This window comes from Prionailurus viverrinus, chromosome A3, assembly GCF_022837055.1.
Source record: "Prionailurus viverrinus isolate Anna chromosome A3, UM_Priviv_1.0, whole genome shotgun sequence".
In the NCBI taxonomy this organism is placed as follows: domain Eukaryota; kingdom Metazoa; phylum Chordata; class Mammalia; order Carnivora; family Felidae; genus Prionailurus; species Prionailurus viverrinus.
In genome coordinates this window covers 61,636,556-61,892,472 of record NC_062563.1, presented here as the reverse complement: position 1 = coordinate 61,892,472, position 255,917 = coordinate 61,636,556, and the positions used below count along the sequence as shown (strand labels likewise).

Genomic DNA, 255,917 nt, shown 5'->3' with positions numbered 1-255,917 from the left:
GTTTTACCCATTCTTTTATTACTTTTTTCTGAAGTTCCAAACTTTCTTCTGTTATTTCCTTTTCTAGCCATTCTTTAAGGGTAGATTTGCTAGCACAAATTCTCTTAGTTTTTCTTCATCTGACAATGTTTTTATTTCCTCTTTCATTTCTGAAGGATATTGTTGCCAGATATAGATTTCAAAGTTGACAGGTCTTTTCTTTGAAAAACATTTGAAGACTTGTGCCCTTTCCTCCTGGCCACCATGGTTTCAGAGAGAAATCTTTTTTCATATGAATTGTTCCTCATCTACAGATCTTGTGCAAAGCTTATCATTTGTCTCACAATAATATCCTTTATAGAAAAAAAAAAGAATTGCTAGAGTCAGGATCCAAACCAAGATCATGTTGCATTTAATTGTCATTAATCTTTAGTCTTCTTTAATTTAGAACAGTCCCTCAGTCTGGTTGTCTATCTCTCTATGTATTGTCTTTCATGACTGACGATTTTGAAGAGTACACACTTTATTTTGAAGACTGTCTTCATTTTCTTAATGGTATCTTTGGGTGAGGAGAAATTTTTATTTTGATGGAATATAATTTATTGGAGTTTCTTTATGGTTAGGGCCTTTTTTTGTCCTAAGAAAATTTTGCCTACCCCCAAATCATGAAAATATTCCACTTTTTTGTTCTTATGCATTATAGTGGTAGCTTTATATTTAGGTCTGTGTATGGTTTTTCTCAAATTAAATTTCCTATGTGGACTGAGATAGGAGTTGAGATTTGTTTCCATTCATACAAATTCCAGTTGTTTCATCACCATTTCCTAAAAATGAATTTTATTTCTCCACTGAATTGCCTTGGCACCTTTAGTAAAAATCAATTGACTGTATGTACATGGAATTTCTACTTTGTCCCACTAGGCTGTTCCTTATGCCAATACCACACTGTTTTAATTGTGCTAGCTTTATCCTAAATCTTGAGATCAGGTAGTATAAATCCTCAAGCTTTGTTCTTCTTTTTCAAGATTATTATGTATAGTCTAGATTCTTTGCATTTCCATAAAATTTTAGACTCCAGTTTCTTCAGAATAAAGCCTATTGGGATTTTGATTGGGATTTCGTGAAATTTTAAATCAATTTTGGGGAAAAATCTTAAAACTACTGAGATTTCATAAGAGTATACCATAACATAGTATATCTTTACACTTATTTAGGTCTTTAGTTTTTTAGCAATGTTTTACAAGTCTTGCACATAGTGTTAGATTTATTCTTAAATAATTATGTCTATGACACTGTTGTAAATGGTATTTCTAAAATTTCATATTCTGTTTTTTGTTGCTAGAATATATAGAAGTACAGTTGAGTTTTGCATCCTGCAATCTTATTAAATTTACTTATTCTAATATTTTTAATAAATTATATAGGGTTTTCTATGATTATGCTGTCTTTGGATAATGACAGTTATCTTTTTCTCATCTTTATGCCATTTATTTCATTTCTTTTTTTTTCCTGTGCCATAGTGGCTGGGACTTGCACTACAATGTTTAATACAAGTGCTAAAACTGAACATCCTTGCCTTGTTCTTGATCTCAGTCTTCAAATTAAGCATATTATTAACAGTAAGCTTTTCTAAAATGACTTCTATAAATCTGAGGAAGTTCCCTTCTACTTCTGATGGCTAAGAACCTTCCTTTTCCTTCTTCCTTTCTTTCTTTCTTTCCTTCCTTCCTTCCTTCCTTCCTTCCTTCCTTCTTTCCTTCCTTCCTTTCTTCCTTCCACATGAGTGAGTGTTGAATTTTGTGACATTGACCATATGTCCTGAAAGTCTAAAATACTTACTATCCAGCCCCTTAAGAAAAAGTCTCTGATCCCTTCTCTAGATAAAAATATAAAAGATACCCTGGTTCATTATATGTATATCAGTGTGGATCTAATCAAGAGACAGAAACCACAAAATAATTCAAACAGGAAATGATTAAAATAAAGATTATTAAACATAAGATGTAGGAGAGTTTACATGGCACTACAGGACTGAAGGAGAGTAACCAAGGAAGGACAAACTTGGAACGGGGATCCCCCTCCCCAAGACTGGCATTTAAACCTTGTTGGAGCTGGCATAATTGCAGCTCAATGTATGTCAGAGAAATTCACAGGTTTGCACAGACCTGAGGTGGCCTGCAGTTCCTGAGCCAGAAGGAAGCAATCCCCAGAATGCAGGTAGGGCAAGCCACAGCTAGTGGCTGGCCACACAGGAGTGCAGAAAAGGTGGGGGCATCAGTGTGAGTACGAGGCTGGAGCTGTGGTGCTTGTATCAAAATGGTTGTGGCAACAAAGGGTCACAAGAGACAAACCTGGGGGGTGTGAGGCTAGGGAAGCAGAGAGAGTTGGAATACCATTACAGGCAGGAGGGCTGCACATTGGGTATCCATGCTGAGACAGGTGCAGGAAGGTGACCACCAGGTCCAGCTGGGGCTGGGACATCATCAAGGAACTGTATATTCTAGGCATGTGGCTGAAGCAGAGCACCACTGGACATTCTCACATGTCCACATCAATGGTGCAGCCACCAGAAACAACTACATAGCTCGCTCCTGCTTCAGTGTTTCTCCAGCATCCTCTACTGAGAAAGCTTACCACCGTGCTCACTGTAAAAGAAGAAATGCTTAAAATAATTCAATGCTGAGAAGTGATGAATTGATAACTGATATAGCATTGTTAAAGAATGGAGTATCCTAGGCAATCAAGTATTGGACCCACCAATACTTGGACCCACATTGGACCCACCAATACATTGGACCCACCCTTCTATTAGAGATTTCTGGAATAAAAGTGAGAAGTAGGTACCTTTTTTATCAGATGAGGAAACTGAGTCCCACATTAAATTAATTGTCTACACCAATTGTATTAAAGAGTTAATATTAAGAATAAAAATATATGAAACTATCAAAAAAGAGTAGAAATCATATATGTGAGGGAATTATGCATTCTAGGCTTTCAATGAATTAAATGAATCTCAGTGGGAAATGTTTGCAAGTCTCTACAATAAATATTATCATAATTCAAAAAGGCAAGCAGACTGGGGGAAATATTTTCATCAAATAAGCTAGGAGAAAGTCTCTGTCAGTATTGCACAAAAAGCTCATGAAAATTGAAAGGAAAAACATCAACTTTAATATAAATGGGCCAAGGACATGAATAGATGATTCACAAAGAGGAGACACAAGTAGCAAACAGACATAAGAAAATGTTCAACTTTACTATCTCTTGTTGAGATGCAAATTAAAACTATAATGGGATGCAGCTTATGAACAAAATTTGAAAAATAAAATAGGATGCTGGTAAAAAAAAAACTGGTGGAACTGGTAAATGATTGACAGCAATAGAAATTGCTAAAACTTTTCTTGAATTCAGATGCTTATATCCCTAGAGTATATTCTGGGAATATAACCTGAGGAAATAGTTACAAAAAATAGGAGGGGCGCCTGGGTGGCGCAGTCGGTTAAGCGTCCGACTTCAGCCAGGTCACGATCTCGCGGTCCGTGAGTTCGAGCCCCGCGTCAGGCTCTGGGCTGATGGCTCAGAGCCTGGAGCCTGTTTCCGATTCTGTGTCTCCCTCTCTCTCTGCCCCTCCCCCGTTCATGCTCTGTCTCTCTCTGTCCCAAAAATAAATAAAAAACGTTGAAAAAAAAAATTTAAAAAAAAAAAATAGGAAAAAATGTTTCTTGGCAGTTGCTTAAAGGATTGGAAATGGGAAATAATTTAAATGTACATAAAAATGTCAATAACTATATAAATCATTCTATTAATTGTGTAATTCATTTGGTCATGATCATGGCTAGTGATAAATAATTTGGACATTGACCTAAAGTCACTGGAAACTAACACAGTAAGATAGGCTATTTCTCAAGATATAACACCTAAATAAAAACTAGAATAACAAAATTGTATTTACATGTTAGTATCACCATGAAAGAGAATGATGTGTATGTGAAGAAAAACTAGAATGTAACATAAAATGTAAAATTAATTTATTGAACTGATTTTAAAGTTCTATTATGAATATAATTTTGCAATGCAACCCTTCTTTAAAATGTGGCAACCAAAATGAAAATAATCCAGGTATGTTGAAAAGAAAATAGCTGATCAAGACTCATTTTGGGGGTGCCTGGGTGGCTCAATTGGTTAAGCATTTGACTCTTGGTTTCAGCTCAGGTCATGATCTCACAGTTTGTGGGATCAAGCCCCCCACGGGACTCTGTGCTGGCAGCATGAAGCCTGCTCGGGATTCTCTCTCTCTCTCCCTCTCTCTCTGCCCCTCCCCCACTCAGGCTGTCTCTGTCTCTCTCAAAATAAATAAGTAAACTTAAAAATTTTTTAAAGACTCACCTCTTTTCTACATTATATACTTCTATTAAGTCAGCATTGTCTGTCATTAGCTTTTTGCCAGTTTTTGTGGAGACGTGTCATTCTCAAGCTTCACATCATGGTGAATGAGGTCTGCCAAGCAATGTCTCCTCTCAGCCATGTGGATGGCTGATTATTTTGGACCCTGCTGCAGAACCTTATATTTGTTCCTGTTATATTTTTTTCTCAGTCTGTATATTCAGCCCATCATTAAAAGCCCTCAAGATTTTTTTATATCCTGATTTGCACTCCATATTTGCCATATTTCCTGAATGCATGTTAGCTATACATCCTATCCACATTAAAATATACAGAAGATTCCATACATTTACCCAAGGCCTTGATGAAAATGTTGACCTGAGCAGTACTCAGCCCAGGGCACGTCCCATCTACTAATGAGCACCTTTGATGACATTCAGATTACAATTTGCTAAAATAGTCTTGTGTCCAGTACACATTTGCCAGCTGTAACAATTAGAAAAGGTGATTTTCCTTCTTTTGTAGATGGAAAATGAAGGTTGTAGGCTTAGAGGAAAACTCAGGTGATTTTACTGAGCCTGGACCAGGCTTAGCTGTGGTAGGGACCAAGTTTGCCCTCAGTATTCAGCATCTGTCACCCAGACCTTTGCCCCTGCCCATCCTACCTGCCCCTGCTGTGGTATCTGTGCCATCATACCCTTATTGGTCTCCAGGGTCATCAAATGCTTCCCTGAGTCACATGCTTTTGGAGTTATTTGCATTTTAAAGCTTCACCTGCCTGGCTTGGTGGGTGGAGCATGCGACTCTTGATCTTGGGGTTGTAAGTTCGAGCCCCATGTTGGGCATAGACATCATTTAGAAAACAACAGCAACAAAGTAAAAGGGATAAAAATTTGAAACTAAAAGGATGAAGTTCTGATGGTGGAATTCCAGGCACTGATGGTCAGATAGATTTGGATGGTCAAAATGTGTAGCTTCAGCCTCTTCTGGACCGCCTTTGAGGCTCCAAAGCCTCACCTGACTCTCCCAGAGAGAGAGGGAGATAACAGACTCCACTACCTACAAGGCTGGCCTGAAGGGGCATCTTCAGGGGATGAGGTAGATTAGATCTCTGAAGACCACTCTCCTCCATAGCTCTTAATCATATTTGGACAGAATTTACAACTCTTCAAATCTCATTAATTTAACTTTATTTTCCTTCTATTTTGTCAACTGCCAGGTAGGTGAGGGAAACATACCATCATTTTTGTTGCCTGAGAAGCAGAAAAGGGAGCCTTAAAAACTGAAAACCACTGCCTCTGCCACAGCAGGGTCTTTTCCCCCTGATGACTTTGCACTGACTGAGAAAATGCCTGGGGAAATTTATGCATCATTGCTTCTCATGTGAAGCTCACCTGCCTCTGAATAAATATTTTATTTCCCAAAAGCCATTCCTGCAAATTGCCCTATCATTTGCCAAGGATCTAAACCATCTGCCAGAGTAAGCCCACACTCTCCTCCTTACTGATAACTGGGCTTATCTGTTTGCATTTCTACTTATCATCTGCTAGTCTGGCTTATCTCCTTATCAGATTGTGTGTTCTTTAACACACTGGACACCGTATTTAATGTGCCTTTCAAGTCTAATCTATAAATATCAGATCCCCAGCACTTCTGAAATTTGTTTGGACTGGGTAGATTTTACACAAAGTAGGAAAAATTTAATTCCTCCCCCCAATTTTTAAAATCAAAATGTATAATATGCACCCAGAATAAATAGCAAATTGTATATTTACACAGTAAAACTGAAATAACTATAGCTAGAAACAACAATATCACTGAATCCTAAGATTGGGGGGAAAAGCAAATCCCAGACTGTGTAGACCATAATCACATATTTTCTAAAATTTAAAAACAATTAGGGGCACCTGGGTGGCTCAGTCAGTTAAGCCCAACTGTTGATTTTGGCTCAGGTCGTGATCTCATACTTCGTGAGAGCCTGATTGGGATTCTCTCTCTCTTTCTGTCTGTCTCTCTCTCTCTCTCTCTCTCTCTCTCTCTCTGGCCTCCCCTGCTAATGCTTACTCTCCCTCTCAAAATAAATAAAAAAAATTTTAAAAATTTAAATTTAAAAACAATTAAAACTATATCTTACTGGGGAGTCCCCTAAGCCACACCTGTTCATGCTCACGCTTGAACTCAATCCCTCTGGGCATGGCTAGTATTTACCCTTTTATTTCTCAGGCAGTGAAATCACAGGCAGTTAGAACTAGTCTCACCAGGTTCCCTGGGTCCAGTCTTCCTCAGCTACTGATGCCTGGGTATCACCTTTTCCCACACAGAACCCTCCTCATTTCCTTAAGAAATACTGACTGAGGCTGAAGCAACCTAGGATTGACCTAATCCTCCCCCACTCAGATATCATCCACCCAGTTAGAATGAGGAAGTGGTGCCTTCTCCATAGCTCTCTTCTCACTGATGTCTCCCTATTGTGACACAGGCTTTGGGTTTCTGAGGATCCGTCTCCTGGGTCTCTTGGTGCCATGGACCTCTTAGGATACCCCACTCACTCATCTGGGATTGCTTGGTGCTAATTGTATCCTGCATATTGACAAAAGACTTCTGTCCCTTCCATGCTGTGCCATACATATTTGGTTGCACTTCAGATGAAACCTGAGCAATAGGACAGACCCCTAGAGGCTACCCCTGAGTCTTCAGCCAAATCTGGACCCTCCTTCCTGACAGCCCAGGATCTTGCTACTGGATGCCTTGTGCGGGCTAATTCACAGATATATCCCCTCTAGGCTCTTTCTGCTCATTTTCAGTCTCAGTTTATCTGTTTGTACCTTACAGGTATGGAAAATTCTTCAGTGATATCTATTGCCACACATATCATTTCCCAAGGGCCAATTATGTGCCCAATCCTGCAATGGATGCTCTACCTCATTTTGTCAGATTCAGTGCACTTCTCCACTTCATGGTTAATTTTGTAAGGTCTTATTTCCCTCCTAAGATCTTAGGAATGGTCTGCATTTCAAAAACAAAGTCCAGAGGGATTTTTCACTTTCAGGATTGTGCATTAAAATTGTCTCATGGTAACAACTACCTTCCCCAATATCCGTATGTAAGATTCTTTTGAAGCTCTGAAATGTTTCTGGACAACAAATGATAACCATCTGCTTCCAATCTTCCCATCCTTTCCTATGGGAAACAGCTTTAACTTGTAGTGTAAATTACTGGGATTAGAGAAAATAAAGTATTTCCTGACAATGAGGGCTGTAAAAAAAATTGCACAAGGTAACTGATGTATGTTGGAGAGTCTCTGGATTAAGGACACCAAAGGTCTTGATGAGGCATCATCTCATGAATTATGTCTTCTCTTGTGTTAAATCCACTTCATATTTCTTCCAGAAGCCCAAATGATAAAATAAGAACTCTCCTCTCCAACTTCTGTGGCTTCAACTTTGTTTTGTTGATTCACCATTTCCATTTATTTGCTTTCCCACTACCAGAATCCCTTAAATCTGAACAATTAAGCTTGACTTTTCTTTGGGGAAATTTTTTCTGGGTTTTGCTTCCCTTCTTTAAGGTGTGTGTGTGTGTGTGTGTGTGATTCTAATTCTTTATTTCTCCAGTGAATGATATACACTTGATCTCTCCAAGTGTTGCATGAACTCGAGAACTTAAGCTTTCTAAAGACAATCTGTTCCATGAATACATAATTATTTAATGTTTATTTATATTTGAGAGAGAGAGAGGGAGTGGGGGAGGGGCAGAGAGAGACAGAGACTGAATCCAAAACAGGCTCCAGGCTCTGAGCTGTCAGCACAGAGCCCCAGGCAGGGCTTTAACCCACGAGCCATGAGATCATGACCTGAGCCAAAGTCTGACGCTTAACCAACTAAGCCACCCAGGTTCCCCTTCATGAGTAGATAATTTAATAGATATGTTCAGGAAATATCATAAGTTACAAATCCTCAAAGAAGCCTCTCCTTTTCAGGCTGCTGTGGGATCTGCTCCTGCAGTTTCTTCCCATAAGGGTGTCAGCCATGGGGACCTGGAACCCAAGAGGCTTCCAGACCTTGTCCCAGACAGGAAAGCTGGATTCCTCCTGGGACCTGTTCCTGCAATTCAGGACCAGAGAGTGAAGGGGAGGTGCATTTAGGTTTTCATCCTTGATGGACAGGTGTGTCCTTAGACATATGCTTTCTGTGAGGAAAGTGAGTCTGGAGAAATGTGGAGGCTTTGTTGTTATTTTCTGCAAAAAGAGTTTAAATTCTTTTGGCTGGACTGGCGAGTTTTAATTTTTAGTTCAGGGAAGCTGGTGGTGTCTGCTGTGGTAGAAGGAAATAAATCTCTGCAAGGAGATGTCCCTAAGAGAGATTCGTTTCTAAAACCCTTCCTAAGATTGCAAACAAGTTTAGGGGATATATATTCCCACCTTTAAACTTCAGACTCCCAGATCTCCGCTGTGTCCTCATCCAGTCTGGATTACATTACTGGTAAAATATCTCAGGAAAGAGTCCAAGGTGGCGGGAGGCTCGCGGTTAGAAGAGTCCAGAGTTGACAGGCAGACTTTTCCTGTTTTCTTGCTCCTGGCTCGCCCCCTCTTCCCTTGGAGGGGATGCTGATACGAATGAGCGGCTTCTGCCTCTTCCGGGACCGCCTTTGAGACTCCAGAGCCTCACCTGACTTTCTCAGTGAGAGACAGGGAGGCAACAGACTCCTTCCGCCGTTCGCAGAGGAGGGTCCTGGGGCTGAAGCGTGGGGGAGGGAGCGAGGCCAGAGCTGTTACCCAGAACCCAGAGGCAGCAGAGACTCTCTGCCAGACAGAGGCGCATCGCGGAGAACTCAAACTTTGTCGGGTAAGGATTTTAGGGTCTCTTAAGCTGGGAGTTTTTAGGGCGCTGGGAGGTCTGCTGGGTCGCTGATTCCATCCAGCCCGGAGATGGATTAAAGAAGTCCGCGCAGGGCAGAGGGGTGGCTGAGCCCAAGTGCAGGAGCGGCGCTGTCCGCAGCCCCCGGTGCTGAAACGGGCCTCTTCTGGGCGCGCGAGAAAGGGGCCTGCCCCGGCATCTGTTCCCAACCCAGGCACACACACACTTCTCCAGCCGAGATCACAGGACAAAGCTCTCCGCTGTGCCCAAGTCCATCACACTCCTTACACTCACATCCAGCAGCCGCGCTGGGCCGATCCGGGCTGAGCCGTCGGGGCAGGAGGCAGAAGCAGCTGGACTGTCTCCCGCTAGAGACAGGAAGGGAGTCTGGCCACGATACTACCCTGGAGACACGTCCCTAAGACACCCTGTAACCCAGATGCCTGGCCACGCGCCTTCATGGCAGCCTGTCCTGGAAGAGGCTCTCTGGCCGCCTCGTTTCTGCGGCTTCAGATCTGGGACTAGAGCAGAGTCTCTCCGAGTCTGCGCCAGGCGTGGGGCAGTTATGTCCATGGGCTTGGAAGGAGCAGGAGCTAGGGAGGTCAGCAGACTGGGGTTGAGGGACTGCCTCCGCTAGACCCAACTCAGCGTTGGAGATCCAAAGAGACATGTGGCTGAGGAGGAGGCAAAGAGTTCATATTATTTAGTGAAGTGAGCAGTCACTGTTTCTATTCTATTCTTTCTTCCTTTTTTTTTTTTTTTTTAATGATGGACTCGTAATCTACAATCTTGGTCAGTCGGTGCTTGGGGGCTTAGTGTTTAGATATGGAGGAGAAGGGGCAGCAGGCTCTCTGATCCCTTGCAATCCCCTAACCGGATAATCATATGGGCTCTCTGTCCTTGTCCTCAGGCTTTTCTCCTCAGCTCAGCTTCCACCCCCACCTCCAACACCAGAGGGGGCTAAGCCAGCTGGTCCTTGCTCTGGCCATCCCAGCAATCTCTGGCAAGGGCTGGACTAGGTAACTAGGGGGATGGAGGGGTGTTTCATTTTTCTCCCCTTGTAATTCCTCAATTCATAACTGCCCTACTTGATGCTGTTGTTGAGATTTTAAACTTTGTCATTCTAAAGCGGCTATCTCCAGCTAGACATGAAATGTGGAGGAGGATGAAAGGAGGGAAGAGCAGAAAGGATCCAAAATCCCCCCATGGGCCACTGGCCATGGGTCCAGCGCCTCCAATATGCAGTTTACTTGCTCAGGACTCCCAATGGGAGCGCTGCAACCTCTCTCCTGGAAAGGAGAGACTTTATGGTGGATGCTCCTCACCAAATCTTTCAGACAGGCAAACTGGGGTCAGTGCAGTCCTTGGCACCCCAGACTAGTGGGCAGTTGCCCCTCCACCTGGGTTCAAGCTCCCTCCTAGAGTGGGCTGTGCAGGCCCCTAACTTTATGGACAGTCTGCCAGCAACTACCCCCCCCCCCCACCCTGCCTTCCCTCAGCATATGCGCGCACGCCCGCACACACTTTCATTCATAAAACCCAGTAACAACATCACTGTCTGGGCACGGAGTCACATACTCCCTCTGAGAAATCATTGGAGGGGGCAGTGAAGAGTTGGTCCTGTGAGATGGGAGGTGACTACTATTGCCATTGCTCTCTGTACCAGGTCTTGTATGACAAAGTCATGGATTCTTGAAAATTCTGCCAGGCCAGGGAACCCCATTGGGATTTTGCTGAGCTGGTGGGAGCTCCTTTTTGGCAGGAATGGGGGCCCTTTCTTCACATGAATGCCCAAGCACATGCACTTTTCCTCCTCAGCCTCTGTTCAGCTGTAAATGGGGTCCTTGCTGGGCGCAGGATGCCAGGATAGAGTGAATGGCTGCTCTGTGGGTAACTGACTGGTCAGAGCAAGATCTCAGTCACTTTAGGTGGGACTTTGGCCGGAACTGCATGTGCCCCATGCCTTTGATATGCCTTTTTTTTGCCTTTTCTGTCCTCATTTACTATCTGCCAGCAGTTGCTCTGCCTGGTTAATAATGGTTGCCATGGTGACCAATCTCCCGTCGCCATGGTACCCAGGAGGTAAACAGTTGGAAGCTGTAGAGGCTCTTCCTTAACTCCCCCAAACTGTGCAGAGGCTGTGGGTTTCCTGGAGGAGTGGGGAGAAGGATGGCAATGACCAGGGTGAAGACCCCCCCCCCACACACACAAACACATACTCATGCCCTGCCTAGAGGCCTCTTCACCTGAAATCTTCTCTAATCCCTGCCAACCACTGTGCCCTCCAGGTTCAGAGGGGTCAAGCTTTTATTCTCCATGCCCAATTGCATACACTGAGACCAAGGGGTAAATGGTTTTCCCTCTGACCTAATTACTATCAGGTACACACTAACTACTCCTGAGTACAAATCACAAGGCTAAGTCCAGTGGGAGATAGAATTACTTAAACAAACACAGTCCATGCTCTCTGGACATCACAGTGTAGTGTGGGAGACAAGCCCTTACATTCTCTGTTAGCTGGGCTCTGCTCTGGAGTGAAATAGAGGTAATAATGATGCCCGGAAAGTAGAAAGAGGTGCGAGTGACTGACTCCCAGGGGAGGACATACAGGAGTTGAAACTTAAAGGATGATAGGAATTTCAACTGGCAAGAAAGAGGGAAAACCTCTCTCTAAGCAGAGGGATGAGTAGGACCAAAGATGTGTGGAGTCATCAGGAGAGGGTAGGTCCTACTCTGGTAACATACAGAACCTCTCAGGGGCTAGCCCATTCATCGCTTATGCAATTTCTGAGGTTAGGAGGAACTGGGGGACTCTGCATCATGGGACAAGTCCACTGGCCAGAGCCTGTTATTCAATCCTCACCTGGCCTGGAAGGGAGACCGAGAAATACAGGAAGCCAAAGGTGAGATTGGGTGAGCCTGCCAATAGGAGGGACAAGAAAATTCATGACACGCTTCAGGAAAGCATGAGTAATTTGGTTTGAATGGAGCTACCCCTTTAGGCCGATAAGATCCAGGTTATGAAAACTCTTGAATGTTAGGTTAAGACTGCATGCTGGAGAAAACAGGCAATCTCTAAAAGTTTCTGAGTTATGTGATTCAAACTACCTTTTATAAAGACCCTGGTGTTAGTGCAAAAGATTCATTCATTCAATCAGTCATTACATACCCACTGAGAACCTCCTAAGTGCCAAGCCTTGGATGGATTACAGACGTGAGACAATTATTTCAACAATCCTGGGGAGGGAGGCCAGAGTCTGGACAGAGTGGGGGAAGAAGAGGCCAGGATGCCCACCCTCGCTTCATTTCTGGATTAGTGAATGACTGAGTGGAAGGGGACATAGGGGACAGGTGATGTAAGTGACAGGACTTGGGGATTTGTGATCTGGGGAAGTGAGGAAGAAGGAGGAGTGGAGGCTCTTACTGGGTCATCAGTTGGCTTGGGTGTCATTCGTGGTGTTGGCAAGACAGGGCTCAGGGGAGAGGGGGAAATTTTGAGGTAGTTGGGCTAGTGCCATTCAGTATGGTTTTGTACCAATGACACTCTTCCATGGCTATGCCGCACCCTCACACACTGCACCCTGGACTTCATCTAGCCCCACAGCACTTTATTTGCCCTCTTTTGCAGATTTCACACATTCCCTCTCTCTTGCATTATAACAATGCTCTGTAGGGGTTAAATTCAAACAGGCTTTTGTTTGCATGTTCTGCCACTAGATGACTTTGAACAAGTTATTCAACCATTCGGAGTCTCAGTTTCTTCATATGTAAATTGCAAGTAATAGTTATAATACCTGCTTCAGTGGGTTGTTGGGAGTAAGTGAAGGTAATTGGAGTGAATTCCTGGGCACAGCACCTGTACAATGATTGATCAAAGTTAGATATGAACATCTTATTATTTTTCATAATGACAGCATATTACTTTTATAATCACATCACAAAAATTAATTAAAAAAAACAACAGTTTACCTCTGTGCCCACAGCTAGGCTCGGTGAAACAGGTCCTTGGGGAGGGAAGGGAGGTTCCTTGCCTGGCCTTGTTTGCCCTGGCTGTCTGTGTGTGTGTGTGTGTGTGTGTGTGTGTGTGTGTGTGTGTGTGTTGGGGAGGGGGGAGATGGAATTCTGAGGAGAGCATTTGTAGGGCTGGCTACAGACATATGGGTTCTCCAGCTCTAGCAACATCTGGAAAGCAGTTACAGTCTCTTGGAATCTCAATGTGAGCAGCTGAATCTTATTGCAAATCACTTAGAAACTGAGTACACTTAAAGTGGAGGAGGAAACCAGAGTCCCCATTAATTCCAAGTCATCTCTGCAGAAGACCAAGACACTTTCTAGGCATGAGACAGGCCTCTGTCTGGTGGTTGAGTAACATAATTGATAACCTTGTTACAAATTCAGATCCTTTCATCCCAAATATCTTCCTGTTCTTGGGAACAATGTTAATTTTTTCTCAGACAGGAATTGAAAATCTGCACCTGGCGTATGCAAACTTGCCTTTGCTTGCGTTATAAAAATGCATAGAGTTCAGAAGAGAGAGAAATCCACCTCACAGCCACTCAAAGTTTCCTTGGGAAGCCAGACACAACAACCTTAACTCAAACTCTCTCTTCATATCTTGGTGTGGGGACATTCATGGGTTTGCCTATCCTCCACTCCGCAGAAAGGGGAGAACATGAATTCTGAACTCCATTTCCCCTCATCACCTCAAAGCTCAATTTGAGCTTCTGGATACACCCTCATGGTCTAAGAACTGAGCTGCCCTTTTGGATCTTTATCAGGAAGATGGAGGCGGCTTTGATACCTACCAGTCCCAGGAATTGGGCTTGTTTCTTGAGAGGCAGGAGATTGACTTTGCAGGCTCTAGGACTTAATTGCCTGCTATAGTCCTAACTGTGTGAAACATGCACCTTGGTTTACTCAACTGTATGATAGGGATAATAACTTACCTCGTAGGGTGATTGTGGGGATTAAATGAGTTTGTCCATGTGAAGCATGTGAAATGTGGATCAGTCCTTGGCATAGTGTGAGCCCTCAACAATGTGACCAATATCATTATTATTAATGTGATATTTTGACATTTCTCCCCTTTATTACACTTATATTGTGCGAGTTTCTTATAGCAGATATTGTTAGTTTTGCATTTTAAAAGCAGCTTTGCTATTATATTTAACATTACTTTTTTATTTTTTATTTTATTTTTATTTTTTTTTAATTTTATTTTATTTTATTTTTTTTTTTCTTTTTTTTTTTTTATGAAATTTATTGACAAATTGGTTTCCATACAACACCCAGTGCTCATCCCAAAAGGTGCCCTCCTCAATACCCATCACCCACCCTCTCCTCCCTCCCACCCCCCATCAACCCTCAGTTTGTTCTCAGTTTTTAAGAGTCTCTTATGCTTTGGCTCTCTCCCATTCTAACCTCTTTTTTTTTTTTTTCCTTCCCCTCCCCCATGGGTTCCCGTTAAGTTTCTCAGGATCCACATAAGAGTGAAACCATATGGTATCTGTCTTTCTCTGTATGGCTTATTTCACTTAGCATCACACTCTCCAGTTCCATCCACGTTGCTACAAAAGGCCATATTTCATTTTTTCTCATTGCCACGTAATATTCCATTGTGTATATAAACCACAATTTCTTTATCCATTCATCAGTTGATGGACATTTAGGCTTTTCCCACAATTTGGCTATTGTTGAGAGTGCTGCTATGAACATTGGGGTACAAGTGGCCCTATGCATCAGTGCTCCTGTATCCCTTGGATAAATTCCTAGCAGTGCTATTGCTGGGTCATAGGGTAGGTCTATTTTTAATTTTCTGAGGAACCTCCACACTGCTTTCCAGAGTGGCTGCACCAATTTGCATTCCCACCAACAGTGCAAGAGGGTTCCCGTTTCTCCACATCCTCGCCAGCATCTATAGTCTCCTGATTTGTTCATTTTGGCCACTCTGACTGGCGTGAGGTGATACCTGAGTGTGGTTTTGATTTGTATTTCCCTGATAAGGAGCGACGCTGAACATCTTTTCATGTGCCTGTTGGCTATCCGGATGTCTTCTTTAGAGAAGTGTCTATTCATGTTTTCTGCCCATTTCTTCACTGGGTTATTTGTTTTTTGGGTGTGGAGTTTGGTGAGCTCGTTATAGATTTTGGATGCTAGCCCTTTGTCCGATATGTCATTTGCGAATATCTTTTCCCATTCTGTTGGTTGCCTTTTAGTTTTGTTGGTTGTTTCCTTTGCTGTGCAGAAGCTTTTTATCTTCATAAGGTCCCAGTAATTCACTTTTGCTTTTAATTCCCTTGCCTTTGGGGATGTGTCGAGTAAGAGATTGCTATGGCTGAGGTCAGAGAGGTCTTTTCCTGCTTTCTCCTCCAAGGTTTTGATGGTTTCCTGTCTCACATTTAGGTCCTTTATCCATTTTGAGTTTATTTTTGTGAATGGTGTGAGAAAGTGGTCTAGTTTCAACCTTCTGCATGTTGCTGTCCAGTTCTCCCAGCACCATTTGTTAAAGAGGCTGTCTTTTTTCCATTGGATGTTCTTTCCTGCTTTGTCAAAGATGAGTTGGCCATACGTTTGTGGGTCTAGTTCTGGGGTTTCTATTCTATTCCATTGGTCTATGTGTCTGTTTTTGTGCCAATACCATGCTGTCTTGATGATGACAGCTTTGTAGTAGAGGCTAAAGTCTGGGATTGTGATGCCTCCTGCTTTGGTCTTCTTCTTCAAAATTCCTTTGGCTATTCGGGGCCTTTTGTGGTTCCATATGAATTTTAGGATTGCTTGTTCTAGTTTCGAGAAGAATGCTGGTGCAATTTTGATTGGGATTGCATTGAATGTGTAGATAGCTTTGGGTAGTATTGACATTTTGACAATATTTATTCTTCCAATCCATGAGCAGGGAATGTCTTTCCATTTCTTTAAATCTTCTTCAATTTCCTTCATAAGCTTTCTATAGTTTTCAGCATACAGATCCTTTACATCTTTGGTTAGATTTATTCCTAGGTATTTTATGCTTCTTGGTGCAATTGTGAATGGGATCAGTTTCTTTATTTGTCTTTCTGTTGCTTCATTGTTAGTGTATAAGAATGCAACTGATTTCTGTACATTGGTTTTGTATCCTGCAACTTTGCTGAATTCCTGTATCAGGTCTAGCAGACTTTTGGTGGAGTCTATCGGATTTTCCATGTATAATATCATGTCATCTGCAAAAAGCGAAAGCTTGACTTCATCTTTGCCAATTTTGATGCCTTTGATTTCCTTTTGTTGTCTGATTGCTGATGCTAGAACTTCCAGCACTATGTTAAACAGCAGCGGTGAGAGTGGGCATCCTTGTCGTGTTCCTGATCTCAGGGAAAAAGCTCTCAGTTTTTCCCCGTTGAGGATGATGTTAGCTGTGGGCTTTTCATAAATGGCTTTTATGATCTTTAAGTATGTTCCTTCTATCCCGACTTTCTCAAGGGTTTTTATTAAGAAAGGGTGCTGGATTTTGTCGAAGGCCTTTTCTGCATCGATTGACAGGATCATATGGTTCTTCTCTTTTTTTTTTGTTAATGTGATGTATCACGTTGATTGATTTGCGAATGTTGAACCAGCCCTGCATCCCAGGAATGAATCCCACTTGATCATGGTGAATAATTCTTTTTATATGCCGTTGAATTCGATTTGCTAGTACCTTATTGAGAATTTTTGCATCCATATTCATCAGGGATATTGGCCTGTAGTTCTCTTTTTTTACTGGGTCTCTGTCTGGTTTAGGAATCAAAGTAATACTGGCTTCATAGAATGAGTCTGGAAGTTTTCCTTCCCTTTCTATTTCTTGGAATAGCTTGAGAAGGATAAGTATTATCTCTGCTTTAAACGTCTGGTAGAACTCCCCTGGGAAGCCATCTGGTCCTGGACTCTTATTTGTTGGGAGATTTTTGATAACCGATTCAATTTCTTCACTGGTTATGGGTCTGTTCAAGCTTTCTATTTCCTCCTGATTGAGTTTTGGAAGAGTGTGGGTGTTCAGGAATTTGTCCATTTCTTCCAGGTTGTCCAATTTGTTGGCATATGATTTTTCATAGTATTCCCTGATAATTGTTTGTATCTCTGAGGGATTGGTTGTAATAATTCCATTTTCATTCATGATTTTATCTATTTGGGTCATCTCCCTTTTCTTTTTGAGAAGCCTGGCTAGAGGTTTGTCAATTTTGTTTATTTTTTCAAAAAACCAACTCTTGGTTTCGTTGATCTGCTCTACAGTTTTTTTAGTTTCTATACTGTTTATTTCTGCTCTGATCTTTATTATTTCTCTTCTTCTGCTGGGCTTAGGCTGCCTTTGCTGTTCTGCTTCTAGTTCCTTTAGGTGTGCTGTTAGATTTTGTATTTGGGATTTTTCTTGTTTCTTGAGATAGGCCTGGATTGCAATGTATTTTCCTCTCAGGACTGCCTTTGCTGCGTCCCAAAGCGTTTGGATTGTTGTATTTTCATTTTCGTTTGTTTCCATATATTTTTTAATTTCTTCTCTAATTGTCTGGTTGACCCACTCATTCGTTAGTAGGGTGTTCTTTAACCTCCATGCTTTTGGAGGTTTTCCAGACTTTTTTCTGTGGTTGATTTCAAGCTTCATAGCATTGTGGTCTGAAAGTAAGCATGGTATAATTTCAATTCTTGTAAACTTATGAAGGGCTGTTTTGTGACCCAGTATATGATCTATCTTGGAGAATGTTCCATGTGCACTCGAGAAGAAAGTATATTCTGTTGCTTTGGGATGCAGAGTTCTAAATATATCTGTCAAGTCCATCTGATCCAATGTCTCATTCAGGGCCCTTGTTTCTTTATTGACCGTGTGTCTAGATGATCTATCCATTTCTGTAAGTGGTGTATTAAAGTCCCCTGCAATTACCACATTCTTATCAATAAGGTTGCTTATGTTGATGAGTAATTGTTTTATATATTTGGGGGCTCCAGTATTCGGTGCATAGACATTTATAATTGTTAGCTCTTCCTGATGGATAGACCCTGTAACTATTATATAATGTCCTTCTTCATCTCTTGTGACAGCCTTTAATTTAAAGTCTAGTTTGTCTGATATAAGTATGGCTACTCCAGCTTTCTTTTGGCTTCCAGTCGCATGATAAATAGTTCTCCATCCCCTCACTCTCAATCTAAAGGTGTCCTCAGGTCTAAAATGAGTCTCTTGTAGACAGCAAATAGATGGGTCTTGTTTTTTTATCCATTCTGATACCCTATGTCTTTTGGTTGGCGCATTTAATCCATTTACATTCAGTGTTATTATAGAAAGATACGGGTTTAGAGTCATTGTGATGTCTGTAGGTTTTATGCTTATAGTGATGTCTCTGGGACTTTGTCTCACAGGGTCCCCCTTAGGATCTCTTGTAGGGCTGGTTTAGTGGTGACAAATTCCTTCAGTTTTTGTTTGTTTGGGAAGACCTTTATCTCTCCTTCTATTCTAAATGACAGACTTGCTGGATAAAGGATTCTTGGCTGCATATTTTTTCTGTCTAGCACCCTGAAAATCTCGTGCCAATTCTTTCTGGCCTGCCAAGTTTCAAAAGAGAGATCAGTCACGAGTCTTATAGGTCTCCCTTTATATGTGAGGGCACGTTTACCCCTTGCTGCTTTCAGAATTTTCTCTTTATCCTTGTATTTTGCCAGTTTCACTATGATATGTCGTGCAGAAGATCGATTCAAGTTACGTCTGAAGGGAGTTCTCTGTGCCTCTTGGATTTCAATGCCTTTTTCCTTCCCCAGTTCAGGGAAGTTCTCAGCTATGATTTCTTCAAGTACCCCTTCAGCACCTTTCCCTCTCTCTTCCTCCTCTGGGATACCAATTATGCGTATATTATTTCTTTTTAGTGTATCACTTAATTCTCTAATTTTCCCCTCATACTCCTGGATTTTTTTATCTCTCTTTTTCTCAGCTTCCTCTGTTTCCATAACTTTATCTTCTAGTTCACCTATTCTCTCCTCTGCCTCTTCAATCCGAGCTGTGGTGGTTTCCATTTTGTTATGCATTTCGTTTAAAGCGTTTTTCAGCTCCTCGTGACTGTTCCTTAGTCCCTTGATCTCTGTAGCAAGAGATTCTCTGCTGTCCTATATACTGTTTTCAAGCCCAGCGATTAATTTTATGACTATTATTCTAAATTCACTTTCTGTTATATTATTTAAATCCTTTTTGATCAGTTCATTAGCTGTTGTTATTTCCTGGAGATTCTTCTGAGGGGAATTCTTCCGCTTGGTCATTTTGGATAGTCCCTGGCGTGGTGAGGACCTGCAGGGCACTTCCCCTGTGCTGTGGTGTATAACTGGAGTTGGTGGGCGGGGCCGCAGTCAGACCTGATGTCTGTCCCCAGCCCACCGCTGGGGCCACAGTCAGACTGGTGTGTGCCTTCTCTTCCCCTCTCCTAGGGGTGGGATTCACTGTGGGGTGGTGTGGCTCGTCTGGGCTACTTGCACCCTGCCAGGCTTGTGATGCTGGGGATCTGGCGTATTAGCTGGGGTGGGTAGGCAAGGTGCTCGGGGGCAGGAGGGGCAGGCTTAGCTCGCTTCTCCTTAGGTGATCCACTTCAGGAGGGGCCCTGTGGCAGCGGGAGGGAGTCAGATCCGCTGCCGGAGGTTTGGCTCCGCAGAAGCGCAGAGTTGGGTGTTTGCGCGGAGCCAGCAAGTTCCCTGGCAGGAACCAGTTCCCTTTGGGATTTCGGCTGGGGGATGGGCGGGGGAGATGGCGCTGGCGAGCGCCTTTGTTCCCCACCAAACTGAGCTCTGTTGTCAGGGGGCTCAGCAGCTCTCCCTCCCTTTGTCCTCCAGCCTTCCCGCTTTCCGAGCAGAGCTGTTAACTTATGCCCTCCCAGACGCTAAGTCGCGCTTGTTGTGGGAACACAGTCCGTCAGGCCCCTCCGCTTTTGCAAGCCAGACTCGGGGGCTCTGCTTGGCCGGCGAGCCGCCCCTCCGCCCCGGCTCCCTCCCGCCAGTCCGTGGAGCGCGCACCGCCTCGCCGCCCTTCCTACCCTCTTCCGTGGGCCTCTCGTCTGCATTTGGCTCCGGCGACTCCGTTCTGCTAATCCTCTGGCGGTTTTCTGGGTTATTTAGGCAGGTGTAGATGGAATCTAAGTGATCAGCAGGACGTGCGGTGAGCCCAGCGTCCTCCTAAGCCGCCATCTTGCCTCCTCATCAACATTACTTTTTTAGAATTAGTTCATAGGCCATAAAAGTCATCCATTTAAAGTATACATTTCAGTGCTTTTTAGTAATCTTCAGAGTGGTGCAGTCATCGCCACAATATAATTTTTAAACTTTTCAACACTTCCAAAAGAAACCCTGTAGCTATTAGCAGTCACTCTTTTTTCTGGCCACCCCCTATCCCAACCCTTTCCCCAAGCAACCACTAATCTACCTTCTATCCCAGTGAATTTGCCAATTCCGGACGTTTCATATAAATGAAATTATACAACATGTGGCTTTTTGTGTCTCGCTTCTTCCACTTAACATAATGCTTTCAAGGTTCATCCATGTTGTAGCATGTATCAGTATTTTGTTCATTTTCATTGCCAAATAACAGTTCACTATGTATATATACCACATTTTGTTTATCCAGTTATCAGCTGATGGACATTTAGGTTGTTTCCACTTTGGGGCTATTACGAATAATGCTGCTATGAATATTCATGTATAAGTTGTTGTGTGGATATATGTTTTCCTTTCTCTTAGGTATATCCTTAAGAGTAGAATTATTGGGTCATATGGCAACTATGTTCAGCATTTTGAGGAATTGCCCCACTGTTTTCCAAAGTGACTGTACACTTACATTCTTACCAGTAGTGTATGAGGATTCCAGTTTCTCCATATCTTTACTAACCCTTGTTATTGTCTGTATTTCTATTATAGCCATTGTAGTTGGTATGCAGAGGTATCTCATCATAGTTTTGATTTGCATTTCCCCATGATTAAATATGCTTATAATCATGTGCTTGTTGACCATGTATCTTCTTCAGAGACATGCCTATTCAAATCCTCTTCCCAATATTTAATTAGCTTGTCTTTTTATTATTGAGTTGTAACTGTTCTTTATATATTCTTTATATATATATACCTTACCAATACATGATTTTAGAATATTTTCTCCCATTGTATGGGTTGTCTTTTTACTTTCTTGATGGTGTCATTTGATGCAGAGGTTTTTTATTCTGATGGAGTATAATCTATTGTTTTTCTCTTTTCATTTATGCTTTTGGTGTCATATTTATGAAACCATTGCCTAACCCAAGGCCATGAAGATTGTGTTTTATTCTAGGAATTCTATAGTTTTGGCCCTTACATGTAAGCCTATGATCCATTTTGAGTTCATTTTTGTGTATGGTGTATATTCTTTTGCATATGGATATTCAGTTTTTCCAGCATTTGTTAAGCAGGCTATTCTTTTTTCCATTGATTTCCAATTGATTGTAAATGTGGGATTTATTTCTGGACTCTGAATTCTATTCCATTAATCTATATACCTATCCTTATGCCAGAACCACACTATCTTGATTTTTATAGCTTTGCAATAGGTTTTGAAATCTGAAAGTGTGAGTTCTCCAGCTTTGTTCTTCTTTTTCAAGATTTCAAGATTGTTTGGCTATTTGTGTCCCTTGAATTTCCATGTAAATTTAGGATCAGCTTGTCAATTTCTGCAAAAACTCCAGCAGGGATTTTGATAAGGATTGCGCTGAATCTGTGGATAATTTGGAGAGTCAACACCATATTAATAATATTAATCCTTCCAATCTATGAGCAGGAACTATCTTTCCAATTGTTTATATCTTCAATTTCTTTCAACAATGTTTCATAGTTTTCAGTGTACAAATCTTTAATTTCTTAGGTTAAATTTCCTAGGTGTTTTGTTCTTTTATGCTGCTATTATAAATGGGATTGTTGGGGCACCTGAGTTGATTGAACATCCGACTATGGCTTAGGACATGATCTCACTGTTCGTGAGTTTGAGCCCTGAGTTGGGCTTTGCACTGACAGTACAGAGCCTGGTTGGGATTCTCTTTCTTCTCTCTTTCTGCCCCTCCCCCACTTGCATGGTCTATCTCAAAATAAATAAACTTAAAAAATGGGATTGTTGTCTTAACTTCATTGTATTATTATTCAGTGCTAATGTATAGAAATACATTTGATTTCTGTATGCTGACTTGTATACTACCACACTACTAATCTTATTTATTAATTCTAATAGTTTTTTGGTGGTTTACTTAAGATTTCCGATATACCAGATCATGTCATCTGCAAATAGAGATAATTTTACTTTTTCTTTTCCAATCTGGATGCTTTTATTTGTTTTGTTTTGTTTTTTCTTGTCTAATTGCCCTGGTTAGCAGTACAATGTTGCATGGAGGTGATAAGAGTGAATATCTTTGTCCTGTTCCCGATTTTAGGGGAAAGCATTCAGTCTTGCACCTTTAACTGTGACATTAGCTGTGGTTTTGTCAAGATGCCCGTTATCAGTTTAAGGAAATTTCCTTTTGTTCTTACTTTGTTGATTGTTTTTATCATGAAAGCATGTTGGATTTTGTCATATGATTTTCTTATGTCTATTGCACTCATCATGTAGTTTTTGCCATTTAATTAATATGGTGTATTACATTGGTTGATTTTGGGTGTTAGATCAACTTTGCATTCTTGGGACACATATCACTTAATCATGATATGTGACTGGATTTTTGTTCGCTAGTATTTTGTTGAGGACCTTTACATCATAATGTAATTTTCAAAGTGCCCTCTCATATAAGTTCTGATATTCAAGTTATATTGTACCACGTCCAGAGAATTTTGACATTATAGAGTTTTGCCATTTCTGCTTTTGGAGCTCTAGAATGTTTTTATTTCTTCCAATAGGATCACATTCATGCACAAACAATGAGAGGACCTTTAGACACAATATTTGCATTCTACAGTTCTGTTCCATCATGAAACTTTTGAAATGGAAGGACCTTTCATGATCAACTGGGCCTTGGTTTTCAGCTCTGTTCCACAGAGTTCCTTAAGGTTTTCTGTGCACACTTTAAGTTTCTTTATGTATATTTAAATAATTAAAGGACCCAAATAAAGATAACATTGACATGTGCCCCCTACCAAATTTTTTTAAATTTTTTTTCATGTTTTTACTTATTTTTGAAGGAGAGAGAAACAGAGCATGAGCGGGAGAAGGAGAAGGGGCAGAGAGGGTGGAAGGCACAGATTTCAAAGCAGGCTCCGGGCTGTAAACACAGAGTCTGACACGGGGCTCAAACTCACCAACTGCAAGATCATGACCTGAGCCCAAGTCAGATGCTTAACCAACTGAGCCACCCAGGTGCCCCATCCCTACTAAATTTTAATACACTGGAAATCATGGTCAAAATTAACTTGTGTCCCACTGATTGTCTTTTTTTTTTTTTTTAGAGAGAGAGAGAGAGAGAGAGAGAGAGAGAGAGGATGAATCACAAGCAGGCTCCATGCCCAGCACAGAGCCTGATGTGAGGCTCAATCCCACAACACTGAGATCATGACCTGAGCCAAAATCAAGAGTCAGAGGCTCAAATGATTGAGCCACCCAGGGAACCCATGTCTTTATTTTTTAATTGAAGTGTAGTTGATGCACAATGTTACATTAGCTTCAGGTGTACAGCATAACAATTTGACAACTCTATACATTATGTGATGCCCACCACAAGTGTAACATCATCTGTGACCATACTACACTAGTATAGTACTATTGACTATAGTCCCTATGCTTTACCTTTTATCCCCATGACTTATTCATTCCATAACTGGAAGGCTATATCTTCTACTCCCCTTCACCCATTTTGCCACCCCCCACCAACCATCAGTTTTTCTCTGTATTTATGGGTCTCTATTTTTTTGTTTGTTTTTTGATTCCACATGTAAGTGAAATCATATGATATTTGTCTTTCTCTTTCTTTTTTTTCAATTTTTTAAATATGAAATTTATTGTCAAATTGGTTTCCATATAACACCCAGTCCTCATCCCAACAGGTGCCCTCCTCAATGCCCATCACCCACTTTCCCCTCCCTCCCACCCCCCATCAACCCTGTTTATTCTCAGTCTGTAAGAGTCTATTATGGTTTGCCTCCCTCTCTCTAACTTTTTTTCCCTTCCCCTCCCCCATGGTCTTCTGTCAAGTTTCTCAGGATCCACATAAGAGTGAAAACGTATGGTATCTGTCTTTCTCTGTATGACTTATTTCACTTAGCATAACACTCTCCAGTTCCATCCATGTTGCCACAAAAGGCCAGATTTCATTCTTTCTCATTGCCGAGTAGTATTCCATTGTGTATATAAACTACAACTTCTTTATTCACTCATCAGCTGATGGACATTTAGGCTCTTTCCATAATTTGGCTATTGTCGAAAGTGTGGCTATGAATATTGGGGTGCAAGTGCCCCTGTGCATCAGCACTCCTGTATCCCTTGGGTAAATTCCTAGCAAACTTGCATATCATCCTTGCACAGGGGCCATGCTGATCTTCTCTGTATCATTCCAATTTTGGTATATGTGCTGCCAAAGTTAGCACTGTCTTTCTCTTTCTTATTTAGTATAATACCCTTGATGTCCATCCATGTTGTCACAAATGGCAAGATCTCATTTTTTATGACTGAATAATATTCTGCATCTTCTTTGCCCATTCATCTATTGATGGACACATAGGTTGCTTCCTTATCCTGGCCATCGTATATAATGCAGTGGACATAGGGGTGCATAGATCTTTTTGAATTAGTATTTTCACTTTTAGAAAGGAGGTAAACACTCACTAATTATCTTTATAAATGTTTTCAAGTACATTTATTTTTAAAATTTTTTAACATTTATTTATTTTTGAGAGACAGAGCATAATGGGGGAGGAGCAGAGAGAGGGAGACACAGAATCTGAAGCAGGCTCTAGGCTCTGAGATGTCAGCACAAAGCCCGACATGGGGCTCAAACCCACGAACTGTGAGATCATCACCTGAGCTGAAATCGGCAGCTTAACCAACTGACCCAGGCACCTCTCAAATACATTTAAATAAAATATATACGTAAATGCTTTATTCATTGAGTTTCTGTGGAAAATTCCATTTGCAATAAGTCCATGTTCATCAATGTATAAAGAAACTAAAATGCTTTATTCATTGAGTTTCTGTGGAAAATTCCATTTGCAATAAGTCCATGTTCATCAATGTATAAAGAAACTAAAATGCTGGTCACTAGCCCAAATTGTAGGCTGAGCTAAGAAGAGATCCAGCTTTTCTTTCTCTCAGTACAGTGCTCTTGACCACCTATATTGTCTTTCCAATGCCACTTATCTCAAACAAAAGGTATTTTACTAGTGCTTTCCCCCTACATAAGCCTAGGGCTGCTTAAAAATACACAACCTTCATCATTGCCTATAGTAATGTCTGTTCTGTCCTTTGTGTTTGTTCTGTGGACTGGTTCACAGGTCTCAGAGTGATTAAGTGGCTTAGCATTGGATATTTTCCTTTCATCCTGCAGTTTCCAGATGGGATAGGGGAAGAAGGGAGAGGTAATCCAACTTTGGATGAAGTTCCAAGACATGTAGATCCTGTGGGAGTTATTGACTTATCTTTGGCTTTTAATTTGACAAAGTGAGCCTGTCCAACTTCACATTTACTGAGAATTTGCTGAGTGCTTTTGCCCAAGTGATGCTGAGAAAGTTGAGTTGTGGAGAACTGAAATGAATGAAACCCAGAGAGATATTACTTCTGAGAAGATTGAAGACCTTAGGTGGTAAAAGTGATCTGTCTCAGCTGGAGAAAATAAATACTTGTGCCCAGTGTGCCTGTTCATCAGGCTGTGGGGCTGTTCTCTGGTTGGGGTTGTCTTTTTGGCATGGCTTTGTTCCAGACTCGGTGCCTCACTAATGGAACCCTCCAGCCCCTGGCTGCATAGGTGTCATAACCAAAGACAATGATACCTCAGATAACCTCCAGTGGGTCAGAGGAGTATGCATCTTGGGCTCTTGGCACCTCTCTATTGTCTCAGCTGCATTTAGGGCTTGGGAAATGATAAGGTTTCAAATGACACAAATTGAACCAGGACTGGTATTCATGTTTAAACCATAATAGAAAAGGACAGAACATGGACAATTTTTTTTTTAGTATAGTTAGTCATCGTAAGTGGGGACCAAGATTTTTTTCCAGAAGCACATTTTAATTTATAAGAAAGGGCTTTACATGTTTTGACCTCCTTTGTTGCTTACTCGCTTTCTCCCTTATAAAGTTCTAAACAAGACAGAAATGTTCAGTGCGACTCATTCACAGAGCATTGTGAGAATCAAGTGAGTTTAAATAACATTTAAAGTTATTAGAACAGTACCATGCAGAGTGTAAATGCTCAGCAAATATACTGCCATTATTAGTGTCATCATTGCAAGTACTCACCTGTTCCTCCATTTATGGCACCCAATTTGATTACCCACTATGTGTATATATGCTGGTGTTTAGGAGAATAAAATATTTTTTAAGTAAAAGAAAATAGTTCTAGCCCTTAAATCTTTTGGAGTTAATAAAGGAATGAGAAAAGTATGAGAACAACCGGAGTACAGGTGAGGTATGTTAGATTCCTGACCTACCTAGATGTCCAGGCCAAGAGCAAAGGAGGTTAAAGGTAGGCACCAGAGCACAGATATCACAATCAAATTCTTAATCGTGCACACATGGTAAATGTTGAATAACATGAAATAATGCCCCTCATGAGAAGCCTCCTCAGACCTCGGTGGTCCCTGAGGCAGAATTAGTGCCTCCCCCTTCCATACTGCTCCCCACCATGCCTCTATCTCTATTTCAGCACCTCTGTATTCTACCCCCCTCCCTGTTTCCATTCGTGTTTCCCCCATGCAGTTTTGTGTTTCAAAGACAGAGACCTATCTTCCTCTTCTTCATAATCTTCAGGGCCAAGTATGATGCCTGGGACATGGAAGGAGTCAGTAAGTGTGTTGGGGGGAAGAAAACATGCTGGATTTAGTAATGTTGTTAAAAAAAAAAAAGAGAGAGAATTGTCTGAAGTGATGTGTTGTTAGTTCCTCAGTCAAACCCCAGAAAACTCATATTTGTTTGAGAGATGCTCACAAATCACTCTTAGACTCACACCTAGGATCCACTTCAAGGTCACCCTGGTAGTTGGCAGGACACATCTTCTTCCTGTGCTTGAAAATTAAAATTTTATTTGTGCATTTCTAATATCCTGCAGTGGGTGTGATAAACAAAAGAAAGCACTACATGGGTTTCAGGGTCAGACAGACCCAAGCCTGCATTTCCTCATCTGCAAAACCAGTGTTACTATTTATTACCTTTTGGGTCTCTTGAGGATTAATGAGTAATGGATATGCAAGTGCCTCACACTCAGGGGGCCCTGGCTGGGTGGCAGTTTTCATTTTCAGCAGGCGCCTCAGGATCACTGATTGTAATTTCATGATCTCATCTGTGAGTTCTAGAGTTTGTCTGGGCCAGGAAATGTGAAAATTCACAGGGCAGTTGGGGAATCACTTAGGATGTTATGACTTAAAAACTGGTAAACAAGGGGAAAAGAATTGTTTATTCCGCAATTCCTGTATGAACAGTACCACTGAACAGCCAAATAAAATTCTTAAATTTTATTTAAGAATATGTCAGCTAATCGCTGAAGAAGAAATGATAGAATGTCACCAATTTGCAACTCGTAATGAAAGCATATGTCCAGGCAATAATCATCAATGGCTGCTAACATCACACAAAGAAATATTCTTGCAAAAAAATTGAACCCAAATTTGACCATATCTCTGAGTGCAACTGCCAGTTTACAGAAAACATCGTCAAGTTGGAATTGGCAAAAAATTCATACTATAGCAAACTCGGGAGTACAATTATGTTTCTTCCACAATGAGGAAGAAGAGAAATGCATGAAAAACTTTAAAAAGTACCAATCAGCAATCAGAACATGTGGGCCTTATTTGGATCCTTATTTTTAAAGTAATTTTTTAAAAAAGACAACCATTGTGGAGCCTGAGGGGCTCAGTCTGTTAAGTGTCCAACTTCGGCTCAGGTCATGATCTCACAGTTCATGGGTTTGAACCCCGTGTCGGGCTCTGTGCTGACAGCTCAGAGCCTGGAGCCTGCTTCAGATTCTGTGTCTCCCTCCCTCTCTGCCCTTCCCCTGTTCACACTCTGTCTCCCTCTCTCTCTATCTCTCAGCAATAAATAAACATTTTTTTTAATTTTTAAAAGAATGATTAAAAAAAGACAACGCTTATGATGTTTATAAACAATTGGGAAAAAATGATCTTATGACCTATCTTAAGCAAACATTTCCCTTTAATGACACACATTTTTCCCTGTCCTACCCTTCAGGGGCCCAAACCAGGAGTACATATAACCCACTTACCATTTACCTAAATATCTAAAAAAAAAAAAAAAAAAAAAATTCTCTTAGCTGAGGGAATCACCTCCTCCTACAAAAAAAAACAAAACAAACAAACAAACAAACAAAAAACAAAAGCCACTTCCCAAACCCAGAACCTTGGACAAGATCATGTAAGCAGATAGTTCATTTAGGGAGTGATTCCAAGGAAGAGAAGTGGAAGTCTCAGAAGAAAAAACAAGGGAGGAAGGGAAATCCAGTGCAAGTGTACATTATCAAACCAATCACCACTCTGGGCAACTGACTTGATCCTTCCAGGGCTTCTCCAAAGAGCCATGGAGAGAACCACTGAATTATCTTCCTGAGGAATAGAAGATAGAACCAGGGAATATTTACCCCTGGTTCCTGGGTTCTGTTAGTCAAGGGTTGTCCAAGGCAGGGTTACCTCTCTAGCACCTCTGGGTTTGCATGTTTGTCAGAATGGCATGAGCATCCTAGCATATGTTCTCTGGGGGAAATAGGGAAGCCCCAGGAAAGAAGGTGAGCAATCCACAGTGTAGCTAAGGCAAGGTGCTGCTGGGTGACCCTGCATGCAGCTGGTTTCCATAGCAACAGCTGGACTGAAAAACTGTCAAGAAGGGTGTGAGGTAGAGGGCTAGATATGACTGTGACAGGGACCAGGGTAGTACACTGTTGAATCAAACATGTCCTGTCCTCCCATCTTAAAAAAATCACTTTCACAATGACCGGGAGACCAGATTCGTATAGAGAGTTCTTAGACACCTTTGAGTTCAGCCTCAGAACATGGTGGCATGGGGAGATTTGATCTCTGGTCCACCATCCATGGCCTGCCTCCTTCTCTGCCTGCCCTGTGTCCACCCCATGTCACAAGGGGCCTTTCACACATGTGTGTGAACACCCTGTCCATACTTCTGGCCTCTACTCACTCCTCCCTCCAAACAGCTGCTCCTTGGCCACCTGTAGCTCTAGGGGAGTGCACACTGATGCCCTTTGAAGGAAAACAGACCTGGGAAGAGGCCTGGACAGGCTCTAGAACCAGTCTAGAGCTTCCTGAGCCCACGGTTTGGGCGTCTTGGGCACCCAGAGCATAGTCTAGAGCACGGGGCAGGGTTGTAAGTGGGCATGTCCCATTGGTCTCATGGGCTGTGGATGAAGGAGAGTCAGAGTAGAGTCCTTTAAAGCATGGAGTCCCAGGCAGAGGCCCCTCCTACTCAGACCAAAAGGTAATGCCAGTTTTTTACCACCCATTAATTTTACACCATCGGGTTCTGGGGTCAGACCAAACTTTGTCAATCCTGGCTCAGGCTATAAGCAACATTAGGGAAATTATGCACCTGTTTGGTTTCTTCACTTGTAAAAGGGAAGAAAGGGAGAGGCTATTCTGAGGGTTAATGGAGCGGTATTACATAAGCACCTACCCTGTTTCTGGCATATAGTAGCCTTCCATAGCAGGCAAGTAGATGTGCTGCCTCCATACAACGACATCTGGGGCCAGGATTTGTGCAGTTGATGAGGGTTGAGGGAAAGGGATACAGGCTGGAGGCAATGAACTTTTTCTCCTGGAATTTTCCTGGAAATGTACAAAAAAGAATAATTTGATAGATTTTCTTCAGAGTCCCAAAACTTTTTTTTTCAATTTTTTTATTGAGAGAGAGAGAGAGAGTGAGACAGAGCATGAGCAGGGGAGGGGCAGAGAGAGGAGACACAGAATCCAAAGCAGGCTCCAGGCTCCGAGCTGTCAGCACACAGCCCAATGAAGGGCTCAACCCCATGAACCGTGAGATTGTGACCTGAACGGAAGTCAGACGCTTAACTGACTGAGCCACCCAGGCACTCCAGAGTCCCAAAACTTTTTTAAGACTTGCTCTAGAACCCACTAGACTGTAAGCTCCTTGAGGACAGAGATGTGTATCCTTCTCTGTAAAACCCTAGCTCTCCATATTGTCTCACACATAGTAAGTGCTCAATAAAAAAGCATTGGATGGATGATTTCAAATTGGGTTTATTGCTTTTAGTGGAAGACATTTATTTCCCATATTGGCTCTAAAATTTCCATAGACATCTCAAACTGGAATCGTTCTCTTTCTCAAACCCACTTCTTCCCCTAGTTCCCTACCTCAGTGTGTAAGACCACCAACACCCCAGACTATCATTCTCATTACCTCCCTCCTCATCACCTCCTATACCTGATCAATGACCATGTACCATTGAGTCTGTCTATATGGGAAGTTTTTTAATTTATCTGATTCACTGCCACAAACCTAGATCAGGCAACTATTCTCTCTCCGCTGAGATACTGCAGCATTTATCTGCTCATTTAACACCAACTTATGTTCCCTGAATATGTCCTCCCCAATGCACCTGCAGTGGCCATTACACATCTGACCATATCCCTGATGGGCTCAGGGTAAAAGCCCAAGCTCCTTAACACAACCTGCAGGATCCTCTGATATCCATCATCTGCCCTGCTGGACCATAAGATCCTTGAGAGAAGTCTTCGTCTTATATTTCTTTGTATCTCCTGTGATCGGCCAGAAATTCACTAACTGTTACATAAATGGGTAAAGTATTTAAAAATCAAAACTATTTTTGATCTATTGGGAAAGTAAAAAATTTAAATCATAGCCTTAAATTATCAAATATCAGAGATGAACCAAGACCTTTGAGCCAACAATTGACCCTGAGTAAACTCATGGTGGATTGACCTTGATAAGCAGGAACTACATCCATCCTTTGGTGCAATGTTCTGGGCTCCTTGCACTGACCTTCATTTGGATATGGAATTAATTTGGTCTCAGAGTGAGTCACTGGGCTATTTCTAGAAACCACCATCTTTCTCTGAAGTGGTCTCTGGAGTGGTCTCTACTTAAGCCATCTGACTGCTCAAGAGAGCCTGTGTTTGTCTAAGAGAAACTGTACTCAGGGATTCATCTTCCACTTGGAGGGCTTTGATCAAGGATGATGGAACTGGCCAGTCTTTGTGTTCTTCACACCAGCCCTGTGCTCATACCAGCTTTCTTCTTTCATCAGTCATAGGGGCACCTTCCAATGTTTGCTGAAGGGAGAGTATTCCTGGTCTGATTTCTAGCTCCAGGATCATGCCATCAACAGGTTTTACCTATTTTTTTTAACTTGGATAAGCTGCTTGACATCTCTGAGTCTCAATTTAGCCATCTTTAAATGGAGATAAAAATTGTAAATATCTCATAAAGTTATTTTGAGGATTAAAGGAGATGAAGTGTGTTTTGAGTGTAACATTATGTTGTAAAGGTTTTATGGATGTCAAGGATTGTTAGTTTTTCATGTTTTGTTTTGAAATGGGATTTGGGGGAGCTACTAAAACGTGAAGAATTATAAGATAAAAAAAGTAAATGAGAAAAAACAGGGTCAAGAGGAACATCACATCGTTCCAGGGAATCATGAGGATTTTAGCTTTCTTATATCAAATACCAACTTCACCAATCATTCATTCATTTGCTAGATCAGCATATAAGTTTGAGCAGCTCTTCAGCATGGGAGCATACACAAAGTGAAAGACCTTGCTTGTGCTTCAGGCTGGGAAGAAGAGTCCAAAAAACCCAACTAAAACACGGTGTAGCTTCAACTATGGGAGAAATGGAAGAGGGTGTATGTGCCAGGGCTTGCCTGGGGAAATAGTCCTCACACACAACAACATGGGTTTGCAGCTGCTTCCTCATCCTGATTTGATCTGTGTTGTGTTCATGTTTCAGCAACAACCTTGAAGCTGAATGTAACAAAGCAAGAAGATGGCTAAGATTAGCACCCAATACTCCCACCCTACTGTAAGAACCAGGGACAGAGATCTGGACCACGTTGAAAATGGCCTCAGCAGGTGAGATGGGCTTTCCATTTCATACTAATTTTAGAGAGGTGGAAAATGAAGCTCAAAAAGTTATGTGATTTCTAAAAGATAAAAAAATGAACATTCAAATTCAGCAAATTAAATTTTACTGTAAAACTTCTCCAAACTTCTCCAAACATTTTCCTGTGTACACATTAAACATTTGTTGGACTCTGCACCAGACATTGTCCTGGGCACTAGGGATGTAGTACAAATCAGATGCCCTGTCCCTTGCTTCCAGGGGAAGGTCAGGATTCATGCTGTGCTCATGGGCCTGCAGAGAGTGGGCTGTGCCTTGCCAGTGAAGCCATCAGCCCCATCAACCACATGCAAGCAGCCATAAGGAAATATGTACCTGAGTTCTACTTCTAGCCCTGTTTGTAGCTTTAGTAGATTGGGGAAAACATTTCTCTGTGCCTCAGTTTCTTCAACTGCAAAATGGAGCAGCATCTTTTCCAAGCTCCTAGCATAACAGTGAGGAAATGGGAAAGTACCTATTTGGTGCAAATAGACATATTTTTAGGTTTCTTAAACTCTCAACAAGTTGGTTGAGTTGAACTATAAGAAACCTTATTTCCAATATTTACATTATTGTTGTTATATATGAAACACACACATATGGCATACACACACACACACACACACACACACACACACACTGAAAACTTCTCTCTCCCGTGAAATCTGCAGAATATCATATGGTCACAAACTGCAATGACAGTCTCTCAGTGCTCATATCCCCAATACTAGGTCCTCATCCACCATTTCTCCTCAGTCAATTATACATATCACACCCTCTCTCAGATGCACATTTGGTTTTTTCTCTGTTTAGATTCTTAGTACCAGAACCTTAGTTAACTGCTCATGAATGATGGACAACCATTTCCAAAGAGATTTGAGTTCCTATTATAATAAACCTATGCAGACCCAGAACCCTACATTCTGGGATTCAGGCAAAGGGAGGAATATCTCAAAGCATCCCAACAGATATTTATTGCTGCCAACCATTTTAACATGGTACTGGAGCCCCAGGAATCTTGCTATGACTTAGGGCCATCAGAAATTCTCACCCTGCTCAAATTTCTCCCTCCTAACTGGCCTACTGTCAATATCAGGGTCCTGCCACTGGGGACTTATTCTTTTAGGTTGAGCCATTGCCCTTAATCTAGAAGAAAATAAGAACACTCTTAAGACACATAACTGCTTTAAAACTTTGGTATGCATTAATAGCTTCTTTTTCACATCTGAGCTAATAAACCTTTGGGGGTGGGGTGTTCAAAGAAGATTGGGGTGGAAGGGAGAAAAGGTCCACAACAATAAAGTCAAGCTCCCTGGGCAGCACTGGGCTCCTGGGATCTTGGGCCCAATGTGAGAAGGACAGAGGCTGTTAGGATCAGGACAAATTTGAAGTAAAATGGAACTTTCCCCCATTGCTCCCTTTTGCTTTGAGTGGGACATAATCAGAGCATATCATGGAACTTACAGACTCCCTAGGGCCAAGAAGGCAACAACAGGGGCTTAAGAGAAGACACTCATGATACTGAGATACTCAAGAGAAGGTGGGCCCAGTTGGTGGGCTGGGGCTCCTGCCCAGAATGCCCTCTCGACCAGACAACCACTGTGGTCCAGCTCTGCCTGACTTGTCTTGGCTCTACCTCAGCCAGTGGCCTATTAGCCAAGCCTGATGTGTGGGCTGTCCAAGAGGGCTCACCAGGTCTCCTGGAAGATGACCCTTTGCAGAAGAAACTGTTAGCTCATTAAGCCACACAGATACCTGCTGATGAGCCTCTGCTTCCAAGGGACTCTCTGTGGGCTCACAGTGGGTTTGTGTACACACAGAAGATTAGTCAGCCACACAGTGGGGGGTTCTGAATTGATTCCCTGCAACAATACTATTTGCCATATTCATGGATGGGAATATGCCCTTCCTTCTCCCTCCTATCCCCTATCCCCTGACCAGCGTGATGACTAACAGGCTCAGGGTCAGACTGGCTGGGTTTGAACATTGGCTCTGCAACTGACCAGCTCCGAAAAATTGTGCAGCTGTTTCAAACCACAGTTTCCTCATCTGTAAAATGTATTAGTACTGACCGCAGAGGGCTGTAGTGAGGTTAAAACAGGTGAAAGCTCCCAGCACAGTCCCTGCTGTGAGAAAGTGCTCAGTCAGTGCTCACTGTCAGCGTTGGAAATGATTCTCCCTCCTGTGGTCCTTTCCTGGTGTTCCAGGCTGGAAGACTTCTCCTGCTCTGACCTTACATAGCTCCAGCTGTCCTGAAATCTGGATCTGGCCATTTCCTGCCTGTGACCAAGTCATGCTTTCTCAACCTGACCACTAGTCCGGTCTCACTGAGCCTGCCCTGGGGACTTGCCCAACCACTGATGTGGTAAAAGCTTGTTGACAGATTAATACAGAATCCCATGGAGACACTATGGAGATGTCAAAAGGAGAGAGAGAAAGAATGCTCCCTTCATAAGACAGATGTTTGCTTTATCTTATGGAAGCAGGAGTGGGTTAACAAATGGAAATTTCCAGAATGGGTTCCTTGGTGCTACCAAGGATTGAGCATGTGTGTTCAGGCTGAAGGTGAAACAGCGTTTGGCCAGAGGCTGAGTCCAGGCCCCTCCTCTGCTTCCCAGTGCAGCCCAGCATCTGTCTATATACAGACTAGTTTTCCCTATAAGATTTACTTGAACAAGGGACTCTGGCAAATACACATAAAATTTTAAAGTTTCAAATCACTATTTTAGGGGAGAAAATGGTGCTTGAACAAACCATAGATCTTGGCTTTAAAATTCAAATCCATTTAGAAAGCTTATAGGAGAAAAACTTGAGGTTTAAAAAATGTTTATTTATTAATTTTGCAAGAGAGAGAGAGAGTGATCATGTGCACAAACAGGGAAGGGGCAGAGAGAGGGGGACAGTGAAGACAGTCCCAAGCAGGCTCTGAACCATCAGCACAGAGGGTGACACAGGGCTCAAATTCACAAATTGTAAGATCATGACCTGAGCCAAAATCAAGAGTCAGATGCTTAACCAACTCAGCCATCTAGGCTCCCTTGGAAGAAATAATTGCTAATGTGTGTCCTTAAATATTAATCATTCAGGAAGCCTGGGTGGCTCAGTAGGTTAAGTGTCCGACTTTGGCTTAGGTCATGATCTCACAGTACATAGGTTCAAGCCCTGCATAGGGCTCTGTACTGACAGCTCAGAGCCTGGAACCTGCTTTGGATCCTGTGTCTCCCTCCCCCTTTTTTCCCTCCCCCACTCATGTTCTGTCTCTGTCTCTGTCTCTCTCAAAAAAAAAAAAACAAAACCAAAAAATTTATCATTCTTTATCCTCAATGATATCAATGAAGCTGTTCTGGGAAACTACATGTCACTGTGACCCTTTGCTGAATGCCCCCAGGAGGGAGGAGATATCATGTCCCCATCCCCTAAAACATCCCTGTCTCCAAATTGGAAAGCCCTGTCCCCATCCCTTTCACTAAATTGGAAAGCCAGGTTTCTGTTTCTCCTTTTAAATTATTGGGATCATTTTCCTAGTGACAAGCCATAAGGAAGGATGGAAACATTTCATTTGAACAAAGAAGTCAAGTTTATACCCTGGAAATACCAGAAATAGAAATGTCTTGATTTTTTTCCTTTCTATTAAATCTACTTAGTTGACTTGATTATTTAAGAGCTGTCTGGCATATTTGAAAAGATAATGCAGTAGGGAAAGATTTCAGAATCTGCTACAGAGAATTGCAGCTAGAACCGAGGGCACCTCAAATCTCAGATCAATCTCCTAGTGTAGCTATTTTAGTCGAGCTTTGGGGCATAGGGGTTTGTGTCCTACAGAAGAGAAGGCTTCTTCATGCCGCTCTCTGAGCAGAGCCCAAAGCAATTATCACCAAAGAAAACCATTTTCAGCCTGCTTCCCTAGGACTAAAGACAAAAATGCACTCAATTCATTTCCCTGGTTACATGTGGCCAATGGCAGTGCATGTCGGTCATTCACGGTCCTCAGGGCTTGAGAAGAGGAAAAGAAAAACAAGGTATCACATTCTCCACCCTTGTTCTCCAAGGTTTGTCTTCACTTACGTCCCCAAAGTCACTGGAGGAAGACACCAGGTGCTCCACAAAGTACAAAGCTAATGACAAGCTGCAGTTCTGATGAGAAGCCTGTCTTCTCCCAGTGATAAGGGAGACCTTTACCTCATGGACATGAATTCTCCTTTATAAGAAAACTTAGAAGATGAGCATCATAAGTTGAAAACTACCTTGTGTTTCAAAACAGTCATATCATTGTGTTGTGCTGGTTGCTCTTATTCTTGCTGATTACCAACTTCACGGAGCTCCTTCCTGAAAAGGTATCAGCACTACAGTCAGTCTCAGTCAGTCGGCAGCTTCAGGGGTGTCCTGGCCTGATTGTTTGTTTACAGATGAGTCCCTGTCAAGTCCTTGCCCCAGGCCTCTCCTCAAGCTCCTGGCAGGACAGCTCCTGACTCTCAGTCTCTCTTGCCTCTGTATTTCTCTGGGCGGTTCTGTATCCTCATTTTTTGCATTGGTGGCTCCCTCTTTTCAGTAACTGTGTGTCCATGGGGACTCAAAATGTCACCTCAAACTTTGGTTCTCCTCTCTTTCCATCTCTTCTTCCATCTGCTTGGTAAAATCAGTTTCTCTGAGGAATAACTAATCGGGTTTACTATTTAAATAGCCCCAGGCAAGAGGATGTGGAGAAACGGGAACCCTCTTGCACTGTTGGTGGGAATGCAAACTGGTGCAGCCGCTCTGGAAAACAGTGTGGAGGTTCCTCAAAAAATTAAAAATAGACCTACCCTATGACCCAGCAGTAGCACTGCTAGGAATTTACCCAAGGGATACAGGAGTACTGATGCATAGGGGCACTTGTACCCCAATGTTTATAGCAGCACTCTCAACGATAGCCAAATTGTGGGAAAAGCCTAAATGTCCATCAACTGATGAATGGATAAAGAAATTGTGGCTTATATACACAATGGAGTACTAAATGGCAATGAGAAAGAATGAAATATGGCCCTTTGTAGCAACGTGGATGGAACTGGAGAGTGTTATGCTAAGTGAAATAAGCCATACAGAGAAAGACAGATACCATATGTTTTCACTCTTATGTGGATCCTGAGAAACTTAACAGAAAACCATGGGGGAGGGGAAGGAAAAAAAAAAAAAGAAAAAAAAGAGGTTAGAGTGGGAGAGAGCCAAAGCATAAGAGACTCTTAAAAACTGAGAACAAACTGAAGGTTGATGGGGGGTGGGAGGGAGGGAAGGGTAGGTGATGGGCATTGAAGAGGGCATCTTTTGGGATGAGCACTGGGTGTTGTATGGAAACTAATTTGACAATAAATTTCATATAATAAAAAATAAAATAAAATAAATAGTCCCAGGCATTTAACAAGGGTAGAGACTCTGGAGCTAGAAGACATCATAGAATTTTAAGCATCAAAAAACAAGTGGGGACTCCAAGTCAGGAAACTACAGATGCTGGCAAGGATGTGGAGAAACAGTAAACCTCTGGCACTGTTGGTGGGAATGTGAACTGGTGCAGCCGCTCTGGAAAACAGTGTGGAGGTTCCTCAAAAAGTTAAAAATAGAACTACCCTACAACCCAGCAATAGCACTACTAGGAATTTACCCAAGGGATACAGGAGTGCTGATGCGTAGCGGCACTTGTACCCCAATGTTTATAGCAACACTTTCAACAATAGCCAAATTATGGTAAGAGCCTAAATGTCCATCAACTGACATGGATAAAGAAGAGGTGGTTTATATATACAATGGAATACTACTTGGCAATGAGAAAGAATGAAATCTGGCCATTTGCAGCAACGTGGATGGAACTGGAAGGTATTATGCTGAGTGAAATAAGTCAGTCAGAGAACAGGACAGATATCATATGTTTTCACTCCTACGTAGATCTTGAGAAACTTAACAGAAGACCATGGAGGACTGGAAAGGGAAAAAATAGTTACAAACAGAGCGGAAAAGAGGCAAACCACAAGAGACTCTTAAATACAGAGAACTGGGAGTAGATGTGGGGCAGAGGCACAGGGAAAATGGGTGCTGGGCATTGAGGAGGGCACTTGTTGGGATGAGCACTGGGTGTTGTATATAAACCAATTTGATAATAACGTATATTTAAAACATTTTTTTTTCATAAAATAAAATAGACCCACACAAAAAATAACAAAAAAACAAGTGGGGAGATGCAGCAAGAAGAAAAGGCCCTTTAGGTGCTTTGAATTGACTTCACAGAAAACTATCCCTATTCTTCACAGCTAAATGTGCCTTTCTGGATTTGGCTGTTGGAACAATACTTAAGTTGATAAAAAAAAAAATCACCAATTTTTCCTTAGTTCCTTTTTGAAGACTAGGGAACTTTAGGGAGGGTAAGTGACCAGCCCACAGAACACCTAGCTAAGAGGTGTTAAGGTAGGGATTCGAATCCAGAGCTCCCGGCTCCCCATTCTGCCTCCTGCCTTTCAAGTGGGTGTCCTAGATCCTAGCCCCCACATAGGCGCCCTCACTGCTGCCAGTAGCAGGCCTGCTTTGGAATCCGGGGTCAGGTTTTGCCCTCCTCACATCCTCACCAGCTCTGATGTCACAGATTCCTTTGCTGCTAATGCAAATAAATCTGTTCTCAGGATGTGCCCTCACATAATTAACAGAAATCAGACTAGGCAGAAATGCTAGGCTGACTTCTTGGTGCCCAGAACTCCCTGAGGATCTGCTGGTAGGGACAGAACACCTTCACCCTCGGGATTGCCTCCAGATCTTCCAAGCACACCTGTTCAGCTGTGGGCTGCTGCCCCCCTAACCTCACCATGTGCCAGCTGCCAGGATCCAGGGACTTGAGATATGGACTCACTTCTGTCACTGCTCCCTACTCCAGTAACTGACCTGGGTGCCTTGGAATGCACATTCCACCTTTGTCGTATACAGATTATTAGAAGGGCAAGGGGATCAGAGCTTTCTGGAATGACATTCAAATCTCAGCTTTGCCACTTGGCGGGGTCTCTGACAGGGTGTCTCATACATATCAGCACAAAATGTGAGTGGTCTTTTAAAGGTGTAGAGGGAGAATTCAATTAGATGGTTTGAAAATAAAGAGCCATCCCCACATAGTGTAGCCAGGTGGATCAGAGCCATGTCTCTAGCAGCATGCCACAGGGCTCAGTCCTCAGCCATGTCCTATTAAGCTTTTTCTTTAATCAGTGCTGTATATGAAAATATAGACAGCAGCTTCATGGAGTGGATTAGAGCAGGCTTTGACATGGGATGGAATGCCATTCAAATCAGCTTTACCACTTGGCCATATGATCTTGTGGAAGTCACTTAACTTCTCTGAACCTCGGTTTTCTCTCTTATAGGATGATTATGTGAATTAGTTGATAAGATCTATGTCTGACATACAGTAAGCAGTCAATAAATGGCATATAGTTTGTGTATTGCGTGTGAAAGTGATGGAGTTTGGGAGGAAAGGCCAGTATGGTGCCACTGCATATCATGGGTCCCAAAATATCAGGTGACTCAGATCAATGGAAAGATCCAACACTTACTTCCAACAGATCAATTGTATATGCACAAGATAGGGCCTTCTGGCTTAGCAGCAGCCCGTGTTACAGGACTACTGGCTTTGGCTGATGGTAGTTGATAATGGGGACACTAAAAGCACATGAACTCACAAACTTACAAAGATGTCCGGCGTGGGGTCCAGTAACAGCAGCGTTCTCAGTGTCCTTGCCCAGTTGGGCAGGAATGCAGGAACCTGCTCACAGGAGCGTGACCATGATGGGGAAGAGCCTTGAACCTGGGGAGACATGGCTGGGTGAGCTGGGGGTTCTAGCCTGGACAAACAGATGTGGCACAGTGTGACAGCTGCACCATCATCGGAGGTGGTCATGTGGAAGATGAAGTGGCCTGACTCTGTGTGGTTCCAGCAGAAAAAAGGTAGCCTCGGTCTGCGGAAACTGAGGGAGGGAAGAACCTTCTACAAAGATGGCCCAGATGGGGCATGGGACAGTAGTGAGCACCCTGCTGCTAGAGACAGCAGGGATGTTGTACAAAGAGGAGTCAGCAGATAAGTGGCTGGGATTCAGGACTCTCCCTTCTAATCACTCACCAGGGAGAGATAGAGCCTTTTCCTGACATTAATTATTGCTTACTTCCTCAACTGTGTTGCCACCTTGTTAAGAAGGCTGATTAGGTTGGAATAGGTCACGTGATGGAATTAATTTGTCCTGCTTGGGCTCTTCAAGACTCCGAATGAAGTGCAAATCCCTAGGGGCCAACGCCTGGCTGGCTTTTAATCAGGCTGATCAAACTTCAGCCCTCGGAGCTTTTAAAAGACAGGGAATGAAAGAAAAATATGCCCAAACACACTGGTCTTATTCCACGCGGTTAAACAAACCCCAAGCCTCTGCTGATGTGAATGGTGCTCATCTTGAGTCATGGGCACGTGTCCTCTGTGTACTCATGCTTTTCATCCTGGATTGCACAGGTGAGTCTCTGGCCCAATTACCTCTGCACTGCAGGGGACAGAGGTTAGGCTTTGACAAAAGGGCACAGTGGGACTGAATTTTCACATGAAAGCACTGAACAAATGCACTTGGGGAATTAGGCCAATTCCGTACAATATTCCAGGATGCTCCTCTTAACCAAATACCGAATGGATTCCTAGGAAAGCTGCCGAGCAAGCACACAAATAACTGCCCAGGTGGTGTGGCTGTGGTGTCCACACAGTCCAGCCTTAGCAGATAGGATTTCAGTATGCAGAGATGTGTTTGAAACTGAATTCTTGTTCTGGAATCATTGTGTAGAAACAGCTGCTGTGGGTGTGGATGCTGGGCACTGGGACCCGCCTCCCCCTCCCCTGCCAGTGCTCTGATGAGGACCAGGTGCTGCCGGCCTGCCCCCTTCTCCCAGTCCATGGGCAGTGGCTACCTTCCCTGGTCAGCCTGGCTGTAAAGGAAAGGCCATGATTTTTTTGTTTTTTTTTGTGTTTGTTTGTTTTGTTTTTGTTGTTGTTGTTTGTCATTTCTTCTTTTTTAAAAATTAATTAATTTATTTTTTAATTTACATCCAAGTTAATTAGCATATAATGCAACAATAAGGAAAAGCCATATTCATCCAAAAAGCCAGGATCTGCCAGATCCTGCTGGAGCACAGACTGACAGAGTGAAGACTGGGGTCTGCAGCTTTCCTCATTAAGCAGGGCATCTGGCCATCTCATCCCTGTGTCCAGGAGGCGATGAGCTTGAAATCAATTTAGCCTGCTGCATATTTGATTTCCTAGGGTCCACTCGCCTTGCGAGGAGACTTCATCAGAACTGCAGCAGGAGATCGCCATGGAGACCAGACGACTGGCTGAATCCAGGCGAAACTCCTACACCAGCCAGGGGCCCTCCAGGTAACCCACCAGGCTCAGCTCTCACCTTGGGAAGGGGGAGACTGAGGCAGGAGGAAGGGAGATGAGTGTCAGGAAGAAACCGGCGGGGTGGGGGGAGGGGGTGGTGGAGGGGTGGAGGTAGCGTTGAAGATTTGGAGAAGAAAGGGACAGGAGAAAAGCTGTCAGAAATCTATCACCGAGTAATTTCCTCTCAGGTCAAGTGTTCTGAGCTCAGAAAAATCTAAGAAAAACTGCTGTTATCTGAAATTGCTTTCATATAAAGTGATATTGAGGCACTTGCTCAATTCTGGAAGAATTTAGAAAAAGCCAACCAGGAAGGGTTCCAAAAAGAATTGAGAAAAAAGACCAGCAAGCCGCAGGAGACCGCTGGTGGACTTCAGTGGCGTGCAGGTGGTACCAGTGGCACCGTCCAAAATAGCCTCTGGTAGGTCCTCACAGGTGTGTGTCCAGACTTCGTAGCATGCATCTTGCAAAAGGATGGAGAAGATTATCCAGCCTCCGAGCTGATGACATCTGCACTTGGGCGTCAAGAGCTGTGGCGCCTTAAAGAAGTCATTTCACCTTTCCAGATCTCATCTGGAAACACATCAAACAGTGGGAGGGCTGCGCGGGAGACAAGCACTGACTCCCGACAGGTGCTCAACAAATGCGGAGCTCATTGTTTCCTTCCACTAAATTTGTTTTTCTACCAATGCCAGAGTTTTATATAATCACGTGTTCTACAGTTTTGGCTAAGATTATTGCAAAAGTTAATTTGTCTAGTTATTCTTCATATTTTTCACTGCGGAGGAATGTTTCTTTCACCAGCCCCTTGTAGCTGGGCATTTACATGATTTCCAGTGTTTTTGTCTTACCAATAAAATGTGGTCTTAAGGCTCATTGATTGCAAGGAAGAAGACACCTTCAAACCGGTTCAAATCGAAAGACCTGGGGTAGGGCCGAGGCAGGAGGCTGGTGCAAGCTCAGACAGACCGTCCGGTGGAAAGGGAACCAAATGGGGCTCATAAGACGGGAGCAGGGGAGGCACCTGCCCTCCCCCTTTCATTTTCTCCTGGAGTGTCATGATCGTTGTGATTTTTTTTTCCTGCATGTCTCCTCTGTTTCAGGCTTTCTGTGTTCACACATCAGTAGGCACAGGCTGGAAACGGCCTTTGCTATACAATCTTGTGTTGAAACACCCAACCCCATCCTGGAGTGGCTTTTAATTCAGAGGCTTGGGGTGACTCTCTGTGGGTCACTTGTTCATTCCTGAGCCTGTTGGCTGAGCTGGAGAAGGGGGTATGATCTTGGTTCCAGCCCCTCAGCACAGGGAGGATGGGGGGTAGGAAGAGTGTCCAGAGCAGAGAGGCTGGGCTGGGCAGGCACCTCAACATATGTCTGCAGCAGCTGTAAACATCTTTGAGCGTGGAATGTTTTCTTGCTTTAACTTACTCTTCTTAGGCAAAGCTCCGAAGTCTGTTATTAGAGTGAAGGCATATGACAACTCATGATGTGGTTCTAGGTTGCTCAGAACTGATTTTGTTGGGAACAGTGGCATGCACTGTAGGTGCCAAGTCAGGGAAACCAGATGCCAAGAAAGAGGGTTCATGCTCTCTTCCCATTCCTCTCTGGAGGAGACAGGGAAGGCAGGAGGCAGGGCTGAAGGAAGCCTTCTTACAGAAAGCTGGAGCTAAGACAGGCTCTGGAGACATAGGCTGGCTGGTCTCAGGCACTTGAGGGCCTGGCAGGGTCTGGCTCCAGGAGAAGGGTCAGGGAAAGCTGCAAGGAAACTTGTGCACAAGGCTGGGAGGAAACAAGAATTTGTATAGCAAACAATGAGACAAGGGTTAGGAAAATAATCTAAGTTGTATCTGGGTGCCTATTCCCTTAAACCTTATTCTAAATTTTATCACCATTTGCAAATTGTATTTTTTCTATTCCAGTGCCTACCAGTCATAAAGAGCTCTACAAAGGCAATGTAAGCAGAAAAGCTGCTAATTCCCCATTTGAAGGATCATGCCTTTGACAGAGTCCTCGTGTTAAAAGGACAAAGCCATAATGAAGACAATGTCCCTTATCTGGAAAGCTGGGTCCCAGACTGCAGGTGGTATAGGACCAGGGAATAAGGCCCTGACAGAGTGGAGGTGCACATCTAAGCCTGGGATCCTGCCAGTCATCTCTGGTTCTGCCCCAGCCCTGGAAAAGAAAGCTTTCCATCTCCTTCCTCCCTGCACTAGCTGCCTGTCCATGTCCTTCCAGGTTGTCTCGCCTGATCATCTCACTGCGAGCATGGGCCACCGGGCACTTACACCACGAGGACCAGAGACCTGACTCCTTCCTGGAGCGTTTCCGTGGAGCTGAGCTCAAGGAGGTATCCAGCCAAGAAAGCAATGCCCAGTCAAATGTGGGCAGCCAGGAGCCACCAGACAGAGGGAGAAGGTAAGGAACCAAGAGGATGGGCCACTGGCACCAGGTGAAGCATTGCTTTACCCCTGCAGCTTAGATCCACTGTGTGGGTGGCCTGGAGCACCAGCCTCATGACCTGTACCTTGAAGAAGGTGTCTGTTGTGGAGGAATACTGCATGCTGTAACAGTGGCTGCCCCAAGTCAAAGAAGGATTACAGGAGAGGAAATCCTTTAACCAGAACCTCCACCCTCATTTGACCCTGCACAGAGTACCCACCAGTGCCCCCTAGAATTGGTGCTCTCAGAAACACATCTGGGGATGCTAGTCTCACTTGATCTCTCTCCATCAAAGGGCCCTCATCCCAGATTGCACTGTGACCCACTTTACTAAAAGCCAGGGGCTTTAATACCATAGCTTTGAGATTACCTAAATGGTACCCACAATTTTACATGCAATCTTCTGGGAGGGAGGTCTGAAGCTTGGTCAGAATTTTCAAGAGGAGCCATCATACCCCAGATCAGGATAAGAACCATGGAGTTGGGGAGTGTAGGTGGGGGTAGAATGGGGGATGGAGAGAATGTTTACTTTTCGGTAGGAGAGAGGTCTACAGAACAAGGGCTCTGAGCATTTTCTTGCATGGCCCACTGACTGATTGGGGGCTGTGGCTGGTGCTGTCTGGTGTAGACATAGTGAAAGAAATCTGAAGGTGCTGACTTACATCCCCCAATCCCACACCCTACACTCAGAGCTGCTGCCTCCCCTCCTCTCTTGTTCTTGGGAAGTCTCCCCAGCCTGTGACCAGCAGGGAGACCAGTGGGCCACCACAGGTTGAATTGAGTGTGGCTAGTAGCAGAATGTCTCTTCAGGACCCGCTGGGCTGTTGGAGGGAAGGAGAGGTAAGACATGGAGGGGGAGTTTGGCCGCCTCTGAGCCTCTCAAACAGGAAGCCTCTTGCTCAGAATCTGCTTTCTGGAAAAGGGGGCTGAATTCTGTAGATAATGCCAAGATTTATAAGATGTAAAGGTGAAAACAAGCCTGGTTATTGCAGACCAAATGGTCCCTATATAATTGTTGGAGAAAATCCTGTGTGTTTTTTTTGTTGAACGAGAAAAAGGGCTCAGGTGTGAGTCTCTCAAATGGGCATCCAAGGGCCCCTGGGGAGTGAAGGTCATGAGGCCTCAGAGGAAGCAAGATGGATCTTCCTGGTACTTCCATTTTGCTTCCATGTTTGTATATACGTGTTATAGGTTTATTATAGATTATGCAGTAGATTGAAAAATGTGCAAGCATATTTAAGATAAAATATGAGAGTTCAAGGAAATTTCTTGCTATCAACCACTCTAGGGGAGCCACGTTTAGTCTCCCTGCTGGGAAAGGTGTAATAATTGGCTGGCTCACATTTTCACCTGGGCTTAGACCACAAACCCTTGGGGTTTCTGGGCTTGGGGAAGGACCACCTAGGGCCTGGGTGCTGGTGGGAATGGGGATGTGTGCAGGGCCATCGCAGGTTCCCAGGGCCAGGCATCCTAGACTGAGAGACAGCTCCATGACTGCAAGGCCAGCATGCTATTCACTGCTGAGCCATAAAGAAAGGATGGATGGCAGATAAGGGAGAAGATGGGGTAGGAGGAGGTGGGGAGAGAGGTTTGCTACTGAGCCAGCCAGAGTGGTTCAGTTCCTTGTGGACAAGCAAAGATTTCTTTTGTTAACTTGATCAAATTATCCTATCTACAACCTTAGCCTAATGAAGATGAACATAAGCCTCTTTGTCCATTTCCCAATGTGACCAGATGAGCAAAGAGCTGGGCTAGGATCCCATCAGGGCCAGGTCCCGACTGTACCACAGATGCCTGGTCACTTGCCTGAGGGTTCAGAGTGGGCAGGCTCATGCAGGCTAGTGGCAGATCAATTAGAGAGGCTTCCTAGGGGAGGAAGACTTTGGATTTTCCAGGCAAATCCTATTGGCAAAGCAAAGTGTATGCAGAGACAGGTCTTGGTTATTCTAATGGTTTGGCCTTATGACATCCCAGACACAGAGATGTGGTAAACACAGGCCACTGCATCTTTCCTAACTTCATAGGAATCGGGAAATTGCTTGGCAGGGGAGGGGGGCGGGTCTGGTGATCAGAACCAATCCCAAAACAAATAGTTAGAGCCACGTAATGGATGGTGAGAGGGAGACTTGAGCAGTGGTGAGCAGAAGTACCAGGATGGCATTTGGCTGGATGTTCATCATCACAGAAGAGAAAAGGTGCCCTGAGAGTCGGGCAAGAGGATCACAGGCCACTGGCCTTGGTCCTGGAGGTCTTCTGTGAGGTGTCTGCAGTGACAGCAGACAGGCAAGCCACCCGCCAGCTCTGTGAGGCCATGCTGGCTTCCTTAAACTAGCTGTGTCAAAAATGTCTATTGGCAATTGAGCACTCTGAGATAATAGCTTTTCCTACAGAACGCCGCAAAGGACCGTGTGATTCAGCTTTAAATAAACGTGTAGCTGGGCGCAAAACCAGCCTCCACTTTCTAGCAGATTCTCACATAAAACTGGGGTGGCAAACCCTGAAGTTTTAAGATTAATGTGGGGACAAGGGCCCAGAGCAGGATAGATGCAGAACTGGGACAGTTCTGCTCATGGTCTGTTTTTTGCCCTGCAAGCCGGAAGTAGCTGCTGTGATTGGGTTTTTGAGGGAGGGCCCCTTTTGAGAGCCCCTGCCTGCGCAGATGAGGGGGGTAAGTTGCTGCTGCTGCTGCCAAATGTGTCCATCTGCTGCTGAAGGTGCTCGACTCGCTCCACCTGAGTGCACCCAGTGGGCAAGAACCACATAGGGTTCATGTCTGAGTCCCTCAAAGCTCCTGGCACACTGTTAAACTGAATGAAATGGGGTGGAACTTGAGGCCAGGATTCTGGGTGGGATGCGCATAGTTAACTCTCTATTCAGAAGCCTCAGTTGAGCCAAATGTTCATCTTCTCTTCCCCCTAGAGCTAGCCAGTCAAAAAATGTTTGTCCTGACAATAACAATACCCCAGGTCCTGAGAGGTGTGTGAAAAGGCCTGGGGGACAGGGTGTGGGGAGGTGTCAGCCTAACCACCTGGGGCAAATGGTCCCCAGTAGTTGGAACTGAGTTCAGATTCCCATGCCGCGTTCTCTTTACTTTCCAGCAGTGGCTGGCCGCTGGCCAGAAACAACACCAACATGTGCAACAACTCAGAGGAGTGAGTACCTCTGCTCCCCAGCAGAGCCCCCTCACCCTCCCTGGTCCCACTGACCACCTACCTCCCCATAGATGTCCCAGCTTCGCCTCCCTGCTGAAATCCTTTCGCTTCCCACACTTCTAGAACACCACTAGATCATTCTAGAATCTTGTTCCTTTCTCCAAAATTCCATCCCCATGGACAAATGGGGAAGGGACCTGGTCTGTATGACTTCTTTGAGCAACCCTCATTTTTCTCATCTATAATGCATACATGGTTTAAGCTTTGACATCCTCTATCACTTCTGTATTTGAGGGTACAAACTCAGAGTTCCTTTACAGAGCAGTGGATATTCTCCTTCGTGATGAGAAGGCATTTTCCATTCGACAACCCCAAGCTCCAGGGTGCCAGTGAAATGCCCTTGTCATAAGGCCAATTCAGGCCAATTTGGAGGGAGTAATTAGGACAATGGGAAGAGGGGATTTAAATACTGTATTTCCAGAGAATAGCCTCTTGAAATGGTGACCCTGCTGTAATTACTTTTTATCACCAGATGCTGAGCTGGCAGATCAGTTTGATGTGTGATTCTGGCAAGTGCCACTCAAGAGCCCAGGGAGGAAGTGTTGCATGTGTGTGATCATACACGTGTGGGCGTGCACCATTTGCCAGACTTCTTTATGGAATACCCCGGGGGCAGGCACAGGAGGGAGTCTCAGTTGGAACTTAGGGAAAAAACCATCAATATCAGCAAGAAATCCAAATTACCTGCCTTCCAACTGAGGAGAAATGTGCCAAGGCTTTTTCCTATTTCCTTTTGTTCCTTGGATAGAAGTTTTTACCATTTCCTTCCATGAAACTTAGTTGCATTTTGTCTGCAGAAATGTGGATATCAAATCCAGAGACCCAAATGCCAGAAATCAAGATAAATGAAACTATTTGCAAAATAGTAGCTATTGTGATATGTGCTTGATCTAAAGCCAAACTTGATATTAAATACCCTTGAAACCCCCATGTTGAGTCCCACAGTCAGAGACAGGCTCAGGGCACTGGAAACCACGGACAGAGGTCCTGTAGGTCTCTAGGCTCCTCTGTTCTGGGGCTGGAATGTGGGCGAGGATGGGGGCAGATGGTGTTGGTTGCATCAGGCTCTTATAAATCTTTTCAGATGGGTTCAAATCATGGGTCCACACTGCAGGCCAAGGACCGAAGGAAAAAATTGTGGACTGTCCCAAAATGTGACAATCTGGGCACAGAGTTACAGAAACAATTCTGATGGACACCCTTCCCCGTTCTTCCACCATGTTTCTGGCATTTTAACTTAGTCCATGGGTCCTTGAATAATTTTTCTGTCTCCCAGAGCAAACTGTTCCCAGCTCAACAGGCATCGTTTGCAGCTCTGTATAGGTCTTTCGGGGCAGTGCTGGGTGGATTGGGGGATGCAGTTGGATGGTGGTGAGTCTTTCATGGGCCCACAGCAGGTTGGTAACCTCCCCCAGCCCCTCCACAAATTGTGGCCTGATGTAATTAAACTCACAGCTGGTCTGAGCATGCCTGATAAGCTTGTGGGCAGCGCCCTCTGCTGGTGCCTTGACATTAAGACTTCAGTGGCAGAAAACCTTTCAAAGGACACTTCATTATAGATTCAAGAGGAAAGAGGATGAGTGACTGTCCTTAATCTTCTCATTTAGCAAGTTTAATATTTTTTTTATTTTATTCAGTTTATTCATGTACTAACTGTCAAAAACTTGGAAAACACAGAAAAGCACCAATGAGCATACACCCTCAAAAAATATACTTCATTTTAACAGTAGAATCCCATTATCAGAGATAACTCCTCTTAACATGTTGGGAAATATCCCTCCAAGGTTTTCCATATATATTAAGTATATAGATATGTATATAGACAGAACGTATTATATATGGAAATATATAATATATACTGGTATATATTATAATTATTATATGTTGTATATAATAATTATTTTATTATTACAGCTACACATAATTACATATATATGATATATTTATATATTGCACATAAATTACATATATATTTTTAAGTGCCTTTGTATCCCAATTCATCCATAAAGAGCGTTGTGACCATGGGCAAGTTACCTGACCTCTCTGCATCAGTTTCCTGACTTGTAAAGTAGGGTTTGTATTAATGTTTTACTTATAAGGTTGAAGGAAGACTAAATGTGCTAATACATGTACAGTGCTTAGAATAGTGCCTGGTTACATAGTAAGTGCCCAATAAATACTGACTAGTGATGCGAGCAGAGCAATTTCACCGCCACCTCCCTAAAGATGTCTACACCCTAATCCCTGGAACCTGTAGAGAGGTTACCTTATATAGCAAAGGGGACTTTGCAAATGTGATTAAACTTGAAGACCTTGAGGTGGGGAGGTTGTCCTGGATTAACAGGTGGGCCCAATGTAATCACATGCATTCTTAAAAGCAGGAAGGGGAGGTGGGGAGAAGAGTGGGTCTGAGAGATGAGTCGGAAGGAGAAAGGAGGAATTTTTATTGTAAGAAGGCCCCCATAATTGCTGGCTTTGAAAAAGGAGAAAGGGGGACACAAGGCAAGGAATACAGCACCCTTTCAAAGCTAGGAATAGCCCTCCATTTTCCGCAGCAAGAAAACAAGGACTTTGAATCTACAGCTTCAGGGCACTTAATTCTGCCCACAACCCAAGTGAGCAGGAAACAGATTCTCCCCAGAGTCCCTAGAAAGAAACACAGGCTGCCGCCGACACCTTGATTTTTATCCAGTTAAACTTATACCAACCAGACTTCCGATCTACGGAACTGTAAGATAACACATTCAGGTTGTCTTCAGCCACTACATTTGTCGTAATTTGTTAGGGCAGCAATAGAAAACTAATAACACAGCTTTTGATACCATGAGTGGGGTGCTGCTGTAACAAAGAAAGTGGAAGTGGCTTCAGAGCAGACTCTAAAAAATTTTTGAGGAGCATAATTTTATTTATTTTATTTTTTAATGTTTATTTTTTTTGAGAGAGAGAGAGAGAGAGAGAGAGAGAGAGAAAGCAAGCTGGGCAGGGGCAGAGAGACAGGGGGACACAGACTCTGAAGTAGGCTCCAGGCTCTGAGCTGTCAGCACAGAGCCTGATGTGGGGCTCGAACTCATGAACCGTGAGATCAGGACCTGAGCTGAAAGCCGGACACTCAACCGACTGAGCCACCCAGGCGCCCCAAGGAGCATAATTTTAAAAAGGAAAGCCTAGATAGCTTTGAACAGATTGGTAGTAGAAATATGGATGTTAAAGACTCTGCTGGTAAGGGCTCAGAAGGAAATAAGGAGTATCACAGAGAAAACCTGTTTCGCTGAAGCACCTTGTGCTTGAATGGTTGTAAACTGACTACTAGTAGAACCCTGGGCTTCCAGGATGCTGCTGGTAAGGAGCTTATGCTGCACATATGTGAGGAGTAGGCTATTGGAAATTGGAGAAAGGGGAATCTAGGTTTACAGTGGCAGAAAGCTCAGTGCAATTACATCCTGCAGGCAGGTGGATAGCAGATCGGATAGGCAATGAGCTTGAATATTTAGCTGAGGATATTTTCAACCAAAGGTGTTGAAGGTGCAGACTGGTGTCTTCTTGCTGCTTACAGTAAAACCCAAGAGGAGAGGGAGATATTGAGGGAAGAACTTTAAACAGAAAGGAAGCAGGACTTCATGATTTTGGAAATTCTCAGCCTACTCAAATGGAAAAGACACCAAATTTTGAAAACTGTCAGGAAAGCATGCTTTGGGAAAAAGTTGGGTGTGTGGCTGAGCAACCTTCTGGTAATACCTCAGAGAGATCAAAAGTTCTGAGTATTCAACAAAAGGCTCTCCTGAAGAGATGAAGGGTGTGACTCATAACTCCCCTCAGCCATCCCAGCAGAAGCCAAAAATACAAGAAGGAATTTCACAGATCTGAGGATGAGCCTCTTGTCTAACACAGTGAATCCCTCTGATATACATGACATGCAATGTTCTGGAAGATTCTATACCAGCAGAAACACTGCCGGCTTGGACGTGAAGCAAGAGAAACAATATGAAATAGAGGAAGATTGTGGGACCCCTAAATTCTAGATGCAGGAAACATCTTGATTAGAATACTCAGCTACAAACAGACAGGTACTCCCTTAATGAGAAGGAAGAGATGGCTCAGAGAGAGCCTGGAGCCCAGAGCGTGGAGCCACGAAAACCACAGAGGATTATTCCTAGGCCTTGAGATGAACTGGCAATTGCCCTGCTGGATTTCAGAACTGCTTGGGACTAGTAACTCTTCTGTCCTTCGCTTCTCCCTTTTTGAACTGGAATATCTATAACTGATATCCTAAATCTGCCCTTCCGTTGTATCTTCAGAGTAGATGATTTTAGTGTCACGGGATCACAAGTTGAGCGACTCATGCCCTAGGATAATTCACACCTAGAGTCTCCCCTCGACCTGGTTTAGATGAGAGGATTTGGGACTTTTGAGCTGATGAGAATTTGATGCTACTTTTGGACTCTGAGTCGATTTAATAATGGAATGAAACTTTAGGGGTCTTGGAATGAGGGTGAATGCATTTAGCCCATGGGATGGATGTAAATCTTTGAAGGCCAGTGGACAGGCTGTGGAAGGTGACATAAGGGCTCCCCCACATGTCCATGCCTTAATACCCACCACCTGTGACTTACCTCACACAGCAAAAGGGACTTTGCAGTTGTGATTAAATTTCAGGACCTTGAGATGGGGAAATTATCCTGGATTATCAAGGTGAGTCCGGTCTAATCGCATGCATCCTTAAAAGTGGAGAACCTCTCCAGCTGCAGAGAACCAGAGGGATGGCATCTCAAGAAGGACTCTACCTCTTGCTGCTGACTTTGAACACAGAAGAAGGATGCCAGGAACCAAGGATACAGCACCCTCTGAAAGCTGGGAAAGCCCTCAGCATACAGCCAGTGAGAAAATGAGCATCTCAGTCCTCTTCTTGCAAGCAATTAAATTCCACCAACAGTCCAAATGAGCAGAAAACAGATTCTTTCCTGGATTCTTCAGAAAGGATCACGGCCCTGACGACACCTCAATTTCAGTTTGGGGAGACTCAGACTTCTGACCTACAGATCTGCAGTTTGTGTTGTTTTAAGACACTAAATTTGTGGCAGTCTGTTCTGGCAGCAATAGAAAACTCATACAGCTATTACTCTAAGCTCTTTTGCAGTCTGCTTTTAACTTGGAGAAATATTAAAAACGTTTTCCTGTGTCACCAGATATTCTTCCACAACATCATTTTAAGGGGCCTCCTAGGATTCCATGGCTGATGGATCTCCTCCAGTTGTAGGATTAGATTGCTTATGCTTTTGACTGGTAGAAATAAGTAGTGATTATTTTTCTGCATGCATGTTTGCACACATCTTTGATTATTTCCTTAGGAAATGCTGTGTGAAGTATATTGGTCTTTTTCAACGAGTGTTTAATCAACAAACACTTATTTTTCAACCCGTGACTTGCTCCAGGATGTGGAGTAGGGGAACCAGAGGGGTCTGTGGATGAGTCTGATGGGTTCCCTGGAGTCAGGGAGGGTCTTTTACCTTTCCCCTTGGTTTCCTCAACTGTTCGATGGGCAATAATGCCTGCTTTGCAGGACACATATGACTATTAACACATAACCTTTATAACAGCGCTAACCCATAACGTTGTGCAATAAAGAAGAGGAAGCAGAGTAAAGCCATGTGTTGAGGAGACACCTGCACTCCCAGAACCTTCCTGCAGATGAGGACAGAAGGCAGCTATCCAGCCCCCAGCCTCACAGTCCAGCCAACTCTGGATAAGTGTCTGAACATGGCTGTGTTTGCCTCAGATGACTCCGAGATTTGCCATTACGTGGCAAACCTGTTCCTGTCTGTGCAGATTTTGCTTCCCTTTTCCTCCCTGGCTTTCTCATCAAGGGCCAGCCTTTCATTTGATACACAGATGGGTTTTAAGAACAGCCAACAAGCCATATCCTTCCGTTCGGAACAAAAAACCTTTACATGTGACTTCCAAAACTGAGTGACTTTTCCTCCCTAAATGTGTGGATCTGGGTTCATTTCCCATTACCTCAAAATGGTCTCAAGCTCTTTGTGACTTCCTAGGGGCTCATGAAAATGGGTCAGAAATTGCAGAACATCAGCCACTATGTATACTTTGATGTATATATACAATGTATGCTTTAATGGGGCAGTTCACCTGGGGGGGGGGGTTCACCTCACTCCTCAGGAATAATAGTAACAAAATCAGTAGCCTCCTGTCATCCCACCGCACTAGAAATATCCATTTCCTACACCACACCCTCTCCTCCATGTCACTGTTGCCTACCCTCTCCACTGCGGTAGCATCCTTGGCATAGGAAAATTGCTAAATGTCACCCTGTATCATCCAGTGACAAGGCGAAAAAGGAGGAGAAAGAAAAAAAGGAAGAAGAGAAAAAGAAAAACGGCACAAAACAAGAGGAGTAAGTACTGAGAAGAGTTGCCTCCAAAGAGAGGGTGTGTGGTCATAGCAGGCTTGATCCCTGTATTGGTCCTGTGAGTCTGAGAGCCTTGTTGTCAGGCCTTAGTGTGGGCCCTTGGAGAGGGGCTGCCTAGGGCTGCGGGAGCGGAGTTGGACCCAGGTGGGGATCAGGCTTCCTGAGATGGTGTGAGGGGCCCACTCGCTCTGCAGGGAGAGTCCTGCCCCAGCTCTGAGCACCCGGAGGGGGCTTATAGGTAAAGAGGGTTGTCTGCAGCCTTGGGTGAGCAATTAGGGGCTGTCCCTGGGAGACTCCTCCTGTGCTCACCCACCCCACCCCCGCCCCCACCCCACATTCTGTTTGCCTGTCTGCACAGTCGGGGTAAGCTGAAGCCTAATCCTGGGCACTAGAAAATACTATATTCATAAACTTTACTCGACACGTAGGCGTGGTGTGCGTTGGGAACATTCCAGAGACATGTCAGTGAGCTGTTGATCTTGTACCTGCTGAGTCAAAGCAAAGGTGGAAGGCATGCCGGTGTCTCCTCTGGGGCATGGGAGCAGCTCCGCAGGCCTGGGCCAGCACATGGGACATATGGGGTGGGGGAGAAGACACATGGAGCCAAAGAAAAAGAAGAATCTCCAGTACCATCTAGAACCTCTAATCCTCAGAAAATCCTGACAATAAAAACAGAAAGCACCCTAAGCTATTGCTTCCTTCAGTGTTGGCCCACATAACCTAGAAGATTCCCAGGCTAGTTGTTTTTGATGGGAGAATGGCTCCAAGTGCTTGAAAATGTCTTCAGGTCATCTGCTCAAATGCAGTTAGCAAGTCAGAGACTCCCTCGGAAATGCTACAGGGCTCCCAAATGCAGTCCAGAGAGAAGCCGCCTCAGAACCACCGGGCAGTGTTTAAATGGACATTTTCAGGCCCCGGTCCTGGGTGGGGGTGGGGGGGGGGGCGGCGTGTCTGAGTGGGGCCTGGGAATCAGCGTTTCACAGAGCTCCCCCCAGATGGTTCCAACATTATCATGCGGCATTTTATTCTCAGCACGCTGAAGGATGTAGGTGATACCACAGGCACATGGGAAATCATCACCATGATTTTATTGTCAACCGTGGCTTCCTAGGAAGCTGAGCTAGGAGGGAAGGACCTCCAGAGTCTGCCTTCTCCAAGCCTGTCCCCTCCAGTGAGGGGACACCCCATGTGACCCCCCTGAGACTGACAGGACCTGTGTCTCAAGTTTAGCCTGCAGTTGCCCTAGGGTCTCTAGGCTAATCCAGGTCTCTAAGACCCTCCAACGCTGTGATTTTCAACACACTGCACTGTTCGTGTGTCGGTGTTTCCAGAAACAAGAAGGACACCATGGTGGTGGACCCCTCCAGCAACGTGTACTACCACTGGCTGACCGTCATCGCCCTGCCTGTCTTCTATAACTGGTGTCTTCTGGTATGCAGGTAGGGGTATGGGGCAGTGTCTCCACATGGGCAGGGGGAGGGGTAGAGGGGCAGGGAGGGGTGAGGGCAGCCAGGCCTCAAGACAGAGCTCTGAGTCCCACTCAGGGGGCTGGATTTCTGGTCCCCACACAGCCACCATCCAACTGAGTGTCCCCATTTCTCCATCTATAAGGAGGCTCTAAAAGAAGACCACCAGAGTTCTCTGAAGCACTGGTGGGGGCCTCTGCTTGCTAGGGACAGCAAGGGTCCGGTCACCTCGGGGCCTTCTTAATTTGGCTGTAGGAGGAAGATGCAGGGCCGAGTAGCTACTCTTCTGAGGTGAAGTGGGGGGGGGGGGCATTCCTGAGCAGCCTGCAAGACGAGGATGCAGGGGAGGTCACAGTTCTCTGACTGTAAGCTTTGGGCTGTGGGCCTCCCCCAAGCAAGTTGCAGGGCTGGGATGCAAGCTGCTGCTCTTGTGAGGGCAGCCAGGGCCTTTGGGGTGCTCCTGAGAAGGCCCACAGGACAGAGATGCAGGGTGAGGGTACACAGGGGCTTCAGGAAATTCCTTACAAATGTACTTGTGAGATGCAGGGGCAAGTTATTGTTCTTCTGGGGAGAAGTGGAGGCTGTGGAACTTTTATAAACAAACTGTAGGAGGCAGGTGCAGGGTGAGTTGCTAACTCCCCTAATAAGGGGCCTGGGGAGTGAGGGTTTAGGGCCCCCTATGAAATCTGTGTTTGGGGAATACAGGAGCAAGATGCTGCTTCTCTGAGGGGGAGCTGGGGGTTTGGGCTTTCCTGAGCAAACCTACAGGATGGGGATGCCAAGGGGCTATGTTCTTCTGAAGGCAAACAGGACCTTTGAGCATCCCTGATTAAGCTGCAGGACAGAGATGCAGCTCCCTGTGGGCAAGGGGCTTTGGGGCATTTCTGAGAAAGTCTGTAGGAGAGAGATGTAGGGATACCTTGTTTCTCCTCTGATGGGGCTGGCGGGAGTCTGTGTGGCATTTCTGAGTAAGGTACAGGGCATGGAGGCAGGGGCAACAGGCCACGTTTCCTAAAATGGTGGGCTTTGGAGCCTTCCTGTGCAAGCCCAGGAGGCAGGCATACAGGGGCGGGCAGCGGCTCTTCCCGGGGTGGGCGGGGCTTGGGCGCTTTGCACATTGAGGGTGAGGCTAGACTCCTGAGGGGGCGGGGCCTGGGCGTTCTGCAAGGGGAGGGTGAGGAGGCTACCCTTCTGAAGGGGTCAGGGCTTTGGGAAGTTTCAGAGCAAGCGTTTGGGGGACAGAGAGGTAAGCGGCTGCTCTTCTGGAAGTACATGAAAGGCTTTGGGACTTTTCCAAGCAAGCTTTAGGGCAGGATAAGGGGAAGCTGCTACTCACTGAGAGTAAGTGAGGGGGTTGGGGGCCCTTTCAGGCAGGCCTTTAGGACAAGGATGCAGGCTGATGTCCAGGGAAGGTAGGGGGGCTTTGGGACAATCCTGAGCAAGCCCGCAAGACAGCCGCTGCTTCTGTGAGGATGGGGAGGAGACCTACTACTGAGTGTAAGAAGGGGCTTTGGGGATTATCTGCATAAGGGGGGGCATCTCCTGCTGTTCTGAGGGTAAGTGTGGAAGTGAGAAAGGGGAGAACTTGGGACCCCTCCTAGCCTGCCTGCGGGATGGGGATCCGTGGGCGAGCTGCTTCTGTGCAAGCCAGGCTCAGGGGCTGCAGGGACACTGCTATTCTGAGGAGGCAGCAGGGGGCTCCAGTTGCTGAGTACGCTGCAGGGTGGGGACACAGGAGCTGGCTGCTGCTCTTTTGAGGTGAAGAGGGCATTTGGGGGTATAGTCTGTATGAGAAATAGTGAGCATAAAGATCTAGAAAATAGAAAATATTTACTGGCTGGTTTGGTTGTTCATGTCTGAGCAATTCTTAGACCCTAGGAAGGGCAAGTGCTCAATCTCTTCACATGACTCCACCAGTGAGGCCTAGAAAAACTTCCCTTCCTGGGATCTCAACGCTTACTGTTGAGAGGCGACAAGGGCCCACTCTTTGGGGTCCATCCCAGCTCTTCCCAGGAGCTCTGTGACCTTTGGGACAGAAAAGCTTCTCAGAGCTGGGCCTCCTCATCTGAGTCTGGGGTGATGACACTGGGGCACGAACCCTGCAGGCAGGGCTGATACCAAGATGAAGGCACAGAGCTGGTGCCTGTGTTGGACCCAGCCCCAGACACACCCACTCCTTCCCTCACGTGTTTAGGGCCTGTTTCGATGAGCTGCAGTCTGACCACGTGATGCTGTGGCTAGTCCTGGACTACTCGGCAGATGTCCTCTATGGCTTGGATCTGCTGGTGCGCGCTCGGACAGGTGAGTGGGCCCAGGCCCAGGGACTTCTCATGGCCAGGCCACAGATTGACTTTGTGCATCAGGAGGGGGACCACGGGGACCACAGGGCAGGTTCAGGAGATCCAAAGTGGTGAACATTACCTACCTGTGACCACAAGAGCCCAGGCAGGTCTGAGGATGTACCAACGGTGAGGGCGTGGTACCGCCTCAAGCTCTCTCTACAACGACTCTTTAGCAGAGGTCAAGATACCTGGGGTTTGGTCTTTGCTATGCCAACAAACTGTGTGACCTTGAGCAAGTCAAGCTGTCTCTCTGGGCCTCATTTGTATGACCTGTGAAATAAGACCATCATCTCTCAAAGGATGCTTCCAGCAGTGACCATTCAATATCGCAGGAAACAGGAGGGAGAGCTCTGTCGATATTGGAGTTCTTTTCCTGGACAGTCAGAGGATCCAGGACGTGTTACTCCATGGCTTTTAGATATATGGAGGAATAAAATTGGAAACAGGGCCCAGGTGAATGATGACCTCTCTCAGATCGCCTCTGGTTGTGAGTGGAGGCTAAAATCCCTTAAGCTCCAAGCTGTTCATTCTTGGGGCACCTTTTTCTGACCTGCACAAAGACATCACATCAGCTGGCAGAGGCCCGGCTTGCCATTCTCAAGATTTTTGAGCTAGAAACCAGGCCATAGTTGTCAATACAAATACCACCAGATCCCAGCAGCAAGCCTCTGTGTGGCTTCACAGTGTACAAAACATTTCAAGTACATCTTGTTTTCTTATTAGAACCGCTGCATGAGACAAAAAACACAGGCGTGATTATTTCCATCTTGCTGATTGAGAAACCAAGGCCCAGCAGCACCTGGGTGGCTCAGTCTTGATTTCAGCTCAGGTCATGTTCCCAGGGTTGGAGAATCGAGCCCTACATTACCACACTGAGGATGGAGCCTGCTTGGAATTCTCTCTCCCTCTCCCTCTGCCCCTCTCCCTGACTCACACTCTCTCTATAAAATTAAAATAAATTGAATTGAATTGAATTGAATTGAATTAAAAAATATAGAAACTGAGGCCCAGAGACACTGAGTAACTGGCCTAAAGTCCACAATCACTACTTCACAGGGACAGACTGGGAACCCTGCTTCCACATGGTGCCCAGTACCATAACCGAGAAGATCTCTAATATGCAGCTTGAGGCTTGTGTGGGTAACTTAGACAGTCCTTGTGGCCTGCCACTTCATGGTCACATAAGCCTACCAAGACACAGGAGCTCCGTGGGTGGCCCGACTCACTGAGCCACCTATCTCTATTTCAACCAAGTTTCAGTGGGACAAGTTACCTGCACTCGGACAGTGATCCTACCCCTTCTTGTGCTTGGGTACTATCCCTGGCAATCTGAGATTCAGCAGAAACCCTCATGGGGAAGGCAGGTAGGCACGGAAACCAAATGGCCATGGATCATACTCCAAGGGGAAACATCTTCAGAATTGAGAAAAGATATTATTAAGAAAGTAGTGGGGCGCCTGGGTGGCGCAGTCGGTTAAGCGTCCGACTTCAGCCAGGTCACGATCTCGCGGTCCGTGAGTTCGAGCCCCGCGTCGGGCTCTGGGCTGATGGCTCGGAGCCTGGAGCCTGTTTCTGATTCTGTGTCTCCCTCTCTCTCTGCCCCTCCCCCGTTCATGCTCTGTCTCTCTCTGTCCCAAAAATAAATAAACATTGAAAAAAAAATAAAAAAATAAAAAAAAAAAGAAAGTAGTGAGGAGCCCCAAGGCACTAGGAGTGCCACATAGTAATGTAAGTACTCAATAAACACAAGGGTAACCAAAGAATGAAACAGGGAATGGGGGACTGGGAAGCAGGGTGGCCCTACCATGTGACAGCAGACTTGAGGTTTGCTTTTCACAGGGGCAATCCTACCTCCATCTAGCCCTCAAGTGTGGCCCTGGTTCAGCAGCAGCATCACCCAGACCTTGTTAAGAGGTAGACCTCGGACCTACGGAACCAACTTTGGGAACAGCCCAGCACTCTGGATTTTACAGAGTCCTCAGTATAATTCTGATGCTTACCAAAATCTAAAAAAAAAAAAAAAAAAATGCATTATATTATTCTCTCTACTTTTGTTCATGTTTGAAAATGTTTAAAAAAAAAAAAGACGAAAGAATGCAAATCTCTGCTTATTTGATTGATTTTACCAGTAATAACGCCTAGTGACTCCCCAGTGTCCAGCTCAGCTCCAGTCTGATTCTTTGGGGGTGGATCTCAGCTTCCTATGTTTTCAGAGCTCCTTGGATGATAGTAATGTGCAGGCAGAAAGAACTACTGCTTCCCTAGGCAATGTTTTTAAAAGGCAGGTCCTGCCCCATTAGGGACGGGTGAAATCAGTTTGATAGGCCATGACCTATGCTCTTAAAATTTGTATCATTAATATTTTCCAAACATACACAAAATCAGAGACAGTAGGATCATGAATCCCCACGTACCTTCACTCAGCTTCAACAGTTATCAATATTTTGCTATGTTTCATCTACCTCCCCACACCCTTTTCTTGGCTGGAGTATTTTAAAGCCAACCTTGGACCACTTTAACATGTTATCTCTAACTTTAAAGGATGCATCTTTAGAATACAACATTCAGGGTCTCCTGGCTGGCTCGGTCAGAAGAGCATGTGACTCTTGATCTTGGGGTCATGAGTTCAAGCCCCACATTGGGTGTAGAGATTACTTAAATAAATAAACTATATATATATATATATACATATATAATATATAATATATATGTAGATATAAAACACCAGTCCACATTCAAATTTACCCAATTAATCTACATTTTTAACTGAATAAACAGGCTAGAACATCATAGACTAAAAAACATCAGAGTATATTTTCATAGTAATGGGTAAAAGTGGCTTTTGAAATTTTTTCTGTTATGTATGTATAACTACATCTTATTTAGTCAAGGTGTATATCTTTCTATGGGCTGTGGTTAAAAAAAAAAAATAGCAGCCTCTTCCATGCCCAAGTGACTTCCATCTTTTTCTTCAGGCTTCCTTGAGCAAGGCTTGATGGTCAAGGATGCACAGAGGCTGTGGAAGCATTACACAAAGACCGTGCACTTCAAGCTGGACATGTTGTCCCTGGTCCCCACAGACCTGGCTTATTTTAAGTTGGGTGTAAACTACCCAGAGCTGAGGTTCAACCGCCTACTGAAGCTTGCCCGGCTCTTTGAGTTCTTTGACCGCACAGAGACAAGGACCAACTACCCTAATTTATTCAGGATTGGGAACTTGGTCTTATACATCCTCATCATTATCCACTGGAATGCCTGCATCTACTTTGCCATTTCCAAGTTCATTGGTTTTGGGACAGATTCCTGGGTCTATCCAAACATCTCAAACCCAGAGTATGGGCGCCTCTCTAGGAAGTACATTTACAGTCTCTATTGGTCCACCTTGACCCTGACCACCATCGGAGAGACCCCACCCCCTGTGAAGGATGAGGAGTATCTGTTTGTGGTCATAGACTTCCTAGTGGGAGTCTTGATTTTTGCCACCATTGTCGGCAATGTGGGATCCATGATCTCAAACATGAATGCTTCACGGGCCGAGTTCCAGTCCAAGATTGACTCCATTAAGCAGTATATGCAATTCCGCAAGGTGACCAAGGACTTGGAGACACGGGTGATCCGGTGGTTTGACTACCTGTGGGCAAACAAGAAGACAGTGGATGAGAAGGAGGTGCTCAAGAGTCTCCCAGACAAGCTGAAGGCCGAGATCGCCATCAACGTGCACCTGGACACTCTAAGGAAGGTCCGCATCTTCCAAGACTGCGAGGCGGGGCTGCTGGTGGAGCTTGTGCTCAAGCTGCGGCCTGCAGTGTTCAGCCCAGGGGATTACATCTGCAAGAAAGGAGACATTGGGAGGGAGATGTACATCATCAAGGAGGGCAAGCTGGCTGTCGTGGCCGATGATGGGATCACCCAGTTCGTGGTCCTCAGTGATGGGAGTTACTTTGGGGAGATCAGCATCTTAAACATTAAGGGAAGCAAGGCGGGGAACCGCAGGACAGCCAACATCAGGAGCATTGGTTACTCAGACCTGTTCTGCCTTTCCAAAGATGATTTGATGGAGGCTCTCACTGAATATCCAGAAGCCAAGAAAGCTCTGGAGGAGAAGGGACGGCAGATCCTGATGAAGGACAACCTGATTGATGAGGACGTGGCCAAGGCTGGGGCGGACCCCAAGGATATTGAGGAGAAGGTAGAGCACCTGGAGTCCTCCCTGGACACCCTGCAGACCAGGTTTGCACGGCTCCTGGCCGAGTATAATGCCACCCAGATGAAAGTGAAGCAGCGTCTCAGTCAACTGGAAAGCCAGGTGAAGATGTGTGGGAGCGACCTTCTGTCTGATGGGGGTGCTCCTGGGGATGCTGCAAAAGCAGAGACCAAACAAGAGTGAAATGCAGGTGTCCATCTCCTGCTTCCCAGAGTCAGCCATCCGTGTGATGCATTGTGGCCGCAGCTGCACCGCCCAGGACTCGGCAGGGTTGCATTCCAGTTCTCCTTACCCTTTGCAACTGTGTGGCCCTGAGAGAGAGCCTCAGTTTCCTCATCTAGAAAGGGGGACTCATGCCAGCCCCACTGAAGTGGGAGGTGACTGTGATGTCCACATGGAACACTGCGTAAGGCAGGACTTTGTATAATGTGAGGTGTCCCCAATCCACGCATATGAAAGTGTGGGCACAGAACTCTTATTTTTTTAATCCACGAGGAATTTTGAGACTTTTGAACTTTATTTTCTTGTAAATGGAAGATTATTTAGTCATCTACCCCTTCTCGCACCCCACTCCACCAGCTTCTTATAAGGGAGATGTAACAGAAGCTAGAAGTGCAATGTGGGATCTCCAATCCATCCTTACACGAGACAGTTTGGGACAGATTTCTGAATCTGGTTTCTCCTCATGTACTCTTTGGGACCCTCAAAATCCTGGCCTTTGGTCGTGCTATGATAAGCACAAGGGATGAAGCCAGGTCACCCCATTTGAGGTCACTTTGAGCCTATGAAGCAAATCCAGACTCCCCGCCATCCAGCCCCTGTGAAACTGGAATCTGTTTAGAAAAGAATATTTTGATGAGAGAAAGAGACATCTCCTAACTCACCAAAGGATTTAAAGACAGCCTCTCCCCTCGTTCCTCAGTCAGGAACAGGGACAGCTTGTTCTGGCTTGAGGAGGAGAATTATGCTCTGGGAGAGCCTTTCAGGTGGAAGGTTGGAATGGGGTCCTGGGTCAACTAAAGCTGACAACTAGAAGTTTTAGAAGATCGGACCCTTAGGCCATATCTTTGCAAACTGCCCCTCCTCTCAAAGAAGCAGCCTCACTCTCCCTTGGAATTCTACCCCAAGGCAAAGCTCTCAGCTAGCAGGAAGTGTGCACAGTGAAGGACCTAGCTTTTTTCCTTTTTTAATCTGGTAAATAGAATTCCATTACCATCATATAAGATATTTCTGTATTTGGATTCTATGATTGCGAATTATAACCTTAATGGTCCACTTAAATACATATTGTAAATTACCCAAAGGTGAGTCACTTTTCTGTTGCAGAGAAGCTATATGTACAGGTTTTCCTTCTCTGTCTCCTCCTTCCCTCCCTCCCTCCTTTCTTCTTTCCTCCTTTCCTCTCTCTCTCTCTCTCCCTCCTTTCCTTCCCTCTCCCTCCCTCCCTCTCTTCCTCCCTTCCTTCTTTCTCTTCCAACTTCTCCTTTTTCTTCTCAGAAAACAATGCCCCATTTTGCTTTGGGAATTTCAAAACCTTTGTGGTCTGATGTTATAATCCATATGCTATATAACTGGACCCTAATGTAGTTCATACAAAAGGTGCTGCATTTTCAAGTATGTATTTTGGATTTATATGAGTCTCTTCTGATTTTTATTATGGATCATGTGACCATTTTTAACTTTCTAAAATGAATTTAAAAGGACTATTAAAGGAAGATGTGATCCAAGCCCATATCATCAGCAAACTGTAACTAGCAATGTATTCTCCAAATGCATATATTTTAAAAAGCCTTAACTATTAATTATGCCTATGTTTATATTTGCACAAGAAAAATAGAGACCTGGATTTAAAAAATATTGAATGAGTCTTGCTTCATATTTTGTCATAAGGGAAGATTCGGTTCTAGATATGTGTCTAGGGCAGTGAGCCTACCTTCCCCAGGAAAACAGGCACTGGTGAATAGGGGACAGTGCACACTCCACGTGAAGGGAGCCAGAAACAGGTGAGACAATGCAACCAGAGCTGCAACACTTGTCAGAGGAAATAAGTCAAACCATTCAAATATATAAGAAGTGGGTCTCAGGTAGATGCTAAATTTCCTGGCATCAATTGTCCATCGGGGACATTCAGGCAGTTTGGAAAGGCATGAGTGGGCGGGAAGCTGCAGGCATGTCCCTGTTAAGCATGTCTCCAGATTCTTCCACTGCTTATGCCCAAGGAATTTAGGTGGTAAGTTAGAATGTGGGTTTTGGGGATTCAGGCCTGAGCTTGTTCAAGTCACAGCACTGCCACTCAGGCAAGTTACTTACCTTTTCTGGGCCTCACTTTCCTTAACTGGGAAGTGGGAAGGATACTGCCCACCTCACCTCACAGGGAATGATCCTGTGAATAAACTTTCAAATAACATAACAGGCATGGCCTGTGAAACTCCTTGGGTGCAGAAAACATCACATTGTTTTCCTTGAGAGATAAATGAATATGGTTTTATCTAGTTAATCTCAAGCTGCCAAGATTGTTGGGAGGTGGAATCTTGGGCTGTTTTCAGGACTCCTATTCACTGTCTTGGAATCTGAGACAGCCACTCATGTTCTTATAGTCACTGTGGCTGCTGACTGGAGGCCATCCTTCTTGCTGTACTGGGTTTAGCCACAGGGAGCTATGCTGGGAGATAGCTTTGTGCCTTTTGTGGGAGTCTAAGCTCATGGAAGTGTGTGTGTGTGTGTGTGTGTGTGTGTGTGTGTGTAGAGAGTGAGAGAGAGAGGATCCCTGAGACAGGAAAGGAAGAAAATACTGGTGAGCACTCCTCCAGGTATGGAGGGATGCAGGCTTCCTGGCAGAAGTCCAGGGACATGGGAGGCAGCAAGATCTCAGAGGAGAAGACTGAACTTTGGCTTTGGGGAACCCAACCTGGCCAAGATCCCAGTGTGTCAAGCTTGGAAAGTCCCAAAGCTGCCAGATAGCAAGGAACCACACAGAGTTAGACAAAGGGTATCTTGTCAGTAACCAGGATAAAAAATGTCTGAAGATATTCGTAACTCAACTAATTTATCAAGACAGATGCCTGCTCCATTGCCCTGAAGCATTGGCCCTCAGAGATCTGATGTACCAGCTATCAAAATTCAACAGGGCCCGGGATCTGTCATAGCTTTATCAGGCAAACTCTGGTCCATCTGAGACCCTTCTTCCAGGAATTTATCAAGTAGAAGCCAAGGCAGCTTCCTTCTCTGGGCCTCAGGGCCATTAGTATTACTCCAAGGAAGGAAAGGTGAAAAGCAAACTAATGAACAAAGTGGAAAATAAAATGCTCCTTTGAAGTGCAGGGGGTGACTTTTGTCTAGTAAAGTGAAGATGCTCATACCTGTGACCTAGCAACCCTACTTCTGGCTCTATATTACAGGAAAATGTTCACATATGTGTGCCCCGAGGCATGTACAAATGCTTATTGCAGCAGTTTTTAATAGAAAAAAGGAAATAGCCTAAATACCAGAATCTAAGAACAAATTAGGAAAAATATGTTAGGTATTTCACCAAAGAGAATTTAATAGAGGGAATTAATCAAATAGACGTCAGGGGGCTGAGAGAGCAGAAAAGGAGTACTGAGCTTATCCGGAAAGAGTACTGCAGAAAATAGCCATTACCCTTAGGGCTAGGGGAGCAAAAGAGAAAGGGTGCTCAGAGAAGAGCGCCTCAGAGCTGCAACTCAGACCTTTGAAGAGGGGGTGCTGCTGGCTGTTACTGGTAATTTAGGAACTCAGAGGAGTTTGGCAAACATAGGACTTTGGACATTTTCTGAAAGGGGGCATTGAATGGTGAGACTGGTTCTGGGGAGTCCCAAAAGAAGTTCCCAAAGGAGGCTGGATCCAACTGCCACTGCCAGGATAATCTGCCACAACTATGGCTACCTAAGCAGGACAGCAGGCAAACAGGAAGAAAGTCCCTTCGCCCCTCCCCCTTCCTTCCAATCTTCCTCAGTTGTTGCCTAGTAGACAATTCTAGGAACGTGAAGACAGAGAGGAAGGAGGTCTTGGACTTCACAGACAGAATGTCTTCTACAGACTGGAAGCCCTACCTCAGATGTACTTAGACTAGGTGGTAAAGACCCTCTCTCCACTGACTGTTGTCTGGAAGCCTTCCATCAAAGATTTTTTCCTTTGTCCTGAAGCTTTTTCCTTTTGAGAATGCAGAAATGCTTGAGAAAAGACAAGATGGAAACAAGGGAAAGTAACACTTCTCAAGCATCTGTGCAAAGGCATTGCTCATTGTGCTAAAGCATAAATTTCCTCAGCTAATGACTGCTTCCTGTTGGGGGAAACTTTTCACTTTCTTTTTCTCTAGGCATTTATTCTTTTAATATAATCAACATCATGTATCAATTGATTTTTTACAAATGCACACTCATTCTGCAAAGCAGTTTATGAATTGCTTTCCTAAAACTCATTTATTAGAAAAGCTAAATCCAAGAAACGAACAATGCCAAATGTTGTCAAGGATGTGAAGCACCAAGAATTCTCATTCGTTGTCTGGTAGGTATGCAAAATGGTACAGCTACTTTGGAAAACAACTTGGTATATTTTATAAAGTTAAAAATACAATTAACATATGATTACAAAGGGGTCACAGGGGAAAGTTTAGAGTAATGTGTGGTATTGAGGTGGTGGGTATAAGACTGTATCCATGTGTCCAAACTTATAGAGCTGAACATCACAAAGAGTGAACTTTATGCAAATTTTAAAATATCAAACAAGATGTGGTACAATCCCAGGATGAAAAAGAAAATTGTGACAAATTAATTTAACTGCATTAAAAAATATGATGTGACCTCACTAAGGGATTTAGGGTAAAATGATGACCTAAGTAATTTTTGGTCAGAATAAGTTCTCCAACTTTGTTAATCCTTTTCAAGATTGTTTTGAATACCCTGGACCCCTTCCAATCCCAGGCGGCTGGGATTTTGATTAGGATTGCATTGGATTATAGATCCATTGGGGGAGATATTGCCATCTTATAACTATTGAGTCTTCTGATCCATAAATGCAGGATGTCTTTCCATTTACTTAGGTTTTCTTTATTTCTTTGAACAATGTTTTGGATTTTCAGATACAAGTCTTGGACTCCTTTTGTTAAATATATTCCTAAGTATTTTATTTCTCTTGATGCTATATTAAAAGGGGTTGTTTTCTGAATTTCCTATTTGGAATAGTCATTGCTAGTTTATAAAGAATATTGATCTTGTATCCTGCATCCTTTTTGATCTGGTTTATTCTAATTCTTTTAAGTGGATTCTTTAGGCTTTTGTATACATAAGATCATGTTATCCACAAATAGAAATGGTTTTACGTTTTCCTTTTCAGTGTGAATGCCTTTATTTTTTATTTTTTCCTTGCGTACCTGCTCTAGCTAGAATCTCCAGTACAACGTTGCATGGATGTGGTGGGAGACATCCATATCTTCTTGCTCCTGGTCTTAGGGGCAAAGCATTCAGTCTTTCATCAAGTATAATGTTAACTGTGGTTTTTCAAAAATACTCTTTATCAGCTTAAAGAAATTCTCTTCTATACCTTGTTTGCTGTGTTTCGGGTGTTGAATTTGGTTAAATAATTTTTCTTCCTTTAATGAAATAATCATGTGTTTTTTGTCTTATTAATATAGTATATTACCTTAATTGATTTTTAGATATTAAAGTAACCATGGATTCCTGGAGTAAATTCCACTTGGTCATGGTGTGTAACCTTTTCCCTATGTTACTAGACTCAGTGTGTTAGCATATTTTTTTGGAGGATTTTTTAAATCTATATTCATAAGAGATATTGAGAATTATTATTCTGATGTCTATGTCTTGTTTTGGTATGAGCAATACAGGCCTCATAGAGTTTGGAACTTTTTTTCTCCTCTTCTAATTTCTGTAAGAGTTTGTAAAGGATTCTTTAAATAGTTGTTAAAATTCATTAGTGGAGATATCTGGGCCTGAGGATTTTTTTAATGGAATGTTTTAAAGTTACTAATTCATTTTTTATTTTTTTGTGGTTATAAGTCTATGCAGGTTTTCTATCTCTTTTATTTCTTTAATTTTATTTTCAGTTATTTTGAGAGAGATAAATAGAGCAAGTGAGGGAGGGGCAGAGAGAGAGAAACAGAATACCAAGCAGGTTCCATGCTCTCAGCTCAGAATCTGATGTGGGGCTCGAACTCACGAGCCACCATGAGATCATGACCTGAGCCGAAATCAAGGGATCAAGAATCAGATGCTTAACTGACTGAACCACCCAGGTATCAAGCAAACTTTCTCTTTCTTTTGAGTCTGTTTTATTTGTTTGTTTCTTTCTAGGAATTCTCCATATGGTCTAAGTTATACAGTTTGTTGAAATAAATTGTTCAGAGTTTCCTTTGTAATGATTATTTATGTAAGGTCAGTAGTGATGGCTCCTTTCTCTTTCCTTATTTTAATAATTTGAACCTTTTCTCTTCCTTTTGCTTGGTCAGTCTAGCTAAAAGTTTGTCAGAATTGTTAACATTTTTAAAGAACCAACTTTTGGTTTTATTGATTTTTCTGTACTGTTTTTCCACTTGTATTTCATTTGTTTCCATTCTAATCTTTATTATTTCCTTTTTTTCCTTTTGGTTTTGTTATTTTTCTAGTTTCTAAAGGAGAAAAGCTAGGTTATTCATTTTAGATCTTTCTTCCTTTTTAATATAGGTGTTTCTAGCCATAAAATTTCCTCTAAGCACTGCTTTAGCTGCATCCCAAAAGTATTAGTATGTTGAGTTTTTATTTTAATTTTTCTTAAAATATTTTCTCACTTTCCTTTTGAGTTCTTTTTTGACCCCTATGTTATTAAGGGCTGTATTGTTTAATTTACGCCTACCTATAATTTATTTCTGCTCTTGGTTTTTATTCTAATACCATTGTGATCAGAGAACATACTACGTGTGACTTCAATCCTTTTTAACTTACTGAGTTTTCTTAATGGCCTGCCACATATTCTATCCTGGAGAAAGTTTCATGTATAACTGAGAAGTATGTATGTGTGCTCTGATACTGTCGGGTGAAGTATTCTATAGATACCTGTTACAGCTGGTTGGTTTGTAATGTTGTTCAAGTCTTTTATTTCCTTGTTGATCTTCTGCCTCGTTGTTTTATCCATCATTAAAAGTTGAGTATTGACATTTTCAAATATTTTTATTACATTGTCCACTTCTTAAATTCTGTCAGTTTTGCCTCATGTGTTTGGGTCTCTTTTGTGGATGCATGATCCTTCTAATTATAATATCTTTCTGATGGATTGACCCTCTTATAAAATGTTCCTCTTTGTTTATTGTTTTGTTTGGTTTTGAGGTTTATTTTGCCTGATATTTGTGTAATCACTGAAGCACTTTGTTGGTTAGTGTTTCCGTGCTGTACTTTTGTCCATTATTTTACCTTCAACCTACTTATGCTTTTGAATTTTAAGTTTGTTTCTGTAGACAGCACATGGTTGGATTTTTTTAAAAAACTCTTCTGCCAATCTCTGCCTCTTGATTGGAATGTTGAGTTTATTTACATTTAATATGACTTGTGATAAGGTAGGACTTACGTCTGCATTTTGCTATTTGTTTTCTATACTATATCTTACATCTCTTTTGTTCTTCTCTTCCTATTACTATTACTGTCTTCTTTTGTGAATAGTTATGTTCTAGTATACTATTTTAATTCCTTTTCTTTTAATCGGTAGCTGTATCTATATCTGTATCTGTCTATACCTATGCCTAGTGTTTGTCCTGGGAATTATCATTTTAATTTAAAACAATCTAGTTGGCATTAATACTAACTTAATTTCAGTGGTATACACAAACTTTGCTCCAATCAAGCAGTTTCTCCCACTCCTTTATGCTATTATTGTCATACACATTATATCTTTTTCATATTATGATACCATCAACACAGATTATATTGTTGTTTTATGTAGTTGTCTTTTTTATTTTTATTTTTATTTTTTTTTTTTTGTAGTTGTCTTTTTTAAAAAACATATTTATTTATTTCAGAGAGAGCGAGAGAGAGACAGACAGAGCATGAGCAGGGGAGGGGCAGAGACAGAGGGAGACACAGAATCTGAAGCAAGCTCCAGGCTCTGAGCTGTTAGCACAGAGCCTGATGCAGGGCTCGAACCTACAAACCAGGAGATCATGACCTGAGCCGAAGTTGGATGCTTAACTGACTGAGCCACCCGGGCGCCCCTTATGTAGTTGTCTTTTAAGTCAGAAAGAAGAGGGTCAGAAATTAACTTTTATCTTGTATTTGCCTTTAGTTTTTATTCCTTTGTGTGATTTTGAGTTACTCTCCAGTGTCCTTTCAGTTTTAGTATTTCCTGTAGAGTGAGTCTGCTAGCAATGAATTATCAGATTTTTGTTTGAGAATATCTTAATTTCTCCTTCAAGTTTTTTAAATTTTATTTTAGAGAGAGGGTGTGTGAGTGGGGGAGAGGGGCAGAGGGAGACAGAGAGAGAATCCCAAGTAGGTTCCACACTCAGCATAGAGCCTAATGCAGGCTCGATCCCATGACCCTGGGATCACACGACACTTAAAACAATATAATATGGCAATTCTAGAAATCATTTTTCCTTCTACCTCAAGGTTTGTTGTTACTTTTTGTTTATTTAGTGACTCTCTTGGAATAATTCTCTAAAGTCTGTATTCTTTGTAATTTTTAGCCACTGAAACCATTGCTTGGCTAGCTTAATGATTTGTTAATGATTAGACAAGGATATTCTCAAATGCTGGAACCAGTATGTCTTCCTGTCTTTATGGACAGCTGTGTGTGTATGTTGAGGCATGTCTTCAATGCTTAGGCAGGCACTCTACAGTTCTGCCTCAGCCTTCTTGTTTGCTCAAAGCCTCAAAGTCTGCCGAAAGTGAGAAATTATGGTCTTCTCGAGTCTTTCCTGGACATGTGTACATGTCCACATGTCCTATTAGAGTCCCAGAATCTAAAGATTCTAGAATCTTCTCAGAAGTATGTCAGATCTTTCTGAAGTTCCCCAAGGGATAGCAAGGCCTGATTATTTCCTTTTAAGATTTTTGGTCAGTCTTTTGTTAGCTCCAACTGGTGTCATTACCTTAGCCAGCTGCAGTGTTAGACAATTGCCGCTGATTGCTTTTACCAAATGCCCTGTGGACAGGACTATTTGTGGAGAGTAAGCTCTCAGTCAAGTCAGTTAAAGACAAGCCCTGAGAATGGAGCTTTACCTGTGAGCTGCCATACCAGTCAAATAGTGCATGTCTCTGGAGATAGGACTTTTTGAGGTGCTCCAAATACCTTTGTCCCCTCCAGTGGCTGCTAGGCTGCTGGTTTCCACAGCTCTTATGGCAGCAGGGCTGTTGGTTTTCAAGGCTACATATATTCTCTAATGAAAACACATATAAACATAAATATATCATGTTTAGTGGCCCAAAAAGAAATTCTTAAGTTGGTTGGTTCTAGTCCCCAAAATAACACTGTTCAGCTCTTAATTATCATGTGTAAATTATCTAAATCAGCTTCTTTATTGTATATAGGTTATCTAGGTCCATGTGTTTATCAGAATCACCTGGAGGGCTTGTCAACATATAAATTGCTCTGAAAGGTCCCACTCTCAGAGTTTCTGATTTAGCAGGTCTAGGATGGGCCTGGGATCTTGTGTTTCTAGTAAGTACTGAGAGGATGTTAGTGCTGCTGGTTAGGGACCTAAAGGCAATGCATAGCACCGTATTTACTAACAAGCTTGGTTCCCTTTTCACTTGATAATGTTCACTCTACAGTGGAATTGGGGCCCCATTCCTTGTCACACTGAAGCATGGTTCTTCTACTTTTAAGACTATCCCAAATTACATACTGGCTAATGGCAAATGTTTATCAGAAGCCTGATTCTCATTCAGTGTTTGTTACTACACTAAATGAATGAATTGTTGAAATTGCACTGATGTCTATCTTTAAATGTTTGTGAATTTATATTTGTTTCTTTTTTTAAAGCTTATGATTGAAAAATGCTCTTGGTTTGATTAAAGCTAGTATGGCCATAGGGTTGTCCGAAAACTTTTAAGACCACTTTTGAGATGGAAAGGGAATCCTATTAATACTTTTGCTGGATAAAAGTTGTAAACTGGGGCTGTTCTGGGTAAACCAGGGATATTGGTCACCCTAATTTTAGAAAATAAGTTATAAAAACATTTTTGCATTTCCACAAGTTTATTTGGCTTTCTTGGCTTTAATTTTATACTAGGGTTAAGTATTATATATTTTATTTTTCAGTATAAATTCTTTTTCAGAAGAGAAGTAAAATAAAAAGTCAGTAAAAAAATTGAACTTTAAAAATAGTTTTATATTTATTTTTATTCCAAACTATTGCCTGCATTTGGTTTTTGGTGACACAGGGAGGCTTAGATCTAATTCTATTTAAAAATTTATTTTTTTTAATGATTTAAAAAAAAATTTTTTTTTGTAACGTTTATTTATTTTTGAGACAGAGAGAGACAGAGCATGAATGGGGGAGGGTCAGAGAGAAAGGGAGACACAGAATCTGAAGCAGGCTCCAGGCTCTGAGCTGTCAGCGCAGAGTCTGATGCAGGGCTTGAACCTGCAAACCAGGAGATCATGACCTGAGCTGAACAGACACTTAACCGACTGAGCCACCCAGGCGCCCCTAGATCTAAATCTAAATGAGATTACAGAACTTTTCCTAATTTCATTTTTATTTCTAACAAGTTAATGTCTTTTCTTTTATTTTTTATTTTTTTTTTTTATTAAAATTTTTTTTTTTAACGTTTATTTATTTTTGAGACAGAGAGAGACAGAGCATGAACGGGGGAGGGGCAGAGAGAGAGGGAGACATAGAATCGGAAACAGGCTCCAGGCTCCGAGCCATCAGCCCAGAGCCTGACGCGGGGCTCGAACTCACGGACCGCGAGATCGTGACCTGGCTGAAGTCGGACGCTTAACCGACTGTGCCACCCAGGCGCCCCAATGTCTTTTCTTTTAAAAGCAAATTATAAATGCTTGCTTTTACACTGGAGGGATGTGAACTCTAATAAGTGCTCTGGCTTTTTGAATTAAAATAGTTTCCATTAAAAAATTTTTAAGGATAATTTTTTCTGATAAAATTTAAAGACTTCAAAATAAAATACATGCTTATAGTTAGTCTGGTATTTACCCTTGCTCAAGCAGAAATATTTAAGGTTTAAAAAATTTTTTTTAAATGTTTATTTTTGAGAGAGACAGAGCATGAGTGGGGTAGGGGGCAGGGGGGAGAGAGGGAGAGAGAGAGAGAGAGAGAGAGAGAGAGAGAGAGAGAATTCAAAGAGGGCTCCAGGCTCTGAACTGTCAGCACAGAGCCCTCAGGAACCCAACCCTGAGATCATGACCTGAGCCAAAGTCGGACACTTAACCAAGACTGAGCCACCCAGGCGTCCCATAAGTTTAATTAAAGTCATATTAAAATGGAAAAGTTCTTCCAAAACTTTTATTTTACATATTGTTTTCCTATGAAAACACAGACTTTGGGGGAGAAGCGTAAGGAGCTGATATTTGGTGAGAGTCTATAAATGAATATTCATAGTTATGCCAGAACAGGTCTGCAAGGATGTTAGTAGTTTCTCTCTTCTTTTTGCTTATCTGTATTTTCAAAGTATGATTTTAATTTTTGCTGGGTTGAATGTTCCATTTCCTAAATGTCTCCTAGGGATTGCCTGCACTTGCACCACGCGAAGCGCGCTCACCGCGGGGGCAAAGGGCCAGAACATTTCAACCGGTCTTCTGATGTGTCAAGGCCTCACAAGGCTCAGTCTATCCGAGAGCGAAAATGCCATCATTCGATTAAGTCCAGAAGTTCGAGAACTCCTTGCAGGCGCTTCAGTCCCAGTTGAGAGTGGGGTCTTGTGGGAACCTAAGAGTTCAACCCAGCGCGAGGCCCTCGGACGCCGGGACTCCTTGCTCCACCGCCTGAGAGGCGGACCCGGAGGGTGGGGCGGCCCGGCCGGGGCTCGCGGAGCGCGCATGCGCGGCGAGGGGGCGGGGCCGGGGCGGGGCTACGCGCAACCTCCGGAGCAGCAGCAGTGGCGGCAGCGGCGGCAGGGGAGTTCGGGCTGCGTCTGGGGCGGCGGGTTCGCGGCCGACCTGGGCAGGAGAACCAGCACGTAGAGCCGGGCCGCGGCCCTCGACTTGGCGACCAAACAGCGGCGCTGCTGCTGCAGGGCTTGGGCGCGCGGCCTGGCGGGACTGAGGACGCCGGGGCTGCAGGGCACGGGCGCCGCGGGCCGGGGCGCGCCAGGTAGGTGGGCCAGGCTGGGCTGGGGGCGACGCGGCTGCGGTGAGCTGCCGGGCGCAATGATGACCCGGCGGGGCGGGGCGCGGCGCGCATCCTGATACCGGGGTGCTGGACTGGGAGGGCGCCCGCGGTTGTCATGGAGATCCTACAGCCTTGTGGTTCACCGGCGGTTGCGTCTTTGGAGAACAATCCAAGCCTGGCCGACCCCTAACTGGGAGACCCGGGCAGTCTCCTGCTGAGGGGAGTGCGGGGCTGGGGCGGGAGATGGGGAGCCGGGATGCCGGACGCGGCGACTCCGAGGCCATGTCTTGGCTCTTGCTTAGATCTAGTGATTTCAGACGCTGAAGGCCTTTCTGTGCATTGGGTGTAAACAGAACCGGGTAAAAATAAGCATGCATCTCAGTGTAGGACATCTGCTCTCCGTCCTCTCAACTCTTCCCTTTTCTGCCTGCCCATAGTCCCCGATATTTCTGGCATCTTTGCTTTTTGTATGTTAATTTTTTCTGGCAGTGCTAGTCAGTTAATTGAGGCCTGAGAAATTTGCAGAGATCTGTGACCGTCTCTTGAAAAGCCAATCATGAACATGTAGGCCATAGAAGATTGAGACACTCAAAATGTCAAAAGTAAATTTATGTCTTTGTGGGCGAAGGGAGAGGGGATAGGTTTGCTTTCCCTCCGTCTTGTCGCCTGCCCTCTGACATTACATAATGTTGTGTTCCTCCTGCCCCGAGTTCATCCATAATAACAGATCATGAAAATATTTCTTTGGCTAAGAAAGAAGTGTAGGCAGTTGTAAAGCCCATTTTCTTGTCTTTTGCTTTGCCACTGAATGTGTTGGGAGGCTGCTTAAGAGTAGAATGCCCATAGGGCATCTAAACCAAGGGAATTGGGGGTGGGGTGGCCCTTTGAATGTTGCGATGAAATTCTGCCTGATTCATCTTGGTTCACAGTGGATTGTGTGGACTGTGGGCAAGCCAGTGGGATTGGGGCCTGAACAGGCTGACTTGGGTGTGAATCCTGGATCTTTCACTTGCTAACTCTGGTTCTCAATTTTCTCACCTCTAAAAGGTGAGAACAGAACCTGCTTTGCCATTTGTTTTGGAATGAAGATACTGTTGGCATTGGTAAATGCACATAGAACAGCTGTAGGTTGTCCTAGAAGTAAACTGAATTTCTCATTGGTTGAAGACAGGCTTTCTTTAAGAGGAATTTTGTTTTTGGATCTAGGTCCTTTGCTTTGGGGATTTTTGCTAAAATGTTTACTCCTGGAAGATGGAATCCGTTGGTTTCTCTGAAGAAAATGAATGATGGTGCCCACGTGGGAAGGCCAGTGTGATCTGTTGGAGGGCTGCTGTCAGAAGACAGTGATGCTGTCCCAGGGGTGGTTATTGCATGTGAACAGAGATCCACAAGGCCTCATTCCCTGTGGTGTCTTGTAAACACACCTCTGTAACAACAAGCCACAGTTACTGGGAGGATGTGCCCTGAAGATAGGGCTTAAATGAAAGGACGCCCGACAGATGCAGAAGGAAGGGAAGGCTGTATTTATTTCTCCTGGGCCCAGCAGTAGATTTGGCTGTGCTGATTCTAGTGGCTGCTCTACTTCTGTTTTTCATTAAGCTTATGACATCTCAGTGTTTATCTGCTTTAGACTCTGAAGTCAAGGGTAGACATTACATTTTATTCCATTGTTTGGGAAACTGGATATTTTCTTGTATTGCTGTTAAACTGAATATTAGGATTTAAAAAAAAAAGTTGCTTTAAGGAAAGGAGGAATAAAATAATATACACAAGAGCTTGTTGTAAACTGTAAAGCACCACAGAGGTAGGGAAGAGGTCAGAGGTCAGAACTACTGACCCTGCAAGTCCCTTTAGCCAGCGGCCTACCTGGGAACATCCTGCTCAGCCTGCAAACCTGTAAATGCAGCTGAGGATTGGAATGGAAAGGCACATGGGACCAGCTGACCCCTGACCCTGACCTCACAGCATCTCAAGAATCCAGTAAGACAGAGGGATGTGGAGACTTTGGACCAAGGTTGGTCTTAGCTTCTTATGAAAAACTCCTTTATTGATTACGTATTCCACGAAAGTCCTCATAGTATTATCAGCTACTCATGGTATCAGGATGCTTTGACTTTCACGGAGGAGAAAATAGCACAAATCTGCAGGGAAGAAGGCTTGATTATGTGGTTGCTTCTTTTGTAGAACTTGATTAATGAGCTGGTCTTGAGAGATCCTTCAAAACATATTTTTCTAGTGTCCTGGAACAAAAGCTCTGTGAGGAGAGCATATTCTGGGGAGACCAATATTCACACCAAAGCAGGCCTCCTTTATTTTGTTTGTCTGTGCTTTTAAGGAAAATGCCATCATGCATCTAATTCCCAGGAGTTTACCTGTATTTCTATACATATGCACCCCTTGCTGTCTTTAAATTGTTTAAAAAGTATTATTTCAGATTTACTGAGGAGTTGCAAGAATAATCCAAAGAATTCCCAGATAAACTTTACCCACATTCTCCAAGTGTTGACATTTACTACATTCGCCTTATTCTTCTCTCATATTTGTTAGTGTGTGATTCCTTTTTTCTGAACTGTTTAATGGTAACTTGCAGACTTGATACTCTTTTACCTCTAAAAACTTTATTATGTATATCTCAAAAACAAGGACATTCTCTTACATAACAACAGGACAGTTATTAAACATTAGGAAATTAAACATTGATATAATGCTATTATTTAATATATAGGTCTTTTTCAGATCTTGCCAATAGCTCCAATAATGTCCTTTAGAGAAAAAAAAAATCCAAGATTATACATTATGTCAAATTGTGCTCTCTCTTTAGTTTGCTTTCATCTGGAACAGTTACTGAATCTTTCTTTGTAGTCCATGACATTGACATTTTTGAAGACTGCTGCCTATTTTGTGGATAAAGTCTCCCAATTTGGGTTTGCCTGCAGTTTCCTCATGATTAGATTCAGATTATGCACTTTTGGCAGGACTAGCACAGGGGTGACCCTGCAGTGATCTCAGCGTGTCCCATCAGGAGGAGGCATATGCTGTTGATTAGTCCCATTCACTGGTCAGGTTAACTTTGATCACTTGGTTAAGGTGGTGTCTGCCAAGTTCCCTTACAGAAAAGTTACCATTTTCCCATTGTATTTAATATGTATCTGGTAGTAAGATAACTTGAGACTCTGTGATTATACTGTTACTCCTCATACTCTGACTCACTAGTTTTCAAATCCATTGATGACTCTTACCTGAACCAGTTATTCTGGCTGACAGATGGTGATTTTTCATCTTCTCTCCTCTTCTTTTTTTTAATGTTTATTTATTTTGAGAGAGAGAGAGAGAGAGAGAGAGAGAGAGAGATAGAGAGAGAGAGAGAGAGAGAGAGAATCCCAAGTTCCGAGCTATTTAGCGTGGAGCCCAACTTGAGGCTTGATCTCATGAACCATGAACGGCAATCAAGGGTTGGATGCATAACCAGTGTGCCACCCAGGTGCCCCAGATGGTGAATTTTCTAATTCCGTATTTCTTTCTATACTTACCAGTTGGAATTATACTGCAAGGAAGAACATTTCTTTCTTCCTTGTTTATCCTTTGATTTATTCCTCTGCACTCATGAATTCCAGCTTTATGCAATAGATTATAGTCTCTTACGCTCATTTTTCATCTTGTTGCTTAAATTATCCCGGACTTGGCTTGTAGGAGCCCCGTATGTCCTTTTGACATACCCTCATCCTTCTTTGAGGACTTCTTTACTCTCTGGTACAAAACCCTCAAGACTCAGCTTATACTTTCCAGCCTTGGAATTAGCCATTTCTCCAAAGAGTCTTGGTTCCTTTTAATGGAGAATGGTATTTAAAAACCAAGATCTGGATCCTAGGCATGCTCATTGCTACTGAGGTGTTGCTGCCTCTAGGCCTGTTTAGTGAATGTATTGCTCTCATTTACATATTACACAAAATTTTCTCTGATTTGCATTTTAAATTTAATGCTATGTCACTGTGTCCTGGAGATCTATATGTACTGACATTAAAATATTTTTTTGTCTGTATTCCAGAATATGGGTTTATCACAATTTATTGAACTATCCTTTATCAGTGGACACTTAGGTTATTCCCAATGTCCTGCTCTAAAAGTAGTGGAGAATCTGTGAATCAAATCATTGTTAATACTCGCTAATATTTCCATCTTCTAGCTCCCTAGAAGTAGGATTTCTGGGTCAAAGAGTAATTTTAAATGGAGAGCTTTGCCACATTGCCCCCACTTCCAGGAGGCTTTCACTTTGTACTCCTTCCATTAGGGTGTGAAACTATTTCTTTTTAACTCTGCCAATACTGAGTATAAATCTTGTCAATTTTTGCCAATCTAATGGATAAAGAAGGCATTATTACTTTAATTACATTTCTCAAATTACCAAAAATATTGAAAACCTTCTTGTGCTAGCTTATACTTTTGCTTCTATGAATTACCTGTGTATATCCTTTGCCCACTTTTTTCTCATTAGGTTATTCTTTATATTACTGAATTGTGGAAGTTACTGTAACTTTAGACTTTATTTTTGGCAGCCTTAGAAGTCTCCTTTAAGGATGATCCATTTTTCATTCGAGAGGTCAAGGAAACTACCATTTTCTGAGCCCCCCCTACATCCCAGGCTCTGGGCCGAGTATTTATTTATATACATTCCCTGCAAGTCCTGTGGGAAGTTGAGCTGTGGTGTTGAGAAAGCTTAGTGAGGTGTGGTTAAGGTATCCACCTAAAAATGATTGTAAGAGCTTGAACTGGGACTCAAACCCAGGTCTCTCTGGATCTCATGCCATTTCCATTAAAGCATATAGCTTCCTGCACAGGATTTGAAAATAATTGCTGTACTTTATTGTATCAATGTAGGACTGGGAATTCATTACTTGGAGTCTCCAATATCAGTAATTTCTATTTCTAATATTTTGATTTGTAAGTAAGGAGCTTTTAACATATACATCTTTCAAAATCATTTATTTTATTTCTGGAACTATTGTGGACTCTGGAGCCAAAGTCCCTGTGAGCTTCCAATCAGCTCTGTGACTTTGGGCAAATAGCTTAATCTTTCTGTGTCTTGGTTTGCTCATCTGCAAAACTGGGCTGATGATAGTAGCAACCCCAGAGTCTTGTTGGGGGGTAAAGTGAGATAATGCACATCAAGGGCTTGGAATGGCACCTGTTGCCGGTAAGCATTCGGCAACATGAACCGTTATGATGAGTTCATGTGTGTAGCAAATGCAGGCAGTGTGGTACTTGGAATTAGAGCAGCCATTTCTCTGCAGGTTTAACCATCTCTTTCATCATAAGCTGTCTGGGAAATGGGGGATCAGGGCCCCTGGGTGCTGTGTACTTGTCTTTTCAATATGGTCTCTGCACACACCTTGCTCATACTCAGCCCAGCTGGCCCCTAGCATTTGCTCACAGCCCTTAACCTGGGGCCGGTGAGACCCTGCAGCCCTTTCAACGTGCAATCTGTTCTTGAGGCTCACCTGGTGAAGTACTCAGAAGCAGAAGTCTCCAGTGGGGGAGGGTCTGTGGTGATAAAAATGTGTCCATTTTCTGGTATGGGGTCAGGAAGACAGGGGGGGTGTCCTCTGGGAGGGGACCTCTGGAGGAGAAAAGCATTCAGCTCCTTGCAGCTCCCTTCCTGGGACACCGTCAGAGCCTTTACTTCAGACATCTAGTAATTCTCCTGGCCTTTATGCAGTGCCCTTCCTGTTGTACCTACCGGGTAGAATTCTGAGGCTGAAATCCCCCGCCTCCCTCCCTGTTCCCCACACCTCCACCATAGCCCTCGTACAGCTGGTATCAGCTGCTGTCTGCTAAAATTCATTCACTCCAGGATATGGAACTCTTTCCTTTGTTTTGTGTTGCTTGAATTTCAAATGGTGCCTTCTTTAACCTGCTAATTAGAATTTTTAAGGAGGATGACCTAGGTGTACAAATTCTGAAGTGTGAAGGAAATACATCTAGGCAGGTGTATATTTCTGGAGTACAGGGTCCTCTTAGGAAACAGGGATGCCCAGCAGTTCATGAGTCTCCCTGGATTGTGGGGTGTGTCATTTGGGGTCTTTGGGCTGACAAGTAAACAGTAAGGTCATTTATTATCTCATAGAACCGGAGTTCTACTCTATCAACAGTTCTGCAGTTTCATCAAGGACCTGGATTCTTCTCTTCTTTCCAGTCATCACTGCTGGTGTCAACCCAGAGTGACCCTCCTCATGATGATGAGGTTGTCCTTATGGTCAGTGGGACTGCATGTTTCCCCACTCCTGACACCAGCCAGTCTCTAGCCACAGCCACTCTGGTGTGTGGGAGCAGTGAGGACCACGTAGCCTCCCTTGGACGCAGACTAGGAGGCTGCGAGGATGCTGTGTGCTGATTGGCTTAGGAGTGTTCCTCCATGGGTGGGCCCCAGACCAGTGGAATCAGCATCCCTTGAGACATTAGGTGTGAGGCTCAGGCCCCACTCTGACCTACCGAATTAGAAATTCTGGGCTGGGGGCGCCTGGGTGGCGCAGTCGGTTAAGCGTCCGACTTCGGCCAGGTCACGATCTCGCGGGTCCGTGAGTTCGAGCCCCGCGTCAGGCTCTGGGCTGATGGCTCAGAGCCTGGAGCCTGTTTCCGATTCTGTGTCTCCCTCTCTCTCTGCCCCTCCCCCATTCATGCTTTGTCTCTCTCTGTCCCAAAAATAAAAATAAATGTTGAATAAAAAAAAAAAAATTAAAAAAAAAAAAAAAGAAATTCTGGGCTGGGGCCCAGCACTCTGTTGTAGCAGGCCCTCCAGGTGATTGTGATGCAAGTTCCAGTTTGAGAATTGCTCTTAGTGTAATCAAGGCCACTCCCATTCATCAGCTGGAGTTGGGACTGGCTTTTCCTGAATCCAGAGAGGATTGCTCCCAGAATAGGAAGAAGGGAGAAGAGCGCTGGGTGGTCAGCCCACAGCGTAAACTGAGGAACCTGTGGGCACCTTTGTTCTCCATGTCTCCCTCCCCGCCCCCGGCCTGGGCCCCAGTTTACTGGCCCAACTGTTTCCTAGCCCCATGCCTGCAGCCTCTTCAGCTCCTCCGAGAGTGGCCCACATCCTCCTTGCAGGACTAAAGGAATCAGCATGGTTACACCCCAGCCCCAGCTTCTATCTCTGGTCCAGCAAGGTTGGGAGTCCACTGGACCAGCTGCTGTGGATCTAGACCGGCCCTTATGACTCCCTTTCCAGAGGCATTCTGGAAGTATGTTCTGATGTAGAGAGTTTGCTTACCATGCTACTCCTTGCTCAATTAGAAAAAAATAGAAAGCAGTACAGTTAGTAGGGGCTTGAGAATGCTTAAGGGGTTGGCCTGGGGACAGCCTAAGGGACTACTTTCAATGGCAGTTTGTAGTTCTCTCTGGCTTTGCCCAGTGTGACCTGCTTTGTTGTTCCCTTTTGCAAGTACAGCTCCAACTTTGTGTTTAGGTGAAGTGAAAGAGCCACCTCCATGGTGTAATCTGTGAGCTCAAAATCTCTCACCGTTCCACATTTTTCCAGAAACTAGTGAGCTGAGGTATTTCTAGATTTTCTTGATTTTCCAAGGTTCCCCTTAATCCAGGCAATCTCCTACCTGCTGTACCACATCAGTGCTAATTGCTGAAGAAGGAAGAGCACCTGAGGAGGAGATCGGGTGGGCCAGGGTCCAGAACAGTGTTTTTCAAACAGCAGTGGTTCTGAAATCAATTTGAGATTGTAACCAGCATTTAAGCATATTTCTTTTTTTGAAGGATGCCTGGGTGGCTCAGTGGGTTAAGCATCAGACTTCGGCTCATGGTTCATGAGTTCATGGGTTCATGGGTTCAAACCTCATGTCGGACTCTGTGCTGACAGCTCAGAGCCTGGAACCTGCTTTGGATTCTGTATCTCCCTTTCTCTCTGTCCCTCCCCTGCTCACACTCTCTCTGTCTCTCTCTCAAAAATAAATAAACATTAAAAAAAAATTAAACATTTTTTTTGAAATAAAATAGAAAATATCCAAGTAAATTTCTTATAGAAAGGGTTGGCATTTTTTGGTAAAAATGTAGCTATGTGCATGAGGTGTATGTTCGGGTACTGTTTCACTGTGAATGCTTCCTACTGTGGGTTTGGCAAAAATGTGTAAAATCTGGAAGTTGGGCACATAGTGGAGGGGGCTACCCTGGCCATGTACACAAACACATGCACACACATATGGGGTCTTTCCCCAGGGAGAGGGTCTCTGGCCTTCATCAGAACCTCAGAGGTCTGTGACTCACCACAGTTGGAGAACTGCTGATCTAAAATAAAAGGGGACTTTTTTTTTTTCTTGAGCAGCAGGCAAAAGTTGATTAGAGTATAAGATTAGAAAGTAAGAGTAGTAAGAAAGCTCTCTTTACAGAGAGAGGACATTCGAAAGTGAATGTCCCCAAAAAAGGACTTTTAGCGGTGTGGGCCAGTGGGAGTGGAGCTGGAGCCCAGGGACAGCAAGAAAAAAGGCGTAGATGTTCTGGTCTTGCTCTGACTTATTGTCTGTGGTATTTGATCAATCCTCCTGATGATGTTGAGGGTCCTTAGCATGGCTACTCTGAGATGAGGAGGCAAGGCAGGGAGTGTGTGGATTTGTCAGAGGTTTAAAATTTAACCGTGGACACCTGACTCATCCTTCTCCTAACAGGGTGGATTAGCATGTCTACCTAAACACACACACACACACACACACACACACACACACACACACACACAGAGAGAGAGAGAGAGAGAGAGAGAGAGAGAGAGAGAGAGAATGAGATAGGTAAATAGGTTGATATCTGGATCTCCCTTGTTTTGAGGCTGGCCCCATTGGAGCCATCACTGCCTGTGATCCCCCTGCAATCCTTTGTGACTTAATAACAGGACAACTTCCAAGTCACCTTGGCTGCCTTTGGGATGCATTAATGTAGGTGTTAGTCTGGTTTGTGTTACAAAGCATATGTAATAATCTCTTTGGGGTACCTGTGTATGTTTTTTGAGGGGGCAAAAGTTGGATTATGAGACATGAACCTGAATGTGCCTCCACAACCCATGGCGGGTTATGTAGGTTGAGATAAGCAGGAGATTTGTACATTGCAATGCTCTGGACCAGTGCGGGTGGGAAGTTACAGTCTTGTAGGAGACTTGGTGTCTTTCCTCTCAGTTTTACAGTCTTGAAAGCCATTTTTCCCATAGTGCCCCTATTTTTTAAAATGTTTATCTATTTACCTTGAGAGAGAAAGAGAGAGCGCTAGCAGGGAAGAGGCAGAGGGAGAGAGAGAGAATCCCAAGCAGCTCCATGCTGTCAGTGCAGAGCCCAACACAGGGCTCAAACTCACAAACCGAGAGATCATGACCTGAGCCAAAATCAAGAGTCGGATGCTTAACCGACTCAGCCACCCAGGCACCTCCATAGTGCCTCTATTTTAAAAAATGTACTGTGTTCAGTTTTCTCAACATCCTTCAAGTCCTGTCCATGCGTTAAGAAATTTCTCTGTAGGGGCGTGGAGCCTGCTTAAGATTCTCTCTCTCCTTCTCCCTCTGCCCCTATCCCGTGTGCACGTGCACGTGTGATCTCTCTCTCTCAAATGAAAAATAAGTGTTAAAAAAAAAAAAGCATTAACAGCCATAAAGAAATGTATTCAGAAGGCTAGAGTACATCCGTCTCTGACTCCTGCCCAGGGCACCTCTGAGGGGAAATGTAGAAGGAGGAGGTTGTGAGAGGCAGGGGAGTGCCAGTAAAGGTCAGAGAAGGATGTGGGCAGAACAGGGAAGTAGGAGGGGCCTGGGCTCATAATGTTTTGTCACGTGATCACTGACCCAGCTAAGCCTTCTCTTCTACTGACACTTTTTTTTAAGCACATAAAAACTTGTGATTGTGTGAAGTGGATGTTGAGTATTTTCACATTTCTTACTCATTGCTTTGACTGTGTTCTGCATAGACAAACGTTAAACAAAATGATCACATTATGTAATTGGGTAATAATCAAATGGCTGATAAAATGCGGTAATAGAGCCCAATCAAGATGGGACTGTGTGCCAAAAAATGTCAAGGTAACCCAGAATTTTTCTAACATTGTTACTCCTTGGTTTTGAAGAGGACAGAGTGATGGGTGAATGGATTGGCCTTAGGGAAACACCGTGGGCTGGTAGACAGTGCCCACCTCAGGCAGAGGAGAAGCATGCATTTGGATTTTGCCCCTAACCTGCTGGTGACTTGGTGAAATCATGCCTGAATCTGACCTCCTTCCTCGTTCATCTGGAGCAGGTGAATCCCTCATTTCTTTCTCCCTTGACCCCCAATCCAACAATGAAGCAGAGTTGTGATTGTGCCTGAGGGCTGCATAGGTAAAGTTGGCATCGAGGGAGACACACATACATACACAGTATTTAGGGAAGTACTTGTTTAGTCTGTGGCCTTGGAAATCAAGGTCCTGTCTCTACTCTTCTTTCACTTTCTGGCTCCCCTCTGCAGTGATTTATGAGTATCTTTCTAGAGTACATAAACTTAGTGTCAGAGACCCTGGAATACCCTGGATATGTCCATGAAGGTTGAAGCTGTCTGTATATCATGCAGACCAAACTCTTCCTGGTCCAAGTAGAGTGTCTGGTACCTTTCTCTGGCTCTTCTACCCTGCACTCCATCCCCACACCCGCCTTCTGAGGCCCACTGCATATAATCCCCCAGTACAGCTATAGGCTTTATGTTGATGCTTAAATCCTTGTCATTTCCCGTGAACTGATGAATGCCACTTTACTCCCTGAAGTTTCCCCCTGATAATGTATGCACAGCTGTTCGGATCTGGATTGTCTCTCTCTGGCAGTTTGATATCCTCCCCTGAATTCTTCACCTACCTCTCTCTGACCTCCTTTTACACTATTTTTGACCTATTTTATTTTCTATTATTCATTCCTGACATTTTGCAGAAAGGGTGCATGGATTTAAAGTTATCAGTTAAAGCATAAACTGATTAAAAAGAATTAAAGACAGCTTCAAATGGATACAACCGTATGAGTGCCGTCCCTTCAAGAAGAGCCCTGAACTTATTTCAGGGATGCTTGCGTTACCAGAAGCTGTCACGTTCTTCATCTGTGTGTCTTTCTCCTTGAAACACTGCAGAACTCATGAGAACAGGAACCTGACTTTCTTGATAGTGCAAATAGTCTTGCAAATAGTGGGTGACGTACCAGTGATTGCCCAAGATACATATTTTTTGATTATCATTGTAGGTGCCTTCGAACTACATGATCTTTCGAATAACTTTCCTACAGGGAGAAAGACGTTTGCATTTTGAGTCAACTTGGTTATTTAATCATTCCTTAATTAGTCAGATATCTTTACCAAGCTAGGTATCAGCCTCATTGGCCAAAAGGAATAGAAAAGCCAGCAGACAGGTTGTGAAGCAGTGAGAAGTCTTTGCAGCTTGTGGACTGGCTCACAGAGAAAGGATGCTTCTGTGATGGCAGTGCCACTCTTGCACTGAAGGGGCTTCAGGCCCCCCTGTCTGGTGTTCGTGTCTGTCCTCATTACAGCAGCCAGCACAGCCTCAGCCCCATCTCTAGCAGAGAAGGTTCTAAACTGTCATGGAACAGATTCGTTCCAAACAGGATTAGATGAGATATGAAGTCCCAGGGCAGTAATCTCTGTGTCATTCCTTTTCGAGCAGGGCATCGCGGGGTCTCACCAGTATTACATACCCTCAGGCTGGCTGGTTTGTAAACTGTTAAGGATCGCACCCGTATTTATCATGGCCACTAGCAGCCTGTGGCTTAGACTCTGAACCTCATTTAATGGGCTCACTGAAATGAAAAAACAAAAAAACAAAAAAACAAAACGGGCTATTTTTGCCTCATAACCTAGATTCGTCTGCACTAAATATGCAAGCCAAGCTATTAAATGTTTGGGGCAGTCAACAGGAATTCGGCATATTAAGGCTTTTTGAATTTACTACTCAGACAGGCCTAGAAATAAGATTGGTTGCCTTTTTTAGGATTATAAATGTTGCTTATATTGGGGAGAAGCTATTTTATAAAATAACTCTACAACAAAATGAATTTTAATATGCTTGTAGGGTCTTGCGAGCATGCACTCACTTGAGCCTAGGGCCCAGGGTAAATCTGAGAATGCTTTATTTAAGGCATTAAAGAAGGAAAAGGGGACTGTTCATGAACTTAAATCTAAAATAGTACTCTTCTCTGTCAGCATCCCAGTACGGTGACCTTTACCACCATTGGATATAAGTGGGGAATGGTAAAATTGTGAGGATTAATATTTGGCTGCATATAACAGGAAAACATCTGAAGGAAAAGAGGCCTAGTCAGAGAAGGCATGTCTTTCTTGTTGTCAGACCTTGTGCTGTACCTGCCTGTGGTGAGGCCCAGTGCCTCCTGTCTGGGTTGGCAGCTAGAGGTGCGATCAGCTCATGGGCCTTCCAGACACCAGGCTGGAGGAAGGCACACTTCCCAAGAACTCCTTATCAAATTTCTCCTTACGTCTTTTTGGCAAGAACCGAACGAACTCCTGGCCATACCTAGCTGCAAGGGAGGCGGACAGCCCTGGGCCAACTAAACGTCAGGATCCTAGGGCTTCTATGGAGGAAGCAAAGAATAGACATTGGAGGCAACTGTGTCTCTCCTGCAAGTTGTCTTTTTTGGAAGGTGAGTTTTTAATGCTTGTTGGAAAAATGTTGGCAAAACTTTGGGAAAACTTCTCTGGGGAGGCTTTAGGCATGGAGAGCTAACTAAAAAGTTGAGAACTTGAGACCTTTCTTGCTTCCACACTTCTTTCATACGAGAGCCTGAAAGAGGTCACTTGATCCCTTTGTTCCTTCATTTCCTCATTTAGAAAACAGAAATGGCCGAGTTCTGAGCTAAATTCTCAGGGCCAGTGCCAAGGCTCACAGACCAGAGCTGCTTCCCACCGTCTCTCTGGTGCGTCTGGACCTGTGGGTGTGTCTGGAGGGAGGGGCTGCTTGGGTGGGGGGATTTCAGGAAGAATGTGAGATCCAGGCAAGGGCCTGTGGATGAGATGCCCTGGGGCCCAGGAAGAGGAAGACAAGCTTGTCCCCACTGTAGTCTCCAGGGCTGGCTTATCCTTCCCCACCCTGAACCCACCACAGGCAGGTCCCCTCCCCAAGTATGGGGAGGGCCAGCCTCATTAGTGGAATTGAGGGTGGCACCTGGGTCTGTGCTTCTCTCCTGCCTCTTTTCCTCCTTGTCTTGCTTTCCTTCCAGAAGGGAGATCCCAAGTGTCTGCTCTGTCAGATGAAAGGGATCAAATAACCAGTTTATTCTAGGTGTCAGCAAAATTTAATGTGTTCTTTCTGAGGCATTTGGATTTTAAGAAGAATATATGTGCTAGCAGTCCCTAAACTCAGAAGAGAGCCTCTCCAATGGTCAGATGTCAGGCCAAGGAACAGGCATGGATAGAAGTTGGGGCCCTCCTTGTGCCTGCCAGTCACTGGGTACAAGCATTTGTCTGCTGCACACCTGGGTAATGCTGGCCAGCCCAGCTGTTCCTGTCCTCTTCCCTCTACCCCCTACCCCAACCCAGCACGTGTGAATGACACTCACACCTCTCTCACCTCTCGTGTGTGCTCACACATGGCATTCACACATGTACTTACAGCTGTCATTTGCACATGTGCATACACACCTTTTGTGTTCACACACACACACACACACACACACACACACACACATATCCTAAAAAGGCAGTAGCTGCTGAGGAGCTATGCTTTGCTTTCTGTCTGATTGGAATCCCTGGGAGTTAGGGGTATAGACGTGCATGTATGTTCAAGAATCTTTATAAACACTCTTTGAATTCATGCCTCTGAAATACGGAAGTTTCTTTTTGTGTTTCCAAAACTAATGATGAAAATTTGTTAATCTGTAGTAATGTTTCCTAGCCTTAAAAAACTTTTTTAGGGGTGTCTGGGTGGCTCAGTTGGTTAAGCTTCTGATTCTTGATTTTGGCTCAGGTCATGATCTCATTGTTCATGGGTTTGAGCCCCACGTTGGGCTCTGTGTTGACAGTACAGAGCCTGCATGGAATTCTCTCTCTCTGTCACTCCCCTGCTTACTCTCTATCTTTCTCAAAATAAATAAAATTAAACTTCAAAAAATTTTTTTAACTTCACATTTTTAAAAAGGCAAGGATTATCAAATGGCCCTTTCTCACTTTCTCTACTCTATGAGTGGCTTTTGTAGGCAATGGATGAACATAGCATCTTTCCTTGTATCCCAGCAGTAATCATCACTGCCTGGTGATTATTTTCAGATTGTTTTGCTATCCACTTTTTTCTCAGTATAAACATAGGTTGTTTTGTTTTGTTTTTTCATCTTTGAGAGTGAGATATTTTACTTAAGGGAGGTATCTGTCAAACTTCATAAAACTACTTTTCTTACCTCTTCATGGGTGTGCTGGTCCATGTGTTATGTGGACCTTGCGTTCCCATTCCACAGGTGCCAAGGGTGGGTGTCTGGCCCCAGTGAACTAGATGCTGTACTTTTTCAGAAGAAACAAAAACCGTTGGGACACCCTAAGTGTGCAATGTAAATGAAGAAAGTGAGGCCCTGGCCAGGAGGGAAGTGGTTCTGATTTCCATGTTCCATCTCCCACTCTTAAAGGGGAAAGCACTTTCAAGGGAGTATGATAGGGGAGAGAAGTACAGAGAAGGCAGAAGTTCTTGAACGCATTGCTGACTATAGAATGTTCCTGTCATGTGGCCCCTGGCCCGGTAACCCTTGCCAGGGGCGTAGCAGGCATTTGGGCAGCATCTGAGTTCAAGATGGTGACCACCACAGGCCTAGAGACACCTGAAGTGGAGCATTGATGGGGCACAGAATAAAGTCCCAGGATGGGGCACCTGGATGGCTCAGTTTGTTGAGCATCTGACCCTTGATATCAGCCCAGGGCATGATCCCAGCATTGTGGGATTGAGCCCTGTGTTGGGCTCTGTGCTGAATGTGGAGCCTGCTTCAGACTCACTCACTCTCTCTCTCTCTCTCTCTTTCCCTCTGCCATTCCCCCCCCCACACCCCCCACCAAAAAAAAAAAAAAAAAAGAATAAAAGTCCTAGGTCAGGATCATGTAATGCTCAAGCAGAGCTTTGTCCAGTGGGAGTGACACTCACTGTGAGACAGTGTGGATGGGGCAGGTCTGAACTGTCCCAGGGGAAGGAGTGACACTGATTGAGTAGACCTGGGTCTAGCGCTCACTCCCGATGCTGAGAACTTGGCAGTCTGATTGCCTGGCCTGGGTCTGTTGATCGCCTGCGCCCCCAATTTGAGTGGCCTGAGAGAGGGTGGGTACACACTTCTGCTAACGGAGTCTAATTAGGGAGTGAGTGTTGGGCTGCCAAAAGGAAAACAGCATCAGAGTAAGCTAACCTAGTCCAGGCACCCTGAAGTCCTGGCTCCCCTGAACCCCCTGTTTGGGAGCCCCCTTACCCTCTCCTTCTTGGTGTGTAGCTCCTTGACAGTAACTCCTTAGGGGTCTAGAGGAATCACTTAAAATGTTCAATTCCGCTTTGCTGTGTTTTATTGAGGGAGAGGGTGTTGTGTCCCACAGTGGTACTGACTTTTGTGAAGATTGTTCTCTGGGGACGTGCCCAGTGAACATAACAGATCTGGAGTGTCATAGGACATAAGTGTCCTTCAGGGAAGGAACAGCAGCTCTGTTTTCTTTGTATCTCCAGAGTATCCCACAGTGCCTGGTACAGCATAGGTGTATAATCAGTGTTTGTCGAGTGAATGAATGAACAAAGCTGCCATTTCATTGTGGAAAGTGCAAGAAAAGCCTCAGCCTGTCCTGGGAAGACAGCCCATTTCCCGGAGGTCAAGTTGGGGTTTGGTCTAACTCAGGAGAGGGAAGTAAGACTGGGGCTTGTGGCACAGCTGGTGTTGCAGTCAGTCTTTGGGTGAAGCCAAACCTGGCAGCTTGTGTCCCTGTACCTGATATGTCCTCCCTGTGCAGTGGCATTCGTGTCCTCAGCACACAAGCCCTGTCAGCCAGCTGGCTGTGACCTAGCAGCTGCTTCTGTTCCTCTGGGAAGAAAGTGCCACACCTTAGGGCTCAGTCATCTTGGATTGTTTTCTTTCTAAATTTTATCAACTTTCTCACATCTGCACAGGGTCGCAAGTGTGGTATCATAGGTGCTAAAAGAGAAGCCCAGTAGGGTGGGGTTCACAGGAAGGGTGGCCTCCTCCTCTTCTGGGCCTTGGGGACATCACAGGGCTTCACGTAGAGTTATGTGTCAAGGGTGGGGGTGATAGCTCGAGCTGGGAGTTTCAAGAGAGAAGTGTGGGGAGGACAGGGATAACGCATCAGGAAGGAGTTTCAGGAGAGGCAGGGTCAGCTCACCGAGGGGCTCACGGTCCATCATCAGGTCCTTTTCAAGTTTGAGACTTCATCCCACACAGGAGCTTTCTCAGACTTTTTAAAAAGCTTTTTATTCTGTTTTGCTTATATCATTGTTTTAAATGAAAAAAGCAATTCCAAAGTCTTTCTAGAGGTTTGAGGAGGTCCTTTCTTAGATGGTAATTGTTCTTGTAACCATACCTGTGTTCTAACCAGGTTTGTGGGCCAAGATGGGCTCCCTCATTTCCATTCAGTGGTGTGGGCACCGCAGTTCACTGAATCCTGATGCAGGGTCCCCAGAGCCCATAGTGGTGGCGATGAAGCCATGTCTATGACATGATGGAAATGAAACCAGGACTGGGGAAGGATATTCTAAACCACCTGTAAAAATTGAGCTGGCTGTGAGGAAAAGAAAGTATTGGGGTGTGAAGAACCCCAGAAATCTGGGTTTCTAGAAACAAATATTAATTGTCTCAGGGTCCTCTCCTTGCACATTGAAACAGCTGAGTGGGCAGCTTCAGTTGGCCCTACCTCCTCCATAGTCATGCTCTTGCTATGACCTTGTGGGGTCTCTACACTGGGCAGGGAGGGGGGTGCAGTACAGACATAAAACATAGTCAAGCCTGTTGGCCAGTGGCTGGGGGAGGGGATGAGGTAGTGAGAGATTATGGGGACAGGACTTGGCTTGTAGTTGTGCTAGGACACGCTCCTGCTCTAAGATTTTGTGACTTGGGGACTGGGAGCATAAACTTCACTGTGCCATATAGTGGGGTGATGTGGTCAGGGAGAAAAATGTGGCAGAAGGGCAAGGCTGGAGAATAAGGAAGTGAGGGGCAGAGAGCAAGGGATGAGGCGATGGAAATTGTTGCCAGCAGCAGGTGCAGCCTTGTCGATTTCCTCACCTGCTGGGGTGACACTGACCCAGAGAAGCACCCCTTTGAATTCCCACCCTCTTATTAGTGACTATGCACTAATATCACGTGGTGGGAGTCCTCAAAACCTGCTTGCACTTAGCTTGATTTGCCACATTTGATAACATTTTATGTTCTGTTTTACAATAGGCATACATTTGCATGATTCAAAAATTAGAAGGTACAGCAGGGTATATGGTAAAGTCAGCCTCCTGCCGCAGACACCTAGATCCCCTCCTGGAGACACCAATGCCATGTGCTTTTCTTGCGTTCTTCCCAAGATATTCTGTGTATATGCCAGCAGATGTGTGTGTGTACACATTAAAATGTTTTTATGCCCACAGTGTCACGTTCCACGTCCACTGCACCCCTCACCATCTCCCGTTACTATTTCTGGCTACTCATTGTATAGAGTTTTTCTTTGTTTTGCCCAGCTACACAGCATCCCCCTGCCAGGCTGTGCTGTAGATTCTTTGACTAGTGCTTTCTCTCTCTTTTTTTTAATCAAAAAAATTAATTTATTTATTTTGAGAGAGAAAGAGAGAGAGAGAGTGCACATGCATGGGAGGGGCAGAGAGAGAGGAGAGAGAGAGAGAATCCCAAGCAGGCTCTGTGCTGTCAGCATGGAGCCCAACGTGGGGCTTGATCCCACAACCCTGAAATCATGACCTGAGCTGAAATCAAGAGTCAGACACCTCACTGACTCAGCCATCCAGGCGCCCCTGACTAGTGCTTTCTTGAGCTTGGTAGGCTCTTCCTGGTCTGTGCTGGGCACTAATGTGTTAGCTCTTTGAAAGAGCACCCCCCACCCTTGCCCTAAGGTGTGGATAGAGTATCACCCTATCTGGAAGGAAAGTGTGGGATTGGGTGATATTTGGAAGTTCCCATTTACTGCTATTCTCATCTGGACTATAACTTGCTTTGGGGAGTAGAGGGCAGCTAATGGTTAGATACTATTATTTGTAAGATACGCTTCTTTAGAATATTACCTTTAGTTACACATAGGCCTTTTAGACCCACCCATAACATCCTGAATGAGGCTTGTCAAGGCCACATTTGACCCGAGCTTCAAGAGCAGTGGTTCTGAGGGACTTTGCAGGGCCCACTGCACGTTTGAGCTACTACAGGTGCTGCAGATGGTTCTGGAGGGATGTCTCTGACAGCCAGGACCAGGAATGCATAGTGCTTGTGGCATCGTGTTTGTGGCATGATGATATCTAGCTGAGGCTGCTTCTTCCCGCCCGGTGAATCAGTTGCTCCTACCACCATGCCATGTGTCTGAGAGGGAAGGGAACAGTCTGGACATTGTAAATATGTCAATATGTCTTGGAGTCATGTTGGATGGTCCCTGTCAGCTTCTAGATCTGCAAGACAGTCCTGGTAGTTTACCACAGTGGAGCCAGTGTGCAGTCACCTCACATGGCAGCATTGTACAGGCAGCGGACATCTTTGAGGGCCCCACCTTCAGACCTGGGGGAGGGGCAGTGGCGGGCTCTTGCCACACGTGGGGACGCTCCAGAGAGCAGGACTTGATGGTAGCCCACCCCCAGAGGGTTCACAGCTGCAAGGCTGCTTATCAGCCCCTGTGCAGGTGTCAGCAGGACACATTCAAGCCATGAGGCCTCTGTGGGAGGGAGCCGAGGGCTGGCAGATGTTAGACGTTAGCCCCTGGGGTCTGTTGTGTGCAGTGCCAGTGGCCAAGGGGCGCTGAGATGGCTCTTTCTGCCCCATTAGTGGCTGTCAGCTAGCTCAGGGCACCAGTCTGCTGGATAAACCCAGCTGTTGCAGAAGGTCAGAGAAGAATGGGAGCAAAGAAGGCAGTTCAGGGGGCCCGCCGATGACTGCTTTCAGGAAGTGAACAGGCTTATTCATGTTCATATTTTCTCTAAAATACTCTTGAGGTTTCGAGGCTCCGCCCTGAGACCTGTGTGGCTGAGGGCTGCTTGTCCTGGTGGAAGGGATGGTCTTCAAATCTTGTGCTAGCCTAAGTCTGGGTGGCGGGGTCCTGGGGCAGCTCAGTCCTGCCTCTGAAACTGAATGGAGGCAGAGGGGAGGCAGAATTGCTGTCAGGGTCATGGGGCCTCCTGCACACAGAGCCCAGGAGGAGGTCGCTAACAGTGGAGGAAGTGGAATTATTGCACATGGTGCGTTTCGACATTGGGACTCAACCCTCAAGAAGGAAAACCAAGTGTGGGGGTGCATGGCACCCGGGCTGAAGAAATGAAAAGTGGGCAGAAGGCTGAACGTTAACTACCTTGTCTTTTGCTCACCCACTTGGCCCTTCTCTTGGGCTGGCCCTGGCAAGGCAGAATTATCTCACCCCACACCAGCTTCAGGGCCTGTGGCTGGGAGAAGTTCTCTTGCTGTGTTTATTCAAGGTAAGGGATCTCTCATAACAGCTTGTGATGCCTGAGGCCAGGAGGGTCTAGTCCATGAGACATCAGGAAAGCTTTCCCCGTGAATATCTGAGTTAATTGTACTGGATGTTACAACGTGCAACATGCCTGTGGCAATATTGTACTTGTATGGGATGAGCTAAGAGAGTCCTTGAATAGCTTTGGAAACTCCCTTTTGGGATGTAGTTGAGAGAAGCAATAAATATGAGAGTATTTTTTAAATGTAAACAAGTTAGGGGTGTCTGGGTGGCTCAGTTGGTTAAACTTCCAACTCTTTTTTTTTTAAATTTTTTAAAATTTTTGAGAGAGAGGGACTGAGCACGAGTGGGGGAGGGGCAGAGAGTGAGGGAGACACAGAATCTGAAGCAGGTTCCAGGCTCTGAGCTGTCCTCACAGAGCCCGACGTGGGGCTCGAACTCACGAACTGCAAGCCCATGACCTGAGCTGAAGTCAGACGCTCAACCCGCTGTGCCACCCAGGTGCCCCAAGCATCCAGCTTTTGATTTCGGCTCAGCTCATGGTCTCACAGTTGGTGGGATCAAGCCCTGCGTTGGGCTCTGTGCTGACAGTGTGCAGTCTGGTTGAATTCTCTCTCTGCCCCTTTCTCCCTCTTTCCTCTCCCCTGCTCATTCTCTCTCTCTCTCTCTCTCTCTCTCTCAAAATAAATCATCATTAAAAAAATGTAAGCAAGATAATCACAGCATAAGGCAGTAGTTCTTCAGTACCGCTAGCTGGTGGTCTAGGGAGGGATGGCAAGGACTATCCTTCACCGATGGACATTTCTTCAGTTCCTGCTGTGCCAGGCACCTTGCTGATTGCTTCACATGCCTGCATTTAGTGTCCTTGTATTGGTTTCCTAGGACTTCTGTGTCAAAGTCTTACAGACTGGTGGCTTAAACCAACAGAAATGTATTCTCTCACAGTTCTGGAGGCTGGAAGTCTAAAATCAGTATCACAGGCTCCAAATCGAGGGTTCAGCAGTGCCATGCTCTCCCTGATAGCATTAGTGGGGTGCCTTGTCCATCTTTGGGTGGCTGCTGGCATTCCTTGGCTCATGTTCCCTCCCCACCTCCCCTACCTCCCCGCCTCCATCTTCAGTGCCAGCTGTGTAGCATCTTCTCTGTGACTTCTTCCTTCTGTTTCTATCATGTGCCCTTCATCTGTCTGAAATATCTCTTAGTCTCCTCCTTGTAAGGGCACTTATGATTGGAATTAGGGCCCACCCGTGTCATGTAATCTGTCTACCTCAGGGTCCTCAATTTAATCACATCTGCAAAGTCTTTGCCATATAAATAGCATTCGCAGGTTCCAGGGATTAGAGCATGGACATTCTCTTTACTTGCCCTGCCACATCCCACAGCAGCCTTTGGAGGACACTCAGTGGTTGTAATGAGGAAGCCAAGGCTTGGAGAGGCTGAGCAGCTCTTGGGTGGCCATGGTTCTTTCTTCTCTCTGATGCCACATTTTGTAATGTTGCTGGACATTCACTGATGAACAGATAAGCCCCTGTCATTTTCCCGTGATGTTACATTGGTTTGGAAAAAATACGAGCTTCCGGGTCAGGTGTCATCGCTGCACCTTGCTAGGGACATGTTTGTTAAATGAATGAATTTGTTTCACTGTGGCCAGATGGCTTTGGGCAGCCTTGTTTTCCTCATCCGTACATTGATGATGGAACAACCTGGTGTAAATAAGATGGTATCACATGGGTGAAATGGTCCAGCATGGGCATGTGTGCTGTGTCCTTAGTCAGTGTGAGTTCCTGGACCCAGCCAGGGAGAAGTCACATGAAGGCCAGGTGATGTCTAGGATGGATTTGGTTAATCTCTGAAAGAAATAGTGTATTGGGAGGTGTGCAAATAGCCAACTCACTGATAGGACAAACGTCTCTCGAATACCTCCTTGTGCCGGTCAGTCTGTTAGGTGCAAGGAAAAGAACAGCAAATAGAACATACTCTTCCTGCCTTGGGGTTGGGGGCCAGGGAGCCAGAGGACAGATATTTGAACAGTCTTTCCACTATTGTGGACTGAGGAAAGTTGTCTTTGATGTGTGTGTGAACAGATATATGCGTTACATATTTATTTATATTTATATATTAAAAATAACATGAAAATTGACAAGAGCCCATGTTCCTGAGTCTGGTTCATATCTTCAGCTTCCTTCTTCTCTAACCACCTACCTCAGTGGCTATTTGGAGGTCCCTGATAGTTGACTGGGCCCCGTTAATCTCCTTCCCCAGAGAGTGGAGCCTTCTTCCTACCTCCTCTCCATGCTGAGCCCCTGCTCAGGTGGGTGGGGCCTGCGGTCTCTCCCAGGCTACCCTGGCCTTTGGGCCTCTGACCTCCCTCTGATCATCTGGCCTCACACCCAGGCCAGCTCTGCCCACCTTGCTCAGTCTGCTCTCTGTCCCCCACAAGTCTTGCTCCGACATCTCCCCAGATAGGAAGGCACCTGTCTTGTTGTGTTTCTTAAGCTAACCTTGCTGAGCACTCACTGTCTAACAGGGCCTGACGGCTCTGTGGGGTGACCTGCATTCCCTGTCACAAATTATGAGCTACTAAAGGAGCCTTGCTGAATGCTAGTTGCTGTGCTCTATCCATGTGCACACCACTCGTCTTACAGATGAGAGAATTGGGGTGCAAAAAAGTTCAGTCACCTAGTTGGTCAGTGGCAGGGCAGGAGTCATGGGTCTTTCTGTCCATGTAGCTCCTTACTTACAGCTAAGCCAGGTAGGCCCTGCCCAGTGATAGACCAGCCACCAAATGCATAGCAGTGGCAGGTGCCACAGGTGACAGTGTCTGTCTGCGTGCTTTTTGATGGGGACCCACAGTTTCATTTCCAGCTCTCTCTTATTTTTTTTAATGTTTTTTTAATTTTTAGAGAGCAAGAGAGTGAGAGAACATGCACACAAGCAGAGGGGTGGGGGAGAGGAAGAGAAAGAGATCCTAAGGAGGTTCTGCTCAGCGCTGAGCCTGATGCTAGGCTCAATCCCACGACCCTGAGATCATGACCTGAGCCAAAAATCAAAAGTCGGACACTTAACTGACTGAGCCACCCAGGCGTCCTCCATCTCTCATTTAAATGCTTGTCTCATGCTATGTTCTGGCAGTCACTGAGTGAGCATGCCAGACTTTTGGACTCTGAGTCTCTTCGAGTAGAGCAGGGGAGACAGAGTGCTGAGTTTTCCCCTTGGATGGCTGGAGCCCATGCAGTACATGCCTCTCCTTCCCCCTTGTCTGTTTACCCGTCACCACTGTGTTATCTTGATCTCTCCATCTGTTTACCTCCTTTCTCTGTCTGTGTTAACAGTTTAGACTGAGAACTCTCTGGCAGTGTTAGCGGCCACCCCCCTCCCCCCAATGTGGTACAGGTACAATGGAGACCCAGATTCATTGTGTCCTCCACCCTCGGAAGTAAGCAGAAAGTCTCTTCTTAACCTCTGTGGTTTAGCATCTGAGTGATGGAAAGCTTCTTTTCCTTAAGTAACAGATGTTTTGCATATACCTGGCACACATCCACTCACATTTGATTTTCTTGTATGTGCACATGTGAACACACTCTTGATTTTCTTGTATTCTAGTAACATTTTCCTTATTTAAAAGAGCAAAAGAACAAATGAGTTAAATAGGTATTTGCCTATCGGCTTGGAAACTTAAATCTTAATGGTAATTTTATGTGAAAAGAAATATTCTCTGGGTTCCAGATAACTTATAAATGGACTTTTGGAATGCAGCCTGTTGATTGAACTGCCCAGAAGTTCAACCTCTCCTTTGTGGAATTCCAGAACTGAGTTTTAAAATATTTATCAATTATAGTGCTTTGTTTACTTTCCACTGCAATGAGATCATGAACTAATTTAGCATGTGATAGCCATAAATAAGTGGAATAATAGTAAAATATTGAGGTTTTACAGTCAGGGGTAAGACACCCCAATTTTTTACTTTTATTTTTTTAAATTTACATCCAAATTAGCATATGTTGCAACAATGATTTCAGGAGTAGATTCCTTAATGCCCCTTACCCATTTAGCCCGTCCCCCCTCCCACTACCCCTCCAGTAACCCTTTGTGTGTTCTCCATATTTAAGAGTCTCTTATGTTTTGTCCCCCTCCCTGTTTTTATATTATTTTTGCTTTCCTTACCTTATGTTCATCTGTTTTGTCTCTTAAAGTCCTCATATGAGAGACACCCCAATTTTGATGTCCCAGCAAAGAGAACAGAAAATCTAAAGGTGCCATCAGGGAGGTGTAATAAAGGAATGGAGGGGAATAAAACCCAAACCAGAGTCAGTACTGTGTGGGGTGAGACTGGTGGGTCACGTTTTTGGTCCTGAGACCTGTGGCATTTCTTTTTTGATAGTCTCAATCCTGAACCCAGTGAGGCCTCAGTTTGTGAAGGAGGAACAATACAGTCTTAAATGGTGAAGTGTTAAAGTCTATTACCCTTCATGGTTCACAAGGGGACTGTAAATCCTGCTGAGGCCAGACACAGGCTCACGGCTGGACATTGAGGGCAAGAGGGATCTCGGGTCACCAAAGACCCCTGTTACTGGGAACTCCCAGCCTTGGGGATTGGGTGGATGCCTCTGGAGATCGTGGCTGAGATGGCAGAGGAGGAGCCAGCCCGGCCGAACACCTGTGGGCAACCTGGGGGAAGGAGGTGCTGGGGGTTAGGGAGGGATGGAGACACTGCAACTTTCTCCACCATGGCTACACATTACATTCAGCTGGGGCTTTTGACAAACACGGAAGCCTGCTTTCCACCCCCTGCCCCCCACTCAGGGCCAGTAAAATAATGTGGGAGTAGGGCCAGCACTGGCATGTGTTACCTTTCCATTAGGTAATTCTGAAGTGCAGTTGGGGTGGAGTGGGTGGGCCCTGGGGGCTCAGAACTTGGGCTTCTACCCTGGGGCCAGCCTGTTTTGAATCCCCATGGCGTCCAGTCTTTTAAGTGCTGAGCCTCAGTGCTCCCATGTCTCGGGCTGGAAGGTGAAATGAGGCCATGTGCACACGTGTAGTGTACTCCACTGGACACTGGGGGCGGCTCCGTGGCAGTAGTGACAGAAAAGGGCCCTGGCCTCTCTCCCTTCGAGGTCTCACTTGGTGAAACCACACCCTGGTTGTGGGTGCCTTTCAACACAGTGGCCTGTGGCCGGAGAGGACAGCCACATTGACAGGGCTCTAAATTCACAACCACAGAGTGTGGGTGGGACCACTTGGCATCCAGAGCATATTTTGCCACAATCCTAGACCAGGGGTTGGCCTGCTTTTTCTGGAAAGGACCAGATAATATTTTAGGCCTTGTGGACCGTACAGGCTCTGTCACAGCACCAGCCAGCTCTGTTGTTGTAGTGTGACAGGTGCCACAGACAGGGGCAACGAATGCATGCAGCTGTGTTCCACTAAAACTGTCTAAAAACAAATGGTGGGCAGGATGTGGCTGACTCCTATCCTAGACGGTCATTTTTATACCTTCTCCTCAAACTTCTAATACCTCTGGTCTCCACCTCACCCGACCCTGCTCATCGCTGCTGGCCTCTCTTCCAGCAGCCTGGATTGTACTTCCGTAGACCAGCCACCAACATCAGTACTGCTCCCATGGTCTGGGGCCAACCTCTCATACACCACTCCCTGACCCCCAGTGGTGGCTGGTCTCCAGCCTTCATCACTCCCTCCCGCATCCTTGGAACATTCTCCCCACAGCTCCCGGGACCCCTCACTTTGGATTGCCCTCCTGTTTCACTCAGTCTCCTGGGCTGGTTTCTCCTCTACTCCCCAATACCTCCAGGGCCCAGTCCTAGGACCTGTCTTCTGCTCCATTCTTTGGTGGGGTCATCCATTCTGGTGGCTCACTTACTTCCTACAGGCTGACAGTCCCTCAATATACTACTCCAGTTCAGATGTCTCCCCTGGACTCCAGGCTCTTGTATCCACTACCCTCCTGACAGTAAAACATCTCACCCATGACATGTCCCAAACCAGACTCATTGTCGTACTCACCTGCTCTTCCTCACCTCTGTGAATGACCACATGCTCCTTCTGTTGCTATGGTGGTCAGCGAAGCCTTGGAAGTGTCCTTGACAGCCCTTGACTTTCTGCATCATCTGGCAGGAAGTTCTGCTGGCTCCATCTTCAGAATACATACATATCTCCTTTCCTCATGCCCTCACCTTTGCCTTGGTTACTGCATGGGCTATAGGGCATCTGCTCTCCTTGCTGCTGCCCTTGCACCTGCTCAGGCTCTTTCTAGCAGAGGACTTTTCAGAGCAAGATCAGATGAGCTTGCTCGTCTGCTCAGAACCCTCCAGAGGCTTCTCATGGATGTGAGCAGTGGTCATGAGGCCCCACAGTGCATCCTCCCTACCACCTGCCCACCCTCCCCCCCCCCGCCCCCCCACCCCCGCCCAACTCATCTCCTCCTGTCCCTTCTCTGGCCTCAGGCAGGTTGCCCTGGCTTGCCTTCTGCCTGGCATCTCTTCTCTCAGATACCCACATCGCTTTCTTGTTCTCAGAGCTTCCTTGGGTCTCTGTGCAAATGGCACCTTCTTAGGAAAGCCCATCCTGACAACTGTATTTAGAATTGTGATTCCCCTAATCCCTGCTTTTTTTTTTTTTTTTAAATCATTCTCTGTAATGGTATTTTGGGTACTCTCCCTGATGCCATGGCATTGGCATAGGATGTGACCCACATGAGGCCCACACCCAAGCAAGTGTCTCCAGATCTCTTGCAACAAGGTGCAGCCATGTTTGTAGCAGGCGTCATGTGAGTGGCCCCAGGCATAGCTCAGCCAAGTGCCTGGCATAGTGTTGGGAGGCTAGGGGGACAGCTGCAGGAAAGCCCCGCTTGCTGCTTAATAACAAAGGCTACTTTATTTTTCATTAAGAGTTTAGGAATTACAGCCACAAAGTGTTCTTAGTGACATTGATTATGAAGATCATGTTCCTCTTAGACATATAAAGGAATAGTATGTGGGTTGAGGCTGTGAAGTATTAAACCCATTTGGCAGGGTCTGTATCTCATAGGATTTGTGGCTGCTATGAAGACTTTCCTCCACCTTTTCTTTTTTTCCTTTTTCCTCTCCTTTTCACGTCTTGAGATTTCAGAATCCTACTCTTGCCTTGTCATGTCCCTGGATTTTAGGGAGCGCAGCCTCGACTTGGAGGTGTGGAAGTGGGGAGAGCTGTCCTGTGGGGGCTGACCAAGCACAGATGTACCCCACCCTGGCTGTCTCCTGAACTCATGACCCCGATCTGGATGCCTTTTGCCTGGAGCCCTGCATACCTGTAAGTGCCCACTGCATGAATGGGAGAGGGGAGGCCCATCTGCCACTAGTTCTGAGCTCTAAGGGAGCTGAGAGCTTGCCTGTGGGTCTGTGTCCCTGAGTGGACACCCCTTCCCTTACCTTCCATTGGGGGGCACGGGCAGAACTGGAGCCCGGAGCCTTAACTTGCTGTGCCTCAGCCCCATGCAGGAGAGTTTGGTGGAATGTTTCTCCCTTCTTGGCCAGGCACTTAAGGAGCAGAAGGGGAAGAAGTATGATTCCAGGACTCTGGAAGAAGTGGTAGTGAGTTGGGTGGTCACTTCCTTGGATGTTGCTTCCCGTCAGGCATGGTACAGGGCGAGGCTGTAGGAGGAACTAAAAGACGTTTCAGGGAAAACTTTGCTGACCTTCTTTGAATAGGCTTCAATATGGGTTTTGTTATTGCTGTAACCCACTCAATCTGTAGTGTCAGGAACCAGAATGATTTGGGCAAACTCTTGATTCGAGGTCACATTAAAAGGTTTTAGCCATGGGTGTTAGATGTGTGCGTGCAGATGGCCAATGTGAACGACAGTCTCATCTATTCCCTGTGAGAGACACTGTTTCATTATTTCACAGCCATTCCGTGGGAGGCTGTATGGGATGAATGACCCTGTGGGGTTAAAAAAACATTTGGGTTTTGCAAAGCTTTTTTTCTTTCCTTTAAACTTGGCAATCTCATTAAGCTATCAGGGGAAAATGTAGAATTAAAATATGTAACAGGTGGGAGTATTTTTTTTTTAACATAAGATATCTGTCATATTTTGTCACATTTGGAATATTCATGTTAGGCTGTCTGAGAAGTTTAAACTCTTGTGGATGAAGGTGTGGATGATGGTGAGGTGTGCTTGGACATTAGGCTTATGAATCTACTGCTTCTCAGAGGCTAAAATCCTACATTGAGCTTTCAGGAATCAGGGATGAGCTCAGTGTTTGCTAAGTGGACTGCAGGTTTGACATGCTTAGCCCAGTTATCTGCAAGCTTCCCTCCATCCTCCCAAATACCCCATAAATATTGAAGCCCCCAAGGGGTGTCTGGGTGGCTCAGTCAGTTGAGCGTCTGACATCGGCTCAGGTCATGATCTCGTGGTCTGTGAGTTCGAGCCCCACTTCGGGCTCTGTGCTGAGAGCTTGGAGCCTGGAGCCTGCTTCCGATTCTGTGTGTCCCTGTCTCTCTCTTCCCCTCCCCTGCTCATGCTCTGTTTCTCTCTCTGTCAAAAATAAATAAACATTTAAAAAAAATACTGAGGCCCCCAAGATGTCGTTGACCCTGTTAGTGGATTTACCCTGCCCTCTTGGCCCCCAGGAGTACCTGAGAAACCCCCATGTGGCTAAAGTCATGGCACATGGAGATCAGGTTATGGATCTGCAATTCTACCCTGTGCCGGACAAACTGTGCTGGAGGGTCTGGTAGGGGTGTGGGCTGATTTAAGCAGGGAACATCTTGGGTGACGTTGAAAGTGCTGGGGAGGCCCTCCTGACTGTGGCATTGGTGCTATGCTCATATTTGAGACCTGCCTGTCCTTGTCCCTCTTTCTGTGCCCCACAGGAGTATGTGGGGACCAAGAGTATCGACTGGGCTGCAGGCCCCTCTAACAAGGCCCCTTTTCTGATCTCCTGTGTGATTCTGTTTTCCTTTTCTGTGGCCAGGCCTGTCTCTGCCTGCACCTCCCTTGCACAGGACACTGGCAGAGAGCTGGGGAGGGCCTTGGTGGTGATAAGCAGGAGCCACGGATGGGGTCCTTGGTGAGGGGAGGAGGGTGTAAGGCACATGGCTGGACTTGAACCCAGCACCCCTTGGCAGTTCCCTCAAAGCCTATGCAGAGCAGAAGTGTCAGTGGTGTGAACATGTACAAATTGTAGCACCTTGTGCCTCCAGCAGGTGCTCCCTGCCATTCCCCATGCAGGGCCCTGCCCCCAGCACCTCTGGGTACTGTAGGGAGAATGGCATTAGCATAAAACTCCTTGTGGGAGCTCAAAGCACAGGGGAGAAACTGACCCAAAATGAAAGAGGCAAGCACTGGGGCAAATATCCAAGGGACCAGGCGGTTCTTGCAAAGGGACCTGGTGCAGATGCCCATTCCATTCTCCAGTTGCTTCTGCCCAGGCGCTTTTTCCTTCATTTAGCCTTTTCGTGTGTGTCACCCTGCTCTGCAGACTGTGCCTTCATGAGGGAGGGGCCACGGTGGAGTTCTGCATCACCTCCCCCAGGCCTGGCACACTTCACTGACCGTCTGTGGTGGGCCTTGGTGTAAGTCATCTGCAGAAACAGGCAAGTGACTAGGGATCCGAGGTACTCCTGTTGTAGAAGAGGGATCCGGAGGCCAGAAAGGCTGAGTGACTTGCCCAGAGCCATGCAGCTTAGCCCGGGATGGAGCTGGATCTCAAGCCTAGGCTCCTGGCTTCCCTTTCTCCATGAGGTGCTCCTTTCTGTTGTGCTGAGCTGCTCTTTCACTAGCCACAGAGCAGAGGGAGGGAGGGAGGGCATCACAGGTGCAGTACAGAAAGGGAAATAGCCAAGTCGTCGACTCCTGCCTCTCCTGAAATCTCTGGGCACTGGCCATGGTGGGCTGCTTTAGAAGGCTGTGTTGTGGTCAGAAGCCTCACACAGGCCAGGCAGTGGCCGCAGGGCTGGTTGCTGCCTCTTGAGCCTTGGTGAGTCAGTGGGAGAACGTGACACCTTGCAGTCTGGAGCACCCTCACTCCTGGCCCATGGACTACCCCACCTTTCCCGTGTCCATCCCCTCATCCTGCCTTCATCTGTCCATCTCACGTCCTGGGGGTGCACCAACTCCCATTTGCACAGTGGACAGGGTGCTTTATGTCTGTCCTTCTGTCCCATCTAGCCTCCCTGGAAACAGAAGGGCATGGTTTACTTGTTTCTCAGAAGCTGGAAGTGACACTTTTGTTAAATGGCTGCTCAAGGTTACACAGCATTAAAAAGCTGATCTGGGTCTTGAATTATCTTGACTTTCCACTTCACCAGAATTGAATGAAACATGCTTGAGAGTTAATACATATGATATTGGGAAAAATACAATTTGTTCACGTGGGTCATTTTCAAAATTTATTTGAGGCTGTTACCTATCTTACATAGTTACATGCTATGAGGGTGTTACTTACCTGTGATATCACCCAAAAATTACAAAAGGGTATAGAGAGAAAAATCATGGCTCCTGTCTTGTCTTCCATTTCCCCTCTCCAGGGGCAACCAGTGGGCCCAGCATTTTTGTGCATCCTTCGGGAGGTGGTCTGCCATATACAGACATGTATGTTTCTGTGTCTTCCTTCTAAAGCTTGCATCAATTTAATAGTTTGTGTGGAAAGTCATACACACAGGTTATGGAATCACTTGTGGTTTTGTTTTAGTCTCCCTTTATTTCTCTTTTTGTGTTAATAGTATCTAAAATTACCTTGTTAGCCTCAAGATTAGCCTGCTGCCAAGTGGATTTTGGTGTCCATGGCGCAGTAGGTGGGCAATCTCCCATCCTTCTGGGTGCTTGGTGGGGTCCGTGGCAGGTTTTGTTTTTTTAAGTAGCACTCCTACATACACGGATGTCCTCCAAAGTGGTTGGGCTTGGAGGAGTGTGGTGTTCTTTGCAACATGGAAATGCCTCAGAGAGACCTCACTGCTCTGTGCTCTGAAGAGCCTGGGCTGACATGAGCCCTGACTAGTGCTGTGTGACCTTCACTCCAAAGCCGTCATTGAGGGCTGGAGCAGATAACTGGCTGCCCACCGTCTCCTGGCTGCTGAGTGACAGACGAGATTAAAACCAAGCTCCTGACCCAGGTCTTGGCCTTCTCGTATTCCATGAGGTGCTGGAGACTGCAGACCCATTTCAACGAGGCTGCCATTACCTTGGTAGTTTGCCATCTCCCTGGCAGTCTGCAGCCTCTCTTTGCCCATTGCCATTGGCATCAGCCTAAGCGAAGTGCAGGAAAATCAGTTTCATTATTTTATAGTCATGGCTTTTAAGAAAACATCTATTTTATTGATAAAAAAAAAAAAGCATTCCAAATAATTTTTCTAATGTACTGAACCCATCTGGGGCACTGGAGATACAAAAGTTATTTTTTTCAGTCAGTCAGTCATTTAATAAAATCTTGTTTGGTGCTGCTTTCGTGGGTCAGCTCTGTGCTGAGCACTGAAGGGTTAAAGATGGAGATGACTCAGTCCCTTCCCTTGAGTACAGGGGAGATGGGGATTTACAGGGTATTAAAGGTTTTTTCCTTTATGGCTATAGAGAAGGCTGTGTCATAAAGAGCAGAGGGTATTTATTTCTGCCTGGATGTGGGAGAAGCTTCACAGAGGAACTGCTATTTTTTTTTTTTAATTTTTTTTCAACGTTTTTATTTATTTTTTTGGGACAGAGAGAGACAGAGCATGAACGGGGGAGGGGCAGAGAGAGAGGGAGACACAGAATTGGAAACAGGCTCCAGGCTCCGAGCCATCAGCCCAGAGCCCGACGCGGGGCTCGAACTCACGGACCGCGAGATCGTGACCTGGCTGAAGTCGGATGCTTAACCGACTGCGCCACCCAGGCGCCCCAGGAACTGCTATTTAAAATGGTCATGAAGCATGAGTAGGAATTGTCAAGCCCAAGCCCACAAGAACAAGAACAGGGACAGCCTGAGAGAAGACATGGAGATACATACTTGAAAGCCTGAGAGAAACCACCTGCGGTGTGGCGTTTAGTAAGCCTGGGAAAGGTAGCTGGGCCGCAGGTTCATGCTGCTGAAGGACTTTGGATTGCATGCTGTGCGTGCTGAGAAAGCCGTGGAATGGATTTCATTTGAGTCATAGAGTTAGCCTGTCAGATTTCTAGGTCACAGAGAACCTTCCAAAACCCCATCCGTGGGCTGTGGTTCAAGTACCGAAATCATCTCTGCCCCCCAGCTGTTGAAACTCAACTCTTGATCAACCAGGAAGACAGATGAGGTCGGAGAGGGAAGGGGCAGACCTTGGATAAAGCAAAATCACAGGTAATATAAAAGGAGTCAAAATGTAGTTCAAGATGAGTTTAATTTGGTAAAAGTTACATGTAAAATTGAGAAGCACGTTGAACTTCACAGATACATTGTTTTTATACTTTAAAACATCAGTATTTCACTGCATGACCAAAAATGGTTATGGCTGTGGCAAATAGGGCAGCCCACTCCTCATCCCGTTTTCCTTACTGGGGTGGGGATTCTGGGAGGAGGGGGGCAGCACTCTCCATGATGGGGAAGGACCTGTTTCTGTGGGGGCCCTGTGTGTCCCCCTTTGTTGTCAGTAGTTCCAAATAACTGTAGAGTGCAGTTGTAATGGTTTTAATTTTTTCCCACAGATACACTACTTTCTCATTTTACCAAGGCTAAATCCACAAATGTTTAATCCACCCACAGGTAGTCAAGATCTGATGGTAGAATCTTACTAAATCAACTCCAAATAGCTTGGTGGTAACAAGCCTCCTTAGCAATGAGATTTTGCCCACGTTTTTCTCCATAATAAAACGAGTCATACTTGCCACCTGAATTTTTTTTTTAAATCTCAAAACTTTTAAAAGAATTTAATTAGAATGGGCACATAGGATAATGAGGGTTCATATTGATTCATATTATAAATCTTTTTTAATGTTTATTTATTTTTGAGAGAGAGAGAGAGAGAGAGAGAGACCGAGTGCAAGTGGGGGAGTGGAAGAGAGACAGAGGGAGACACAGAATCTGAAGCAGGCTCTAGGCTCTGAGCTGTCAGCACAGAGCCTGATGCAGGGCTCAACTCACAAACCGTGAGATCATGACCTGAGCTGAAGTTGGATGTTTAACCGACTGAGCCACCCAGGCGCCCCCATATTGACTCATATTAGCTTGATTTGTTTTTTTAAATCAAGATTGCGGAAACCTTTTAAAAATTTGAGTCTTGATACTTCCTAGAATTTGAGTTTTGCTTATTCAGTGCTAGGTAACCCCAGGTTTCTGGTCAGGCATTGCTAGGACACACACAGTGCTGTGCTAACTGCACTGGGCTCTAGGGGTCTGCATATACTCACCCCTGACTGGATTCTTGGTCAAGTCTCAACACGGCTCCACATTGAGTGGAGGTTGCCCTGTTGGTCTGCCCTCAGGAGGTTTCAAGCCCAGGAGTTCCTCAGAGCAGAGACTGTCTCTAGCCGGGTTGTACCCTTTATTTTGGGGGTGAGCAGCAGCCTCCCCCCATGCCCCATCAGGTTTCCAGTCCCCAGTCCTGGAGTTCAGGAGGTACTAATCACAGTGCTGTGGCCCAGCCCTGGGTGTGTGCAGGGAGGAAAGGGCTGGAGGCCTAACTCTGCTGAGGCTGTGGTTGGGAGTGGGGTTCCAGGAGACCTGTCCAGCTCCAGAAGGGAGTGGGGCCTGCCTCTCAGTTCCTGGTTGCCAGAGTAGAAATTCTCAGGGGGCCCTCTGGCCTGTTCTTTTCTAGCCAGGTTTTTAATGGGTGCTTTTAATAGATTTATCGACTTTCATCAAGGCCTTATTTCCTGTTGTAAGTATTCTGTGTTCTCCGGGTGCTTACAGTCCTTTCTCTGCTGTCCTTGATCCAGTGGCTTGGCACGAGTGCTTCCAGAACCCTTGTTTCTGAATGGATGGAAGAGTCCCGGGGGCTTGGGAGTGTCGCATAGCCTTGGTAGTAGTGATAGAATAGCAGCAAACGCTTGTGTGTGTGCCACGTACAGTTTACGGGGATGAAATCATCTCGTCTATGCAACAGCCGATGAGGTAGCTGCTTCGTAGGACAGTTTCAGAGGGGGAAACTGAGGAGCAGGAGGTTGAGCTATTCAGCCCTGATTATGTGTGGCCTGGGAGGTGGCAGGGCTGGGAAATGAACACAGATGGTCTGGTTCTGGGCTATGCTCCTGACTGTGGGGTAGGCCCCCTTCCAGGAACAGGAGGCATGCTGCGTCAGTCCACCTGCCGTCCTGACTCCCTAAGGTACCCGCAGCAGCACACTTGTGGCCTTGAGTGGTACTGAGCAGGTGTGGTGGCACATTCTGGTCACCCTACCTGAATTGGGGAAACCATGGTCTCTCCAGGTTTCCCCAGCAAGTGACTGCTCCAGGCTCTGTTCCCCAGTTCTAGGGGCATCTTTGCTTTGCAGCTTCTCTCTGTATGAGGTACAATACCCTGTTCGCAGACCACAGCCTAACAAGAAAGGATTAACCAGAGCCTTGATTCCAGCAGATCTTGAGCCATTTTGGCTGGTTGTCACCTTTCCCTGCCCCTTGTCCCCAGGACACAATGTTGGTGTTATGGGAACTTCCTTCCCTTTGTGAGAGAATAAGATCATGCTAGTCACAGTCCCTCCATGAGTGACTCACCCTCTTTGGCCAAAAGTTTGGCTGATGAGTGGGGTCTTTCTCCCTCTGCCACACCCTGCTCCCACCTCTTCCGGCCTGTGTCCATTTATCAGGGTGTGCTGCTCCTGCCCCAGACACTATGGTGGGTGAGGGAGGACAGGCTGGGGGCTTCTCTGACTGCCACTGCCTGAGCCCCCACATGGGAGGAGAGCCGTGGAGGATAGAATCTGAGTCAGGAGGACTTAGTGTCTCAGTCTCCTGGGCCTTAAGTGGGCTGGAGTGGGAGGTGGTTAAACACCATCTACAGCCTCTAACCTTGTGTTATTACATAGCCCTGACTTTCCAAACTCTGGGTCTGTTTTGTGGCCCATTTAGGAGCTGCCTTTGATCTCCCTAAAATAGGATGTGCTATTTTGGACATTGCTTTCTGTGAGAGGGATGTGTGTTTAGAGCTAAAATAGGGTGTACTTTTTAATTTGTGGGTATTTCCTTTTCCTGTCTGAAGCACACTGTGTTTAAGTCATAGTATCCTCCCTCCCACCCAAGAGGATAGCCTCGGGCCAGCCAAACAGACAGACTGGGCTTGGTGAAGGCCTCTCTCTTCAAGGTGTGAGGGGAGGCCTCCTGCTCTGTCTGGAGCCAGGATGCCTCTGTGTCTGGGGGGAGCTTTTGCAACATTCTGTTTCTTATCTGTTGATCTGAGGACCAGGTCATTTGCCCAAGACCTGAGGGATTCCAGAGCATAGGCAGCAAAGAGCCTTCCTTATAGCCTAGTTGCTGAGTGGCTTTCCACCCAGCCATGCTGAAGTTCCAGTCAGAGTGGGGACAGGGCAGCGCTTAGCCCAGATTCTGAGTTAACTGTGGGGAGGTGTTGAGTCTCTCTCTCTCTCTCTCTCTCTCTCTCTCTCTCTCTCTCTCTCTCTCTCACACACACACACACACACACACACACACACACACACACACCTTGCACCAAACAGCGGTGATCTCTCTTTTGATCTTTTTCTTGGCCAACTTTGTGGCTGTGGAGAGGGTGCCCCAGTAGGGGGACGGTGGGAAGCTGGGGTGGGACGGCTGAGGAGGGTGCAGCTACCAGTCCCATTCTGTCCTGCCTCTGCATTCCATTCTTTTATCACTGCACATGGATATAACCCACACTCTTGTCTTTGTCTTGTGCTTTTTCAGTTTGTTGAAAAGAGGGAAGTCTGATTTTTCATAGAGCATGAGGACTTAATTGAAACAGTTGTTTCAAGCTTCAAGCCTCTTTCTAAGACAGGAAACCAGACATCTGTGCCCCAGCTTCAGTGCCATATAATCATCTGGAGGCCTTGTTGCAGGCATATTCCTGGGCTCCACCCTCAGGGAGTTGGCTCTAATAGGTCAGGCACTTCCTACAAGCTCCTGCATGACCCTGATGCTGCTGGTCTGTGGACTGCACTTCAAGTTGTCCTGGACACTTGTCCCTCTTCCATCCCCCAACTAGAGATATTACCTTATTTGTATTACCTTCCCCAAATTGGGCTACTTCTTTCAGTGCCAGTTGCTCACACTTCTAATTCTAGGAGTGTTTGGAGGGGCTCCTGGGCCCCCTCTAGTGGGCAGCCATTCTGATGGGGGAGACAGAATCTGCTGTACTCTGGCAGGAGCTCCTCCTGCCTGTGCCTCATGAGATGTCCCAACGGCTACCCCACCACCATGAGTGGTAACAAGGTGGCTTAAAAGCTAGGAGCCCACTTATTTCACTGTAATAATCACATGCCAATTCTAGTTCACAGAGGCCTGAGACATGAATGGATAGTTGGGTTGTTGGCATCTTTTCATGGGAATAATTGGTCTGAGCCAGCTTGTCCCAGCCATGGGGACCAGAATTGTGACCCCGCTGTTTATAAATTGACAAGGTGTGCTGCGTTAGGTTCTTCTCAAGTGTGTCAAGAGGCACAGAACCCACTTGTGCCCTGGAATCCATATTGTCTGTGACACAAGCAGGTGGTCGATTGGCAAAAACCACGCGGACAGAGTGTAAGGATGAGGTCCCATTTGGTTTACTTTGATACATAAAACATCTGTCATGTGCCAGCTTCTCTGAAACAAATAACAGTCACAAATGGAATTTGGGGTACAGAGGATACCAACAAACTTGTTTCCCTCTCCTCTTCCCCAAGGGATAGTCATTTAAAAAAAATACTGAGCCCTGCCCAATCTCCTTGGTTCCTGAGTGGCCACTTGGGTTGAGCTGTTACCATGTGATGATCTTTAGAGCCCTATTGTGCCTGGCCCTAAGCTGGACTCCTTCCTCAGGGTCTTCATTGGGCCATACCAGGTTTTAAAACCGCCCCTCTCCCTCAGGCCTATTGTATGTGACTTTCTAGAAGGCCTTCCCTAGACATACTTTTATCTTATTATGGCCTTAGAAATTGCCTCCACGTAGTCCAGTTGCGGGGGGGGGGGGGTCTGTCTTTGGGGGTCTGTCTTGCCTGAGGTCAGTCTCTCCCAGTGGGAGCTGCGGGGCTTCCTCAGCTAGCAGTGTCAGCACCCTTCCCTCTGGGCTTGCTCCTCTCAGCCTCAGGGAAGCAGAAAGCCTTTCTTCCTGATTTGCAAGGATACGTGGAAGAGCCCCTGGAGGATCCTGTGCCCTCACTGCCTTGGACAGGTGGAGGACTCCCCTGTCCGGAGAGGTTGGCTCACATGCCAGGCATCATGTCAGGTGTGCTTTGTTCATGAATCCCCTGCCACCTGATGAAGTAGTTATTATTTATTTCCAAATGCAGAGGAAGGAAGGGAGGCTCAGAGACAGGAGGCTCAGGTGACTAGCCTAGATTTTATCCAGTGTCCTGTCATGGTTTCTCTTGGCTCAGTATAGTTTTTGCTGCAGAAAGGACTCCTATTGTAACTTTACCTGTTAGGGACATCATTGCTGACTGCTCCCTTGCACTGTCAGTTCTGGAGAGCCGGGCCTCCGTCTGGGCTCCCTCTTATGCGGTCTCAGGTCTTGGTAGGCTCCCTTAGTGTTGGAGACTAAATGACCAAGGTGGCCAGCCAACCACTGTGCATTTGCACACTTGGTCCCTTGCGCCTGGCCGGCAGCCTTGTCAGGCAGAATGGGCCCCATCTCCAGCCCTCTGAGTAGCCAGCTGCAGCCTCAGCCCCTCCAGGGCACTGAATCTTCAACCAGCCTGCCTTGTTGCTAGCTGTGGCCCTGGTGCCCGTGTGTCTGTCTTTCCAGTCACACTCCCCTTTGGAGGGATAGCAGGCAGGCAGGGCCGCCACATGCCTTTGACCTTCCAGCCATCAGAATGAGGAGTTGTGTGACCTGTTCCCATGCTCACATGCCAGGCACCAGGCATGCTGCCAGTTCACTTGCTGCTTAGCTTTCAACTCCAAACTCTTTGGAGGTGGGGATCCTGACAAAACAGAATTTAACTAGAGCACCTGTAAAATTTTCCTGCATCTGGTGCTTCTATCGTGAGGTCATGGGTGTCACTGAGTGTCACTCAGTGTAAGTTCTCGCCCCACAGAGAGGCCAGGGGATTGTGAATAGGAGGGGTTGGAGGAGCATCTGTGGACATGGTGTGAGCCTCTGAGTGGGGTCAAGATATCTTCCTCTGAAAATGCTCCAGAAGGAAAGAAACTGCATGTCTTTCCTAAAAGCCTCGAAGCATTTTATGTAGCAGAGCCAGCTCGGTCACTTGGCATGTTTCAAACATACCACTCTTGGCCACCAGAACCCTTATTCATTTGCAGTCACTGGTTCTGGTTGCCATCGGCCCCTGGGTAATCTCGTGGCCTGGCGAGGGTGCTGGCTTCTTTGTGGAGCTGCATTTGGCTTAAGGTTGGCATGTGTTTTACCTGTCTGAAGTAGTATAAAGATTCATTGACACCATCCCTCATGTGATTTAGCGCCACAGTTCTCCATATGAGATGATCTTACTACATTGAGCCTCGATAGCAGATTTATGAGGACATCTTATTATATCTCCAAGTGACCCAGTGTAAGCAAGCAGGGTTACCTTGGAGAGGTTTTCTAGGCATTTGGCTGTCCTTCCTGCTAAAATGGTGCCTTGCAGAACCCCAGGAAGGGGAGGAAGGTAGCTGCAGTCTGCAGTGGGATGCTTGCTGGATGTGAGCGTCTGGCAGCTGGTCTTCAGGGTGCACCCACCCCTGCCTCCGCACCAGGCTTTCTGTTCTTTAGTGAAGGCTGCAGCAACAGCACTTTTTGCTTCTCTTCTCCCCTTTATTTCGGGTCTACCACATTGGATTTGGGTTGTGTGATATCTTTTCCTGGCCTATTAGCTCAACACTGTACTTTAAAAACTGGAAAAGTTTCGATAAACAGAAGCAGTGGTAAAGAAAGTGGCACAGCAGGTGATGTGAGGGACCCTGATTTCTGATCCCTTTTTCCCCTGCTTTGTGCCTGTACCTCCTACATTATCACATTTTGGGGGTGAAGACCTTGGAGGTCTGGGTAAACCCACTCCTCCGCCCCAGGGATGGCAGGTTAGATCGCCACTTAGGAACCTCTTGGCCAGGAATACTTTAACTTACTGGTGCAAGTCTAGGTGGGCCTTGTGGAGGTCAAGGATGAGTCAAGCCTGGTCTAGGGTGTGAGGGCCCCACGAGGAGGGCAGGCTGGTGCGGGTTGAAAATGAAAGGTGGGCACTTCTAGACAGGTGTAACTGGCTCTCCTGGAAGGTAGAAAGGGGCAGGCTGGGTGCAGCTGTGCGGTGGCCCCTCCACTTGTCACTGCTGCCTGAATGGAGTTGTCTCCCAAGTGGGCCTGTCGTGGGGGATGGATGCCAGCAACGCAGCAAGTCAGTACTGACATTGGGCAAGTGTGGTTGACATCCAGGGATGTGATCTAAAATGATGGGTGCATATCCTCTCATTTAACAGAAATGCATGGCTTTAGAATTTTATTACACCTATGTTACTTTTTTGAAAGAAAAGTAAAAGAATTGGTGAAAATATAATACAGATAGGGATTTGGGATCTACCTTATTTTAATAACAAAATTTTTAGGTGATACTTTATATGAAAACCTACAGGAAAAATAATACATGGAAATGTCTTCAGCTTGACAATTTAATTCCTGATACAACAGAAACTACATGGGCCCCGACTCTCTCCCTGAGGTTACCACTGTCCTCGATTCACATTTTATTGTTTTTACCCACTTAAACCTTTGTATTTTGTGACTCAGTGTTCACAGATTTTGGTTCCTGGGGGATGGAAAGCAAGCACTGCTTATTAATTCTCAGTTTCAGTCTTGAGATGCCTATGGTCAGAAATAGCTTGTATTTGAGCTTCTGGCTGCCTGGCCCCCCAAGTGGTAAGGGAATAGTCAAGTTCAGGGTGGGACCAAGTCCCAATGGACTTTGCTCCCTCCTCTTTCTCATCCTACCTGCCCTGCTGTACTGGGAGCATGCTGGGGCAGGTATGGGCCTGCCCTGATTCCCATGGCAAAGCACAGGCTGGTCTTGGGTCCACCTTTGCTGCAGAGTTGGCTTCATTCGGGCAGGTTCTGTCTGCCACTGAGCATCCCCTTGGTCTCTGCTTTAAACACCTGTCACTCACATGGCTCATGAGCCCTGCCCTAAAGATAGCATCTCAGACAGGCTCTCTGTTCCCCTCTCTTCCCAGGCCTGTCCCACCTTCCTGTCAGCTGCTCTGTCCCCATTCACGGTGGGACAGGGACACACTCTGCTGTGCGGCCATCCAGGGTTGGGTGAACAAATGGTCTGTGTCTGACAGATGGCCTGTGTTTTTATTCAGTGAAGTCTTCCTTCCCACTATCTGCTGGGAGCCTTTCCTTTTGCGTTAAGAAGCTCTTGCTCCCCACCTCACTCCCCCCCTTTGCCTCCTCACATAAACTGAAATATGCATGATTCTCTCTAGAGAGCCAGAGGCCTCAAAATGAAGTTGGGGCTCTTTCTCTGCTCATCCTACATCTCCTTCCAGAAGTGGGCTTGGGAGTCCCTTCCTCCTTGACCCATGGCTGTGCCATACTCTCCACCTCCAGTCCCTGCCCTCTGTCACTTCAGGTTACCCTGGGTTCCAGAAAGGACTCAGCACCTGCCTCTGAAGTTCTGTTACCTCCTTACTTTTCTTATGTCTGCAGGGATGTCTAGCATCACCAAGCTAGACTTCTGAACTTCTGCTTCCCTCTCTGTGGTTATTCCTAAAACTGCCCCCAGGGTGCCCATCCCTGGATCCCAGCCCTCTGAATCCCCGCCTCCCCTTCTGCTGTGTAGCCTGCTCTTGGCTCCCCCTTACTCCTTGTCTGCCAGGCTCACTGGAGCTTTATGTCCATTGGCCCTGCAGTACAGGCATGGCCAAGCCCCAATCACTGCCCTGAGAGCTGAGAGTCTGAGGTGTGAACTTCCCATGTGACTAGGGTGATGGAGGGGATGTGTGCCAAGCACTGTGTAAGATTGGGGGAGGGGTTAGGCATTTGAGGTCCCCTCTTTCAGCAGAGCTCTTCCAGCAGAGTCTGGGAGGCAGGAGGAAGAATTATCCCCAGGAGCAGCGTGGGAAGGATAGGGTACTACAAGAAGGCTCAAAATAGTGTGGAGATACTAAACCACCTAATGTGGGTACAGTTAATAAAATTTTGCATGCTTATTGTAAAGGGTTTAGAAAAACATGGTCCAGTAGATAGACAATAAAATCATGGCACAACCATTACCAGTGTTAACATTTTAATATATTTTCTTCTTACATCTTCCACTTTGTGTGTGTGTGTGTGTGTGTGTGTGTGTGTGTGTATGTGTACTTCTGTGCATTTATTCTGGTAGATCTTAGAGTTTTACTTTTTCACCTGTCAGTTGTTATAAACTCAGTGATTTCCATTTCAAATTCTACACGGTTTTTCACCATATTTTACCATATGACTGAACCATAATTTACTGTGTCCCTAACAGGCATTTAGGCTGCTATTAAATCTTGTGATTTATGGTATAAAATACGTTACTGGCAGTGCTGTAGTGAATGGCTTTGCCTGAGATCCTGCCAGAGAGCAGGGGCTCCAGTCTTCTCATGCTCACTCTTGCAGCAAATCTACCCCCACCCCTCCAACACATACACATGGTGGCGGAGCACACTCCAGTTCTGCTATGAGTCTGCTTTGCATGGATGCTTTGTGCACAGGCCGACCCGAAGGGATGTAACTGCATTCCACCAAGAGGTCTGGCCTTCGCACCAGCAAAGACTATCCCTACCTCCACCACCACCACCATGCAGGGTCTTTATAGCCTTGCTGCCCGGCTGGTGGCTGCCTTAGAGCTGAAGAAATAGCCACACGATATCTTCTTTGTAAGACATATTTTATTTTATTACTATTTTTTAATGTTTATTTTGAGAGAGAGAGAGAGAGAGCGAGAACGAGAGTGCCTGAATGTGAGCAGGGAAGGGGCAGGGAGAGAGAGAGAGAGAGAGAGAGAGAGAGAGAGAGAATATCTCAAGCAGGCTCCTCTCTGTCAGTGCAGCCTGACATGGGGCTTGATCTCAAACTGTGAGATCCTGACCTGAGCCAAAATCAAGAGTCAGACGCTTAACTGACAGAGCCACCCAGGAGCCCTAGACATAATTTTAGATTAAGTTAAAAACTGAATGTGCATGAAGATGTTGATGTGGTCTTTAATATATGATCCGCATGCAGCCTGGCCAAGCATGAGATATGTTTACAATCTAACACGCAAATGAAAAAGCAGGCTACTCTACCTTTTGTACACACTGGTCTTATCTGTAAAACTGGAGAGCTAACTGCAGTGAAGGTGTGGTTATGAGTGGAGATTTCCTCCTTTACTTTCCAAACTTGCAGTAAGAGAACTGTGGTGGTTTTTCCTTTTAGCGTTCCTGTGCTTGCTTTCCTTGGCTGACTACAGGGTCGGATTCCTCGAAAACCCCCAGGGTGGGTCCCGGCATGACGTGGGTACTGGGCAGCTGGCGTCTGTCTGGTTGTCCCCACCTGTAGGGCCAGCTGTCACTTAGGGACCACTGCTGCCATTCTTCTAGTGATGGCAGTTCAGCTGTGGGTTCCTTTATTTTGTTGGTTTCAGAGTTTAAGCATCTTATTAATTTGAGAGTATTTTGATTTTTAAGTGAGACTTTTGAGAGCTTTCTTCATTCATCATACTTTGAATGGGTTAACCCAGAGTTCTGTTGTCATTGTAGAATATTCTTATCTTGAGGTAAGTCTGTAACTGAGAATATAGTAATCTGTTGGAAACACCTTGTCTAAAGTACAAAAATGTGCCATTTGCTAACCCACCCAAATTAAATGATCTCTTCTTCTTAAAAATTATTTAAGTTTCACTAAAATGAAGGGGGGGGTGCCTCCTGATGAGAAAGTTAAATTAGAAACAGGACTTTGTAGAAGTTTTGAATCACCACCTTCAATGGGAAATTTGCCACAGCCCCATGGAGTGGACTGTGGTTTTCCAGGGTCCCTGGCAGCGGGTTTGTGTTTCCTGATTCCTCCCTATAACAGAAGGCTCAATTTCTAGCTTTTTTGGTCCGTTTCCGGGTATCTTCCTGGGGAACCGTAATGACATTGACTGATTTTATTTTGTTTCCCGAAGTCTCAGTAATGAATTAGGCCAAGTTTTATGGAAATGCACATACGTTGTGGGCGCTCTTACAAGATGGTCCAAGAATCCGACGTATCCTGGTGGCAGTGATAACAGTGACGCTTTGTGAAACAGCAGAGGTGCTTTGAACTCTCCTGGGGTGCTGCAAGTCTGGGCAGTTTGAAAAATCTTGCTCCTAATCCAGCACAGCACTGCCTTGTTCTCTCATCTTCTCTCTTTCTCTTGCTTTTTTCCTGTCCTGCTCCTTTCCTTGCTCTTAGTTCCTCGAGGAAGAGGAACCCCTTCCATTTCTCATCAGCCTATGTACCCAAGCAGTGATGCATCTCAGTGGCCTAAAAAGGTGGAAACTGGTGGATTTGCAGGGGAGCCAGAAGAAGGGAGACCTGGCTCAGGCCAGGAAGGGGCTCCCCAGAGTTGCCCAGAGGCCCTACAGCTTGGGGTGGGTGAATTAGGCCCAGACCACAGAGCTTTTAGATCATGTGCTGGATTCCTGCAGATGAGTTACATCAGAGGAGTCTAGGAATAGAAGCCAATTCTTAGAAGGCTGGGTTGCATGAAGGGGAAGGCAGCTGCTTCTCAAATGTCTGATTGCTCTACTTCTGAGGGCCTTAGCCGGTGGGAACTGTCATGTGAGGAGTCTGCCCGCCTTGACCTGGAGCCATTGTATTAGTGACCTCAGCCAACAGCAGGAAGTAGGCATGGGCGAGACTGGAAGTGAACACTCAGCAAGCCCACAAATGTGCCGTGATTGGCTCCTAAGGAGGCCAGAGGTAGTTAAGTGCTGTGGGGAGATAAGTATAGGTTACCATTCCTGCTTTAAGAAAAGGTGGGGGTGGAGGGAAGGCTAGTTGATTCAGAGCTAAGATTATTTTCTTAAATAAACTTCTAAATTTTAGAATAGTCTTAGGTTTATAGAAAAGTTGGGAAGATAGTACAGAGTTCCTCTATATCTCCTGCCCCCACCCATTTCCCATATTGTTAACATCTTACATTATCGTGGTACATTAGTCACAACTAATGAACTGATATTGATACATTATTATTAACTAAACTCCATACTTTATTTAGATTTCCTTAGTTTTACCTAATGTCCTTTTCCTGTCCCCAGATCCTTATCCAAGACACCACATTACACTTACTCATCTTAATTCCTCAGACTCCTCTTGGTTGTGAGAAGTTTTGACTTCCCTTATGATGACCTTGACAGTTTTGAGGAGTACTGTCCAGATATTTATAACCCACCCTTGTCATGGGTTTGTCTGATGTTTTCCTCATGTAATATTGGGGATGTGGGATTTGGAGAGGAAGGCCACAAGGATGATGTACCCTTCTGGTTACATCACAGCAGGGCACACACTTGTCAACATGACTTATCACTGTGGACACTGACCTTGAGCACCGGGCTCAGGTAAGGTTTATCAGGTTTCTCCCTTGTAAAGGTATACTCCCCACCTCTTGTGTAACATTCTTTCTGGAAGATAGTTGCCATGTGCAGCCCACAGGTAAGGGGTGAGTGGCTTTACCTCTTTGAAGGGTTAGGACATAAGTTATTTGGAATTCTTCAGTATGGGAAGAATTTTATTTATTCACTCATTCATTTATATTAGTATGGATTCATGGATATTTATTTTAGACTTTGGGTTATAAGTCAGTATTAGCTTAATTATTTCATTGCTCACATTGTTCCAGCTTTGGCCACTGGAAGCTCTTTCAGTTGGCTCCCGGGACCCTTTGACATACTCCATTATTATGGGGCTTTTTACTGGGTTTTTGTTTTTTGTTGTTGTTTTAACACGTCTTTTCGACACGATATTCCACGCTCATCTTGTTACTTTCCTGCCCGAGCCCTAGAATCAGCCATTTCTACAAAGAACCCTCATCCCTTTTATTGGAGAATGGTATTAGAAACTAGGATATGGGCACTGAGTGTCTAAAAGTGTTACAATTTCAGTTCCTGTGTACTCAACTGAATGACAATGACCAAAGCAAAACACGTAAGTAGCAATACTAGTAAGGGATAACTGAAAATCTTCTCCATTGACCAGCTCTGCCTCCTTGGGCTCTATATGTACCATCTTAAAGTTATAAATTGATGTGCCCCTCATTCTGAGTTCTGTTTTTGAAATTGTCACTTTAGTGGTGCTATCATGATTCATAGGCTCTCACTCTGAAGTCACATACTTTCTTGCCAGTTCATGGTGGAGATGCTATGTCCTGAATGAATGATTCCTGCTCCCTGAGTCTTATAGTGACTCTTGGTCAAAAGCAATAAAGTCTAACCTAAGAAAAGAACCCAATGGAAAAGAAGTTCCAACACAATGAGCTGGGTAAACAGGAAGTAGAGCCAGAACTCCTTAAAGGGAGGGCTACTTGAGGCTGGGGTTCAGGAAGAGATCTAGGGGCTGGGCTTGGAGCCAGCTCCTGCCTCTGGGTGTGGTGAGGAGTGCTGTGGGATCTTGATGTGAAAGCTATAAGATAGAAGCCTCACATCTTGACCTAAAGACTCCAGGCCCTTGCCTTTAAGTGAGTGCATGCATATGCATGTGCATGAGTGTGTACATGATGTAGTTTTGGTTCTCAGCCTCACTGGGAAGCCAGTTCTGGGCCTATTGCCTCAGTCCTGTGTGGGATGCCAGTGGTATTAGAGAAGAGGGTGATGAGAGCAGATAAACCTCAAAGGAAGAGGGGGCAGAACTGAGTGACCAGTTCGGTTGATGATTGGAAAGCTGTGTCAGATCTGTCTGAGCTCCTGAGTATGGTGGGGCCCCAAAGGGAAAGAATCCAGGAGAAGCCAATTCTGAAGAGAATGTGGCCTCACACTTCAGTGGGTGTTGTGAGTCCACAGCTGGTGGCTAGTTGACTTGGAAATGCTATATTGGGCCTCAAGGGAGAGGGATGTAGGCATCATCTTTTGGATGGCTTAGTGGATAAAATTGGTATGGTGTAGGAGAATGGAGGCACACACTGAGGACTAGGCCGGGCCTGCAACCTTTCCCTGTCTTTGTGGTTGTCCTCGGTGCTGGCAAAGGGCCCTATCATGCTGAATGACTCTGATGGGCACTGGTTCACTGAAGCACCAAATGAGAGCTGTCATTTACACTCCATCTGTTGGCACCATCCGTACCAAGTGGTTCAGCATCTTTTATCTTGGAGATTTTGGAACACTGTGCTGCAACCCCGAGGTGCCTGACTCCTTTGACAGTCTCGCTCTGAGGGAAATTTGGCTCTAAACTTTTCTTCTTGGCAGAGAAAGAAAGGGGAAGGGGCTCCCCTCCCTGAAGCTGAGAGGATGCACAGGAACGCACCTCCCTGCCATAACTGTGGGCATGTAACTTGTTTCCAGAGGGAGATGGTAGGGACATCTTTAACTGTTTGGTTTGAATTTTTGCCCTTGGCTGACATGGAATTTTGTGTAGGGTTTTACACCCTCGCCCTATGCAGCTGCCAAATTCCCGTCTGCCTTTTCCACTCCCTCTGTTTGGAATTAACATCTTTGTAGGACCCATGTTCCTGTAGAGTGATGTGCACAGTCTAGAAAGGCCCAGGACGATGGAGTTCATCCAGAACTCCTTGTGACCTCCTGAGGTGTGGTGGCTGGAAGTGAGGTGGGAGCTATGGGGATAGTGAGCAGGGCTCCGGTTCTGGGTGTGTCACAAGGACTTGGTGGTGTGTTGGATGTGGGGGAGGGAAGGGCTTGGGGAGGAAGGAAGGAAGACTCCATGTTTTGGAGGAGGAGGAGACTAGACTGGAGCAGGAGGGAAAAGGAACAGCGCTGCCACCCCCAAAAAGTCAAGAGTGTCCTCTTGAGGGCTGAGGTTTTCTGCTGGTTTCCTTTTCCTGACCATATTGCTCGTCACACGGGAATCTCTAAAAAGAGACAGTACCTGGCTCTGGAGTATGGATCCCCATGTGAAGATGAAGACACTGTATGGGAGGGACTGTGTCCATCCTATGATGGTCTTCTCAGTTGGGCCTCACAGAGGTACCCCAAGTCCCCACACCTGTGGTATTATGGTAAACATGGAGGAAGAGCTTGGGGCTTCGGGAAGGGAGTTTGATTCTCATTGGTTAGATATGAGGTACTTCCAGAGGTATTTGTGGTTTGGTTTGGTCCTGAGCCTTTATTGTCCTTGTGGGGAGCCTTTCCTTCCTCGCATTCTGTTTGGAACTAGGACTATACTAGCCTGTGACACACAGGCTATACTAGCCTCCCAGTCAATGAGGTGGGAATCTAGAGGCCCTGTCAGTGGTGACAGCTAGGTGAAGGGTGGATACCTGCCACAAATCTGGCCAGATAACACTTTGAGGTGAAATATTCGCTCCTTTGGGTTTCACAATAGATCTTGAAGGGTTTGTTTGTTTTCTAAAATTATTATTTTACAATATGTGGACTCTTTCTGCTTAGAACAAAATAAAACACTTTCCAAAGAAGCATTTAAACGCTAACTTCATAATGAAAGAAAATTATAGTGGGGGCGGGGAATAAAATGAAGCTTCATTTCTTTATGGTGGTGGAGAAAAAAAAATCAAAACCCAAACTGTGTCAGACAGACAATAGTAGGAACACTAAGTTCCATCTGTATCTAATTTCAGTTGGGACCCAGTTAATCAAAAACAAATTGTATTTCCAAAAAGGAGTGGGAGGTGAGCTTTGTGCATTTCTAGAAGATTTTCACAGTATGAGTAGTCACATAGTCAGATGGTGGATTTTTTTTTTTTTTAAAGTTTGGATTAAAGTCTTTGTTTTCAGCAACTGCCTTCCTGATAGCGTGCTGCTCCCTGACCCAGTAGCCCAGTAACATGTAAGGCAAGATTGTTTCATGAGCAGATACCATGGAGCCAGTGCAGGGTGGGGGCTGGGGAGCAGAAGGTAAACCAAGTGCCCGTGAGCCTCTATGGCCCTCATGTGGTGGGTAGTCTCTTTAAAGCATTCACACATGCTGTCATCTGGATGGTTTGGTTTCCAAGCCCTCAGGAGGGGGACCAGGGAAAAGCAGTATACTTCAGTTGACAAGAACATTAAAAGGACAGGGAGGGTGAGGAGAGGGAAGCCATCCTAATGGGTAGATGGAACAACAGAAAAAGAGCAGCAAGCCTAGTGCATTTAATACAGAGATAAGCCTGCACCTTTGTATACAGTCACACACTTGAGTTGTGTTTCTCTTCATCCCCATACTGCAGATGGGAAAGGAGGCCCCACAGAGGGGACTGTCAGGGCATGCAGGTAGGGGACAGGACTGGATCTGTGTTGTGGGAAGAGTACAGTATATTGTATAACATTTTTTTCTAGTGTGGTTTGCTTTTTTGAAGTTGCCACCCAGCTGATAATCTCACTGGCCAGAAGCAGCTGCTAGAGATTTCCAACATCTCTCTTATTGTCTGAAGGGGTAGACCCTGCTGATATGCTGTCTCTGGGAGCCAGTACATTATGTCCTTTATCACTGATTCCCGTCTCACACCTAGAATCTTTCCTGCCTCAGCTGGCCGGGAGGAAATCTCAGAAGGGTGTGAGGGCAGGTATCTGGATTCCTGTGATATCAGGGGGCCCTTTAGGGATGACTCCGTTGATACCTTCATGAAGGTGAGCACAATCAGGTCCTGGGGGAGGTCCAGGCACTGGCTGACTCTGGAAAGGGTGCCCATCCGGACTGTATAGGAAGCACAACCTTCTGGCATCAGTTTGCTGTCTGGAGGGACCTGTAGGGGGAAAAGAGCCTATTGAGGAACTCTGTCCAGAGTAATGGCAGTTTGCTAAGTACTGCCTTTGGGCTTTGTGGGTGATTGAGGAGCTCCATTTTATAGATGAGGAATCTGAGGCTGGAAGGGTTCCAGGGTGCAGTCCAGTTCTCAGCTCCTGCATGGCAGAGCCAGCACTGGAGCCATCCTGCCTCCCACCCCCTGCCCATCAGGTGGAGATAGTTGTCTGGTGTTGTCACATTCCCAGCCCTCTCCTCAATTTCATTTTCGGAATGCCATCTGCTGCTCTTGGGGAATGGACAACAGTTGGTGATTTCCAAGAATGTGCTAGCAACTTTCCTTTCTCCCCTGCCTGGTTATCCCAAACCAGTTGTTTTTTGGGAGGGAAGAGTACCACATTTCTTTCAGATGTTGATTGGAACCCTTTTGGCCTTCTCAGCTGAGTTGCCCAGAATGAAATGAGCCTCATATGTGTAGAGGAGGTTTACTTGAGGGGTATTTATTGTGAGGGATATATGTGGTTCATCTGCTTCCTGATGATCTGATTTGTGATCACACACCAACCATGCATGGTAGTGTTTCCTCACATTTTATAAATGACTTGCTAGTCAGCAAGTCATATAAGTGACTATTGTTATTAACAAAAATAGTGTATTTTTATTTTGTTATTATTTTTTTAAATGTTTATTTATTTTGAGAGAAAGAGAGAGAGAGAGCATGCACATGCACAAGTTAGGGAGGGGCAGAGAGGGAGAGTGAGAGAGAGAATCCGAAGCAGTCTCTGCTCTGTCAGCTCAGAGCCCCATGTGGGGCTTGATCTCACAAACCTGTGAGATCATGACCTGAACCAAAATCAAGAGTCGGATGCTTAACTGACTGAGCTACCCAGGTGCTCCTTCAAAAATAATGTATTTTTATTTTTATTTAAAAAAAATTTTTTTTAACATTTATTTATTTTTGAGACAGAGAGAGAGCATGAACAGGGGAGGGTCAGAGAAAGAGGGAGACACAGAATCTGAAATAGGCTCCAGGCTCTGAGCTGTCAGCACAGAGCCCAACACGGGGCTTGAACCCATGGACCGCGAGATCATGACCTGAGCTGAAGTCGGACGCTGAACCGACTGAGCCACCCAGGCGCCCCTAAAAAAAAATAATGTATTTTTAAAGGTATGGCCTAGTTCCTCCTGAGGGAAGTTTCCTCTTAGTGTGTAGAATTCCTGTTCTGCTGGTTGATGCCAGCTTCCCTGACATGGAATATTAGACTAAAAGGAACTTGCACGTAGTGTTTTGTTCTTTGTTAGAAATTAAGTATACATTCTATCAGGATTCACTTCTAGAATGATATAGTATTAGGGGTTCTGCAGACCTGCTCCTCAGCAAAACAACAATCATTGATGAAAATTGTTTTTAGGAAATCAATTAAAATATCTGGAAGTTGCCGTAAAGGCATACAGCAAATGAAGAAACATTTATTCAGGAAAATCTAAATCACAGTAATAACAGCAAAAGTTTGTGGCACTTGAGCTGTGGCCTACTTTTTCCTGCCCAGGTCAGCATGACAGAAGCCATACCTTTGGCTGGATGTGGCCAAGAAGGTGTGGCTCCCTCTCCTTTGGGTTTCCATCAAGGGCTTCAGCATCTCCCTGAGAGGGGCAGCTGCCAGCATTTCTCATTCCCCTCTAGCTACATGTTGCAGAGGCTAAATTCCAGGCAAATATAGCCAGCCTCTGCTTGTAGGGTGGAGGCTCTTCACCAAACTGAGAATCCTTAGGCCCTAATTGCCCTCTGTCACACCGGTTTACTTGTAGGGCAGAGGCTCAATTCCAGAAGAGTCAAGCCTAGAAGATCAAGAGCTACTGCCCTCACCCAGCACTCTGTTCATACAATGAGGGTGCCACGCTGAAAGAAGTGGGCCACTATCCTTGACCCCAGCTATAGGGCAGTGGCTCAGAAATTTTGCCAAGGAGGGGACGAGGTAGTCCATAAGAAGAGAAAGCTCTGGGGCTCTCCCCAAAGGTGCTGAATTTATTTATGCCAGAGCATGGGGAAGTTCAGACCTAATGATACTCTAAAAAACAGAGATTTTGGTGGTAAGTAACTAAGGAGGCTGGTAGCTCCCTGAGAGCAAGAGTTGAAACTTTAGGCTAGAGACAACCAGGGAAAGAGACAACTAAGAAGAACCCTCCTGGGGTCAGAACAGACCTCATACCCAGACATAAAAAATTACCCCTTCACAAAGGCTTCATTTAATTGGATCAGGCTGTGTAACAATTGATGCCCCAGATCGTTGTCAAAAACAGCTGGATATGATAACATCAGAGGTAGGCAGGCAGCCTAAAAGAGGCCAGGGAAGAGGAGAGTCCTGAAAAAACCATGTCATCCCAGGGAGACTGGGCCCCCTGGGGAATACCATTGGAAGTTGAGCCCTGTGGGGGAGAGGGGGGGCAGGGATGGACTTCACTAAATTAGTCCAGCCAACTCACTGAAAGAATAAACAAAAACAAGCCCCCAGGGAGGAGAGGATCACCATTCGGAACTGCTACAATATATTTAAAAGGTCCAGCTTTCAAGAAAAAAAAGGTAAGACATGCAAAGAAACAAATTTGAGATGGGATTTTTAAAAAGTGACCGAAACTGTGTGGGAGAGGGCTGAGATACTGGGTTTAACAGACCAAGACTTCAAAGCAGCCATGATAAAAGTATTCAGAGAACTAGAGGAACATGCTTAACGGGTAAAGACCTGATATGATGACAACGTCTGACCAATTAGGGAATAAATCAATAAAGAGATAGAAAGTATAAAAGTGAACCAAATGGTTAGGGTGCCTGGCTGGCTCAATCAGTAGAACATCCTACTCTTGATCTCAGGGTCATGAATTCAAGCCCCATGTTGGGTGTGGAGCCTACCTAAAACAGCACCACCACCACCACCAAAAAAACCCAAACTAAATGGAAATTCTGGAGTTGAACAGTAATAGCTGGTGTGAAGAATTCACTAGAAGGCCACAGCACTGGATGTTAACTAGCAGAAGATAGAATTAATAAGCTTAAAGATAGAGTGATAGAGGTTATGGATTTCAAATGACAGAAAAAAATGAAGAAAACAAACAGAGCCTCAGAGAAATTTAGGATATCATTAAACACACCAACATCCATCTACTACAAGTACCAGAAGGTGAGGAGAAAGGAACAAAAAAAAAAAAAAAAAAAAAAAAAAAAGGAAAGAATGGCTGAAAACTTCCCAAATTTGTTGAAAGATAATCTACACATTTAAGAAACACAATAAACTCCAATAATATAAATACAAAGAAGTCCACATCTATGCACATCATAGTAAAGAACCTTGAAAGAGAAAGTCTTGAAAGCAGCAAGAGAAAAATGACTCAAATTGTACCAACGAATCCCAGTAATATTAGCTGCTGACCTCTCATAGAAACAGTGGATGTGGGATGGAGAAGGCAGTGGGATGGCTCAAAGTCCTGAAAAGAAAAAAATCCACTAACCAAGGATCTTATATCCAGCAAAACTCTCTCTCAGTAATAAAAGTGAAAGAAAGAGATTCTAAAATTAAAACAAAAACAATTTATCGTCAGCAGACCTGCCTTATAGGATGTTTAAAGAAAGTTGTTGCTGAAAGCAAATGATCACAGACGATTATTCAAATCCATATGAGGAAACCAAGAGCGCCAACAGCGTAGGTTATCATACGATTATAAAAGGCAGTGTAGGGGCACCTGGGTGGCTCAGTCGGTTAAGTGTCCGACTTCAGCTTGGGTCATGATCTCATGGTTCGTGGGTTCGAGCCCCATGTTGGGCTCTGTGCTGACAGCTCAGAGCCTGGAGCCTGCTTTGGGTTCTGTGTCCCCCTCTTTCTCTGACTCTCTCTCTCTCAAAAAATAAAAATAAACATTAAAAAAAATTTAAAAGGCAGGGTGAATGTGTATTTCTCCCCCTTTCTTCTTTGAACTGATTTAAAAAGCAATTTTATTAAATGATATGCATACATTTATGTTCTTGGGCCCGTAACATTTAGAAAAGTAATGTATTTGGCAGTAACAGCATAAAGGAGGTAATGGAAGCAAAGCCTTATTGGAGGAGGGAAGTTATACTGCATTAGGTAACTTGAATCCATAGGACAGAATGAAGAGAACCAGAAATAATAAGGTTAATAGAACAGACTCTGTAAACGTATACTTGCTTTCCTTCTCTCAGCTTCTTTAAAAACACGAAGCTATGTAAAGAAATAGTAACACTATATTTTTGGATTTCTAGCATATATAGATATGATACGTGTAGAAATAATTGAACAAAGAGAATAGAGCTATATAGGAGGAATGTTTCTGTGTCTCACTGGAATAGTGTGGATAAAGTAATTAAAGGTTACACTAGAAAATATTATCGCTTAATGCAAAGGAGAGAAGTGAATGAGGAAACAACAAAAAAGACAGACATCTATGTTCTTACCACCTTCAGATGGTTTTTGTTATCCAGGCATAAACTAAACATTCGAGTTTGGCTTTCTTTAATTCTGCGTGAAGAGAAATGTTGTCGGCCTTCTCTGGATAGAGCCCACATCTGGCTCTGGTTTATTCTGGGTCTTTTTGTCAAAGGTGGACTTTAAATGTTGCATTCAGAACATGTCTAGTCCTGACCTGGAGGTTGTAAAGATGGAGTGAGGGAGAAGCTTGGGGCCTAGAGTTTAGTCAGGATTGGTATGTCCTGGCTCTGGTACTGTGTGAGTTGTAGCCTTGAACTGGTCACTTTTCCGTCTCTGACACTGGATCTCAAATGTTAAAAGGTCACCCAGAGCACTCGGTGAGGTAGTGACTGGTGTGTGCTTGACCACAGGCACCCCCAGCCCCATCGCAGCGGGTCAGATGCGGGGAGGGGAGAGAGGGGATTTGGGTTCTCTGCCTCAGTGTGAGAGCAGTGCACCTGTGCAAGCAGAAAGTTGCTTTGCCACCTCTCATCCTTGACCTCTTACTGGCGGCATCCACCACCCCACATGCTGGTTGCAGTAGATTAGAGGACGACAGGTACAATCTGTAAGGCGTGTTGTTACGGACTAAACTGTTCCTCCCTGCATTCATGTTGAAGTCCTGACCCCCCAATGTGACTGTATTTGGACAGAGTCTCTCTAAAGGGGCAATTAAGGTTAAATGAGGTCATAAGGGCAGGGCCCTAATCCAATGCACCTGGTGTCCTTAGACAAGGAAGAGGCACCAGGGAGGGGCATACGGATTAAAGGCCATGTGGGGACACGGCAAGAGGGTGGCCATCTGCATACCGTGGAGAGAGGCCTCAGGAGGAACCTACCTGCTAGCCCCGTAATTTTGGACTTCTGGTCTCCAGAACTGTGAGAAGACAGATGTCTGTTGTTTAAGTCACCCAGGCTGTGGTGTTTTGTTACGGCAGCTGGATCATACTAATAAACCTATTTAATTGTTCTTTCTTGATACCCACCGGCATGACTGCCGCGTTCTGCCCCACTGAGGAGCCGGGAAAGCAGTCCCACTCAAAATTACAAATGTGTAGGCATGCAAGATCACTACAAACAAGAAGGCAGTTTTGGAGATTGTTTTCTCTTTGTCTTCTTTCGGATCTATTTAATGACAGCTGGGTGACAAAAGCCATTTGAGTGGTGGTTATCACCCTGCCAGAAGGGGACTGAGGGTCTGGTTGTGTGTGCAGTGATACTGCTGTTCTCCCAGAAATGCCAGGTTTAGATTGGATTGTGATCCCTTCCCTGTTTTTCCCCCTAAAACAGTGATGGTGGATAATCATGTTGGTATTTTTAGAACTGCTTTGCAGTTTCTCTGTGCAAACCTTTCCCGGGTACATGGTTTAATCCTCTCATCCAGCCTTGTTTAAGATCTACAGAGTGCTATATTTATTTGACTTTACTTGAAATTTCCAGGCTTTTCAGAATGTTGCTCCAAGAAGTCTGATGCCTACAGAACTCTAGAACTTATGCCTTAAAAGGCTTAACTACTGGTATGTTTGTAAGCATTCTTTTTTAAAAAATATCAAACGCTTCATGACGTTGCGTGGCATCCTTGTACAGGGGCCGTGCTAATCTTCTTGTGTTGTTCCAATTTTAGTACATGCAGTGCCAAAGAGAGCACTGTTGGTAGGCATTCTTATGACTTATTTTTCCCTGTTTTTCCTAGACCATCTAGGACAGGGCAGCTAACCCTGTCCAAATTAGTGTCAGGAAGTCTTTTTTTTTTTTTTTTTTTATAATAGGCTTTGTTTTTTAGAGCAGTTTTAGATTCATAGCAAAGTAGAACAGAAAGTAGAGACAATTCTCATATACCCCCCTGTCTCCACACAGTCTTTTAATTGTGCCCTTGTGATCTTCCAAGGACAGTAGGGGAAGATTCTCCATCCTAGAGAAGCAGGAAGTTTCTCGGCCAGGTTGACGAGTTTCAGGGATCAGGTGGAGGGTGAGGGTGACAGCCTGCCCGCCTCAGTCTTTGGCTTGAATGTAGCTTGGGTCTGGCACCTAGCAGAACATCACTGTGTCTACAGTGGGCCCAGTGGTGTGTCACAAGAGATGCCTTTGGCAGGCCCAGATCTAGTTCCTTAGGGGATGCCTCACTACTGCTCACCACCTCAGGCTGTATCATTCTCCAGATGGAATGTGTCATTTAAAGATTAAAATCCTGACTGCTGCCTTTTTTTTTCTTTCTTTTAAAAATTTTTTAATTTATTTTTTTAATTCTTGAGTTATTTTTGAAAGAGCGAGACAGAGTGAGAGTAGGGGAGGAACAGAGAGAGAGAGAGGAAGATACAGAATCCGAAGTGGGATCCAGGCTCTGAGCTGTCAGCACAGAGCCCAACGTGGGGCTTGAACTTACGAACCATGAAATCATGACCTGAGCTGAAGTCGGACACTTAACCAACTGAGCCACCCAGGTGCCCCCTGACTGCTGCCTCTTCAAAGCATTTTTGCCTTTGTGTCTCATTTGACCCTTAGCCAGTCTTTGTGTCACTTAAATTTTACTTAGTACCTTGTGGTCTACAAAGCCTTCACACACACACTTTCTTAATCAAGATTTGCAACAAATCTCTAAGGTGGGACTGTCTCCCCACTTAATGACAGAGGACATGGGCTTAGAGTCCAGCCTTCCCACAGTGAAAAAGCTGGTTGGTGGTAGTGTTGGAGATGGGATGCTGTGTTCCATTCATTCACTCTGCTTGAGGCCCAGTGGCCTGAAGGGGCCATGTCTGCCCCTGGAGGGATGGATGCAAGCTTTATATCTGAATAAATTTGGTGTGTGTGTGTGCGTGTGTGTGTGTGTACATATATACATACACACACACACACTTAAATATTTAGTTCAAATATTACATGCAGGAAATTAAGTTAAACAGTTTACTTAAGGAAAAATCTTTGGACACCAGTACAAGGTCACAATAGAAGTCATGACCTCAGTGTGCCTGCCATTTGGGAAGTACTGCAATATCTGTGCTAACTTTGCGAGATGACCAGAGTGGAAAGCAGAGTCCTGTTGTCTGCCCCAGCCTTGCTGTTTGTCCACAGAGATGGGGAATAATGACTCCCTGTGGCTGAGGCAGGCTTTGTTGGGAGGAGCAAATGACAGAGCAGAATAAACACAATTCAGACCATTTTGAACACTCTATCACTGTAGGATAGTAGACTGGGGGTAAGGGATGGGGAGGAAAGGCCATATCCAGCTGTGGGGTGCCAGAGTCTGTGATCCTAAGACCTGATAGCTGAATTAAAACCCAAAACAGACCAAGAGCCCAAAGGCTCTGATTCTTTTTTTTTTTTAATTTTTTAATGTTTATTTATTTTTGAGAGAGAGAGAGAAAGATTGTGAATGGAGGAGGAGCAGAGAGAGAGGGAGACACAGAATCTGAAACAGGCTCCAGGTTCTGAGCTGTCAGCACAGAGCCCGACGTGGGGCTTGAACCCACGAACCATAAGATCATGCCCTGAGCCGAAGTCATGGGCCACCCAGGCGCCAAAGGGCTCTGAGTCTTCATCAGTTGTGTTTCAGTGACATTTCTCTGTCCCTTATTTGTAGCCAATAAGTATACTGATGCATCTGACACTGTTAGCTGAGCAGTGCTGGGAGAGCTCTGGCCCAGTGCAGGGTGTCTCTGAACTGACCCAAGACGTTAGTTGTCTTCATATATCAGTGCCTGCTTCCTTCCTGCACAGTATTCTGAAAAAAAAAAAAAAAAAAAAGAAAAAAAAAAAAAAGAGATATGTTCACACCTGCATCTGGCCCCTTTAAGAGCCTAGTCCTCACTGAACCCTAGTGATGGGGCTGGATAATAGTCCTGGAAGTGTTAGGTGGTACCTCTCTGGGGCTGGCTTAATTCTCCAGATGAGAAGATTCCATCTGGTGGAGGCCTCCCACCCTGGCTGTCTTGTCAGCACTCTGGCCTCCAGTGAAGGAGACAGGGCCTGAAGCCGCCTGGCAAGGGGGTTTGAAGTGGCTTGGAAGATGTATCTGCTACATGCTAGCTTCCAGTTTATAGTTTTTCTACAGATTTCTTCTAGCGGGAGATACGAGCAGTTCTAGAAGTAAAGTTTGAAGGCAAATTTTTCCTGATCTATTACTTAACTGCCAAGAATGTTTTAAAAAAAATGTGAAAGCACAAGTAGAGATTTTAATTAGTTTTCATTGTCACTGCTCTTGGTGATGGTAATTTTACATGTGATATATGACAGGGAGATATCTTATGGGGGCCTTTGTTCTCAGTGTGTTCTCTACATTTCAGAACTTAGCTGCAAATTTTGGAGAAAAATAATGGCAAAAGTACCATATGACGTTTTCCTTATTATTACATAGGTGCCCAACTGGTTAGCATTCTCTTTCTAAACAGAAGCGCAACCAACTTAGAAATCTTTCTGGAACAAGGCCACAGAAGAAGGGAAGATGTTGCTGGCAACATTGTTGAGCAGTCTCTCGACTACAGAGCTTAGAGTGAGGTCTTCTGGGGCAGCCCGCTGAAAGGCGAGAAACATGGCCCTGGTGTCAGGTGTTTGCTTACAGACCTGAATTGCTTGGCCTCTTCAGTTATCAAGTGGTGTTAGCTCCTTTTGTGGTTGTTGATGTTGTTGGGTTTTATTTTATTTTCAGAACTGAATAGTGCTTCCTTCGAGCTACTGAGTGTGTCCTGGCTTTAGGTTTAATTGTTGTGATGACAGAGTGCCCTTTGGAACCCCTTGGAGACCTGCCAGGACAGGAGAGTTGTTTTTCAAGTGTTGGTTGTAGATGTTGTCCATCTGTTCTGTGCAGGTGCCATCTTGGCCCAGCCTTACCAGGCCTGCCCTGGTTTGTACAAAGTAAGCAAGAGGTTTGTTTTCAGAAGCCCAGGAGAGTTCAAGAAAGTACTGAGACTTTTCCAGTTTATTTGAACAATTAGAATTCTAGTGAGTTCTTCAGCCTAGTAGCTGAAGCCCAGTGCTGTGGTCTAGTATCAGTGGCTCCCTGGAATTGACCCAGTCCTGGCTCTCCAGTCTGTTCTCTCTGTCCCTTAGAATTCTGGGCCTCCCTGATCCCTGAATTAATTTGTCCTTGAGTGTGCTTGTGTCTTTTAAAGTCAGATCTGTCCACACTGTGTCTGGATCACCTCTCTGTGTCTGACTTACCTCTCTCACAGCCTAGGGCATGCATTTCATTTTGTCTTACCTGAATGTCTTACTCCTTTGTTACACTGTTGGCTCTTTGCAGTAGAGATCACTTCTGACTCACCTGTGTGTCCCCTTTAAGTGCGTGGCTTTGCACCTGTTGAATGAATGAATGAATGAACGAACAACTGCAGTTCCAGATTGCAGGCTCCCACAATCTCCTGTCAGAGGGTGTTGCAGGCCATTGGAGGGCCAGGCTTGCCAGCTGAGCACAGAAACACCTCTGTCCTCTCCCCCGCTGTTTTCTTCACTGGTGGTTGGGAAGATGTGCCATGGCAGGTGTTGCTGTTTAGCATGAGGACCCTGAGTGTCCACAGGCTCCTTTCCCTGCCCAGCAGAGCTCACTCAACCTGCTTTGAACACTGCCTGAAGAAATGCCTGGGTCCTAGAGTCACCGTTTGTGGTTCTGTTTTTAAAATTGCTTTTCTTGGGTTTTCATCATTCCTGCCACTCTCAGCTTTACAGTAAGAGCTGTGACCCAGCTGCCATGGGAGGGTTCTCTTTGGCCTGTTCAGCCAGACACTCCAGACCATACTTTTAGGGGCTACCTGTGAAGAGGAAACTGATTAGTGGGGGAACCTTGGAACCCTGCTCCACCTCTGCTGACTGGTAGGCAATACTGGGGAGAGATCCCGACTTCTCCAGGTTTGGTGATGCCCTCTCCTCCTTGTACAGACACGTGGGAGAAATATGTGAAAGAAAGGTTTGTCTCTCTCTCTCTCTTTTTTTTTTTTAAGTTTTGTATATTTTGAGAGAGAGAGAGAGAGAGAGAGAGAGAGAGAGAGAGAGAATCCCAAGCAGGCTCCACACTGCGATCGCAGAGCTTAACGCAGGGCTTGAACCCATGAACCATGAGATCATGACCTGAGCTGAAATCAAGAGTTGGATGCTTAGCTGAGCTACCCAGGTGCCTTGAAAAGTCTCTCTTTTGTGACAGACTGACTTCCGACTGTCACAGTCGGTTGGTTAGAGAGCTTGTTTCCCTGTCTCAATCCTATCATATCACATCCTCAGAGAAACACACACACACGTTCTCTCAAAAAAAAAAAAAAAAAAAAAAAATCCTCACAACAACCAAGAAAACCCAAAACAACCAAATAACTCAAGTGGGTAGCTAAAGCTATGAAATCTTCTCTCCAGAAAAGTCTCATATAAAAGTCAGGACTGCTTGCTTTTTATTTTTTTGTAAAAATATGGAGCACGGAAGTCTTTTCAGAGTCTTTTCTATGTGTTCCACCCAACATGATTGGTTAAAACAATATTCCTCTTCTGTAGCTAAAGTAAACTGATAATATACCACTTTGCCAGAGATTTATATATGGTAAGGCTTACAGAATGTGTGACCCACTTTATTTCCAAGACTGAGACCTCTCTCAATAATTTTGGTTTGTTGGTGCAGAAGCTAAAACCAGCTTCATTGGTGCTGCCCACTTGGAGGCCTTGGGCATCCTGTCTCCTGGCTTATTGCCATGTTCCAGAAATAACTTTGTCTTCCCAGAATTTCATTGATCTGTGGTCGTTGCTTCACATTTATAGCCCTTTATGGAATTTTATGGTTCCTCTGAAAACTTTACATTCTCTTGTGAAGCCCAACCTTACACTTCTGAATTAGAAAACATGCTTTCTTAGTGATTATGAAAATAAACTGAATCCACCCAACTCCAGTCATCTGAGACACATTGGAACTTTCAAATTATTGTCAATCCTGCTCTGTCAGTGGTCGAGAAGGAAATAGTGTATTTGGAGTGAGCCTGTAAGTAAGCACCTCGTTAGGCCCCATGGACCATGCTGCTGGAGGTGCTGGAGTGAGGCTGGTGAGGGGTTCAGCAGGAGCAAGACGGGGGCACTGGGGTGCTGCAGGTGGGGCTGGATTGGAAACTGCATGTTGTGGTGCAGGTGCACAGATACCAGAATTTGAAGTAAACCTGAGGCCATCTTATTTGGATTAACCCCATAGGTTGGATCTTCCTCTGTTTTCCCAAAACTCCATTAGCGTTAGCAAGGAGTTTTGAAAGTTGCCTGGATATTTGGTTCTCGTTAAACAGAACCAAAGCTTGGCTTCATGGTTGCTCACTGACCTGGCATAAATCAGATCATAGAGTTTCTCGTTCTGAAAAGGCCCAGGCAACATCAGGCCTGGATCTCACTAACCCCTCTGGCAGCTGGTATGTGTGCCCAGCTTCCCTTCCAAGAGTACACTTCGCTTGTTACGTTTGCCCAAATTACCGGCAACTCTTTGGGACTGTAGTATCTTCCAAGGAGGCTAACCTTTTTCAAGGCCTGCGTTTCCCCACGTTCAGCCTGCCATTTGTATGTGTCCAGCCACTGTCTGGGTGGTGAGCTGATTCACTTTCCCTGCACTGCTTCCGTTGACAAGCCTCACAGAGGGTGTGGGAGTTTTTGTAAAGAGAGGAAGGATGCGTGTTTTATTCTTGAATTGTGGAGTGTGTGTCACCAGTGTGAGCTGGGGACAGCACAGCGACTATTTGCCAAAGCACCTTGACGTATTCTTCACTTGCTCAGCCAGGATATTCTACAGTGAATAAATAAAACCTGTTGGGAACGGTAAAGAGGAGGAGATGGCAATAAAGCCACAGTAGTCCTACAAAAAGAGCAGAGGAACCCCTGCTAATCAGGTTAACGTGTCACTACAGAAACTAGGTCTTGAGTCGTGACTTGCTGGTTCGGGGGTTCCCATTCTACTTTTCTTCTGAAACATACTTCTGTGCAATATTTATATAAGTCCTTTCTCCACCATCAAGATACAGAGCATTACATATGTATATTTTTTTTACTTTAGTATTTGTTGGTATTGTTGGCTAGGTTTTGTCTTTTTACCCTGTTCACAAAGCTTCGTGTTTTTTAATTTTAATCCCTCCCCCCGAGATTTATATTTTTAAAAATTTATTTTGAAATATTTTCACAAAATATTGACACTATTTTTCTCCCAAGGAGCTTAATTTCAGCTTCGAAAAGGAAATCAAACATGAATGATGCAAAAAAAGAAGTCACCCACATCCTGAAGTTCTCTTTTGCCTTCTCTAGGAAGGTCCATTTCCTCTCTGGTCTGTTGTGTTGCTTAACATGAAGGCTGGAGGAGAGACTGTGACCAGAGGGCCTTGTAAAGACTGTGGGTGGGGACGGAAAGGGAAAGATTGGTTAGCATGTCTTGGATCTGAAGTGTTTTCTTCCAGGGTCCTGGGTCCTGAAAAGGGATGGAGGGAAGAAAGTAATGTTCTAGGAAACATTATAAAATAATATATGTGTGAAAGTGCTTAAAAATGAGGAACTTGCCAAGGGAAAAGACTGTGCCTTTTACCTGCATCTGGTTGGAGTTTGAATTAGTGTGCCCTGCATGCTGTTTCAAGTGTTGGAAAGAATGCAGGAGGAGCAAGGGCTGACTTTAGTCCTGACTTTGTTCTGGGGCTCATGATCTTGAAGAAGCCCTGCTCAGTCAGTCATCTGCCGGCTCCCATCTTTCAGACAGCCCCCTTGGCAGTGAGGTGTGAGGACTGCGGGAATCAGGGGGCATGGGAGGAACTTGGTAGTGGAATTGTTGCTCTTGCTCACACCTCTGCCTGTGAGCTTTTCTACCTGAATCTCTGGACAAGGTGACAAGGTGTTTCTTTCCTTGGATGCCAGATGAGGCAGGTGAGCAGCCAGAAGGCATTTTGGACTGAGCAGTTCTTGGTCTCCTCTCGTGACCTTCTCCCACATGATGAGAAACTCCAGTAGGCAGCAGATACTGACTAAGCCCTGGAGGAGCATAACGCTGTGAACCGACTGAAAGGAGGGAAGACAGACGGTGCTCTCTCTTCACACAGGGAAGTGTTGCAGCCACCATCTTGTTGGCCACCTTCCGTGGCCCATAGCGGGAGCTCTCCACTGTGGAGACTCAAAGAAGGTGACCAGCTTCTTCAGTCTTGCATTTTTACACAGCGAGCCATCAAGCTGTGTTTTGTACTTTTTTTTCCCCGTAACTCTCTTGATGTCATGCACAAGAGCAAAACAACATGTCCTGCTGTCCAGGACCCAGAGAGTCCTTGCTCACAGTCCAGGGAAGTGTCACCACATCTCCGCTCCTCTGCCCTGCTCTGCAACTCATGTTTCTGGAGAACAGTGTCTGTTATTATGACCACATGGCTGCTGGGTGGACTGAGTGGCCTTTGCGGGCATTTCTGACTCAGTCCAGGCAAGGGTGGAGTGGAGAGTGTGGCAAGAGAGGCCTTCTGGAGTCAGTCAGGGTTATGTTTGTGTAATGGTTTCTGTGCGTTGTCCCCATCTGCCACGTTACATTAATATAAATGTGAGTTCATTTTTGTGGAGGTCTTGCTGTAGATAATTATAGATCTCTTTTGGTTTTATAGTAGTTGAAGAGCTCTAAGAAGAAAGAGTTTATACCCAATTTTATGTTTATGTTCTCTATTTTAAACAATATAAAAAAAATATTTACTTAACAGTGGGAGTTCTTTGGGGGCGCCTAGGTGGCTCAGTAGGTTAAGCGTCCTACTTTGGCTCAGGTCATGATCTCGCTGTTCAAGAGTTCCAGCCCCATGTCGGGCTGTATGCTGACAGCTCAGAGCCTGGAGCCTGCTTCGGATTCTGTGTCTTCCTCTCTCTCTTCGCCTCCCCCTGCTCAGGCTCTGTCTCTTTCTGTCTTTCAAAAATAAAAATGTTAAAAAAAAACCAGCAACAACAAAAAAAAAAACCAGTGGGAGTTCTTTGACTTTTTTTTTTTTTAATGTTTATTTTTGAGAGAGAGAGAGGGAGTGTGTGAGCAGGGGAGGAACAGAGAGAGAGGGAGTCACAGAATTTGAAGCAGCCTCCAGGCTCTGAGCTGTCAGCACAGAGCCTGACATGGGGCTCAGACTCACAAACCGTGAGATCATGACCTGAGCTGAAGTCAGACGCTCAACCAACTGAGCCACCCACGTGCCCCTTTGACTTTTTAAAGGTTGAGGAACACTTGCTATAGGGCCTCTCCATTTGGTTCCTAAAAGTTGTGATGAGTTGTAAGGGTTCTCTCCATCCTCCCCCACGCCCCTTTGTGGGGTTCTCTCCCGCCAAACTTACTGGGTCTCATAGGAGCACTCATGCTACATTGTGACCCCAGCCCAGGGATACCTGGACAAGCTAGATCCTTGGATTGCCTTCCCCAGAGTGAGCCGGAGTGGAGACTGGGAGATAGTGCATGCATTTGACCCCTTCAGTGGCTAGACCTGTAGAGTAGAGTTGGGGGGCTGTCAGCTGCCTTGACACCACCATGAGCATAGTTTCATTTGCAGGGAGGAGGAGAATGGCATGGGTTAGCAGAGGAGAGCCGAGAAGAGTTGTCTGTGCTGCTGACATTGGGGTCTTTGGGCCAGCTCAGCCATATTTCTGTTCAAGTTTTATAAGTCAACCCTGAACCTTTATGACAAATGCCTCTCTGCTTGAACTCATCTGAATTGGGTTTTCCAGGCTGCAGTACAAGCGTCCCGGCTGGTAAGTATGGTGTTTTGGCCATGATAGCAGGAGTACCCAGAACCTTCCTTCCCCATGATAGCCTCTTCACTGAACCCCAAGGACTGGGGGGATGGAATGGAAACACTGTCAGGGCAAGGGAAAGGGAGTTGCTGTAGCTGGGGTGTAAGCCACCGCCCCTGGGAAGGCACACCCTCTTTGCTCTGTGATACTGAGGAGCCTTGAGCAGCATGGTCACACTCACTCCCACATCCCCTTGGCTGAAAGGACCGACCCCCTCCCAAAGGAGAGAGGGGAGAGAAGCAGAGTCTGGGGGTGGCATCTGCCCTGTTGGCTGAAAGAAGTCAGGGCCCAGCTTCCAGGTGGCCAGCTCTGGTTGGGGGAGGGGTGGAAGTAGGCACCAGGCCAGGCCTTACAGCCTTGGGTTTGGGTAGAAAAAGAAAAGGGAAGAGAAAGAACAGTCTCAGGCAGTGAATGGGGCACACCCAGCCCTCGAGGAGCCAGAGAGTTCTCTTTTAGCTGCATCTTCTGGAACCAGGCTCTGAGTAAGTGCCTTGGGGGCAGGGGCATCTGGGTCTGAGATGATACCTGCCTTCATTGGCTGATAGGTCCTTTATGGAGCCTCACGTGGAGATAAGCTGACCCACAGGTCACAGGGAAGCTGTTGCCCTCATCTCTTTGGCTGTTGGTCCTCCGGGAACTGCATGTCTACACTGGCAGTGATTGTTCATAGATACTGGATCCAGTCCTTTTACGCACCTATTTGGAAATTTCTCTGGCACTCCTGAGAGGCCTTCCTGGCCAACATATAGGCGAACTTTCAGTTAATTATGTGAGGGCTTCGAGTGGCCGAGTTGACAATGGAGCAAGACATGAGACTTGTCAACACCATGGACATTTCTAGGAGAGAGAAGAAGGCACTGATACTGGCATGCATTGTCTCCGGTAATAAAGAGGCAGCTCTTAACAATGGACTACAGTGCTTTGCTTAGTGCAGTGCGCCCACTATCTTTGCTTGTGCTACTCTGGTAAGCCTCCATGGCAGTCAAGTGACACGTGAAGGCTGGTGCTTGGGAGTGAGAGGATTCAATCAACACTGGGTTGATTCTCACTGAGAAAGAGCCTCCATGCTTCTAGCACATGAGGCACCCCTGCCAGGAAAGGGAGGGGTGGGGAGCAGCAGGCCAGCCCTTCACACAAAGGAAGGTCTGGGAAGAGGTTTCACCGGCACCATTGTGGCCCTCAGATTGTCCCCCGTTCATGTTTTTGTTGCAATTCCTGTTGTGCATTTGCTGACCAAGTTCACGTGTTCATGTTTGTATCCCTAAGGCCTAGTCCGTGAGAGACCCTCACTGTTGTTGAAGAGATTCTGTAAGAATCTGAAGAGACTCTGTTGAAGAGTCTATAAACTGACAAGTTTATAGAGAAAAAATAGCATGAGATGTAGAAGCAAAGAAAGTAGATGCTTAAGAAAAGGGGCTTAAGAAGTGGGGGGTGTGGAGGGTTCAGTACAGCAGAGACAGCCAGCGGCACCCCCCCCCCCCCATCCCACCGCTGCTGCTGCCGCTGCCCCCACCCAGCACTTGGTTATTGTTAACATGTCTCTCTCATCTCCCTGATGTGAGCTCCCAGACCCAGGTTTGCACCTGTGTTGCTCAGCACAAGCACTTCTAAACACTTTTGCAGGGTGATTTATTTTCAGGCTAGTTCCTACGGAAAATCCCCCAAAGGTCATGGCTTATAGATGAGCCACAAGTCAGTTTTAAACCAGGCTGTCCCAAAGACCTCCTGGAGAGGCTGGTTTTTAGGAAGGACATACCAGGGGTGAGGGAACTGCCCTCCAATGTCTTCCACGGAAGCGCAGCCTCAAGGAGGGTGGGCAGCCAAGGAGATCTCAACAGCAAGGAAGCCAGGTGGGAGCCAGATGAAGATGCTGGTGGAAGGGTTCACGGCCTCACCAGTGCTGTGTAAAGACAGACTGGGGGCTGCAGAGTGACTGTCAGAGAAGCCAGGGCAGTGGGGCAGGGGTGCTGAGGCAGGCTGAAGTCTGGATAGAGAGGATCACCCATGCATTGGGTGTGGGCTGTGAGAGTGTTGTTCAGGAGTCTGCACTGACTTTGTTTCTTGGCTGGAGCAAGTGGAAAGATGGAGCTGCCATTGACTGAGGTGGGAAAACTGGAGGGCTGGAGGGGAGCTGGAACAGTCTGGGCTTGTCCTGCTCCTGGGCTCTAGCCCCTGCTGTTGTTTAGGGGAATATGCACGGTGACTGTTCCTGTTGGAGTCGGAGATGTGCTTTTGAATCTGGGTTAAGGCATTGTGTTATATCAGCTACCATATTCATTAAGTGGATGAGGCAGGCTAGTTAATTAGCTGGGGTGAACCCATGGCCACTGCTGCCTGTTCAGTGTCACCAGCAGAGAACAGGGATTGGGGAAGTGGGAAGCTACAGATAAAAGACTGCGGAGTGCAGGCCCAGTGGGGCCCTGGGTGGGGTTGTTTGTGTCTGCAGGTGAGAAGATACACCAGCTGCAGTGCAAACCTTCTTCTCTGTGCCTCACTTTCCGAGGCGTTTGTTGCCTGCATTTCATCGCTGGCTGCCCTGGACAGCTCTTGCAGCATACTCGCTGGTTCGACGGTCTTCTTCATGTAGGAGATGTACTCACAGTGAACCCCTCTCCTGGGTCCAAGGCCCTGTGTAGTGTGGGGAGTGAGAAGTAGGAGAGAGCTGGGTCCTTGGCCCAGAAGAGGAAGGAGGAAGCAGGCCTCCATAGTAGGAAGGCTGTGGTTGCTGCGTCTCAGAACAGGATCCTAATGGATGTCCAGCCTTGGGGGCACAGAGCAGCCACTTCTCTTCCCTGGGGGTCTGGGGTGGGCTCGGACCATGGATTCCTTACACCTGGCAGTCTCCTCATTTTACAAATGAAAAAACTGAGGCCCATAGAAAGTGCCTTGTGCAGGTGACCTTGCTCCCAGTGGCTGACTGCCTACCAGAATGGTGCTCCATTCACCTGTCCCTCCCCAATAGCAACCTTTGGGCCTAAATGTTGGGTTTAGAAAACACAGTCACTATAAACTGAAGCACAGGCAGAGTGCCACGGACCTGAGTGAAGAGTTCTGGTTGAAGTCTAGATGGCTGGAGAGTTGGGTAAAAATGTTGGTAGACTTAGCTGGAGGGAAGGAAAGGCCTTCCAGGTTCATAGATGGCCCCAGTAAAACTGCAGCTCAGGACTAGACACATGAGAGGTTAGGTAGAGCCAAGGAGAGAAACTCTTCTATCTGATTCGAGTCTCTGCACAGGCTCTGTGTGGGTATTTTACATGTCTCTATGTATGTGCTTGCTCCTCAGCGTGTCCTGGTGAGGTGGGTGTTGTTATTGCTGTTACAGATTGTGAAACTGAGGCTCAGGGAAGCTCAGTAGCTCTTGCCCAGCCCCCTGGAGAGTAGTGACCCTAATTGATCAAGTGCCCAGCCTCTTGCACCCAGCTCAGGGCCTCTGCAGTTTGATCCAAGGGTCTAGGACACAGTAGGGAAGGTGTTGAGAGCCCTCTGTGGACCAGGGTGTCGGGGGCCTGCTGGGTTTGGGGCCAGAGCACAGGAGGGAAGAGACTAAGGCTCCCTGCCCTCTACCCTTGTCTTTGTGCCTGGGGTGTCTGGCATTTCCTGCCCTGTTAATACCTGAGTCTTAGAGGCAGGCAGCATTCCTTGCTTTTTATGGTAAGGAGGCATATTTGACTTTGTTTAAAAGATTAAGATCTTTCCTAGGCAACTTGTTTGAAAGAGAAAAAGATGAAAGATCTGCTAGCTTCCATGATTCTCTTGCGTTTTAGGGTGGGGAGGGGCACAGAGGGGGTGGAACATTCAGTGGGTTAAGAAGTCCCCTAAATGGGCAAATTAAAATCAAGGAACCCTTACTGCTAAGTTCCAGCTTGGCCTGCCCCTGCCTCCTGCCCCTGCCTCCCAGACCCTGTCCCTCTGCTGTGCTTACAATGGCTCATCCCACCTGAACCCCCTACCTACAACCCCTACATCACCTGGTCTTTGTCTCCACCATTCAACACCCTCTTTTTTAGCCTTTCTAGGCAGCCTGCTCAAGTTTGTGTTATTTAAGTCTTTAGTACGTCTCCCTACCCCAGTGGCCCATTCCTCGGTTGACAACCATTCTGTAATTTTCTGTGCACCAAAACTTGATTCATTGCACTTAAATTTCTGGGATGTCATATAGAGGCACACATTCATTCATTCATTCATTCATTCATTCCAAATATAAGCCAGAGGAATTTTCTGCTTCCATTGGCTGCTGTTCTGGAAGCCAGGCCTTCCTGGTCCTTGCTCATATGCTGAATCTTCCCTTGCTGGTGACTGACCTGGTTGGAAACCTGGAGGCAGAATATGAGCTGTTTTGACACTAGGTGCACTGAGCCTGCACACACCAGTGCTGCCTTTTCCCTGGAGGGGGGCCTCCAACTCGCTGGTCACCCTTGCCCTTGTCTGTTCGGGAGACACTGCTCCTATTCCTTTGTGTTGGCCCTGCCCATGCCTGTTACCATAGCCACCATGGCTCTGGCCCATTCAGTTTTTGTCATGGGCATCTGCACCCCACCTACCCTGTGCCCACCTGAGGTTTATGCCCATGTTGTGGTATTTGCACCCATGCTGTTGTCATTCTCTTATTTTCTGGAATTGAAGGAATTAGTGGTCCTGAAGCCCCAAGGGCTCCAAGGCCCTGTTGGATGTAGACCAGCTCTGGATAGAGCCCTGGGTAGCCTCAATTCCCAGTTGGCTCCAGAGGACTGTTGGGAATAGGCTAATCTTGGGTGTCCAGTGGGAGAGATGGGTCTCTTTTTCTCTCCTGGTTGGATTAGCCGCTCTAGGGTCATATCAGAGAACTTGCTTTCTCAACATTAATGCCAGCTTCCATCATAGTGTGTGTTTGGGATGATGAAGTCCAGGGCTAGCCAGGTGATATTGGGGGTGGGGGAGGGCAGGCAGGAGAGCTATCAGCATGCCCTAAACCTGACTTGCAATTAGAGAGGGGACAAAAAAAGACTTGCCTCGTTGATTTTCTGCTAAAGTGGGTTTTTTACTTTTCTGTGCTTTCATTTCTTGACCCCTGTGGTAGTCTCCCAGCCACCTGTGGGCTCTTTGCTCATGAACTGGGCATACCTCATTTAGAGGACAAAGCATTGTGTGATAAGTGTTAACTGGTGGCTTTGAGTTCTGTTTTCATAACCATTTCTTGGGTGCCTGGTATGTGCCATACTTTAGTCACAGTAACTAATGTTAGCTGTTGTAACAACCACCTCCCAAATCTCCGTGGCTTCACACAACCAAGGGTCTTACTCAGGGTAAGCTCAGTGTAGATCATCGGTGGGAGGCAGGGCCTCTGCTTTTCCCGGTCTCAGGGACCTAGTTTCTTTCCACAGAGTCACTCCCTTACCCTGGGGCCTTGGAATTATTCACTCAATCCCCCTGCATCCAGCTGGGAATCTGGGGGGAAGGGAGACTTGGAGAATCCCATGAGCAGCTTTCTCACCTTTATCTCAGCTGGTGTGCATCCCTCTGCACTCTCACATAGCTGCACCAAACTGGAAGGGTGCTGAAGAGGGTCACCTGTCAGTGTACCTGGGACGAATGTACCTGGTGAGCAGGGCCAGTCTGCCACAGAAGCTGACAGTTTGTTTACTCAGTAGGGGTTCGTTAGGCCCGTGGTCTATGTTTAGGCTTGAATGATGTACCCAGGATGATATGGAAGAAACCAAGAGTTTAAGTCTGGCATTCATGAGACACAGGGTGCCCCACTGCTCATGGTCACACCAGAAAGTACGTTATCTTGAGGTACAGACTGGTTAGCTGTGTTAGGGAGACTGAGGCAAGGTCGTCGGCTGCTGGGCACTGTCTCCCTGAGGGACTTTGTGCGGAAGGCGGCAGCTGTCGCTCTCAGGTTGTTATTAGTAGTGATTTGCCAGTGAGCAGTGTGACACCTCATTGATCAGTGATTGTGGCTGTCCTGGATTAGGGGTTTTGAGAGAAAACTCTGCCTCTTTCTGCCTCCTGAAGTAGCCTCCTCCCCAGGGGCTGCTGATTCATGCTCTGACTCACGCAAGCCTTTCATCTGACTTTCTCTCCTGTGCTGCCTGTGTTTGGAGAGCAGAGGCCTGGAGAAGGTTTGCTAGGAGCCTATTTCCTGCCCACAGTGACAGCAATAGAGTGGGCTGGGCAGGGAGAGCGCCCCTACTTGTATTTGGGCTTTTGCCTTGGGTTGATTCTGATAGTTCATCCTTTAGCTCTGTGTGACCTTGAGAAAGTTACTTCGTCTGGACTTCTGTGACGTCATCCATAGAAGTCCTTTTTAAGACTGTTCTCAGAAGAACCCCCATCATATAAGACAGATGAAAATGGGGTTTTGTGGCCAGTCCTCCCTACCCAGCTCCAGCTCTGCAGCCCCGAGAGGTTACTGAGGCCTAGAGGGGCCACCAGAACCCTTTCCAGGCCTGGGAGCCCTTGTTCTGTGGAGGAGGAAGGCAGGCAGACCTTAGACTGGCTTCCTGAGAAGCTTGTGACAGTCACTGCCATTGGTCACAAATCCCATGGACCTGTATGAACCACCACAAGCCTCCTGTCTTGCTTATGCTCCCTCTACCACCATTCTCCTGCCCCCCTGGTGGAAGGGACATTATTGGGTTTGCTGTTGAGTTGATGACCTGTGTCCTCTTGTCAGAAAGGGTGACACGTCTCTCACAGAGTGAGGAGAGGAGGCAGTTTCATGAGTTATTGCTTCTTTCTTTCTTCTTGCCCCCAAGAAAAAAAATTCCAGTCCCCGGAACAACTCCCACGCGCTATCCATCCTCTTTGATGTTAGTGCAGTTTTTCTTCCTAATGAGCTCCGGTCTTCAAATGGGGCCAGGAGGAAAGCCAGGGACCTTGGGAATATAAGAATCCTTGGCGAATTACTTTAAATTAATGAGACTAATAAGGAAAATCGAGTTCAGCTGTGCAGATCAGCTCTGTGTTCTGTGTCTTGATGACTTAAATTGCAGATCCTAATTAAATGCCCCAAATAACCATGAAGTGGCTTCTGAGGCCCTCTTGACTCAAAACTTCTCTGGTCTGTGAACCCTATCGAGTGTAAAATTAGTCTGTAGGTGTTCCCCTTTAAGAATTTCTATCCCCAGGACCCCATGATGCCTGTAATATCCCCCACCCTCCTTAGGTGAAGGGGCCTTGCAAGGGCAAGAGGAAGGGGATAAGGGAGGGGAAGGGGAGGGCTGGCAGGTTGTCAGGGTCCAGTTGTTGCCTTCTGTCAGGAGGCATATCTGTACTGTCCCACGTGAAGGGGGGTGACTGCAGCCTCACTACAAGCTGAGCAGGGCATCCAGGCAGGGCAGTGGAATGCTGGAGATACACTGGGAAGAAGTTCAAGAAAGAAGAGCTCCTTCCTCAAGCTGCTTCACACCCAGGGTGCCACCTTTGCCTCTGGCCAGCATGGGGTGCAACTTTCAGTGATGCAAGAGGATGACCTTAAGCTAAGAAAGGGACCAGCTCCCTGTGGTCCCACACCCTCTTCTCCACGTGGTCTCCGTCTGTGTCTTGTCTTTTTAAATGGCTGTGACCAGAGCACAGGTAGAATATTTCATTAAAAGCACGCATGTTGCAGAGCTGACATAAACATTTTTTCATGCTATGTTGTCTTTATTATAGTCATTAAAATAATTAAACTCTTTATTGAAGTAGAAGAATCATTCATATACAGCTCAATGAATTTTCACACAGTAAATTCGTAGAACCAGCACCCAAAACAAGAGACCACAAGCCTTCTCATGCCCCACATGCCCTCCCCAGTCAGTACTTGCCCCTCAAAGATACCACTGTCTTGACTTCTAATACCACAGACTCATTTGGCCTGTGCTTGAACTTCATAGAAATAGAATTGCCTAGTTATGCTTTTCGTCTGACTGGCTTTCCGCCTTGACATCGTTTCTAAAAGCATCTGTATTGTTTTGTTTATTCTATAGCTGATGGACACTTGAGTTGTTGCTAGTGTTTGACTATTATGAATATTATGCTCTAAATGTTCTACCTTTTTTTTTTTTTGGTGAACATAAATATGCATTTCTCTTAGCAATTCCACTCTGAGTTACATACTAGGTCACGATGTAGGTATATGTTCAGCTTGAGTAGACACTGACAGTTTTACAGCACGGCTGCACCATTTTACCCTCTGCTAACAGTGTATCAGGGTTCCATTTATATCACATCGTCACCGATACTCGGTATTGTCTTTTTTTTTCCATTTTAGCTATTCTAATGAGTGTGCAGAGGTATCTCATGTCTATAATTAGTGTTTTCCTGATGACTAATGAAGTTAAAGAAATTTTCATATGTTCATGAACTTTGTCATGATCATTTTAACAGCCATATAGTAATGCATCTTATAGGTGTTCCAGAATGTACTTGTAGCTGAGCATTTTGATTGGTTCCAGTGTTTGTCATTATAAGTAATGCTACAATAAGCATCTTTGGACTGTTGGCAAGAATTTTGTTTTTGTTTATAAATATATTGGTAAATAATTTCACATTGCTTTCTGAAATGCTTGTACGACTTTAAAATGTTATCAGCAATATAGAAGAGCCTTACAGAGTTTCCCCTAGGTCTGCCAACAAAGCATATTCTCATGAGAAGAGACAAACCTCTTTTGGAAGACAATTTTAGGTGAATATAGGAATATTTAGCGTTGCTTTAATTATTATGAATGAGGGGGTGCCTGGGTGTCGGTTGGGCCTCTGACTTTGGCTCAGGTCATGATCTCTTGCTCTGTGGGTTCAAGCCCCGCTTCGGGCTCTGTGCTGACAGCTCAGACCCTAAAGCCTGCTTTGGATTCTGTGTCTGCGCCTCTCTCTCTCTCTTTCTCCCAAAGTAAATAAACATTAAAAAAAATTATTATGAATGAGTTTGGTCACTTCTCCAAAACGTTTACCGTGTGTATTCCTCTTCTATGTATTCATACCTTTGCCACTTGCATTCTTAGTGAGGTTTTTTGTTGTTGTTAATTTGTACAAGCATTACTATAAACTATAGATATTAGTACTGCAAGTACTTTCCCTGTCTTTATCATTTTCATTCCATATTTTGACTTTGTATGCCTCTTGATGTCAGCAAACTCGTCAGTCTTCCCCTTGGAGACTTTTACTGTGACTCCCCACCTGAGCCATTGCTGTGTCTGCCAAGATGCCCGGACTAAAGGTCCCCAGGTGCTCCAGTGGGAGGGGTAGGAGGAGCCCAGTCTTCAAGGGAAACTGAGTTTGCCTGAGTGCCAAGCACACTGCCTGTCATCTATACCCCAGATGTTGGCCCTTTCAGATAGCTCATGTGCTGGGCCCCCGGGACTGACTTGGAGCCTGGCTTGTTCTCTACTCCACAGAAAGGCACCCAAGGGCCAGGCAGCCATAGCAGGGCAGAGCCCTCTTCCGTTTTTGCACATTTGGCTCCCGCTGCAGCCCTGTGAGATGGGTACTACTAGCCTCATTGTAGACACCAGAAACCAAAGTCTCAGAGGGGCCCAGCAACTTCTCCCTTGAGCTGACATTTGTGAGCAGGACTACTGGAAGACTCAGATTCTTATCTCTGCATTTTCCCTCAGCCACACAGTGGGTGCTTTAGGGCTGGTCCATGTTCCCCTGGATCACCCCTGGATGGGGATAGGAATGTGCATTTCTGTTTCTCATCTTTTGGGCTTGAGCAAGACCTTTGCTTTTGAGCCAAAAAGTTAGATTGTTGTGTGGAGCTCACAGGAACATGTAACTCTTGGCTTCCCCATATCTCTAGGTATTAAGATTATAACATAAGCATCATAATATGCACTCTCGAGAACTTCATGTTTGGCCACTTGTTAAGTTAATAATTTTCCATTTTTAGATGATGGATTTGGACGTGCTTCTATGAAGAAATGCCACGTGTCTCAACTGGCCCAAGAACAAACATGTCCAGTAAGTTGCTGGCTGAATATTAACTCAAGAGCGAGAACACAGGCCTTCAGGTACACAGGTGTTGACATACTTTGAGAAGACAAGAGTGTCTGGATACATGGAGAGCTTTGAGAGAGGTGTTTTAAACAAGAGAGGTTGGTTCCTTCTGGAGACAACAGGAATTGTAGCATATACATGGGCTGGAAAAACGTGAAACTCACTTCTTACTGCTTAACCCACTTCTTAGAGCAAATGTATGTTCTGTGCCATGCTGGAGTATCCCTCTGATTCAGCCTGTGGTGGCACTTTGCCCAGAAGTTTCCATATCCATAGCATAGCACTATCCACTTTAGTTAAGTATAGATTACAGGCACATGTTTTCTAAGACCAGGAGACCTGTGAAGTTCCTGTAGCTGTGGGAAGAAAGAGAGCAGGTTGGAGACATGTGCCTTTGTCTCTCCAGGGTTTCACCATGCCAGTGGGTGGCAGACCCTTCATGCATCTCCTATCCTTCTGACAGAGGTGAATTGGTTTTATGTTAAAGATTCTATGAGACTTGTCAACAGAAAAGCATAGTAAAACAAGAACATTTCAGAAGCCATCTTTCATGATTGTATCTAAAGCAACAGTTACTGTGGTATGTCTTTGTTGAAGAGAACATGATTTCCTTATGGGATCCCATGAGCATATGTGTTGGTGTGTGAGTATTGGGGAGTGCAGGGGAAGCACTCGAAGGGGCCTAGGTCATCAGACTCTCCACCCCTGGCTCCTCCCTTGCCTGTGTGAGGCATTTATTCTGTCCATGAGAGCACAGTCTCTCAGTCACCATCCCTATGTTTCTTACCAGTGTCGGTGCCTTTTTCTCAGGACTACTGCCACCTTAGGGGATTAGGGCTTGGTGACAGCGCGTCCCGGGGAATCAGGTGTGGTCTGACCCAGGAACAGGAAACACATCATCACCAATGACATCATGACAGCAAGAGAGCACAGCCCTCGCCATGGTGCCAGGGCCCGTGCGATGCAGCGGGCTTCTACCATTGATGTGGCAGCTGACATGCTGGGCCTCTCTCTGGCAGGTGAGTCTCACAGGGCCTGCGCCAGGTTCCTGGTGCAAGGTCATGGCACATACCCTGTATGCCTGCCTCCTGGGGTACCCTGTGGACAGCCAGAATGAGCCCCCAGTGACTGCCCACTCCAGGTGGCTGGAGGGCAACCTTTTGTTGAATCAGGGCGTAAGGGAGGGGGAAGTCAGCCCTCTTCCTGGGAACCGCTTCCATTGGAATTGGACTGCTGTCAGTTTTCCAGCTTGAGTGGGCACCTCCAGGGCTCATTTGCCAGTAGATGATATGGGAATGTCCACAGTGTCTGTCTGGCAAGTGCCCAGGCCATGATCAAAGCCCTCCTTGTTGTGGCTTTGCAGAGCTTAAGAGGAGGGGGGTTTGATCTTGGAGTTTGAGACTTCTTAGGAATTTCAGAAGTGAAATATTTAGAAAATGAAAAACCTATCTCATATAATAGTTTCTGAGCGGGGAAAATGTAGAATGTTGACTCTTTTGAATAAAATCTAAATGCAAGGAAAAGTTTATTGAGCATGATTTTTTCCCGTCATTTCCTTTTTATTCAGGAAATATCCAAGATCCAGATGAGCCCATTTTAGAATTCAGCTTAGGTAGGTATCTTTTTGCATTTTTCGTTTGCTTTGCAATATACGTTGCTTAAAAACAGAAACACGACCCTGCTCAGATTTGTGTCAGAGCACTTGCTGCTACTGAAGTGTCTCTAAGATGAAGCCACCGGGCAGGTGTGAATGTCCTGTGGGTGGAGAGAGCCTGGAGCCTGCAGATTTCAGCCTCCTCAGCACATGTTCCCTCCAGGCTGGCAGTGGGGGTGGGGGGAGGGCAGGGGCGGGAGGTGAGCCCCCCAGAGCTGCGAGGACAGCCTTCCTAGGGATGTACCCACGAGGTGGGAAAGCTGGCTCGGGGTGGGAAAGCTGGCTCGGGGCGGGCATTGCCAGTCCTAACCATACAGCCCTGTGCAGTTAATTTTAGCCATCTGGCCCTTGGTTCCCTACTCTGTGGGTGGAGGCAATGATACCTAGTGCTTTCCCTCTTGGGCAGCATCAGAATGTCCTAAAAACTGTCCTGAATGTCCTAAGATTATCCTAAAAAACTCTAGTAGTATGTGCTGGCTCTGGGATCAGGGAAGTAAGGTATTACTGTGGCTTACCCAGAAGATCGGGCAGTGCGGTGGGGTCACCCACAGATGTTTCTCCTTCATAGCCTGACACACTCCTGTGTCCTTCTCCCCTTCCCTTGTCCCCTGGGCAGTGCTCAGCATTGGCCCCTGGCCTGGCAACGGTGTCCGGGAGGTAGTGGGACATAAAGGAAATACATCCTCGAGAGCCAGATGACCTGGATTCTAGTCCAGACTGTGCCACACACTAACCACATGGCCTTGACCTTGCCTGACCAGTTTTCTCATGTGCTATAATAAGGGGTGTTACCGTTTGAGTGATAAAGAAGATCATGGTGGTTAAAACAGAGCAAAATCAGACAAATGTCTTTGACTAATGGCAAACTCCGTAAAAATGTAAGGGCATTATTATCAAATTAATACTAAACTTTGAAAACATCGCCATTTCAGATTGAATGTCCTTAAACAAGTTCAGAGGGTTTCCCAACCCTGACTTAGTGGCTAGTTCTGCAGTGAGAGTGAGTCCTGCATTGTGAACTGGGAACAGGAGGGTAGGGGAAGCAGTCTTTAACCCTGCTGGGATTCCCACACCTGCCTGCCCCCAACCTAGAGCTTTATTGCTCTTCACAAATTATAATACTAACCCAAGGACTTCCACTTTCACAAGGGAACAGTGAACTTATCTCCACCCCCTTATCTTAAATCAGCACAGACATCAGGAAGAATAAGCAACAGAAACACTCTGTGCAGTGAGACATCTTTGGAACCCCCAGACTGTAACCTGTGAGGAGGAGGGAACAGGCGGAGAGGAACATGGTCACACCTGCATGTCTGTGAAGGTGCTGGATTTGTCCGAGAGATACTGGGGAGCTCAGAGACAAAAGCAAGGGCTTATTGGAAAGCTTGTATAAGGAAGAGTTGGAGGTTCAGGTTCCCACCACACGCAGCCCTGCAGGGACTGGTGGTTATTCTCATGAGAAACTTGGGAGGCAGAGAGGCTCTGGGCTGACGTCTATTAGCACGGAGGAAAGCATGGTGAAGGTCCAGAAGTCTACTGGATAACAACCCCTGCCTCGCCCTCTCCAACCTTCTTCCTCTTATCCTACTTCTACCAGGCTTATTCCTCCAGGCAGGAGGCTTTCACTCTGGAAAAAGGAAACTCCCACTCCCCGCAAAGAGACAGATGCCAGCTTTCTGGACCCCAACCAACAGTAGGCTGGCCAGCCACTCAGCTCACTCTCATACTCAGCTTTTTGATACCTTATTCTTAAAGACAAATGGACATTCTTTTGTGCATATAAAGATTGGTACATGCATGCTGATTTCAGCTTTATCCATAATAGCTAACACTGGAAACAACCCACATATCCATCAGCAGAATTAACTATGATACATCCATACAATGGAACACCACTCAGCAAGGAAAAGGAATGAAGTACTGATACACACATAGATGAATCTCAGAAGCCTTGTGCAGAATGAAAGAAGCCATACTCAAAAGGCTGTATGCTATAGGATTATGTTTGTGTGTAACTCAGGAAGACCAATCCACAGTGATAGAAGACAGATCAGTGATTGGTTGTCCAGGAGTGCTGGTGAGGGCTGCCTGGAAAGGGGACTGGGAACTCTTTGGGGTGATGGAAATGTACTGTATCTTGACTGTGGTGGTTATATAGATGTCTATGCTTATCCAAACTCATTGAGCTCTCCACTTAAAATAGGCACATTTTATATATAAATTATACCGCAAAGTTGATTTGAAACAAAATGCAAGAATGGTTAAAGTTTGAAGGGCTTTGTGGAAGGCCCACACATGGAAGAGGAAGCAAGAAAAAATAGAATCTGGAAGAAATACAGATATTGAAGAAAGTAGAAGAAAATATCAAAGAATTATAATTTATACCCTCAAGAGAATATGGGATAACCATAAAATAAAACAGGACATTGTAAAGAAAAAAAATTGAAGAACAAGGGCAACCTTAGAAAGTTAAAATATGATTTAAAGAAAACTTTAAGAATTCAATAAACATTCAAAGATATTCAAGGAATTATCCCAAAAAGTAAACATTTTAAAGCAAAATAGAAAATGGGAGAGAAATTCAAATGGGAAATTAGCAAATTCAGGAGGCCTAACATTTACGGGAGAGAATAGAAAAGAATAGAAGGGAGGGAATTAACGAGAAATAATACAAGAAGTCTCTCATAACTGAAGAGTGTGGTTCTAGGTTAAAAATGCCTGCTAAGGCCTAGCATAATGATTGGAAAAAACCCATAACAAGGCACATCCTGGGAAAGTTTCCAAGCACTGGGAATAAAATGAAGATCCCAAAACTTCCAGAGAGGTGGGGGGGGGGGGGTGCGCGGTGTGGTGGAGAACAAAAGAGGTCATATCCAAGGATCAGGAGTCAAACTAGTGTGGAGGGGATTCTCAGTGGCACTGGAAACTTGAGGACGGGGGAACAGCACCTTTAACGTGAGTGGGAAAATATTTCTGACCCGGAATTCTCAAGCAGACTATCAGTCAAATGTGAGGGTAGAAAGAAATATATTTCAGCTTTGCAGACTCTCAAATAAACTTCTCCCACATCCTTTCTCTGGAAATCAGTGGAGGATGTGTTTTACCCAAAAGAGGGAATAAATTGAGAAAAAAGAAGACATGGGATCCAGAAAACAGGGCCCAGCCCAGGAGAGAAGTGAAGGAAATCCCAGTTGGCTCATAATGAATAATATTCTCTTAGCTTTATTAATGCAGAACATGGATTTAACAAAAAAAATCTCAAGTTAAACTGATTGAGTGTAGAGAGAGAATGAGAGTCAATGGATTTGAGGTAAAAATCCTCACCCCTAGGGGCGCCTGGGTGGCGCAGTCGGTTAAGCGTCCGACTTCAGCCAGGTCACGATCTCGCGGTCCGTGAGTTCGAGCTCCGCGTCGGGCTCTGGGCTGATGGCTCAGAGCCTGGAGCCTGTTTCCGATTCTGTGTCTCCCTCTCTCTCTGCCCCTCCCCTGCTCATGCTCTGTCTCTCTCTGTCCCAAAAATAAATAAATGTTGAAATAAAAAAATTTAAAAAAAAAATCCTCACCCCTATAACAGAAACCAAGATATTTCTGAATTTGGCAAATCAAGGACAGTACTATTGTCATTTGAATTACATACTTGGGGGAAGAAATAGCTTAAAAAGATGAGGGTGAATTTTATGTCAAGCAATTTTTTTTTTTTTTTTTTTGAGAGAGAAAGAGAGAAAGAAAATATGCCAAGCAGGCTCCACGCTCCGTGCTGAGCCTGATGCAGGGCTGGATCGCACAAATGGTGAGATCATGATCTGAGCCGAAATCCAGAAGAGTTGGATGCTTAACTGACTGAGCCGCCCAGGCACCCTACCTTTTTTTTTTTTTTTTTTTTAATTGTGGTAAAAATCACTTAACATATCTGGGTGGCTATGTGGGTGGCTCGGTCAGTTAAGTGTCTGTTGGTTTCCACTCAGGTCATGATCTCGTGGTTCATGGGTTTGAGCCACATGTTTGGCTCTGTGCTGGTAGCATGGGCACTCTCTCTCAAAATAAATAAACATTGAAAGAAAGAAGGAAGGAAGGAAGGAAGGAAGGAAGGAAGGAAGGAAGGAAGGAAAAAAGAAAGAAAGAAAGAAAGAAAGAAAGAAAGAAAGAAAGAAAGAAAGATGAAAACAGGAGCCAGATGATTGAATGGTCAAATATTTTATCTTAAAAATAAAAGTTTAAAATTTGGAAGTGCTCATTTTAAAACCTATAATACAGAAAATGTTAGAGGAAAAGAGTACCCTATCAGAGAGAGAATCACAGTTGGCATTTTGGTATAGATCCTTCCAGAAATATTTTTTTACACCCACTCAGTGCTATACAGAAGTTTTAATGATTTTTTTTTTTTTTTTTTTTTTTTTTGGCCTGTGGAGGTGATGGGATTATCTCCAAAAATGTCATGCTGGTATTCTTAACATGTTTTTTTTCATGTAGCAGAAATGTCATTGGCATCTTTTCATCTTAATAAACACAGGATTTGGGGCACCTGGGTGGCTGAGTCAGTTAAGCATCCAACTCTTGGTTTCGGCTCAGGTCATGATCTCATGGTTTGTGGGTTTGAGCCCTGCAGGCTCTGTGCTGACAGTGCAGAGCCTGCTTGAGATTCTGTCTCTCCTTCCCTCTCCGTCCCTCCCCTGTCACATGCTCTCTCTCTCTCTGTCTCTCTCGCAAAATAAATAAATAAACTTAAAATTAAAAAAAAAAAACAACACACAAACAAACATGGGATCTGCCCCTTCACTTCGGGTGCTTATGTAACTCTATTGTATGGCTGTGCCATATTTGTTTTAGCCAGTCTCCTGTTGTCAGATGTTTAGGTTCTTTCCAATTTGCCGTTATAAACACGACCACAGTGAACATGCTTGTATATAGATCTTTCACACACTTTGTTGATTATTTCCTCAGGATAAAGTCTTGGATACAGAATTGCTGAGTCAAAGGCTATGTACTTGAAATACATTTTACTGCTTTGCCTCGATAGCACTTACTCAGCTGGGATTATAGATGATCTGGTTGGAGAGGCAAGGCGTACATACTACAGACTCGTGGCTTCTCTGGAAATAGGCCAAAGCAATGTAAGAGACAGGAGATGTGATTGTGGGCTGCTGAGGGAGAGCTTCACGGAAACACTGAGGACGAGACTTAGCTGAGCTGGCTAGTGGTTGGGGCCAGAGAGTGGTTGGGGCCAGAGAGGAAGGTGTGTTCTGAAGGTGGCAGTTGGCCCATCAGCCCTTAAACTGATACCAGTCTTCCAAGCTTTGGCCACCTGTTATGCCTCAGTCTGTCCGCTGTCACTTATGCTTGAAAGACCCAAATGTTCCAGCTTCACATGGTTGTTAAGAACTCATGCCTGATGAAGGGGCGTGCCCAGAGAAACCAGGCCTTGAGGGTCTTAAACAGTAGCTTAAAGGAGAGAGAGAACAAGTGAAATTGTCAAATCCCTGACTCCTGCTGAGTCTGACGTAGCAGAAGAAATAGAAGAGAACTTTAAAAATTAATAAAGTGTTCAAGCTTTTAGAAGAAAACAGAGGATCACTCCCAACAGGGAGGCAAAGATTTCTGGGGCAGAATGCAGAAAGCACTAACTCTGTGCTTTAGTTTGCTGCTGCTGCCTTAACAGATTACCAGAGATGGAACACCTGAAACAGCACAAAGATACTACGTTACAGTTTGCTTAGGTCACAAATCCACTGGGCTCAGTGGAGTCTCTGCTCAGAGTCTTACAACACCAAAATCAAGGTATCTGCAGGGCAGTGTTCTTTTCTGGAAGCTCCAGGGGAGAACTTGTTTCTTTGCTTTTCATGTTTTTGGTGGAATTCAGTTTTTTTGTGTGATTTTGCTAGCAGCCAGTTGAGGCTGGTTCTCACTTTATCAAAGCTGCTCACATTCCTTGGCTTGTGGCACCCTTCTTCCATCTTCAGAGCCAGCAATGGCAGGTGGAATGCCTTTCATGCTTTGACTCTCTCCTGCCCTTTTTTCCCCATAGTCACATCTTTCTGACTCACCCTTCCACCATCCTCTGCTACTTTTAAGAGCATGTGTGATTAGGTTAAGCCCACCCAGATGATCCAGAATAATCTCTCCATGTCAAGGTTCCATGACCTTAATCACATCTGTGGTGCCCATAACATAATATATTCACAGGTTCCAGGGATTAGGATGTGGATACTTTTTTGGAGGGAGGGACACTTTTCCTGCCTACCACTCCCTAAGATTAAAAGTCTAAAAAAACACAACAAAAACAGAAAACAACCAAGTCTTTAAGAAAATAAATTGTAAGATATCAATCTTTTGGGGGAAAAATATTCACAACACATATACCCACCCGAGAAAGGACAGATCCAGAGTAAGATACAAATCAACAATAAAAAAGTCAACAATTCAGTTTACAAATGAGCAAAAAACTTGAGCAGACTCTTGACAAAAGTTTTAAAAATGAACAAGCACATGATAAAAAGATGCCTTGCATCATTAACAATCATGGAAGTGCAGATTAAAGCACATCCATTAGAATAACTATGAAATAAAGACTCACCCTACCGAATATTAGTGGGGATGCAGAACAACTGGAACTCACACACATTGCTAATGGGATTGCAAAATGGTACAACTACTTTAAAAAAAGCTTAGCTTCTTACACAGTTAAACATATCCTCTGCTCTAATCTAGAAATGTCTCTGTTAGGTACTTAAGCAAAAGAAATGAAAGCCTATGTCCACGAAAGGAGACGAACAGGAATGTTTGTAGTGGCTTTAGTTACAGTGGTTCACAACCAGAAACAACTCAATGTCCATTAACAGAATGGTTAAATAAATGCAATACATTCACACAATGGAATCTAACTCATCAATTTAAAATAAGAGAGTGATGGCTGGCGAGGATGTGGAGAAACGGGAACCCTCTTGCACGGTTGATGGGAATGCAAACTAGTGCAGCTGCTCTGGAAAACAGTGTGGAGGTTCCTCAAAAAATTAAAAATAGATCTACTTTATGACCCAGCAGTAGCACTGCTAGGAATTTACCCAAGGGACACAGGAATGCTGATGCATAGGGGCACTTATACCCCAATGTTTATAGCAGCACTTTCAACAATAGCCAAATTATGGAAAAAGCCTAAATGTCCATCAACTGATGAATGGATAAAGATGTGGTTTATATATATATATAATGGAATACTGCGTGGCAATGAGAAAGAATGAAATCTGACCATTTGTAGCAACGTGGATGGAACTGGAGGGTATTATGCTAAGTGAAATAAGTCAGGCAGAGAAAGACAGATACCATATGTTTTCACTGTTATGTGGATCCTGAGAAACTTAACAGAAGACCATGGGGGAGAGGAAGGGGGAAAAAAGTTACACAGAGGGAGGGAGGCAAACCATAAGAGACTCTTGGATGCTAAGAACAAACTGAGGGTTGATGGGGGGTGGGGGAGAGGGGAAGGTGGGTGATGGGCATTGAGGATGGCACCTGTTGGGATGAGCACTGGGTGTTGTATGGAAACCAATTTGACAATACATTCTGTTTAATATAAAAATAATAAAAAAAAACCAAAATAGAATAAAATAAAATAAGAGTGATTACGTACAACAATATAGATGAATCTCGAATACATCCCATTTATATGAAATTCAAGGACAGACAAAAATGATGGAAATCAGAAATTGGTTGCAGAGGTAGGGGAAGAATTGGTTGACTAGGAAGTATGAAGAGGAAATTTCTAGTCTGAAGGAAAGTTCTCTATCTTGTTGTGGTGATGGTTGCATGGGTGCATATGATTGTCAAAACTAACTGAACTAAAAACCTAAGCTTTTTATATTTTATTATATTCAATAAATGATGAAAATTCATAAAGTCATATGAGAAGATGATACAAGTAGATAAATAGTGAACCGGAATTATTTTTCAGAAGCAAAAATCAATTTCTAAATTGTAAATCGCCAGTGAACATTTTAGAAAATGGGAATGATGAGGGCAGGAATGGCATAGTGTAAGGACCTCCAAAGATCCTCTCCTCCATAAAGGCAATGAGAACACTGGCAAAAATGGCCACAGTCCATTGCTTTAGATCTCTGGAAATTGACCAAAGACTTGAAGTGGTCTGGGAAGCATTTATTACTCCTCAGAAAAAGGTGGTTGTTTGGACCAGTTTTGAAGTTTGGCCACATATTTCATCAGTTCTATGATGTATATTTTTTCATGTTTTACTCTTTAATCAGAAAATATCTTACAATCAATAGCATAGCATAGTCTAATGGCAGTGGGTCTTTTTTCTTTCAGAGTGCATTTCACAACAGATAGCATGTTCATTTCAGTGAAATGTGATCATCATTCTTATGGGTTCCTTCTGTGATAGAATTATCTGAGTCTTATCTATTAAAAATGCTTAGTACAATAAATTTGGTACCGTTAGTTCCAAAAAGTAACATTTATAATAATATTGCACTTGATATGAGGTTTATAAGGAGAATAAAATGAGCAATAGCTTCTTTAGTAAAAACAAAACATAACAAAACTTTGTTTATGCTGCCACAGAATTTTGGATTTACTTCCAGCATACATTCACACAGAGACCTGTAGGACACCACAGCTCAGGGCTAGCCACCAGTCATAGGATGCAGGCATGTGTAGCTGTGTCTTGATTTTACAGACTGTGTGGCTGCTTAGCTCAATTAGTTAACAGTTCAGTTAGTTATTAAGGTCACATGTTATGGGTCAGACCCCATGTGAGGTTGTTGGCTTTGTGTTCTAGTCCATGGACACAGAAAGCCCCCTTCAGCCCAGCTTTCTACTGACAGTTACAGCCTTGCTGTCATAGGGCTGAGAGATTGGGGGTGGGGGTGGGCACATGCAAAGAGATTGCTTCTAGTTTAAAAGATCACCTTCATGTGATAACTGACAATGTAAGTGTCTCATCACTTTAGTGTCATTTACTTTTTTGGGGGGTGGGGGTTTCTTTGGGTGTGTTTGGAACAGAGAACTAATTGGAGCCTGATTTTAATGGATTCTTTTCTTTCTGATCTTGATTCTATAGCTTGCAGTGAATTGCATACTCCATCGCTAGATCGAAAACCAAATAGTTTTGTAGCAGTGAGTGTAACCACCCCTCCTCAGGCATTCTGGACAAAACATGCACAGACGGAGATCATTGAGGTGGGTGCTGCTAGCCCTGTCCCCTGGAGCTCTGTGATGGACTTGCATGGTGTTTGTAGCCCCCATGGGAGGGCTGTGAGTGACCTGAACACCTGTAGCTGCAATTATGTTTATGTGAATTGTTGCTGCTTCCCCACGGGTTTTCAGTACATTGACATTTTTCTTCACATTCATCTGACTGACATTTATATTTGCCAAGTTATTTATAATTATTGATTTGCTATTGGCTGGTTGTTCTTGAACAATGATCCCATAAGGTTATTGCCGTTTAAGAGGTAAGAGCTCATTCTTCCTTGTCATTTTCATTTGGCTGCTACTTTTGAAGAATTGTGTTCATTAATCAAAGTTTGGAGAGTGTTAACTATTAACTAGCCTTCTTACTGGACATACCCCCATTTTTATTGGCTTTTTTGGTATGTCCTTTTGCACTGTGTGTTTTGTATTTACTTTTTACGTTAAAGTAAATGATATGCTTTCACCGTGGGGATTTTACAAACTTCTTTTAGATAATTTTGTACCTTATGTAAGTTATGAGAACTAAGGGTAGGAGTTATATGAGATTGTACAGAATTTTGTTTGTGATGTGAGCATCTATGTGAATTAACCCCTCCCTAGCAGTCTCAAACAAACTTAAACTACATTTCCTCCTCTTCTCCCATTTTACGTCAGATAGACCACCCTTTTTCATTCTCTTGGAAACTTATTTCCAAGTTCAAATGAACAATTTTGTTTTCTAGGCATCTGCTGAGCACTGCCTATATGCGGAGCACAGTGCTAGGTGCTGTGGATCATACAAATACCTCGGAGGCCTAGTTCCTGTCCTAAAGGAGCGTACCATCCTTTGGGCAGGGAGGCAGAGTGAACATGGTCCATCTCTGCACTGTTATGTGGGAAGGGGTAGAGTAGAGAGAAGAGGTCAACACGTGGGGTGTGGGGGCCCATCCAGCTGTGAGGATTAGAGAGGCTTCCTTGGGTGGCACTGAGTGAAATTCTGACTTAAGAGATCTGCGTGGGGCCCAAGAGTCTGCACTTCTCGCAAGCTTCCAGGTGATACCCATACTGCCAGTCTGGGGATCATGTGTTGAAGATCACGCCAGAGTTCTGTGGTTGTTATGCAAAGGCAAGTGATAGGAAAGTGTCATGTGGTTTGGGAAATAATTTTATCCTGTTCTGTGTATGCAAAAGGCCCAAGTGGAAGTGCAAGGGAGAGAAGCCTTGAACGTCAGGCCAGGCATTTGTAGCGGGCCAGTGCAGGCTTTTCCAAGGGGAGTCACCTGACTAGATGTGCTTCAGGGAGGTCCTTACTTGATAGTCATTTGGGGAAGTATGTAGGGCCTTACTGTCAGTGGGAAGGAGTGGAAAGAAGGGGTGCTTGTGATAGGCCCTGGAGGTGGGTTTGTGGGAGCAGTTCATTGTCTCTGGGTGGTTGAGAATGACGGAGAAAGAGGCACCAAAGCACACATTTGTGGCCTCCTTGGGAAGAGAGGTAGAGATGGGCTTAACCAAGGGCAGATGGAGGGTGAGATTGGGTGGGCTGTGGCCCCAGCAGGCCACCCAGGAGGGGTTGTCCAGCAGACTTTTAGAGACTAGGTCTGAAGTTGCAGAGGGAGAGCAGCTAGAGGCATGGGACCCACAGCAGGTACAAACAGGAACCATTAACCATTTGGCTAAGATAGTTAACCACTACCTGGGAAAGAGAATATGATATGGGGCTCTTGGGGGGTGGGGGCAGGGCTAAGCTGCCAGCAAATGACTACCTATGATCTGGAAACCAAGAGCTAGTCCTTTGAAAGGCATAGCCTTCAAAAGGTCAGGCCTTAATTATGCCAACTACACGATTCTGGAAATAAGAAACGACTCAAGCCATTCATTTTCATCTGTCTTTGTACATCTTAAAGGAACAACCCACAGTGGTAGATCCAAGTATATAACTCATCGGAAGTTGTAATACTAAGAATACACATGTACATCCAACTTATTTCAAGTTTGGAAAATCCCTTCTACTGAGTGAGAAACCCTTAGAGTGAACCCTCAGGCATGTCTTGGGCGGTGAGCCTGCTTGTGCCTGGATCTATAGAGGTGTGTCAGACAACTTTGTCTTTTTGGAAAGCAGCATTTTGGTTGGTTTGTATGTATCCATTTAAGCCGCCATTAGTGTTTGTGTTGATCCAAGTTGGTAAGAACATTAGTGTCTCGTTCTGAAAATTTGGGTGTGTTTCAAAACCATTTACTTTTAAAAATCAAACTGTATTCTGATTATTCTCTTTTCTATTCCAGGGAACCAACAATCCTATATTTCTAAGCAGTATTGCCTTCTTTCAAGACTCCCTTATCAATCAGATGACACAAATCAAACTCTCCGTGTATGATGTCAAAGATAGATCTCAGGGAACAGTTAAGTAACACGTTGTGGTTCATGAGATTTTTCTTCCCCTTTTTTTTAAGTCTGTAACCATTTGAGTGAGAGCTGAACATAGATTAACATTATTACTTTGGTCACAAATTAACTGATGTCCAAATATATTTGTCTTTAGGAATTTCTTCCTGAGCATCTCTGTTGGGCTCCTGAGATGAGGGTCAGATGTGTTATGGGAACCAGCCAGCTGGACTCCTCTGAGACCTGTTATTTGGACCAGAGGCAAAGCAAGCGTACTAATGCCTTCTTTCCCCCCTCTTCCTCAGATGTATTTACTGGGCTCTGGAACATTCATTGTCAAAGATCTTCTCCAAGACAGGCATCATAGGTTGCATTTAACATTAAGGTTGGTGTTTAATTTTATTCCCTTGAAATAATCTGAAATTATGATGTCCAGGCGCGGATGTGGGGAAAGGCCCCATTTCCTGTACGGAAAGAGTGCCCAGCCCTGTCCCAAAGGCTGACCTAAGTGAGGAGGTGGTTTGTTCACTGAAGTGGGCCTGTCAGGGAATGGCATTGCGTGGTGTCCATAGGAAATATGAGCCCAGTTGTACCTAAAGGGAATATGTGCCCAGCAGACCTGAAGGAAGTCTAGATACATACATATTTTTGTCTGTTACCTCTTCTCTCCCCAATAGAATATGATCTGCTAGATAGCAGGGTTTTTGTCTGTCTTGCTTCATGGCTGAATCCTAACCACCTAGAACAGGTCCTGGCACTCCATAAATATTTATGGAAGGAAAGCAGGAAGGGAACCTGTACTGTATCTCTGGAAGGAGGATGAAAGAGGTCAAGATGTCAGCCGTTTCTAAATTCATTTTGGGGACAGTTCTCACCCAAACCCTAAAATGGTGTTCTCTTTTTCAAAATAATGTAGAACTTTGGAAAATAGTCCGAAATTGCAAAAGGAATTTGGCGATGGTTAATTACCTGCTGGATAGCACACAATTCTGAAGCTGTGGTGACGGCCACGTGGCAGGCATTGGGCTGCAGTCCTCAGTGTGCCTAGGGAACCTGACTCAGGATAAAGGGCGAGTCTTAAGAGAAAATGCAAAGGGTACTGTGGGGCAAAGGGCTGCTAGAGAAAAATATTCAGGTACATCCTGTGATAGAACTAATTCTAATTATATTAGAGTTAAATGAAAGAGGAGGACCTCATCCTTTTGAAAAGGAGCTATGTACGACTCTTGCTCAGAGAGAATGGGGAAACATTTTTCCAGGCATGAGAACAATGAGAAAAAGTCACAAAGGAAATTGTCGGTATACGTGACCACATAAAAATTGAGAACGTGGCTAATCAGACATCTGAAATAAAAAGGCTGAGGCTTTGGGTATCCCTGGGGCTTCCCTGGATGAATCAGATGGACCCACGCAGCTGGCAGCCACCCTGAGGGGTCTTAGGGGTCTTAGGGGCAAAGCTGACCAGGGCTGGAGTGGCATTAACTATGTCATAGCAGGATTCAGAGGCTTTGGGAAACCCTGGGTGACCTCAGCGTACTTGGTGTCCAGGTCTAGGTCTTGGGTCTACTCAGAGCTTAAGGATAGGTGGGAAGGAGCAGAAGGGGGTTCAGTGCCAGAAGGAAGTACTCTCCAGTCCTGGTTCTGAGATGTGTCCTCATCACTCCCTGGGGCAGGGTCAGCTCGGGCTGGTGGGCACCTCCCCTCCAACTAGCTACCAGGCACATCCACAGGTCTCTGTGGTGCTGTGTCCCCTCTCAGATGCAGCCCTTCTCTATGCTCTCATGGTTTCCTTGTCTGCCTTCCCCGGAGCCTGTGTATATAGTGAATGCTGGCCGGCTGACCAGCAGGCCGGATCCTGGCACCCCTCGATGACCCAGGATGGCTGAGTTTTGCATTTAAACAGAAAATGAAGTGCAGGCACAGCACCTCTCACCAGAGCACATTGCTCATTGCAGATCTGCAGAGAGTGACCGCGTGGGTAACATCACCGTGATTGGCTGGCAGATGGAGGAGAAGTCGGACCAGCGGCCTCCTGTGACTCGGTCTCTGGACACCGTCAATGGGAGGGTGAGCACACCACCTTGCCCCTCTCCGTTAGAACGAGTAAGAGGACCTGTCCAAGTCGACTTTGCCTCTGGCCTCAGGGAAGGGAAAGACAGAGCCCCCAAGACAGGAGGTGCCAAGTACCCCCAGGCACTTCTCAAAATTGAAGGGGGTCCCCTCAGGGAGCATGGTATGCAAGGCTCTGCTGGGGGAGCCTGGCTGGGGAATCTGCAGTCAGGAGGGGAGAGGGGCTACTCGTGGGGGGTATGGAATGACACCGGGATTACCTTTGTTGTTTTGTTCTATCTTCCCTCCCAGGCACACACGTGCCCCACAGCCACCTTGTGCACCTCTGCACCCTCTCACCTACCTTCTCTCCATCTCCTCCCCTCCCTCTCTGTCACCCTGTCTCCCATGCATCATTGCTCACGCAGACCCTCTCATGCTCTCAGACTACAGTTCTAAGTAAGAGTCCAAACACTGGTAAGTGGTCATTGCCATAAAATTACTCCAAATAAGCCCAGAACATCAGGCTGTGATAACATTCCTGGGCATCATCTGTTTCCTCCCTCTCATTCTATACATCACAACAATGCAATACCAGGTGAACTGAGCTTGTCACTAGAAAATGGTGTGTGCGTGGCCTAAGTTCAGTATACTGGGAGGTGGATTAATTTGTGGCTTGGGCAGTGTGTTTATTGTAGAGTAAATGGTGGAGACTAATTTTTTAAGAGTAATATATGATGCACCTAGGCCACATTCCTACTGGGTGTTCTGGAGTTGTCTGGGCCTTACTGCTTCTCTGTGCTTTTCTGTACACAACCTCAGATGGTTCTGCCCGTTGATGAGAGCTTGACTGAGGCATTGGGAATCCGATCCAAATATGCTTCGCTGCGAAAAGACACTTTACTGAAATCGGGTAAACAGCTTCCTCCGTTGGTACTCTTGCCACTCTTGTGAGTGTCCTCTTGGGCCCGCAGTCACCCTTTCCTCCCCACCTGCTCTGGTTATCACGGCCAGGCATCCTGTGCCGCGTTTTCAAAGGGCCATGCCTTTTACCAGCATATGGAATTAGTAATACTCCAAGCAAGGCGGGGAGGGGGCGAGGATTCCTCCTTCATTTCACTCTTTCTCATTTTGCCTTGGGTTTTGTGACTGAAAACCTCCCCACCCCAGCTCCTGCACTTTAGAGTTAGTTACACATCCTGGGACAAGAAGATTGCATGTCGCAGGGGAGGAGCACGCAGGCTGTCCCCTGGCGGGTTTTGGTTTAAATATTTTCGTTCCCTTGAGATGAGCAGTAAGAAGCCCTGCTGAGGGCCTGGGGAGGAGGGCCCGTGCGACAGGCCTGCAGCCAGCTCACACACAGCCTCGGTCTCCCCTGCCACCTCACCTCAGTGTTCGGCGGCGCCATTTGCCGCATGTACCGGTTCCCCACCACCGACGGCAACCACCTGCGGATCCTGGAGCAGATGGCAGAGAGCGTGCTCTCCCTGCACGTGCCCCGGCAGTTCGTGAAGCTCCTGCTGGAAGAAGATGCGGCCAGGTGAGGCCATGTGGAGAGACCAGCCACCCGTCATGCCCATGTCGTATGCCCCTTCCTTTCTGGAAAGTTAGATGTGGTGGGTAGAGCACTGGCAGCAGAGAGACCAGACTGCAGACCCAGCCTCTACCACTTGCCTGCTCTGTGGCCTGGGCTTGCCAGAGCCTGTGTTTGCTCACCTGTATCTTGGAGTTCCTGTGCAAGCCAAAGTGCCAGAAGCACCAGATGTGTGCCCAGCACTCAGTACCTGCTCCCTTCCCTCCCTTCTCCTTTCCCCTCAGTTGGCCTTCAGAGAGTTAGGACTGGCTGATAGTTCTCTGGTCCTGGCTGCCTGGGTCAGCGGTTTCCTAGGGTAGGGCCACAATGATACAGGCTACAGAAGCCTAAGTACAGCCCACTGGGGCCCTCTGCTCCTCCGTATATCTCAGCCCAGGGCATATTCCAATGGTCCCAAGACAGGGAGAAGCCAGAGAGGTGATTCAGCACCACAGATTGTGTCTCCTGTCTTCCTCAGATGTCATTTCTGCTCATCATAAAATGATGTTAATTGTGAACACAATATGACAGAGCATGAAAGGAAACAATGCAGTCAGAATCTCACTGTTTTAATACAGCTATTTTTAAAAATTTTTTTATCTTGAAAAAGAAATCAACCTCAGAGGAAAATGACAAGAATAATGCAATAAGCTGCTTTATCTCTCTACATGTACTATTTTACAGTTATTTTAATTTTAACATTTTTCCTTTCACCTTTTCCATATTTGTTCAGTTTTTCCTAGCTCCCATCTGCTTTTGCATAGATCTTCGGTTTTTGTGCTATAATTTTTAACTACGGCACAAATTCCCATTATTCAGACTATATCTTGTGTGTGTGTGTGTGTGTGTGTGTGTGTGTGTGTATACACACACACAAGATGTATATAAGATATATATATACACACACACACATATATATACATATATATATATATTGTTTTTTAATGTTTATTTTTTTTTGGGGGGGGGGGGAGCTAGTGAACAGAGGCTCCAAAGTGGGCCCTGCATTGACAGCAGACAGTCCCATGTGTGGCTTGAACTCACGAACCATGAGATTATGACCTGAGCTGAAAGTTGGATGCTTAACCGACTGAGCCACCCAGGCGCCCCTCAGACTATAACTTGAAAGCATTTATTCATTTCAAAGGCATTTTGGTTTTGAGGGCATTGTTGCGTTTTACACACGTGGCTGGTGGTGTGCCTGGTGTGGGAGGCTTCTTGAGGAGCGAGACAGACCGTGAGAGACAGACCCTCCGGAGAAGTAGGGGCCGTGCACAGAGCCCCGGCTGCACGAGCTGCGTACAGAAATCAGAAGGGGTGGTGAGAAGGAGGGTGGTCTGGGCAAGCCTCTGTGAGCCGTGACGTTAAGCTGACACCCGGAGCCTAAGAAGGAGCCACGTGACGTATGGGTAGAGACACCAGAGAGAGCCCAGCAGCAGCTGCGGCAGACGGGGCTCATGTGCTCGTGAGCAGACCCACAGCTGGTGGGCGAGCTGGCCAGCAGTGAGCAAGGACGGAGGCCTCACCACAGCCTTGCCCACGTTGGTGTTCTTTTACTTTGATGTTGCTAATTTAATAATAATAAAATGGTACAACTCTCTATTTACCTTCAGAGAATTTAGTAGATTACACAGAATTAGCTTTTTTTAATCCCCCCCAAAGGAAAACATGCATAGTATGAAAAAACAAATAGTGCCAAAACAGCATAATAGTGCCAACAACATAAGTCTTGAGGCCTTCTCCTCTCTGATCTACTTCCCAGAAACATCCACTTTTAGCCATTGTTTACCACTATGTTTCTAAATATAGTATTCTCTTAACTAACCAGTTTCAGGGATTAGCTACTCATTCCCTGTGATAAAGATTTTAGGTCTTTTGTAGTTTCCCATTACCCAGCTTCCTAATATGGTTATCCTTTTTTTTTTTTTTTAAATCCATCTTGTGTTTTCATTATTCTGATTATGTAGCTGTTATTTTACTGCTGAGCTAAGACATTTATATTTCAGTTTTTATACAGTTTTTAATTTTTCTGGAGGTGACAGATCCTCTTTTTTCTTCTCCTCTTCTCCCTTTCCTGCCCTCATGTAACTTTTAGATTTAAACAACTCATTACTCCCATAGACAGCCAAAGGAGGCACAGCCAAAGTTGCTAGCTCCCCGTGGCCCTGGCCCCTTACCCTGAGGGACGGCACTGAAATAGAGGGGGCTGGGTAAGTGCGGCAGAGCACGGCCACCTGGTGCCGTCCAGCTGTAGACTGCTGCTCGGCAGCTTTATGTTTCGCTGCAATGTTCTTAGGGGCGGGGCAGGAAGGCCCAGGCCTCCCCAGAACGTGGGGGTAGTGAGAAGCTGTCTCAGCAGCTCCTGGGGGAGACAGGTGAGTGAGATGGCCTCATGCAATCGCTTACAGGCCTCCACTCCTCTCGTCTTCCAGGACGGTCCCACGTCCTTCTGTGCTGCCCAGACTCACATGGGCTGCAATCCAGGCCTTCACCTGCATGGCCTATGTGGGTACCAGCAAGGAACCGCTCCCCTAAAGCCCCTCTCCTCCACTTGGTTTTCCCCGGACATTTGACAGAGTTTCTGTGAAAAGCTTCTCTGGGTGTTTTTCCACATGGTGAGTGGCCTGCCCTTCACACGGCCATTCCTCTTAGAGCGCTCTGTCATGCTGCCCCACTGCTTGCTCTGTAGACCTGTGGTGTAGCCATTGTGCGAGGCCTTCCCTGGCATCGGCGATATGTCCATGTCCATTTTGTTCTCCTGCTTGGTTAGGACTCCTGTGCACCTCCCAGAGAAGTGAGCCGGCTGCATGGCCTGATGTATGTGTGTCTTGCAGAGTGTGTGAACTGGAGGAGTTGGGGGATCTGTCCCCTTGCTGGGAGAGCCTCCGGCGCCAGATTGTCACTCAGTACCAGACCATTATCCTCACGTACCAGGAGAACCTCACTGACCTCCATCAGTACAAAGGTGGGTGCTGGGTCTCCCCTTTCCCAGCTAGCAAACCAGAACCTGGCTCCAGTACTGTCACTGACAGACACTCCTAATGGGTTTTTAAAAATAGATTCTCATGTAGGTGTGAACTCCTTAGAATATGGATTTCTCAGATCTTAATTAAGACAAGTATGTGAAATGCATTGAAAATTCCTTCTCTGGTGTCATCTGCCAACTAACGTAGGATGAAATTTAAGAGAGATGAAATCACAGGCTGTTGGTTCAAGGTATTTTTTCATCTTTGTCTAAAATGCCCAAGGGAAATGCCCAAAAGACATAAACCATTTACTTTCAGACAGAGTGGTTTCCTAGACTTCCCAGTTTAAATATTTAACAGTCCTTGCATTGAACGTCTGAATTGTCTAAGTGGAGCTCTCCATTTTAAGACTCAAAAAAGAGTGAAGTACAGGAACCTTTCTTCTTGAAAGATGCTATTTGATTTTCAAAACACTCTTAAGGGTAGATTTAGAAGACTATTCTTAACTAATTCCCTTTTTATTCAAAAACAGAATGAATTTTTTGGTTTTTCTTTATTCTCTATCTTCACATTCTTTCCTTCTCCCCCATTACATAAGGGAATTTTGGGGTTAAAAGAAGATCTCGAGTCTTTGCTGTGGTTTTGACATAGAGCATAGGAACTTGTCCATGAACTTGGCTGAGAAGAAGCCAGATACAGGCATGAGGACAAGATGATGGTGTCCCGGGTTTGGTTTGAATCTGAAGGGCAGGTCTAAGTATATTGGCAGCATATGACTGAAGGAACTTAGGCACCTACCCATGCCAGGTACCTGTTACCTGAGAAAGCAGGAAACCCACATGAGCTTGAGTTTCCAGAGCAGAGAATCTCAAATGTCAGTGTGCATCCTAGATCTTGCTGCAGTGCAGATCTAGGATTCTGCATTTCTAACAGGGTCTCAGGATGCCACTACTGCTGATTTCTGGGCCACTGTGAGTATCAGGTCCTGGAGGACAGTCTCCTAGAGCAAAATGCAAAGCAGACATCGGCTGGTCTGCATTTTGTATCCTGGCAAAATTCACCTTTTATCACTAGAGAAAAGGTCTATTTCTTCTGTTCTTCTGATTGTCGGTTAATTTATAATCCCTTTCTTTTCTAGGCATGTAGTTTTTAATTAGTGTTGGATTCTGATCAGAGAAACAAGATCGTAGATGATAGTTACAAAACATCATCCTCCTTAACTGCTCCCCTCCCCCCCGCCACCCTTTGTGTAAACAAGGGAACACATTTAGGTTTGTGTTTCAGAGGGTCGCTATCCATGCTGTGCGGCATCTGTTCATCTTGATAGATCTGAGGTGATGAGCAGACCTTTTCACCCTGTTGCAGAATTGAGATGTGTTGCTCTAGTCGAACCAATTTCTCAGCTCTTGCATGATGGCAGTCTCTAAAGTTGGAACAGGCAGTCCCTAGCATGGACCCATTTGCTTTTTATAGCAGTGCTAACATCGTGTTGCACAAAATCAGTCTTTGTGGCGGACCTTTCAGTTGAGAGCTGAGTCATGGGAAGGCAGGGCACCAGTAACCGTAGCCTCTGAAGCTGCTTCTGCCCGGCTCTGCTCTCCACCTGAGTGCCTGGAGCCAGTCTTCTGGCCAGCGAGCCTCCCTCCCTCCAGTGTTTCACCCACCCGCCATCTGGAAATGAAATGTGCTCATGGGTAATTCAGAATTTCCTAGGCCACTGCCAGCGTGTTCATGCTTACTCGTAGCGACTTCCTCAGAATATCTCTCTTCTACTTGCCATTCCTGAGTGCAAGATACATGTCAATGGTCCTTGTTTTCTCATATTCCGTTTCTTTAGGTCCCTCGTTTAAAGCAAGCAGTTTGAAAGCAGATAAAAAGTTAGAATTTGTTCCTACAAACTTGCACATACAGAGGATGAGAGTTCAAGACGATGGGGGGTCAGGTAACTATTTTTCTGTTCCTCTCGCTGAATCACACTTCACTTCCTTTCTCCCTGTGCACCTGGCCCCTGAGTTGCCCTGCATATGTCCAGCCTTCCCTGTATGTTCTTCTGCCTGGCAAATGAAATAAGAGACATGTTACAGGACCTTTGTAAGGTCTTTGTGCCCTCGTCTTTTCGCTCCTTTTGTTCCTGCCCCCTCGTCTGTCCTCCTTCCAGCTTCCCTTTGTGTTTCTGTGGCAGAAAGTCGCCTGTCAGTTACCCTTCCCAAGGAGGGTTACAAGGTGAGTGTTGCTGGTGGCTGCCTCCGGCCCTTTATGGCCCCATCTCAAGACATGAAGGAACCTCTGCTGAGATGATGGTGCTGGGCTCTAGGGGCCCCACAGACAATCCAAGCTATGGGACTGAGGGAACAGGCTGCTTGGAAATGGGCCGGAGGGGCAGGGTCCCAGAGTTGCGTGCATATCCCTGTAGCTGGCTTGTCCACAGGCCTGAGCCCAGAGTAATGGAGGAGAGCTTTCTGTCATTCAGATCAGAACTATGACATCGTCACCATCGGAGCGCCAGCAGCACACTGCCAAGGTTTTAAGTCAGGAGGTCTCCGCAAAAAGCTGCACAAATTTGAAGAGACCAAGAAGCAGTAAGTATATGGAGGGTGTCTGTGGTCCTTGTATGGCTGTCTGGTGCTTCCTAGGCTAAAAAAAAAAAAAAAGAATCAAAATATGGCTGCAAAAATCCAGCCATCCACTGTGCTTTTGTGTGGCGGGAGGAGCTGCCTCGTTGCCCCTGTGCTACTCTGTGTGTGTGGCTGAGCTGGGTGGTGATGAGGGCACCTGATTAGTGGTCCTGACCCCGCAAGTGAACAGCAAATTGAAATCCCCCTGGAAGGTGGCTACCCTTTGTGGGCTGTCCGCTGGCTCAGCCGTCCCTTAAAGCCCCTAGTCAGTCACACCAGGTGTGTGGTGTGTGTCGACTGCCACAAAGTGTGAAGCCTGCAAGAGATCGTTTCCTTTCCTAAAAGGACTGCAGTGGTAAACATTCCCCATTTTAAGAAGGCTAGAGGGGGTGGGGGTGGGAGCTGCACACAGCTGCAGTCCAAGCAGGAAATTGCCAGGTAGGCAGGTGGGGGAGGGTGTTGTGGAGGATGCAGTGAGGCGTGGCTGAGGCATGGTGTTTTGAGGAGAGGAGCTGAGGGTGAGGGCTGGCCTCGTTGGCGGCCTGTGCAGTGCGGGGCCACACGCTGGTGACCAGGGTTGTGGGGCTGACAGATGTAGCCCTGGCCCTGAGGAGCTCCCTGCCTTGCCTGGGAGCAGACAAGTCAACTCCACCATTTGGAGCAAGCAGTGCCATGCCTGGAGCATGGGTGACGTGGAGACAGCCATAAATCCCAGCTGTTGTGTTGGATATGTGGGAAGTGTTGGTACTCTTCCAGAATGTCACCCATCAGGATTTATGTAGGTGAGGGATGCGAGTGTAAGAGGTAGGGGCAAGAGTGTAAATGATCCTGTAAGATCCAGGGACCATGAAGTAAAGGAAGTAGCACAAAGGTGTCCCCTTGGGGAGAAGGGTTATTACTTGATCATGTGTTCAGGCTGATAGGGAAGATGAAAGTGAATGCATCTGGAGATGCAAAGGCCAGACCAGGCACGTAGTCATAGAAGGGACTAGAGAAGAAAGTGAGATGCAGAGAGATCTTTGAGGAATGAAGGAGCAAGCTGCAGATACCGTGGATCAGCCTCTGGAGAATGTGGAGTTGAAAGTGTCAGACTTATCAATGGAGAATGGAACAGCTGGAAGGAAGGTGAAGCAAAGGCCCAGGGGCATCAAGAGAATCAACAAGGCTTCCAGGTGGAGAGCATTAGCACCTGCTGGGGAAGTCGGGGGCTCTGTGCTTCCGTGGCCAGGAGTCAGGGCACAGATTGAGAAAACTGACCGCAGACTGGGTCAAGGAGGGGGTGAAAGGTCAGGTGCAGTAGCCGGTCAGTGGGATCAGGGATGCAGGTAGGAGTTTCTCTACCCATGGGGTGAGGCTGGAGGATAAGCAGGCAGGTGGAAGAGAGCACACCATGAGAAATCATCACTGGGATGTGTGCACAGGTTACCCCAAAACCAAGGGAGCCCCGGAGCCAGATGCAGGAAGAACAAGAAAGGGCCAGGGGTTAGGAAGAGGAATTTCAGCCTTAAGGGCAAGGCAACATTCTTGGGAAGCCCCCAGACAGTCTGCTTGACCTTGATTGATTCCACAAGGGCTCTTCCTTGCCCAGACAAGCCATGTAACCAGACCCGCCTGAAGAGTCACTGACTCCAGGGTTCTCTGGGAATTAGGATGAAGAGGAAGCTTCCTGGGCCCACCACAGCTCTGCACAGCCAGCCAAGAAATTGCGTGTCTGTCACTCCATTGCATGTGGCTGTGGGGGGGTTAGAGTAGGAGATTTGAGGATGCTACAGGCCCTAGGGGGGAAAGCCCATCAGGAGGGCTCACCACTGGCTGTCCCTGTCCCAGAAAGGTCAGGATGTTAATACCTGATTACTCTGTATGTTAACTTTAGAACTTATTTTCAAAATGCCTCTGGAGTATTTTTCACATAAATAATGTAAATTTTCATTTAATTTCCTATTCCCATTATAAAACTGCTTGCAGAAATGATTTTCATTATTTGAACTTTCCTTTAAATGCAGACATAACTTGCCCACAGGTGAAATGTCTCCCTGGGGCTTGTGCAATGGCACTGATGTTGCTCTGATGACTAAGCACATTGGGCTCATGAGTTTTATTGTCCCTGCAGTGGGGGCCTCGACACCTAACTTGAAGAATTTTGACAAAAGATAACTTGGCTTTTTAATTTTTTGTTTTGCATTTAGTGTTTGCTAACTCCTAATATTTCATTTTGGTTCTTTTCTTTAGCAGTTTTGAGGAGTGTTGGTGAGTTTTCTGTCTGTGGAGAGAGTGTCTGTTTGGGTCTTGCTCTCATGTAGAGAAAGCCTGTGCTGTCCCCTCCTCTGTGAGGTGCTTCACCCCTCGGTGCCGCCGGGGGCCCCTAGTTAGAGCCTCGTAGACAGAATTCTCCCTTCCAACTGCAATGTTCTTTGATAATGAATAGCCTGTCTCCAGTCCACCATTTTACCTTTAAAATCTGGCAGCGGTTCGTTGCTGTGTGCGCTTCGCTCCGAGAGAAGAACCAGTCCTGTTCCTCCCAGGCCAGGCAAGTCCTGGGTGCTGGAATTTCAAGTCAACCCATTGGTGTGGCTGGGAATCCCTTTCTGGCTTCTTTTACAAGAGTCTTAGGGCTTCAGGTTTCCCTTTCCCATCGCCTCTTTCGGGAATGAAGCCAGCTTACATTTTCATAATAATAATTTATGCAGATTTTTAAAACAGTGTTCCTTGGGTTAATTTTCCCCCTGAGGGCAAACCAAGAGTTAATATAACCAAGTGACTTTTTCTACCAAAGAATTAGATGGCAGCCGGAAATCACTGTCTGCTGCCTGGGGTCTCCACCGCTCCCCCAGGCCCTCCGTGGTCACGCCCGACATGCTGGCTCAGGCTATAGCCAGGCCTGTGCAGTGCCCTTCACTTGGTGACAGGCCCCAGAAGCCCCTGCAGCCCTTTGGAGCTGCTGCCATCTCAGAGCTGGTGAGGCTCAGGGGCCATGGCTGGGCCCTGCCTGAGATGTCAGGGCTCTGGTGGGGACAGCAGGTGCTGAGGAACCTCCCACCCACACTGAGGCCTCTGCAGCTTTCCCCACTTTTAGGACTAGGTGACTGTATATTCACGATCATCACTGAGCGGCAGCTCTTTGAAATTTACTCTTCCACACCCCTGCCATATGCTTCCTGTGTGTAAGTCCTGGATTACTGTTATTAGAACGTGGCCTGTGAGAACACAAGGTGAGTAGGGGGTGGTGCTTTCCTTCTGACTTGGGGGGATGGTATGTATTGGTTGAAGTGTACACGACCATCTACATACACACGTGTGTATCTACATGAAGCACACATTGCATGTGTGCTCGAAATATTGGGGCCAGGGAAAAACAGATTTTTAAAAATTCTATTTGAGATTGTATTTTTAAGACTAAATTGTCTGAAATGGCAGCTATTCATTTGGAAGAGTGATTGCAGATTGGAAAGTAGTCATGTGCACATCGTGCTGTGAAATGACTTCTCAGATCACGTGGGCTTGGTTGCGGTCTGCTGCATGGGCTTCTGGCAAATCCATTGTGTTTTACTGTGGTGTGTGGGCTTGGGGTGTTGTTTCTTTCTGGGGTGCTTTGGTTTTTGGGTTTTGCATGTTTACACCATAGTCTGTCAAGGGAAGTTTCTTGGTGACCTGCCTTCGGGTTACCCTGGAAAGGGCCTGGCAGAGGAGGATCTCCAGCTCTCATCTCCAGGGGGAACTATGGAGGTTGTGCTCCTGCACCTTCACTCTCTTCCCCAAAACCCAAAGGACAGCCCTTTGAGGGAACCAGTCAGGGCTGATAAGGATGGGGACTAGAGCTCACAACTTCAGATTGCAAGAGACCTCCTCATCGGTGCTTTACCACTCTCTGCTTTCTTTGGCTTTCTCAGATGGTCTGAAAAATAAATGTGTAATATTAAGATGGTTTCGGATCTTCACTGAGAGACTTGCCATCTATCACCTCCATCTTGAATGGCCAAACATGGTGCTCACTTTGGCAGCACATATACTAGAATGGCCAGACACGTTAGCCAGGCTCCACACAGCCAGGATGTAGAGTCAGTTCTCCGGAGGCCCATGTCTGTGCTGCGCAGGGGCTGGGCTGTAGCCTTGACATCGATCCTAAGATCACACACCGCTTGATGGTGAGAAGGCAGGGAAGGAGGAAGAGCCAGGTTTTCAAAGCTGTTGAGGTGCCCAGGCCTGGCCTCTGGCCTGGCACGTTCTGTACCTCCTCTTCATCCGATGGGACATTGTTTTTCCAAGTAGAGAAGCACTGGAGAAGGAAGTCCAGTTTGCTGTGGTCAGAGGTGTGAGGGAGGAGAACTATGTGGGTGTGCACAGAAAGTTTGAAGATTGGCCAAATGGAGAAATAGGTTTCTTGTGGAAAGTCCAGCACCCATGGCAATCTCCCTTCACTGTGGTAAACTGACCCCTCTGGGATTAGCAGATCCCGTGTCTCCATTTCTGTACTGCTGAGAACTTGACAGGTGAGGTTCTTAGGTGAAAGATTATTAGTATTTGGGTAATTACTGGGCTCAGTATCTGTGTGCACACTTACATAAGAATATAGACATGTACAAATGGAGATAAAAGACTTCATTGTTTTAATATTTTAAGGCTTCTACCATATGGACAGAAGAAATCTCTTGAGATGTGCTTTTGCCTGTCAACAGGTAGACTAGCCTAGGAGAACATCCCTGAGAATCAGAACACTTAACTTTGTGTTGGTTGTGGGCTAGGGTTGGGATGCTGCTGCCATCTTCATACATTTGAGGAAAGCCCTTAGAATCTGTTTTTATCCTTTACAGTACACCATCCAGCTGCCAGTCCATAATCTACATACCACAGGACATCATCAGAGCCAAGGAGATCATTGCCCAGATCAATACCCTGAAAACCCAAGTGAGTTATTATGCAGAGCGGCTCTCCAGGGCAGCCAAGGACAGGTCTGCCACAGGTCTTGAAAGAACCCTCGCCATTCTAGCAGACAAGGTAGGAGGGACTACCCTGCTGCATGTGGGATGGGGGCTCCCTTGGGTTTCTAGAAACACTTGGGACACCCCATGTGTGCTTGGAGGTGTCCACAGAAAGGGTGACATTGGGATGACCTTGAAGATCTAGTTTCAGGTTTGGTTCCCCCAAAGGCCCTGGGAGGTTAGGTGATTTGCCTGTGGCCACAGGACTGGTTGGGGCAGGCCAAGGACAGATCCCAGAGCATGTGACTTCCAGCTGCTACTTCATGCAGATATGTCTCCCCTCAAATCCATGGGGTTCATTGTTGAATCTGGCATAGTTCCACAGCTTTCTTAGCAACTGCCTACTCAGTATGTTTTTTGCCACATTTTTATTGACTTGGAATTTGAAAAAAGCTGAATTATTACACAAACATGCAATAAGGAAAATACAACTTCATTGGCCTAAATATAAACAGTAAGCTGTTTTCTAATTAACCAAAATTTGATCCTGATTAAAAATATATAAATATTGGTTTAAACTGGGGGATTAGATACACCAGATCATCTTGATGGATGATGCTTTTTCAAATTACTCAGTCTCTCAACACACACACACACACACACACACGCACGCACGCACACACAGATTCTGATCACACTTCCCCACTCACACCCACTTTGGTGGGGTGAGATGCTGTTCCTGATCAGAATGTGCTATATCCTTCACATGTGTTCACTTAGCAAAAAGATTGAGAGCTGGGAATTAGATCCACTTAGAAGAGAAAGATGATGTTATCAGAAGGAAAATTATGAGCCACAGAACTAACTCCTGCATACAGAATTCCCCAGAACCACAGTGCTGTGCTGAGAGCCCCACTGCTCAGAGCCCAGGGCTTCAAGGATTAGATGCAGAAAAGATAAGACTTCAGTCATCGAACCGATGTCAGGCCTGTCCCCTATAACTAGAGTGGACAGCTCAGGGAGTCGGTGAAGACAAGGAACCGGGGCTCTCTTCAGGCCCTTCCTGGAGTCCTGTCAGGCTCAGAGGCAGGCAGGGATCGAAGAAAGTCAGAGGTTCCTCGACCTCCGTCCATTCTCTCTGTGTCCTCCAGACTTCTTGTGGGAACCTTTAAACTGCTCACGTGGCAGCCTTTAAACTCAGCCGTCCTGAGGGCTCTTGCGCTATGGAGAAGGGTACGCAGCTGGGTCTCAGGACAGTTCTGAGCCCTTAGAGAGGACCAGCCTTGCAGCCCCTCACCTGGGGGCTCAGCAGCTTTGGTTTGTGTGTGCTGCAGACCCGGCAGCTGGTCACCGTGTGCGACTGCAAGCTGCTGGCCAACTCCATCCACGGGCTGAACGCCGCGCGACCCGACTACATTGCCTCCAAGGCCTCCCCCACGTCGAGTGAGGAGGAGCAGGTGATGCTTAGGAACGACCAGGACACCCTCATGGCCAGGTGGACGGGGAGGAATAGCCGGTCTTCTCTGCAAGTGGACTGGCATGAGGAGGAGTGGGTGAGTCTGCTGCTCGTGGCCCTTATCCTGCTACTGAGCTTGGGTTGAAGAACTCAGAGCCTCTTGCCTGCGCCTCCCCACCCGGAAGTGCCTAACATGTCAGCTGCTTCGTAGACGTGCTCCACACCTCTTTTCTGGAGGGCTGCCTGATTTACCGAAGGAGATGGCATTTTCACACCTTGTGTCCATCTGAGGGGCAGGGCTGCTGCAGGCCCGACTGGTGTCAGACCTGGTTGTAAAGGGGGCAGTGTTCTCTGTGGAGCCCTTGCCCTGCTGGAGGCCTCTCCCCTCACCAGGCCTCCTGCTTCCTCAAAGCTCTGCTTGCAGCCAGCCCTCCTAGGGCCGTTTGTATTTGGGGGGATAGTGAGGAGTCTGGAGATGCACCCGGACATTGCATGCAGAGCATTCTGCTTCCTGACGGAGTGGCCCTGAGAGCAGCATCTGTCTTTCCTGTGGGAGCAACACATCACACAGGTCGTTTTTGCCTTTTGTTGGGACTATTGCTTGGAGGCAGTGTTCTGCGAGGCACTGAGTTACTAGTCAGCAGCAAAGTGCTCCTCCAGCCCTGCCCTGGCGTCCTGTATTCTGCATGGGTTTCTGCAAACCACTCCTAGCCCTGCCTCACTGCTTTCCCACTTCCCCCGTATGAAGTGATCAGCAGTTTCCATTACCTTCCCTCAGTCTCGTGTGTTTGATGGTTGTAGGAGGTGTGTGGTGGAAAGAGGAGCGGACGCACTGGCTCCCTGGGCCTTGTGCCCTTTCTGCCAGCTCTGGAAGGCACTGGGAAGTCCTAGCTGGCCTCCATGACAGTTATTAGCAAACATGTCCCCAGCTTTAAAAACAATGAGCGCAGTGCATTTGTGTTTTGAAAAGCAAATGCATTGGTAATGGAGAACTTTGAATTAATCTTGATGTTCTAAATTCGTGGTATTTTAATGATCCTAGTGGCCCAGGGCAGAGGAATCAGTGTGTGGGGGCACCAGGGGTGGGGGTGGGTAGATTGTGCTCTGTTCTGTTTTTCTCACTGGGAGAGCTGACCCAAATGGGCCCTTTTGGTTTGGAAGGAGAAAGTGTGGCTGAACGTAGACAAGAGCCTGGAGTGCATCATTCAGCGGGTGGACAAGCTGCTGCAGAAGGAGCGCCTGCATGGAGAGGGCTGTGAGGATGTCTTCCCTTGCGCAGGCAGCTGTACCAGCAAGAAAGGTAACCGGCACAGCCACGCCTACTGGATCAAACCGGAAGACCCCTTCTATGATGTCCCCTCCTCGCCATGCCCCTCCACCATCTCCTCTGCTGCATGCCATCCTCGCCTGACCACACGTGCGTATGCATCCACGCTTCCCATTCACGCTGCCTCCACCTCACGCTGCATATGTCTGTCTGTCTGTCTGACTCCATGACCTCTTCCCCCACACAGACTGCAGGGAGGGCTGTCAGGCAGAGCCAGAGGTCACTGTGTGGAGCAGTGGGCAGTGAGGGCAGAGGCTCCTGTAGTCCACGCCCCTGGAGCCCACGTGTGAATCTGCATATCTGGCTAAGGCAGAATCAGAAGGCCCTCTTGGGTCTCATTGCCACATCAGTGAGGGGGTGCTCCTGGGCTTTGCTGGTTTGCAAACCAATCTGAGAACCTGAAGGAGGCAGAAATGCAGATGCTTTTCTGATAAGATTGTTTATTGAATTGGGAATTGATAGAATCAAGGAAAAGGTGAATCATGCAGGGACACAGCTGGATGAGAGCTGTTAGCAGGCTCAGCACACTTGTCTAAAGGCTGGTTGTCTTTGGCTGGGCATGCTCTTCTCCAGCAGGGCATGCCGCCTTGGGAATTGTTGGTAACTCAGTCAGGTGGCGGCACCTGTTCTTGGAGCTGAGTTTAGGTTCCTCTGTCCAGCACCACCTCCGAGGCAGTGCCCTCAGTAGATCGTAGGATGTTGGCATGAAGCAACATGCTTCAGAAACCGTCTTCTGCCTGTGGAGACCCGGAGCATAATCAGCCACTCTGTCCTGCATATAGCCCTAAAGCCAGGGGCTGCATGCTTTCTAAACAGGCACATCCTTGCCACTCAGGGACCTGTTCTTGCCACCTTTTCCTGTAAGAGCTGATGGGGGTGGGGTTATGTGCCAGGCAGCTGAGAGCTGGCTGCAGACCTTTGGGAGTGTTAAACTGTAGTTCGTAGTTAGTAGTTAGTAGGACCTACTAACTGTAGTTAGTAGGGTGTGCCAGGGTTAGGCTTCATACAGTGAGGACTTTTAATTTCTAAATTGCACAACTTTCATTCTAGGCAGAACCATGCTCCTTTATCAGAGCCTCTTGGTAAATCCTTCATTTGTAAGATGCCCTTCACCTTCGCAATCTGCCTGCAGTCTGTTTCCAGGGCGCGATTTCACTTGAGCCTCTGATTCAACAGTGTTCACATCCTCCACCCCTTCCATCTGTGAAGGGCTATAGTTTCAGTTCCCCAAACCTGTGATTGGTTTCATGGAGCTCTTTTGTCCTGTCTGTCTTCTCATTTTTTTAAATGTAACTTGTACTTAAAAAAAAAAAAATTGGAAAGCTCATTGCTCATTTCTCTTCAATATAGTCTTGCTTGTAATTTTCAAGTTTTCCTGCAGATATAAAAAGAGTAATTTATTGGATTTTTAAAAAAATGCCAGAGATAGTTTATTTAATCAGATATTCTGTCATAGCCATAACTTAAATGTCACTTTCTTTCTAGGCACATACAGTATTGGTCAAATGTAGACATATTTAAATGCAGTTTTAAAGTTATTTAAATGAGCATTTATTTATGGTATTTAGGGCATGACTTGTATTTGCCATGCAGATCAGCTCTGTTGTGATCATGGGAATATGAAGCATACTTTTGAGAGAGGCTAACTTTGCTGATCAGTACTCAAAGAAACATATGAAACCGTTTGCCACTAAATTAACTGTGGATGATCCTTAATTTAAAAATCTCGAACATTCCTAGGAAGCTGTTCAGACCTGGGCGTGATCAGGAGGTTCAGAAAGAATGAGCCTGCAAACTGTTTATTTTATTCCGTCTCTTATCCTCAAGGGCCAGACCTTAGCTCTGCCATGACTTTTTAGATCATTGCAACCTCCTGGGGTAGTGGTTTTGGCCTAATGAGCAGGTTGTGTTCACACCAGCTTATTATATATGAATACGTCTTTGAAAGGCATCATCACTTTTCATTCTAGCTCTGTACCCTGTCCTAGGTCTTTGGTTTTCATATTCTACTAAGGAGTTGCCCTGCCTTCTAGCTTGCTGTCCTGCAGAACTCATCAGAGCCATGCCTGGCACACACGGATCACTGCGGGACCCACTGACAAGTCCCTGCCAGCTGGAACCACAGAGGCTCCGTGAGCCTCTTTCCTTCTCCCGCTTTCCGCACAAGTGCCCCATGCTCTTCTGAACCACCACCCGCAGCCTCCCCGTTTGGTGGCTTCCATTATCTGCTCTGCACACATTCTCATCCTCTCCTCATTGCTGAAGAGCCATTCACACCCCGGACCAGGGTCTCGGGGTCTCAGGTTTGTATGCCCTTGAGATTATGTGTTAATCAAATCTCAGGGGACTCCATGGCCTAAGTTACCAGTCACTGGTACAAGAGTACCAGAGGAGACCCCTCCCCCAACACACATACACACACACACACACACACACATACACACACACACACACACACTCCCTGCTTTGATTGAAAGATCGAATTTACCCAGCCAGGTTTAACCCCTGGTGCCCTTTTTTGGGGAATGGTCACAACCCAGTCGTTTGGGATCACCACAGAAGATCATAAAACAGGCTCCTGGACCTTCCTGCTCACTCAGACCCAGAATCTTGGAGGAAGGGTTATGGGAGGCAGAAATCTGTATTTTTTTTCAAGGCCTGGAGTAATTCTGATTAGCTGGACAGAAGTTTAAACAAGAATGACTGTTCTGCATTCCTGCACACTGCTGTGGGTTTCTGTCTTTGTTAGATAGGTGGTCTCAGGATATCTGGGCTCTAATGAAGAGGCTGAAATCTTTAAGTCACAGGAGCCTTTAATTTTTCTCTGTTTCTATTCCCTTTGCCAGTTGAAGAAATCACTGCCAAAGGTGACTAGAGAGGAAGGATCCCTTGGCACTCCTACCTCTGGACAATCCAGACTATAAAGTCTCCATAAAGCTGGTTCCAGCTATTCGTGGGGCTCTGAAACCACCCACCTGAAGACATAAAATAAATGACCCTTTTCAGACTTGTTTTTTTCCAGTGGCACGCCCAGTTAACCAAGGAATTTTAGAGTCTTTAGGGGAAATGTAATATTGAAATGAGTACCTCACTTGCTGAAATGCGATTCAGTGTAGGTGAAATTGAATTAAAATTGGCATTCCTTGAGCCACCTGGAGGGACATTATAATTCTAGTCTTTCCCCAAATCATAGACGTTTTAAATTTGGTTTAAATTTTAAAGATTGGCATAGACATTGGTTGGTATATTGGTTTCATCGCTGGATCCTCACCTTGGGGTCTCAGCGGTCAGTCTGCAGCCCAGGTTCCACTCGAGAGTCAGGGCAGTGGGCTCTGAATTGGGGATGATCAATTTGCTGGTCAGTCTCTCTCACTACAAGTGTGCTTCCAGATGCCGTGAGCCAACATGGGCTCCGTCACATACAATGTGATCAGTGTGGGCACTTTATCACATTGTAATATGTTAGTTTGCTCGTCCTGAAGAGCATTTTATGTTGAAGTCTTAGCAACATGAATGAACGAATCACAGAGTCGGTCAGTGTTTACCACCAGGAGGGCTCGGCTGCGTTGGAGCAGCCCCGCGCCTGCGTGGGACTTCTTGAGGGAAGAGGCAGGCAGGCCTCCGACCTCTTCTGTGTTCAGTTGAACCTCCTTACTGCCGGCTGCTTGATGCAGTTGCTGTAAGCGTTGAGTTGTTCGTGTTTGAACTTTGTGCTGCTCCTTAATCATCCATGTCGCCCTCCATTTCTGTGCAGATTGCAGCCCCCCTCCTGACGAGTCCAGCCCAGGTACGTGGTTTCCGTTCAAGGCTTCTGCAGATGTCTTTATAATCCTCAGGTAGTGTTTGTAGCTGAATTATCCAAGATTCCCCTGTGCTTCCAGAGTTAGGAAAATATTTTAGGAGTTTGTTCATTTGAGACATGTAGCAACTTTTCTTAGGTTTGGTGAGGGACCAGTTGGGCTGGGGACTGTGGCCTGAAGCAGGCAACCACATGCAGTTTTTTCACTTTCCCATCATGTAACCTTTCCAGATGATTAACATCCGTGAGGGCATTGGGCTTCCTGATTCAGAACAGTACATATTTGTAAATGGTACTTCCTATGATTTCACCTGAACTTGTGAAGCATGTGAGCATTACATGGAGAGGGTGTAGCCATCCAAGTGTTGCAGTATTCATAATCACACAGCATCCTCTCTCCCGAGTCTGGATGCAGCTTAGAATTCTTAGTAGGCATTGCTGGCAGCTTTCAGTTGGAGATAGTGCTAAAAACGGAATCTTTTTGCTGCATTTGCACGTAGAAGTCAATGTGCATGGCTCTAGTTCAGGGGTCTGTAGACTGCAGCTCTGAGCCGAATCCTGTCCACTGCCTGCTCTGGTAAATAACATTTTATTGGAAACCAGTCATGTCCACTCATTCATGTATTGTCTATGGCTGCTTTTGGGGCAATGCCAGAATTGAGTAGTTGTGACAAGGACCCCATGATCCTCAAAGCCTAAAATACTTCCTATCTAGCCTTTTACAGAAAAAAGTGTGCCGACCCCTGCTCTAGTTCATGTTGAGTTTCCTAGTTGTGGCTTGTGGGTTTCCCAGAGTGAGCATGAGACCCCCAAATAATATGCTTTTGCTTACACCCGAAAAACCAGCTACCCAATCGGTCTGATGATTGCATATTTCTGACTGGATATAAATGTGAGGTAGCAGGATACCTGTGTTATATCTAGAGTACAGCGAACTGGTGATTGGGAATTTACCAAACTTTCTGTCAGTTTTAGTGAACCCTCTCAGCTCACATAGCACCATGAATTTTATATCAGCTGTGTCATTTCTAGAAGCACTGGTGGCTTGTCCACAGTTAATGTCAGCGAACTAAAATGGTTCCCTGCCAAGAGTTCCTTTGGCTTTTCCTGGAGAGCCATATTTTATCTTGGTTAACACACACATTTTTTTCTCTCACTCTTTCTCAATCTTCCTCCCTCCTTTCCAACTTCCTTCCCTCCTCTGTTAATGAGGGGGAAAAAAATGCAAAAGCAGGGTATGGATTTGAAAAAACTCTTCAAAGTTATCCAAAGTAGCATGGTCCATGGATTGACCACTAGTCAGTGAGCATTAACAGACTGTCAACTAGACAAGGAGCTTACCCCCCTTCCCCACCCAGAAGTGAATCAGCTGCATCACTAAGGACAATGCTTAGTTGGGCTGATTTTTTTTTCATAGCAAGTCTTTCTTGACGAAGGGAGCAGAATATGACACCATCGCCAAATGTAATATCCCAGATACCTTTACTAAGCTAGGTCCTGGTAGAAGTCTCATTACTGTCCCTGAAATCCATTTTGTCTGGAAGTTTCTAATTATAATTTTTCTTCATATTCCCCCCAAATTTATTTCCCCCTCAACCTCTATTCTCTATTTGGCAGAAGCAACCTGACACAATAAAAATAACATGGAGCTTAGGGTCAGTCAGACACATACAAATGCCAGTTCTTTTTGTGTCTGGGAAGACACTTAATCTCTCTGAGCCTGTTTCCTTACCTGTATTAATATTCTTTCTGTTGATTAAATGAGGAAACAGGTAAAGCACTGACAGGTTTTTAAAAATTTTTTTAAATATTTATTTATTATTTTTGAGAGACAGAGTGTGAGCAGGGGAGGGGCAGAGAGAGAGAGGGAGACTCAGAATCCCAAGCAGGCTCCAGGCTCTGAGCTGTCAGATGTGGGGCTCAAACTCACGAGCCATGAGATCATGACCTGAGCCGAAGTCAGACACTTAACAGACTGAACCACCCAGGAGCCCCAAAGCACTGGTTGGTTTTATGTACATGGTGGCTGGCACGCTTACTGAATTCTGGAGCCATCCAGGCGTGTGTGAGCCCTCCTCTGGGAAGATGGCAGGCTCCTCTCCCATCCAGACCCACATCTTTTCTTCAGGACAAGATCCCAGTGCTTCTTAACCATTCTTCCTTTATTCCCAATTTTTTTCAGAGCTTTTCCCCCCTAATGTAACAAAACTGCATCATACTTAAAAGGATTTTTTTGAACGAGAAGTAGAGAAGCAGGTAAAATGAAAAAGTATTGCATGGAGAAGATTTGCTTAGTCAGCTAAGACCACTTGTACTTTCTGATCATTTTCAGATTAAAATGATGATAATTTGCATATTAATTGCATAGGTACCTGCACGTTAATGGAAAAGCAAAGTAAAACCGGCAGCATTTGCTCTAAGAGCATTTACTTCTTAGTTAATGACTGCCTACCTTTCCCCCAATTATTTGGCTATTAAAATTTGGTTGCCATTGTCTTTTTTGATGGTTGCTGAATATAACTTACATGCATGCAACAGAGTTCTTCAAAGAAACAAAAACATGGCCTCTGAGATTTTTCAGAGGAAGAAAGAGACTTGGATGTTCTCCAGCAGAGCTCTTCCATTTTACTAAAAAGGACTCACGTGGCCAAGGGGTCAAGAGACTTGTCTATGGCCAGCACTGCTCAGAGGCAGCTGGGGCCCAGGACACATGTTTTCCACTTCTCGGTCCAGTGTTCTCTGTCACCATGAGTTCTTTGCTAAGACCTTTCCTGCTATAGACTTTCTAAATTTAAGCCTGCTTTTTTTTTTTTTTTAATTACAGATGTAAATCCTTGTCCACATACAGTGTGCCTGCATACACAGTTAGATCATTTCCAGACTTTGAATGGATTCACGTACTTGAAAATCTGCCTCAGCTGAACACTGAGTATAGGGAAGTCCTTTTGCAAGGTTTAGGCATTTCTCTAAATCTGTGTCTCAACAAAGTGCTACCCATACAGTTTGAGAGAGTGAAGCCCGTCTCCCTTCACTCAGGGTTTTGGATTCTGTTTGTCTAAGACAGAGCTTACCCTTTCTCCCCAGTGCGGTGACGTCTGTGGGTGTGGTGTCACTCGCACCTCATCCTGAGTGCCGTGTGCTGCCTGGGCTCCACTCCCTGCCTGCGCAGCCTCTGCTGTGGTGGGCTCACCCAGTGGTGACAGTCAAACACTTCTTTCTGGGCTTGGTGACCTGTTATAAATAGAACTGATGAGGGCATGTCTTTTCTCTTTTAAATGCCTTCTAAATAGGGAGGCAAAAAAAGAGCCAAAGCCCAAAATACCTTTGACTCTGTTTTTCTACCCTGAGGTTCTATTTTTTTTTTAAAAAAAAACATTGTTTTGGTACAGGGTCACAATTTCCTAATACCTCTAAGAGAAAACTAAACTAGAAATAGAGGGCAGCGGGCAGGGAGTTTGGGGGCGGGGAAGAAAGCGCAGAAGCAGGGGATATTCTGAGAGCTGAAAACACAGCAAACCATGTGGAACAAACGGTCTTTCCTCCAGACGTGGAAAGCGAGAATGTACCACAGCCACACACTGGCTGTGCAAGGGTGGAGTTGTCCTTTGCTCTAGAAGGATGGGGGCTTTTGCCTTAATACCTGGGTCAAGAGAAGCAAGATAACAGGTCACTTTTCTGGGTGCCCTTCTCGCCTTGGGTGGAGGAACAGTGGTGAATTGCAGATGACTCACAGAAACTTTTTCGTCATTTTCCTCAAAAGGAATAATCCTGAGCACTTATGTATACAGCCCACAGTAGGTTAGGGAAACAAGGCCTACATCATTGGTCCCACAGTAGGTCCCCTCTTTGTTTACTGGAAAAGCTTCAGGCCAGAAGGTTGGAGACTGGGTTGGTTCCAGGCAGAACTTAGTGCCAGTTCTGGGCCAGAGCTTGGGCCGAGCAGAGATATAAGATGCAGAAGGGGTGGGGAGGGGGAGGGGGGCAGTATGAGGGTTAGGGTCAGGCAACTTGCTAAACTTATAGAACCTAATTCTTAAAGTTTTCCTCCTCACACGTCTCCTTTCTCGTGCCCAGGTGAATGGAGTGAGGCCCTTTACCCCCTGCTGACCACCCTCACAGACTGTGTGGCCATGATGAGTGACAAGGCCAAGAAGGCAATGGTCTTCCTGCTCATGCAGGACAGCGCTCCCACCATAGCCACGTACCTGAGCCTGCAGTACCGCCGGGATGTGGTCTTCTGCCAAACTGTAAGCCCCGGGAGTGGCACGGGAGCCCGTGGGCACCTCCACCCTCAGAAAACACAGGCTTAGGAACTTGTTCTCTGGCTTCACCCTGAAAAAACCAAGGTTGACAATGCTTCCACCTGCCTGTGGCTCTTAAAGTTATTTACTAGAGAGGTCTAGATTTCAACCTGGAGGGAGGAATCCTACTCGATAAGTCTGTATTTAGGAGAGGGTCCGAGTCCACCCTTGTTCCTCCCCATGGAAGTGGCACTGGTGGGTTGGGCACATCCGCGGCTCCAGCCCGAGGCATGCTGCATTGTGCATGACACAGGCCTCTTTGCCACCTTTTTTCCTACAAAGGAGTTTAGTGAGGGAGACACGATTATTGCTGTCAGTGCCTTAGTTCTGCTGCTTGTGCACAACTGCTGTGATAATTTCTGTTCTCTTTTGGAGAATGTCACGAGTTTGGTAGATGCGAGTTACCAAAAGCAAAGTGAACAGTGATAGAAGGTCAGGCTGGTCTCTGCGGGTCCACCGGCCCATCCTTGTGAGGCCTGTTTCATCCCACAGAATATCTCCCACTGAGGTAACTTGCAGAGTGACCGTGTTGTCTCTCACTTCCGTTCTCTGTTACGATCACTTCAGTTTCCAGCCAGAGCTGGTATGAATCTGTGAGTATACAGGACCTTTTCATGGTGGGAAATTAATTCTAGGCTTCCAGAAGGTTCTAGCCCAGGAGGAAGCCCAGGCAGTTCAGGTTGGAAGCTTAGCCAAAGCCAAACCAGCCTTTGGGAGCAATAGGAGTGGTAAGCCTGGAGTGCTGTGCGCCCTCCCCATGGCCTCTGCCCCGCATGGCCTCAGAGCTGAGTGCTCCCCACACCCCAGATGGAGGGGGAAGAGGTGCTGCTGCGGCCCAGCCAGAGCCGTGAAAGTGGAGAAACTCAGGGCCAAGGGCAAGGCACAGGCTGGTAGCCATTTAGTGAGGAGGTGTCTGTCCCCCTCACAACCGCTTCACTTCGTGTCTCCCCCACAGCTGACTGCTCTCATCTGTGGCTTCATCATCAAGCTGAGGAACTGCCTGCATGACGATGGCTTCCTGCGCCAGCTCTACACCATTGGGCTGCTGGCCCAGTTCGAGAGCCTGCTGAGCACCTATGGTGAGGCTCCAGGGGCTCCCACACACCCTATGCCTCCAGGATCCTGGGGGTATTGGGCAGTATGGACGTGTGTGATTCCCATTCTTTCTTCCCAGATAGTTTTCTAATTGCGCATGCTGATGAAAATAAATCTAAACATCATCAAAATATGCAAGAACCAAATAAAAGTCCTATGTAGTTACAGACACACACATCCGTAGTTTGTTTTGTTGTTGTTGGTTGTTACAAACAAAGATCTTTCTGGTTGAGGATGGATGATAATTATTTAAGCAATGTTCCTGTGGGACATTGGGCCGTTTCTGAATTATTCTTTTTTTTAAGGTTGTTGTTTTTTTTTTAACATTTATTTATTTTTGAGAGACAGAGAGAGACAGAGCATGAGCAGGGGAGAGGCAGAGAGACAGGGAGACACAGAATCCAAAGCAGGCTGCAAGCTCCGAGCTGTCAGCACAGAGCCCGTCGTGGGACTCGAACTCACAAACCGTGAGATCATGACCTGAGCTGAAGACGGATGTTCACCCAACTGAGCCCCAGGCGCCCCTGAATTATTCTTATGAAAACAGTGTTGCCATAGGTCTCCACACACAAGTCTGTGTGTGCTTGTGGGCCCATTTCTGCAGCCACTACATTATTGGAAGGAATGTTTCTGGGTCAAAGGGCAGGAATATTTTTAAATTTCATAGATATTCCCAAATTGCCCTCTAAAAAGACTCTTCTTCCTTCCTACTTTCATTTTTTTATTCTCAGAGGATAAAAATGGATAACTTTTTAGAAGTATTTGTCAGTCTTTAGAGTTATAAGACGTCAAGTAAATGCCAAGCACTATGGAGTGGAGGGATCCAGCCCCAGTGTACTGTTTTGCTGTCTCTGTCCATTTCTGAAGCACCAGCTTTGCTTTCTGAGACTCCATACATGCCAGTTTTCTGCCCCACACTTCCCCTCACCAGAGAGGGCTGTGAGTCGTGGTGCATGTTTCCACCAGCTGAGCTGCTGAATGTGGCCGTGGGGGATTTCAGTAGCTGCCTTTCCCCATGGAGAAGTGGGTCAGCTGGTGAAGAGGCTGAGACAGGCCCCCTCTCGTCACACCACGCCTGATCCCATCACCTCCCACAGCTCTGTGGCTGTGTTGAGCCCACGGGGCAGGTCCCCTCCACCTGACCTCCTTCCATCCGTCTCTCGCATCCAGGTGAGGAGCTGGCTATGCTGGAGGACATGAGCCTTGGAATCATGGACCTGAGGAACGTGACCTTCAAAGTCACTCAGGCCACTTCTAATGCATCAACAGACATGCTGCCCGTCATCACTGGAAATCGGTAGAAAGATTTTTTTTTTAATTCTCAGAACTAGCACTGTGTTTTAATTTATGTTCGTTACATGTGATGTACTTTCATTTTTGTTTTATTCTGTCTCATTCAGTTAAAAATCTTGATCCTAGCCTTCCACATTAATTTCACAGACCTGTAAAGGTTCATGACCAGCAGTTTGGAAACCACTGAGCTGGACGGCCAGTCTGCACTCCAGTATCGAGGCCAGCTTGGTTTTCCTCTTCTCACTTACCTCCTCTCCTGCCTCTCCCCTGTCCCAGCCCTCACCCATCCTCTGGCTCTCTCCACTGTTTTGCAGTGATGGGTTCAACGTGCGGATTCCTCTGCCGGGCCCCCTGTTCGATGCCCTGCCCCGGGAGATCCAGAGTGGCATGCTGCTGCGGGTGCAGCCCGTCCTCTTCAATGTGGGCATCAACGAGCAGCAGACACTAGCCGAGAGGTGCGTGCCTGGCTCTCTTGGGGGCTGGGGTGGCTGGAGTGCTCTTGTGAGGTGCTATAGAAAATGTCCTTAGCCCTCTCAGGCTCTGAGTGCTGCGTAGACTTTGTCATACCTTCCTTCTTTTGGCCAACAGTCTTCAGATGCAGCCATATACCCAGCCCTGTGTTTGGTGCTAGGGACACAAAGATGAGCCAGATGTGGTCTGTGTCCTCAAGAGACTTGGGCTGGTAGGAGAGAGATGTGGGCACAAGGATGAAGATGAATACAGGGAGTAGGGGTCCTAACAGGAGACCCAGGGAGAGGGTGTGAGAGAGTGCTTCCTGGAGAGGCTGATGGTTGAATTGGGTTTTGAAGAGTAAGTAGGAGTTGGTCAGATGAGGAGGTGAAGGAAAGACCTGGTATCTCAAGCCAATAAGCCTGAGCAAATGCAGGTGGGGACAAACCATCGGGGGTGCTGAAGGCCAAGGTCCCAGACCAGGATGGGCAGCGGTGAGGTTAGAGAGGCCTGTATGCCAGGCTGAAAGCCATGCCTTGATTCTAAAGGCCTTTGTCTTGTAAATTCCCTCCAGGGTCCCCTGCCAGGCAACAGGGAAGAGTCACATGTGCCCATGTGTGCAAGTGTGTGTGTGCATGTATTTATGTGTGCTGGAGAGGAGGAGGGTTTGGGCATGTGTAATGACCTTCCACTAGTAGGTGAAAATCTTCCCTGTTTTATCATTACATGTGGCATGTGTGTTTTAGAATTTAGAACATGTCTTATTCATGTGGGTTTTTAAAGCTTGCTGTAAAGGGAATTTGGTCGCTAGGATGATGTGCCATCTTCCTGTTGGGCCTCTGGAAACCAATCACCCCTACATAGGTGTAGGTCACCCCCACTTAGCAAATGTGGTTGCTGGTGGGAGACATTGAAGAAGTTTGAGTAGAGCAGGACACAATCTCATCTACGTTTTAAGTGGTTCACTTATTGGCCATGTGCTGGAAAGATACGAGGGTGACAAGTGTGACGAGGAGGTTGTTGGAAAGTCCAGGCCAGAGGCGGTGAGCTGGGTCAGGCAGGAGTAGTATGGGTAAAGAAGGGGCAGACTGGAGGGCTATTTCAGTGGTGAAATGGAAGGTGTGGTTTGTAGTTACGCAGGGTATGAGAGAGATGGTGGAGAGAATAACAGGCTTCCAGGTCGGTAGTGAGGGGGTGTTTCCATCCACTGAGCCCAGAAACCAGGAAGAAGATCATGCTCAGGGACAGATGGGGGCCACCTTAAGCTGAGGCCACTAGCTCAGGAAGCAGAGACCTCTGAGGTGCGAGCAGAGCTGGAAGAACCCACTTCAGGGAGAGTGGGCAATATCAGGGGCCCGGTTGGGAGGTGTCCCAGGGAAGACAGTAATGCTCCCTGTGTCTGGCAGCTGCCGTTCTTGATGACTCTGCAAGAGCAGTTTCTGGCAAGGGCTGAGGCAAGGCCATGTCACAGTGAGCAGAGGGGCAGGTAGAGGAGGGTGAGACAGTCGGGATGGGGAAGACTTGGTGAGTGCAAGGTCTTTGCTCATTTATCTGCTTTTGGGACACTCCCCCCTCAGCTCATAAACAAGCCCCCCTCACTGTGTCCTGGGGCAGTCCCCGAGGGAGCAGGTGCCTAGAGGAAAAGCCATTATGGGCATCAGGGTGAATGGACTGTGGTGGACCCACAGGAGGGAGTCCTGCTCTTTTAAGGGTGACATGGGATCATGAAGAGGCTGATGTGCAGGGAAGTCCCTCAGCAGAGCAGTAGTGGAGCTGGACTGGGCATCCGGGCCTTAGACTTCAGAGCCTGCCAGTATTAATGACCATCTGGGGGTCTTTCTCAACGGTGACTTTCCTCTTCCTCTATCTTACACATCTGGCATGTCCTGGCTACCTGTGAGGCATGCACAGGATGAGTCTGCGTAGAGAGAAGAGAGCTAGGGCCTCCCATACAGTCCAGGAGGAACAGCTAGTCGGGTGTGATTATTTAGTGGGCAGTGTGACTTTAGCTTCAAGTACAGGACTGTGTCCTCACATCCCAGCCAGAGCCCCATTTCCATCCCCTCTCCTAAGCACCCCTGGGATGGGAGGATGGGGACTCACAGTGAGTGGCTGTGAGAGGGGTTTCTGTGTATGCTGCACCAGGGTCTGGGACAGATGGAGTTCTGTAATCTTTTAGGCACATTTGTAACAAATGTGTGTGGTTCCTGCTAATGAAATGTATTTAAACATGTCACCAACACAGCAGAGATGACCGTATGCTTGGGAGGAGGGAAGTGGCTTAGAATATAGATGTGCACAAATAATGCTTGAGAGAATCCATGTTGTTAGCTTCAAGGCAGTTATGTTCATGCTGGAAGGAAGTGTCATTCACTAATGGTGTTCCCGTATGACCTCCGAAGGTTTGGTGATACGTCTTTACAAGAAGTTATCAATGTGGAAAGTTTGGTGCGGTTAAATTCCTACTTCGAGCAGTTTAAGGAAGTTTTGCCTGAAGATTGTAAGTATTTCTTCACTCACGGTAGGTTTCTTTTTCACCTGCTGTCTGTCTTGTGTCACCCTGGGTGTTTGAGCCTTTCCTGCCCACCAACCATCTGGATGCTGCCTCCATGTGCACGACTCCTCCTTGGCTTCCCTGTCCCTCTGGAAGCCTGTTCATCTGCTCAGACTTTGCGTGGTGTGAGTCCCCACCCAGAGAAGCTTCCCTCAGGCCACTGCCCTTGCTGATTCTTCTCTGGCCTGCCCGTTCTAACGCGAGGCTTTGTCACACGCTGTCCCAGTCCCTGGCGTGCATTGATGCCGTGGTGCATGTTGTGCTCCTACTGGTAGGGCAGATGGGATCGCAGAGGCAGGGCCCCCACTCGGCCCCGCACTGGTGTGAACTCCCCCTGCACCTGCATCTATATAGCACATAGAGTAAGATGCTGGGTAGACACTTATTGCCGTAGGGGGCGAGAGGACCCCTGTCTGGGTGTCCCTGGAGGCAGTGGAGAGTGACAGTAGCCATCACAGCTGACAGCCCTCTCTGTGCTGCTGGACTCAGGCAAGAACCCAGGGTTAAGCACACTATGTGTACGTGGGGAACTGTCTCCTGATGTCAACCCCGGTACATGTTTACTGAGCACCTGCCCCATATGAAGCACCACGGGACCCAGTGATGAAAGAGACTGGACCCTGCCTGGATAGGAATAGGCTCTGCCTGTCTGTGCTGGCACTGTCCCAGCCAGTAGGGGGGCACCCCCAGGTGAAGGAGGCAGACTCCAACCCTGGGTAACACCAGTGTCCTCTAAAGGGGACTGCCAAGAAGGGAAGACGTGAAAAGGCTTCATTTGCATTCCCGGATCACTGATGTGCCGGGGCGCTGTGCTGTGCTTTGCACACATTTCCGCACTGACTCCCCATGATAGCACAATGAGGTAGGTGTTAGTTTTGGTCGCAGGGAAGGGTTAGCCTGGCTCTGAGGCTTGGCGCTTAGTGGGCGAAGGTGTCCTGTTAGGAGATGCTGTGTTACAAGGGACCGGGCTGGGGAGTTGACTTCAGGGATTCGTCTCAAATCAGCTAGAGTGTGCTGATTGACTTGGAGGAGGGGTGCAGACCACCGGTGCAGTGTTTTCTCCCAGTGGAGGTGGCTTGGGAAGAAAAGGTTCAACAGACAGGCCAGAGAGAGAGTCCTTGGAATCAGGAGAGAAGCAGTGTTAACCTGGGCGCTGAAGGTGGGTGAGAGAAGGAGTGCCTGCTGACTTCTGAGGCTCATTCAGTGTGGTGAGGGCTGCAGCCAGAGCAAGTAAATGACTAAATGGTACTACCTCGATGGTCCACTCTTCCCAGAGATCAGCAGAGATGTGAGATGGGCAGTGAGGGAAGGAGCTAGAGAAATACTGGCTGCAAGATGCAGGAGCAGCTCAGGACTATAGATTGGGGTTCTGCAGGGGTGGCAGTGTTGCCATCAGGAAGGGGAAGAGAGCGGGCTGCTGTGGACAGGAGGAGATAAAGGATGCTTACATCAGGCAGCATCAGTGTCCCCAGGTAACTACAGAAGTGCCAGCCCTGACTGTATGCTGGATTCACCAGGGAGGCTAGACAGTCCTGATGCCTGATTGGTGGGCATCAGACGTTCCAGAAACTGCCCAGGTGACCAGGGTTGACAGCCGTAAGTCAAAGGATCCCCTGAGGCTTCAGCTGAAGGTCACCAATACCTGGGCCTTCGAAAACCCCCAGGTAGTGAGGCGTCCTCATGTGCTTCAGCAGTGATCATAGTTGAAAGTTACAGATTTGTCAAATCCTTCCCAGGCCATCTACATACTTTACATGGATTAGCTAACGTGATCCTCACAGCAGCCTTGGCAGGTGGGCCTGATTCCACACCATTTGACATTTGAGGATACCAAGGCAGAGGGTGAGTCCCCTCTGCCCATATGGTGAATGGTGGATGGTGAATCCAGCCCAGGCTGGAGCCCATATTCCAACTGCTGCAGGGGTCAGAGACAGTGCAGCCACCCAAGCTTGGACCAGAGGGACAGAGGCCATGCAGAGGATAGAGTGGGCACAGTGAGCCATGCGGTCAGGAAGTGGGAGTTCTGTGCTCAGCATCTTGGAGGATGGCCTGCTTCCAGTGATGTGAGACCCCAGGAGATGTGCACGTAGGCTGGTGATGAAAGTCAAGGAAGGGTGTGGCCTATAGGACAAAAGCAGCCCAGGTGTGGGCCTCTCCAGGGTGGGCCAGTAGCACTGAACCGTGATCTAGGATGCTGGGGAACAGCAACCCAGTGTGCCTTCAGCCCCAGGAGAATCGGGGCTCTGTGAGGCTGAGGAAGTGGAGCCCAACCAGTGAATACCTCCTAAGTCTGCTCAGTTCATCAGTGGACAGATGTGCTCTGAGTGGGGCCGTGGGGGCCTGGGGAAGAAGCTGCGGCCAATTTTAGGAAATAACATGCCGTGTCTCCTCCAGGAGACAAGCTTGCCTCCTCTGGCCTCCCACAGCCTCCGTCACAGACTGAGCCCCTCACAGCAGGAGCCCTCTTTCCATATCTGTTTCTGCCCCAGTCTCCTGATCATCATGGTGTTGGGCACATACCAGGTGCATGAAGTTATTAGCATAAGATCCTTGGTGCACCAGGGTGAGCTTGTGTGGTAGAAACTCTATGTGCAGCTGGATCTCAAAATTCCATGTGTTTGGTTTTAATTTGGGAATTCAAGCACCATGGCTGTTTTCCTTAGATAAGATCTTGAGGCTCTTCTCTTTTTCTCTGATGATCCTGGTGTTTGAAAATCCCAGGTTTCTTAGGTGAGGTGATCGGACTGATTTTCCACTTCAAGTGGTCCTGGTAGGGCTGGAGACTGTCATGGTGGCAGAGGGAGGCTGTCAGAGTGGGTCACTCCAGAGTGGACATTCGGAGTGGATGTTCCCTAGGGCTTGCCAAGCCCACTCAGTGGTCGAGACCCACTGTCCTAAGTATCCTCTCCCTGTGGGGGCACTGAAGACCAGATGGATCATCTTACTCCCTCCCACCCTGGATGACCCCATGTCTGTGCTCCAGCCTCACTGACAAGCTAAAAGAAGACGTGTGTTTGCGCTTTGCAGGTGGGCCTGAAATGGCCTTGAAAGTTATTTAAGTGTTCTCCATGCCAGCAGCCAGGACCAATCCCTAAGCACACCCCCCCCTTCTTGTTTAAGTCACACTACACTGTCAGCTTGGCCAGGAGCTCATGCCACAATGGCTCCCTTGGGCCACAGTTCTGGGTGCAGTGCTGGCTCTCATGGACTCCTCCTGTCTTGCAGGCCTACCTCGATCTCGGAGCCAGACCTGCCTCCCAGAGCTGCTGCGATTTCTGGGCCAGAACGTACATGCCAGGAAGAATAAGAATGTCGACATTCTCTGGCAAGCTGCTGAGGTAGTAACCTCGTTATAGTGAGGGGAAGAATGTTATTGTCGCCCTTGTTGCCAAAAATAATTATATTAATAAATAAAAATCTCAGCCAGGAGTGGAGAGAGCAAATTTCTCCATATGGACACAAAAGAAAGTCACTGAATATGTCCAAAACTCTGAGAGACACTGAAAGTTTCCTGTGAGTTCATTACTTTAGGGCTGCCTGAATTCTGATAAGCTTGACACACACTCTCTCCCCTGAGACATTTAATAACCAAGCTGGTGACAGTTCTCACCTTCAGAAGCCTCGGCGATCGATAACCAGCTAAAACTCACTGCCGACTGCATCTTTTAATAGGCTCAAAAGTAGACCATAGTGACCTTGGCAGTCTCTTTTCACACAGTATTTTTTGTACATTGCAGTTTGGATCTCCTCTTTTCCTAAGCACTTAGACTTCTGGTATATTCTCATAAAAGTAATTGTGTAGTTTCATAGCTAGCCTTTCACTCTCCCCTGTTAAAGAGGCACTGGGGCCTGCACGCGAACACTCAGGAGCACGAGTGATCCCCAGAGGGCATTCCAGCTCCCAGCCTGGCCTGAGCACAGGGGAGGGATGGACACACACCCCTCTGCTCCTGGAGGAGGAGTAGACACCACACTGCTCACTCACACCCAGTTACCCCCCAGTTCACAGATCCCAAGTAGCAGGAGGGCTGTCCCCTGCTGCCAGTGGCTTTCCAGAGCAGCCCATTCCAGCGCTTTCCTGTTCTCCTCATTGGGAACGGTCTCTTCCACTGCAGCAGACAGTCTCAGCTGGTCATGCCGGTTGCCGGCTGTTTGGTAGACCCTGTGTTTTCGAACCTGTCTTCATGGAGCCCTCTCTTTGAACATGCCCCACTCTGTGCCTTTGTTAGTAGCTGTGGCCACTGATGCCTTTCTGTTGAATGCAGCTGTGAAGAGTGGACGCTCCCCTCTGTATATTAATCTGTTCATTGAGCCTTTCAAGTGCCCCAGCTGGGAAGACTCTGTTCATGACAACTGTGGGCTGGGGAGCTCCCCTTTCTGGGCCAGACTGCCCGTGGAATCTTTTCACAACAGAACACATTTTGAGGCACTGAGTGACAGGAAGACAAGATATGTTTCAAATATCCTCCTGGTTCTGGGGCCTCATCTGCCCTTGCTTGCTCAGGCTGGGCCCAGCAAATAGGGTGTAGGGTGGGCTCCTGGGTGCTGGGGCGCCTCCGCAGCAGGCTCCTTTAAGGCAGAGGAGCCCCTTACTTTCTTTTAGTATGTTTTAGGGGGCTGCCCCTTGGCTGGCTGTGACAAGCCTGTTACACAGGTATCTTTGCAAGACTTCAGACACAGAGCAAGCCTTTTCTCACATGACACACAGGCCAGGGGGTGACAGCGGCACCCACAGTGGCACAGGGCAGGCACCCCCCTGGTTCACTCTCCTTAGAACAAGCATGCAGATGGCTTTACATCTGACAGTGGGTGCTGAGACTGGTACATACCCTGTTTGGGAACTGGGGTTCTGTTTTCCTCTCTCTAGACCATAGAAAAGTCATTAGCTATGGCAATGATCCACCATCCTCTGTAACCAGGTCCCAAAAGCAGCCCATGCAGTCCCATAGTTTTTGTTCCCAGCAGAGGTTCAATGTACAGATTCAGAGGTGGAAAAGTCTCAGTGGCCCTTGGACACATCACTTCTTATATTTTCCAACTGGGGAGAACAGATATTTGTGCAATGCCAAGTCACTATGGCCAATTTGGCCAGAGCTGCCCTCCTTTTCTAGGTCTTATTTATTTTCACTTCTGTGTATAATAAGAGGTCCCTGGCTAAACAGTTAGGATATCATTGGTCAGGTCTAGGCCCTCATTTTGTGGATGGGGAGACCAGCCAGAGCTCTCAAACTGGCTGATGGCCCCCTAGAGACTGGAACCTGGTGCTACAGATCGCCCTGTTGGGCAAGAATGCACCTTTGGTCACCCCTGCCTGCCTTCTGGAGTTTCATTTTAGTTATGGATGCACCATTTATGAATGTAAGTGCTTACTACACATTTCTGGTTCATGAACTCTGCAGTCTGTAGAATTTAGTGAGCAGGTGTACATTCACCCTCACCTCGTCAGTTACGGTTTTATGCATTGGGATTATATCACTCTTCAGCAAGCTTAGGGGATGCTTAGGGTCTTTTTTTTTCCCCCTTAAAAATTTTTTGTCTAGGGGCGCCTGGGTGGCGCAGTCGGTTAAGCGTCCGACTTCAGCCAGGTCACGATCTTGCGGTCCATGAGTTTGAGCCCCGCGTCGGGCTCTGGGCTGATGGCTCAGAGCCTGGAGCCTGTTTCCGATTCTGTGTCTCCCTCTCTCTCTGCCCTTCCCCCGTTCATGCTCTGTCTCTCTCTGTCCCAAAAATAAATAAACGTTGAAAAAAAAAATTAAAAAAAAAATTTTTTGTCTATTCTCAAAAGAAGGCTGTTTTCCTCCAGATGGCCTTGGCTGAACTCGTTTCGGCATCTTCTCTTTTGTCTTTCTCTAGACACAGTGCTTAGGACCATACTGTGTTCTCTACCTAGAGGCATTCCTGACAGTGGCTACATGTTCTTGGCTTTGAGAAGCAGGTGTGGTGCTGTCTCCAGGGCAGTCTGCAGTGGCTCTGATATTTCTCTGGAGTGTGACAGGTTTTTGGAGCCCACTGTCATCTAGCGTTGATTTTTCACTAACTGCCAGTATTGTCGTAGAGGTGCAGTACCTGGTACAGGTCCACAGCCCCTTACCTGAAGCTCTTGTGAGTAGATGTTTTGTAATTCACAGTTTCTGTATTTTAGAAATGTGATATGGTATACAGTTGTGCACATATGTGTAATACAGTGGCACATCCCCTTTGGTTAATGTGGTACATATATATGATTGAACGTAACCGGGAGAATCTGGGGCAGTGCTCTGGAACTAAACTCGTTAATATTGCTTTATTGTAAAGTGTGAATATTTATACAAAATGGGTTAAATGAAGATTATAAATAGTCTCACATTGGCTCAGATATGGTCATGCTGCCAAATGAAGTTGCTGTAAACTTAATTTTTTTTTAATTTTAGGGCTTTCAGCATTTGGGGAATGTGTACCTAGAATTGTATTTAGTGGTTCAAAGAAAATGCCCCCAAAAGCCCTTCTTGTGGAAAAAAAAGGTGCCCTGGGGCAGCCTTTTTTCAGCTAGGAGGCTGCCCCACCGTGAGCCGCCGACTTGTGAAGGGAGAAGCGCACTGACACCTAACCCCATGCTTGGCCCTGAGTGAGGCAGAGGATGGCCTGTGGGGCCTGCTGGTCAGGAGGTGGCAAAGGGGAAGCTCTTCTGAGCTCTTCCCGTCTATGTGGGGGGCATGAAGAGAGTAGAGACAATGGGTCTATGCTATGCCTTCCAGAAAGCCCTGGAGACTTGGCCAGAGGCTGGGCATCCTGTGAGCTGCTCTGACCTCCTGGGTTGGTCTTTGCTGCCCTGCTCTGCTAAGGGCCTGCAGCAAAGTCCTGAATGTGACGAAATGGCCTGGGCACAGTTTGGAAGAGGACAGCTGGTAAGGTCAGTGAACAGACAGTGATGCCCCAGAAAACAAGGGAGTCTGGGCCTTGAAGGAGTGGCCTGGGGGTTAGGGAGTCACACGAGGGACTGCCAGGGATGAGAGGAGGTCCCATGGGCAGTGACTTCATTTCTGCTGCTAGCTCTGGCAGGACATAGAGTCAGGGAGCAGAAGCAGAGGGAACGCTGACCCTGGGAGTTGGCATTGCCACACGCTGCTGTTGGCCATCCGAAGCCTGTGTCCCGCGCGAAGCATGTTTATATTCTGCAGAGTCTCCCTCTGAGCACAGCTTGTGTTCCTCTTGGCAGATCTGCCGCCGCCTTAACGGGGTCCGGTTCACCAGCTGCAAGAGCGCCAAGGACCGCACGGCCATGTCGGTGACGCTGGAGCAGTGCCTGATCCTGCAGCACGAGCACGGCATGGCCCCGCAGGTGTTCACCCAGGCCCTGGAGTGCATGCGCAGGTGAGTCCCGCTGCCCAGGCCGCCCGCCCCGCCTGCCCTGGGCTCCGTGTAAACTGCAGATGAGCCGGCCCTGCCAGGGCTCCCCCTGCCCAAGTCCCCTTGACTCCACCTGGCATGCTCTAGTTTGACTTTGGAAAATTCACTGATGTCTGCCAAGTCAAACTGTTGGCACTTTCAAATTGAGACCGTGTTCTCTCCTAAGTCCAGGGGGACGAGAGAGCTAGCAGTCTCTGTGAGCAGGACTGCTCTGAAGTCAGATGACCTCGGGGCAAGCTTAGGTGTCAGGAGGTTGCCGAGGGGACTCACGTGCAGCCGTGTGGAAGTCCTTTGGCACACGGCTCCCCCTGCCTCGCCCCCGCCTTGCTGCGGCTGGAAATTAGGGCCAGAGCTTCCTCAGCAGGCATCTGCTGTTTCCACCGTGCACATATCTATCCCTTTTCAAACTTGAGTGAAGAAAATGCGTCTGCAGGTTGCACCGGTTTGCTCCGCTTCTTCTCTAGCCATCGACACAATTTGCTTTTCTTAGCAAAGTGTCAAATGAGTGTTTTATGGTAACGGCAGCAGCCCCCACTTGTCCGTGTGCCGTGGCGACCTCACCCTAATGATGTTCTGATTCTGAGGCAGCAGGCGTGTTTGCAGAATGAAACCCGGGACTAAAAACTGTCTACTGTTGATCGATGCCTTGTTTCAAGCACTGCTGGGGAGCACCTTACCTCACATACCAAAAGAAAGGATAAGAAACCTGGTTTTCCCGTCTCCTTCAATGTAGCCACCAATGCTGTCCAAGTCTCGTTCCCAACGGTCACTCCTACTGAATGTTCTGTATCGTTTGTCCTCTCACCAAATTCTTTAAAGCGTTCAATTCTCTTATCCTTTCTGTATGTTTCTGCTGTTTGACCTTCTCACAATAATGCACAAAAGTGATGCCTGAGCTCCTGCCTCTTGATAATCGCATTTTGTAGAAATGGAATTGTGTTTTCCCTGTTTTGTCTTCCCCCAGTCCAACAGACCTCTTTGTTTCCTTGGGGCTTCTATTCACACGTGTGTAGAAAGTTCATCACCTTCCCTGCGCTGGGCCTCAGGGAAGCAGTGGAGACTCTTGAGACCCCTGCTTGGGCACCCTTGGCTAAGGACCTGTCCTCATGGCCTGCCCTTCAGGCTCAGCATCCTTGATGCCATGGGGGTGGCGGGGCCTGGGATTCCAGCCACATCTGCACCCTCTTCACTGCCAGGTGGTGGGAGGGACCTCTCTGGTGAGATGCAGACCTCCACCAGAGAAGAAACATGAAAAATAGAAGGGAGATACTTGTGGTTGTCAGAGCAAAGATGAGGATCAGGTCCACTTAGTAGACAGGCCCTGAGTCACGTGTACAGTTGATGTGTAGACATCTATCCAGTCTCGGCCTCTGGAACAGATTTGATGAAAATAATTCATTCTGACCATATCTGAGCACAAAGGTCTCAGGAGACCAGGGAGAACGGGGCTCTTTGAAAGACACAGGAGCTGCCACATCTGCTGACCTGTAGCCCACCATGGGGCTGCGTGGGCAGTACCCACATGTGCACAGATCACCTGTTGTGGTTTTCAGTGCACACAGCAAACTTTTATAACTTTTATCACATAGAAATGGGTACCCCTTGTAGCAAAATTTAAAAATACGGATAAGCCCCTACACCAGTTGTTCTCACACTGCCCCCCCAAAATTCTCCATATTCCTACTATTAACAAGAAACGGTGCTAACATCTGATGCTGACTCTTTCAGACATAGTCACATACATACACATACATGCAGGTGTGAGTGTGGTTAATGCACACGTTGGTTAATCAAGTCCCTAAATAGTGAACAAAACACATGTGTGCACCAACAAATGCAATTATATTTGTAGTTATGCCTGTTGTTTTAGCCTACTTTTTTCATTTAACTGCTTGTGAGCACTTTCTCAGGTTAACAAATAGAGACCTTGCCATTTTCATTACATCATAATTATCCAGTTTGCTGTCATGGAATATTTAAGCTATATGTGGTTTTCAGCACCTTAAGGGTGTGGCGAATAGCCTTATGTACGCACCTGTTCACATTTGCCGCATTGATCCCTCATGTTAGAAAGTATACACCTTTGTGGGGCTTTTAATACAAATTGCCACACTCCCACCCGCTGTCCCGAATGCCTGCTCGTCCACCCTCTGGGTGTTGTCATACCTGTCACTCGTCCGGGCGCTTCTGACTCTGAAGTTGGTGTTGCTTTCCTGTATGCCAGGTGGGGACCCTGCGTCCCGAGTAGGGAAGGACCTTCCTCCCTGGGCCTCCCTCTGCCTCTCTAAAGCCCCTACTCAGCTCCAATTATAGAAGTCTTTTAAAGATTCCTATTTATGTTTTTCTGAATATTCTAAAATCTCTGTAGTAATGATGTATTACCTTATAATCATGTAAGATACTATTACATAAGAACCAAGGTTGGTCCCAGCCGCCTGCACCCTGGGACCCTCAGGACCCAGTAGCCCCAACAGCCTGGACGCCATGCTCACTGCCACCTGTCTGCCTGACCACACTGCAGCTCAGGCTGTCACCGCATGTGGTTGTTTTTAGGTGATTTTTTGGATTATCCCCTGTGGGGAAGGCATGAGTCTATTTGTAGACAGCAAGCCTGAGGTGGCCAGGTCGCTAGCCAGTAGTTCTGGCTGCAGTGTGGCCAGAACCTGTGGCTCAGCCAGGGGCTGGAAGGAGGCAGCAGTAAATACTGGCCATGTCTTGAGTGGAGGAATGCATTTTGGTTCTCTTGCTTTCTCGCTTGCATCTTACCAGATGGAAGAGTAGAGCATGCAGGCAAGGGTGCAGGGTGGGGAGAGGGGGTGGAGTCAAGGGGCAGAGCTGACACTCGGGCTGTATTTCTCCCAGAGGTCCAGGGTGAGCAGTGGCCAGTGCTGTGCTAGCAAATGTTTAACAACCAGCTCCCTCCCCCCCCCACCAAAAAAAATAGTGTTTGCCAATTTCTGTGGCATAAATCCTCCCGCTGGGGCTGATTTCAAGCTACCAGTGTGATACCATGGAACATGATGCTGGGAAGAGATTCGTACACTCGGCTCTTGTGAGCCACTGCCAGCTCACCGCCCATGGTGCCCCTCTGTCCCCAATCCGGAGGCTGAAACTCACAGAGCAGGCCTTCTTAAGTAGCCACAGTGACACTCCCCCACCCCCGAGACTGCCCTGGCTGCGAATGTGACAGTCAGTCAGTGCTCACATTGGAAAGAAGCTCCAGTCAGAATGGCACATCCCAGCAGGGCCGTTCTAGGGCTTCCAGGTTCTTCTGGGAAAGCCCGGGAGGTCTCTGTTTGAGGAAAGACCACATGCTCCTCATCTCTGGGTGGATCCTCTCTGGCCACCTGCTGTGTCCCAGCGTCTCCGCTTCTGTGTCGCTGTTGCCACTTTGGTGGACAGTCATAGAGGATGTGGTTCCAAAACCATTGCACCTCAGTGTATTTTTTCTGTGACAACCTAAAGGGAGAGAAAACCCAAAACTTCCAATGTGAGCTCGGGTGGATTCCATTCTCGGGGATCACCCCGTAGAGCAGTAACTCGGACAGTCGGGGACACCAGCAGCTCATGCCCTGCCACTGCTTAGCCTGACAGCCAGGATGAGTCTGAGGAGGGCTCTGCCTTTGACTGATATTTGAGGTAAATGGTCATTGTTCGGATGGTCCATCAAGAGACAGCTCTGGCAGTCAGTGGCACCGCCCCCTGCTCAGGCATCTGTGAGAAGGTCAACCCCCCTCCCCCAATGGTTCTTCATGTTCAGCTTGCGTTTTGGAACCCATGTCTTGGCAGCATGTGAGAGCATGGCAGGGCAGCATGGAGTCGTGCTTGGCCGGCCGAGAGAGGGCGAACATGGAAAACCATTTAGTCAACCTACATGTGTTTGTTTTTGGTAGACGACAGTATTTTTTTCTTATTTTCACTTCTCTTTCTCTCCTTTCTCCTTGTGACTGTGCTGGTTTTGTTTTGGTATTCCTTCCACACCCTTTTCTGCACATCATCTTTCCTTTCTGTTGTGGCTTCATCCCATTTTTTTTTTTTTAATCTTACCGTTTGGTTCTCCTCTTTTTTCCATACTTTTGATAAAATCCATTGCATGTATCTCTCTTTTTTTTTTTTTAATTTCCTTTGCCTTTTTCTTTTCCTTTCTCCCAAACTTTTTCCTTTTCACAGCATTGGAACACGGGAGGTAGTCACCCAGAAGAACTTGAGCGGCCTGGTGCCCATCCGAGACTTAAGACTAGACCCCAGCCTCCTCTGTTCCATCCCTTTGTTAGCCTTGAGCCCCAATTTACTGATTGTGTGGCTCTTCCTGAGCATAGCATACCTGGTGACCAAATTACGTTGCAAATGAGTATCATTACGAAAAATCAGTAATAAGTCACAAGAAAAACAAAAGTGCCAGAATATGTCCAGCCACCTGTGTACCTAACTGGACAGAAGGAATGTGTCAAAGCGTGGTCTGCCAAGAAATATCTCATGCCTTACAGTTTGATGTTTTGTTGTTCTGAACTGTAAATACCTGCCAAATTATTTCACCAAGAGGACTTGTTCATTTAACTTCCGTAGAGTTTTCAGTGCTTGTAACACATTCTTACAGGGCCCTGTCACTGCATTGTTTAGCTGGCCTGGAATTACTTGTACCAAATCTCTCACCTTCTGATGTAAAGCTATTTATTACCTGTATATCTCATGTGCCATGTTTCTGAGAGAAGCGAATTCTGTCTGGAAAGAATTTGTATATTTGATACTATTCTTGAATGTACTGCTAAACTTTCCTTTCCTTTTAAAGAGAAACGAAAAGGATAGATGCTTTATAACTGGCTCTTCAAGATAAACCTATTTAATAGGACATGTACTTTCTGCTTTCATTTCAAAGCGTAGTCCCTGAACTCAGAGTAGCAAACACTTTGCAGAATCGTTCCATTCCTTGCTTGTGTTCATGATTTCCAGTCCAAGACGACACAAAGCTCTGACTGTAGTAGCACATTGTACCAAATCGGGCACATCCAAGTAATGCTGCATGTGACTTTACATTTACTCTTTTAAATCTCTAAGGATCGCTAAACTGACTCCAGGAATGAACGCATACAGAAACAAAAGGCTGTTCAAATGATAGACATTTATTTTTCTTGAAGCAGGATTTTTACATTTAAAACATTGCATCTTTAGTTACAGATTAAAGTCCAGACATCTTTTTCTTAGAAAGCAAATGTGATTCATAATAATAAGCAAAAATCAAAGGAAAAATGACCCATAAAATGAGGCCTAACCTTTGAGCATTTGTGACAGATGGAACTGTGAGAAAGAAGGAGTTGCTTTGGTTTCTGCTATTAGCGCTCTCTTGGTGTAACATGGCAATGTCCAGAAAATGGGATGGTTGGTAAGCCTAACTTTTACATTCGCCGGAAGGGTAGTTGAACATCTGTAAAAGTAATAGATTAAATTAAGGGGAATTCCACAGATTTTCTATAAGAAATACTCAGTGGCTTCTCTGTTTTCTAGTTCAAATTATGTCATACTTCTGTTTTTGACCGCCAGCCGGTTCCCCATACACTGTATTTTATGAAAGTGGATTTCTTTTTACCAGTCTAGAAACACTGGAGTGAATTGAGAGAAGCTGTTTTTCCCAAAACTTTTTACTCATTTGTGCCCACAAACCCAGTTTACCACAAAATCTGGCCTCTCTAGACCCTCCCCAAGATGTCCAGAACTTACCCTAGGACTCCTCTGGTTTGCCATCAGTTCTGAGTCTACTAATTGTAGAAACAGTTAGCATGACAAATGATAGATTCAGACTTTAAATTCTAAGATAGAAGACTGTCCTTCTCGCACCTCTGGGAGGCCCTTCTTCCCCAGACCCCCTGAGCACTGCTGGAGCCTCAGGGCAGGGCTCCTGCCTGTAGGTGGAGCCAGTCTTTTCACAGGTACAGTGTGGCCACTCTGTCTTTTCCAGAACAACTGAGGTGACCATTCCATGGCATAGCTCCTGACATCCTTCACTAGGGAGTCTCTCCGTATGCCAACACAACACTGGTCACTGTCTAACCTGTGATTCTTTGAGAGGTGTGTTCACCTCCTGCCTCCTTCAAATTGAGGCATGTGCATCAGTGCTCCGAGGCCATTTTATTTACACTATATGAATGGGAGAAAGCAGAGTCTGCAGGCCCTTTCAGCTCCCATTCCAGGCTTCCCAGTCCTGCTCTGGCTCAAGTGCTCCTGATACCCCACGGTGGTGACACGTGCTTGTGCCCACCTCCAGGCCTGGCAGAGATTGCGCCCAGGTGAGGGAGGCCCTTCTGATTACAGAGTGTCCTCTCCGCTTCCCAGGCCCATGGGTGTTCCTGTGCCAATCCCCAGAGCCCCCTTCCAGGAACCCCCACCCAGCAAGGGGAGGCCGTGGCCTCTGAGGGGGCCTTGTGGACAGCCCGGCCTGCTCCTCGCTGCCATGGCGCCAGCCAGGCCTTCCTGCCTCATGTAGAATCGGCTGCTAAGTTGACAGAGAAATAAGTTGGACAGGGTTCTTTGTCTCTTCAGGGGCTGAGTCAAAAGGCAGTACATTCTACCTGTATGCTTGTGAGGGTACCACAAGAAAGGACACCAGGAGGTCAGCCTAGGCTGTGAATTGTTGTTGTTGTTTTTCTTCAGAACATCTGAGGAAAGAGACTCTGTATTGCTCACCTTTTGTGTGCTGAGTTTTAGTATCACTAAGGCTTTTTACTTACGAAGTCAGACTAAATACATACGTCTTTTCTGCTTTAGTGAGAAATAGGCTGGATGAAACAAACATGGGAAGATGATTCAAGAAAGGGGAGTCTGGTACTTGATGATGATGGTTTTCAGGCTGCCGCTGAGGTGATACTGGCTCTGGACGGGACATGGTCAGTGGCTGCCAACACTAGATATTCAGGATCACCAAGACCCTAGTGTGTTCAGATGGGTTCTAAAGTGGAAGATCCACACCAGAAAGGGAAAACCAGAGGACTCCCTAGAACCAGTTGTCATTTGGGTTTCCATTCTAATTTCTCATTCAAAAAATGGATGTCCTTGAAATAATTTACCTATAGAATAAAAACAATCGTGGAGCTTTGAAATAATTAAATCCCTCTTTCTAAACTCTACCCAAGACCTTCTCAAAGTGTGCTGTTGACAACTAAAAACTTGCAGCCGATGTGATCTATAGAAGTGTTCTACCTTGGGGCGCCTGGGTGGCGCAGTCGGTTAAGCGTCCGACTTCAGCCAGGTCACGATCTCGCGGTTCGTGAGTTCGAGCCCCGCGTCAGGCTCTGGGCTGATGGCTCAGAGCCTGGAGCCTGTTTCTGATTCTGTGTCTCCCTCTCTCTCTGCCCCTGCCCCGTTCATGCTCTGTCTCTCTCTGTCCCAAAAATAAATAAACGTTGAAAAAAAAAATTAAAAAAAAAAAAAAAAAAAAAAAAGAAGTGTTCTACCTTAGGACAGTAGGCTGGCGGTGGGGAGCCTTCTCAGTGGGGAGTGCCAGTTAGCACGGCACGCCCTCTCCTCTCTGCACATAGCAGCCTCCAGCATTAGTGCCAGAGCTCATGCAAACATGTGATGACAGTGTCTACGTGCCATCAGCCTCACCCAGGCAGATTTGGTAAATTCAAAACATTTGAGAAAAGTGAATACGATGTGCTTTAGAAATTAAATTGCATTGAAAGTGTAATCTTGATTACAATTTCGTGTGTAACGAATTCAGCCAGTTAACCCGGTAATTAGCTTCCTTAACATATGTAAATAAAAGATAATGTCCGAGTGGACAAATTATTCTTCTTCCCTCCTCAAAGCAGTTCGGCATTTAATAGTGATAGGTGGTGTTTGAAAAGTGTGTGCATTTGTATATAAATAGAGAAGCCATATCTGAAATAGTTTGATAATGTGAGAGCTTCCAAAGATTAAGACTAACTGTGCATAGGAACTTATAGCTTCTGCTTTAAATGGAATTATATTTTTATCTGATTACTGGATGTTAGACAAACATGATCATTATTGATTCTAGGGCCTCCCTGCTCGTCTGGCCTAGGCTTTCAGCTCTGATGACACATGTCTCGCTGAGGGCTTGAGGCTCTGGTGACAAGGAAGCATAGCTGAGTTACTAAATTACTTAATAACAAATCAGGTGGATACTTTTCTAAAATACCTGAGCTTATCTTTTGAATAAAATTACTGTCTTACCAAAAATATTTTACATGTTCTTGATAATAAGACTGTCATTTTCACTTTAAAAGGCTTGAGCAGTTGCCACTGATATTTTTTTAAAATGCATGACATAATGGTCTTCATAAAATTTGAAATATTTTTTTTAAATCACTATTTCTTGGTAACTCCAAATTTTACATCTCATAAATGGGGATTTTTGTACTGAATTTGATAACTAGTTGACTTAATTACTAGTCTTCGAATAACACAAAAATGTAAAGTTATACTGTGCGTATAGGAAGCCGTTTATATTTAGAATTGCTTTTGCCTGTTAATTTGGTGTCTACAGCAGACCATTTCCCAAAGAACTCCCCTGATGCTCTCATTTGGGAATGAATGATGTCTCATTTGGGCCTGCCTGATGTCTCATCCTCCTGTTCAGCATTTGCTCTGCCCACTGGGTTGCCATGACAACCCTCCATCCAGTACAGCTGGGGATGATGCTGGTAGCCAGTTCTCTAGGGAAGGGCACCTGGCTCTGCGGCATCCCTGTGAGAGGTGACCACAATGAGGACAGCCCGCCTAGAGAAGGTGACTGGCTGCCACGGGGAGATCTCAGTGGGATGACTCCTTCATGACATGTCTAGCCCTGATGGCTGTGCAGATCCCTCGTGCCACCACTGCATGAGCCCACTGATTGCTCTGTACCCAGGACAGCTGCCTCCTCAGTGGGGACGGCATGTTAGAGCAGCCTTCTCGGCCAGATGGCTTTGCTACATTCTGCAAGGAAAATGAGCATTTTCAATTTGAGGTGATTCATAGCTGTTGCTAATAAGAAAAACGCAGCTCTTTAAAAGCTTTGGTAAGAGTAGCAATATTTCTTTTTCCATTTAATTTGTGACATAACAGAACCTTTGAACTGCAAATTATGATAGAACCCTCAAATTACTGGACATGAAAACCATTACGTGAAAACCATTAACTTAAAACCACAAGTTTGCTTCTACTTAGATACAGTGCTGCCTCTGGAAATGCCAGGCTCACAGCCCCATACAGCATGTGTCCATCTCTGTGCTTCTTAGTTGCCTTCCTTGTTTAGAAGCCCGCCATCTTGCGTGCGTATTGTTGTAAATGAGTCCGGCACCCATTTGAATTAATCAACATTTTTTTTAATGCTATGAAAATAATCAATTCATTTCATTTTAGTTTAAGTCTTTTCCTTTTTCCTTTTTTACTGCTGTCATTTCTTGTGCTTGTTTTTTTCCCCAGTGAGGGTTGTCGAAGAGAAAATACAATGAAGAATGTTGGAAGTCGCAAATATGCGTTTAATTCCCTGCAGCTGAAGGCTTTCCCCAAGCATTACAGGCCTCCCGAAGGGACTTACGGAAAAGTTGAAACATGAACACACGGTTCCTCTAATTAGCTGTCACATACTAAATGTGGGTACCCTCTAGTGTCATATACGAATTCTTCAAGAAGACCTGAAGGATTGGTTTTTATTTTTGTGTTTTCAAACAAAATTCACTAAAAAGTCTATGGAGCATGTTTTTTTCCACTGGAATCAATAGGAGGTAATGTTTGGCTCGATAGCGTGGATAGTAATGACTGCCCATTTAAATAGCCTCAGCCATAACCACACAGATATCATCGATAGTTACCTGTATGAATCAAGCTAGATATGTCTGAAATGCTAAAAGACTTTTTAAAATGCCCACTTAGGCAGCTGCACACCTAATGTATTTTTCTACCGAGTAACTCAAAATTGAGCATTGAATTACAGTCTACTTTAAAAATTTTTGAATGTAAAACAGTAAATAATATATTAAAGAATTGGATCCTGGGCAGATCAGTAAATGTTGAATGTTAACTCAAGTTTTGGGGAAAGAAGGTAGCTCCAGCTTGAGCAGTGAGAGCAGTTGGTTCCGATAAATCGTCTTGTCTGTAGCATCACAGGTGAAATCAGAAGGTGAAGTAAAGGTTGCTAAATCAGTCCGAGGTAAGACTTCACTGGAAGGTAGTACCTGCACAGCGGCCCACGCGGGGGGCCCACCTCCACCCCCGCTGCGCTGTAGCACAGGGTGTGTGCTGGAGAAGGACGCCACTGGCCTGTTCTCCCCAGCTCCGTGGCTGGTCCTGCCCCCAGGGCTCGCCTCCCTTCCTCTCCTGGGTGTTGAATTCTGCCACTCCAGGACCCCGCACATGAGGTGTCTGCTGCCTTTTAGATAACAGTGGGGGATTTATGCGTGTAGGTGCTGGAAGCCTAAGTATTTTCAGAACAAATGTCCTTTTGTGGGTTTCCCAATTTATCGTCTTCTAGAAGACAATCCTGTTGGATTGTCTGATGAAAGTGTCTCTTAGGTTTGCAGTAGTTGTTACTGTCCTCTTTACCTTCTGTTATGTAAGATGACTATTGAGAAAGTTGAAATTATCTCCTACAGTGAGATTTTGAAAGGGATTAATGGGCCATAAACTTAGGAATTTCATAGAAAATTATGTCTGATCATCTATTATAAGATGATGATGATGAGTCTTATCTGCACATAGCAGAGATTTTTCTTAGTTTATGTGTTTATCAATTCTGTTTATCATAATTATGTTTACATGTTATTTAAAAGGCTGTAAAATATATGTGGCACATATCCATGATGCTGATCTTAATGATTTGTGAACCCTTAGGAAATCCCTAGGTCTAAAATTATAGATATTATTCTTGGGCTCCTTTAGAAATGCCAGTTGGAAACATGTGACAGACTTGGGTTGCTGAGGCACAGGCAGTGCCACCCACAGGCAGGGACACAGGGGTGGGCGCAGGTGAGGGACTGCATAACCTTCCAGACCCTTCCTATACAGTGTTCAGACAGAGCCTCTGCTCCTCCTGCCCATTGGACAGGTGTGAATGGATGTGGAGGACGCACCAGGAGCAATGGTCACAGCTCGCTGCCTCTCCCACAGCTGGCTCACTGTGGAGGGTGCAGGTAGAGACACTCCTATCCACCAAACCCGCTGCACAGGTGGCATCAGCTGGCATCACATCATCCTGCTGTGTCAGTCCCAACCCAAAGATGGTTTCCAGTATGGGTGATTTGGCCTCTCGCCTCTCCCCCATATCATTTAATTTGTAACTTTTCTAGTACCTACATATTTCCATCTTTTCTTATGTTAACATCACTACCTTTCAAAAATTCCCTTGTCTTTTTAAATTAAATGTCACCCATATTGTTTCCAGAATTTTTTTTTTTTTTTTTTTTTTTTTTTTTTTTGTCTGATGAGCATTAAGCACCTGCATTGGTCAAAAGGGAATAGAGCAAATGTCGAGGCATCCGTTAGCAATTTTGCATGTGGCACCTTTATGTGAATTATTTTTCGAACTTCAGCTTCATATTAAGGATCACCACAAAACTCGAAGACTTGGCTAACCGTGTAGAGAATGTTCAGGTTTCAGTGTTCTATGTGAGCGTCCCTGGGCCCCCGTGGGAGAGCAGCCTCTGGGCGGCATCACGCCCTTCTTTCGCTTGCCGCGAGAGGGCGCCCTTCGTGGTGGCCGGGGCTCCTCGAGTCCGGTAGGAGCGCTGAGTTTCCAGCTGCGCAAGGAGAGCCGTTGTACAGGTTACCATAAAACAGAGGTTCCGTCCAGTGTACCTTAGAAGGCCTCTCGTTTAAAGAGAAACGTTGAGACATGCTGAAACCCCGGGATGTGGCGTGGATTCTAAGTACCTGCAGCACAGTTGCCTTTGGTTTCCTTCAAAAATGTACAAATATTGTATAATACTGTTTTGTCCCTACACAATTGTTATTTGCCAAGCTTCGTGCATTAAAGTACTTTTATTTATTTGTTTTGGGTGGGCAGTAGTAATATATATGAACATATAGTTACTGTTTTATATATTCTGGGTTCATTCGAAGCCATGTATGCTGTAAATGTGCTAGTCTTTAGAATGACAAATAATAAATAACTGACAAGAACATTAAACTTGGCGTTGCCTCATTCATTCCGTTGTAACTGGGGACTAGTTTCATGGCCTCATCTGACTGGGCTGTCATTAGTGGGCATTGCATCGAGCGCTCAGGTGTTTGTAAGCATGAGATCATGACAGACTTCTGTTTTATAACCTTGTTTTCACTTAATTTGAAGCAGAGGGGCAATGGGCTGTGGGATTAAGAGCACGAACTTCAGCATTGGACAGATCAAGCTCCCGATCCTGCTCTGACACTCGCCGGCTGGTGACTCTGAACAAAGTGCTTGCCCTCTCTGAGCCTCCATTTTCTCATGTGCGAAGTGTGGACACAATTCATGAGGCAGTTGTGAGGTGCCTTGGCAGTAAGTGTTCATAACTGTTAGCTGTTTTTGTTGTTACCTTCCCACATCCATAAGTGTGGATTGCCTGGTCGTCTGGTGTGATTTGCTAAAATGTAGTTCCATTCGTGGTTTGATTGTTCATTATAACCAGGACTGCATCTTGTACCTTTACCCCTTTTTCTCTGCACATGTGTCAATGATTTCCCTTGGATGAATTCCTGGCAGTAGACATGTACAATTAAAGGATAATTTAAGATTTTAAACCTTTTTGAATTTTAATGTTACCGAAGTGCTCCCAGAAAATTAAGCTACCCTCTATAGCATGTGCCTTTCCCCCTTTATTCTCATTGATGCTGGAAATGGCAACTGGTTTCAGTTTCCATTTCTTTGATGACTGTGAAAATTGAACATCTTTTATACTTTCACTGATATTTCTACTTTTGTGACTTCATTGGAGTATTGGTCTTTTTCATATGCAGTGTTTGTAATATTTAGTATATTAATCCTTCTCTGTTGCAGCTTGAAAAAACCTGCTCGTCAGTTGTCTTTGGTATTGTTAATAGTAGAGAGTCGAGAAAAGTTTTTATGTAATAAATATGCCTGTCTTTTTCTTTTTGGTGCTTGTTGTGAAGTCAAATCCTGGCTTCCTCCACTGGAGGTGACACAGACAGGGCACCTTGTCCCTGGTCCGTGAAATGGCTGTGGTGCTGTGCACTCAATGAGGGACTATACTAGCCTGCACCATGCTGGGTAGAACGCACCCTACCCATTGCTTAAGATGAAGCAAATGGGAAATAGCTTTGTCTTATTTTTATATAGCTGTCACTCCCCAAGCTGTGACACATTCCTGAGAACATAGGATCAGAATATCTACATTTCAAATACCCCCTCAGACCCCTCTTATGCCTCAGCACTACTTTTGTGATGATTTCTTCCTGCACCAGGCTCCTGGTGGGCCTTGTGGCCAGTCCAGGCAGGTCTGAATTCAAATATAGACACACCTCTGTGGTATCTTCACTCTCTATTGTATCGTTTAATGACATAAAACGCTGAGACAGGCTAGAGAGGACCGGAAACTTGCTTGTTCCCATATCTAGGAAGACAACATCTGTATCAGAGAGACAGATGCAGAAAGATAGCACTTTCCCACTTCTCCTTTCTTGCTGCTCATCCTTCCCTTGGCTTCCCTGGCCTCATTTGTCCCCGTTGTCCTCACTGTCCCCTGGTTGCTTGTCTTCTTCCACCCACTCTAATATTTTGGTGATCTCCAGGTTTCTGTCCATATTTTTCTTCTATCTCATTTCTAATGCTCTTTCTGAAAAGTCTGAATCATTCCTATGGAATAAATTGCCACTTATTTGCTAATAACTCCCAAATTCCTAGGTCTGTCCCAGACTCAATCTATGTCCACATCCCTCTACACATCAGCCACGTCCTAGTCATTCTACTTGAGTGTCTGCTTTGGTGTCCACAGCATGATGACAATAAACTTATGCTTTCTCTCCAAGCTGGCTGACAAATGACCCCACATTCCACTCAGTGGTCATCTTCTCCCTTCCCCTCTACATCCTACCAGCTACCAAGATCTGTATCTCTTCAGTACCCCCTTCAACCTATCCCATAATTCCACCCCCACACTCACAGCCCTGGTCCACATCCTATCCCCTTGTCCAGACCAGTACCCTTCGGCCTTCTCATCACTCCTTCAAGGCCCATCTCAGGCCTGTCCTCCTTTATGGCGATTTCTCTCCACAGAACGAGTTGGTGCCTTTAAGAAAAATTTTTTTTTCCTCATTCAGTTTTGAATACAACCATTATATCATGTATCTCCTGCCCATCGTGTTACTTTTTACTTTGTCCAGCATGTAATTTTGTGTTCACAACTGAATATGTAATTCCTGTCATTCAAAAAAGCTTACTGAAGGGGTGCCTGAGTGGCTCAGTCAGTTAAGTGTCTGACTTCAGCTCAGGTCATGATCTCACTGCTCATGAGTTAGAGCCCCGCGTCAGGCTCTGTGCTCACAGTTCATAGCCTGGAGCCGGCTTCTGTTTGTGTTTTTTTTTCTCTCTCTTTCTGTCCCTCTCCCACTCATGCTCTCTCTCTCTCTCTCAAAAATAAGTAAACATTAAAAAAAAGTTTACTGAATGAAAAGGTAAATAACTGAGTTTCTAGGAGTGTTCAACTGAAATTTTTCCCATTTCAGTGCTAGATCATGTTGCTTTTGTCTCTGTGTATAATCCGTTATTCAAAATACATGACAAGGAACCAAATATAACAGACTCAAAGGAGAAAGCAAACTTAAGACCAGCAGAGTGTGACAAACCCAAGGAGAGTGGTTTTCTCTCATGGAAGAGCATTAGGGTCTCTGAGGAAAGTCCAGGATTAAAGTGGGTTCACACAATGTTCTGGTGATCTGGATGGTAGTTACATGATGATTTACTTCATGGTTATTTGTTAACATTATACAAACATCCTGTGTACTTTTCTGTATGTTTATTATATTTAACAATAAAATTTAAATGTTAACCCATCATTACTCAATAAACAGTCTGAAAAGCGAATCAAGAATACAACTCCATTTACAATAACATAAAAAAGAATAAGATACTTGGAATTAACCCAGTCGAGAAGACAAAAGTCTTCTACACTGAGAACTACAAAATGTTGTGGAAAGAAGACACCAATGAATGGGAATACATCTGTGTGAATGGATTGAAGACTTCATATTGTTAAGATCCCAATACTACCTAAAATGATGTACAGATTCAGTGTACTCCCTATCAAAATTCAAATGGTACTTTTTTGTGGAGATAGGAAAATCCATCCTAAAATTCATCTGGAATCTCAAGAAGCTCTGAGTAGACAAAACCATCGAAAAAGAACAAAGCTGGAGGTTTCACACTTCCTCATTTCCAAACGTATTACAAAGCTACAGTGATCAAAACAGCATAGCACCGACATAAAGACAGACATACAGACCAATGAAAAAGAAGAAAGGGCCCAGAAATAAACCCTAATATGTATGATCATGTAGTTTTCGACATAGGTGCCCAAACCATTCAATGAGCAAGGGGAAGTCTTTTCAACATATGATGTTGGGAACAGTGGATATCCCCACACAAAAGAATGACCTTGTACCCTTACCTTACACCATATGCAAAAGCAACTCAAACTTTAGGGAAGACCTAAGGGGAAGAACTAAAACTAGACAACTCCTGGAAGAATACTTAGGGGGAAACCTTCACTAGGCCAGGCAATGACTTGTTAGATCGGACACCAAAAGTACAGGCAACAAAGTAAAAACAGATAAACCAGATAACATCAAAATTTAAAACTGCATCAACAGAGTGAACACAACCAACAGAGTGAACGGAAGTGGGAGAACCTGTCGATCATCTCTGCAAAGGGGTCAATGGTATATACACAGAACTCCTAGAACCCCAATCATTTATCTTTAAGGAACTTGTATACACAATATATAAAGACCTTATAACACAATAATGAAGAGATAAATAACTTAAAAATGGAGAATGGATTTGAAAAGACATTTCTCCAAAAATATACAGAAGGCCAGATCTGACAACTGAAGATGGCGGAGGAGTAGGGGGACCCTAAGCTTGCCTCATCCCTAAAACACAGCTAGTTATCAAATCATTCTGAACACCAAAGATATCAGTCAGAGGTCTGAGAGAACAAAATCTGCAAGTCTACAAGTAGAAAAGTAATCACTTTTTGGAAGGTAGGAGGTGTGTAGAGTTGACTTGGGGGAGACAAAGCTGTGAATACAGCAGTGGGGAGGGAGCCCTGATTATGGAGGCTACTGCAACGTATTGTAAGCAGTGGAGAGCAAAATCTGAATTTTTAGAAGTCCAGTACAGGGGGCGCCTGGGTGGCGCAGTCGGTTAAGCGTCCGACTTCAACCAGGTCACGATCTCGCGGTCCGCGAGTTCGAGCCCCGCGTCAGGCTCAGGGCTGATGGCTCAGAGCCTGGAACCTGTTTCCGATTCTGTGTCTCCCTCTCTCTCTGCCCCTCCCCCGTTCATGCTCTGTCTCTCTCTGTCCCAAAAATAAATAAAACGTTGAAAAAAAAAAATTTAAAAAAAAAAAAAGAAGTCCAGTACTGTGGGGGACATGCCTGACTTAAAGGTGTTCATGTGGCAAAGTGGAGTGGAGTCCCAGAAGTGACAGCATGGCCTGAGGATTCCTTGGTTGCAAGGACAGGTGGCGCCAACTTGCTGTGCTGTTTCCAAGCTTAGGAAGCAGGGACTCATTTGAGGGCAGCAAGCAGGGGTGCCGGCTTTCTGCTCTGTTTTGCTATAAGCTCTGAACTGCTATGCGATCGTGTGGCCATTTTATTGACATGGACCAGCAAAGAGTAAAAGTATGACAAGACCCTACCCCAGAGGAACAGCGAGCATGGGTACACGCCATGGGAATCCCTAAAATTAGGAATTTTGAAACTGAGTGATGCACCTGAGATAAAAGCTCAAATCCTGGGTGAACGCAGGGTTCTGACAGAAGCTGGGGGCACGAGGGGTAATTGATTGCTCTTCTGTGAGGGTTCCCTGGAGTGTCGGGAGTTGCAAACTTCCAGCTCTGGGGCTAGAGAGCAGGCACCGCCGTATTTATCCCGCCTATCAGCACTAAAATCCTTCAAGGAAAAAAAGTAGTGCTACCCAATGGAGGCCAGAGCTGCTTACACCAGGCCCCACCCCGCTGCACCTTTGAGGCCCATTTCCATCAGCCTGAGAATCAGCGCAACAGGCCCCTCCCTCAGAAGACCAACAAAAACAACTCACTCACACTAAGTCTACTGATCAGAGTGCTGAAAAGCTCCAGCTCTAGGGGAAATAGAATCTAGCTTCCTTTTTACTTTTATTCTTTTTTTTTTTTTTATTTTTTTTCAACGTTTATTTATTTTTGGGACAGAGACAGAGCATGAACGGGGGAGGGGCAGAGAGAGAGGGAGACACAGAATGGGAAACAGGCTCCAGGCTCTGAGCCATCAGCCCAGAGCCTGACGGGGGGGCTCGAACTCACGGACCGCGAGATCGTGACCTGGCTGAAGTCGGACGCTTAACCGACTGCGCCACCCAGGCACCCCGTACTTTTATTCTTTATTGGTTTTTTTTTTTTTCATTTTTTTCGGTTCCTTTGAAAATTTTTAAAAATTAAAAATTTTAAATATATTTTTATATATAATTTTTTATTTTCATTGTATTGTATTTTGTATTTTTGGATCTAGATTCTTTTAACAAGCAGACCAAAACACATCTATGATCTAGTTTTGTTTTTTTCTTTTTTTGGGGGGGGGGTGGTTCTTCTTTTCAGGACAAAATGATAAGATGGAGAAATTCACCCCAAAAGAAAAAAACAGGAAGTAGATCCTCACATCCAAGAATTTAATCAATACATATATAAGATGTCTGAACTAGAATTTGAAATAATTATAAAGATACTAGCTGGGTTTGCTAGAGAATCCCTTTCTACAGAGATAAAAGAACTAAAAGCTAGTCAGGTCAAAATTAAAGATGCTGTAACTGAGATGCAAACCCACATGGAGGCCATAAAAATGAGGATGTATGAAGCAGAGGACTGAATCAGTGATATAGAAGATACAATTATGAGAAATAAGGTGAAAAGAAGAGGAAAACAAAGGTAATGGATCACGAAGGTAGACTTAGGGAACTCAGTGACTTATTAAAATGGAATAACATTTGTATCATAGGAGTCCCAGAAGATGAAGAAGGGACAGAAAAAGACGCAAAAGGTTTATTTGAACAAGTTATAGCTGAAAACTTCCCTAATCTGGGAAAAGACAGACATCAAAATCCAAGAAGCACAGAGAACTTCCATTAAATTCAACAAAAGCCGACCATTACCAAGGTATATTGTAGTCAAATTCACAAAATACACAGACAAGGAAAGAATCCTGAAAACAGCAAGGGAAAAAAGTCCTTAATCTACAAGGGAAGACAGGTCAGGTTTGCAGCAGATCTGTCCACAGACACTTGGCAGGCCAGAAAGAGTGGCAGGATATATTCAATGTGCCGAATGGGAAAAAAATATGCAGCCAAGAACTCTTTATCCAGCAAGGCTGTCATTCAGAATAGAAGGAGAGAGAAAGACTTTCCCAGACAAACAAAAACTAAAGGAGTTTGTGACCACTAAACCAGCCCTGCAAGAAATTTTAAGGTGGAGGGAGGCCACTCTGAGTGGAGGAAAAAGAAGACCAAAGCAATAAAGACTACAAAGGCCCAGAGGACATCACCAGAGACACCAGCTGTATAGGTAACACAATGACATTAAATTCATCTTTTAATGATCACTCTGAATGTAAATGGACTAAATGCTCCAATCAAAAGACATAGGGTATCAGAATGGATAAAAAAAAGAAAAAACCCACAAGACCCATCTACATGTGGCCGACAAGAGACTCATATTAGACCTAAAGACACCTGCAGATTGAAGTGAGGGGATGGAGAACCATGTATCATCCTAATGGAGGTCAAAAGAAAGCCACAGTAGCCATACTTATATCAGACAAACTAGATTTTAAACCAAAGACTGTAACAAGAGATGAGGAAGGGTGTTATATCATAATTAAGGGGTCTGTCCATCAACAAGATCTAACAATTGTAAATATTTATGCCCCCAACTTGAAACACCCAAATATAAATCAATTACTAATAAAGAAACTCATTGATAATGACACAATAATAATAGAGGACTTTAACGCCCCACTGACAACAATGGACAGATCATCTAAGCAGAAAATCAACAAGGAAACAATGACTTTGAATGACACACTGGACTGGATGGCCTTAACAGATAGAACGTTTCATCCTAAAGCAACAGAGTACACATTCTTTTCATGTGCACATGGAACATTCTCCAGAATAGATCACATGCTAGGTCACAAATCAGCCCTCCACAAGTACAGAAAGATCTAGATCATACCATGCATATTTTCAGACCACAACTTGACATCAACCACAAGAAAAATTTGGGAAGCCCTCAAATACATGGAGGTTAAAAAACATCTTGCTAAAGAATGAGTGGGTTAACCAGGAAATTAAAGAAGAAATAAAAAAAATACATGGAAGCAAGTGAAAATACGACATTCCAAAACCTCTGGGATGCAGCAAAGGCAGTCCTAAGAGGGAGTATATTGCAATACAGACCTATCTCAAGAAGCAAGAAAGGTCCCAAATACATATCCTAACCTTACACCTAAAGGAGCTAGAAAAGGAACAGCAGATCCTAAAGCCAGCAGAAGGGAAATAATAAAGATGAGAGCTGAAATAAACAATATAGAAACACAAAACCAGGAACAGATCAACAAAACTAAGAGCTGGTTCCTTGAAAGAATTAATAAATTGATAAACCCCTTGACAGACTGATCAAAAAGAAGAAAGGACCCAAATAGATAAAATCATGAATGAAGGAGAGATCACAACCAACAGCACAGATATACAATTATGAGAATACTATGGAAAATCATATGCCAACAAACTGGGCAATCTGGAAGAAATGGACAAACTCCTAGAAACTTACAAGCTACCAAAACTGAAACAGGAAGAAATCGAAAATTTAAACAGACCCATAACCAGCAAAGAAATTGAATCAGTAATCAGAAATCTCCCAAAAAACAAGAGTTCTGGGCCAGATGGCTTTCCAGAGGAATTCTACCAGACATTTAAATAAGGTTAATACCTATTCTTCTCAAACTCTTCAAAAAAACAGAAATGGAAGGAAAATTTCCAAACGTCTTCTACAGGGCCAGCATTACCTTGATTTCAAAACAAAAGACCCCACTCAAAAGGAGAATTACAGGCCAATATCCCTGATGAATATGGATGTAAAAATTCTCAATAAAATAGTAGCAAATCTAATTCAACAGTACCTTAAAATAATTATTCACCATGATCAAGTGGGATTTATTCAGTATTTGCAAATTAATCAACATGATACACCACATTAGTAAAAGAAAGGATAAGAACCATAAGATCCTGTCAATAGATGCAGAAGAAAGCACTTCACAAAATATAGCATTCCTTCTTGATAAAAACCCTCAACAAAGTAGGGATAGATGGAACATACCTCAATATCCTAAATGCCATACATGGAAGACCCAGAGCTAATATCATCTTCAATGGGAAGAAACTGAGAGCCTTTCCCCTTTGGTCAGGAACAAGACAAGGATGTCCACTTTCCCCCTTACTATTTAACATAGTATCAGAAGTGTTAGCCTCAGCAATCAGAAAACAAAAAGAAATAAAGGGCATCCAAATTAGCAAAGAAAAAGTCGAATTTTCACTCTTTGCAGACTACATGATACTCTTTGTAGAAAACCCCAAAAATTGCTATAACTAATACATGAATTCAGCAAAGTCACAGGATATAAATCACCATTCAGAAATCTGCATTTCTATACACCAGTAATGAAGTAGCAGAAAAAGAAATCAAGGACTTGATCCTATTTGCAAGTGCAAAAACAGTAAGATACCTAGGAATAAACCTAACTAAAGAGGTAAAAGATTTATACTCTGAAAACTATAGAACAATTATGAAAGAAATTGAATAGGACACAAAGAAATGGAAACACAGTCCATGTTCATGGATTGGAAGAACAAACATTGCTGAAATGCCAATACTACCAGAAGCAATCTACACATTTAATGCAATCCCTATTAAAATACCACCAGCATTTTTCACAGAGCTAGAACAAACAATCCTAAAATTTTTACGGAACCAGAAAAGTCCCCAAATGGCTAAAGCAGTTCTGAAAAGGAAAAAACTGGAGGCATCACAATTCTGGATTTCAAGCTGTATTACAAAGCTGTAGTCATCAAGACAATATGGTACTGGTACAAAAACAGACACAGAGATCAATGGAACAGAATAGGAATCCCAGAAATGGACCTACAACTATATGGCCAACTAATTTTCAACAAAGCAAGAAAGAATATCCAATGGGAAAAAGTCCCTTTAACAAATAGTATTAGGAAAACTGGACAGCAACATGCAGAAGAATGAAACTGGACCACCTTCTTACATCATGCACAAGTAAATTCAAAATGGCTGAAAGACTTAAATGTGAGACAGGAAACCATCAAAATCCTAGAGAAGAACACAGGTAGTAACCTCTTTGACCTTAGCCAGAGCAACTTCTTACTAGACATGTTGCCAGAAGCAAAGGAAAGAAAAGCAAAAATGAACCATTGGGATGTCATCAAGGTAAAAAGCTTTTGCACAGCAAAGGAAACAATTAACAAAACTAAAAGGCAGCCTGCGGAGAAGATATTTGCAAATGACATTATCTATTAACAGTTAGTATCCAAAATCTATAAAGAACTTAGAAACTCAACACGCAAGAAACAACCCAATTAAGAAATGAGAAGACATGTATAGACACTTTTCCAAAGAAGATATCCAGATGACTACAGACACATGAAAAGATGCTCAACATCATCATCATCATCATCATCATCATCAGGAAATACAAATCAAAAGCATGATGAGATACCAGCTCACACCTGTCAGAATGGCTAAAGGTAACAACACAAGAAACAACAGTTGTTGGTGAGGATGTGGAGAAAGGGGAACCCTCTTGAACTGTTGGTGGGAATACAAACTGGTGCAGCCACTCTGGAAAATAGTATGGAGGTTCCTCAAAAAACTAAAAATACAACTACCCTACCATCTAGCAATTACACTACTAGGGTGTTTACCCAAAGGATACAAAAATACAGATTTAAAGGGGTACGTGCACCCCAATGTTTATAGCAGTATTATCAACAATAGCCAAATTACAGAGAGAGCCCAAATGTATGATGAATGGATATATCAACTGATGAATGAATATATGAATGGATATATTCAATGGAATATTAGACATCAAAAAGAATGAAATCTTGCCATTTGTAATGATGTGGATGGAGTTAGAATGTATTATGCTAAATAAGTCATTCAGAGAAAGACAAATACCATAAGATTTCACTCATGTAGAAGTTAAGAAACAAAACAGATGAATATATGGAAAGGGGGAAATGAGAGAGGGAAACACACCACAAGAGACTCTTAATGATAGAGAACAAACTAAACAGAGGGTTAATGGAAGGAGGTGGGTGGGGATGGGCTAGATAGGTAATGGGTAATCAAGATAGTGAGGGTACTTGTTATGATCACCACTGGGTGTTGTATATAAGTGGTGAATCACTGAATTCTCCTGAAACCAATATTGCACTGTATGTTACCTAAAATTTAAATAAAAATTAAAAAAAAAATCTGACACCTGAAAATGATAGTTTCTCAAATAGAATAAATATAATTCAAGAAATGTTAAAAAAAAAAAAGATATACACAAGGCCATTAAGCACATGAAAACATGCTCAACATCAGTAGCCATTAGGGACATGCTAATCAAAATCCCAATTAGATACCGGTTCACACCTTGTAGAATGGCTATAATCAAATAGATGGAATGTAACTGTTGCTGATCTGGAGCAATGGAAATCTTTTGCTGGTGGGAATGTAAAATGGTGTAGCCACTGTGTAAAAGTTTGGCAGTAATACCGTTGTTAGGTATTTACCCTGGAGAAATGAAACCTATATCCACGTAAAACTTGTTCATGAATAGTCATAACATTAGTCTTCATAGCTCCAAAGTGCAAAAAACCCAAAGTCCATCAGCTGATAGATACATAAAATGTGGTCTATCTATACTATGGAAGAGTATTCAGCAATAAAAAGGAACGGACGGATGCTACACATATGGATGAACCTTGAAAACATAAGTGAAAGAAGCCAGTCTCGACAGGCCACACGTAACTCCATTTTTATGACATGTCCAGAATATGCAAATCTATGGACATAGAAAGTATATTAGTGGTTGCTGGGAATTGGGGGGAAAGGAGGGATGGGGAGTAACTGCTAATGGGTATGGGGTTTCCCTTGAGAATGTTCAGGAATTAGATGGCGATGATGGTTGCACAAACTTGTGACTATACTCCAAAAAACAAAATTGTATGCTTTAAGCATGAATCTATGGAATGTGAATTTCTCTAAATGAAGCTTTCAAGCTGTTACTAAAAAAAGAGGGTTCTATAAAATAATTCTGGAGTTTCTTATCAAAGTTCTTTTAATAAAAGTTGGAGCACTTAAACAGGGGAAAAAAATATTTTTCCCTTTTCCAGTGAAAAGCAGTACCACACAAACACAACAGCAGACCTCAGTGATACTCTGCAATGGGGGCCAGTGTGGAATTCTCACTTTAGGCGAACCTTTAAAAAACCAGTTGAGCTATAGAACACCTTGATTGCTTGAACTGCAAAGAACCACGGCCGCATAAAGAAGCTATGCTTCTTCATTTATTCTTCACCACTGAAAAGAGAGTTGAAACTTGGATTTATATTTGGCTCTTGATTGTATTAAGTGATCAGAATTACTGTGATTCTAAACTTTTTCAAGCATTTCCTGGTTTTCGCTCATGCTTTCTCTATGAACATCTATTGTTTCAGTTTTCTCTGAATCCTTTTCTTTTGGGATAAGGCCCATCACTCATCCAATGTGCTTCTGTTGGGGGTGACCCATTACCGTGTGTAAGACCCAGGCCAGGCCAAAATCATGTGGCCTCATCCCTTTCTCCACAGGGACTGGTCTAATTCAGGGGCAGGTGATCCAGGGAAGACAACAGTCCTTTTGTAGTATTTGATTAGTGGACCCTAGAAAAGGTTAGCTCTTTCTTTTGGATCATGGATCTTAAAGATGTGCACTTTTGGCTGCCAGGCCTCTTCCCCATTATGTGAGAGAGGACCAGCCTGAAAATGAAGCCCGAAACGAGAAAAACAGTCCCTAAATAGAGGACAAGATCCCTGGCAACAATCAGAGGTTTGTATCCAGCTACGCCTACTGTATGATATGAATATTAAAGTTGTGAGGTTGTTACTCTAGTGAATCGGTGCAAATGAAGCATTTCTCCTCCAAGGAATCAAACACATTTTTAGAACTAAATAGGACAGACTGAGTAAAAGAAATCTTTATCCAAAGCTTTCCCAATAGACATTTTCTCCCCACACTGAATGTTATCAATTTTAACAGTCCCATCAGTGGCCTTCATAATATTCACAAAGGATGTACCAACCGAGTCATCTGGTCGAAAAGTCAAGTTGGAAAATAACAATCTTTCCACTTTTTGTGATTTAGAACAATTCTCAATACACATTATGTTGCTCTCAGCTCATAGCTGTTCGATTATATTTTTATTCCAAAAATAACTTAGAGGAAGAATCATTTACTTTATACATATTCAAAAACAGAACTCATCCATTTTCTCCAGTGTTTGTGGAGGGAAATACTGGTCTAACCCATCAGATACAGCAAGTCTGTCTCCTATTTTGGCTTCTCTGTTTTAAGTGATCAGAGAAAATCCTTTGTTGTTTTCATTTTGGTTTCAGCATATTGGCGTCAATATCCTTTTCTTCCTCGGAATCTTGATCTGGCATCCAACTGAAAATAAACATATAATTAAATCAGATTTTGTACAACACAATTAAACACAGCTTTGGTAAGTGGTCTCAATCTGTGACAGAAGTAAACCAGTTTCCCGCACAGTCAAAAAGGCAATTGTCAGAGCTACCAAGAAAAAAAAATAATAAAGATGGCATTAAAAACAAAAGTTCCATTTAAGGTCCCAATAAGGATTTTCTTCTCAAGTAGAATCCGAATTATATTTATATTTTTCCCTCAACTATACTCAATATGTGTGCTTCTAGCAAACTTAATTTTTTTTTATTAAGTTTTGTTTGGGTTAATATTCAGATGTACTTGAACTGCACCAAAAAAACATAAAATACGTAGGAATAAACCTAACCAAAGAGGTGAAAAATTTGTACACTCAAAACTATAGAAAGCTTATGAAAGAAACTGAAGAAGACACAAAACAATGGAAAAACATTCCATGCTCATGGACTGGAAGAACAAATATTGTTACAATGTCGATAACTACCCAAGCAATCTATATATTCAATGCGATCCCTATCAAAATAACACCAACATTCTTCACAGAGCTAGAACAAACAATTCTAAAATTTGTATGGAATCAGAAGAGACCCTGAATAGCCAAAGTAATGTTGAGAAAGAAAACCAAGGCACATCACAATTCCAACTTCAAGCTGTATTACAAAGCTGTAATCATCAAGACAGTATGGTACTAGCACAAAAACAGACACAAAGATCAATGGAACAGAATGGAGAACTCAGAAATGGACCTACAAACGTATGGCCAACTGATCTTCCACAAAGCAGGAAAGAATCACCAATGGAAAAAAGATGGTCTCTTCAGCAAATGGTGTTGGAAAAACTGGACAGCAACATGCAGAAGCATGAACCTAGACCACTTTCTTATACCGTACACAAAAATAAACCCAAGGGGCGCCTAGGTGGCTCAGTCTGTTAAGTGTCGGACTTTGGCTCAGGTCACGATCTTGTGGTTGGTGGGTTCGAGCCCTGCATCAGGCTCTGGGCTGGCTCTGGGCTGACAGCTCAGCCCAGAGCCTGCTTCAAATTCTGTGTCTCCCTCTCTCTCTGCCCCTCCCCTGCTTGCACTTTGTCTCCATCAAAAATGAATAAACGTTAAAAAAAAATTTAAAAATAAACTCAAAATGAACATTGAAATGTATTTGAAATCTTTAAACAGTGAATCACACCCAACATTTAGGGATTAACAATGTTTAAAGTATCTACTCATAGGATGACTACATGTTCTTTGACTTAAAGCTCACAGTGCAGCCTCTTCCAAGGGTGGTGGGGTACGTAGAGGGTTTTAAAGTCAGTATATAAGGCAAATTGGCATCTTAGAGGACTAATAGTGAATCACTCTTGGACAAAGGCTGTACGAATCTATTAGTCCACTCAGGAGTTCCCTAGATGGAACTTTCTAGTGTCAAAGTAGAAGTAATACATAAATAATATTATCCACATTCTTTTTTCTGAATGATCTCACTTGCAACATATATGTAATTGCTAGGTCATTCACATACTTAATTTTTAGCATACCTAAAATTTTTAGCATAAGCTTTGCAAAAGCTATATAGCCTCTTACCATTGATCTTTTACATTCAAAAAATGAGTATTTCAAAGCTTTGCAGTTTCCTTCCTTCAGACACTGTCGAGGGGATTTTCCTTCCTAGGACACAGAAAACAATATAAATACCTGGAGAATTTCCTCACAAAGTACAAAATAACTATCGTTTTGAAAGTAGTGCTTTTTTTTTAAAGTTAAAGAAAAAAAGTAGTAAATTATATGACAAAATATTTTGTGATTCATTTTGACTGCTGATGTTTAGGGAGAACAGGATAGAATAAAAAATCTATCAAATAATTTTGGAGCACTTTTTAGGGTGCCCTTGAGTTCTTGAAAATACTAGTGTCCATAAGACACTTTTCTTTCAAATTTTTATATATCTCGCAACTAGTATTATTAGCTCCTTATGGGTAAGAGAGTAAAGGTGAAAGTAATATTTTTTTTTTCCTTCAGTGTTTCTAAAATTTTTACACTCCAGAACTCATCAAGATAGATGAGTGGACATGCATATATGTACACATGCATGTACATACGAGAGATCAGGCCGGCTGTAGTGGGAAATGGGTTTGTTCTGGAAGGACCTATCAAGTGGCTTTAAAGCCTCCAGGTATATATCCTTTTAGTGCAAGCACGATTACCTCCAACACATCCCTGCCCCCCACCCAACGGTCAAATTCTCTAATTTCAGAAGCACAACCACATAGAACTGGAAGAGGAAGGGGAGATGTTAACAGAATTGAGACATATTTGTGAGAGAAGATCTGCCTGGGCCTGATGTGAAATGAACCCAACTTTAAGCAGTGAAAGCTAAAAGAAGGCTAAGAAGCAAACTGGACTAAACCATTCCCTTCCTGCCAAGGTAAGAAGCACCTATAAGAATGCTCACAGGAGAAACTTATTTTTGATTCTTAAATAAGATTTTTTAAACTATAACCATTAAAAATCAGACTTGACAAAATTACATCTGCAAAACTAGGTGAGAGCTAGAATTTAGTATGGGTTTTTCAAGGTAAACATGGAACAAAAATTTTAATACCTCTTCATAATCTTAAAATATTTTTTAACAAAGACATGTTTAACTTAACACAAAGGCATTTAAATATGCTGGACACAGAGAACATCAATAATGTGCTTCAGAATTCAGGGGCGCCTGGGTGCCTCAGGAGGTTAAGCGTCTGACTCTTGATTTCAGCTCAGGTCACGATCTCATGGGTCATAGGATTGAGTCTGGTATTGGGCTCTGCACTGGCAGCGTGGGGCCTGCTTGGGGTTCTCTCTCCCTCTTTCTCTGCCAAGCCCCTGCTCAGCCTTTCTCTGTCAAAATTGATAAATGGACATTTAAAAATATATATACTTCACAATTCAAAGAGGCAAGATTAAAATTTAATTGCAGCAAAATTTCTCTTTTTGGATGCCCTATCTTACTAATTTGTCTATTAACTAAGCCCTCACAACTAATTTACTTTAAAAAATATTCAGAATGGCCCCAGATCAGTTCAGTGGGAGGTTAAAAATGTTAGCTATTCCTGCTCAGACAGGGCTTTTACAACCAGGTAGCAAAGAAGGTATACATGTACAAATGCCAACCGGCAGTGTGGCGTGTCACATAGTAGAGAAGTGCCAGAGGGTAACAGGGAGAGGTGCTAAAGGGGTTCTGTTTCCCAGGAATGTAAATATATAAAACAACATCTGGAAAAAGTTGACAGGACTTAAATTTTCTGAATTACCGGAGCTTTAATTACATCAAACTGTGATACGCAATTTGTGAAGAAAAAAAATCAAAACCTTAACATTATGATTACCTATTAAAGAAATAAAACATACACTGCTTATAAACATTAGCCTCATGCAGTGCTTGGCAATATAAAGGAAAATGATGAAATCTTCCTACTCAAGGTGAGTTCCAGTGTAAAATGGGTCAAGCAATTTTGTCTGAGAATAAAATGACCCTGGCTCAGTGTTTATTTTAAAAGCTCAAACAGCCAGAATTAGGTGCCCTAAAATCAGAACATTGTTAGTGTGGTACTGAACGCTTAGAATGTTAATAAGGAACCTAGAATACTTACTACTTAAATAGAAACATCTGGTGCATTCATGCACTGGGAAAAATGTAACCCCAATTTCACCAACTCTTCATCATCCAGGGTTTACCTTCAAGCAGATTTTGGTACCTCAACCCTACCACTGCAACCACTCCTCCAAACCTTTATTTTGCAAGTGCCACGTCGCCCTTCTTGTTTTTACTGTGAAAAATGCTACAGGGTACCATATCTGTGGCATTCCCAATTCTTGGGAATCTTGCCACTTTCTAGTCTGTCTGCCTGCTTAGATTCTAGATTTTAATTGTCATCTATATCAGTGAATCACAAAAGTGAATCAGAACAGAGTAGCAAGCTTCCCTGCACTGTGTTCCACCCTAAAACTCTGTAATAAGATGTTGCCGATGGGATGTTTGTTGCCCATGTGAATGATGTGACAGCAAACAGAAGAATAAATAAAACTATACCAAAGACTAGAACTCTAAACTGATGCTTCCCCAAACGGTATCTTTTTCATAAGCTTTCATGCCAGACTGCCAACTGCCTAATGGAAAGATCCATCTTATTCTAAGAGAGATAGAGACAGATTAATTCATCCTCCTTCACCTCTACACCAAATGGCAGACTGCCAGTTGTCCCTTAACATTTAACTCTTCCTTTCTTGTGAGGCATATGGCTGTGCTAAATTTCCCAGCCACCCTTGCAACTGGGTGTGGTCATATGACTAAGTTCTAGCCACTAGAATATGTGAGGAACTGAAATGTAAATCTTCTGCGTTGGTCCTTAAAGGCAAGTGACTTGCCCCCTCTTATCACTTTACATCATCAAGTCATGGCCTGATAATATGGAAGGAAGGCAATCTTGGACCACGCGTGTGAGAATAACATCCCCTCTCCCATCACAGCACCTAAAACCACAAGATCAACAGTGTCTGGGTCTATGGAAGGCTGAGGGGAGCTGTCCAGGACCTATTTACAGGCACACACAAAGAGCAAAAGAGAATTTTTTAAAAAAAATTTTTAACATTTATTTATTATTGAGAGACAGAGCGTAAGGATGGGAGGGGTTGAGAGACGGGGAGACACAGAATCTGAAGCAGGCTTCAGGCTCTGAGCTGTCAGCACAGAGCCTGACGCAGGGCTCGAACTCACAAATCGAGAGATCATGACCTGAGCAGAAGTCGGACGCTTAACCGACTGAGCCACCCAGGCACCCCAAAGAGAATTTCCTATCTTGTTCAAGCCAATGTTATTTTGGATATCTGTACCATGTACCCGAACCTATATCCTAACTAATACACTCCCAAGCTTATTTACCTTGAGGGCAAGATCAGTGATTCCTGGGGCGCCTGGGTGGCTCAGTCGGTTAAGTGACTGACTTCGGCTCGGGTCATGATCTCACAGTCCGTGGGTTCAAGCCCCGCATTGGGCTCTCTGCTGACAGCTCAGAGCCTGGTGCCAGCTTCAGATTCTGTGTCTCCCTCTTTCTCTGCCCCTCCCCCACTCACCCTCTGTCTCTCAAAAAATGAATAAATGTTAAAAAAAAAATTAAAAGATCAGTGATTCCCAAACATGGCTGTGCCCAAGAATCAACGTGGGATACTTTTATAGGGGTAGGAGGAGCAGTGGGATCTATACTTTTAAGCTCTCTGCCCCATCTCCAGGTAATTCTGATTAAGTCAGCAGGTCTGAGAGCTTGTTAATGGAGACACACAGGAGATAACCTGTGATTCAGGTTTCTTGAGCATAGTTTCAACCTTTTTGATCCCCCAGGAGTCATAAAATCCTAAGAAGTCTATCCAAGAGCTGCCTTTTGAATCTGCTTTTTCCTTGCTTCTCCTTTCCAGCCCCACAGGGGTTGACATCCTCACCCCCATTACCCTGAGCTTCTCTCAAACCCTATAGTTCCTTGACTATTTCCCACTGTAGCACTAAATATTTATTTTGAATTCCTCCTGAGAGTCAGGTCCAGCAGCTTTTCCAGTGGGTTAAAGATTGGCAAGGAAGACTACAGCATCCATCTGCTAAAAGATCAGATTAACTTTATACAAGGAGCTAAATTTTATCATAAATGAGGTCATTCAGGGCAGACACAGACCTCAGCAGAATGTCCCTTGGTCTTCAGAGTCCCTAGGAGGGGCATGGTAGGCTGTAGCTGCCAGTGACACTATCTGTAGAGGTAGGATATTGTCCTCTTATCTACAGACCTCAATGTTTTGCCTCAATACTGCCCTTTTACACTCCTCTTGAAGTCAGGATGAATTTAACATAAACTGTACACACATTCCCATTTAAAGTACTTTTTTACCAACATCATGTTCTCTTAATTGACCAGCATCAATAAAGCCACATATTCAGCTGGGGAAAGCAAAGTCTGTGCCATGTGTCCTGGCCATTATCTCTGCCCAGTTTTCCAGAGATCTAATTTCTACACAGGAGGGAATGTATCCCAATCATCTGTATATCCTCTGAATTAGAGCTTGGCACTCAAATGCTGACTAAATAAATGGATTATTGCAAAAAAGAAACTTGGTATCCTCCTTGCCTTCAGTTTCCTCCTCTACAGTTTCTTTTCTCAGTCCCATCGTGTACTTTATTCCCTTGATTGCTCATCTCTATGGCCTTCTGATGCTGAGGGTCAGGAGAAAATCTAGGGCCCTCATTCTGACACACAAGGGCTTTCACACGACAGTCTTCCTCTCAAGCTTTCTGTCACATTCCCTATCACCCAGGCCTAAGAGGGCACTAGCTTCTCTTGGTCACATCTCTCTGACTTGCCCATACTGTTCTTTCAGCTTCTTTCCTCAACCACCACATTCCCCACTCTTTTACTTGATAATCTACTACTCCAATTTTAAGACTCAGATCAAATGTCACCTTTTCTGTGAGAAGTTTCCAAGTTCTCAAGAATAAGTTGCTGTTCATTGGACTCCTGTAGCATTTTGTTTCCAAATCTCATCATTAAACAAATATTAACTAAATGTTTACACAGCCCTTATTACAGGAATTTAGCTCCTTACATGTCTGTTCTTCCCATCCGACTAAACTCATTTAAGGTAGTGACTGAAACAATTCATCTTTGTGTCACCAGTGCATGGCATCATGCCTGCCACTTACCAGGCGTTTACTAAGAGCTGGCTAAATATCTGCACCAATGAAGCAGCAGATTGGAAACAGCCCTGGACAGGGCACCTCAGTTTCCTCATCTGTGTAAGAGAGCTGGACTACAGAACCTCTTAAATTCATAACAACTCAAGCTTTACGACACACCGGAGTGACCAGTCTCACTGACTGCTAAAATCAGTGAACCAAATGTAAATCATGAATCAGTAGACATACTGATACAGCTTTATGTTGGATATCCATTTTGGGGCAGTTGTCTTTCCTTTGAAATAAGAGCAAATTACCCAGGTCCCCAGTTAACTTTGGACCTCACTACACTAAGATTGAGAAGACGTGGCTGTAGTGAGGGGAATGTAGTGGAAGCAAGATACAAAATAGTGGAAAAATGGAGCTGCTTCGTTTACAACTTATCCAAGAACGTATCGAACTCCAACTCAGAAACAAACCCAAACCAAGAGAAAGTAAATATAGCATATATTCAGCCATAACGGAACAGAGAAAGGAGAAACTGCTAGTCAATACAGTGTACCAGGTTTATGTAATTCTCTGTTAATTTAGAGTCTTATTTCCTAATACGCAAGAAACCTGTCTCATTCTCCTTTATATCTCCTGAAGCTAGCAATGGCAGGCAGCATCTAATACATGTTTCTTGAACCGAAATCGTTTATCTTTACAAAAATCCAAAGAGGTGGTTTTCTTATCTCCAATTTAACACCGGAGGGAGCTGAAGCTCCGACAGCGGATGTGCCCAGGTTCATTAAACTGGAGCTGTGATCTACACCTACGACTTCTAACTCTGGGTCCCGTCTCCTGACCACCACCGCAGGCTGACCGGGAAACCTTGGCCCGGCCCTGCCTCTCCGGTTCCAGCGTCTCATCACCCCGAGCGCCCGGCTGCGCTACCTGGAGCACACAGTCCGACTGCAGCAGACATGCGCCCAGGTCCTCCTTCACGCCCGCGCACGCGCCGCCCTCCGGCTTATCCTCGTAATACCGGGGCATGACTGCGAGGGGGCCCCAGCTGCCGAGAACCGCTTCCGTCCGCAACGGCTGCGACCGGCTTCGGAGCAAGCAACACTCGCGACGGCAGGAACCGGAAGCCGGCAGAAACCACTTCCGACTGGCCCCCGGAAAACTACGGGGCGCGAGAGGCCGCGGGCGCGGCGGAAGTGGGCGCAAGTGACGCGTCGGGCCCCCAGCGCCGGCTACATTGCGGGAAGGGAAGTCGCGCCGGCGGGTGCTGGGCTGGGCTGCGGGGTTGGGCTGCGGGGCGGAGGTGGAGGGCTAGCTTGGACCCCTTGGAGGCCGCAGCGGGGCTCCAGGTGAGGCTTGAAGACCGCTCTGCCGGGGCGCGGCTCGGGCTCGCTAGGTGTCTTTTTCTCCCGCACCTCACGGCCCGATGTCCCTCGGCTCTGGAGTGGCCATACCCGGGTCCGGCTGCTCGGCCTGCGGTAGAGTTGTCAGAAACAATTAAGGACGCCCAATTACACTTGAATTTCACATAAACCACGGACGACGTTTTAGTGTATGTCCGACACAATGTTTCGGACATGCTTATGCTAAAAACTATACCTGTATCTGAGATCCAAATGTAACTGGGCGTCCTGTGTTTTTATTTGTTAAATATGGCAACCCTGCCCGCAGCACCAGGCTGACGTGAACACCTGGGCCCCGCGAGGCGCTGCTGGCGTCTGGGGGGCTTGGGGAGTGGAGCGGGGAACTGGGCTGCCTGGACATGGGGGCTGGACGGTGACCTGCGCTCACCGGGCTTCTGGACTGATTCCAACCGCTGCCATTCCCTCTGCTGAACTATTTCAGGGAGTAAAACATTGTGGACTTGAGTTTTGTTTTTATGTCACTTCTAGTGAGAATTGCTTGATGGTCTTGCACTGATGGACCTGTGTGAATAGGCCATTTATTTTTACCTTGTCGATAACGTTTCTAATTGGCTGTTAAAAAAACAAACAAAAAAAAAACCCCAAAAAACCAAAAAACCTCTTCCCTTAGAGACTTGATGATTAAGAGCACAGGATTTTGGGGGCGCCTGGGTGGCTCAGTTGGTTTAAGGCGGGCCACTCTTGATTTCCGCTTGGGTCGTGATCTCAGGGTTCATGGGTTCGAGCCCCAGGCTCCCTGCTTACAGCACGGAGCCTTCTGGGAATTCTCTCTCTCTCTCTCTCTTTCTATGTATGTGTATGTGTATATATATATATGTGTGTGTGTGTGTGTGTGTGTGTATATATATATATATATATATATATATATTTATTTATTTTAAAAAGGCACAGGATTTTGCACCCATAGCTATATCTGTGCTCATGAGGGGGTCATTTTACCTCCTAGTGCTTTTTTTCTCTCCCCTTCTGCCGGTGCCCTCTGTCTCCTTACCTCTCTTCTTCCTGCCTCCTCCCTCCCTCTCTCCTCGTTAGCAGTAGTTACCTGGGTGGGCTGCCTGATTATTGAGAGAGGTGAAGTGTGGGAAACATACTGACCCTGTTATAAGTGCTATGACGGTTCAGAAGGGTGTGCTGCTGCCCTTGCCTGAAGAGCAGTGATGAGTTCTTGAGCCCCCATACAAACCTCAGAACCATCTCCATTAGCTTTTGACCCCTGACTGTTATCAAGGATTGGGATGGAAATGTAAGATACCATCCCTCCTAAATATCTCAGAAGAGGGGTGTTGGTAGCCGATAGGTTCTTAAAATTACACGTAAAAGATTTTTTTTTCTTCCATCTAGGAAGATGTTACCAAGTACTTCAGTGAATTCCCCAGTGCAGGGGAATGGAGTGTTGAATACCAGGGATGCAGCAAGACACACAGCTGGAGCAAAACGCTACAAATACCTGAGAAGACTTTTTCGTTTTCGGCAGATGGACTTTGAGTTTGCTGCATGGCAGATGCTCTACCTGTTTACTTCCCCACAGAGAGTTTATAGAAATTTTCATTATCGAAAGCAGACAAAGGATCAGTGGGCCAGAGATGACCCTGCTTTCTTGGTCCTGTTAAGTATTTGGCTCTGTGGTAAGTGTTAGTTTCTCTATAAGAGGGTTGAAGAACAAATTGAGTGTTTTAGATTGAATTTGTCATTTGCAGGATCTTTTGTTATAAACATATTGTGGGTCAGAATTTGGGATATTTGAATCTATTTCTTCCTTTCTGAAGCCTCAAAAATCTCACAAGAAAGAATGTTCTATTCTTTCTGGTTCTAACGGTCCCAAGCAGATGCCAGAGTAAATTGTTCCCTTGAACTTTGAAAGGAAGAGGACAGAGTCACTCCGTGTCTTTATTTACCACTACTATGGTAAAAAATTGATACCAAATGCAAACTTTCTGTGAAAAGGAATATCAAGACTGGAAATTGCATTCCACAGGCAAAATCCAGAGTGAGAGCTCTAAAATACCAATGTGAACTTGAGAAACTACTTTTAAGTTCTCCGATAAGGTAGTGTGAGAGTCCTAACCACCTTTAGGGTGTTAGATGTAAACATGTAAGATCTTTTTCACCTTTACCTGGACTTAAATATGTGAGTGCCTTTCCAGAACTAGTGGTGTTTTAAATGTTGGGACCACTCTGGTGAACCATAGACGGTGGCCTCCACAGTAAACTTCAGATACCTCAGTAGCCATTCTGTGTTCCAGGGTAGTGTGCATTTCTCTGTTAGTTATATATACGTATAACACGTCTTTGGGGTTTTGTTTACATGACTGTCTCCTCCACCACACGTGTGGGCATCTGGAGGGCAGGGATTGTGCCCCACACCCCCCAGAACTTAGCAGAGTACCTGAATTTATTATGTAAATCTTTGTTTCAGTGTCCACCATAGGATTTGGCTTTGTTCTGGACATGGGATTTTTTGAGACAATAAAGCTTCTCCTTTGGGTTGTATTCATAGATTGTGTAGGCGTTGGTCTTCTCATATCAACTTTAATGTGGTAAGTACCATAATATTAGTTTTTCAAGTACTGCTGTAGAGCCTACATTTGCTTCCTTTAGAGATAAAGTAGCTGATGTAAATTGAAATGAGATAGATGAATTGAAAGCATGAATTAAACATTTTTTTACTATTGATGGATAGTTGACATACGGTGTTACAATAATTTCAGGTGTACAACGCAGTGATTTGATAATTACATACATTGTGAAGTGCTAAGTGTAGTGTCTGTCACCATGCAGTGTTGTTACAATATTACTGATGGCATTCCTTATGCTGTATTTTTTATCTTCGTGTCTGATTTATTTTATAACTGGAAGTTTGTACCTCTTAATCCCCTCCACTTACACCACCCATCCCCTCAACTCCATCTCTTCTACTAGTTCTCTGTATTTGTGAATCTGTTTCTGCTTTTTGTTCATTTTGTTTCTTAGTTTCCACATGTTCGTGAAATCATACCGTATTTGTCTTTTCTGACTTATTTCACATTCCTCTAGGTCCATCTGTGTTGTCACTAATGGCAAGATCTCATTCTTTTTTTATGACCGAGTAATATTTCAGAATGTGTGCGTGTTTGTGTGTCTGTGTGTATGTATATATTTATACACCACATATCTTCTTTATCCATTCAACTATTGATGGACCCTCAGGTTGCTTCCGTATCTTGACTGTTGTAAATAATCCTGCAATAGATATTTGTGTGCATATAACTTTTCAAATTAGTGTTTTCATTTTCTTTGGCTAAATACCCAGTATTGGTATTGCTGGATCATATGGTATTTCTGTTTGTAATTTTTTGATAAGCCTCTATACTGTTTTCCACAGTGGTAGCTCCAGATTACATTCCTACTGGCAGTACATAAGGGTTCCCTTTTCTGCACATCCTTGCCAACACTGGTTATTTCTTATATTTTTGATACTAGCCATTCTGACAGGTGTAAGGTGATATCTCATTGTGGTTTTGATTTGCATTTCCCTGATGATGAGTGATATTGAGCAACTTTTCATATTTTATTGGCCATTTGTATTTCTTCTTTGGAAAAATGATCAGGTCCTCTGCCCACTTTTTAATTGGATTTTTTTTGGTGTTGAGTTGTATAAGTTCTTTATATATTTTGGATACTAACCCCCTATCAGATATATCATTTGCAAATATCTTCTCCCATTTACTTGATTGCCTTTTATTTTGTTCATGGTTTCCTTTGATATGCAAAAGCTTTTAATTTTGGTGTAGTCCCAATAGTTTATTTTTGCTTTTGTTTCCCTTGTCTGAGGAGACAGATCCATAAAAATGTTGCTGAGACCAATGTCCAAGAGATTAATGCTTATGTTTTCTTTTAGGGGCTTTATGGTTTCATGTCTCATGACTAGGTCTTTAATCCATTTTGAATTTATTTTTGTGTATGGTGTAAGAAAGTGGTCCAGTTTCATTCCTTTGCATGTAACTGTCCACTTTTTCCAACACCATTTATTGAAGAGACTGTCTTCCTCATTGTATATTCTTGCCTCCTTTGTTATAGGTTAATTGGCCACATAAGTGTGAGTTTATTTCTTGGCTCTGTATCCACTTCCATTGGTCTGTCCTTTTTTGTGCCAGTACCATACTATTTTGATTACTATAGCTTTGTAGTATATATTGATACCTGGATTGTAGTATCTCCAGCTTTGTTTTTCTTTCTCAAGGTTGCTTCGGCTATTTGGGGTCTCTTGTGGTTCTATACAAATTTTAGAATTCTTTGTTCTAGTTCTCTGAAAAATATTGCTGGCATTTTGATAGAGATTGTATTGAATCTGTAGATGGCTTTGGATAGTATGGACATTTTAACAATATTGGTTCTTCAGTCCATGAAAATGGAATATCTTTGCATTTGTTGTGTCCTCTTCAGTTTCTTTCATCAGTGTCATACAGTTTTTAGAGTAGATGTCTTTTATCTCCTTGGTTAAATTTATTCTTAGGAATTTTTTGATACAGTCATAAATGGGATTGTTTTCTTAGTTTCTCTTTCTGCTACTTCATTATTGAAATACAGATTTCTACATATTAATTTCGTGTCCTGCAACTTCACTGAATTCATTGATTAGTTCTAATAGTTTTTTGGTGGAGTCTTTCAGGTTTTCTCTATATAGGGTCATGTCATCAACAAAGAGTGACAGTTTTACTTTTCGTTACCAATTTGGATGCCTATTATTCCTTTTTCTTGTCTGATTCCTTGATTGCCACGGCTACGACTTCCAGTACTATGTTGAATAAAAGTGACAAGAGTGGACATTCTTGTTTTGTTCCTGATCTTAGAGGAAAAGCTTTCAGCCTTTCACCATTGAGCATGATATTAGCTGTGGGTTTATCATATATGGCCTTCATTAGGTTAGGTACATTCCCTCTAAACCCATTTTGTTGAGAATTTTTATCATGAATGAATGTTGAATTTTGTTAGATGCTTTTTCTGTATCTATTGAGATGATTATATGATTTTTAGCCTCCATTTTGTTAATGTGTACCACATTGATTTGCAGATATTGAACCATCCTTGCATCCCTGGAATAAATCCCATTTGTTGAAGTGAAATATCCTTATAATGTATTGATGAATTTGGTTTGCTAATATTTTGTTGAGTATTTTTGGATCTATGTTCATCAGGGATATTGGTCTACAGTTTCCCTTTTTTGTAATGTCTTTGTCTGGCTTTGGTACCTGGGTAATACTGGCCTGATAGAACTGATTTGAAAATTTTCCTTCCTCTTCTATTTTTTGCAATAGTTTGAGAAGAATAGGTATTAACTCTTCTTTAAGTGTTTGGTAGAATTCACCTGTGAAATCATCTGGTCCTAGACTTTTGTTTTGGGGGAAGATTTTGATTACTGATTCAGTTTCATTACTTATAATAATACATCTATTCACATTTTCTATTTCTTCCTGATTCAGTTTGGATGATTGTATTTTTCTAAGAATTTATCCATTTCTTCTTACTTGTCTAATTTGTTGGCATATAATTTTTCATAGTAGTCTCTTATAAACCTTTGTATTTCTGTAGTGTGAGTTGTTACCTCTTTGCATTTCTGATTTTACTTATTTGAATTGTTTCATTTTCTTGATGACTCTGGCTGAAGGTTTATGAATTTTGTTTATCTTTTCAAAGAACCAGCTCTTGGTTTCATTGATCTTTTCTATTGTGTTTTAGTTCCTATTTCATTTATTTCTACTCTGATTTTTATTACTTCCTTCCATTATCTTCAGGCTTTGTTTGTTCTTTTCTCATTTCTTTAGATGTAAAGTTAGATTGTTTGAAATTTTTGTTTTTTCCTGAGGTATTCTTGCTAGAACTTCATTCTTAGAACTGCTCTTGCTGTGCCCCAAAGATTCTTGGGATGTTGTGTTTCCACTTTCATTCATCTCAAGGTATTTTATTATTTCCTCTTTGTTTTTTGTTGTTGACCCATTGTTTTAATAGCATGTCATTTAGGCTTCACATGTTTGTGTTTTTTCCATTTTTTTCTTATAACTGATTTCTAGTTTCGTGCTATGTGATTAGAAAAGATCTTGATATGATTTCAGGCTTCTTAAATTTATTGAGGTTTGTTTTATGGCCTAAAATATGATATGTCCTGGAGAATGTTTCCTATGCACTTGAAAAGATTGTGTGTTCTACTGTTTTTGGATGGAGTATTCTGTATATATGTGTTTTTTTTAACTTTTTAAAATTTTATTTTAGAGCATGAGTGGAGGATGAGAGGGAGAGATGGGGAGAGAGAGAGAGAGAGAGAGAATGAGAGAATGAATATCTCAAGCAGGCTCCACTGCTCAGCAGGGAGCCCAATGCAGGGCTTGATCCCATAGCCCTGGGATCATGACCTGAGCTGAAACCAAGAGTTGGATGCTCAACTTACTGAACCACCCAGGCACCCTATTCTATGTATATGTGTTAAGTCCATCTGGTCTGATATGTTGTTGACAGCCACTCCTTCCTTATTGATTTTCTGTCTGGGTGATCTATGCATTGATGTAAGGGGGGTATTAAAGTCCTCTATTTTATATAACTGTCAGTTTCTTTTTATCTGTTAGTATTTGCTTTGTGTATTTGGGTGTTCATATGTTGTATGCATAAATATTTACAGTTGTTATATCTTGTTGGATGGAACCATTTATCATTATGTAATACCTTTTTTGTTCTCTTAGTCTTTTTTTAAAAAATTTTTTTAAATGTTTATTTACTTTTGAGAGAGAGAGACAGAGCGTGAGTGGGGGAGGAGCAGAGTGAGAGGGAGACACAGAATCTGAAGCAGAGTCCAGGCTCTGAGCTGTCAGCACAGAGCCCGAAGCAGGGCTCGAACCCACAAACTGTGAGATCATGACCTGAGCTGAAGTCAGACACTTAACCGACTGAGCCACCCAGGTGCCCTGACAGTCTTTGTTTTAAAGCATATTTTGTGTGATAGAAGTATTGCTACCCAGGCTTTTTTTTTTTTTTCAGCTTCCATTTGCATGGAGTATCTTTTTCTATCCCTTCATTTTTAGTCTGTATGTGTCTTTAGGTCTGAAATGAGTCTTGTTGGCAACATTCAGCTGGGTCTTGTTTTCTTACCCATTCAGTCACCTTATGTCTTTTTTTTTAAGTTTTTATTTTAATTTCTGATAGTTAACATACAATGTTACATTGGTTTCAGGTGTACAATATAGTAATTCAACACTTCCATACATTACCCTGTGCTCATCACAAGTGCACGCCTTAATCCCCATCACCCATTTAATCCATTCCCCCACCCATCTCCCCTCTGGTAATCATCAGTTTGTTCTCTATAATTAAGAGTCTGTTTCTTAATTTGTCTCTCACTCTTTTTTCCTTTGTTTTGTTTCATAAATTCCACGTATGAGTGAAATTATATGTTGTCTTTCTCTGACCTGTTTTGCTTAGCATTATACTCTCTAGCTCCATCCATATGGTTGCAAATGACAACATTTCATCCTTTTTTATGGCTGAATAATATTCCTGTGTGTGTGTGTGTGTGTACACCCATGCATGCACACGCACACCACATCTTTATCCATTCATTAACCTGTGGATACTTGGGCTGTTTCTGTATCTTGGCTATTGGAAATAATGCTGCTATAAACATAGGGGTGCGCATGTATCCCTTTGAATTAGCATTCTTGTATTCTTTGGGTAAATACCCAGTAGTTGATTGCTGGATCATAGGGTAGTTCTATTTTTTTTTAAGTTTTTATATATTTTTGAGAGAGAGAGAGAGAGAGAGAGAGAGAGCAAGCGAGCGAGCAGGGGAGGGGCAGAAAGAGAATTCCAAGCAGGCTCCATGCTAAGTGCAGAGCTCGATGCAGGGCTCAAACCCACGAACCCTGAGATCATGATTTGAGCCAAAATCAAGTCGGATGCTTAGCTGACTGAGCCAAACAGGCTTCCCTTGGGAAGTTCTATTTTTAACTTTTGAAGGAATCTCCATACTGTTATCCAGAGTGGCTACACCAGATTGGTTTCCCACCAACAGTGCACAAGGGTTCCTTTCTCCGTATCCTTGCCCACATCTCTTGTTTCTTAGGTTGTTGATTTTAGCCATTCTGACAGGTGTGAGGTGATATCTCATTGTACTTTTGATTTGCAGTTCCCTAACGATTAGTGGTGTTGAGCATCTTTTCATGTGTCTATTGGCCATCTCTTTGTCTTTGGAAAAATGCCTGTTCATGTCTTCTGCCTATTTTTTAATTGGACTGTTTTTTGGGTGTTGTATAAGTTCTTTATATATTTTGGGTACTAATCCTTTATCATATAGGTTATTTGCAAATATTTCCCATTCAGTAGGTTGCCTTTTAGTTTTGTTGATTCTTTCTTTCACTCTGCAGAAGCTTTTCATTTTGATAAAGTCTCAATAGTTTATTTTTGCTTCTGTTTCCCTTGCCTCAGGAGACATATCTAGAAAGAAGTTGCTACAGCCAATGTCAAAGAAGTTACTGCTGTTACTGCCTCTGTTCTCTTCTAGGAGTTTTAGGTTTCTAGTGAAACCTCAGGTCTCACATTTAGGTCTTTAATCCATTTTGAATTTATTTTCATGTAGAGTGTTAAGAAAGTGGTCTAGTTTCATTCTTTTACATGTAGCGGTCCAGTTTTCCCAATACCATTTGTTGAAGAGACCGTCTTGTTGCCACTGGATATTCCTTCCTGCTTTGTTGAAGACTGACCGTACAGTTGTGGATTCATTGCTGGGTTTTCTATTCTGGTCCATTGATCTATGTGTCTATTTTTGTGCCAGTACCATACTGTTTTGATCACTACAGCTTTGTAATATAACTTGAAATCTAGAGTTGTGATACCTCCAGTTTTGTTTTTCTTTTTCAAGATTGCTTTAGCTATTCAGGGTCTCTTGTGGCTCCATACACATTTTAGGATTATTTGTTCTAGTTCTGTGAAGAATGCTGTTGCTGTTTTGACAGGGATTGCATTAAATGTGTTGATTGCTTTGAGTGGCATGAATATTTTAACAGCATTTGTTCTTCCAATCCATGAGAATGGAATATCTTTCTATTTCTTTTATCAATCTTTTCCATCTTCTTTTATCAATGTTTATAGTCTTCAGAGTACAGATTTTCCACCTCTTTGGTTAGGTTGATTCCTAGGTATCTTATTATTTTGGGTGCAACTGCAGATGGGTTTTCCTAATTTTTCTTTCTGCTGCTTCATTGTTGGTGTATAGAAATGCAACAGTTTTCTGTACACTGATTTTGTATCCTGCAACTTTACTGAATTCACGTTTCAGTTCTAGAATTTTTTTGGTGGAGTCTTTCAGGTTTTCTATATATAATATCAAGCCATCTGCAAACAGAGAAAGTTTTACTTCTTCCTTACCAATTTGGATGCCTTTTATTTCTTTTTATTATTTGCTGTGGCTAGGACTTCAGTACACCCTGTGAGTTTTGATTGGAGCATTTAGACCATTTACATTGAAAATAGTTACTGATAGGTATGGACTTATTCCAATCTTGCTAGTTTTCTGGGTGGCTTTGTAGTTCTTTCTTCTCTTGCTGTCTTCCTTATAGTTGATGACATTCTTTAGCGTTGTGCTGGATTTTTTTCTCTATTTTTTGTATATCTGTTAAAGGTTTTGGTTTGTGGTTACCATAAGGTACATATGTTAACATTCTGTGTATATTGCAGTCTCTACTTAAAGTTGATGGTCACTTAACTTGGAACACATTCTAAAAGCACTATATTTTTATGTCCCCTACATATTTTATGTCATATTTTACACCTTTTGTTTTTGTTAAGTCTTTTAACTAATTTTTAGATGTAATTGGTTTTACTACTTGTCTTTTAAGCTTCATACTGGCTTTATAAAGTGATTAATCTACTACCTTTATTGTATGTTTGCTTTTACTTGTGAAATTTTGGCTTTCACATTTTTCTGTTTATGGCCTTTTCCCCCTTGCTTAAAGAGCTCCCTCTAACATTTCAAGGCCAGTTTTGTGGTGGTGAACTCCTTTAGGTTCTGTTTATCTGGAAAACTCTTAATGTCGCCTCCAATTCTGAATGTTTACCTTGCTGGGTTGAGTATTCTTGGTCGTAGTTTCTTTTCTTTCAGCACTGTGAATATAGCCTGTCATTCCCTTCTAGCCTGCAAGTTTCTGCTGAAAAATCAGCTGATAGCCTTATTGTGCTTCTTTTGTACATAAATAGTTGTTTTACCCTAGCTGCATTAAGATTCTGTCTTTATCTTTAATCTTTGACATATTAATTATTAGTTGCAATGGTATGAGCCTTCTTGGGTTGATCTTGTTTAGGGCTCTCTCTGCTCCTGGACCTGGATGTTGGTTTCCTTCCCCTGGTTAGGGAAGTTTTCAGCTATTATTTTTTCAGGTACATTTGCTGCCCTTTCTCTTTTCCTTCTGGGATTCATATAATGCAAATGTTAATATGCTTGATATTGTCCCAAAGATCCCTTAATCTATCCTTATTTTTGTTTTTAATTTTTCTTTTTGTTGTTCACCTTGGTTGCTTTCCATTTCCTGCCTTCCAGATCACTCTTCCATTCTTCTGCGTCCTTTAATCTGCTGTTTCTCTCTAGTGTAGTTTTCATTTCAGTTACTACATTCTTCAACTCTGACTGGTTCTCTTTTATATTTTCTCTCTGTTGAAGTTCTCACTAGGTTCATCAAACCTCTCTCGTTTCAAGTCTGGTGAGTATGTTTTTGACCATTACTTTGAACTATTAGGTAGATTGTTAATCTCGTTCTTTCACTTGGAGTATATTCCGCTGCCTCCTTATTTTGTTTTAGTTTAGGTATTTGTGTCTGTGAATTAGGCAGAACAGCTACTTCTAGTGTTGAAGGATTGGATTCATGTAGGAATGTCCCACATACACTGTGTATGCCTGCTGACTTTGGCTGGCCGGAGCTGTAGTGGGCCTGGGCTGGGGTAGGGGCTCTGGGGTAGGCCCTCTGTTGTACATGGGGTGCACCCCGGTGGGAAATCTGAAGCTGAAGTGGGTGTGGGCCCGGGGTGCCCTGGTGGGACAGTGGAGTCGAAATGGGCTCAGGCTGGCGGGGGGGGACTCCCGGGGCACTGTGCACAGCGGGAGCCCTGGTAGAATTGGAGCTGCAGTGAGTGTGGGCTAGGTGTGTGGGGTTTACTGAAGTGCTGGCCAGTTAGGACATCATACCCTGTTCCAGTCAGAGTGATCAGGTGAGGTGGGGGGACATAAATGGTGGCACTCACCAGCCCATTTGGCCACAGAATATGTTCCCACAGGCCTTGGCCATTAGGCAGAGGGTTAGGTTTTTTTAATATTCTGGTTGTCTTTTAAACCACTGCTTTTTGTGTGTGCCTCAGTGGGGCTTGGGCTGGTGTAGGCTAGGGTCTCAGGGTTCCCTGAAGTGGCCGGCCAGCTATCTGTGCTGTCAGTGTTGGCTTTGGGGGAGGGAGGAGACATCAACAGTGGCACTTGCCAGCTCTCAGACCACTGGAGACCCATTCCTGAGATTCCAGCTGTTTGGCAGATGCTCAAGGGCCGGTTCCTTTAAATTCAGGTGGCCCTTTTAAACTGAGGCTTTTTTTTCTATGCCCTGCAGCTGTGGAATCTGTTCCTGGTTCTGTGGCTCTGTCCCTCCACACTGTAGCTGGCAGCATCAGGGGTGGGTGCCTGTTACTGTGTCTCTGTCTGGTCCTTCTCTCCTTTGTTGTGCAGAAACTGTTGTCAGCCCTCAGTTTTTTTTTCTCAAAGGAATTAGTCCATATGTTGGTATAGATTTGGTGTGTCTGTGGAGGGGAGGGAGTTCAGGGTCTTCCTCCATCACTATCTGGACCTTGTCTCTTGAAAGCATCTGTTTTGACTGTCAAGATGATTATAACTTGCCCTCCTATGTCAATGTTTGTATCAGAAAATACTCTAAGGGATGGTCTGTATTGTCAAAGTGCAGCAAATAAGTGAACTGAAATCATGATTATCTCATATTAACAAAGTCCCTGGTTTTGCAAAAATATGCAGTTAGCCAGTTCTGCTTAGGTTGTGTGGATGATGGCACAATTTCCTCCTACATTTGTCAGTGGGTCATTTCTAGATGTTTAAGCTATAGAGGATGATTTCATGGAATCTTACTCTGAATATCTGACATAAATGAAATACATTTGAAAAAGGATTTGTTAAGCTTTTGGTGCCTTCTTGCTCATACACACACAGGTTTTACTGAACAGGCATGCAGTCTGACTTCTGGGTTTGGTTTAACAGCGGTAGTGTACTGGTGTAAGTGTAGAAATCCAGCATTTGGTGTTTCCGTTTTCTCAGAGATACAGGCTCCTCTGTGGTTGGCATGCCAGATAAGGGGAATGGATGTGTCGAGTGAGTTCACAGAGGGCCAGCGGTTGAGTAGAGGTTGTGGTCATGTGTATCAGAGGAAACACTATGGAAATTTTAGTCACAGATGGGCTTAGGTTCAAATGCCAGCTCATTTACGTTAAGTTAGTCCCAGTCTCCTCTTTTGTAAAATGGAGTTAGTTATCTAATTTTATTTGAAAAGATTGTGGTATGAAAAGTACCTAGCAATTTTAAACAGAGTTTTAAACAAAATCCTAAGACTGTAACCTCTGATGCTACGAATGTGTTTTCATTTGTAACTTCTGACTAGTACAGGTTTTGTATGTGCTTGGTAGTCAGGACCCTATGTCATCAATTTAGAATTCTAAAATCTGGCTTAAAAATAATACTAACTAATGTAAGTCATGCATTCATTATGAAAATACTCATGAAAAACATGGTATATGAAACAATTCCAATAAATAAGGCCTTGAAAGGAATCGTTTGTAGCAAACATGGACTCTGGAGGGCCACAGAAGCCAAGTCATCCTGGAGTTCAGCACCTTTACTATGAGTCCATATTACAGTTTCGGTTACATAGAAAAGGACTCTATATTTTTGAAAGCTTACACTGTTGTGAATGGTGTTAGAAATATGAGTGATGACACGTGGTTGCTGTACTCCCAGAGGCGCCATAGGAACCAGCAGGAGGAGGTGTTTGGGGGAGATGGGATCATTGATTCCTGGTACCAGAGGCCCAGGCCCAGAAATGAGGAACAGCATGCTGGGTCTGGTAGCACAGGGTGACACTCACCAGTTCAGGAAGGTATGTGGCCTTCAGTGCCGTTCAGAAGAAAGAATTGGACTTTATCTCATAGCTTGCATGTGTTGGTTGGGGAGTGGAGAGAGGTGGGGAACTTGGAGGCTTTATGGTAAAGATTTAGGAAAAACCTCTTCTGTGGCTGTGAAGGAGCTGAAGAAGAGTGGCAAGGCTGGATTTGACTGTGGGGGCACAAATGTAGAGCAGGCCCAGATAGTGTAGGGAACTCAGGAAGAAAGGAGAGAGAGATGAATCAGAGAGCATCCTGTGGTAATCAGGTATGGTGAGAGGAGGGAAAAGTGGGGAGGAGGCAGAGGCCTCCTGGAAGAGAGCCTGCAAGATTTTTGGCTCAGAAGTGACGGATGAGGATGTCCATGTCCATGTTGGGCATGTTGAGTTCGGGTGGCTTGAGGATTTTACTGGAGATAAAGGTACAGTAGACACTGGGGTGGGGGACTCCGAACCTACTACAGTCTGGGCCAAGATGAGGACATGGCTGGCATCATTAATGCAGAGGTGGGAGGTGGAAACCACAGATGTCTGAGCTCTCTCAGAAGGAATGTCTGTGTTCTAGAGATAAGACTGGGGACAGAAGCCCAGAAGGCGCTCATGTAAGAAATAAGCAGAGGGGTAGGAGCAGCAGGAGGATCACAGAATGCGTGGGAGCTTTCAGGTAGTGAGCTGGATGGTTATTCTGTTGTTTTTTTTTGTTTTTTTTTTTTAATTTTTTTAATGTTTATTTATTTTTGAGAGAGAAAAACAGAGCATGAGCAGGGGAGGAGCAGAGAGAGAGAGAGAGAGAGAGAGAGAGACACATAGAATCCAAAGCAGGCTCCGAGCTGTCAGCACAGAGCCCAACGCAGGGCTCGAACTCATGAACTGTGAGATCATGACCTGAGGCGAAGTCAGGTGCTTAAACAGACTGAGCCACCCAGGCGTCCCTTATTCTGTTTATTATAATGGCCCGTGTTCTTAGCTAAAATGGAAGACGTGTTGGTAAGTTAGAGTTTGTTCAAAGTTGTATTGATATTTTCAGATAACCATGTACAGGACTGTTTTATTAGTATTATATACCTCTTAGTTTTTCTTTTTATTTCCACAGTAGGCATAGCATTTTCTTTACCCTTGAAATGAAACCACACACATAAAAGTCCACTGAGTCTCTGCAGTTGTGTTTATAAAACAGATGATCCTCTTTGTTATTTTCCTTCGAAGGTCTAATTTTCTATTAGCTGGGCATTTTACTTTTCAGTTACTCCTCATTTAACCGAACTCATCGGCCATGCTGTGGAACCACTGACAGTTGTTCTTACGGCTAGATCTGTCACTGGCCGCTTTTTCCTTCCTGGTTCCTCCGGATTTCTGGACCTTTTAATAGAGGGGTGACCTTTTGGGTGTTAGGCCTTGCACCTATTCTATATCTACATTCTTTCTTTGGGGAGGGTGTCATTGAGGCCCATGCCTTTCAATATCTATACATGGATGAGTATCTCCATTTCCGACCTCCTTAAATTCTAGATTTCATAGACTTCTTCATGTTAATAGGTATCTTCAGCATAACAGGCCCAAATCCAAACTCCTGCACTGCCCCAGACCACTCTTTCTGCAGTCACCCCCCTGTAGTTAATGGCAACTTAATCTTCCATTTGTTTCAGGCAAAAATCAGTCATCCTCGACTGCTCATTTTTTATCTTACTCTACATGCAGTAAACACATCCTCCTGGCTCTGCCCTCCGGTGTAGCATTTCCTGCATGTCACCATCTCCTCTGCTATCACCCCTGCTCATCTCTCACTTGCAGTAGCCTCCCAGCTGGTCTGTTTCCCCTCTTGTCTCTGGAGTCTATTCTCAGATCGGCAGTCAGAGGAACCCCGTCCAAACAGCGAGTCAGACACTCTTCTGAGAACTCCAGTGACTTCTTATTTCATCAAGAGTAAAAGCCAAAGGTCTTAAAGTGGTCATAGGCTTCATACCACCTGGCTCCCTGCTTCATTTCCTACTACTCTTCTCGCTTGTTCCAGGCACACTCGTCTCCTCATCCACGCCTCACACAGGCCAGGTACCCTGCCACCTCCTCTGTCCTCCACCTCCTCCACCTCTGTGTTCGGACTCCCCTCTGCCTGGAATGCTCTACCCCAGGTAATTCCCTCCTTGCCCTTGGTCTTGACCCAGATATTACCTTCTTAGGACTATCCTACTCAATATCACATTTCAACTATTTTCTATCCTTCTTTATTGCTTGATTTTTCTGCATAATGCCATCTGACGACTCTTAACTAGATCAAAGGCAGAGATTTGTGTGTTTTGTTCACTACTTTATCTCCAGTATCTGGAATAATGCTTGGTACACAGAAGGTAGTCAGTAAATATTTATGGAATTAACTTTATTGTATCGTGAAATTTTAACTTTGCTCTTTAGGTTTATCTCTAACAAGTATTTAGTGAAACGGCAGAGCAGAGACTATGATGTGGAGTGGGGCTATGCCTTCGACGTGCATCTGAATGCTTTTTATCCTCTCCTAGTCATTCTGCACTTTATCCAGCTTTTCTTCATCAACCGTAAGTAGCAGGTGCTTCTCAAATGATCGTGAAAAGTCATCACTGTATGTACTGAAGAGATTCAATGTATGCATCTCTTTCACAGATGTTATCCTGACAGACACCTTTATCGGATATTTAGTTGGAAATACCTTATGGTTGGTGGCAGTTGGCTATTATATTTATGTAACCTTCCTAGGATACAGTGGTAAGTCACAAATCGTTTTGGTTGACTGAAAACATAACTGGGAGAAGGGAAAGTTGCTGCAATAGTAACACAATTGCTTACTTTTATATGCATTGCCTCATTTAATCTTCACAGTTAGATTTACTTAACCCCATTTTTCAGATGAGGCCACAGAAATTGAGTAACTTTCCCCATGGCCTTGCAGCTGCAAAGTGGCACAGCCGCTCTATAACAGATTTTGTAATTCTGAGGAACCACGTTAAACCATATTCAATATCTCCCAAGTTACTTGCAGAAACACACGACCCGTTTCCTTTTCTCCCTGGCTTTCTGTTTCTTGGTCCCGGCTGCCGGTTAGAGTGAGGCACGGGCTGGGTCTCAGGGATGCCCCTGAGGTATAGAAACCTTTACAGGCCTTTCAAGGTGTTAAAAAACCTTTGCCTCACTTTGGTTATACGATCACTTTATGGTTCTGCAGATGGTCACAGATCAGGCCCAACCTCTACTGATTGGAGGATGTGTTTGCAAATTTACTCTTAGATCCTGCTAGAAGCTTATTTTTCTTAGTGTGAATGAGAAATTTACTCAGTTCTTCCTTTCTCGTCACTCTGAGTGATTGGGACCTTACTGTAAATACCCCTGGTGCTCATGTACGACTGGCTCCTCTGGCCCTTCCTACCCCACCCCCATAGGCCGCTTTGCCAGGGACCACATAACCCCCTCAGATTGTAACAGCTTGTTCTGGGCATGGGGAGTCCTTTCTCCAATCCAAGGGACAGGTTTGTGACATGTTATATTTGTAATAAATTTTCACATTTTGAGAAAGTTTTAAATTGTGATTAGCATACTGCAACATTGTGGTTTCTCTAAATGGATATTTGCTCACTCTTGGCAACTCCCTCCAATTTAGTTGTGTATGGCTCAGTTTCACTTTGGGGGCTTCCTAGAGGAGAGATGTTCAGGTTGGGATGCATGTGGTAGGGACCCACTAAATAACTACTGAGCAAAAGGAAACATGGATATCTGGGGACAGATTTTATATCTGAGAGTTTTAGCTTTTTCCTGAAGCCTCGGATGCTCACCGGCTGAGCTCTCCCCTTCTCAAGGTGGAGGTGTGATGCTTTGTATACTGGGAGATCTCAAATAGCTCCGTTATCTTAGAGGCTTCTGAGGCAGTCACCTGTTTAAATCCACCACCGTCTTCATTAATATTTGTGATGTTTTGTCCCTTACTTGTAACCTGTCTGAAGTCCCGAATCTGCTTCTCACTAGGCTTTTGTGCTGAAATAATCCCTCGTCCTGGTTTCTTCACAGCTGTGAGGAGGGGCAACACAGTGAGAGTAGCCTGTTCTGGCTTTAGAGCAGCATCTCCTGGATCCAAAACATCTTTTGGCTTTCTTTTTGGCCCCACCTGTTGTAATAAGAGCTTTCAGAATGTTCATTAGTCATATTTGCTTTTTTTAAAAATTGAATCTGGATTTGTTTCTTTTCCAGCATTGCCATTTTTGAAAAACACGGTAATTCTTCTTTATCCATTTGCACCTCTCATTCTGCTCTACGGCCTGTCACTAGCGCTAGGATGGAACTTCACGCACACACTGTGTTCCTTCTACAAGTACAGAGTGAAATGAAAGCGGTGGTGAGACTATCCTGTCTTCCCTGCGCAGCAGGCAGTCTTGGGGAAGTGAGATTTCTCCTGAAACTTGTAAATAAACCATCTTTGTAGATACCTTCAGGGTGTAAAGTTTGCAAGTTTGAAGAAATATGTATGTTAACACTATTGTCAAGTACATTCCTTAAAACTAATTAAATGTACATTTCTATAATAAATATTTTTTAAACTAAAGTTTCACCTGTTTTTTGAAAGAATAACCATTTGGAGGACATGGGGATAGTCATGTGCTCCTCACCACTGTTCCAAGGTACTTAGTCTGGCCCCATTGCTAATGGGCTGTATTTTAAACATTGCTGTAGACCACACGATCCTACTATAACCTTCAAAAGCCTCCTCAGCCTGTAATGTAACTCAAAATCCTTTACAACATTTTCTCTACAAAAGAAACCCCAATTATAGTAGATCAAAGAGGCATATGGTGGCTACTCTTCTTAGTGTACATGTGACTGAACACCTGTATCTCTTAACACTAAGGCTTTTTTCTTTCTTTGAAGACCTCTCCAAAACCCACATAACTAAAAGTAAATAATCAATGTTAAAACTAATGATAAAATTTGCTACTCATTAAAAATTTTATTTTTATTAGAAGAACTCTTGAATTCAACATGGCTTCTTCTTAAACTTCTTTATTTCAAATACACATGAACGGTCGTGACACAGAGAAACAGTGATGAAAGGCACAGTCAACAGGACCAGTTATTAGGTTTTCAATTATAGCAGCAAATTTGAAAATAAATAATCTTCCTTGAAAAATCTAACAGGTACCTAAAATATTACTACAGATATTACCCATTCACCTAATGAAAACATTTTAAGGAAAATATGTACATTAAAGGAGAAAACAAAAATCTGGTACAACCTGGAAAAGCAATTCCTCAGGCACCTTCTCTAACAGGTGCTTCCAGAGACAGCCATAACCTTACCGGCGTTCTCAGAAACACATTAGTTTTTCATTCCATAAATGAAACATAATTGTTATGTTTAATCAACTGATTTCTAAATCTTTCTTAGAAAACATCACTGTACTGAAATGAAAAGTATCAAATCTGCTGGCAGTGCATCTTACAGTACCGTCGGTATCAGCCATTTTTAAGGCTCAAAGAATGTGTCTTCAAAAGGTATTTTCACCCAATTTCCAGCAAACACTGAACATTTCAAATAATGGAATGCTAATCAAACTAAAATACCAAACCTTTTACTCCAGGGGGATTTGCTAATTACTAATCAGAAAACAACGAGGAGCAAGAGATATATAAAGTAGCCTTCCTAATGTCCAAGATACCATTAAAAATTCCCCACAACAAACAATGCTTATTTGGGGAACAAGTTTAGCACCACTATTAACATTTTTACTGCAATGTGAACAACACTGGGAAGGATACTTTGCACAGAGTGCTTTCCATTCAATTCCCAGCTTATTTTCCTAAACAATGTCTTTTAAATTCTCAACACGCACGCGCACACACACGCGCGGGAGTGCCAGCTCTTTCCTTTTTGTTTCCTTGAAAATGATCTAGTTAGTGCCCAAAAAGGTGGAGTGTTTTAGGCAAGAAGAGTTTATATATAGGTACTGATGACAGGGATATATATAACATCCTTTTTTTTTTTTTTAATACTGTGGTAGTAGTCTTTTCAGCATTGTTATGTTCACATGCATTAAAGAAGTAAACTAAGCATACTGGTTATCATGGCATATATCAAGATTATTAAAATTGTACAGCTATCAAACTAAATTTCACACACTGTAAGTAATGCTACATAGCTTGGAAAAGTTTCTTTTTCTATAAAAGAAAGAGCTGGGCTATTTGAGTTCCCTTAGAACACTTAAGATGATTATGACTCCAATTTCTCACCTTCTGACAGTCTCAGCATCTCATTTTCTTCCCTTTAGCTCTGCTTTTCTTCTATTAAGGGTATGGCAATATAGTAAAAATAAGCACAAAAATTAATGTACAAAATGAAAACAAGCTTCACCAGCAATTAATGGCTTGGAAGCAGAGAGGTATTTTGGAAAATATTTGCAAAGTATAAAAATTTGGTTGACACCTACAGAATTTGATCTGTGCTCAGACAATAAACAAGTGGGTTTAAAAAAAATTAAGTTCTTCAGTACGGAGTAGATTATCTGATCTCTTACATAAAGGCAGAAGTTTTTTCTCTCTCCTAATATTTAAAATACCACTGTTCATCATTCTTTTTTTTTTTTTTTTTTTTTTTTAATTTTTTTTTTTTTTTTTTCAACGTTTATTTATTTTTGGGACAGAGAGAGACAGAGCATGAACGGGGGAGGGGCAGAGAGAGAGGGAGACAGAGAATCTGAAACAGGCTCCAGGCTCTGAGCCATCAGCCCAGAGCCTGACGCGGGGCTCGAACTCATGGACCGCGAGATCGTGACCTGGCTGAAGTCGGACGCTTAACCGACTGCGCCACCCAGGCGCCCCTGTTCATCATTCTTAAATAGTATACTGACAGGATCAGAGCAGACTAAACCAGCACAAAATAACATCTCTTCCAGGAAAAAGATTCTGTATACACTGGATCCTGGTTCTAGTACGAGCACAATACCATTCTAGCAGTTTCTTTACAAAACACTGCTAAGATACACTGCTAAGATGTTTTTGGCGACAAACTTCCAGTCAGGACTACTTGAGATTCTCTGGGAGAGAAACTCCAAAGGATGCCCAGGTAAAAGTTTGCTAGTGTAAGACTTGACCCCTGTGGTTATCGAGAAATATCCAACTTAACTACAGGCAATCACGTATGAAGACTTGTCATCTCTTTTCAATATTATATTCATTTTCTACTGTGTAACAAATCACGAATTCAGAAGCTGAAGACCATACCTATTTATTATCTCACAGTCTGCAGGCCAGAAGTCAGGGTGGGCTTGATTGGCGTTCTCGGCAGTGGGTCTCACAAGGCTGGAATCAAGGTGATGGTGGGCCGGGTTCTCCTCTGCTGGAGGGGATTGTAGTTGCAGGCTCATTCAGGTTGTTGATTAACTGAGTTCCTGTGGCTGTAGAGCCGGAGTACCCACTCCCTGGGCTGTTGGCTGAGGCCTCTGTCAGCTCCTTCCGGGCATTTGCATTTCTTCTCGTGTGCCTTGAGTTCTCTTGCTGTCAATCTCTGACTTCTGCTACCAGCCTGAGAAAACACTGCTTTTAAGGGGCTCACATGATTAGGTAAGCTGTCCCCAGATAATCTCTCTTTTGCTGTATAACATAGTTAATGGATGGTATTCATGGGTTCCACCCACACACAAAGGGGGAGAATCTCCTATAGGTACCTGAGGGTCACGTGCAGACTTCCGGCTACTACAAATACACACGGCTATTACCAATCGCTCCCAACATGCTGTTTCCACATAACCAAACTTGTCTTTGAGGACAGTACTGTTAGGAGACAACCTTTTCATTACGATGACAGATTTAAAAGAAGCCTTCAGAATGTTGCTGAAGCTTTTTAAAAATAATGACATCTTCTAATCCCTTGCTGGTACAACTACTAATCTGAGAAGCCATACCTTTTTTGAAGACCTCTCCGGTGGTTGAATTAATATACACGTACGTGTCTACAGACTGGCTGCTAAATAATCCATATGCATTCACTTTTTCCAAAGCTTTTCAATCCCACTGCCTGAAACCACTGTTTTTTGACTACACAGTGCAGCACTGTGTGTGCCGTACAGAACGCGGGAGACTTCGAGAACTGCGAAATCTTAGATCTTAGAATCCTAGAACAGTCCTCGACCTTCTCACCTACCATACCCATCATCTGCACTGTGATATATTCTGCATGTCTGCTTTTAGCAGACATGGTTTACTCTGGTTTCTGAAGCGTTCATAATAGCACTCCTGACATGGCGCTGTCCAACAGAACTTTCTGCAATGAGGGAAGGCTCTAGGTCTGTGCTGTCCATTGCAGGGGCCACTAGCCACGTGTGTCTAACAAGCATTGAACTGTAGCTAGTGTGACTGAGGAGCTGAGGTTTTATTAATTTAAATTTAAATAGATACCATGTGCCTGTATACGACTGTATACCGGACAGCGCAGCTCTAGAGTCTTAACAGTTGATGTGTTTATGTTTACACACCAGATGCAAACCATGTTTGATTTCTCTATGTTAATAATTAGTCCCACCACTGGACGCATTCCCCACTCACTGTTCTCATCAAAGTGGCTCCGTGTCCTCTCAAGGCTAAGCACCTCCTTCCCTCAGTCTCAGGTACTCTTCACCTCCTCGAAGGCTCTGTCCCAACTACTCTTCAGGGCTACCACTATGATGTCTTGCCTGAGGAAAGCATGGCTGTTTCTAACCTTCTAGGGAGGAAGTGGGGGAAGGGAGAGACTAACAATGAGACGATCCGAGCACCTGCTGCATCAGAGGACAGACGCAAAGGATGAGTCACAGACTTGTCCCCAGGAGCTTGAAGCCTGGTCAGTTGGAGAATGTGTGCGCACACACGTACACACACAAACACATGCCCTGTGAACAATCAGAAACTCGACAGCCGAGTGTGTAAGAGGGTGGCAAGGAACGTGGGTAAAGGGAGTTAAAAAGAAAGAGGAGTGTGGGTGACCCGGACTGGGCACCTCCCACGTGCCAGGCACTGTCCCAGGCGCTACTAGGCACTGGAAACAATTCATGGGGAGGAATACACAAGACAGTTTCTGAACGGTGGGTAAGATTTGGTTCAAACTATTCTTGGGAATGGGGGCGGCGGGGGGTGGGGGGGGGGGCGATGAGCTAAGCCTGGGAGAGGAGACTGAGCATGAAACAGGGAAATGCTGGCTAGTAAGGCTCGTCAGTCTAAAGACAGACGTCCTACCAAATGGTGACAAGCTGTGATAACTGTCACCTCCTTAGATTTTCAGAGCACGGCTTTCTCTCTAAAATCAGAGTGGGCTACTGTGGAAGCAGGGAAACACGAGGACGTCTCAACCCACCTCCAGAATTTCCCCCTGGACACTTAGTTGTCACAACAGTCATTTAGTATGTGAAGCAGCTGCCAAAATTTTGTAACAAAAGGTTAGTTTTTAAAATGAAATCTGCCTGCAAGGATCCGGCCAGGGAAATACAAAATAAAAAGTTAATTAAAGAAAACGAAGAGTAAATTTTAAAAACCCAATCAAGATTTTTAACTAGACTTTGACATAAAGATTATTGGCAAAGTGTACCTCTTTAATCAAGAAAAGTGACTAACGACGATTCAGATGTGAGTAATGGAAGTAACTACCCTTTCAGTGTTTTCCAACAACTTTAACCCGCCACACTGTACAGACAACAAGGCTGTGTGGAAGCTCTTGCTGCAGGATCCTCACTAACCACACGAAGCTCCTCTAGGCGAGAGGCAACCAGGTGGAACCTCCAGCCACCCGAGGCTTCAGCCACTGGCTAGTCTGCGAGTTCGGGGGATCAGTCTCTGCACATCTGTAACCCACCTGGCACCCTGCCTGAGGCACACCAGACTGGTTGGGAACTGATGCTGATAATTCATAACTTTTTAAAAATAAAATACTTTTGTAAAGATCACTGACTGCTAAGGCTGATAGTATTTTTGTTTACAGTAGTAATAACATTTGGAATTACATGTTTAAGAGTAATAAATACTCTTCAGATATAAATTTACTTAGAAGTTTATAACGCAACAGAATAAACCACTTTGGAAAAACATACAACTGCTACAATACCTCTCCCTAAAAACCAATATTACAATTTTATTTTTCTTTAAAATTAAGTGATTTTGACTCATACAATAACATTACCTAGAAAACATTTTGTCAGAACTCATAAAATGGGTGCAGATACAAAAGGATCGACAAGAGATAATGCATCTAACTCATGGAGTAAAGACAAAGATTAAAAGAGAAAAAAGATCTGTCATCTTACATATCAGAGGGAATGTAATGAGTTCAGTCCATGATAATTTGGGTTGAATGCATGACCCCTGCACATTAAAATTTATCAGACTGATTTTTTACACCATAAACAGTATAGTAAAATAACCCTCAAGAAGGACATTGGTCTTTAAAATCTTGGCTTTAAGGAATGACAAATGCCTTTGAAAATATTTTGTTCAGAATCACTGCGATTATAAAAGTACTTCAGTTAGGAAATCAATCTAGAATCATTCTTAAATGGCAGTGCATTTGAAAAATGGCATTAATTTGTAATGTTTGCATTTCCAAAGAAAAATATAGAAAGAACTTAAAAAAGCAAGGTAACTTTCCAAAAAAAGTATTGATTCAAAAATTTACTGCACAAAAATATGTACTT

General features: G+C 44.9%; 4 protein-coding genes and 2 non-coding genes across 15 annotated transcripts; 3 read left to right on the top strand and 3 right to left on the bottom strand.

Moving 5' to 3' along the window:
* The first annotated feature begins 11,393 nt into the window (after window positions 1-11,393).
* On the top strand, window positions 11,394-63,738 carry CNGA3 (cyclic nucleotide gated channel subunit alpha 3). The gene is made up of 9 exons (XM_047853099.1): window positions 11,394-12,121; window positions 32,344-32,465; window positions 41,789-41,902; window positions 44,141-44,320; window positions 47,446-47,496; window positions 53,891-53,962; window positions 55,309-55,416; window positions 57,638-57,744; window positions 60,761-63,738. The coding sequence occupies exons 2-9, from the start codon at window positions 32,380-32,382 to the stop codon at window positions 62,170-62,172; spliced, it is 2,130 nt and encodes a 709-aa protein (XP_047709055.1). The 5' UTR covers window positions 11,394-12,121; window positions 32,344-32,379; the 3' UTR covers window positions 62,173-63,738.
* On the bottom strand, window positions 24,665-24,773 carry LOC125163107 (U6 spliceosomal RNA). Its single transcript, XR_007151277.1, has one exon. It is a non-coding gene; the product is annotated as a U6 spliceosomal RNA (small nuclear RNA).
* Window positions 63,739-74,036: 10,298 nt separating the features above from the next.
* Window positions 74,037-211,121, top strand: INPP4A (inositol polyphosphate-4-phosphatase type I A). Of its 9 annotated transcripts, none has more exons than XM_047852218.1 (26): window positions 74,037-74,266; window positions 147,891-147,961; window positions 148,808-149,016; window positions 149,565-149,609; window positions 158,722-158,840; window positions 161,118-161,234; window positions 161,523-161,602; window positions 163,173-163,284; window positions 164,089-164,179; window positions 164,659-164,806; window positions 167,674-167,804; window positions 169,643-169,747; window positions 170,276-170,384; window positions 172,653-172,667; window positions 175,229-175,412; window positions 176,671-176,889; window positions 177,954-178,092; window positions 181,874-181,906; window positions 185,993-186,165; window positions 187,175-187,298; window positions 188,485-188,611; window positions 188,922-189,062; window positions 191,460-191,557; window positions 194,837-194,949; window positions 198,807-198,961; window positions 208,421-211,121. In XM_047852218.1, the coding sequence occupies exons 3-26, from the start codon at window positions 148,911-148,913 to the stop codon at window positions 208,551-208,553; spliced, it is 2,817 nt and encodes a 938-aa protein (XP_047708174.1). In that variant the 5' UTR covers window positions 74,037-74,266; window positions 147,891-147,961; window positions 148,808-148,910; the 3' UTR covers window positions 208,554-211,121. The 9 variants fall into 9 exon arrangements, with proteins under 9 accessions (XP_047708174.1, XP_047708171.1, XP_047708173.1 ...); XM_047852215.1 differs by having other exon boundaries at window positions 177,954-178,209; XM_047852217.1 differs by having other exon boundaries at window positions 172,650-172,667.
* Window positions 128,864-128,967, bottom strand: LOC125163106 (U6 spliceosomal RNA). Its single transcript, XR_007151276.1, has one exon. It is a non-coding gene; the product is annotated as a U6 spliceosomal RNA (small nuclear RNA).
* A 12,553-nt stretch (window positions 211,122-223,674) lies between the features above and the next one.
* Window positions 223,675-231,801, bottom strand: LOC125161589 (cytochrome c oxidase assembly factor 5). Its single transcript, XM_047851283.1, has 3 exons — window positions 231,600-231,801; window positions 225,554-225,637; window positions 223,675-223,959 (listed from the first exon to the last, which is right to left on the bottom strand). Exons 1-3 carry the CDS (start codon window positions 231,696-231,698, stop codon window positions 223,918-223,920), a joined length of 225 nt encoding a protein of 74 aa, XP_047707239.1. The 5' UTR covers window positions 231,699-231,801; the 3' UTR covers window positions 223,675-223,917.
* Window positions 231,802-231,808: 7 nt separating this feature from the next.
* UNC50 (unc-50 inner nuclear membrane RNA binding protein) lies at window positions 231,809-249,777 on the top strand. Of its 2 annotated transcripts, none has more exons than XM_047851282.1 (6): window positions 231,809-231,916; window positions 233,435-233,718; window positions 234,510-234,630; window positions 247,660-247,799; window positions 247,885-247,986; window positions 249,460-249,777. In XM_047851282.1, exons 2-6 carry the CDS (start codon window positions 233,439-233,441, stop codon window positions 249,594-249,596), a joined length of 780 nt encoding a protein of 259 aa, XP_047707238.1. In that variant the 5' UTR covers window positions 231,809-231,916; window positions 233,435-233,438; the 3' UTR covers window positions 249,597-249,777. The 2 variants fall into 2 exon arrangements, with proteins under 2 accessions (XP_047707238.1, XP_047707237.1); XM_047851281.1 differs by having other exon boundaries at window positions 231,878-232,018.
* Window positions 249,778-255,917: the final 6,140 nt, after the last annotated feature.

Bases quoted from the DNA above. Each gene is read 5' to 3' on its own strand.
- LOC125161589 (XM_047851283.1), bottom strand. From the start codon at position 231,698: ATGCCCCGGTATTACGAGGATAAGCCGGAGGGCGGCGCGTGCGCGGGC. The intron at 225,638-231,599 runs GTAGCGCAGCCG...TCTGTGTCCTAG, and splicing joins AGTCGGACTGTGTGCTCCAG to GAAGGAAAATCCCCTCGACA. The intron at 223,960-225,553 runs GTAAGAGGCTAT...GTTTATTTTCAG, and splicing joins TTGAATGTAAAAGATCAATG to TTGGATGCCAGATCAAGATT.
- INPP4A (XM_047852211.1), top strand. From the start codon at position 148,911: ATGACAGCAAGAGAGCACAGCCCTCGCCATGGTGCCAGGGCCCGTGCG. The intron at 178,210-181,873 runs GTGCGTATGCAT...ATTTCTGTGCAG, and splicing joins CCATCCTCGCCTGACCACAC to ATTGCAGCCCCCCTCCTGAC. The intron at 188,612-188,921 runs GTAGAAAGATTT...ACTGTTTTGCAG, and splicing joins CCCGTCATCACTGGAAATCG to TGATGGGTTCAACGTGCGGA.
- CNGA3 (XM_047853099.1), top strand. From the start codon at position 32,380: ATGGCTAAGATTAGCACCCAATACTCCCACCCTACTGTAAGAACCAGG. The intron at 44,321-47,445 runs GTAAGGAACCAA...ACTTTCCAGCAG, and splicing joins CCACCAGACAGAGGGAGAAG to TGGCTGGCCGCTGGCCAGAA. The intron at 57,745-60,760 runs GTGAGTGGGCCC...CTTTTTCTTCAG, and splicing joins GCTGGTGCGCGCTCGGACAG to GCTTCCTTGAGCAAGGCTTG.
- UNC50 (XM_047851282.1), top strand. From the start codon at position 233,439: ATGTTACCAAGTACTTCAGTGAATTCCCCAGTGCAGGGGAATGGAGTG. The intron at 233,719-234,509 runs GTAAGTGTTAGT...TCTTTGTTTCAG, and splicing joins GTTAAGTATTTGGCTCTGTG to TGTCCACCATAGGATTTGGC. The intron at 247,987-249,459 runs GTAAGTCACAAA...TTTCTTTTCCAG, and splicing joins AACCTTCCTAGGATACAGTG to CATTGCCATTTTTGAAAAAC.